This window comes from Thermobia domestica, chromosome 7 (genome assembly GCF_964235325.1).
Source record: "Thermobia domestica chromosome 7, izTheDome1.hap1.1, whole genome shotgun sequence".
Classification (NCBI taxonomy): Eukaryota; Metazoa; Arthropoda; class Insecta; order Zygentoma; family Lepismatidae; genus Thermobia; species Thermobia domestica.
Window position 1 is genome coordinate 256,051,704 of NC_137460.1, and position 288,358 is coordinate 256,340,061.

Below are 288,358 nucleotides of genomic sequence, written 5' to 3' on the forward strand. Positions count from 1 at the left end.
TAAATCATTGCACAACTACAGTATAACAGAAATGTGGAAATACGGTTTCACGGACATATTGAAAAACGTATGCTTTGACGGATATATAGAAAAACGTAAGTTTAACTTTCGTGCTAGAAGCTGGAGTACTAAGCTCTTAGAAATGAAACACGGATGACAAACTAAAATGATCTAGAGAAGGAAAAAAAATGTCGATAACTCAAAGGTTAAATTAAAGTTAAATAACCTGTAAAATTGCCCTCAAATACTACATTCTTCATGTTAGCTTTAATTCGTAAAATATGTGCTCCATCCATCTTGATGGTGAATTACAGAGCTAAATATGGCATTCAGGTCGTGGAAATCTTATCTAACTATAGAATATACTATAAGAAAGCTATTTGGATAGAAAAATCATGAAAATGAAAAAAGCCAAAATTTCCAAAATTCTCGGTTTTTTTCCAAAAAAGCCGGCTTTTTTGCATCTCTAGTCCCAAGTATTTAAACATACAACACACACACACACACACACACACACACACACACATATATATATATATATATATATATATATATATATATATATATATATATATATATATATATATATATATATATATATATATATTTGGTCTAAGAATTAATTCGTGCGGTTGGTACGCACACATTGAAGCTGTAGTACAAACACAAAATACATAAATACCTTAAGAAAAATATTGTCCATCGCTAGCCACCACTTTCGCCCATCTGTCAGGCAATGTACGGATTCCGTGGCGAAAGAAGTCCTCATCCTTGGAAGCGATCCAGTCAGAGACCCATGTTTCGATATCTTCTGAAGAAGTAAACCGCTGTCCAATCAAATCGTTGTTCATGCAATCGAACAAGTAGTAGTCCGAAGGAACAACGTGTGGTGAATACGGCGGATGGGGTAAAACTTCCCATCCGACATTTTCTAAATAGGTTTTGACCGGTTTTGCGACATGTGGGCGAGCGTTATCATGTTGAACAATAAGTTTATCATGTCTGTTCTCCCATTCTGGTCGTGTTCTGGCCAGAGCTTGCTTCAAACGCATTAATTGTCGTCGATAACGTTCTCCATTCATAGTTTCACCCGGTTGCAGCAGCTCATAGTACACCACACCTTTCATATCCCACCATATGCACAGCATAACCTTTGCACAGTGAATATCTCGTTTTGGTTGTGATGGACCTGGTTCACCTGGTTTCACCCAGGCCTTTTTTCGTTTAGGGTTCTCGTAATGGATCCACTTCTCATCACCCGTAATAATTCGATGCAGAAACCCATTTCTGCTCTGTCGTTGAAGCAGCAATTCGCAAATGGTTTTTCGTCTTTCAACGTCTCTGTCTTTCAATTCATGTGGAACCCAATGTGACATCTTTTGAATCATTCCCATGGCTTTCAAGTGTTTGGAGACTGTTGTTTGATCAACGCCTAATGCTGCTGCAAGTTGTTCCTGCGTTTGACACGAATCCTGCTCGAGCAATGCTGTCAATTCTTCGTCTTGAAATTTTTTTGGCTGTCCAGCTCGCTCTTGGTCTGCCAAGCCGAAATCACCACTTCTAAACCGTGCAAACCACTTCTGACACGTTCGCTCAGCTAGAGCATGGTCACCATACACTTCCACCAAAATACGATGACTTTCAGTCGCACTTTTCTGCATGTTAAAGTAATGCAGCAGGACACCCCGCGCAAAAACACTTTATCAGGCACAAATTGCGCCATGTTCACATAACTACAAACTGGTGTTGTTGACGCTTTAATCCACTGCCCTATACTACGAACGATACGCGATGACAGGGGTTTGCAACACATGTGTGGATACACGGAACTGTGGGACGCTCCGTTCGTTGCGCCATCTCTTGTCCACCCGCACGAATTAATTCCTAGACCATATATATATATATATATATATATATATATATATATATATATATATATACCGCGTGCGTCATTTATAATGTCAAACCTTGATGACGGAGAAACCAAAAAAGAGAAAGAAGCGAAACTTTGCACGAAGCAACTATACAAAGGGGCACATTGGAAGACGTATTATTTGACATCACTGGATGAACAGTGTTGCCAACCCAATATAAAGTTATGATTTTTTAAATAGAACGACCTAAATTGTATTTCATAATTTAATTCAACACTAAAAAGGAAGACGAAAGATATGCCACCCGCCGGTCAGTGTTGCAAACTTCTCGAGAAATAACGTTAAATATGTGTCACATTTAAGGCCTTTTGCACACACAGGGAGTGAGGTACACACTAGTTTTGCACAATAATTTAACTATTGGCCAGAACGGTTTAAATTGACACCAAGTTTAGATGGGTCCGTTAAACAGTGTTGACATAACTGAAAAGACAAAAGTCGAGTTTGGATATGGTGCAATAACTCGAAAAAGGCCATAAGTATACTACGGTTTAAAATTTATAGGACAATTTGTGATGTCATAAGAAGCATTCTCACGTTTATTTGAAGTCGATAAGTCAAGTACTTACGGAGATATTCGGAATTTTGTAAAAGCTGAGAATTTTGCGCTGTAGAAGTTGGTAACGCTGTCTCAAATTCCCACTTTTCCCCTCAACGTTGAGAAATTCGTAAAGAAGTGGTTGAAATAAAATATAAACATTAATAAACACACATACAATGAAAACCTTTTTTTCAGTACTTGAAATGACTAATTAAGCGTAATTTACTGGATATGAAAAAAAAAAAAAAACGTAAGGAAGTAATAGGACTTCATATGACAAGATAACACAAAGACGTAGAAGACATGTAGGTACCTAGTAGCTACTTTTGCACGATGAAAATATTTATCCTCTTATAAATTTGGGACACCAAAATCAAAACAATGCAATACTCGCACCACTAAACGATACGACAGGTCAAGCTGCTTTACTATGACAAATCTGGATTAGGCTACGAAGGTATGTATCATATGTTTGAAAGATTTTCACATACTGATATGTAGGGTTACCAGACGTGTTCTTTTATGAGTACATGTACTGTTTTTCAAGGTACTCATTTTCTACCCTCTCATTTTGAAGTAGAATATTATTTTGTACTTTTTTTTTTTTTTAATAATGTGTGACTCCTGACATGCTGAATACTTTTTCCATGTATCTGTTAACAGGAATTGGTAACATGCTGATAATTAATGTACACAGTGAGTATTGGATTGTTTTGATTTTGGTGTCCCAAACTTATAAGAGGATAAATATTTTCATCGTGCGAAAGTAGCTACTAGGTACCTACATGTCTTCTACGTCTTTGTGTTATCTTGTCATATGAAGTCCTATTACTTCCTTACGTTTTTTTTTTCATAACCAGTAAATTACGCTTAATTAGTCATTTCAAGTACTGAAAAAAAGGTTTTCATTGTATATGTGTTTATTAATGTTTATATTTTATTTCAACCACTTCTTTACGAATTTCTCAACGTTGAGGGAAAAAGTGGGAATTTGAGACAGCGTTACCAACTTCTACAGCGCAAAATTCTCAGCTTTTACAAAATTCCGAATATCTCCGTAAGTACTTGACTTATCGACTTCAAATAAACGTGAGAATGCTTCTTATGACATCACAAATTGTCCTATAAATTTTAAACCGTAGTATACTTATGGCCTTTTTCGAGTTATTGCACCATATCCAAACTCGACTTTTGTCTTTTCAGTTATGTCAACACTGTTTAACGGACCCATCTAAACTTGGTGTCAATTTAAACCGTTCTGGCCAATAGTTAAATTATTGTGCAAAACTAGTGTGTACCTCACTCCCTGTGTGTGCAAAAGGCCTTAAATGTGACTCATATTTAACGTTATTTCTCGAGAAGTTTGCAACACTGACCGGCGGGTGGCATATCTTTCGTCTTCCTTTTTAGTGTTGAATTAAATTATGAAATACAATTTAGGTCGTTCCATTTAAAAAATCATAACTTTATATTGGGTTGGCAACACTGTTCATCCAGTGATGTCAAATAATACGTCTTCCAATGTGCCCCTTTGTATAGTTGCTTCGTGCAAAGTTTCGCTTCTTTCTCTCTTTTGGTTTCTCCGTCATCAAAGTTAGACATTATAAATGACGCACCCGGTATATATATATATATATATATATATATATATATATATATATATATATATATATATATATATATATATATATATATATATATATATATATACCTTGTATACTAATTCGTAACTACGCAACTTCTGGTTAAATTTTTTAGGATTCAGGGTATCTTTAGATACCATGGCGTAAGTGTTGTCTTTGACCGCTTATTTAGGTTCTATAACAGGTATTTAGGCCGGCTTTTTTATTGGTCAGAAAAAGGATGCATTTTGGAATCAGATGGTCATCTTGGTGGCGCCAAGTGGGGGCAGAGGGAAGTGACTTATCCTTTAAGAAATTTCAAAACTTTTTCAAGCCTTTAGTTTCTAACATACCAGATTGAAACTTTGCATACGGATTGTGTGCACCTTTGAGTAGGCCTATTTCTCAATTCTTTAGATCCATGTGTACTCGGGCCCGAGGCTGAGGGTCGCAACTATTCCGAGGGGGCGATTTTTTCAGAAAAATTTCCGATTTTTCCCAATTTTTTCGCTTTAGGTGTACGATATGCACATGTGAGTCATACCGTTGGAAAGGGCTTGTTATATTGAAGAAAATAGTGTTTGAATCATGACTCTAGGCCAAATAGTAACGACGCAGTAAATTTTTATAATATGATTGAGTTGATTTTGAGTTTAATGTCCTGTTCAGCAGTGATGCTATGTGAGACGTGGACCTACTGATTAACGTGGAATCCAAACCACATGAGCTTCCACTGGAAATCGAACCCGGGTCTCCCACGCCAAAGGCGCGTACGGTAACCGGTTAGTTATACGTGTGTGTGTGGCCTAAAATCAGACTTTCAAAAAAATTTTCATCCCTTAGTTTTCAAGATACAAGATTGAAATTTTTCACACGCATTGTGTACGTAAGTACGTATTTTCAAGAAATTTTCAGATCCCTACGTGAACCCAGGGCCGGGCCAAAGTTAATGTCGGATGTAGAAAGTAAAAAATCGGGGAGCCAGCCAGACCCCAGACTATAATAAGTATATCATGACTTTACTATAAACTTTCAAAAATATATAAATAATAAATTATTTTTTCACTCAAAACCTGGGGTCCTAGGCAGGGCCGGATTTAGAGGGGTGAAAAAGTGCACGTGCACCCCCATTTTGTTGTAAAAATATCGGCTGCGGTGGCTCAGTGGTAGAGTATTCACCTCTGGTGCATGGGTTCCTGATTCAAACCCTGCTCCCGCCAAGTGAACTTTGTGGTGGACAAACACCGTGTACGTGGGTTTCCTTCCACTTTCTTCATTCCACCATTTCATTCATTTCTCATTCTCACCATCTCCTTTAGCCTAACCGTTATAACCGTGGAACTTAAAACTAAAAAAATTCATTTCGTTGTAAATATACACTACCTAAAGTGAGAAGCTAGCAGAGAGTTTTGCAAAATCAATAGTTTAAGTCAATTTTCTGAAGGTTGAAGGAAAAGAATTCGAGACTAGACACTTAGCATTTCCAAACGAATTTCTCATTCACACCACAGATGCCTAAAGCATTTAAAAAACTCAAATTTAATTCAAATGCACTGGTAGTTATTGGTGCACCCCCTCAGAGAATCCTAGATCTAGGTCCCCCGGCCCCGGGCTAGAGCCGCCACTGGCCAAAGTGGTGAAGTGTTTCTGGGGGATTCTTTAAAACAATCCGGGTTTTCCCTAATTTTCCGGTTCAGGTGTATGGTACGGACATGTGAGTGGTATCGTTGGAAAGGGTTTGTTATACTGAAGAAAATGGCGTTTGAACCATGACTCTAGGCCAAATAGCAGAGTTTATATAGTTCGGCCTTAATCCAAATTGGGATGTTATATTGCTTTTATTATAATGCATAATATCCTAAGGAGGTAGTGAGGATCCAAATTTTTGCGAAAAAAAATGTGTATCTCGCAAGCCGTTAAACTTACGGAGCTGAAATTCAGTGTATTAACTCTTTATTGAAAATAAACAGAATGTGTCCTAGCATTTTATAAAATTCTCCTTTATATGGGGGAGGGGAACTTTTTATATATGGAAAATTGGTAGTGAGTTGGTTTTTAAAAATTAGGGATGGGCACGAGCGAGTTCGAGCGAGTTTTCTTTGAAACTCGACTCGACTCGAAACAGATATGTTTGAACTCGACTCTAGAACTCGGCTCGAAAATTTTCCTCCAACTCGACTTGAAACTCGACTCGAATTTGGCTCAGGTTTCGAGTCGAGTCGAACCAAAACGAGCCAAATCGAGCCTAATTGTGTGTAGTTCAAGTACCATAAAATTAAGATGATTTAAATAATTAAAAAACTAATTAATTCATTTTTATTTTCTCAGAAACGTTCATTTGTTATCAGAAACTAGCAATCAGTCCATCGAGATAGGTATGCATGATTGATACAAACAGTAAGACAGACCACCGTGGGCTATATCTCGCAATTCCTTGTAGACTAGTAGACCATGGTTGATGTGTTGACCATCTCTGGTCCCCAATAAATTTATGTGGAAAAATTATTACAAATACTGTATTTAATTTTAGGTTTATAATGACTTGTTTCGAAGATATGGAAAAAGGTTTCAATCAAGGACGTGCCGCTTTTGATGTATGTGGTCTAGGTTTCAATTCTCGGGCTAGTCGGTTTTATCTCATTTTAAACTATGGATCTACCTTTGCTTTAGCCGAGGTTAAATTTCATAAATCAAAGCAAATCGAACGGCTAATTTGTTGTAGCTTTCGTAGTTTGGAAGACTATTCGCATTTCATGAACAGAAAATAGGGAAAATATATTTCTTTCCTTTTTGTCAACAGAACAGATCACAGGATGACAGGTATAAGCAAATTCTTAGCAAAACCTGTTTTTTCCGCTTTCCTTCCAAGAAGCTGGCAGCGAAGAAGAGTTGGAAGCGGTGACCTATTCATTCCTTTGTTTCTCTACGGGGGGCTATACCTGGCTTGCATGCGATAAGTTGACCATGTCCAACTTATCGCATCGTATCATATGCAAGAGAGATATCATGAGATAAACTAATTTAGACATGATGATTTCTTAAATTTATCTCTACCCTTGATGATTTATCATAACGTCTAAAAAGGGCCTTAGACGTTATGATAAATCATCAAGGGTAGAGATAAATTTAAGGGTAATAAAGATAAGGGTATCACTCTATAGTATCTCTTAACAAACACAGTCACTTTGGCCAAGATGGCTTTAAATCCGAAGATTTGGTAGGGGGTAAAAATTTCCTAGGAAATTATTACCTCCCTGTCGGTTATTGGTTACTTCAAAGACAAACTCAAATGTTATATTATAAATTGATATCACTCTATAGTATCTCTTAACAGACACAGTCACTTTGGCCAAGATGGCTTTAACCCTTTCAGACCTGATTTTTTGTTTACTCTCCGGTGTTATTGTTATTTTGAATTATTATTCTTTATGACTTAACAAATGAAATACAACCGTCAATTCGTTTGCGGATGTCATATTTAGAGAATTATGGACGAAACAATTTGCGTGCATTAGGGTTGAAATATGTATGTAAAATAAAAATGGGATTAATCGAACACATCATTTTGATCTATATAGTTTAGAAACTCAAAATACATCACTAAAACAAAAGGAGAATTTATTGCAAATAGCTTGTTTCGCCAAGAATAAAACAGCCTACGTGGGTGAGCTTTGTCCATTGTGATAGCTTTAGCAAGTAGTCTACAAGAAATGTGCATTGCTTCCTGACAACAGATTAAAACACCACAGAAATAGTGGAAAGTGATTTAGAAAAGTTCAAAGAATTCTGACATAAAAACCCAGCCATTTAGAATCCTCCAGAGTAATTATATTAAGCTTAAAACTTAATGTACACAAATGTGACCACCAGGTCTGAAAGGGTTAAATCCGAAGATTTGGTAGGGGGTAAAAATTTCCTAGGAAATTATTACCTCCCTGTCGGCTATTGGTTACGTCAAAGACAAACTCAAATGTTATATTATAAATTGATATCACTCTGTAGTATCTCTTAACAGACACAGTCACTTTGGCCAAGATGCCTTTAAATCCGAAGATTTGGTAGGGGGGTAAAAATTTCCTAGGAAATTATTACCTGCCTGTCGGTTATTGGTTACTTCAAAGACAAACTCAAATGTTATATTATAAATTGATATCACTCTGTAGTATCTCTTAACAGACACAGTCACTTTGGCCAAGATGGCTTTAAATCCAAAGAATTGGTAGGGGGGTAAAAATTTCCTAGGAAATTATTACCTCCCTGTCGGTTATTGGTTACTTCAAAGACAAACTCAAATGTTACATTATAAATTGATATCACTCTGTAGTATCTCTTAACAGACACAGTCACTTTGGCCAAGATGGCTTTAAATCCGAAGATTTGGTAGGGGGGTAAAAATTTCCTAGGAAATTATTACCCCTCTGTCGGTTATTGGTTACTTCAAAGACAAACTCAAATGTTACATTATAAATTGATATCACTCTGTAGTATCTCTTAAGATACACAGTCACCCTGGGTAAGATGGCTTTAAATCCGAAGATTTGGTAGGGGGGTAAAAATTTCCTAGGAAATTATTACCCCACTGTCGGTTATTGGTTACTTCAAAGACAAACTCAAATGTTACATTATAAATTGATACCAGCCCGTAGTATATCTGAAGAGAGACAGTCACTTTGGAAAAGATGGCTTTAAATCCGAAGATTTGCTAAGGAGGTAATAATTTCCTAGGAAAATTTTACCCCCCCAGTCGGTTATTGGGTACTTCAAAGACAAGCTGAAGTGTTAGATTATAATTTGCTATCATTCCATGTTATCTGTTAACGAAGGGACTCACTTTGTTCAAGATGACTTAATATCTTAAGATTTAATAGGAGGGTAATAATTTCTTGAGAAATTTATACGCTCTGTCGGTTTTTGATTACTTCAAGACCAATTGAAATGTTACATTATAAATTTATATTATTTCGTGTATTATAAATTATATTATTTATATTATCTAACAAAGTAATTTATTAAATATAATAAATTTATGAAACAATTAAGAAAAAATAACTAAGTTAACAGGAAACATATTTCGATAGTCGAACCAAAGTAAGGCGTAGAAAACCACCTATCAATGGCATCACATCCAGTGCCACTGCCTGCCTTTCCACGCCATCCAATGACACCACACCCTACTTGCATAGCAGGTCTTCCAGTTGTATAAATGTTCAGTATTGTCCTCTGTGTTAGAGAAGAAATATCTCATCTGGTTCTTTTCCATGTGGTAAGGTGCCAAGAACCGACGACACGTTGCCACGTTGGATAGCAATAGATATGCGTTGTATTAAGAAAGATGTTGAACGAATATCTCCAGTAACGATAGAAATGCGTCTGCCTACTTCTCTAATAAAATCAAGGCTTGCAGATCCCCAAGCACCACTAGTCTCGATGGCAATTGGAGCAAAAATAAATTTATCAAGGAGGCTGTTATATTTCCTTTGCTTTTCTACTTCTCTACGACTAGCAACAGCCCCAGCATTCATAACAGCTAAAGGGAGACTTGAATGGGCAAATGTATCTGAACTAGTGGTGGGCACAAAAACCGGTTTTTCGGTTTTCGGTTTTTAGAAAAACCAAAACCGGTTTCATTCGGCTTTTCAGCTGATCCGGTTTCGGTTTTCTTCAAAACCGATTCCGTTTCTTTTTCCAAAATTTGTTCTCTTTCTGACCAGAATGGTGTTTCGTTGTTCTTCGGAAACCGAATCCATTTCCACAGAAACATTTTTGTGTGTTTTCGAAAAGTTTTCACCGAAACCAGTTTCGTTGAAAACCGAACCGGTTTTGGAGAAAACCGAAACCGGTTTCGGTGAAAACCGAAATGTCAGTTTTTCGGGTTTTATGGAAACCGGTTTTCGGTTTTTATAAAAAAAAAACGGTTTTGCCCATCCCTAATCTGAACACGTAAAGTCCCATACTAGTGATTTGCCTTTCAACCAAGGAACTAATGTCATGCCATCAGGTCGTTTACCATCTGAACGACAACATCCTGAAGGTTCACGTATTGAAAGAATTCCTGCTGTTGTAAGGACTCGTAAAATGATATCATTCACAGAGGAGTGTCTAGCGTGTCTACCCATGCTCTTCATGCATGACAGGCCATGCAGGCCACGTTGGTTAACTTGATCCCCGCAAGCTGGACAGCGATGTGGCTCACAAATATCTGTACCTAATCTTAAGGCGACAGAGATTCGAAATGCCTCATTAATCATATGAAGACCTAATGGAGGGGAGGGTAGTGCATTCAACCATGACCCAGCATGTAGGGACCCAGCATGAGGCAGTACGAATCCTGGCTTTATCCTCTGGAGCAATAACTGACTGTAGGAGAAGTTCATGAAAATGCGCTGCAATTGGTGTGTACCAAGATGCCTGAGAACCTATTTTGTTAATCTCTGGAAGATCTGTATCTGTTAAATTTTTCCATTTGGTAGAGCCTTCTTGGACTGTGCCATCTGGGTCTAGGTGGTAACCTTGCGGAAGAAGAGCCTCGACTAAACAAAGAGATCCGTGGTAGGACGCTAGAAAGGAAGGAATCGCCATATCCACGGATCGTCGAATACCAAGACCCCCTAATCTCACAGATAAGGATGCTTGAATCCAAGATTCGTCGCTTAAGGAGCAGTTTAAAATTGACTCCAGACCCATTTTAAGGATATGATCGTACTTCTCCAGTAATGGAGTCTCATTCCAAGAAGGAAAACATCGTAAGAAGTAGTTTAAACGAGGGATCGACAAAGAGGCACGTAAAAGAAAGAAAGCTGCATGGACAGAAATCGAGGCGAGTCGAGACAAAAAATATTCTAACTTCGATATTTTGCTTAACAGGACATTGGTAAAAGCTTCCTTTGTGAGAGCGGCGCCTGGAAGACAAGCATCCTGGTTAGTTAGGAGACGTATTCCTGGGGCAGTTTCGTCAAATTTTTTAAATAATAGGTCGAATTTGGCTTCGTCTGACCCAAGAAAACCAACTTCACACTTTGAAAAATTTAAATATAGGCCAAGTGCAGATGCCTTCTCATTTATTTGTGCTAGAGTTGAAAGAACTACTTCAGGTTTATCAGCGATAGTTTCATCATCCAAATACCAAATGTTTAATTCAGTGTTGATCGATTTCACTAAGGAATGAATGGTTATAGCAATAAGTGCTGGGCCCAGGGGATCGCCTTGTTGTACTCCTCTCTGGGATGAAATAGTGTCTTCACCTAAGAATAGATCACTGGGTTGACCGAAACATTGGTAAACATATGGATAGATTGAAGGAAATTCATTCAACACTGTAGTGAGCATGGAGTCCCTGCGAAGTTCGTTAAATGCGTTGCGAAAATCCAGTTTTAAGATAGCCTTAGGAGTATTGTGAATAGAGGAAAAATAAACCCTGGTTGCATGTACAGCTGCTTCGGCTCCGTTGGGAGTACAAACACCAAGTTGATGGGGAGACAAAAAGTTCTTAAAATGCTCCCGTGTTCTGAAGCATATAATTTTTGCTGATATTCTGCGCCAGACATTACCAACGGCAATAGGTCTAATTCCACCAGATTTCTTTTTTAGAGCAGTAAGTTTGGCTCCGAAAAACAATGGCCGAACTTCCAAGGGAACTTTTCCTGAAATAATTAAATTAAACAGATCGCATAATGATTTTAAGAGCTTTTCCTTCGATTCAAGTACTTGACAGGATAGGAGATCTTTGAGAATCGAAGGGTGAAGACCATCGAGACCTCCCGCGCTACCAGATGGAAAGGAATTAATAGCTACCTTAATTTCATTAATTGAAACTCCTTCACAGTTGTTTGAGTCATCTGAAAAATTCGGTAAAGTAAATTCACCAGGATGGGCTGGATGCTTCTCCAATAGCGTCTCAAACACAGAAATGTCGGGGGCTGCAACAGTATTATTATTTTATTATTATTTATATTATTATTTTATATTATCTATAACCAATATATTTTTCTTCCCACGTGTTCCACACTGTCAAAAGAGTCAAATCGAGTTTCAAAATCAATACATTCCTTTCGACGCTACTGAATCCTTAAATCTCAACTACTAGTGAAACAAGTTAAGGGCTGCTTCCAGGAACGAAATAATGAAATATTTTTTAACAGTGCAGTGTTTCGGAGGAGAGTTTCTTCCTCCTTTTATACTAGGCCACTAAGATGTAAGATTTGAATTATTCCTCTCACAGTCAGCTTATACAAACTTCATTGATATAATAAGAAAACAATTAATATAAAATAAAACTTTGAAACTGCAACTATCTTAAGACACCTGGGGGACGCGGTGGCTCAGTGGTAGAGCGTTCATCTCCGGTGCTTGGGGTCACTGGTTCGATCCCAGCTCGCGTCGTGTGGAATTTCTGGTGGACAAAAACCGTGCTCGTGGGTTTTTTCGGGATTCTCTCGTTTCTTCCCACTATCTTCATTCCACCAATTCATTCAATTCTCATAATCACCGTCTAATTTACCCTAACTGGCATAATCGTGGGACGTAAAACTAAAAGATTTCATTTCATTTTTTTTAAGACACCCTCGTCAGACAGCAAATCACGTGCAAAACTGGAAAAGCAATTATTTCCTAGAAAAACATTACCAACAATCAAATTTTGGGTTATGAACCCAAATTTTCGGACATAAAGCAATCTTCCCCAGAGTGATTGCGTCTGTTAAGAAATATCACGGAATAGCATCAATTTACAATATAACATTTGATATTGTCTTTGAAGTAACCAAGAACCGACAGGCGGTATAAATATCTTAGGAAAATATTACCCACTATCAAATTTTCGGACATAAAGTCATATTGACCAAAGTGAGTGCCTCCGCTAACAAACAACACAGAATGGTAATAATTTATAATTAACATTGATGTCATTGAAGTAACCAAAACTCGATATGAGGGTATAATTTCCTAGGAAATTATTACCCCCCTTCCACATCTTCGGATTTAAAGCCATCTTGGCCAAAGTGACTGTGTCTGTTAAGAGATACTACAGAGTGATATCAATTTATAATATAACATTTGAGTTTGTCTTTGACGTAACCAATAACCGACAGGGAGGTAATAATTTCCTAGGAAACTTTTACCCCCCACCAAATCATCAGATTTAAAGCCATCTTGGCCAAACTGACTGCGTCTGTTAAGAGATACTACAGAGTGATATCAATTTATAATATAACATTTGAGTTTGTCTTTGAAGTAACCAATAACCGACAGGGAGGTAATAATTTCCTAGGAAATTTTTACCCCCTACCAAATCTTCGGATTTAAAGCCATTTTGACCAAAGTGTCTGTGTCTGTTGAGAGATACTACAGAGTGATATCAATTTACAATATAACATTTGAGTTTGTCTTTGAAGTAACCAATAACCGACAGGGAGGTAATAATTTCCTAGGAAATTTTTACCCTCCTAGCAAATCTCCGGATTTAAAGCCATTTTGACCAAAGTGTCTGTGTCTGTTAAGAGATACTTCAGAGTGGTATCAATTTATAATATAACATTTGAGTTTGTCTTTGAAGTAACCAATAACCGACAGGCAGGTAATAAGTTCCTAGGAAATTTTTACCCCCCTACCAAATCTTCGGATTTAAAGCCATTTTGACCGAAGTGTCTGTCTGTGTCTGTTAAGAGATACTACAGAGTGATATCAATTTATAATATAACATTTGAGTTTGTCTTTGAAGTAACCAATAACCGACAGGGGGGTAATAATTTCCTAGGAAATTTTTACCCCCCTACCAAATCTTCGGATTTAAAGCCATTTTGACCGAAGTGTCTGTCTGTGTCTGTTAAGAGATACTACAGAGTGGTATCAATTTATAATATAACATTTGAGTTTGTCTTTGAAGTAATCAATAACCGACACGGAGGTAATAATTTCCTAGGAAATTTTTACCCCCTACCAAATCTTTGGATTTAAAGCCATCTTGGCCAAAGTGACTGTGTCTGTTAAGAGATACTACAGAGTGATATCAATTTATAATATAACATTTGAGTTTGTCTTTGACGTAACCAATAACCGACAGGGAGGTAATAATTTCCTAGGAAACTTTCACCCCCCACCAAATCATCAGATTTAAAGCCATTTTGACCAAAGTGTCTGTGTCTGTTAAGAGATACTACAGAGTGATATCAATTTATAATATAACATTTGAGTTTGTCTTTGAAGTAACCAATAACCGACAGGGAGGTAATAATTTCCTAGGAAATTTTTACCCTCCTAGCAAATCTCCGGATTTAAAGCCATTTTGACCAAAGTGTCTGTGTCTGTTAAGAGATACTTCAGAGTGGTATCAATTTATAATATAACATTTGAGTTTGTCTTTGAAGTAACCAATAACCGACAGGCAGGTAATAAGTTCCTAGGAAATTTTTACCCCCCTACCAAATCTTCGGATTTAAAGCCATTTTGACCGAAGTGTCTGTCTGTGTCTGTTAAGAGATACTACAGAGTGATATCAATTTATAATATAACATTTGAGTTTGTCTTTGAAGTAACCAATAACCGACAGGGGGGTAATAATTTCCTAGGAAATTTTTACCCCCCTACCAAATCTTCGGATTTAAAGCCATTTTGACCGAAGTGTCTGTCTGTGTCTGTTAAGAGATACTACAGAGTGGTATCAATTTATAATATAACATTTGAGTTTGTCTTTGAAGTAATCAATAACCGACACGGAGGTAATAATTTCCTAGGAAATTTTTACCCCCTACCAAATCTTTGGATTTAAAGCCATCTTGGCCAAAGTGACTGCGTCTGTTAAGAGATATTACAGAGTGATATCAATTTATAATATAACATTTTAGTTTGTCTTTGAAGTAACCAATAACCGACACGGAGGTAATAATTTCCTAGGAAATTTTTACCCCCCTACCAAATCTTCGGATTTAAAGCCATCTTGGCCAAAGTGACTGTGTCTGTTAAGAGATACTACAGAGTGATATCAATTTATAATATAACATTTGAGTTTTTCTTTGAAGTAACTAATAACCGACAGGGAGGTTATAATTTCCTAGGAAATTTTTACCCTCCTACCAAATCTTCGCATTTAATGCCATCTTGGCCAAAGTGACTGTGTCTGTTAAAAGATACTACAGAGTGATATCAATTTATAATATAACATTTGAGTTTGTCTTTGAAGTAACCAATAACCGACAGGAGGTAATAATTTCCTAGGAAATTTCTACCCCCCTACCAAATCTTCGGATTTAAAGCCATCTTGGCCAAAGTGACTGTGTATGTTAAGAGATACTACGGAGTGGTATGAATTTATAATGTAACATTTGAGTTTGTCTGTGAAGTAACCATTAACTGACAGGGAGGTAATAATTTCCTAGGAAATTTTTACCCCCCTACCAAATCTTCGGATTTAAAGCCATCTTGGCCAAAGTGACTGTGTCTGTTAAGAGATACTACAGAGTGATATCAATTTATAATATAACATTTGAGTTTGTCTTTGACGTAACCAATAACCGACAGGGAGGTAATAATTTCCTAGGAAATTTTTACCCCCTACCAAATCTTCGGATTACAGCCGTTTTGACCGAAGTGTCTGTGTCTGTTAAGAGATACTACAGAGTGGTATCAATTTATAATATAACATTTGAGTTTGTCTTTGAAGTAACCAATAACCGACAGGGAGGTTATAATTTCCCAGGAAATTTTTACCCCCCCCCCCCACCAAATCTTCGGATTTAAAGCCATTTTGACCAAAGTGTCTGTGTCTGTTAAGAGATACTACAGAGTGATATCAATTTATAATATAACATTTGAGTTTGTCTTTGAAGTAACCAATAACCGACAGAGGGGTGATAATTTCCTAGGAAATTTTTACCCCCTACCAAATCTTCGGATTTAAAGCCAACTTGGCCAAAGTGACTGTGTATGTTAAGAGATACTACGGAGTGGTATCAATTTATAATGTAACATTTGAGTTTGTCTTTGAAGTAACCAATAACCGACAGGGAGGTAATAATTTCCTAGGAAATTTTTACCCCCCTACCAAATCTCCGGATTTAAAGGCATCTTGACCAAAGTGACTGCGTCTGTTGAGAGATACTACAGAGTGATATCAATTTATAATATAACATTAGAGTTTGTCTTTGAAGTAACCAATAACCGACAGGGAGGTAATAATTTCCTAGGAAATTTTTACCTCCCTACCAAATCTTTGGATTTAAAGCCATTTTGACCAAAGTGAGTGCATACACTGAGAGATCACATTCAATTATATGAAGTTTTAATGTGACTTTTGACTTTTCCTTTGAAGTTACTGGAAACCGACAAGGGGGTAAAGATTTCCAGGGGGAAAAGTTTCCAGGGGTAAAAAATCCCTGTGACACCGGCCTAAATACCAGTTATAGAACCTAAATAAGCGGTCAAACAGAACACTTATGCCATGGTATCTAAAGATACCATGGATCCTAAAAGGTTTAACGAAAAGTTGCGTAGTTATATATATATATATATATATATATATATATATATATATATATATATATATATATATAATGTGTGTGTGTGTGTTTAAATATTTGGGGCAAGAACGATATTTTATCTTTTAATTTAGTATCGAAATAGGTAACACCGTTCTATATTTCTTTTCTTTTTTAAACAAACACAATTATATCATTGTCACGGACGTAATAATTGCAAAAGCCGCATAATCGTTCTTTTCCATTCCAAGCTCTTTATTTTACTACGGCGGGAACACAATACGAAGAAACAGGAATTGTTGTTTCACGAGTGACAGGTAGAAACGCGCACACACACACACACCACAACCAAACATCGTGGCCCTGTTTTTTTCTGAAATAGTTCGCATAACCTCCGAAAGATGTCAGAATCTATTGACCTCTGCGAGAGATATCTCTGAGCACTGTTGCCAATTTAGCGACTTTGTCGCTAGAACTAACGACTTTTGGAAGTGTCTAACGACAAAAATTTTTATTTAGCGCCTAGCGACAAATCTAGCGACATTTAGGAATTCAAATATTTTGTTGTATATTTATATTAAAGTTTCCAAATTTTGCAGTTTGTGATACTAATAATTACTTTTACACACTCGGTTGCACTACTCCTATGAGCGACTTACTTCGTTGGATTCACCGCTGCTATGAGGATTATGCACTTCTTCACTGCGGTTCGGAAATCCGGGAATTTCCCGTATCTAACTAGTTGCGTAATAGCTGGTAACCTCTTGCACTGCACAGTGCGTACAGTGACAGTGACCTTGGAGAACGCTGTGCTTTTCTGGTTAAGTGTAGTACGTGTGATTTATATATTAATTTAACTGCGGTTGTTCTTAATATAAATTATACAGAATTTTCGTGGGGTGAGTTCGGTGAATTGTTCCAATACGAAAGCAACATGAATTTCCCAACCCCTCCAAAAAATATAGTCGTACTCTATAAGAATAAATGGGAAAAAGTGATCCAAAAGGTTAAGTATTTGCAAACTTTTAATGCTTTATTTATTAATTTTGTATTCTTGAAAGCGGATAGTGCAGTGGTTTTGTCAATATCGTCATTTTTTTAAAGTAAGAATACTCAAGCCTTCCATTGCACATGAAAAATATTTAAATTATTTTAATTCCTTTGTAAAATTATATAGCGACTTTTTTAGCGACTTGGCAGGAGGCGTTTAGCGACTTCTAGCGACTTTAGAGTACTAAACTAGCGACATTTCACACTGGTGAGTTGGCAACAGTGTCTCTGAGCGATATCACCGTGTGTGAATAGAAAATATCTCTCTTGCATATGATAAAAAAATCTCTACCCCTGATGATTTATCATCAAACTAGCAGCGTTCACCCCGCTTCGCTGCGGTCACCCCGGAACGCAATAAACTTTGTTACTTAGATAATTTTTACTTTTTCGCTTTCAAGTGATATGATAAAAACCATAGAAGATTGCAGTAAATGTTAACATTATATCGCCTGTCATTTATGTTAACCCGCCCCGCTTCGCTGCGGTCACCCCCGAACGCAATAAACTTTGTTACTTAGATAATTTTTACTTTTTCGCTTTCAAGTGATATGATAAAAACCATTATAACGCCTGTCATTTATGTTAACCCGCCGAGTGACACGGTCATGCGGGTTGCATATAAATACGTTTATTTTTATACCTATGATGAACTAACAAAGGATTTGTACGTAATGAACACCTGAATGGTCAATTATCTCAAGACACTGGTAATTGAAAATTAAAGTGATATGATAAAAACCATCTAGGGTCCAAATCCTAATAACCCCCCAAAAATAAAAGAAATTGGTTCAGCCGTATTAGCGTGATGAGCGGACAAAGGATTTGTACGTTCTCTTTTATATATATAGATCTAAATGCCGCCTTATGGATGTATGAAAGAGTTCGTTTCTCTGTTCCCTGCGGCATCACACTTTTCCGTGATTTCGAAATCGGCAACACTAGAACTAGGGCTTTTTTTTTTCATTTCCTTCTTTGACAGCAACAATCGTAGCTGAGGTTGGAAGCGCACTAATTTCAAGACTAATGAAAGTGGATTTTTCTTATTCGTTTTTCACTCTGACAGTGACATTCGTAGCTGTTGTGATGGGAGCACTAATTTGAACATTCATGAAAATGGAGTTTTCCTGTTTTATGTTTCACTCTGACATTAGTATTCGTAGCAAATGAGGTAGGATCGCTAACTTCAATACTGTATTCAGTCTGTTGGCAGTCAGTAGTTCATACTCTTGCAGGTTTGGAGGCATTAAATAGGTACATAATCTTTTTGCAGGCATCAGCATCTGCTTCTAATAGCTTTGCCTTTCCACAATGCCGCATCGATTTTCACGATTTAAAGCTTGGTGTCGTATCTGTATCGGCCAATCAGATCAGAGGATATCTGAAGCTCTTGGGATCCGCGAAAATGCTAGCCGGTACATTCGTGGGACGTAAAACTTCAATATTTCATTTCATTTCACAAATTATTGGTGGGACGTATCCCTCTGTTCCCCTGCCAGAGACGCACGTGACGCAACCTCTGTTTGCATCAACGCAACGCAAATTTGCAATTTAGTTTGTCATAGTCGTCATAGCAGTTTATAATGGATTTCTGCATTTTTTGTGTTCCGTTGATGTACGCAGACTTGCGAGGAATGGTACGAATGATCCCACAACATCACAACCTCTTATTACGAGAGGTTTTAACTGGAACTGGAAGTGAAACTGCAATGTCTGAATAGTTGTTTTATTTTGTGGCAATAGTAATTAATTTTCCCGTTAGGTGGTAGTAGAGGCACTTCAGTCATAATGGCGGTGCTCCACGTAGACATACGTCTGTTTGATTCACTATTTTACCAATTTTAATGGACAAATGTGTAATTTCGTTTTAAAGAAATAATGATAAACGTCCACTTAAATAATGCTCTATAAAGGAAAGTACAATGCATTTGTAAATACTTGACAAGTGTTATACAGTTGTTTACAGATTGCTGTCGAGTAGACTTTATTTTCATTTTTTGCAAGGGTTATTTACAGGTCAAAGAACAACTTTACGTATGTGCAACATGAGATCCATTATGGGTAAGTTGTATTATAATGTATTGTAATACAGTTTCTAACAGAAGAAAAGCTTTTGTGTAACGAACTAATTTCGATATGTAAACATGTTACAAATATGTTTATTGCCGCTGTAGACAGCTGAAATGAAGGCCGTTTAATTTGACAGGCTTCACCTGTCAATTGTTCAAGAATATTCTATGGTATTCTGACAACGTACAAGACCCAGTTTTAGTTCTGAAGGCCTTGGTGTTGCAGAGTAGATCCAGTATTGCAAAGTTAAAAAAACGTCAAAATTTCGTTATTTATCAGGAAATTGACTGTTACTAACTTAGAAAGCATTTATCAAGAATTCCTTGGTACAATTCACTTTAAGAGGGCTTCACTGTTTTGTGTGTATACATTGCATCCGGAAATATGCCATAAAAACTACAGAGCAAAAGCCACGAAGCAGCCTCTGGTAAGTGGCCACTAAAATGCACAAATGTTATATGAGTCAGGGCAAGAACGCAGCAGGGAAGCACGAGCACATGAGAGAGTTCTTAGGAAGCAGGCGCGTTTGCGCTGGTGAGTATGCGCATAAGCGAGGATGCCACTAGAACAGTGGGTTACGTTACTTTAGTTGTTTTCTTAACATTCACTGTGATTACGTACCTTTACGTTGTAATACTGGACTTGAATAAGTATTCTGACAACGTTCGATGTGCTGTTTTTTCTTTATCACACGGTTACTATGATACTCATATTTAAATATTTAAGTGTTTCTGCATTTTTTTTTTTTAATGGTCGTGTTACATTTATCACACTTTCTGCTCAGTTTAAATAATTTGTGCCCTTTCACAAAACTTTAGTTGTTTCATAATTGTACGTTTTCCGGAAAAATCATAGTGTATGGCACACGAGTAATTCAGTGTTTCGATTCACTGCACCGATTACAAGTGATTTGAGTGCGTGAAGAATTACGTAAACAAATCATGGTATTCCGAGCAATGTATGGGGCATAATCCAATCTATAATATGTAATCGAAGTTTCGCATAGAAAGTCTCAATAACCCAGAGCCACCAGAGGGTTAAGCTCCGCAGGTTGGCCCCAAAATTACAAATCTGACTGGGAAATGGCTTGAATTAGGGTCAGTGAGAGTAAATATGAGACCTGCCTATGAGACACTCTTCACTGATCTTCAACCACTGTAGGATAAATACAAATTAAGAACACAGGCATTTAGTAACATACTTCACAATGCTGTATCTACATTTTCAAGTTTCAGTTTACAAAAGTTTGGATCCACTTTTTTTCTTTTTTTCTTTTTTTTTTAAACAAGCTCATTAAAAAGTATTTTGAAATTTGAAATCCTATCATGAACTTTTGTATAGCTACTCGTGCAGTAATATAATTGTTGTAATAATAATAATAATAATAATAATAATAATAATAATAATAAAGTATTGATGGAAGCCTGGTAGGTCAGCAGTTATAGGTTAAGTTGAATTTGGCCCTTGGACTTTCGTTTCAGAGTTACAAATTTTTTTGTTGTAGTTTCTCATTTAGCATGGTAATTATGAGACCATGCTAGATTAATGTATTTGAGAAATAACTGGAACCTGTCTCAGTATCCTAGTATGTTAAGTTTCGGAAAAGCTGTATTCTTTAGTTTAAGTAGTCTTATAATCTTGTTTCTTTGTAACTTTCAGAGTTGTAGACCTGTAGGCCAATCTATTTTGTTGAAAATAGCCTAGGCTGCATATCAATATACTAAAACAGAAAGAAATAGAAGAAACCCAAGTTGTCTTTAGTAAACAGCCTAGAACTTGGTCTAAATTTGTTTCATAAGGCTGTTTTGTATCCTGAAACGATCTTATATGGCCTATTAGCCTGCCAGGCCTATTTTAAGTAACTCACAAAAATGTTAGAATAATATCAGTAGCTATTTCCACTTTCTTTAGTTATTTTCTTGTAACTCTGCCAAATATTTGTATATCTTTATGTAATAAACGCAAAATAGCGAAGACTTCTTTCTTTCACAATTGGACTCCTTCATACTTCAATATCACATACAGAAAGCTGGGGACAGTAGGTGTATCAGAATTACCCATCTGGTATCTCATAATTACCCATTTGGAGGGAAATTATGAGACAGTACAAATTTGACATTTACTCATCAACTTATGACATAACAGGAATTTCCTTTTCAGCAAATTCACTGTACGTGCTAGTTACAGGGAGAATTAAAGTAGAATATATATGAAGATGCGTAGTGAGGCCATAGTAGGTAAACTTACAATAGAGCATAATATATCAGTGTTTCGACTCCATTGTCTTAGTTCCTAACCTACAAAATATGTGATCCATCAGGAGAGAAAAGCCCAGTTGATTCTAACAACACTCAATATGCCTACTGGGCTGAATGATCTCCTATTTTCGGGGATATAAATTTGTAAATTATACGTATTAAATATATTAATTGATTGTCATTTCATACTGTCATCGACGCTCCTACTCTGCAGACGCAGTTCTGCGTTGCCGCGCGTGCCCCCTGCTGCGCTTCTGACCTTGCTCAACGGGATAACTTTCGGCTTTTTAGTGGCCACCTGGCACTGTAGCATTTAATGCACTGTAATTTTTATGCCAATCTGTATCCTCGCTCACATTGATACGGTAAGGAACGAGTCATAATTCCATTTTCGTTATTTCTAAACATGGCAGAGATTGCAAAGATAAATAGTTGAAATGTGCTTTATTTCGTTAATACTTTTTTCTGTTAACTATCTAGATGTAAAATTTTAAACTGATTGCTTTGTTCCTTAAGGTATTGGAGCAGTATCTCGATTAGCAGACCCCAACTAAAAGTAGCCTGTTGGTAATTGTTGGCCAGGATGTCTCCCCTGAGGATGTTGGCGAAAACGTCTCGGATCGTCGCCCTTTGCTCCATCGCCAACTTCATCAACGCCGCTGATCGAGTGATTATGCCGATCGCCATCATCCCGATGACCGATGAGTTCAAATGGAACCTCTATTGGCAGGGATGGATACTATCAGCGTTTGCATTCGGATATTTTACAAGTCAGGTGAGTATTTAATTACATACAATGTAAAAGGTAATGTGAAGTTTTAATACTTACTAATGGGCATTATAGAATACATATTACAGAAATAAACCATACATACTAACCTCCGTATTCTGTTGGAAATTTAAATTTAGTTGAGTTGATTTTCAGTTTAACGTCCCGTTCAGCAGCTAGGCTATATAAAACTTGGACTACTAATTAATGTGGAATCCGAACCATATCATTTCCCGCCGGGAATCGAACCCGAGTCTTCTACGCTAAAGGCGCGTATGCTAACCGCTTAGCCACGAAGGAGCTCAAATTTGAGTTTAGATTATTTCTATCCTCGCTGAAGTCTTCGTCAAAATAATACATTGCGTAGTACATTGATTTCCTTAAAAAATGCATATGAAAATCATCAGTAGATTTCCGGAGATATGAAATTGATTCAGGAAAGATACCGGAATAGCTTAAAGAAAGCACTGGGTGGAAAAGGACAGATCTAAGAAGAAAGAAAGAAAAAGTAGAGAACAGGAATATGGTGAGCTTCGTTAGTTTTTATGGCCCGTAAAGTAATGAGAACTTAAAAACGGTTATGAAAATCAGTGACGCAACTAGGCTAGTTGTCGCTCGGGGCAAGAACTCGCCTTAGCACCCCCTCCCCCCAAACACTGACCAATCAAACCAAAACGCTTCCCGACTCCACCTGATATTGGCATCATACAGTATTTTAATTCTCCTATTCCATTTTTTTTTTTTTTTCAAGTAGTAAAGCTTAATTTCAAAATTGGAGTACATAATTTAATTTTTAGTATAATGTAAAGTACCAAACTAATTAGTATTTGATTGGCAAGTAATCTGAGAGTAGCATCCTTGACATATTCTGATAATCTTATCATAACAACTGCAAATCACAATGTTTTTGGAATTATATCAGGATTTGCATATGTGTAGAATGAATGAACAGTCTGTTGCTTTAGAATAGAATATGGTATTTAATTATGACAAACAATCAAGCTGTTGCCTCGAGTATTATATTTCGACATTTTGCAGACCTCTTAAATCGATGTAAGTTAAATGAAAACATAAAAAGCTGAAACTAAAATTATAACTTTGCGGGTTCTTTTGGCCGCAGAGGGTTTTACAATGTTCTCAAAAGATAGCTTTGAAGCTACAGTAACGTATGCTATATGGATATGATCCTAAGGTTGGTAAGTCGTTGTTGTCCTGTTAAGATTCTGAGTTAACTTTTGTTATACAGTATTTAGTTTGCTAAAAGTCCGTTCCTTGTCTTATGCTGAAAATAAACGTTTCCCCACTTATGCCCCTCCCCCTTCCTCCCCGCCAATCCGGCGCCCGGGTGACAAGCCCCGTTTGCTCCCCCTTAGTTACGTCACTGGTGAGAATAGTGACATAGTAACGAGTTAATCATATTTTTAAAGATAAATAACGAAAATAATACAGCAGAAAGGAAAGCAAAACATTTAAGAGGAAAAAAAAAAAAACTAATTCCAGTCATGGAATAAAGAACGAATTCATAAGGTTGCAAATAAGAATGACGTAATCATTTCTATTTTGCATATTTAGTGATCTTCTTTCAGAAGTAGAATCAAAATATCACTATCCCAATATTCAAACAAGCTATTCCTACATACACACATTAAAAATAAATATGTAAAAAATTAAAATATATTATTCTACAATCCTCTGCCTTTTACCTAATCAAATACAAATGAATAAAAAGCATGTGTTTCTGTCATAAATGATGTAGAGACGAGATCCCCTTCTAGCACCGTTAGAGTAAACACGCAGACATTTTATATCAATATTATGTTGCCAATCAATAGAACCATGAATCGTTACAGAACTACAAACTCAGTGTTAACCAAAACAAAGCGTATTATCGTGCTGGATAAAATCATTGTCGGGAGAGATGGTACAAGCTGGATCAAGTAAAGCTAGCGGAATATCTTTTCGGAAGCATTCAATGTATTGTCAAGACTAAATTTCTTCTACAACTTGTGAGACAACACAAAGGAACACTACTCAAAATATTAATAACATGAGAAACCATCGAAATTTCTGACTATTTAAACGTTTTCAAGATTAAAATCAACATAACTAACCGTTATATTATTTTTTTTTTTTTTAAAGCAGGAGTAAATTGACGAAAGACATTACTAAAATACAAGGTCGCGGTGGCTCAGTGGTAGAGTGTTTATCTCTGGTGCGTGGAGTGCCTGGTTCGATCTCAGCTTGCGCCAAATGGGCTTTGTGGTAGACAAACACCGTGTTCCTGGGATTTCTCGCGGTTCTTCCGTTTCCTTTAGTCTAGCCGGCATAACCATGGAACGTAAAACTTAAAGATTTCATTTCATTTTCATAAAATACAAGGTAGGAATATACTAAATGTAAATTAGATATTACAAATTATCCCAGACAGTTGAAGGAAGCAAGTCCTCCTTCCTAAAAGTATGCTAAATGACAATAAAATTGGTATTCTAGTTATTTAACTATTGGACTAAGATTAGGAACTTCAGTAACATTCTACTAAAAGCATGCCAACTACGAAGGTAGACCCGAAGAATGAAATAAACAAACAGTCTGGCACATTTTAAACCGAATTGAAATATATCGAGAACGAAGGGTCATATTTCGATTCGATTTTCGCTAATCGAATAACCAGGGAAGGTTTATACGTATAAAATATTTTTAAAAAATAATAATTAATTAATAATTTTTGTAAAAAATCAAATAATCCCTGCGATGCCTAATGAAAAGAACTTACCCTAAAAGGAATAGGTTATAATTTATGACTTATAAATATTAATGAAAGAAGAAACAGCCGATTTTTTAACACACCAAATCCTCGTAGGTGTGAATTCTATAACGCATTAAGAGTGAAAAAGTGACTGACTGAATCTGGACTGGAATCAGGGACCTCGGCATACCGTGTCTATGCGTTAACCACTATGTCACCCAGAACAGCCATGGACTGGGCGGCGTAGTGGTTAATGCATTGGCACGGTATGCCGGAAGTCCCGGATTCGAGTCCCAGTCTGGTTACTCACTTTTCACTCTTTGTGCGATATATAATTTATGACATTTGCATGCAATTAAATTAAATATTACAGTAATTATTTACATAATTTGTTGATGTAGAGAGAACTGAGGAATAAACAAATAATGTAAGAACTGAAGTATTGGAGTGGAGGTGTACGTTAAAATCTATTTCGATTTATTTATTTATTTACGTGCAGTAACATCATTTATTGTCGAGGGAGGGAAAAATAAGAGAGATTAAAAGGAAAATGGCCTCCCAAACGCCATATTTAAGTCATTCGTCACAGTTAAAGAGAAGGGAGCAAAAATATGGTAGCGTCTTGGGACGCATATTAAGTTATAATGTCGCTAGTAAGAGAGGACGAACGACTATTCCGTCGGTTCCGAGAACTACACATTGTTATCGTCGTGATATTACTGCCACTCTATATGTTGAAAGATTTAGGGGAATTATATAAATTGATAGAGAAGTCAGCAAAATTTTCAAGAAGTTAATATTTATCTTTGGTATATATATATATATATATATATATATATATATATATATATATATATAAAGATACGTATTAAAAAAGAATAATATGTATGTTGTGTAATTTTCGGCCTACTGACAATAATATGACCATAACTTACCTCTGTGATCATTTATTCATTTCATTTCATTTCGGCCTCCAATTGGACACCTTCTTCATAGGCACGACCGTTTAGATTCAGTTGCCTTCTTCCTAATTATGTAATAAATATCACTGTAAAATGATAACATTCGAATTAGTGCTTCACATTGTACGAGTTTTCTGCATCTTTTAATAGTGTTTCTAAAGATCCACATAATAATGGACATTTTTTCATTGTTGCAAGTTTCTAATATTGGTAGGATTTTTCAGTGTATTGTGAAAACTAAAACTACGGTACTAAACTATTCGACAAGATCGGGGTTATGCTATTATTAATTGAGAGAGAGATATTGGGAGGGAAATGTGTTTTCTGCATTACTTCACAGGATAGCCAGAATAATTTATACGAGCACTCAAAGTCAATACTCATATAGTTCATTTCTTGGTTTGTTGTGTCATAACATTGTTAAAGTGATTGTTATGATTTGAAGTGGAAAATGGAAACGGAAAAAACAAATCATCATCATAAATATTCTGCCGTTATTGACAGGTCGCGTGCTGTAGCTAAGAAGCTTCCATACTCCACAGTCTTCCGGTAACTTCTTCATCTTTACGTACGATTTCTTTTTTTTTTTTTTTTGTTCATTTTGATGTCGTCTATCAATTATATTCTCCTTCGCCTCCTCCCTCTCTTTTCTGCCACCATACGCTCTAGCACGTCCTGCATGATACAGTTCCTGCTTAACCAATGTCCCAACCAGTTTCTCTTCCTCCTCTTAATAATACTTAAAATTGTTCTTTTTTCCCACATTTCTAACACTCTCTCATTCGTTTTCCGCTCGACCCAGCTAATTCTTTCCATTCTTCTCCATACCACGTTTCGAACTAAGAAAAAAAAAAGAAAAGTGGACTCATACTGCATTTGATAAAACAACAGACACAGTTACCTGTTCGGTAGACAGAAATATGAGAGCTGTTATTGAATTTCGTATATTTTATTTCAACGATACTTTCAAAGTATATGCATAAATCCACACTGTAGACCAGTGGCGTTGGGGAGGAGCTGACACGCTTAAAGTATAGTGATATAAAAAATTAATTCTGCAAATTCAGTATATTCTATTTGTGATCCCCGATAATACCATTTTTCTTACAATTTATCCAAGTATTATACTCATATTAAACACAAAACTTACTTCACAGAAGTTCCCTTTAACCCTACATAAAATTTTAACAAATTAGTTATGTACTGATTTTTTTTTGGGGGGGGGGTCTTTCTCTCAGCGTAAGTGTCAAAATGTACCGTCTGCAGGTGCGAGTAAGGATATCAAATCAGACAGGTTGCTTAAGTTTTTTTTTTTTTTTTTTTTTTTTTTTTTAATTTATTTACCTGCTTAGCTGACTTGTTAGCGGGAGCAACTTCGTAGTGCGTGATCTTTGTTGTAATCCCAATTGAACCACTAACATTTCCTGGTGTAGACCCATCATCCTCAACGACCGCGCTAACTCAGTGCTAGAGCGTTCCTCTCGGATGTGTAGGCTCACTGGTGTGGTCCTAGCTTGCGCCAGGTGGGCCTTGTGGTAGACAACCTCCATTGTTTAGGTTTTCTCGTGTTCTTCTGTGTCCTCCCACTTTCTTCATTCCACCATTTCGTTCATCATAATCATCGCCCTTTTGTCCAAGGCATAATCGTGGCTCGTAAAACTGAAAGATTTCATTTTAGCTTTTTCATGTCATGAGACAATTGGGAAACAGTGTAATTTTAAGAAGTAGCGAACTCAGTTTCAGAAAGAAATAATGACACGTGAGAGGTGATGCACTGACTATACGTCTCTATGTTGAACATGCTACACCTGCCGAGCCATAGCTCTTCATGAATTGTAGCAGCAATGAGTTGAGCATTTCTCTCTGTTAACTATTTTTTTTAAATCTGTACTTCTAACCCGTATTTTCTTCACCTGATTTTGCAAACCGTGTGAAACCTACAGAATAACCTGGACGTACTAGCATTTGCCAATTTCATCGAATGCATGTCAACAATCAATAAGGAGAACCTTGTCTTGTGAGACAAGTAGATAGTGTGTAGAATGTGACGGGGGATTGGAAATAGTTGATAACTAGCATATGCATTTCTTTTTGCATGAACCGTAGTATGAAAATTCAAGTAAAAAAAATAGATAAATACTTTTACTGGCAATTAAATCTTTAGTCTTCCCGGATTTCTGTTATAGAAAACATAGTTTTAATTTACGAATCCGTTTTCTAACCTCATCATAACATATGCATTCATTTGCTTACTGCAACTATTTTGTAGCGTGAAGTGGGGCAAGGAATGTGAATAAAGATTAAATTAATGATACAAGGAAATGTTTTGAAGAGTATAGGTTATTGTGTACCTTCCTTCTCTCTGAACCAAGAGAAATTGCAGTGAACAGTTGAATACATTTGCCAGAGTAATTGCCTTTGCCTAGCTCAGGTGCCTCGTATTGCCTTCCGCTTTATCTGGGACTGAATATTGACATTGCAGAAACTAGTACAGTTAACTTGAAAAATATCACCGGGGAAAAAAAAATCACCAGTAGGTTCTCATGGTATGCATATTGTAAGAAGTGTATGTTGTAATTTATGTTGTATTTAATTATTTTTCCAGATAATCGGTGCAAGCGCTGCTAGTAAATTTGGCGGGAAGACAGTTTTGTTGTTTGCAGTATTTCTGTGGTCCATTTCGACGTTCATCACTCCATTTCTAGCATCGTCAGTGGCGCTACTCATCGTCTGTCGGGTGCTCCTTGGCCTTGGCGAAGGATTAGGTAAGGAAATTCAAATATAACGTCAGTAGTTTCTGTTGTCACAGAGATAATAGATTTTTATTTCATTTCATTGTTTCTGCTTATGTGGAAAAATTAGCAAAACCACGAAGATCAAAAGAAGTGAGATGTGTCTAAAGTTTTGAAACAGCTGTGAACTAGAAATTAATCGAATAATATTTTTATAAAGGATTTAATTACATGGGTGTCACTAGTAGAGCGTTCACTTCCTGTTGAGTGTATAATGATGAACAGTGTGTCCGTTTTTTTCTTTTTCTTCGGCGGGGGGGGGGGGGGAAAGCGGAATTTCTGTTTTCTGCTACTGTCTTTATTGTAACAAATTCTTCTAACAACATTCGCTTCCATATATTCCCTCTACTTTATCGTTACTGGAGACGTTACACTATAAATAAAGTTAGATACGGTTCTGCAGTAATGGTTCTTAAGGATTTAATTAGAAGGTATAATGATATCAAGTCGTGTTCATATTCATGATCCCGGGTTCGATTCTTAGTGGAGGTGCAAAACATTGGATAAATATCCAATTAGTAGGCATTGTTGTTTAAGTAGTAGGTCCTGTTTTATATAGCCTCTGTACTGAAAAGGGTTGCTAAACTTCAATCACTCGATAAATCGAATCTTTTTTTTAAGTCCTCCAGGCTGCAGTGACAGTATTTACTGACTGTGGATTCTAACACGCCAATGAACTGCGCCACCTACCGCAGGGTATGCTCTTTTCACGCCCGAAGATAATGGCTTCCTTTTGCTATTCGGTCACATCCTATCGTGGCTCATGGTTCAACCTGTAATGTATGGATACAGCAAGAGCATGCACTTCTTGTCAGCCGCAAACTGTCACAAATAACAGAATACTCACATTTATGGCATCTACAACCATATTGCTATATCATGCCACTTTCCACAAGACTCCTACAATGCCCACACTTCGTAATATTTTGTCCAGGGTGCTTATACTTCCAATCGTTTAGAGGTAATGCTATTAGCAGTAATGGTAGGAAATAAAAGTACAAGTTAACTCGAAAGAGTTAAGTTGTACACATATTGCTTCGTACAAACAGATTTTTTGTACTGGTATCCTTTTTTCCACTTCGATATAGTGCATTCAACTCTCTCACCCATTTACAGTTAAGAACATTGACTCTTTCTTCTTCATCACCCAAAAGGGATTATTCCTGTGATTGTAACAAAATAACTTAAGCATTTTTGTTGATGAATAATAATTATGTAATTTTGCATTATGTAACATTTTGGAATTGCTATATTTTTACACTAGTAGAGTAACTTTTGCAATTATATACGAAGTGAACTGTAATCTCTTATATGCCATAGTATTCTTAGGACTAACCTTCTTCTTCTTCTTCTTCTTCTTCTTCTTATTATTATTATTATTATTATTATTATTATTATTATTATTATTATTATTATTATTATTATTATTATTATTATTATACTATGCTATGCGTAAATAGTCTAATCGCGAGTCTTGTAGAACGGCTCTGTCCGTCTGTCGACATTTGTCAGAGAAAAAACGGGAGATTTATGGAGAAGAGTTTTGTTTTTCCAATTGATTCAGCTTCTCAAGAATGGGTTCAGTCTCCTTCATTAAGGTTCTATTCAAACCAGAAATGGTAGAAATCAGCCGTTTTCTGTATCAACGTTGATCGCCATAGAACAGAAACGATAATAGAGACAAGCTTTTTTCTTTTCTTTGCAATCGATTCGTCTTAAGACAACATACCATCACCAACTGCAATACTTACACTGCCAAAGCCACAAGTGGTTGAAATTTACAGATACTTCTGGTATCAACACTGGCTTTCATAGAGCAAAAACGGTAAAAGATATCGAGAAGGTTTTATTTATTTACTTATTTATTTATTCAGTCGATTCAGTGCCCCAAGAATAGAGTCTGTCTTGTCCGTTTAACCTTCTTGTCAAACTGTAAGTGGTACAAATGAAATCAGCCGGTTTCAGCGTTGATCGTCATATAACAAAAATGGCAATTGTTAGCAAGAAACCATTTTTTGCAGTTGTTTCAGCATTTCAAGAGAACATATCATTACCACACACAACACTCTACTAAAATCAGAAATGGCTGAAATTTACTAGTATTTCAGGTTTCAATACTTTCTTTTTCCGTAGAGCGTAAACAGTAAGAGAGATCGAAAGCGATATTTGCACTTAGATTCATCGTTCCAAGAATGAGTTTTGCCTAGACTTTTATCTACTGTCACAGCGGAAGTGGTAAAAGTTACGATTTCCGGTTTTAATATTAAATGCATAGTGGATAACATGGAAATAGAAAGCGACAAGTGTTGTTTTTTGTATGAGTTCAGTACCGAAAGAATACCTCTGATTTTATTCCTCTATTTCACCAGAAGTGATACATTAATTACCATTTTCGGTTTAAGTATTAATCTCCATAGAGGAAAAAACAGTAAAGCCCATTATACATGGTCATGGTTTTCCATCAAATGTTGTATCAAAGTTATCTTTGGTAGTCATTTGGTCAAATAAATTGGCTAAAACGTTACACGCATTATAAACGATCAGATACAAAACTTGATTTTCTTTGATCATTTGTTTACATTTCTTCGGTCAATTGTTACATTTGTTGGTAGGCATAGAGTGTTATGAGGTACTCGCGTGAGGCTGTTATTTAGAAGTAAGCTTAAATCTTGAACGAGCAATTGGAAATATGAACCGTGAATGTAAAATGTGAACGCTTGTTAACCTGTAGTCTCTGCCCTTGCCAGCCTGACTTCAGCCATAATTTATTCCAAGGCTTCTTTGTGGTTCTATTTATTGTATAATTCTTTAAGTTTACAGATAAACAAAACAGGATGCTGCTGGTAGGCATCAATAAGCATTTCAATTCTTCCCGTGTCCACGTTTAGCGCCACCGCACAATGATTTTCGTTTGTTTTCTTTGATAAAATGTTGGATAGGAATAAAACATTTTTTTATTTTAGAAAACTGTAACTAACCCAAAAGGTGCATACAACTTGTTATCGTACATGTTCAAAGTCCACTTTGCGGAAACATTTGATGGAATAGTTGATGATATATAACTTGGCTTAAGAGGTAGCGAGTAATGGCTTTTTGATATGGATTCAGCGCCTGAGGAATAGGAATCTATCTTTGATCTTATTTCTGTGCTGCGACCAAAAGTAATAGATACACTACCTTAAGTATTCAGTTTACATAGTTCAAAAGACTCCCATGGTTTCACACTGTGAGACGCAATTCACTTGTTATTCTCATTATTATTATTTACATGCTTACGTTTGCAAGAGGACCTGCTGCCTTCATCTTCAGACTCGAAAAGTTGAACTTATTCTGAAAATGAATGCTGTAAGACATTTTTGAAAGTCAGCATAAATAAATAAATAAATAAATAAAAAATAAATTTAAAAGAATGAAAACTGAGAGGTTAATATGTCTCTGTTTTTCTCTCGCTAGGTTTACCAACAATTTTTCACATCTTTGCCCATAGTGTTCCAATAGAAGAACGTTCAAGAGCATTTGGTTATCTGGTTGCTGCAGGGTCCGTGGGGCAGACAGTTGCGTCTGTGGTAAGTATGTAATTCTCTAGCTTTCTGTCTTAAAGCTTTTATTTATTTATTTATTATTTTTAGCTGCTGGATAATACTTAAAAAATTAACTCTAAGCGTTTGAAACGGGATGTTGAGGACAATAGATTTCTAATATAACAGCTATATGATTAATTATAGAATGTTCAAATTCCTAATCTACCTGTTCCAGAACAATGCATTCGACTACCTTCTGCGTAATAAGATCCTCAAAATCATTACCCGAGATTCTTCTGTGCCTTCAAAGAGAAATGTAAATATCACTACTGTCTTATCTCTCCGGCACTTCACTGGCATCTCTTTAAATTCTGTTTCTCATATATATCTATTTTTATTTATTCTCTTTAACTACGATTTTTTCCTAAATTTTTCACTTTGTGTTATCTTGTTATTGTGAGTATTCCGCTTTTTAGTTTCTATTTTTATTATTATTTTATTACAATTTAGTAATTTTTATTAACATTTTAAACGCCGAGCTACTTTTAGTGAATCGCACTGTTAGGCCTTTTTTAACATTTCTATAGTCAGAACGGCAAATTATTTTTATATTTTCAGTTGTTGTTCTGAGAAGCCGTAGACCATGGCTATATATATTACACCGAGAGTCCTTCTCTTCCGGAATTTGCATTCTACTTCTTTGAATCAGTGTCCACTGGTGGAATACTAGGCTTCGGACAATAGTTGCTGTGTGTACCACGGGTGGTACATGTGGCCCGACATAGAGGAGCCTTGCGTACCACCGCTGGTACACATGGCATTTTAAGGTTGGTTTAAAGGGACAAATTTTGCCGATAGATGTCACTACATTCTTCATATCTCTCTAATGTATTTTTTACCTTTCACAAAAATTCACGATTTCTCTTACAAATTTCAAACAAGAGACTTCAAATTTTTAGAGAAGGAATTTCATAACCTATCGAAGGCAACAATCCGTGCTGATTTTTTATTTAGAATTTTCTTCATTGTTGAAATGGCTTGATTGTTGAAATGGATATTCAAACCTTTAATAATATAACTATTTCAACAATTTACAAAATTCTAAATAAAAAATCGGCACGGATTGTTGTCTTCAATAGGTTATGAAGTTTCTTCTGTCAAAATTTGAAGTCTCTAGGTCGAAATTTGTAAGAGAAATCGTGAATTTTCGTGAAAGGTAAAAAATACATAAGAGAGATACGAAGACTGCAGTGACATCTACCGGCAAAGCTTGTCCCTTTACACCAACCTTAAGTGTTTTAAGTTTTATGTAGTTTTATTTTTCAATTCGTGTTTTTCGTTTTTTATTTCAATCTTGTTTTCCTTAATTATGTATACATGAATTTTTTCCTACATATATTATTTCCTTTTCCTACTGTGCTTTTACCGACCAACCCTATCCCATTAGTTTCACCTATCTACGCTAACTTTCTGCTTTCATCTTTCTAACACTTTCATGCAGTTCTACCTTCCAATGTGGCGCCCAATCAGACGCTTCATTGCAAATTCTGGATTTTTTGTTTTTCATTCGCCACTTTTTGTTCTCCCTGTCTGATGAAAGTGTTTAGCGCGAGCACTTATAGTTCACCTTCTTTAGTATTATGTAAGGATACTTCATTTCTTTGAAGAATTTGTTTCCGTTCCGGGATCTTGCAATTGCAGTGTGTTCAGATTTGTAGACCAACCTTATCAATACACTGAGTAGGAAGACGGGAACCGTCTTGATTTTGTCATAGGAGTGTATAAATTATAAAGCAGTTACTATTAGGATTGTGTAGAATGAAGAGGAGAAATTGAATTTTAATTCTTTTTATAGGTGACTCCCAAAATACAAAGATGTGATTTTGAGTTAAGCGTCTCTTTCATCAGCGACGCTATACGAGACTAAACGTACAACTTAACGTGGAATCCGTGCAACATGAGCTCCCGCCGGGAGTGGAACCCAGGTTTCCCATGTCAAAGACGTAAATGCTAAACCTTAACAACGAGAGAGCTCGCAAAATGCCAAGAGGGAAATGGCATAAATCAAGGGATTTGTTTCCATATACACATACTGTATCAAAATACAACAGCAGTAGTGGAAAAACAAACGTAATTGTAAAATTCATCCCTCTATAATAATAAGGTGGGAAATAGTTTTGTAGGATAGTTCTAAGTGCTAACTACGTTAGGAATTATCAAAATATGTAAAATTCCGTATTTTAGTCTGGTTGTGTTAACGTTGGTGCAGTTACTAAAAATACCGTTTCAAAAAACCAACCAATACCACCGGGATGTGATTTTCCTTCTCACCTGGAACACGTCACATGATTCAGTTTCGTTAAAGGTGAACGTGAGTACAATTTTATAAATATTTAAAAAACACAAGGACATAAAAATACATCGTTACTGAAAATTGATTTTGTCCTTTATATAAGTAATTTATTTGCTAAGTGCTTGAATAACTACTACACATAAGCTGCTAACGTTTTTCTCTGCTGCAGTATGCCATATTGTATCTCATTTAGTTCCTTCAAGATTTTACTATATTTTTAAGAGACCGAAATTTATGGCTGCAGACGGATTCACATAGTTATTGCTAGGCTGCTAATTTTCGAATATCCAAGTGTTTAGTGTGCGTGGATGTTTTGCTACCCGCATTTTATTCTTGGTGTATTCCTAAAGTTTTTTATTTAGCTTAGCAGAGCTACTTAGAGTAAGAGGCAGCAAACCTCAGGAATAATAATAATCAATCTGTAAGTGACCATAAGAACGTTCGTCAAGTGGTTGATGATCGTTCTTCGTAAGCTATATGACCAGGAAATTCTCTTCGACTATTATTCACACTACTTCATTTATTCAAAAATGTTTGTTAATCAGTTTTTCTTCTTCTTTCATTGTTTAAAATCTACATTAGCATCACAGAACTACTTAAAAGAATTCTGTGAAAACGACAATATATTTTTATGGTTATTTTCTTTCCAGCTGTGTCCTCATTTTGCGTGGGAGACGTCGTTCTATGTGTTCGGAACGTTAGGCATAATGTGGGTATGTGTGTGGCTCCTATTTTATAATGATAACGCTTCGTGTGCGGAAGATGAACTTCCTCTATTTGTAGCAAAGGTAAGTGATATGAACTAACTTATTAATAAGGAAAAGATTTTCTGGAAAACTGTCATTGCGCCCGTTCAAAAGTAATAACTTTAGACACGAAGTACACTAAAATATAAATAGTCAACTTGAATATTCCCACTATTGACATATTTTTCGTCAAGTTATAGCTTCTTTTTTGGAATTATTGTGAGGATGATCAAAGCATAAATAAATAAATAAAACGTAATGCAGATAAAGTGAAAAGTAAATAAACGTGTTCCGAATAGTGTTTTGAACATATTTCAATATATATATTCCTTTATAAAACATGGAAAGGAGTGTGGTCGGCTAAAATTATTGTTTCACATTATTTAGATTCTTCTTGAGTTTATGCCATTATTTCCTTTATTGTGAGTCGTGTATAGAAATGACATAGGGTAGTGTACACCCATAACTGACCCAATATACAGAGAGACATCAAATCAAATAATTGATTATTGACCAAGCAATGTGTCACAGAAAACTAGATGTACTTGTGTTAAACTTTTCAAAGTTCCAGATATTGTAACCGATCTCGTGGCTCCTTTTCTGTGAATGAATTAAAAAAAGACGTAAATAGGTAACAAAATAAAATAGAAGAACCGTCTTTTAAGACATTCATTGAATTTGTCAAATCATATGAAAGGGGATTTTTCCAGTACCTTTGTGTTGAATGATATATATACATATCTTCTAAGGTTTCCATATTTTACTTTTGTGCTTTTCAGTAACATTTCTCTCTTGCGATTATGAACAATGTCTCTGTGTAGTTTAGTTAGGAAATCGCTATTTATATTACAGGAGATTGACGATACAATCTATTTGTATCCGATTTTCTACAAATGAAAAAGATATTCAGAGTGAAAATGCATGAGGTGCCTTCCATTTCAACTCAGACAGAAAAAAATAAAATTGTATCATCACCATCTCAGATATTGTTGAAACTAGACATATATATAGAAACTAGACATGTTTTTAAGAAACCCATATATTTTTGTTTTGTCGAGAAATATTTTCCCGCCAAGTAATAGATCATCAAAGATAAGGAGTACTATTTATGCATTGCAGAAAACATTGAAAATGGTCAAATTCGGAGCCCCACTATTCAGCAATGGAGCCACGTAGAGTTATAATTCGTGTTGTGGTATGTACACTCATGTCAAAAATTATTGTCACATGCCTATAAATATGTCGTTGTAGCAATATAATTTGATAACGAATTCGTCCGGTATTTCTTACAATGTTAGTATGTGTATAATCCGCAGACATGTACGTGGCAAATTTCATGTCAAGAGAACAGTAAATAAGAACAATAAAATGAAAATAAAACTTTCTTGACCATTTAGAAACATTTTGTTTTACTCATTCTAATTTTCGTATTTATAATTCTTTTCCTATGAAATTTACCACAAATATACATTTTCAGATTATACACATAGTATCAGTATTAAAAGTACCCGCAAAATCATTATCAAATTACAAGAAGACAGTTATAGATATGCGATAATCATTTTGGACATAAGTGTACATAGGGATATAAATAAACTATATTTTATTATAGTTTGGTTTGCGAATGCGTATCTTTTTGTACATAAATTAACAAATGAACGTCAGTTTATCTAAAAAGTCGAAGTTTGCGATTTTGTTTGAGCACTTCCGGTTCGAATTTTAAAATTCTGTTTTCACGATTGGTAAGATCTAGTTATCCGCTTTCCAAGAAAAAAATTGTATCGCTTCTGTGTGCAACCGTTTTGTCGAAAAAAAAAAAAATTAAAAAATGAGAAATTGTCAAATTTTTAAAAATCGCCATTTTCTTGAAAACACCATTTTTTTAAATTCTGAAATTTGGTCAGATGGTTCAACTTTACTTGAATAATAAACATACCAAATATCATTCTCGACCAATGTTTCATAAATTAAGCACAGCTTTTTGAAGTAAGCGAAGTTTCGTTAATATTGATGTCGCGGTTGGCAACACTGGGAACAATAAAAGTGCAATAATTTGATGATGTTTGTGATTCACATTCATTAAATAAAGAACAAACGTTTTTCTTGACTGCTTTTTATTACTTTGATCAAAAAGACTCTCTGAAATAGTAAAAGGAGCTTCCCCCACTCCTCCTCCGTTTTCGTAAACGGAAGTAATCTGAAGTGGAAATTACGGTTATGAAACATGCAAATTTCAAGTTTACTTATGTAAAATAGTCTTCGATAACAAAAACTATTTTACATAAGTTTTTTTTTTTTTTTCATTTCATTGAAGCAATAATTTGTTTAATGCACACTTTGTTGACTCCTTAAATCTACACTTTGAATTGCAAAAGCTCAATTTTAGGGAAAACATGAACTTAGTTCATGGTGATCCATTACTGCCATAAAAACTCCTCAATTTTCCGAAAGCCAAAGATTACTTCGTTGAATACCAGTTACCAGTCCCACAGTTTCCCATTCTTGTCTTTTTATTCCTATTTGGTTTTGTGAGAAAAAAAAAAAAAAAAAAAAAAGAGAGAGAGAGAGAGTAATACCTGGAGTTTGTACTTGAACTATACTCACGAATTCTTCTACAGTTTTAATACTGTGTGTCTGTTTTTGCCTAAGTCTATGCCGCGTTGACACATTATTTACACCCCCTCCTCCTCCAGTACCCTCGTAGAGATTCTTGCCATTGCCGATTTCACTGAAAATCGAATGCTATATCGGTCTCGGACATCTGAAAGCGACCTTTTAAGTGGAATAGAGCACCATCAGAAATCACTGATACGGTTTGGGAAATTGTAGACACGTGTCGCTTTTCTTCGATTATTATTAGAAACTTGTCTATGGCTATGAGTACATGAGTCGAATCATGTATTTTGGCATCGCTTATTATAGCAGAACTATCCACTGTTTCATAATATACCACTGTCGTAAAGATGGAGATAAGCTAGTTTTTCCAGTGATACCTCTAAGTTTTGCTTTGCACAATAACAGTCCAGTTCTCAGCGAAGTCCACGTGCAGTAAAGTAGAATTCGTATCTTTGAAGGTTACAGGATGCTTTTCGGTAGCAATGAATTCTCTTTGGATTTTCTTGATGTCATGGATTCGATTCTTACAGTTAACAAACGAAAACTTCAATTCTTAGAGCAACGTATGATACAAAAACAAAAAGTGGCAGAGTTATTTAAATGAGATCATTGTTTCCCCATATGTCATACGCAACACTTTTCATTTTCACCAGGATCAGTAATTAAAGACTCCACATTTACTCCTTCCACTCCAGGACATTCACCACATTCTTGAAGAAGACAGATGTCATTTTCTGCGGAACATACTACTAATGAAAATAGGTCACTCATGACAGCTTCAATACAGGCTGCACCTTTGATTTGTTGCAACGCAGTAGCAGCTAACTTAAAATTCGTACCAAAATTATATATATATATATATCGCGGACTGACCCACGTTGGTCTAATATTATAAAATTTCGAGTGACCGATTTTTATGCTGGAATTGTTCTGTTTAGACAGTCCGTAAATTTCTTTGATGGAACGCGTAAAAAACGTTTCGATTTTTTTTAACTTGTCCATTTTCGATCACTGTAATGACAGCGCACTTATTGGGACTTTGTCTGGAGCATTCCAAATTATTACTAAGGTAATAATTCAGGGCTGTTGGAAGATTTTCAGAACTTACTGGATGGCAGTTGTACGGATCTGCGCATCCATATACACCTTTCTCACGTACCATTGTTCGGGCTTTGTCGATCATGTGTTTTGTGTTTGACGCGAAGAGTTCCAATATTTTTGATTTCAGTGTTGAGTTGCATATAAGCGTGACAAGACGAACTTCGTCATTTATAAAAACTTCGATTGAAGAGCAGAGTTGAAATCACGTACGTATGAAGCACAAGTTTCACATTTTTCTTATTCGTTACTTGAAGTTTCTTGCACTCAAATATTTACATTGTATATACTGGAAATTTTTGCCGTGGTGCGCCTCGAAAATTGTAGTTGCTGCTGGGACGTGGTGGTATGCCTCGTACGAGCAGTGACGTATCGAGTCTGTCCGTTGTCTGCAATAAAAAAGCAACGGAAGCTCTCTGCTTAAAAAAAAAGGATGGGCACATTTCAGAAATTAAGACCGCCTCTTTAATAAAAGAAAAATTGAAAGGTACTTAGAGAAACGTTTCTTATCTTTATTTAATAAATGTGAACCTCAGTCATCATCCAATTGTTGCACTTTATTGTTTCCAGTGTTGCCAACTGCGACATGAAAATCAACGAAACTTCGCTAACTTCAAAAAGCTGTAGTTAATTCACGAAGAATTGGTCGAGAATGATATTTAGTATGTTTATTACTCATGTAAAGTTGAACCATCTGACAAAGTTTCAGAATTTAAACAAAAAATGGTGTTTTCGAAAAAATGGCGTCCAAAAATGGCGATTTTTGAAAATTCGACAATTTCTCGATTTTTAGTGACAAAATGGTTGCACACAGAAGCGATACAAAATTTGTTTCGGAAAGCAGATAACTAGGTCTCACCAACCTTGAAAACAGAATTTTAAAATTCAAACCGTAAGTATTCCTTAATAATAATAATAATAATAAAATCGCGAACTTCGACTTTTTAGATAAACTGACGTTCATTTGTTAATTTATGTATAAAAAGATACGCATTCGCAAACCAAACTATAATAAAATATAGTTTATTTATATCCCTATGTACATATCACAACAAGAATTATAACTCTACGTGGCTCTATTGCTGAATAGTGGGAGCTCCGAAGTTGACCATTTTCCATGTTTTCTACAATGCATAAATTGTACTCCTCATCTTGATGGCCTATTACTTGTCGGAAAAATATTTTTTGATCAAAAAAAAAAAAAAAAAAAAAAAAGTCGCTTAAAAAGTCTAGTTTCTATAAAAAAGTTTCAACAATATCTGAGATGGTGATGGTACATGCACTGCCTGAATTGAAATAGAAGGCACCATAAGTGGGCTGAAAATTGCGCTTGAATCTTCAAGTTACCTTCCAGATACGTTCACCAGTGCAAGATGTAATCCTCGACTCAGTTGCATTTCTCGTTTTTTATAGAAAAGTAAATACCAAAGAGTGATTAGTTGTTCAAGCACAGCAGAAGTACTGCTGTACATAAGTTCTGAACACCTGAAGAGCTAAAATGTGTACCTGGTTTGTGGAAGAACTGAGTAGCTACATTAATATACCAGTGGACGTGAAGCAGGGACGTTGACGAGAATAGGTCCAAGATAGGATGAAATTCATGAGGTCTCTGCAAACGAAAAATTATTAAATAAGGACCTGAAAACGGATGTACACTCCGTTTCTACTTGTTACTATTGTTAGTGGAATCTAGGCTGCTTCAAGGTTGTCTTCTTCTGACAGAGGGGCCACGGTGGCTCTATGATAGAGCGTTCACCTCTGGTGCGTGGGGTCCCTAGTTCAATCTTAGCCCACGCCAAGTGAACTTTGTGGTAGACAAACACTGTGTGCGTGGGTTTTCTTGGGGTTGTCCCGTTTCCTCCCACTTTCTTCGTTCCGCCATTTGTTTCATTTCTCATCGTCATCGTCTCTTGTAGCCACACGGCATAATCGTGGAACGTAAAACTCAAAGATTTCATTTCATTTTTTCAAAGTCTAAAGAAGAATTACGCATATTTTTTTAATAATTACTGATACTTGTAAGTAGAGCCATTCATTATACATAATGAATAATTGAAATATGCAAGAAACAAATAGTAAACTCAGTTCTTATTTTCTGCATAAAACGGTTCTCTCAGGAACTTTCCTCAGCAGTCTTTCTCCTTTGAGTAAATGTTCAAATATACAGTCTAACCTTATATCACGAAGTAGTAGTTTTAATCAGGTAGCTTTAGTGTGCTATGACACGCATGTTGGATAACCTCTAAAAATTGCAAAACTGAACTCATATGTGAAAGTTCCTGCCTACGTATGAAATCTTTTTGAAAGGAAAGTAAACTAACTGAGCATCTCAAAACTTTAACAAATTGAGCTTAGAACAAGTGCAATGCAAAGTTATACTCTAACCAATTATATTAATTATTTTTGTTTGAGAATACTCTTCCATTAGTTAATTTTCTAGAGTAAAATTGCGATCAACTTCCGGAGTGATAACTCAGATAGTGCAGAGCTATAACAAACTCTCCTTATTGGACAATGAACGATGCACATATTCTAAACTAATCACTAATTTTAATTTCTTTTGTCGTTTTTATAAATTTGGATAATTATAATTCATTTTCTAGTTGGTACAGAGTTTAACCAAAATTAATCTTTAACGTGTATTTATATTTTTTAATGTTGATTTCACTTCTCTATAGTAAAGGTTCCAATATTAATTCCTGCATAATGTGTGATGTTGCTGTCGTAGGTACTTAATGAAATCAAAGACGGATTATATGTACAGCAATTCAGTTATATGTTTTTTTACAATTTGTTTAATTTTATATATATATATATATATATATAAAATATGTAAAGCATATGTTCGTAAGGTCAAAATTTCTAGCGGTCATGATAGCCACACACACACACACACACACATACAACGTCAAGAAATTAGGTAAAAACGTTATGAAGTCTAGGAAAAACTCACTACTGTAGCTCTTGGAATCTCGAATTGTTCATCCGTGCAGTGAACGTAGCTTAAAAGAAATAACATTCAGCAGTACTGAAAGAATAGTGGAAACAGTTTTAAAAGAGGAAACTTATTATACCAATATGGTAACCTTTAGCATGTAATACAGCGTGAATTCCTGTAGGAATAGAGATCTATATAGTGTCGTGATTTGTGGTTAATGGAATTTAAGTCATTCTTTATGCAGCACTGCCCCGTCGTAGGTAGACATGATGGCGGTTGAAATTTACTCTTAATCCGATTTTCGAAAGTAGTCCACTTATACTCTACTTTGAGATCTGAGAATTGGGTGGGCCAAATATGGTGCTGAACCTCATCGGCATGTTCGGTGGTTAAATAGGTCAACGGTGGGGAGGGAGGCTTTGTGATCATGAAACATGGCATGCTGAAGTAACGTTTGCACAATTGGGTGACGTTAGTATATAGAATTGCTTGGTATATCTCTACTGTGAATGTAATTATGATATGGCGGTGTAGGGAGTAATAGATCCTCCACAATGGTTGACAGTCGGGTGAAGACAGCCCACATGGAATGTTTGATGTGATGTACACCATGTCAACGCGTCCATTGGTGAGAAGGAGTGTAAAGGTAGATGTGTATGACCAGGTGACACATTCATTCCTCCATGTTTGAAGTTTTGTGGTTATTGCATATGAACGCGCTTTTTGAGCATTGTCACTGGTGGCTTGGCAATACAAATACCCCGAAGTTGGTACACACAGAGAAGGTGACAGTTTTTTTTTTTTTTTTTTTTTTTGGTGGGTGGGGGTGTTTGCCTGTTGAAGTTTAGTGTCCCTTTTCAGCTGCGAAGCTGTATGAGACATGAACCGTACAGTTTAAGATGGAATCCAAACATCTGTCGAGAATCGAACCCGGGACCATGCGCGCTAGCTACTAGACCAGGGGAGGGGGAGAACTGATAAAAGATTGTATGGGAACTCTCTGCCACCCACCTCACACATCGTGATGAATCCCACTGTACCACCACATTTGGAGTCAGTTAATTGTGCAATGTACGTTTGCTGATGTCGTTTTGGACACGAAAAATTCCCGTAATCTTCCAACTATCAGGAGCATTTCCTTGATAGATACCTTGTGCAGTGCGATCGGATGTTGTGTATGCCATGCGATCTTAAATAGTTTGAAACAAAGAAAAAAGGAAAGGAAATGGAGAATGAACTACTGGCACTTTGAATGACGTTGTGTGTCCTTTTGTGACCAATGGCTAATGCGGGTGACTTGACTTTGGTCCCGGGCCTTGGATATAAATTCCAATTATGGTTCGAGTAATAGGTTTCGACTCGTATAGCCTCGATGCTGAAAAAGAACGATAAACTCTATTCAATTAAATCAAATATCAGATTATCAACGGAAGATTATTCTTAAGAATTAAAGGTACGTTTTAGCTGTTGTGTGCGTGTGGTTTTACAATTTTAATAAAGTAAGCTGTTTGGTAAAACTCTTTCCGAGCAAGAATATATTCATAGAGTAGTTCCGTACCATGGGGACAACTGTCAATAGGTTATTACTTTTACGAGTGCATTCTGTAGATGATTCTGATACATAGAACTCAATGGTCATGAAATTTTCTTTTGGAATTCTAGTAAACCCTGAAGGTAGATGAGAGTGCAGTGTCAGATTTTTGCAGGCTTTCAAATGCTCCTATTTTTCCTATATATTTGCGTCTCTTCCTATAAACTCCTATATTTTCTATATTTTAACGAAACCTCCTATATTTTCGTGGCATTGCTACTTCCACATGTGAAAATAACATAAGGAAATAAGGTATGGGTGGTCCACAGTAAGATGGTTGAATGGAGACTTCTGTGTTGTTTTTCCTCCTTTCCTGCTTATTGTCTAAATATAATTACACCAAACAATATACAGTTAGAGCTGTATACAAACAATGTACTGAAGAAAATGAAAGTGTAACTGATACTTTTACTATTGTATATGTTTCCTTATATGCACTAAGTTTTGTGTGTAATTGTGAATTTAGATAGGTAACAAACCAACTCTTTGTATCATGTGTTTTGTTATTAACGAACTTAAAAAGTTCGTTTCTGAATTCTCTGTCTGTCTGTATGTCCGTCTGTTTGTTATTTGCGATTTTTTCAATTTTGAACCCTCTATTCCATAGAGCATCAAAAACTATTTGAGAAAGGATGGAATTTTTCGCGTCACTCTTACCATTCCCGAGATATTGGCCAAAAAGTGGCCGATTTCCAAAGATTTAAGGAGCCATATTTCTTGAACCATAGGTTATAGAGAGATGATATTGGTGTTGATCAATACCTAAGAAGATGGTGAACAAATAGTAACCGGTGGCCACTGGTCAACTGGCCATTTATTTGGCCAGTGGCCATCAGTTAATACCGGTATTAAAATGTTTAGCATCCACTTAGGTATTGATCAACAACAAAATAATCTCTCTATGACTTACCGTTTCCGACATATTGGCTAAAAAATAGTTCCGATTGCGGGAGAGTTAAGGAGCTATATCTCGGGAACCGTAAGTCATAGAGAGATCATATGGATGTTGGTCAATACCTAAGAGGATGGTGAACATTTTGCTACCAAAGAGCAGAGCTCAAAGCCAGTCACTTTTTTTTTTTTTTTTTTAACTAAAAGTTACTTTTTTCAAGTTTGTCACTAAAAGTGACATCTTTTCAAATTTGTCACTAAAAGTTACTTTTTGGGAGGTAAAGTGACTTTTTCGTGTGATTTATGTTTTTCATTGGCAGTTTTCTAAAAAAAATATTATAAAAATAAATAGAAAAGACAGAAACTTGTTACTCATTACTCTTCTGAAAGCTTCAGTACTTGTTGCCATATGAGAAACAGTCAGCTTTATTCTTACTTCAGCTTTAATTCTTTCTAAAGCACAGTGGATGGTTGGTGGATGCGTAAGCTCTCAAGGTAGGATTGAGAACCCTTCTGTGTCTATTCTTTCTTCTATCATAATAGTCTTTTAGTTTTTTATCGTGATAGTTAATGCTCCGCTCAACGTTGTGTGGTTCATCATGTTCGTCTTGTGTTATGCTTCTTGTATGTTCTTCTTAAGAGTAGGTGATGAATTTGAATATTTCATGACTTTGAGAACTCTCAATGCTAAGTCAAATATGTCTGGGATGAAGAAATTCGGAAATAGACCAGAACTGGTTCCACTTACTCAGAAGCTAAGTCTGCTTACAGCAACTACAAAGCATACTTAGAAAACCTAAGAATGGAGGAAGCTCAAAAAGAAATAGTAAAGAAGAAAAGATGAAACAAAACAACAAACAAAGAAAGAGGTGATGGAAGAATTGACAAAGGAGAAAAGGGGCATAGTGAGATTTTGCCACTTTTTCGTGTGCTTTTGGTAATTTCTCAACTATTTACAAAAGACCAGATCACTACGAGCCCTGAAATAGTAACCGGTGGCCACTGGACAACTGGCCACCCTTCCGCAGATATTCGCCAAAAATGTTCGAATTTCGTGAGATTTAACGATCCATGTCTCGGGAACTGTATGTCATAGAGAGATGATATTTTGCAAATTTTTGCGAGAAACAGGTGCGAATAAAAAGATTACTTTTACATCTAGGAACAATGACAGTTATCCTTTCCGCCCCATCTCCCCATTGTTTTTAATTTCATTCTGGCAATGCTCTTGAAGCATTCTCAATTTTTTTATTTTTTATTTTATTTTTTTAATGAATTTTGCATTGATTTCTACAACTTAAGTATATTATTTAAAAAAAATAAAGGAATTAACATAGAAATGATAGGATCTTGCAAGTGATAAAATTATTCACATCTTGGAGACTTATACTTAAACTGATTTTCTGATACAGATCCTTTTTACACTTTCCTTATAGTCGTTGCTTAGTACCGGTGAACTACGTACGAAAACAAAGAAACTCGTATAAAATTTTTCAATGAGATAATTACCCTTTTAGTTATATCTAGAGTAGTATGTATGTTCATATAACAGTTGGTGTAATTTCCATGTGATTTTTTAAATTTCTATCTATTGGATTATTGAAATGTTCCTCTTTCACAGTTTAACGAAACCTCCTATATTTTTTCGTCGTGATTTCCTATACTTTTCTCATTAGCATTGGAAAGCCTGTTTTTGTCATTCTGCAGTTGGCATGATCTGGTAAAAACTGTTAGGATAAAAAGTTGAGTAATGCAGGTTAAAGTGTGATTGTTACGATTCGATTTTCGATTTCAAGTTCGCATCCTTGTCACTCTTACATGACGAAGAATTCGACAACATGTAAGAGGACTTTTTGTATTCTTTTGATGTCACGAATAACCTCCCGGAGTTTGTGTACATCTTTCAGGTTCACCCTATATATATAAAAAAATTTTGAAGACATTTGTATGCAATTTTAGTGCTTAGCGCCTTAACGGATTTCTTATGATTAACCTGGACACCTACGTCCTATGTGAGTTAACGAAAGCTTGTGCATCATGCAATGGTCTTGGTTTTGATAATGCCAGGTACAGATTGACGAAACTTCGATACCATTTATCTACAGAAGATAGAACATACGTAGATGATAACATATTCTTTGCTCTTCAGTGTTACAATGTCCAAGTTGATAATGTATGTAACTTCTAACACTCACGTAAGTTGTTCTACATACCATATCCTTCATTCCTGAGTAACTTATTGTACATGTGACTTGTCTAAAATTGTAGTGTGCTAAGCTTCACATTTGTTTGGATTATTTGGAATTTTTAAACTTTGTTTTCTTTCTTTGTTGTAGGTCAACAATACGAATGTACGGTGGACGGAATTCATTTGTCATTGGCCCCTGTGGGCAGTGTATATCGCGCATTTTGCAATGAATTGGAGCAACTACATTATAATGCAGTGGCTTCCAACGTATCTGGCCAGAAACTTAGGAGCCAACAAGGAAAGCATTAGTCTTACTGCGGTGCCTTACATTATCAACTCTTTAGTCGGCATAGGTAAGAGATAACATTTATAATATACGTGAAATGAATTCGCCTTTGTATAAACCAGTTATGAGCAAACTACGGCCTATGCGGGTCCCTGAAAGATTTTTTTTTCTTTTTCCGGGTCGCAACATGATTTCTAATGTGAGGAATTGGAAGAAGTATAGGGTTAATTACTTCGAAAGAGTTGTAGAGAGAGAGTAATACATGGACATGTAATTTCACTCTGAGAATCACTGCATCTCAATTCGAACCGAATTATGAGAAATCTCTTATATTAATAGGACATAACACTACAAAAATTTTGTAAAATATACCATTGTTGTTTTTAGTAAATTAGAGTGGTCCGCGTTAAGTTTTAACTTTTCCTTTGGCCCTTGAAAAAAAATGTTTGATTATCAGTGCCCTAAATTCTTTAGATACAGCAGATTTTAAACTAGCATTCTGCACTCTGTGTGAACTGATCATTTATCATGTGCTGGGTAGAAATATAAAGTAAAATAACATTTCACTTTCATTGTTACTTGACAAGTAAAAAAATGGTTTATATTTCGAAACTATGTTCGGGTTGAAGAGTTCCGGTAATAAAGCTAATTTGTGGTCTGTTTAGAAAGTTACCTGTATAATCTACAGATGGCAACACGAGCTTAAAACAGTATACCATTATTACTATGGACCATTTTCCTTTATAAAGCTTAACTTTATGGTTAGGGTCAGTAAACACAAATTGCAGTTAATTTTTGTCATTTAGTTACGGTGGGAGGTTCTTCTGCTAAAGATTTCATGACTAATTCTTAAGCCTTATGCTTTTTAAGATTTTGAACACTGAGCGATCATTAAATATTTGGTATAATGGATATACAACAACAGAACAAACATTACAGAAATACGTAAAGATATCAAAAATAGTTGAAGAGACTGGGTACTTCAACGTGGACATTTGAGTTTAGATGCGGTTGCGAAAGCTTGGAAGTAAGTCACAAAGTAGACGAAGAAAATGCGTCAGTACAGCAAACATTATTGAAAAATACAGGATGTGATACTTCAAATTGCCAATTAATGGTGAGTGATAATACAGAAGCTCTAGAACTTTATGTAAACGAGTATTTCATAATTCGACTAAAGGATTATGGATTAAAAAAACAAACAAACAAGAAAAAGAAAAAAAAACTGCATAATGGGTACCCCGACTGCTGACACTTGAAAAACAAATCACAACTCAAATCTCTAAAGATAACGTAGCTCATTTTAAGAAAAATCCAACTGATCTTCTGCACCGATTCATAAAGATGAAATATAGTTACAATCCTACGCTTTAGAAACGAAACAGTAGTGAAAACAATGAAGACATTGCGATCATGTACCTCCAAAGGTCATGTGTATGAAGTCTGCCTGAAAGATCACGGCGTCAGGTTTTTGAGATCCAAAAGGTATTCGCATTGAGTATCTTCCACCTAGTAAAACCATTACTACTAAATACTATGCAAGGCTTTTGGATCAATAAAATAACGAAAAAAAAAAAAGTGGCTTTATCAAAGAAGATACTCATCTTGCATCACGATAATGATTGCCGCCATATTGTGTTGTTAAAAATTAATGAGTTACGGAGTATAGTTTGCTTTATATCTGCCTTATTCGCTAGATTTGGCTTTATCAAATATCGACTTTGTCTCGAAGCTGAAAAAAATAAATAAATAAATTTTAAAAATGTTGGTCAGCTTCGATTTTTTTTTTTTTTTTTAGATTAAAGCTTACATCTTTAGTAGAGGCGTATTTAACGGGGTGGAAGAATCTGGTTTCTGTAATGACATAGAGGTTTTACAATATTCTTGGACCAAGTGTATAAGTGTCAAGGAAGATACATTTGTGAAGAGGCAAATCAGTGTCTTGGGTGTCAGGGTAAGAACTTCCCAAATGATTCTCAGAATGATTCGTTATCGATTTTTTCAGAGAAATAATAATGCCATATGGCAGGGTCATTAATGAAACACACACACAGAGACACAAAAGAAAAAAGAAAGAAAAGAAAAGAAAAGAAAAAGATCGTTTGAGTCACCTCTGAAGAAATTGTACAAACGAAACTGTCTCCACTAGTAAAATATTTTAAGTCGATCTTTTTCGGAGATAAAAAAAGTATTGTGCGATCATTAATTGCAGATTTGGTTTATGAACAATGTAAAGCAGTTATCGAGATAATCTACGATTGTTTGATTGTTGGTCAACAGTAAACTGCCTGAAGATGTAGAAGAGAAACAATCCAAGCAGTTTGGTAGGCAGGAATAAAATAAATAAAACGGACATATCTATAAAAGTTGTTAGTGACAAACGAAAATATCTAGAAAAGGTTTTATTTTCCCACAGGGTTGGTTGGTTTAAACCAAGGTGGTTTAAACCAACTGGTTAAAAAAAAACACTGGTTTAAACAAAAAAAAAAAAAAAAAAAAAAAACGAAAAATGCTTTAAATCGTGTGAACTTCATGGTGACGTTTCCACATATCAAACCATCCGCATTACGTTTATCTACTTTTCGCCTTTAATCAAGGGCTCCCGTGTTCAATTCTCGGTCGAACCACAACCCATCTTTCAAGTGTAAACCAAGTAGCGATTCGAGGTGTCCCTTTAAGCGAAAGTCTTCTCTGTGATAACTTGGTATTTCATAAGGATGTTAAGCGTAAACATACGAAATGAAACCAAATCATTTGTTTTATAAAGAAGTCAAGGTTGCTTAAATATATTGATAGAAATTGGCAAAATTTATCAACTGCCTACGTAGCTTCCAACATCAACTTGTTTTTGACTTTAATTTTATTGAATGATATCTACATACCAAATTTATAATTTAATACCTCAGTTTTAGTGTAGTGATATGATACGTTGACCTTGTCATTTTACATACAAATACATTTAAAGTAATAACAGGATTTTTCCAATGGCTAAAGCGGGAGTTTCCCGATTTATATATAATTCTGGTATGTTTTTACTTGTGCAACTGTTTATCTTTTTGTCCTTCTGAAATGACGCTTGACAATTATATTATCAAATAGGCCTATGTAAAGATCAGTGCAACGTATTTTTATCAGGAGTCCTTCGTGAGTGAGTCGGCAATCGCGTTTGTGACCAATTAGTCCCGGTTTCGTGTCCAAATGGACAGTTTCTCTTGGATGTAAGTCGAGAAGCGGTTTTGATACCACTTTAAGCTTATGCGACCCGTTCCAGCATAACCTTGTTGTTGCATAATAACACCAAGGCGAAACACACTAATTTCTGTCCATATCTAATATAAATACAGAGAGTAAATTATTTAAACTAAAAAAATCTGGTTTAAGCAAAAAAAAAAAAAAGTTTAAACAAAAAACTTTTTTTGTTTTGTTTTTTTCAATAAAAACCATGGTTTTTGCCAACCCTGTTTTCCCGGATACAGAGCAAGATCTAGTTATATCTGAGTTATTCAGTATGTATTCTGTAGCCACTACTAGCAAAGACTGTCTTGTGTAAGTTTATGGTATACTTTTTTTTTTTTTTTTTTTTTTTTTTTGTGGCAGTTTTCTTACTTTTCATTTGTTAGGGACAGTTAAATGGAAACCGAATACACCAGAAAAAGTATCTAGGGAATGTTTTTTTTATTCAAAAGTAATTGCCAGACGCGTTAATACATTTCTCACTGGGAAACGAAACGATCAATTCCAGCCTTGTAGAAGGAGTTAAGTCGCTGACGGATCCACAACCTCACCCACTCTTGTGCTTCTTCGTCCAACTGAAACCGACGTCCACATGTCTCTTTCTCCAGGTCGTCAAAAATGTGAAAATCACTAGAGAAAAGATATGGGCTTTACGGAGGATGTTGAAGACTTTCCCAGTCAAAGCATTGAAGCGTATCCCTCACCAGATTGGCGGTATAGAGACGGGCATTATCATACAAAAGGATGATTCCGTCCGACAGCATTACAGGGCGCTTTGTGCGTCCAGGGCCGGATTAAGGTGAGGGGCTTAGGGAAACTATAGCCCCGGGCCTACAGGTAGACAGAGGCATCTACTCGGATCAAAATCTTAACTGGCTATCTAAAAAGAATCATGAAGATACAATCATCATCATTGTATCTTCATGATTCTTTTTTAGGTAGCCAGTTAAGATGTTATCATCATCATAAAATAATATATAAAACATATTCCCTTAACTTTTCTACTGTACTTTCACAGAAACGTATTAGGTGAAGTCAGCAGGGACCACATATTTTTTTCTAGCCCCTAACCTCTAGATGGGTTACTCCAGCCCTGGGTGCGTCTCAGTTTCTGCAAAAGGTCTTTATAGCGCTTCGCATTTATTGTGACCGGACGCTCGAGGAAGTTAGCAAGCAGAGGGACTCTGGAGTCGAAGGAGGTCATCATGACTTTGCCGAAACTTATGGTGAACAGCTTTGAATTACTTTGGTGGGAGAAAATTGGGGTGCTTCCAGCGTTAGCTTTGCCGTTGCTCAAAATTGTGGCATCACGTTTCTTCCCCCGTGATGATACGAGACAGAAACGCATACTCTTCCTCGTGGTACTGCTGCAGATGCATCAGACATGAAGCCATTCTGTCAATCTTTTGTCTCTCTGTCATTGATGCGGAACCCACTTTGCGCAAATTTTTCAGAATTGCTGGTGTTCTTTGATAATGGCATGCACGGAGCCATGGCTAATTCCGACCTGAACACGAATTTCTTTCTCTATGATTCGTTGGTTTACCCGGATAAGACCATCAATCCGCGCAGTCACATCAGGGGTAATGGCTCTATGGGCCTGCCCTGAGCGCGAATTGTCTTTCAGTGATCTGCGTCCTTCTGGGAATCTCTTACGCCACTCCTGCACACTTATCAGTGACATGCAGTGTTTGCCATACACAACAGACATACGACGATAGTTTCGCGTGTTCCAACACCCTCAGTCACCAAAAACGACCACACCTGTCTGGTCTTTTTTTTTCTTGCCTCCATTTCTAATGCTGGACGAACACACTTTTTACTACGCTCACCTATAGAGCAATAAAGAAACTGTTGTACCTGTGATTTGTCACGATGCATTTCTCCTCGCGAGAGATGACAGAGTAGCAGTATTGCCAACTTTTGCGAGGAATGTGTTTTATGGAGGGTGTTCGATTGTCACTTGATTGCTCGTCATGTCTCCTATCCCACTTGAGGTTATTACAGTATTGATCGGATGCCACCAGCAGCAGTAAAACAATAAATAATGTAAGCTTCTGAGTTATTGAGGACAGTTACCTTTGTTTTTGTATTGCTGGTGTGGTGTTCAGTCTGCTGGTCTATTTCTATCTTTTGCCAAAAGAGTATAATAATCGTAAAATTTCGAACTGAAAATATTATTTTATTTTATTTTTACTTGATCTACCTGTGAAGTTAAATTATGAGGTTATTATCATTATATTGCGAGCGATGATAATGATTAGAAATAATGTAAGTAAAAGGCTAATAGTCACCGCAAGAAACAAACCTTATTTCTAGGAAGTAGTTTCAAAGAACATAGTCTTCATCGTCAGCCTAGGCACACTTTAAAAAGGATTTAAACCATAAAAAGAATTTTAAAAATGTACGAAGTAAAAATCTTGTCACTATAATTAGACATATGTTAATAGTAATTCACTTGTCATTGTTCACTATTGTTTACTGTTTTTTTTCTTTTTTCATTATCTTCCAGACGGCGAAAATGAGTAGCAAAAACATTGCTCCAAATGGCATTTATGTCACCTTTATCTGAATTGAGTGCCGGTTTTTTCTTAATGAATGTAATAAGTAGGGTTAGGATTTTATTGCACTATAAATGCGGGGAAAATGCAAAATAAAAAATGCAATTATGCACTAAAAATCTTAAAAAATGCATTATAATTTGAAAAAAATGCTTTCATAGAGAATCATCCGTTACTATTAGTGCATTACCTATATATATATATATATATATATATATATATATATATATATATGTGTGTGTGTGTGTGTGTGTGTGTGGTTCTACTCTGCTGTGTTTTTCTCAAAAGTTGCACCTAACACTGAGTTGCAAAAAAAAAAAAAAAAAAAAAAAAAAAAAGTTGGTTTTCGAACTCGAATGCACGGCGGTTGTCTGCAAATAACGACTTGTACATTGAAAAGGTTCTTTCAGTTTCTACAGAAACCACCGTAGCATATTCGAAATAGACCATATCACTAATACCTAGATCACTTACTAATTTGGGCAGTACAAACTTTCTGCCTGAAAGAATGTACACTATCGCACACAAAACATGGTAACCTGAGTTTTTTTCGATACATCTGTCATTTTTCTTGCCAGTACAAGTCCTACTTCCCCAGGAACACTTTCTAATGCACTTGTTGCATTTTTGATTGAGTCAATTGAAGTCAACTTTTCTCCAGATTTCTCGAAAGAAGTCATCACACCTGGTAGAAATCCAAAATTAGATTGAATGTGCACAAGCTTACCTTGAATTTCAGGATTGAACCAGTATTTCTTGTGCAGTTCGAATCGCGGAAGCTTCGGAAGAGTCGAAAGAGTCTATCGTTTTCTTCACAGCTTCGAAGTTTTGATTTACAGGCTTCTAGCCACGTTCTCCACCTGGTAAGAACGGGGCTAGGTGGTAGAGAAAGTTCAGGATGCTCCGACTTAAAAGCAGCTACACGTGGTCGGGCCTTACTGAACACTTTCTTTACACTTCCTATGAGTTTATCAACATCAGGAAACTGCACACGTATCTCTTCAGCCACTCTGTGGCAACCATGCGCGAGGCACGTAGTGTGAATCATTTTCGAATATAGCGCCTGCAGTGAGTTCGCTGCTTTTACCATATACGGTGCAGAATCGGTTACAAAGAGCAGCACGTTTTCGTAAAGGACGCCATTAGGCCATAAGAGATGCGTTGATTTATCAAATAACTTACTGATCGTGGAATAATTGACCTTTTCCAGAACTTCGCAATTCAAAAGAAATGTTTTACCCGGCCCACCCTCCTGCATCACTCCAACAACATTCACTACATTTCGTCCCTCCGAATCACACGTTTCACCCATGGACACCGATATTTTCTTTCCGGCCATTTCTTGTCTAATACACTGCATTGTTTTCTCGTAAAGTTTGTTCACGTAATTCTTCCTTAATGTCGAAGAATCGGGGAGGGGTTTACACAAATCTTAGGAAAAAACAGAATGATTTTTGGATGTACCACACTGCGGGAGAAGTTGTTGCGTGGCGTTTGCCTCTCGTTTCGCACCTAACTTAAGTCCCCATGTGTGTTTGTCCCTTGAAATATGCTGTTCAACGGTAAATTTTCTTTCGGCTGAAACTGACGTATCACACGCCTTGCAGTAGAGAACACTTCCATCTGCTGTAAATACTTTTTCAGCTCCAAATTCACTCACAAATCGTTTAAGCTTGGAAGCACTACTCTCTTTTATCTTCGGCATTTTAACCAGATAAACTGCAGAATTAGACGTCTACTGACAGCTCACCAAAACAGTGAATGCCAAGGTCACTGAACTCTCGCGCCTTGGCTTCATGTGACTAATCGCCAGAAACTGCAGTCTGCGGACATTGCCCACGCCTGCTCCAACGAATCTTCGAACTAAAATCGTGTAGGCGGAAGCATTCTGCTTCAATTTATTGTTTTTTATAAGAAAAATGAGAATTATGCAGTTAAAAGTAAGAATAAATACTAAATATGCACGTAAAATGCCCAAAAACTTTAAAAAATGCACTTATACACAGAAATGGGCAAAAAATGCACAAACAAGTTTGTCTTAAATTACTTCTTTTTAATAAAACAGGATTTATAACACAATGAGCAATGTGTATAATAATCCAGAAAAAAGATGCAAAATCATCAAGATCCTAACCCTAGTAATAAGCTTCTTTAATTTCCCGTTCAGTTGCTGTTTCTGCTTTTTCGATCAAACCTGAATTAGCAATGTTAAGGTTATTTTTTTTTTTGAGATGTGATGCCAATCCAGATAACTGTTGTAAGCTACGAGATTTGGAATTGCGAGTGTGCTCAGCGATTCTGATGTAAATATTCCTTTTTGTTTGACCTATATATATTTGGTCACATTGACATTTAACCCTATAGACGCCACTACTTTGTTGGAGGTCAGTAAAAAAGATTTAAAATTTGTAATATATTTTTCTATAGGTTTAGGAGGAACTTTGGAGACCTTGATGTTATATTTATGCAATGCCTTCTTAATTTTTGCCGAAATATGTGGAACCAGAGGGACACCAATCCATTTGTCTTCTTTGGCATTTTTTGGGGGCGCGGTGGCTCAGTGGTAGAGCGTTCACCTCCGGTGCTTGGTTCGATCCCAGCTCGCGCCGTGTGGACTTTGTGGTGGACAAACACCGTGCTCGTGGGTTTTCTCGGGGTTCTCCCGTTTCCTCCCACTTTCTTCATTACACCATTTCACTCATTTCTCATCATCACCGTCTCCTATAGCCTAACTGGCATAACCTTGGGACGTAAAACTTAAAGATTTCATTTCATTTTCTTCGGCATTTGTTGTTGGCCGATGGTGGGTGCCGTCGATCTCCCGTTGTACCTGTTTGTACCACTTCAGTAATAAAGACTTTTGATAGCCATTTTGTTGTCCAATTTTAATTAAATATTGAATTTCTTGGTTGAGGTCACCAGGAAGATCAGAAAGTAGAGGAGCTCTCCTGAAAAAGTTTTTCCAGATATTCAGTTTCTGAAGTCATAAAGAGATGACTTAAAATGAATATACTTGGTACCAGCAGAAGGTTTACGACATACTGAAGTAACAAACTTATTGGCTTGTCGTTTTATGGTAATATCAAGGAAGTTAAGAGCTCCATTTTCTTCAAATTCCATCGTGAATTTGATTCTGGGATGTATCTGATTAAATTCATCAAATAATTTCTTTAAATCCAGATATTCCTTGTACAGAATTAAGGTATCATCGGCATATCGAAAATACCTGATATGAGGAAATTTTGGGAGAATGTTGTTTTCGAACATGTCCAATACCAGGTTCGAAGTATTGGAGAAAGAGTATTGCCCATGGCCAATCGATTTTCCTAAGGAAAGATGGTATCTTCAAATTGGAATTTCTAAAGCAAAAAATCTATTAGTTGAAAGACTAGTTGAATTTCGTATGGGTTTACTTTCAGTTTAAGTAAAATTTTAGAAATTTTTGATGGTTTAAATCCTTTGTGAAGTGTGCCTAGGCTGACGATGAAGACGACGTTCTTCGAAAGTACTTCCTAGAGATAAGGTTTGTTTCTTGCGATGACGATTAACCTTTTACTTACATTATTTTAAACTATGACGTTTTCCTTCATTTCTTTATTTCCCTTTTTTAGTGGCTGGCCATTTTGCTGACGCGTTAATTAGTCGTCGATGGACTGTGTTATCTGTGCGGAGGTTAATGACAAGTATTGGGCTTTTGGGCCCTGGCATCTTCCTGTTGGTCTTCTGTGCTGTAGATAACTTACTGGCAGCTGTGATGTAAGTATTCGATAGAAGTACACACTTCCTCATAAACCACAGATACTGTAAACTTACTAATAGTATATGAATATGATGCTTAAACAGAATATAGAAGGTAGCGTATACAGAAGGTCGGTCCAAATTTATGGAAACGAAGTGGAACGTCCGCCAGGAACGCTAGAATCGCACAGACAGTAAGCACAGCAGAGCAATCAGAAACCAGTTGTGTGGAGGAATTCGGTAGCAAGTGCTCCAAGTGTAAAAGGCCTCTAAAAGTGACCCCATTCTAGGAAGGGTACATCACTGCTCTTTCCGACATCGGATACAGCTACAGTGCAATTGTGAAACCGTGTTCGTCCAAGGATTTCACCATTTCCAGGAAGGGTATTGCCAGTCTACTCAAACGCAAAAAAAATGCACAGCCAGAGAAAGCGGGTGTGCGCACAGTGGCACGAAAACAACACCGTCCCAAACGTGCAATGAACGTGGTTCGACAAGTGCAGAAGTTGGCGACCCAGGAGAAGCCGCCGCCACAAAGAGACATTGCCTGGAGTGTTAGAAGATCCAAATCAACTGTGCAGAGAATAATCAGCCAGGATTTACTCCTGCAAGTGGAGCATAATGCACGTGTTCACACACTCACCGCCAAACAGATCCGGGAACGCAGGATCCATTGCAAACGGCTCTATGAACGGTATTTAGCGGGTGGCAAATGGAAATATGTGGTCACGCTAGACGAGGCCTGAATCTATTTGTCAAACTCCAAGCAGGTTCGAGCGATTTTACTATCATCCCAAGGATGCCAAGGACCATGCCAATTGGGCTCCGCACGTGCCGTGAAAGTTTTCCCCGTGGCTTCATAGTGGTTGCAGGTTTTTGCCATAAAATTAAACTTCCCCTGCATAGAGTTGCACGAAATGTGAAAATTAACGCAGCATACTATCAACAACATGTTCTGGAAGCATTATTCCGACAGCATATTCCGTCGTTGTATGGTACTGAGGTGTCGAAAGTCTTCATTCATCAAGAGAAAGCAGCCAACCACACGGTTCCTGTGGCATACATGGCCTGCAAAGCGCGTGAAACTGGAATCCATGCTATCCCATATTCAGACATCCCCTCAAGTTCCTGACGCTGCACCAATGGACTTTTGTGCTTTTGTGTGTTTGAAGCGAGCGATTTCCTTACGTCACCCATGCAGATTGACTGGCTTGTGGAAAGTTTGCAAGGAGGAATGGTACAAACTTGATCAGATTTCTCTGAACAGAAGCCTACTCCAATGGAAACTTCGATGTCGGGCTATAGTATGTAGTCAGGGTCGTCATATCGAGCACAACCGCTGGTGGAAATACGGCTTTACGCCCCAGCGTAGGGGACACAAAATCGTTTGCATAAATATGGACCAATCTGCTGTAAAGTACTATGTGCTTTTTGCAAGAGGCCGAGACATGGCGTACTCTCGAGGAGTTATGTAGGCTTTGGACGACGGAGCAATCCTATGATGGCCAGAAAATGTAACATTAGGACTGAAATACATAAAATGCCTTTCTCAACTAAGTTTCAAGCCAATGATTTAATATTCTTTTATTCCACTCTATTACTGGTTAATCCACCGTACTCTATAATATAGCACTGAAATTAGATTCCAAATTAATACTCGTAACACAATTGCATCTGAGAGCTCCTTCGTGGCTAAGCGGTTAGCGTACGCGCCTTTGGCGTGGGAGACCCGGGTTCGATTCCCGGCGGGAGCTCATGTGGTTCGGATTCCACGTTAATCAGTAGGTCCACGTCTCATATAGCCTCGCTGCTGAACGGGACGCTAAACTAAAATCACCTCACCTCACAATTGCATCTGAAAGAACACCACCACTTGAATCCTTGAGAGATCTATTTTACTTCACAGTACGTACTTCAAGCACTTGTCGATAATAACTGTGCGGTTTAACTGGTTGACTGCCATGAGCATCATATGTGGTGCTCACCTTATTTCTCTGTGGGGCCATGAGCACCATATATGATGCTCATGCTTGATATCACAAATTACTAACCTATTCAGGTTCTTGAGCATCATGATGCTCATTGTCACAAATTACTGTGAGACCATGAGCATGACATATAGTGCTCAGCTCCCATTGGTACATTTTCGGGAGAAGCAAAATACCGCGACAAAAATGTGACATGACTATCCATAATCGAGCCAAAGGTAAGAAGAAATGGCCTCCTGGGACCAGTACCCTCAAATCACCTTTTCAGTCAATCGGCTAACAAGAAAAAAATAAGAATTTTGATTTTCAATGAATTTTTATAATTTCAGTTATATTATTATTATTGTTATTACTATTTTTATGTATTTATGTATTTTAGTCCCAGATCCAAGGAAAGGCATTATTTAATAATGTTATGAGATTAAGGAAAACAGGAACGCTAAACGCTGTTGATTTTCACTTGCACTATTTACGAACTTCAACTGGGCTAAGAACCAACTGTCGTATCAGTGATGCTTATGCGCCGTACACTTATTCTCAAGCGGTGAAAAAAAAAATAAATAAATAAATAAATAAAATAAAATAAATAAATAAATAAAAATAGAATGTTATACGTAATACAGGGTGTCTACTGGTCATGAAAGTCATGAAAGTCATGAAAAAGTCATATATTTTGCTTAGTGGTCATGAAAGTCATGAAAAAGTCCTTTATTTATCCAACTGGTCATGAAAATCTGAAATCTCAGAATATATTTTTATACTTCATACTTTTATACCTCATACTGCATGTACTGAAACAATTGTATCAGGTCAGTAATTGTGAGAATTTCCCCCACCAGTTAGTGCTGGCTAACTGGTACTTTACTGTCTTCCTAGCTGCTCCCCATTTCATCTTCTAGTCTCTGTAATATAGTAACAACTTTTTACTGTCCAACTTTCTGATCTGCTATTTCTTTACTTCTAAGAAATGTAAATTGTGTATTTTTGGGCCTTTAGACTTATGCAAATAATATTATTCGTTTGAGTTTGCAGATTTTAAATTTGATGATCTATATTTTTAAAACGAATTTCTTTTATAATTTGTTTTGTCTTTGGGCAGTTCTCTGAGTGCTTAATTTCAAATTTCTGCTAGATGGATAATTATACTCAGAATTAAAACTTCAAATACAGTATAGAGTGATTCACTGGTAAGAGCAGGCCCGTATTTAGGTAAGAGCTATTCCGTGCTCGACCACAAGGCGGCAGAATTTTAGATTCTTTCTTTAAGATTCACAATAAGTGATATTTAAGACTAGCAACCCGCATAGTTCGGATGCACCACTGATGGTAGGGTTTTATTATTACTAATGGTAAATTTTTATCGCCATGGTCATGAAAATTTGAACAAAAAGGTCATGAAAAGTCATGAAAAAGTCATGAATTTACTTTCTGGTATCCCAGTAGACACCCTGTAATAGAAGGAAAACCATTAAACAAAAGGATTGAAAGAATATATTAGGACTTTAAGGTTCTCTTTTAAGCTATACATTTTATTTATGGACAAACACCGTGTGCGTGGGTTTTCTCGGGGTTCTCCCGTTTCCTCCCACTTGCTTCATTGCACCATTTCATTCATTACTCATCATCACCGTCTCCTTTAACCTAACCGGCATAACCGTGGGACGTAAAACTCAAAGATTTCACTTCATTTACATTTTATTTATTTATTATTGTAAATAACGCAATAGCATGAATAATATGATGGTTTCAGGAATTAGATCAATAAAGCTTAAGAAATGTTGACTGAACCAATTTCTTCCACGGTATTTCGTATAGTTGAAAAATATTTCGGGCCACGAAAATTGAAATGCCATAAGCAACGAACACAATTTGCTGAGTTGTAAGAAAAGATGGAAACATATTTTCCGGAATCAAGCACAAGAAAGCTAATGATCAAAACTAATAAAACCTTATTTCATGAACTTCAGTGTTGGCATATGAGAAGTCGCTTTATTTCGCGCAGAAAATCAGTGCCATCTCCAGGACAAGAAAGAAAAAAATGCAGCGTAAAAATTACGTTATGGGCTGAATTTCGGAGTTAAACGTGCAAATATGAAATGGAATGTACTGTGTACATGTGTATGTTAACTGCTACGCTAACCATGGAGAATTAGGTTCTTCCGTACTTGTAGACGAACGCGTGAATATCTGGTACCGCGATCTCCTGAAGACTGGGTACATCCTATAATGTTACATTTTTTTTTTCCATGGCAATAGTATCTTTCAAGACGATAACGCATCTAACAATTCCGCACGATTTGGTTCGAAGAACGTAATACGTACTTCGAGTATCATCCAAAAACGCCCGGATTGGAAACTGATTGAGACTTGTTGGACACCATGGAACAACACACCCAATATATCCAGAAATCTTAGTATTGAAAGACGCACACCAGTAGGGACTAACAACATCTCATTACGTCCCTGTCATGTCGGACTGTTGATGTACGGGAGGTAAAAGAGGGATATAGATGCTGTTGGGTAGTTGGTTATAGTTTAATGATCAGTCGGTATATAAAAATAAGATGTGCATTCGGATTGCGCATGATGTCAGGTAATAGCGGTTTGAAACATCTTGATTCGTACTTGTATGGCCTATAAAAAAGAAGCAAGTCTGTTCAAAACAATTTATTAAACTATTTTTCTTGTAAAGACGTCCAGTTCTTTAAAGCTCTCCCTGCTGGTCTAGTTGCTAGCGTGCGAGCGTCGTTGGTGCACGAGCTCCTAAGTTCGATTCACGGTGACAGAATATTGAAATTTGAACGCATAATGGTAATTAAGATTCGACCTTAAATGGTGCATGTCTCATATAGACCTGGCGGTGAAAGGGGAGGCTAAACTTAAACCAACCAACTAATCCAATCCTGTGCATTCAAATAAAGATATGACACTAGTCGAAAAAAAAAATCTGGCACGCGGGAGAAAATACCTAATTCTAATAGAACTTTCCGCGTAGAATTCAAATATGTAATCAGTTTTTCTCCTCGAAAAAGGGTTATTTTCAGAAATTTGTTATTTACGTGCAGATAATCACATGTAACTTCCACGATAATTACAATATAAACACAGTATACCTCATTGCAATGAAACACACTTTACAATGATGTGTACACCGTGTCGTCATTTTTTTATATGGGGGAAATTCTAGAAGGATTTTGTGGGGAAATTTCCTCCAAAAAATAGTTTATGAGATTTCTTTTTTGAATCATGTCATTATTCATATAGTGATACAGAAATGGGAATCGTACCAAAACATATTTATTTCTACTCAATAAATCATGTTAATTTCATGGCAATCGCATTATTCTATCAAGAGATATAAAAAGTTGTTTATATTACTATATTAAACTAAATTAAACCGCATATGTACTGTACCAAAAAAGTGTTAAGTGTTAACAAATGAACACTTACCTTAACTTAAATGTTTTAGTTGACGACTTTCTTCTGTGTTTGGCTTCTGAAACATCTCTCTTGAGCGTCCAACAGTAATGTGCTAGCATTTGTGAACTTCACTGCCCCTAATATGTCTTCTCCATGGCGGAAATGTCTTGATGAAAACGTTCTCCACTTAACATCACTAATGGCACCGAGATTTTCAGGAAAGAAATCCAGGTAGGAGTCTAGAATATGGACTTTAAAGGACATGTTACAACCCATTTTTGAATGATTGCAGGAAATTACTCACAATTTCAGGGCTTTATGGTTTCATAAAAAAATTCTCTAAACTTTTGAATGAACACCAAGTTGCTTTTTCGACCCGAGTTAAGAGATCTTCAAATTTTTTGTCACGAATCAAACATCATATTTTGGAGCCTACAAAAATCCTTTCCTTGATTTTAGCGTCACTAACCCGATGATTTTTTTCCCTTCAGATAAAATTCTGCATTACTTTAGTCCATTGCCTTAACAAAATTTTTGAAAGCCCTAACTTTATATGAAGAGGAGGTAGAATTATCTTTCAAGGTTCTCCAGTGAGGGATAAACAACATTCTTCTCTCCAGGAGTTAATACACGCTTTGACTATCCTTCTTGATGTAATGTTCCGTTTTGTTCCTGCTGTCCCATTCCTACAGGAAACAACAATATTTCATATAACCAAGCTGCAAACCCATTAACAAAGAAATGACTTAAATCACAGCAAACAATCCACGTGTATTTGCCATACTGAATTCTTTATAACAATATTTTGATGTTTTCATAGGTTTCCTTCATGTTAGGTGCATAAGCCAAAGGCACTGAAGGAAATTCATTGCCACCGTGCAAAAGGACTGCCTTCAGACTAGTTTTTAAAGAGGCAATAAACAATCCCCATTCTGTACGTACATATTCATGTCTGAGTATATCCATGACAGCACAAACGTTGTTACAATAAACTAAATCATTTTCTTTAGAATAGTAGTTTTGAAACTATGCATGACGGTTTCGAAAAGCACACACTTCAGTGACACGATGGAGCAGATTCCAGCCTTTAAATTTTGAAGCAAGAAGTTCTGCCTGTGTTTTGGAGAGTTTTAAATTGCGAAGGTCATCATTTAGTTCACCCTGAGTTATCAGATGGGGCTCGAAAGCAGATTTCGCCCTGCATATGTAGGATCAACTTCCTCTTCATGTTACACTTCAGTAGTTGCCCCAAATACGTAATCTTCATCTACAGTAAGATAAGCTGGAGGTTATGGTACTGGCATTTCTGCATTGTTTGGAACTGGCCTAATTGCTGATGCCAAATTAGAGTATTGCACTGTGTGCTTAGATTTACTGGTTATTCCTTTTATCTGTGTCATACAAATAGTAGCAGTCTGAAGAATGTTCCTTTGGTTCCCTCCAGATCATGAGTACGCCGAAGATCATGTTCCGTTCATCATTTGCCCACCTAGTCAAATGTTTCATGCAAGGACAGCAAATGTAGTGAGAAGCCCAGTTCTTATCTTGGTCTCCTATGCTGTAACGAAAATATAACTGGTAACAGTTCCTCACAATTGGAATGAAACATTGATGTTAACAATATAAATATCAGCTCCCCACATACATAATAGAAATTGTCGGGTCATTTACATACTTCCTTGTATCCTGTACGGTATCACACACGAACCTACACTTCATAAATCACAAAGCAGTACAGTACGCAATCTAACTCAGTGCATCACCACGCAGTACTAACTGTCTTGCCTTCAAAATGATAATGGAATTCAGCGCTTTTAATTTTTTTTGCTGTTCTTTCCAGATTTTTTTTTTAATTGTTGTTCGTAGGTCAAAATTGTAAAAGCAACTAATTTTCCACAGAAAACATGCGTACATTGTGTGTGGTTCTGTGTATTTGTGCTTGTACCTGCGTGTCCGTGTATGTGCCGACAATAATACGTCAAGTACGTTAGATTTCTGTTTTTGCTGAACGCCTTGCATTTAAACCTGTAAATAGAAACAACTATATATATCGGGTGTTGCAAAATAAGTGTTACAACTCTTGGGAGGTGATTCCTGCCACTAAAACAAGAAAAAAAGTTCTCTTGAACTTTCGACTATCGGACATAGTTTCAGATCTACAAGGTGCCGAAAGCGTGGGAAAATGACTTTCGGACACCAATAGTTCGGAAACTATCCAACGTAAAGAGGGCGGATAAAAAATTCCCTGAAGAACTCATACCTGTTGTATTGAATTTTGCATGTTTCACAATCCTACCATGCACGCGCAAGGGATTTTCCAGAGGAACGTAGGGAGTCCCGGATAATCTGCGAAATGAAAATTGGTCTAAATGGGTATGAATTGATACGGTTTCTACCAAGTAATAATAATTCGTTTGTATCAGGTCGATATCTGGAACAAATACAAAATGGCGGACACCTTCATGCCTGTTGTGTGTGGTTGCATAATCGCCAGGTACGGATGCTGGCCAACAGTGACGTTCTGAGTATTAAATGTAGCGAATTTGTACTCAAATGCTCTAGAAAGACATCTGGAGTGTCGGTAGAGAACAACAGATGAAGCAGTATGATTCACATGTGTGGAAACACTTAACGAAAAATGCCCAGAAATACACTCATACCAAGTAAACGTGAGTTGAAAGCGTCGGAAATGTAAGGATTAGCGTCAAGAAAATGAAAGTCATTGCCAATTCGCCGATAATATTCCATCAATCCGATGCAATATGATGTGCACGGTTGTATACCAGTAAGGATGCGACAACTGAGGCCAAGTTGAAATTGTGCAAGGGGACTCACAAAAAAACTGGGTAGACTAAGTTAATGTCACTAGTGGGATCGCATTATCGATATTAAAATGTGGCCAATGCATGCATTGATATCAACATGTCCCACTACTGCTGGGACACCGTCCCACGTGCGAAAAATGGAAAATAACTACTCAGGTCTTGAATCTGAGGCCGTGGGCTCCCAGTAGGATTGGAAACTGCCACCACGCGAGCGAAAGCAAGCGCTCTTGTACAGCCTCCCGACATGCTTGTGTGTTTCATTTTGTTACTCGTACTGCACAGTTGTAAACAATCAGAGCTTTAAGAAGTTTGTTTCTATTTCTCATGTCATTAGATTTTCCATATGTATGGTGTTCCAGCAGTAGTGTTACATGTGCCAAATTGTCTTTGTCTTTTCATGTGTACTGTGTGTTAGATACGAATTTATGGAGGTATTTTTCTATATTTCGAGTACGTCATATGACCAGAAGACATGGGACATGTTACAAGTTTGTTATTTTCACGATTAAGAGATTTCTTTCCATATGCGTCGACTGTGGGACGATGTTCCAAACAAACAGGGACATTGATACAATTGTGTCCTAGTTACGTTCTATCAAAAAGTGCACCAGATGTAATAGCAGAATGTACAACGTTATTTTCCTAGTTTTCGCAGTTGGGACGGTGTCCCAGCAGTAGTGGGACAAGTTGACATTTGTCCATTACCTACAAGTTGATATGAACACACAAATTGGCCACATTTCAATATAGATCATGTGATCCCACTAGTGACATTCATTTAGTTTACCCAGTTTCTTTGTGAGTCCCCTTGCACAATTTCAACTTGGCCTCAGTTGTTGCATCTTTATTGGTATGCAACCGTGCACATCATATTGCATCGGATTGATGGAATATTATTGGTGAATCGGCAATGGCTTTCATTTTCTTGACGCTATTCATTTCTGACGCTTTGAACTCACGTTTACTTAGTATGAGTGCATTTCTGGGCATTTTTCGTTACATGTTTCCACACATGTGAATCATCCTGTTTCATCTGTTGTTCTCTACCGACACTCCAGATGTCTTTCTAGAGCATTTGAGAACAAATTCGCTACACTTAATACTCAAAACGTTACTGTTGGTCAGCATCCGTACCTGGCAATTATGCAACGACACACCACGGGCATGAAGGTGTCTGTCATTTTGTATTTGTTCCAGATATCGACTTAATACAAACGAATTATTGTTACCTGGTAGAAACCGTATCAATTCATACCCATTTAGACCAATTTTCATTTCGCAGATTATCCGGGACTCCCTACGTTCCTCTGGAAAATCCCTTGCGCGTGCATGGTAGGATTGTGAAACATGCAAAATTCAATACAGCAGGTATGAGTTCTTCAGGGAATTTTTTACCCGCCCTTTCTACGTTGGATAGTTTCCGAATTATTGGCGTCCGAAAGTCATTTTCCCACGCTTTCGGCACCATGTAGATCTGAAACTATGTCCGATAGTCGAAAGTTCAAGAGAACTTTTTTTTTCTTGTCTCAGTGGCAGGAGTCACCTTCCAAGAGTTTTAACACTTATTTTGCAACACCCGATATATATCTTTACACAGAATAGCGCAATTCACATGAAATTAGCATGATTTATTGAGTAGACATAAATCTATTTTTAGTGCAATTCCCGTTTCTGTATCACTATATGAATAGTAACATGAGACAAAAAAAATTTATAAACTACTTTTTGGAGAGAATTTCCCCAAAAAATCCCTCTAGAATTTCCCTGATATAAAAAATGGCGACATGGTGTATACATCATTGTGAAATGTGTTTCATTACGAATCCAATGTGGTATCAACCGTGCTTTTATTGTAATTATCGTGGAAGTTACATGTGATTATCTGTACGTAAATAACAAATTTCTGAAAATAACCCTTTTTCGAGGTCACGTGAGTGTCACGGAAAAATGGTGGGTGGTGGAGAAAAACTGATTATATATTTGAATTCTACGTGAAAAGTTCTGTTAGAATCAAGTATTCTAATGTCTGTGCCAAAATCTTGTTGACTAGTGTAATTAGTTAAAGATGATTTCGTCTCTTTCCATTTAATTCCATTAACGATAAAAAGTTCAAAGCTCTTCTGGTAGGAATACGAAACTTTTCTTTCATGCTCGTTTTCCCTGTCTTTTCTCTTTCCTTTGTTCCTTTTTTATTTGATATTGATGTGAAATAATGGGATGAGTCCATACCATCTGAAAGAATACATCGTATTCCTTCAGCAACGGAAGAGAAGTGAAGAAAACTGGAAAATACGTACTTAAATTTTAAAAGAATTACACAATTTGTAATTCAACCAAGAAATAGTTAAATATATAAGTGGCACTATAATTCTTGTAGCTAAATTGACTGGTTTAAAACATACTTATGACGAAAATCATATAATAGTCCTTAAGGACAAATTCATTATTTATACGACGTAAGACCAATAACGTGACTTTGTATTAAATAAAAAGTTGGGTTTGATCCAGTTACTGATGTAATGTTATTATTTTTATCATTCAAGGTTAGTTTCAATATCTATGGGTCTCTGTGCCTGCAACTCTGCAGGACATCTGAGCAACCATGCTGAGATAGCACCCAATCACGCAGGAGTTACATTCGCTATATCCAATACACTGGTAAGTTTATACACTTTTTGTTTTCGAGGTACACGAATTGGGACTATTTCAGAAGTATATATATATATATATTTTAATGACAAGTGAATTATAGCTCGAAAGTTTATCGTTTCTGTTTAGTTCTTCTCGATCTTCTGTAGCAGGTGTCCGGATAAATATCTACAAATAGGAACTTAAAATATCCCAGCTACCAATTGTGATAACAGGGTGTCTATCGGTCACGAAAGTCATGAAAAAGTCACGAAATTTGTCTTTTGGGTTACGGTTTTTTTTTTTTTTTTTTTTTTTTTTTTTTTTTTGCGTGTGTACAAATGTAAGTAGAAACTGGAAAATTTTGTTCTATAAAATGTCAAAATTCACCACTAAAATGTCTATGGTCGGCTTCAGACGACCAAATCGCAAGCAAAGCACGCTTCTATCGCATGCGTGAAGATTTGGTCCAATTCGCTCTTGAGAATGTTACTAAATTTTATGGTTTGGGGAAGAATAGGTCAGGAGAAAGTCACGAAATTTCATGTTGGAATTTTAGTAGACCCTGGATAAGATCATTACGTTTCAATGTTTAGAAAGAAATGAAACTTTCCAGTTGAACATCCCAAAATGATGTCGTTTAGCCTAAGAGAGATGGTTGATTAAGGCAAGTGAATGCTGATGGAAGAATTGTTGGAATGAGAATGTGGAAGGAAAGAAGTACCCCGAGAAAACTCATGGACACGATGTTGTCCACTACAAACTTATTTGATCGGGGATCGAACCAGGGACATTACAAACCATTTCTCGACCACTGAGCCACCGTGCTTCCCAGTATTTAGAAAGAAACTCAAGTTCATCGCCAACAGGTGAAAGATTGCAACACTAAAATTGCATGCGCTCTGCATTTGTGCACAAGTAAAATAGCGTCAGGAACTTGAATGCTGACTTTGATTTGCTGAATTCTAACATGTTATCTAAGAACGAACTAAGCACCCAAATTAGAAAATCCAGGTAAATGTAACGATTACCTGGTGCTCATTATAACGTTTTGCGAAAACTAATGAGAAAAAAGCATACCTTCGTAAAACAGATGATTCACTTTACCTGGTGGCTGCATTACTGATGGACATCGAACTTGATTCTCAGCTTTCTTAAAATTATGAAACTGCCACATACCTTGGTTTTGCAAAACATGTCTCTTGTCATAGTAGAGAAAAATTAAAACAACAACACGGACAGTAACCAAGATACGTCATTCCATTGTTCCGTCTGATAAGTAATTGTTTAGAAACGGTTGTTTGCTAGAGCAGGAAAGTAGTGGTGAGGAACAAGTAATGCAGCGGAGTTCGGAAGCTTTTCGACGTAACCCACAGCTTGGTATGTTTTTCTATCTAAAGAGAAAAGAGAGAGAGAAAGAAAGCGGACGACTCTATTACTGTTGGGTACACACTTTAATTTCTTATTGATATTTATCTAGGCACCCTGCATATTGTAAAGATTTTTAAGAGTAGAGTTAAAAGGTAGTACACGGGAGTTTGGACTTCTCCATCACCTTATATATTATAAAGTTTCCTCTTGTATATAATAAATATTACAAATGAGTATAAGTTCCTGTAATTATTCGGAGGTTTGTTGATGAACTTATAGTAGCCCAATGACCATGCATGTTAGGGTTTGTTGGATGGGTTCCTCTCAGTGATCATGCATTTTAGAGAGGAGGATGAGGAACTCTCAATGACCGAGCATCTTATAGAGCAGTGCTATTCATCCGGGGGTACGCGAAGATGTTTTTGAGCGTATGTAATGCTAAAATAAGTATATTTCCAATATTTATTGAATGACCATAGTTGAAGAAAATTTTGAAATTTCCCATGTTGATTGTTTCGGATGTACTTTATCCCCCTGTAAATAGTCTTTTGATAGGCACACTGATTTCTCTTTTCTTGGGACTATTTGTCCCCCTTCCTAATCAATAGAACATGCGTATCAATAGTTTAATAAGTTCATTTCGATTTAGTTTCTTTTCAACAGCATCAGGGTACACAGTTGGATGGGGAACTGTGTCCAGCGGTACGCGAGAAAAAAAAGGTTAAATAGCACTGTTATAAAGTATAGGAATGGTACGTCCGAATGACCAAGCGTCTTAGAGAGTTAGTGGTTTGATCAACCGGGTGAAATTAATGTCTTCTGTGGTGTCCTGTCGCCTTTTTATGCAGAAATGTTGCTGACAGCTTCCTGCGTCACTTGTCGAATGTTGGCGATGGTGGATGGCGTCTTCCTCGTGGTTGTCGCCTGAAGTGTGTTACAGCCAGCACACGGTGTAGAAACACGTGGAACCTTAGAATATATAAAAGTTTCATCTGTTTCCATGAATCACTTTCCGAAGTTCGTCCACATCATTTGGAATCTCTTTAGGGTAGAAATCACGGAAACGGACAGAAGTTGTCGGTTTATTACATGATACGTAAGGATCTGGTAACTAGATGTGACTTCGTAATACATCTCATTTTGTTAGTTGAAAAATTAGTTAGCACCACATTTGAATCATAATTGATGGTATCTCCGCTCCATTTAGCACAGATTCCTATCTTTATCCTTATTTTGTTTTCGATTTCAGTGAATAAGGACATCAGGAAAGGAATATGAGGTGCTACGTAAGTACGACATTGATAGCCAATAGTAACTGAAGCCATTCTTTTTGCCAATAGAATTAATATAATTAAAACCTGTATATTTCCTCTTTCGAAGGACTACAAAACACTGTGCAACAAAGGGGAAAACTAATGTTCTCAACGTTGCATGATGTACGTCTGGAACTAGAAATTCCGTGAATAGGCTGACAAGTGAAGACTCAACGATGAAGTGTTAGCACAGAGATGCAAATAACCACTCGCCCCGGGTGAGTGGTTCATCAGTGCGGGCGAGTACTTAATATCATACCAAAGATAAGTAAATGGTTTCTGTTGTGGAATGTGGGCTAGTAAATTTTTATTGCTTATTTGCATCCCTGTGTTAGCAGGTTCTTACGGAGTTAGACTGTGATATTCGGGTTAGTTGTGCACCGGTATATTGGGTTGCTGAAATTAAACATTCCTGGATCTCTAACAACTATTCAAAATAATCTGATATTCATGAGGACATGCAATCATAACCTGTTTCAATGCTACTAAGCCTTTTAGTGAAACAGTACAAAAAAGGACCGGCACTAACAGATATTGATCAACGAAATACTTCGAATATCAAAATTAGCGTTCTACAACGCGTACCATTCCAAAAGACAAAGTGTCGGTTGGTCAAGTGTACAAGCTACGAACGATAAAAGAGTGGTTTGTTTCTCGAAGTTTAGCGTTCAGGCTGTATGAGATGTGTACCTAGAGACCATAGTGCGTTCAGACTATCCCACTGGGACCACGTGTACCAAAGGCGCACGCGGTAGCCACTAGATCAACGATGAGGGCTGGTCGAGGATTGGGTTAAGAAATTCAGCTGACATTGGAGAAGATTGTATATGCCCACACGACCATGAAAAGTATGAATAAATGGCATAATGAAGAACCTGTTTCGTGGATGGAAAGATGAAAGTACACGAGAACTTGCTTGCGAAGTGTACCTTTTACGATATAAGAAAGAGTTGAGTGTGAGGAGGACGCGTTACAGATGGTCCCTCCTGAATTTACAAATCAGAGTGAGTACCGGAGAGATGTATATTGTGATGGCCAAAACAAAATTTTGGTTAGACTAAATTGGTGAATCTCTAGATCCAACTTAGACGGAAATCGTGCTAAGTCAGGATATTGATCACGGCCTTAAGTATCGATTGACTTGTTTTTTGAGAATTGTGTGAGGAACAAAATGTAACTGCCGAAGTTTATTATTATTTTCAAGACTAATATTCCCAATTGAATGATGTGCTTAAGCAAATTACTTATGACAACATTAGCGCATCGATCGAGACACTGATTCTTTCACCTGATTTACCGCCATGCGTAGGGGGTGCGGTGGCTCAGTGGTAGAGCACTTACCTCGTGCGTGGAGTCCTTGGTTCGATCCTCCGCCAAGTAAGTTGTGGTAGACATCACGTCCATGAGTTTTCTCGGAGTACTTCCGTTTCCTCTCACATTGTCATTCCACCAATTCTTCTATCGTCATTCACTTGCCTTAATCATCGTCTCCCTTAGATTAAAGGGTATAATCGTGAGACGTTAAACTGAAAGATTTCATTTCATTTACAACCGTGCAATTTTTACAGTTTTGACTTTGTGAAGTGTCAACGAAATGGCAGTGGATACTGTAGCTCTGATGGCTGAAAAATGCAATCCAGAACCTGTGATGGTGGGTCGAGGTGGCCTCTTGCTTATATGAGCACTATTCATAAGCGCCAGCAGCGTCTCATATAGGCGAACACTAGTAATAAAATTACATTTATTTTATGTTTTACGCAAAACTGGAGTTTAAAGGACGAGGCATACTATTAACTAGAGTTCCGGACCATGGCCGTGGAGTTAACAGGTTCATAGACCATTATGCAAAATCACCCATCATAATATAGGGCACTTCCCACCACACCATCTTTCCTCTAAGGGAGATGGATTACTAAAGTATTTATACATCACAGGCCCCGGTTTTTATACCTAGTCTTACCATAAATACTGTCCCAACTTTTGAGGGTGGTTCTACTTCCACCCGTACAAGCAAACGACGTCAAGAGCGGTATCGTAAAGCGTGAGTTATTGCTGGATGAGCTGAAGAAGTGTAAAGATGTCCGTTGTAAGTGTTCGAGATGGAATGGGGCGAGTATGAAAGTCGTGTGACCGTGGTAGCGTTGCACAAGGTAGGCAAATCACCAGGGGAGATTTTCAAAACCATCCAGAAGCTATCCAACGCCTTGTTGAGGCTGAAACTGTGAAAAATTGTCCGCGGCAAAGAAGGCCACTCACAGTACGAAAATGAAACTTGGAAAAGCAGTGTCGGTGCATGTCCGACAAAATTCAGTAAGGAAACAGTCAGTTACGGCTCGTGAGCTGAAGATATCGAAAATGTCTATCTTACACGTTAAACAGTGACCTGGGACTCCATGCTTACAAAGAACGCAAAGGATACCTCCTGGCAAGTGAACTGAAATGCCATAGGCTCGTGAAAGCAAAGCGCTTACTTAAGCGTTACGCCACAACTAGGCACCGTCGAATCCTTGTCACTGATCAAAAGATTTTCAGTGTTTAGGAGACCTTCAATGCTCAAAATGACAGGTATATGGCACATATTCTAGAGAAGCTGGTGATGGGCTCCAAGGACCAGAGGGGTCAGCATCCTGCCTCAGTCATGGTGTGGTGAGGTGTTAGCTACGAGAGCACAACGAAGCTCCTTTCTGTGAAAAGGGGATCAAAACGTCAGCCAAAGTGTACCAGGAAACAGTGCTTGAGAGACTAGTCAAGAATCTCACCAACACCCTCTTTTATGTACAGAACTGAAGCTTCCAGCACATAAGGCACGGACAACCCAGCAGCGGCTGGAGGCAAATCTTTAAACTGCATTTCCACTTCAGATTGGCCTTCTCCAAGTCCAGACCTAAACCATTGGACTAATATTGAAAGCTTAAAGTGGTCTTTTCGGAAGGCAACTGGAGATTTTTCAGTTGACGTGTTGCGTAATGCAATTGATGACTAGCCACAAAGACTTAAGAACTATTTGCAAGCTAATGATGGCCATTTTGAATAATTATTTGTGATTTTGGTTGATAATGCATCCATGTAACTCATGTTATTAGTATATAAAAATATCTCTAACCATTTTGTGTCAGTGTACTTGAAACTTTTGGGATAGTATTTGTGGTAAGACTAAGTAAACTTAAAGTTTCATTTATATATATATATATATATATATATATATATATATATATAGCTATTCTCCTTTTTTGTTGATTCGAACAGATACTTAACGCAGGTTTGATTCGGCCAACCAAATTTACCAGTCCAATTGAAGAATACTACAGGTCTGGAGACGCCACTATGCAGCGTTCATTGCATTTTCTTTTTAAACTGATATTCTTCGACGAAGAACAAAATTGTGCTAATCCAAATAATGGAAGCTGCTGCTTCTTCCCTTTACTTATATGAAGAAACTTAGTGATACCTTATAGTTGAATTATTATTATTTTTTTTCCATAGGCCACAATTCCTGGTATCCTGTGTGGACCTCTGACGGCAGAATTGGTGACGACCTCCCACGGGAGATGGTTCCCAGTATTTGTGATTGCAGCTGCTGTGAACTTTACGGGTGCTGTGATTTATTACAGTCAAAGTGCAGCGTCACAAGTCCTATGATTCTCCAGCGTTGCTGATATGTGATCATGTGTTGGTTGGATGAATGAACGTTAGTTCTTTTAGAAAGATAAAGGGGAGAACCAGTATCAACATAAGGGCTGTGCTTATTGCTTCGTTTTCTCAGTACAGAGAACCAGAATCTCGTGTTTTTTGATGTAATCAAACAATGTACTGCGTGAATGACGTTGTGTAACAACCTTCGTTGTATGGCGTAGAACAGATTGCATACTCTTCCTATTTTTAAGATAAACGGAAAAAAGAATGAAATATGTACTATGTAAGAGACTTACCCATTATCTTGAATGGAGTATTTGTGATTGTCAATTGTTTATTATGATTTATTTATGATCCTGTCCATGCCAATGGAATTTGTAATGAAAATATGTATTGCAATTCTGAAAAAAATGTTGAAAGCGAAATATTGTGTTTGTTGAGATCATTTCTGTTAAATTATTTTCCAGGGGTGATAGATTGAACTAGTCTATCTTAAGTAACTTAATCATACTATTGGACGTATATTACAGAATTAAGAACTTACTTGTGGGAGTGCTAAAACTTTGTAGAAAGCTACAAACTGTTTCATCGAATCGAATATCTACAGCTGTTTGATCATCACATTGCGTAGCTGGCTCTAAAAGGGATGATGCCATCACATTGCGTAGCTATTTGCAAACGTATCCCGTATAGGCCTCTGGTGGTAGGATTGGTGGCAACCTTTCACGGGAAATGGTTTCTAGTGTTTGTAGCTGCTGTGATTTATTACAGTCAAAGTGCAGCGTCACAAGTCCTATGGATCTCCAGCGTACCTGATGTGTGATAATGCTTTGGGTGGATGAATGAACGTTGATTCTTTCAAAAAGAAAGAAAGAGACAAAGGGAAAACCAGAATCTCTTGTTTAGCTGCCTCCAATTAAGAGATATGTCATATTATATAGCTGCCACTAACTAAGAAAGATGTCATCTCATTGTGTAGCTGCGTTTAACTAAGAGAAATGATGGGGGCTCAGTGGTAGAGCGTTCATCTCCGGTGTTTGGGGTCCCTGGTTCGATCCCAGCTCGCGCAGTGTGGACTGTGGTGGACAAACATCGTGCTCGTGGGTTTTCTCGGGGTTCTCCCACTTTCTTCATTCCACCATTTCATTCATTTCTCATCATCACCGTCTTCTTTAGCCTGATCGGCATAACTGTGGGACGTAAAACTGAAAGATTTTTTTTTATTTTAAGAGACATGATGTCATCACATTGTATAACTGCCTCGAACTAAGAGAGATATCAAATTGCGCAGCTGTCTCCAACTCAGACATGGTGATGTCATCACATTGCGTAGCTGCCTCCAACTGAGGGGGATGATGCCGTCACATTATGTAGCTGCCTCCAAGAGGGATGATGTTATCACATTAAGTAGCTACCTCCAGCTAAAAGAGATGATATCACATGTAGCTGCCTCCAAGTGATGATGCCATCACATTGTGTAGCTTCCTTCAAATGAGATGATGATGATATCACATTGCGTAGCAGACTTCAACTAAGAAAGATAATCTAGCAAGTTTACCAATTGTGGACAGAAGTCGTGGTCCACTGATTGCTTTTAAGCAAATCTTTTATTAAAATTGTGTGAAAATTCACGAAGGCACCCAACATTTGATGGCTCATCACTCGGGAATCAGGAGGCTGCAAACCATAATATTTTGCAAGGTTGTATAGGAACCACGATGGCTTAATGGTAGAGCTCTCACCTCTGATACGTGAATGAACTTTTTGGACGAACATCGTGCGCGTGGGTTTTGTCCTTTTTTCTGTTTCCTCCAATTTTCATCATTCCACAATTTCGTTCATTGTGATCGTCTCCCTTAGTCTCGGACCATAATCGTGGGACATTAAAATAAAAACAATAAAAGTTTGTATATGTGGTCAAAGTCTACTACCATACCAAGATTCATCCGGATCGGTTGAATTCATATGGTATGCAGTGGAGGATGAAAATACATACAGATTAAATATATGAATCCTTGATACACTCACAATGTCTTGGAGATAGCTTTGCAATATGGTGATAAAACTTCATTAGTTTTTCCAGCTACGCCGAAGAAATTGATAGTGATTCAACGGAATTGTTTATAACTTTCTACAGAAGTTAGGACTTTTACAGTTAAATTTTTAATTCTATATTAAGTTGTAGATCTGCGTCTTATATAGCCTTGATGTTGAAAAAGGACGGCCCTGGTACTTAGTTATTGTATTTGATGGGCTAATTATTCCTTTTTTCGCCTTTAATTGTATAGGGGCGCCTTCGATAGAACAAACAAGGATGTAATATTGCACCAAGGACGCTGTAGATATATTAATTATTCCTTTTGTTGCTCCTGATTGTATAGGGGGGCCTTCGATAGAAAAACAAGGATCTCCTCAGCTACCGCGCACGAAACAGACCCCGAAAAGACTAGAATACTCGCAGACATCCGTGAAAAATTACCAATTCAACACCACAGAAAAGAATTTATGAATGTTTGGACAATATCATTTGCAAAATTGAGCCGATTCCATCAGCCTGAACTGAAGAAGCATCGTGCAATAGAGGATGCATTCTGGAAGGTAACTTTTCTCAGGACATTAGTTACATTTTAAAAGAATACCATGTCAATCCGGAGCGACTACAACTGCAGATGCAACAGTTACTCACCACTATTCCCACTTGAAAAAATCTGAGAGACCTGCTTGAGAACTTCAAGAAACTGTGTAAAGAAACAACAGAGTTGTTTCCTGAAGTGTTGAAAGTCCTTCGTCTCCTGCTTGTCATCCCGGCGACATCTGTAACTGCCGAGAGAAGTTTCTCAATGTTGCGGCGTCTCAAAACTTATCTGAAGTCCACAGTGATCCAGACAAGACTGAACCATTTTGCAGTTCTTAATGCATACCCAGCCAGGCTTGACTCACTGGACGTGAAGGAACTCTGTAGAGAATTCACAAATAGCTCCTACCGTGCAACTGTCTTCGGAAAAGTGTGAATTCTGCTCTTTGAAGTGCGTAGTTTTTGTGTCGAAATGAGCTATAGGATCACAGTGGCTTTTTTTTTTTTTTTTTTTTTTTTTACTTTGAACATTTAATCAAATTGAAACTATATTATTCCGTTTTTGTTAAATATATTAAAAGTTGGATGTTACGTACGCAAGGGCTCAAAAAACGGCTTTAAAAAAAGTTTTTTTTCCAACGCTTTTATGCCTGTCAAATTTTGAACTTTTTTTTTTATTTCAAATTTAATGAAGAAAGCACTTTCCACCTTTGTTCCCCATTATAAGAAGAAAAAGAGACTTAATTACTGCATTCTGAGGAAAAATAAATATGAGAGGTTCAACAATCAAGAATAATCGATCACTCATAAGAAAAAGAAGGGCAAATATATTAACCCTTTGGGAACTTTTGGTACAGATCTGAACCATGGCATCGACCTTTGGAATTCGCTTTATAAATCTCTAGTAAAGCTTTTCACACCGTGTTTTTTGCATTCATTCAAGCAGGGAAGCATCAAAGAATGTGTTATGGGCATTTTGCAGTCACGCTTGCGATGGCTGGGGACAGTGACGTCACAAACATGGACGAAGGATAAAAGAAAAGGATAAATTTTAGAGCTTTTTTTTTTTAATCCTAACACATCGCTATTAATCCTAGGATCATGGTCCATACCTAGTTGTGTTCATAATAAAGAAATGTTTCCAACTGTACCACTAAAATTTCTCTATTATGTACCAGAAGCGGGAATATCCCGCCTAAATTGGAAAACAGGGGATTTTTCAGATCTTTTTCTTTTTTCGGGAATTCCTCCCCTCAGGTGCATGTGAGTGGTACCGTTTAAAACCTACCACCATTTTAAACAAAACAAGGTACAAACCATGATCGTAGGTTAAATAGTGATTGTTAAAAAAGAAATCTGAATTTTCTGCTATTACACATTTTTAGTCAGTGTGTTTAGTAAAGTAGTTACAGGTCATCCCTATTTGTCGTAGGATCATGGTCTGTTCCTCATTTTGTTCGTAATGATGCAACATTTCCAACGGTACCACTACCATTGCGCTGTCATGTACCTGAGGAGATACATTTCCGAGAAAGTTAATTTTTGAAAATTTGAATTTCCCGCTTTTCTTTATACATTTTGGGCGGGAATTTCTCCCCTCAGTACATGATAGGGACATGCAAGTGATATGATTTAAAACGGTGGTTCATTACAAACAAAAAGGTACAAACCATAATCCTACAATAAATAGTCTTGGTGCTAGATCTGATTTACTAAATTTCCCTCCCCATTTTTGGGTAATAGTTACTAATTTATTGTTATTCAATAAGCTCTAGCGTCAAGAGTGTTCATTGTAGGACAATGGTACGTACCTCATTTTGTTTGTAATGAAGTAACGTTTCAGACTACCACTGCAATGGCGCTAGCATGTATCTGGGGGAAGTAATTCTCAAGAAGGTTATTTTTCCGCTCTTTTTCCCAATTTGAGCGGGATTTTTCCACTTCTGGTACATAATGGGGAAATTTGAACAAATTTGGACACAACAAAAAGACTTGCCCCCTCCTCTATTTGAAATGTTGTTACGCGGCTGCCTGGGTTCCATTCCCGGTGAGAGAATCTTGAAGTTCGAATGCATTACGGTGGTTCGGATTCCACCTTAAACTGTGGATCCACGTCTCACATAACCTGGATGTTGAACTGCAATCAACCAAAATTTCCTATACAACGTAAAGAATTACCTCTTAATGTTTATCCGTCGTGTTTGAAAATATTGTCTCATTAATTACGAAGTCAATCAATTTCTGTTATTCCGTTCATTTTTCCCCCCACTCAACATTTATCCACGTAATTGGTTTTCTATCTCATCCGATACATGTTTGAGCTCAGATAAATGATACGAAATAACACATGCTAGAACTAGAAACGTAATAATCAAAAGCCTCCCTAGTAATAATCGGTATTTTATAAATAACTACATTTCGGCGGATAACCTTCGTTTTATTTTTACGCACCAATTATATCACTTGTGCAATCAGCGACAAAAGTTACTTATGTTTGATGAAATTAGTTTCGTAAGTAACTTCAGAATGGAAGAACAATTTGAGTACAGTTTTCAGTAAATTAAAAAGAATGTCACACATAGCACTATATCTCCTTCCAAAAGAAATCTGTTGCCCGAACGATATACGATTACTTTAGAAGAAGCAAAGTGCTTACCTCTCTGCATCTTTGTCCATCTGCCAAGCTACATGTGAGGTGGCTACCCACAGATGCAAGACAATATAAAAACTTTATACAAAGTGTTTTGGGAGAAAACAGTTTTTACACATAAACACACACACACGCGCGTTCCTTATATCGAAACAGGAAGCTTTATCTTGCTGGCAGATATATACACTCATGTGCAAAAGTTGAGAATAATGTAGTTTACAGAATGTATCACACGGAGGAAACTGAGAACCAGTCATAATCAATGAGAGGTGAAATTGTTAATGGTAAAATAAAAACAGCAAGAAAAGACACACAATGGGAACAGGAACGAAAATGCAGAAGAGGGTAAAAATAAGGAAATATACGCATGTGATATTACACGAAAGAAAAAAAAAATAGTAGTTACAGAACATCAGTAGTGTGTATGATCTCCCCAAACTTTAAAACATGGAACACAATGTGAATGTGTGCTGAGGATGAGGTTATCAGTAAGTGGTTGAGGTCTAGGCCTTCCCTGAACTCAGGATCTTGGAGCCATGTAGTGGCATGCAATACACCTACTAATCCAAGTTGTACTGTGTTCAAGTGCAGTGATTGATTGATCAATCAAGTCGTCTTGAGTCTCAAGGTATTCATTCACGATGAGGAAGTCCATTGTTATCCATTAGAATGAATTATCCACTGCATACCGAAACAGACGAACATACTGGTCCAGAATGTCATCCCGATACTATATACTTGTAATGTGAAGACATGTAGAAGTCTGCTAGATCCTAAGATAATCCTACCACACACATCAACTGGAAGGAATCGTGTTCGTAACTCTCCAGATGAATATACGCACGTCGAAAATCACTGGAGAATAACCGGAATTTATCTATAAATAGGACATGATTCTATTGCTCTTGAGTCTACACGTAATGCTCTCTTCACCAATTCCAATGCACTCTTCTTTGCACTACGTTAAAGGAACACTCACTGTTGGTCGTCTGGCATACAGTTGTCCCTCAACTATAAACCCAGAAACCGTAGTGCTTGCAGTATCTGTAAAATTCCTTCCAAGATTAGACGCGGTGCTATGTCTTTACACCTGGCTGTTAGGTTTAATAAATAGCCCTGTTAAGCACTGGTATTCCTTGAACAGTATCCACCAAACCTTCGAGGGTAGTTTCTACCGCTGCAATCATCACCAGACCCTTGAGATACAGAACTCACACAATCTCCCAACTGGGTCTGACCCTCTCCAGTCGACTGATTATTATTTTACGTATGACTTCATCCATATGGTTTCTTTGTGCCGTCTTCTACGTGTACAGTAACAGCAAGATCAACAATACGGCTGTATGTGACTTCTCGAACACAACTGTTGGCGTATTGAAACAGCGCTTGTCACATATCCGACGTCAATAGATATGTACCGCGCTGACAGACCTAATTACGATAACATCCGTAATTACGTGACAAACAATCAAGGATTCGTCCTTGAATAAATTCAATGGATTTACAAGTGTTTCTAACAAGAGATATTATGCAATTTTGCATTATTCTCAAGCTCTGCACATGAGTGTATGCGATATGGGAAACAAGAATGCAAAATATGTTAGTTTTCTCCTAGAAATCAAAGAAACAAAAGAGAGGCAGGTATGCCCTCTTCTTGCTTTTCCTTCTTTTTGAACACTGGTTGAACTTTAGATAAAATTTTCATTTTTATTGGCTTTCAAGTAAGTTTTATGTGCACTCATTAGTAATATCTGAAGGGTAGTTTTACTATTACAGTAAGTGATTCCATAAATGAAAAGGCACGAACATTAAACAAATTTTTTATTAAAGTTCAACATTTTTTTGTTTCAATCATTGTTTGCACTAAGAGACCACCGAATATTTTGTTAATATATACACAGATAAAATACTTCTAAAATATTACCATTTGGAAACTTAACCAGATACAGATAAATACCAGATTAAAGCTCTTAGTGTAAACGAACGCAAATAGAATAGGTCTTACTCCCAAAAGATGCATATTTAGGAAAGTAATAATCTATCTAATCAAATTTAAAAACATTTTCCACTGAATAATTTAAGTAAAATTACATGATTTTCTTTCAGACGTTTGTACCTAATTGTGATTTTAGAACACGAATTTTAGATCTGATCTCATCCCAGTCCATGTATACGCCTACGATGTATCTCTGGCTATTTTTCGTGGTGTTGTCGAAACCAGTTCTGCCGTGGCATATCCGCAAGTTGTCAAACGTCAAGAGTTCACCTAAAATAAAAAAAGAAAATTATATAGACTTTCCGCAATTAAAAAACTCCATGCTTTTCCGTGAATAACATCTAGTATTTTCATGGATTTTTCCAGGACATAATTTTCAATTTTGAAAGACTAATTCGGAAACGCATAAAATCTTACAACAGTTATTCTTTATATGAAGATTACTGCCACAATTATGGTAAACAACGAATGAGAACAAGATATAAACAGCTCCATATATTGCAGTCTCAGCCAGAAAAAAAAAAAGTATTTCAATAAAGTGGACTTAAAAATAATAATAAAAAAAGGGATTCCATTAAAAGTTAGGCTATACACTATTCAAAGACGGTAAGTATGCAACAGTTCTCCAATAATAATCAGGCATGCACTTTGGACAAGTACATTTATAATGCTTTACTTATGAACGGAGAATCGATTACAAAAAAATATCTACTTTAATCAATGTATTATAATTATTATTTAATAAAACAACTTACATGCTCTATCTCTCCTTACTGCTTTGTATCCATAGTTTAATGGCTTTAACTATCCATAATAGTGTCAACAAGATGGCAATAAGCCAAAAATTATATGACGCTTGCCTTTTCTAACGGGGCACTGGTAGCTTTGCTTGGTCCTTACCTGAAAGCAACATTTCGCTACTTTGCTATCCCAGTTCACAACGTATTACTGACACGACTTTCAGGCGCTCTAAATTGCTTGCGTACTGTTCAATAAATTTGTCCCGACGCGAGCCAGGACAATCCAACTATGGCCCAACCTTACTGAATCGCATGAAAACGGAGAATAAGATAAGCAAGTTGGTTACGGAGTTCTTGACTTCCCAATAAATATAACGTGGAGGAATGAATTTGTTACACGCCTAACCCACTTGCCGATATCGCCACAACCTTCCCGCGTCTCACTAAAGACGACCTCCGGCCTGTGTCTTCTATCAACTGGACAATGTGATGTCATACTTTGAGACTACAACCAATGCTGACGTTGATGATTAGGACCGCGATGTGCCGTTGGCATCGAAATCGATCAAGTGAATGTCATTCTGGTGAAGAACATCTTGCAATCACGAACTGGCGAAAACAAACCACGAAAAGTTTTACTGCTGTTTTATTCGGACACCACCCTGGCTGCAATTGATAGAGTAGTCTAGTATTGGTGTGACTGTAAGAATGGTGCAAGGACTGCGGAATGATGTAGCCACAACATGGTATCTGTGCCACGATACCAAAATCCGAGACCGTCCATGCAATCATTATGTGGATATGATGTTTGGCCACCTTGATTAAGTTTGATTCCTTTGAGGACCTCGAGCCAAGCCATTAATTGTTTCGTCTTCATGATCATTCAGCATAGTTGGGTACCTCGTCGCAAGTCAAACTAACTGGCTGCGGATGCTTCTCAAGAGAGAGAGAGAGAGAGAGAGAGAGAGAGAAAAAGCAGTAACAATGCTGATAGAGAGCACATACAATACTTTAGAATTCATATACGATTTAACACGTGCTGCCGTGGCTGGGTGTTCACTCGCTCATTTTGACACTACCAAACCATTTTTGCAACTTCGAATTGATTTGTTAACCACAGCACTGCAGCACGTGTTCCATGCCCGAGTCCACAATTGATTTTAGGTACCACTGCATCGAGCTCAAATCTTCAGAACCCCATTTCTAGGGATTCAGAGCCCGGGCCCAATTTCTGACATCACCGTTTTACTCAGGGGACCCAGATTTTAGAAGAGAAATAGAAGGGACTTGAGCCCACAACTTCGGCACCCAATTTCTAGAGCCTCGAGGCCAGGACCGAATTTCTGACATTACCACTTTGTTCAGGAGATCCGGACCTTTCCAACGCCACCACCCGCGTCCTACAAGTCCATGTTTATTAGGCGAATAGAAAGGACTCAAGCCCAAATCTTCGGGCCACCATTTCTGGGACCTCGGAGTCATAGCTCAATTTCTGACATCACCGCTGCACTCAGGAGACCCGGACCTTTCCAACTACTCCACGTGTACAACTATTTCCCGCTTGAAGCCGAAAGTGCGGTGCATAAGCATCGATCGGCAAATGACATGTTAGTTGGCCACCAGTGCAGTTTGAATCCATGTTCTTTAGAAAACAATTGCGATGTGCATATTACTGAATATCATTTCAGTATTGACACTGTACAGTGTACATATCAATTGCCAACAGAATGAGAAAACTACAATTAACTACAATTTACTTTTATCAATACATTGTTCCCTCGGCCAACTCCAACAGCACCTGCCGATAATGCTCCACGTTCTTGGCCTCAAGCAAAAAACTCTCACAGTAAATATACACTTATTGCTTATTGGGTCTGGGCTTGAGAAGAAATCTCCAATACTAAAGGAAATGATAGTGACTTTGAGCGAAAGTTTCAGTTGGTCCGACTTTGAACGGTTACCGAGATAAAATAGAAATATATGAAGCAGGACCAACATCACTTACCACATAAATAAGATCGGAAAGAAAAATCAATACTTTAATGCACAAAGCACAGATAAAAGAAGCAACATAATTGAATGCTCTGATCTTGCTTCATGGTACATGGTTCATGATCTTGCAAGGTAATTACGAAAATTATTCTACTTACAGATTCCTGTAATTCTTGAATTTACTTTAAACTTCCAAGCTTTCGACTCTCCCCTGGAGTCTTGGCCACAGAGGTTAAAAACTGGAAGAAAAAGAATAGAAACATCACGGAATAAAAGTGGAACGAACTTACCAAGAGAAGAGCCGTGTTGTATGGAAACACGTTGTCAAGTGCATCAACAACCTCCAAATGAAGATGATGCAACTAAAATGTGGCAGGGTCAATTTGTGTGCCTTGCTTGTTCCTTGTTGGAAGGTTGCCAACTAATTATTTTCACTGTCATGCCAACGCTGTGAAAATTTTATAATTACCGCCTCTCAATCGTCACTCAACCACCCCTTGTTTAAATTTAATTTCGTTTTTTTTTAATGAATAAATAAATTTTAAATTTTCAAAAACCACTCTCTCTATTTCATTTTTGGCTCCAAACAAATTTTCTGTACCCTCTGTTGCGTTTCTTTTAAATGTTTCGATAAACCCGACACCGGATTTTCCGCTTTTGAATCTCTAATATGCTCCTTTACACGGATTTTTTGGGGCCGCGGTGGCTCAGTGGTAGAGCTTTCACCTCTGGCGCTTGGGATCCCGGGTTCGATCCCAGCCCCCGCCAAGTGAACCTTGTGGTGGACAAGCACTACGTGCATGGGTTTTCTCGGGGTTCTCCCGTTTCCTCCCACTTTCTTCATTCCACCATTTCCTTCATTACTCATAATCACCGTCTCCTTTAGCCTAACCGGCATAAACGTGGGACGTAAAACTCAAAGATTTCATTTCATTTTTTTACTCGGATTTTTAGATTTCTTTTCATTTTGCCTATGTAACTCTCTTGGCAACTACATTTTATTTCATAAATACCGGATTTTTCATTGGGATCCGTGTAAATACTTTGGGTAATGTTCTTTTCCAAAGTTTTTTTATTTATTTTTGGAGGGGGTGTTAAGGCTGTACGAAAACCGTATTGTGTATAGATTCTATTTAATGCAGTTGTCAATCTGGGAAAAATAGGCAATTCAACTCATTTTTAAAATCTTATGTCGGTTTCGGATTTATCGGAACTTAAATTCCTTTTAACCTGATTATACCAATTATTTAAGAATGAAGCTGGGTAGCCATTCAAACTACCGAGCTACATCAGATATTCAATCTCTGTCTGTAAAATTGTTTAGTGGGCGCATAAATTGACAGCCATATTTTACTTGCATCATCATCATCTGAAGATTACTGACGTACTTGACAACGTGTTTCCATAAGTCCGTTCCACTTTTATACTTGATGTTTCTATTCTTTTTCTCCCTGTTTTTAACCTCCGTAACCAAGACTCCAGGGGAAGAGTGGAAAGCTCAGAAGTTTAAAGGAAATTCAGGAATTGAAGAAATCTGTAAGTGTAAAGGTAACAAAGTTCTGCCGCTTTTTGTGGAGGTCTGTGTTCAACTGTCCTCACACCGTGAGTTGAATGCGAATGGAGATAAGGCGAAGGTCAGTTCTTGAGTTGAATTTCAGTTTAGCGTCCCGTTCAGCAGCGAGGCTATGTGAGACGTGGACCTACTGATTAACGTGGAATCCGAACCACATGAGAAGGTCAGTTCTTGTTGTGCGTATATCCAACATACTATCTGATTCTGGCAGTTCAGTTACACCGTGAACTTGCGACCTCCACAGAGCGTCATAAAAGCATACATGCTGTACGAGTTCAAACTGGGATCAGAAGCCGTTGCAGCGGAGCGGAAGATATGCTAGGCCTTTATGAGGCTGTCGTGACTACGTATAGACAGTGCAGCGGTGGTTCAACAAATTTAAGGACGGTGACTCGAAGACTCATCACGTGCCGGAAACCAGCACATGTACAAAATGAAGATTTTTAGGCCGCAATTGAGGCGAACAGTGGCCAGACATGTGAGGAACTGGGAATACGATTCAGTGTGAGTGGAGAAACCATTCGGCAGCACCTCCATCAACTTGAGAAGCACTACAATGGGTCGATGGGTCCCACATGATTTGACTCCGGGCCAGAAGACAATGCGAGCAGACACCTGTGTTTCTTTGTTGTCTCGTCTGAGGATAGAGTGTTGACATGTGATAAAAAGTGGGTCCTGTACGAAGCTCCACGGCGCCATCATTATTGGTTAGCATCGCAGGAACTGGTTCCAAAACAGCTGAAACCAGCACTGCACCAAAAGAAGGTCCTGTGTGTTTGGTGGACTGCTAGCGGCATCGTGCATCGGGAACTGCTACCAGCTGGTCAGAGCATCAATGCAACTGTGTACTGTCAGCGGTTGAGCCGTGTTCAAGAAAAACTCAAAACTCTGGAGCCAGCACTTCTGAATCGCAAAGGGGCCCTCCTGTTACAGGACAATGGTAAGCCCCACGTGTCTAGGATGACCTGGGACACCATTCTACGCCTTAGATGGGAAACGCTATTGCATCCGCCATACTGTCCGGACATTACATCGTCCGATTATCACCTGTTCCATTCCTTGGACAATCACCATAGAGCATAGACGGAACTAGAGGGAGGGAGGGCCGGTCCCCCCTAGAAGCAAAGCTGGCCCTTCCCAGGATTTTTCTACTGGACAAAATAATGTTATTAATTTACCTTAATTTACGCATAACAATTTTAGTGATGCTTGCATTCGACATATTTAATAGTGTCTATACTCGTCCGCCCATCGATTTTTTTTTTAATGTGGTCCGGTGCCTGGATGTAATAAAAGCCCTGGACCAAATGTGATAGTGGGCAGTATAGTGACCTCTCGACTTACGCTGTATGCGATTTTTTAATTTAATATCTTCATTCTTGTTTATATATGTATGATAAATCAGTCTTATTGTTATTATTTTATTTATACATACTATTGTTTTAATAGTTAAGATTTTCAGAGCAAATTATTAAGGTACACTAAAAAAAAAAAAAAAAAGGGAAGAAGAAGTTGAATTCTTCAACAGCTAAACTCAAGCGATTGTTACTCATTCAAAAGTCTCCATTCGGGTGGGGGTCGTTTCGTCCAGACATTTTGTCCAAACACATTTGGTCCAAAGGACAATTCGTCCAGAAGATAATTGGTCCAAAGGATATTTCGTCCAAAAGACAATTGGCCCAAAGGACATTTCGTCCAAAAGACAATTGGTCCAAGAAACATTTCGTCCAGGGATGTTTAGTTCAAAGTACATTTCGTTTAAATGACATTTGGTCCGGTAACGCTTGGAGGTCTGGGGTTTGTTTCTATTAGAAGAGTACAAGTGATACCTATAACATTATACTGAGCAACTTCTTATTTCTAAAGGAAATCTGAAATAGAGATTTATTTCGCAATTTTCATTTCGATAGAACAAATATATGCTGAGATATTCAGAAAAACGTAAACGCCTGAAAACAAAACGGCCACCTTTCTTTGCTTTCATTAATAATTTTACAAAAATACAGTTTTAGCTTCGCAGAAATACAATTGTAGCTTCATTGGTTAAGGAATTTACCTCCTCCCGAAATGATAAACAACCCTTTGAAGGGCAAACTCCCTCTTCATTTGAGGACAACATTGCCTCCGCATGGTCATGTCAATCTTCTATTTGGTTTGAGACATTGCAATGGATTGTCCAGCTAACGATCAATCAACTCACTAATTTCCATCAGTGTTTGTTTGAGATGAAAAAAACTACCACTGAAAGTTTTTTGTATTCTTTACTTCGCGTACAAATATACTACAAGTGAAACAATATATGAACAGTGATTTTTGTCGTTTTGCAACATCCCGTTTCTGTAAAAGTACTAACATGTGTTATACCACCTTCTAATGTTTTGGGCAGTAGAATCTTTGGTACTGAGTTTTAGTCGGAAATAAAGTCACATGTTTGTAATAGATTTGTACGTGTGGAATTGGAAAACACGAAAAACTTTCTGTGGCTGACTCGTCATCTCAAACAACATTGACGGAAGTCGGTGAGTTGACCGATGGTTGGCGGGTGATGTCACTAGCGAAGCGTACGTCGATCATTCACATTAGTCTAATCTCTCACCAACTCAACGAAACTACAATATTCCCTCTTTCTAACTGTAGGCGCTTCATTAAAATACGATCTAACGTTTCCAAGCTGTAACCCATTGAAACTGAATGAAGAGTTTTGAGACACCTTGTACCGTTCGTGTGAAACACGTTACGAAATAATACAAAATATAAAATCTGAGTGGAAAGAAATACGGATATCATTTGATGTTCTTACCTGCTCTCATTTTATAGAAGACACTGTTCTTTTTGTGCTGCAAAAGATCCGTGAGATTCCGCAATGCCTTGTACCAAGGGAGAACTTGACTTAGCGGAACTGTGAAGTGGGAGTCTCTTTGTGGTTGGCTATAGTTGAAACGTACAACGTTGCCTTCCCAATCTTCACTGTTGTAAGAAGAAAGAAAAAGAACCTTAGTTAATTGCACAGAAAATCAGTTACACGAACTCAAGAGCATGAGGCAATAACATATGATTTCCATAAATAATAAAACAATACTAAGTATGAGGGTTGAGAAGGCCTAAGGTAGATATGTATATTGTTATTATCTATATGTATATACGAAGGCTATCCAGAAAGTAACAGATGCTTTGAAATAAAAAAGTAACAGAATGAACAAACCAAATTGTTTTACATAGATTTGAAAGGTACACTCTTAAACTATTTTTCCACATAGTCACCATGCAAATTAAGGCACTTATCATTGCATGGCACAAGTTTTTCAGTGCCGCCGCGGTAGAAATATGCCGTCTGCGATTTCAACCACAGGGTGTCTATTAAATGTTCATTTTCAAATTCCAGGTTTTATCAAGGTTTTCAAGGTTTATTTTCCCTTTTTTCCAGGTCTATTCAGTAGAGTGACATTTATTGTTACACGTACAAGTTGATGCAATTTTATATAGTTCTTAACAAAAACTGGTTATAATTAGAGAATGCATATGGCAAGTGATAGTTTCTTTAAGTGACAAGATGAAAAGAAAAAAAATGACTGAAATGTAGGTTCTCAAAACATTTTACACAAGAAAATGTTTAATTAAAATATACCCTACTAGAGGGCCAGTTGAGAAAAATGTGCAGTAGCTTTAAATATCCTAATGTAAGAATACTTTATAGGGGTGAATCTTAATTAAACCGACAAACTTCGGGAAATGATTCTCGGCACCTAAACAAGAAAAAAAAAATCCTCTTTAACTCTTCTCCAGGGCGCATAGTTTCCGAGCTAAAAGGTGCCGAAAGTGTGGAAAAATGAACTTCCGACGCCTATATTTCCAAAATTATCCACAGTAGAGAGTGCTGCTTAAAATCTCACAAAGGAAATCATATGTTCAGAACAGATAAGACTTCTTTAAAGAGATATTAAGCTGCACTCTCTACGTTGGATAGGTTTGGAAATATAGGCCTCGGAAGTTCATTTTTCCACACTTTCGGCACCTTGTAGCTCCAAAACTATGTACCGTGGAGGAAAGTTAGAGGAATTTTTTTCTTGTTTCGGGTTCGGGAATCACCTCCTGAAGTTTATCGGTTTAGTTAAGGTTCACCCTGTATAATAGTAAATTTCCGTCAAAAACATTACTTCAAATAAATTAATATTATAGTAGTAGCACGTGAGTGTTGATGAACAATGACAAAAATGGCGGGAAAATAGCTTACTTACCGCTAAGTTATGGGATAAAATACCACAAGAGTATTTTACTACAAGCACTTCCCTTTAAAGTATTCTTGTGGTATTTTACGTTAAGTACTGGTAGGACTTGGCGGTGGGTAAGCTATTTTCCCGCCATTTTTGTCAAACTAGTATTAGTTTAGAAGTAAAAAGAACATGATCATATAATATAATACAAATTCTTAACGCAAAGTAGTCCATATTGTTAAACGTTACTGCACATTTTTCTTGGATGGGGACTGGCCATCAGTTATATTTTATTTAAAAATGTATCGTAACATGAAAGTTTAAAAATCTGAAAATGTTATGGAACCACGCACATTATATGAACAAATATAGAAAACAACCTTGGTCACAGTGAACAGTTTTTGACATTTAACTTCTAGAGTTCAACATCCCTTTCAACTTTTTCGACTGTTCTTCCAACTCATCTATTTCTGCTTGGGCGTCAGTTAGTATTCTTTTCTTCTTTAATTCCAACTCTTTTATTCTCTTCTTAATATCTTTCTTTTCTCGAGCTTCTCTGTCTTCACCGCGGTCTTTCAGATATTTATTTCTTCTGCTTGATGCATTCCTCACATACTGGATCATACTCTTTGTGATATTCATATTACGTATGTTACCAGCAACACGCACAGCATCCAACACATTTCTCTGGGCAATCGAGCACTCCTCTTGGAGATTTTCAACACTCTTTGTTAATGGAGAAACTTCTTTCCACTGCTGCGTTGCTATGGAAAAGTACACATATCTTATGCATGAATGTTTTAAACGCATTGGAGACACCTTCTTTACTTAACAGATCATGGAGAAAAACGTCTAATCTGTCATTTTTGTAACTGAAATTTGACAGTTTTCGTGCTGTGTCTTGGTCTGAACAAAATTTTAAATATTCCCGTTTCACCACATCAGCATTTACAGGTGTTATTTGCTCCTTCTCGACAAATGTCTCCAGGGCGAACGTGATACGAAGGGTTTCGTTCGTCATAGTTTCTGGAGACAAGCAACTTGCGGCTCTTGTTACACTGTATTTTAAAGGACATTTTATCATACGTTTTTTACACAGTTCTTGCAACAATCTTCTGCATTCTTTCTTAAAGTTCAATATATCAACATCCTTCACTCCTTTAAGCGATGTAACCGCAGAAAATCCAACATCAGCTAGATTAAGTGGTTTTAAGATGTCCTTATCAAAAACATCTATTGAGGTCAGGTTTTTAAGTTTTAGCTACTTTTAAGACATCATCTTTCACGAAGCGGCTTAAACTACGAATCAACGTGTTTAGGTCATTCCATAGAAACGATAGTAATGGACTGTCTGTCTGGTACTTAGTGAGGAATTCTTCTAGTTCTACAGATACGGACTGAAGGAACCCTAATCTAGCAGGCAACAGTACATCAGAGATATGGGCTTTTACTTTAGAGAAGTTTGATGTTTCAGGAGGTTTTGTTTTCACTGCATCAACATAAACTTTTAAGGCAGGAATCATAGTTATGGCACGGTTGATAACTTTAGAATTATCCACCCACCTAATAGAACAAAATTTAAGAGGGAAAACTGCTGTTCCAGATACTGCCATGAAATCTGCTCTTCTTGAAGGGAAGTCCTTGAATAAATAGTACAACGCTCTCAAAAACTCTGTCACATTCCAACCAGCTTTGGTATGCGCAGTCTTAAGAGCCCATTAACAATATGTAAAGAGCACGTTCCTGTCTCCAAAAGCTGTGGACCTTCACCATTTTCTTCACTCAGAAATTTGAAATTAATTTTGGGGCAATCAAGAGAAATCTGAAGTAACTTACAAAAATCGAGACCCTTGTCCTTGAAAGTATTTATAAATGCACTTAACAAATCCTGGGCAGTAGCATGCCCGAGGAATACTGATGTTAAATAACGTGTTAAAACTTTATTTTCGTCACTGTGTCAGAAACGAACTACTAAGTCCATTTGATTTTTCTGTGAGATGTGTTTAGGCTTTCGTCGAACGATACTGCAAAAAATTCAGAATTTTGTAGTTCACGAAGTAACGTCTGTTGGAAATATGGACCCAATCCAAAAATGATGACATAACCTATTTTGTCTTTGTGTAACTGTATATTTTTAGCGACTTCACACTCAGGAAACATTAAAGGAAACAAATCCGTTGCACTCGCTTGGCTTCTGGCCGATGCATGACTTGTAACTTTGTGTAATGTCCAGATTATTTCTGCTTTCGTCACTTGATCTTTGATAAGATAACTATTTATTACACCACTAGTTTTTGCTGGGCTTTCATTTTTCTCATCAACAACTGGAGTAGATGATGTGCCAGTCACTGAACTGGAAGACGCTGTAGAATTTTTTGTACAGGAAGGCTCCTTGCTAACATTGCTTGAGAGCTTTACGATCGAACATTGTGCATTAAGAGCTTTAACAGCTATTTGATGTTTCTTCCCTTTTTCATGAGATTTCAATGATCCAGCTCCCATATTTGAAATGTCAAAATCAGTTCTGCAGAGTTTGCAACCTGCTTTAAATGGATCGTTGGACCTAATAACCATTTTCACTGGCCTTTCCACGAGTCCTGGAATTTAGTTTTACTTTTCCCCATTTTAATGGCTGAAAAATAAAATGTTAATTTTTAATGTGTAACAGGATTTATTGCAAGACTAGTAAAATGTTAACCTAAATACAAAAAGTGATTCCGTTAAGATGTGGGCAATTTTACTTTTTTCCGGTGATACACCTTTCGGCCACCGGGAATGGTGTTCACTGCGACATCCGCAGGCTTGGACTTCTGTTAAAAAGCTTCGGCACAGGAGTATAAGCGGAATGTTGTTCCAGACCTGTCTACTACTCTTGCTACAGAAACATGTAAACCAATGTCTTCACAAAGCAGCAACTACAGAGAAAGCTTCTGGCTTGTATGACAGTATCCCCTCAACGTAAAACACAAACTTAATAGATCATGAAATTTAACTTTTTCAATTACCTTACTCTCATAATCGGGGACTAATTTAGCTCTTTTTGTAGTCACAACGACTATGCCAAACAAAATGTTATTCAGTCTCTTCTTGTACCCTCAACATACTTTTCAAAAACATTCACCGCCTGCACTCTGCTCACGTCTGTCTGTATTTCTCAACTACGTCTCCACTGAATAAGTTATTACTGGCTTTTAACTTATGCTGTAGTATATAGCTTTCTTGCATTTTACAAAAATATACTTATTCCATACCAATCCTAAAAACAATATTTTAGAAACAATTTTAAAACTTCCAGGTTTCTCGTCTAATTCCAGGCTTTCCAGGTCCAAAAGTAAATTCCAGGCTAATTCCAGGTTTTCAAGGTTTTCCAGGTCAGTAGACACCCTGAACCACTCACTTACACCGGCATGCAGTTCGGCGTCAGTATCAAACCGTTGTGTAGCGAGCCATGTCTTCATCGCTGTGAAGACATGGTAGTCACTCGGCGCCAAATCCGAGATATATGGTGGGTGATCGAACAGCTCCCATCCAAAACCATCCAAGAGCTCTCGGGTACGCTTGGTCGTGTATGGACGTGGATTATCGTAAAAATACAACACCTTCGCACAGTTGCCGATTGATTTCAATTGGATTTTTTTTTTTTTTTTTGGCTAACAGAAACCTAATCACAGAACGCACCTCACAAGAGGCGGGATTTTCTGTTGCAGCGCACATTGTAACATGTCACAGAAAGCACAGTAAGAGCGTCACAGTCCTCAATCTATCATAGCTGGATGCGTGCTGAGTGTGGCAACATTCTGACACCAAGATGATTCCAGTCCCGCCCACTGCAACGATAGGCCAAAACATCTGGTACTTTCTGGAGAGCCCTTGCATAAAAGAGAATGTGAGATTGTGCATCATGCAATAACTACTGAACCAATTAAAATGACACTTAATACATCTGTCAACCTTAGGTTCTCCAAAGATCTTACAATATTATATTGATAATTTTCAGCATGGAGCTGAAGGGATGGGCAGGGGAAAAACACGTAAAAATAACGACTGATAGTGTGTAATCCATAGTTTGCTGGGTGGCTTAGATGAATAGTGACTCCCGATGTCTTAAGTGCATTCAGCCCTCAGCGCATGGGGGTGAGAAGAGATGACAGTGGGCAGAGGGGTGACAATACAAATTTCTGTTATTACACTTTCATTCCCATATTCTAAGAGGGAGGAGTTCAAATCATTTTCATAATCTTATTGCTCCCGCCCGAAGAGAGAACAGGCATTTCAACTAATTATTACTATTTTAGGTTTTGGAATACTTTTGGTGCCTTTTCAATAAATGCAAGACATGTACTTTATGGTTGTACGAGGGGATATCGCAAAGATTTAATTATCACCAGGAAGTTATTAAGACATGATAATCAAATTTTTGTCAGTGTCAGTTTTGTTCTTATGTGCATAATGTTAAGAAAATTAGCTCATATTTTTTTTTCTCTTTCTTTTTTCTTTTTTTTTTCGGTGTGCCAAAAGTGACCAAAGTGCAAGATGAATAAGACTGAGGACTTTAGGATTTAGATTTCTGGGCTCTCGGCATCTATGGCCATGTTAACCCGTCACGTATGAAGGATAACGTCTCTCAGCGAGCACACTATCTTGGGAACGGGAGGGAAGAAAGGATTGGGGAAGGAAGGAAACGGCCTGGGATCAACATGTTAGGTACCATGCCGGCATTTGCCTGGTGTGAATGAGGAAAACCCAGGAAAACCTCCTCCACAATGGCTGGTTAGAAAAAGCTTTTTACACTTTGCTGACCAAGTGCCCCCACTGGGAATCAAACCCGGAACGGCTCGCACCGAAGACGAGAACGTTAGCGATTATGCTACACGGGGTCACAAGAAGATTGAGGTTCACAGTGTGATAAAGTTCCTGCATTTGAAGAGTAATAATGCCAGACAAATTCATTTTGGTTTCCGGCCTTTTCATCCTCTTCTAAGAGCGTCAACATCTGTTGGGAAAGGTCACGCCGTACTTGCTTCTGAAAAAGTGTCAGCAAACGTGGAACCCAGTGTGCAGATACCTTCGACATGTGAAGTTCGTCATGGATAATTTCCCACACATTACCATTTCTGAGACCACTCTCATTTTTAATCGTGTGGATGGTTACACGTCTGTCTTCAAGGATTAAACATTCCACTTTCTTCACAGTGGCCGCATCGTCCGTCCAGGATAATCTTCCAGATCTTGGGTCATCTGTGACGGACATATGACTAGTGTGGAATTTCCTTTTCCACTTTACAATTGTGTCATAAGATGGACAATCATCACCATACAGTCTTCATCTTGTCATGAATCTGTCTGACATTATTACCCTTCAAATGCAGAATCTTGATCACACTGCGAGCCTCAACCTTATCCATCTTGCACTTTCGTCACTTTTGGCACACCTTGTAAAATAATTAACAATCATTACGAGCTAATTTCCTTAACACAATGCACATAAGAACCAAATATAATACTGACAGAATTTCACCATCATATCTTAGTAACTTCCTAGTGATAATTAAAGCATTAAGATATCCCCTCGTACAATTACAAAATTTGTGTTAATTGTGCAAGTTTGCTTGTTTTGCGTATTTTAGGCAGTATTTATTTTCTGAAATCCCAGTCTCACTGTACCGCGTAGATTTTTTAAATATGTATGTTAATCTCTTATCTATAGAGAAGCTATATTTAACTCTTTATTTGGCACTGTTGCTCTCAAGCAACATTACATTCTATTGCGTTATCCATACGAATTATACCTTAAGTAATCATTTATTTGGCATTATTGCTTTCATATACATGATTTACGGATCGCTTCTTTAGATACTTCTGATCTTCGTCAACAGGGAACAGTCAAATTTAGTATTGTAGAAACTTTATCTCCTACGTTCCGCGAAAGTTCTTGTTATTATTATTATTTGTGGTTTCTTGCTCTGTAGGGAAATATTTCAACGAAACTGCTGCTAATTACTGAGAGTATTCTTATGATATTTTATCATAACAGGGCAATGCTGCTCAGTATCTACACATAAGACCTATTTTATGGCAATGTTGCTTTGAAATAAACACCCTGTATTTTATAACAAAAGTACAAAAGTACTTTAAAATTTACGAAATTAGGATCAGGAAAACATGGTTGAACCACAAAAGCAAACTAAATATTTTGATGGTAATGCTATCAATGCTTGCCAATTAAAGGGTTAAAAATTCAATGTCGGCATAGTCATTACAAATATGTGTAAAAGTTCTCGAATATTGGGTGTGACATCGCTATACCTGAGACTGGACCCAAATGGTTAAAAATTGACATTTTAATATACTCAAACTAAAATAGTTTGTAAAATGACTACGTATTACCGATGTTAATTTGTGTTGGTCACCAAGATAATAAAACTTGCGATTGAAATTTTATTTATTTATTTATTTTTTATCTGTTGAATATTAAAATATTTCACTGTGATTTATTTCTTGCATTTGCTTTTCCGAAAACAATTTTAACATGAACTTTATACGCATAAAAATTAACTAGCGCTCTTAACACAAATAAGCAATAAAGTATAGCGTATCTACTCGAATATAAGCGCCCTCTTTTTTCAAAATGCAGGGCTAAAATTCTTGAGGGGCTGTTATAATCGCCTAATATATTTTTGGATAAATGGTAGAAACACCAGTAGGTACAACTAAATAATTTTTAATTATTGTTTCTAACAAACTAGCATCAATTACCCGCTTCGCTGGATTAATAATAATAATAATAATAATAATAATAATAATAATAATAATAATAATAATAATAATAATAATAGCTATGTTTCGTTAGTCAGTCATTTTTATATTACTAAAACGCTCTCTGATATCGGTGATTTTCGATCATTTTCATATATTTTCCCTCTCACCCTTCCCCAAGTTACGAGGTTGAATTTGGATTTAAACGGCATCGGAAGTGTCAGTGTTGATCTCAGTGACTCCAAAAACTATAGATTCGACACTAATATCGGTCATTTTCGATCACTTTTAAATATCTCCCCTTCCCTAAGTTGCAACGTCAAAGTGAAATGTTAAAAGCCACCTCAAAGCGAAATGATAAAAACCATCCCACGTCCGACCACAAAATCACTGTTTCTGAAGAACTGCTCGAACGCGAACACACGATGCTCTATGCTCCATAGCGATTGAAACTGCAATGTCTGAATTATCTGCCAACGGTTGCTCAAAATCAATATCTACTCGTCGCCGAGTATTAAAGGTTTAAAAATCACGTGTTTTCTCTGCTGCACCCTGTACTGAGAACACACAAGAGGTTCTCAAAAGAAACTATATCATAAGGCAAAAATGGGCTTATCAAACCATATTCTTTTAATGGTTCAACCTCCTTCAACAATGTATTCTCTTGCACATAAGTTATCCCATAACAAATGTTTTTTGACAGCGTCATGTAATATAGGAATTACGAAGTGCATGGTCACTGTCTTGGTATCACTGGACAGTTCCTGATGCTGCAATGTATGGAAGTATGATCGCTCCACAGCAAGTTGTTTAGCAATGGCGTGGTTAGAACATGGTAGTAAGGAAGATCATATATGGCATGTAATGTTGTACAGTACAGTTTCGTCGGGGTTATTCTACAACAGCAACGGCGAAATACATCAACTGTGTACATGGGTGGGAAACCCTTGATATGTAGAAGTGCCAGAGATGGTCCCAGGAATTCCGGTCGCAAGACACTAGCTTCACCGACATGCCATGACAAGAAAAATCTTTTTGAGCTGGACAAGATGCTCTGTGAGCAGATGTTGAAGCTAGTCCGCATCGAACAGTGGAATAATTGACCACATAACTATATTTTACGTATGCCCTCCCTGGTGGTCTAGTGCCTAGAGTACGCGCCTTCAGTGCACAGTGTCTCGAGTTCGATTCACGCTTGGAAAACTTTGAAATCTGAATGCATTAACACGATTTAGATTTTACCTTAAACTATAGGTTTAAGTGTTGTACGTAACGCAAGAACATGTGGGCATTTCCAGTTCCCTGCTCCTCCATCACAACAGAAGAAGATGGTGATGAGAAGTGAAAAGAATATTAAACGGGATAATCATTAATCGTGGAGAAACAGGCACTTCACTCTCAGAAACTGGAATATGTAAATCTTCAACCATTCTGAACTTTTGGCACTGAATCAAACGACAGAGGTCTACTGTCGGCAGCTGGAGATGCTACGGTTTCCATTGCTAGAAAGTCTTGCACTCGTAAACAGTAAGTGTGTGCTCATTCGCGAGCAGAACGTCCTCCAACATTTAGGAAGAATGATCTGTGCCATATTTTTTCCACGCATCGTATTCACAGGATCTTGCACGAACAGATTTCAATGTACGTATTTCGCAGTCTCCAAAACCATCCTGATGGAAAGAATGCGTAATGCTCAAGACATGCGGCACATATTGTCGAGATTTTTGCATAAAAATTTCAACATCTGTTGATAGGTGGCTGAGGGTTGTGGAAATAAAGGGGATTATTATGATGTCTAACGATTGTGTTCATGCTATTTTTCCGGAGTTCGTTACATGGTGACAGAAAACGACAGTACTTACAGAATCACCCCATATTTCTATTGTGTTTTCATTTTGTATATGTTTTCTTATGTGTGCACTTGCTACTGCAAACCGGACGAATGGCTAGATTATGCTAATTAAAGTGAGATTCGAAGCACCACTTGAATTTGTAAATGAAATGAAACGCCTCAAATGAAATATTTATGAATAGGCTAGGCCAAAGGAGTCGGTGATGATAAGAATTGAATGCAATGGTGGAATGAATAAAGCGGAAAAAAAAAAAACGGGAGAGCCCCAAGAAAACCCACGCACACGGTGTTTGTCTACCACAAAGTTCACTTAGTGTGAACTGGGATCGAACTAGGGACCCCACGCACCAGAGATGAACGCCCTACCACTGAGCCGCCGCGGCCCAACTTTATATCCGGGACATTATAATGCATACAAAAAGTAAACGGCTGTTACGTGTCACGTTAACGCCCTTTAGATTAAGGACACGGATGATTAATAACGATGAATCAGCAGAAAAAAAACGGTGGAATGATGATGTCACAGATCTCCGAGAAAACCACGTACACGATGTTGTCTCCCACAAACTTAAACGGACTGAGATCGAACCGAAGACCCACTGCAGTACAGGTAAGTGCTCTACCACTGAAGCACTGTTACCTTACAAAGTAAGGGTTCTACAGGTAAAACTAAAGAGAAGCACTAACAATGTTTTCGTTTCGTATTTGGGAGCTTCCGGGTATCCTATTTCGGAGATCATACACATGGCTAACTTATTGGTTTGCTGAACCTCCCAACGCGAACGCATGTCGTGATAACATTGACATATAAACTTCTTTCAAAAATCTCCTTCTTATCCTCCCTTCCGATTGACAGCATTTACTTGAAGCATTACTCAAAATAAGAGAAAAAATCATAAACATATAATTACTACAATACTGAAATAAGTTTTGCATTTATCCTTTACTTCGTCCAGTACTGATAATAGAAAGTGAAATCATTTGTCTTAATTTACCCGGGCTTAATTTGGTGAAGGTATCAGCGATTATGCAAACTCTTTAGAATATTAAATATTGGACGTAGACATAGTAGGGGTAAATGCCAAATTTCTCTACTTAACAAACCTCATATCAATAGACTTTGAATTTAATAGACGCAATCTGATCCGTAACTGTTCACATGTTACGAACATTTGAGGCAGTTTAGATCTAAGATTATTAAGAAACATGATCCTGCATGAAAGCAACTAAAGCTTGAGGCTTTTCTTTACCCTTCTACTACGCAGATGACGGAGTTATTTGTTACTAATATAGTAGTGAAATATCCTATTTTAAACTGTGGTAGTCTCCCCCACAGAACCCTCCAGGTGACGTATACAGTTATCCGAGTGACGTCATACGACACTGGCAATGCTGCTACCTATCGACGAGCCTAGCAGGCAGCTAATCTACGAGCAGCAGGAGCGACTCGTCCACTTAGAACTCGACAACAGAAGAAGCAAGTAGTAGGCTCTGATCGTGAAGAAAGAAGGAGAAAACATGTGCTTCACTGCTTGATATAACAATAAGTATCACTATTTTGAAAGAACAGTGGATAAATGTATAGTTTGTACGTATGAGTATTGGGCCCAAGCGTAATAATAAATATTAAGATTTTTAATTCAGTGTTTTGACTCATCCAGTTGGTTTGTCGTCACATGCTGTTAGTTGTAAGCTTTCCTTATAGCTGGTTTATCTGTGTTTCTGAGCAAGTTACGAGGAAGTGCATTTCAGTTGTTTGCTATTTTGACCGGCAACGGGTTGAAAGGGCCTATCGGGTTGCAAGGATGTGAACGGACACAGACTTTGGGGAGGGCTGAAATTCAGCTCAAATGTAGAAGAGACTATATAGATTATGTATTTCGAAAGCAAATTGTCCTAAAATGGATGGGACATAGTCAAAAGGCACTAGACCTTGACATTAATATCAATGGAAAATCAATTAAAAAGAAATAATTTCTCATTTAGCTCAAAAACCAAAGAAAAGACATGGCTGAAATTCAGCTCAAATGTAGAAGAGCCTATATAGATTTTATATTTCAAAAGCAAACTGTTCTAAACTGAATGGAACATAGTAAAAAATAACGAAACATGAACAATGAAGTCAATGGAAAATCAATGAAAAAATTGAACTCGTCCACATATCTCGAAAGCTACCATAAGGAGAGAGCTAACTGAAATCTTATTACAAAGACATGACGAAGAGCTTACAAACGATGTATAGCACGTAAGGTAAACATGGATAGAAAATTGTCAAAAGTCTAGTTGTTTGAGTAAAATCAATAATAATGATAAAGTATATGCATCTTCTTCGAGTTACCCAGGGCGCCCCACGCGGAAGTTACGTACTTGAAATATCTGACATCTGGATTTGGAATCTCCAAACTTAATTTAGCTCGCAACGTGACTTTTGACCAGATCACGTGAAACAGTCTGGTTCTTATGGCAAACCGGATAGGTCTTTTCACTTGGGGGGGAGGGGGTTGTTGGTCCACGGATCATTTAATTTCGGATGCTACTTTATAATTCTTTTAATTGAATGAGCTGACGACCACAAAATATTGTATATAAGACACTTCACGATTTAACGGACACTTTTTCCTCCCCAATTAGTGTATTACATCGGAAGTTGACTCTATATACTTGCCAAATAACAGGAGCTCTGTAGACTTTATCGAACTTCATGTCTCCTTCTTGACCAACGTCGGACCAATCGACTAATGTGGTGGATAAGATTTTATAGGCTTCAGGGTAACATTCCCTCAGGACTTGAATCACCTGGAATCCATCAACCAGCTGATTCTCTCCACCATCACCTTGGTGCTGAATCAAACAGTGCAGCATGTTGATCTACAAAACATTAACACTTTTTAAAATTTTATCAGCAGTTTTTAACAATTAAGTATTTGCTATTCATCCAATATGTTTACTACACATTTACTTTTAAATTCCAAACTTGTTTTCTATTTTTTTTTCTAGACAGTGCAATTATGTTGTCTTCTAAGAATCGTCGCCATGTTCCTTTTTTCTTTTTCTTTTGTTTGCTCAAAATGCTATTTTTAGATATGGAAGCAGTTTTGTGTATATCATATACCTTCAAAGACCATCATGTTATACAGTTCATTTAAAGGGTAATTGTGTTATAGAACAAAACCCGCCATGTTGCATTGAGGTCTAACTTCTCTTAATTTCCGGTAAATGTTCTCAAAGATACATACTTTATTTTAAGTTAAAATGCTAAAATAATGCGCACCCAGCAGTTGCACACATGTAATTTTTTGCTGTTGCCTAACGTACAATGCATTCATTTTTTCTCTCTCCTATACATATACGACGAGATTAGTGACATTTGCCGAGGGAAGAGGTAAAATCAACACAATAATAATGAGAGACCTGAACTGCGTAGTGAAAGAAGGAACTGCGATGGGATCACTTGAACTAAGTAGAAAAAACGCATTGCCCAGATGCTTATTGACTTCTGTAGGCAAACGATACGGTAGTGACAAACATGTGGTTCAGGAAAAGAAAAACGAAGCTGTAGAAAAGTCCACGAGATAAGAAATGCTACCAATCGACATCATTCTTGACAATGAACGTTTCAGGAATAGTGTACCAGACGTGAAGACACTATCACGAGCAGATATTGATTGGGATCACATCTCCTAGTATCGGAAATGCAAACCTGGTTAAAGTCAATCAACAAAAATGGGAAGAGAAATCAAAAATGGAATTTACAACAACTAAGAAATATCGACAGTGATGTGAAAGAAGATGTAGGAGAAAAATTCTGTACAGTGGACGATATAGTAGGCAGCATTACGGTAAACGCTAAGCAGATTCTGCTAGATACTCTCAACAACACTGGTAAGATGGAAAGAGCACCGAGAGAACCATGAGTAACTGAAACGGTGCTTAAGAAGATGGAGAAAGGACGCAGAAGAACGAAAACTATGGACATAGCCAAAGAAAAATATATGGAACAAGTATGTGAAGAAATAGTGGAACTTCAACGGAGCGGCAGATATGATCTAATGCATCAGAAAGCACACGAATAGGGAGGAAAATATAGCAAAAGCATATGCATGTTTGGAATCGAAGATCAAGAAGTTCATGTAATCACTGATCATCAAAGAATCCCTAGGACCTGAGAAGGATACAGAACGAATCTTTAGGATAGTAGAAGGGAAAGAAGTGGATGAAGAAGAAAAAGGACACAGGTATATTGAAAACTGAAGTAGTACAAGCCATCAAAGACATGGGAAAGAACTGGAGAGGACGACACACAAGCGGATTCGCTCAAGGCATTCGGAAACAATGCAATAAAAGTACTGACTTCACTTATTAACAAAACCTACTTGACTGGAGAATAGTCAACTGAAAAAGGCTCTTCTAGATGTTACAATGGTTTCATTCCCTAAGAAAAAGAAGGCAAAGAAACGAAGTGATCACGCAACCATTAGCATTATTTCCCATACTGGAAAGATTATTGCGTGCATACTAAATAAGCACTGGAAACTTCAGGTATGTATTAGATTATAGTAAATACTTTGTAAAATATTAAAAAAAAATATATTTATACATATAATTTCTTTTTACATTTTGCTTTTCGCATAGGAATATGCGAAACAAATTTTAATTTGCATTGCAACTTATAGTTTTTGTATATAATTTTTGGCAGCAATGGAAATCGATTTATTTATTTATTTTATTGTTTTACGTGAACATGAAATAATAAAAATGAAGAAGTTTTGTATGTAATAAACATGTATAATAATGAAAAGCAAAACACAGAAAAATTAATTACAATCTTTTTTATTTGTTTGTTTTTTAAGTACTAACTCTGTCATTCTATTCTAGAAATTCTTCACGATGGAATCTGGTTTTGAATGTTTTCGTAAGATGAAGCTTTTATTAACTGCTGAATCCGTAATGTCGTCAAGAAACGGGCAATTAGCACTAAGAAGCCTACGAAGTGGATCTATATATTTTTTTTTTAAATTTCACATAGATGCAAATTTCTTAATTCATATTTCAGACAAATTATGTCCCGACTAAGTATGTTTTCTCATCTTTTAGAAGTTGTAACCCAAACATGATTTTCTTTAGTCATTTCAGTGAAAACCAAGATACTGCAACGAAAGAATATCTCTGTTCTAATGCTATGAAATAAATATGCACATGTGTCAGTTATGAACCCCTTATCCCAATCCCAGAGCTTGAAACAACGGAAAGACAGCAAAGGAAGTACCGTTGAAGTCCAGTGTTTTTGTCAGTCATCTAGTTTCCCAAAAGTAAAGCAGGGGACTTACAATTCGAAAGCTCATTGAAGCATCTTTTGTACTCAATTTATTGTATCTCTTTTCAATTTATATAACTAAATGTATTTCCTTGACAAATTTTAGGTGGTAGAGCAGCAATATGCTGAACCTCGCTCGCTTGAATAAAGCCTTTCTCAATTAAATTAAATTCAAAGCGATTTATTTCCAAATGCTATAAGATGTCGAAGTGCACATGCTCTCTTTGTCGTCAATTCTATGGCCAGTCTGCAGTAATATGATGTCTAGTCCTTAGTAGATTGGTGTGTATTATTTAGATCTAAACGGAAACGTCAGGTTTTCCAGGGAAGATTTATCCCAAAATATATCTTAACAGAACCCTTTTATGCTGTTTCTTGTAAAAATAACTCACTTTAAAAAGTGACTGCATATATAAGTGTACCCCTAGGACCTAACATACACAATTATCAACAGATTTTATTCAACAAAATATTATATGCCAATTTAACACGAGATTTTTCGTGAAAAAGTCCGTTCAAAAGAATTTACACTTAATACGATTATTGTTAAGTATTGAGTCTTTTGGTAGATCCTAGAGCTGTTTTTTTTTTTTCTTTCTTTAATTTTAGGTTTAAGCCTGGAAATGTTTCGCGTTTCTCCACTTTCAGCTTCCTCTTTTAACTCCCAATATTTTTTCCTATTTTTCAAATCATCGATAAGTTGTGTTCTTTTTCCTATTCCTCGCTTTCCTTCTATGGTGATATGAAGAAGAAAATTTTTTCGCAAGATAAGCCCAATCCATTGGCCTTCCTACGAAGGATGGTGGCTAGAAGTATCCTCTTCTCTCCTATCCGTTATAAAGTATCTTCGTTTGTTTGTTCATTTTATCTTTTCCATCTTCCTCCGACACCACATTTCGAAGCTCCCTAAATATTTCTTCTCTAACTTCTGTAATGTCCAAGTCTTTGAACCATAAAGTCCAATGCTCCATATACATAGCACTTGACCAACTTCTTTCTTAGTTCAATATCAAGCCTGATAGTTAAGAGTGATCTTTTCCTGTTGAATGCTTTTTAATAAGATTATATAGTTGTAATATATCAATACTAATATAAGTAAGAATGCTAGTTCCTTCGCAAATTTCGGCCAGAAAAATAGCTTTCCAGACGACCAGAGGAACACGTAGATCGCACGGGCTGCGTTAGGAAGCCTGAAGAAAGAGACTTTTGACTGAAAAAGGAGGGAAAGTAAAACACAGGAGAAAGTTAGAACGATGACGAGAAGCAATTTTAACCGGACTGCCTTGATCTAATGAAGAGCTTTTCTTTCTTTCTTTCTTTTTTTTCGGTGATAAATAATGGGGCTTCTTAAGCCATAGTAAATTGATTTTAAATTTAGTGGCTTCAGCAGTGAGGTTATATGAGACGCGAACCTACAGCTTAACGTGGGTGGGATCCGAAACAATCGAACCCAGGTTTCCTACCTCAAAGGCGCGAACGCTAACTGCTTAGTTACAAGGGAGCCCTCTCACAGCAAATTAAATTATGAATGACTCTCTCTAGGATTAGTAATCAGTCAGAACTATTTGTATTCATAACCTCATTGAAACACTGTAAAAACACACAATACGTAAACAAATATATATACACACACACTGAGCAGTGAATATTCAATATTTAAATACTTAATGTTTATGACAAATGAATAATAGCTTCAACGCTGGAAACAGCTTTCCGTGTAGTTCTTGGATATTTCTGTAACATCTCTGGCATGCGTTATTTAGTGGGTCCAATCCTTTATTTTTGTCTGTAGAAAGCAAGCGATCTCTATTTTTTTTTCCTCAGAAAAATTTCGGCTGGGATGAGAATCTAAGGGGCTCTTCTGTGAAGGCTGGTAAAGTGAGTTGTGTCTAGCAAAGATATCTGATTGAACGAGGGTTCATTCTTGTATTCCTGGTTTTATATGCTGGAGGGTAAGTCAAAAGGCAGGAATAGATTAATCCGTTTGAGTGAATGGTGGGGTGAGGAGGTTCACCAAGATTTGAATGTTAGTAGCTATTCTTGGCCGATTGAATATGTTGGGCAGTGAGTTTCTTGTCCCCGGTAAAGCTAGAAGCAAGGGTAGGTACGAAGTTCCAGTAAAGCTGGTACGCAGACCGATATGAATAAAGTAGGTCTCGCTGAAATTCGAAAAGTTGCAGATATTCACGCCCGATTGAGTGCTTTGGACAGATAATGAGGTACTTCTCCGGTACGAAGCTGGAGAGGAAACATAAAGCAGTAAAGGTTCTTGGTTCATGGTCACTTGAGTAACCTATGATTCAAATAAAGAGAAGAGGAGGACTTCACAAATATATATTTTATCTAACTCGCTGTGTATTTTTTGTACATATTAAGCCTTTATTTTTTATATAATTAAAAGAAAAGGAGACAACTAATGGATTTTACTTCAACAAATATATGTATCTTTATGAATATCTAGACTTATTTAAAGTGCGTTCGGTACATAACTAAATTACACAAGCAATTACAATAGAAATAAAACACTGATGTCCAAACCTTAAAGACCACGAAGGACGTATTATTGTTATAATGGAAGTTTGATTGGTGCTATTTAGATATAAAAATACAATTCACGATGAGACCTAATGTCACTGACTACCTAGTTTTGCAATAATGCGCCACATACTGTAAATATAGAAAGTATCTTCATTTGCCAGCAATGCTTATGTCCTAAAGAAACATGTAAATACAACGGTGAAAGTAAAATAAGTATGAAATATTCTCTCTTAACAGATATGCATTAACCTCGGCGTGGCACTGGAAACTAGTTTCTTGGGACAATGCTTGCCACACCTACGTACGGACCTTTCGGAGTTCAGGAAAAGTTTTCAGTGACAGTCTCGTCTCAGCAACATGTCTCCTTACACCATTTTATCTCAGGAGTGCGTGGGCTACCTCATGGGATGAACCCTCTTCAAGGAAGTTGGCCGAAACCACTGCCCGATGTAGACGAGCATTGTCATCCACAAAAATGTAGTTCAAACCCGTAACTCCACGGAACAGGCTAGCATAACGGACAATGGCATAATTACAATAACTTGTGTTTGTCACAGACCCTTGTTTTCAATAAGTGCAATTTGCTACGCTCATTTTTCATTATGACAATTCGGCCTGATGCCACCAAACATTTCATTCCTTTCTACAAAATACCAGATTCATGCCAGATGTAGTGAGGCCAGTCGTAAATACTACCCTTCCCCGTGGTATTTCCTAATTCGACCAGGTAATGGGTCTCGACGCTATTGGAACCAAGCCTATTTGTGAAACATTTTTAATAGAATACATTTCACAGGTTCACATGCATAAAGGCCCATGTTTCAGGCATCTTGTGGTAATTCGACGTAATACATGTGTCGCAGCAGAGGCCTACATAAATTACGTAGCTGAACAGACCAAATCCGTTTCGCCAAACAACGGCTTTCTACTAATGTCGCGCTGCGTGGACATCGTCCCCGAGACATCTCGAGGCATTTCTGGTTGTCTTACGTTTACTACAATCTTCACACTATACTACGGTCAATTCTAAATTTCTTTAAACACTGGTCTCGGTTTGACCTCCTCCAATTTACCAACAAGACGAAAGACCTTACAAAACGAGCTCTCACTGTTTGCTATACCACACCACAAATCATACAGAATCTATGCTCGCCGACTTTACCGTCCAACGGTCGATAAACCTGTGGCTTTTATGGACAGAGTAGATGATAAAGAGCTCTGACCTCTTAGTGGATGACGTGTTTGTGTAACGTACAGGCGCAGCAACCCATATTTCTAACAAAAAAAAAAAAAATTTCGTACTTCAAGTTTTGGACACCAGTGTACTATACTACTTGAATGAACTTACTCCTGGTTTGTATTCATAGTACGGTAAATCTGTGTGCAACTGCAACGGAGCGTTCGTGTAGGCTACGTTGTTTGGGTCGTTTTTCGCTCTCACAATAAATTCTTCACTGGAACAATTAAAACATAAATTACAGTTTTAACAATTGCAACATAAATTATAGTTTTAACAATTGCAACAATATATACTGAAAACAACAAATATTTATTTATTACAATCAACACCGAAGCTATATGATACATGTGCGTACAGTTCAACGTGCGTTTCAAACTACATCACTTCCTACCAGGAACCGAGATCCGGTCTTCTGACTCAGGGAAGAACAATAACACTACAGAGCGAGGTCGTTAATTCAATCTGATCCTTACATTACACACAGAAACCTGAAACTAAATGTAGTAAATCATGTGCCGAATTAAGTGATAGTATTTGAAGAGTTTAAACAGACCCGAAGTAGTCTACTCAGAAGTAAAATCGAATTTTTAATCTGAAACCTCATAACTAATTAAGGTTTAAATTATACAAAAATGTTTCAAACCTTTTTGTCTCACCCAAACTGCCTCCTTTGGCTTCAAAATAATAAAATATATAGGAAAAATCATTCATACAGGACAGTAGGAAAAAGCATTCATACACTCGCCGTAAAACTAAAAATGAATTTTGTGAAATATTCAACACCTGTTACGATAACTAAATTCTGAATGCTGTGTTAGGTGATGAAATGTTAAACTCACAGAACAGACCTTAAGCGTTCATTCAGATTAGAAATAGATTAAATAAGATTAGGATTAGGAATTAGATTTCTGGGCTGTCGACATATAAGACCATTTAGCCCTTCACGTATATGAGGGATGGCGTTCCTCGGCGAGCACACTGTCCGATGAAAGGGAAGGAAGAAAGGATTGGGGAAGGAAGGAAGCGGCCTGGAAGCATTATATTAGGTACCATGCCAGCATTCGCCTGGTGTAGAGAACCTTATTCAAGATGGGTGGCCTGGAAAAGCTTTTACACTTTTTCGACCGAGTGTCCCCATCGGGATCGCTCATATTAAAGGCGAGAGCGTTAGCGACTGCGCCACGCGAGGCCACTAGATTAAGGTTGGTTTAAAGCCACAAGTTTTGCCGATAGATGGCACTACAGTCTTCGTATCTCTCCCATGTATTTGTTACCTTTCACGAAAATTTACAATTTCTCTTACAAACTTCAACCTAGAGACTTCAAATTTTTAGAAAAGGAACTTCGTAACCTATTAAAGAGAACAATCCGTGCCGATTTTTTATTTAGAATTTTCTTCATTGTTGAAATGGATACCCAAACCTTTAACAGTGGAACTGTTTTAACAGTGAAGAAAATTCTAAATAAAAAAATCGGCACGAATTGTTCCCTTTAATAGGTTATGAAGTTCCTTCTCTAAAAATTTGAAGTCTCTAGGTTGAAATTTATAAGAGAAATTGTAAATTTTCGTGAAAGGTAAAAAATACATGGGAGAGATATGAAGACTGTAGCGACATCTATCGGCAAAACTTGTCCCTTTTCACTAACCTTAAATAAATAAAGGAACAAAGAAAATATGCGTATTTCGAACCAGACGCGGGTTAACATAAGGGAGGAAAGTATAACTTCTATTAGAAACATTTTTACCAAAAGTGTCATTTTGCTGGTGAAATGACAATGCATGACGGTTATATAAAGCACTTCTCGTTTTCAATGTCATATTTTAGAATAAAGGAAACACTATGGAAAAAGTTGTATAATACAAAATTATGTATTTTATTTTCTTGTGTATATTTCAAACTTGAAGAAAAATTATCAATGTTCCATTTAAGAAAATTCCGACTTTCGCTTTGTATAGAGCACTACTGTTTCGTTGTAGAAGTTGAATTTAATAGAACACTCAGAACTTAATTGTCATATTATTCAACAGTAGAGATGCAAAAAAGCCGGCTTTTTTGAATCGATGGTTTTTTTCACATAAAAAGCCGGCTTTTTTGGAAAAAAAACGAGAATTTTGGAAATTTTGGCTTTTTTCAACTTCATGATTTTTCTATCTAAATAGCTTTCTTATAGTATATTCTATAGTTAGATAAGAATTCCATGACCTGAATGTGACATTTCGCTCTGAAATTCACCATCAAGATGGATGGAGCACATGTTTTACGAATTAAAGCTAACATGAAGAATGTAGTATTTGAGGGTAATTTTAGAGGCTATTTAACTTTATTTTAACTTTTGAGTTATCGACATCTTTTTTCTCCTCTAGTTTGTCATCCGTGTTTCATTTCTAAGAGCCTAGTACTCTAGCTTCTAGCGCAAAAGTTAAACTTGCCCGTTTTTCTATTTATCCGTCAAAGCGTACGTTTTTCAATATATCCGTCAAACCGTATACTTCCACATTTCTGTTATACTGTAGCTGTGAAGTGATTTAGCAATAATTTTCCGGACACAACCTTGAATACCAATTTATACAAATAATCAGTAGCGGATTTAGAAAAGTACTTTAGGAGGGTTTTTTCTGATTGTTTCGTTTCCTAAAAAGTCCTAATTTTATTTGGGAAGTGCTTGAAGTTTATGAGTACAGGCATAACTAATATTTCGTTTCCTTTATATGTTTAGCAATAATCTTCCGGATACAACTTTAAAAATCATTTTATACTGAGAATCAGTGGCGGATTTAGAAAAGTATTTTGGGAAGGGTTTCTTACTAATGTTTAGTTTTTTTAAACATTCGTAATTTTTATTTGACGGGAGCTTAAAGTTTATGAGTAAAGGCATAAATAATAGATATTTCGTTTGTTACAGACATTCCGTAACTTTGGGGAACGGGCTTTAGTCCGAAAGACCACCCCCCTAACCTTCGCAAAACCGTCACTGCTGGTAATTAGTAATAATAACGATTTAAAAACAATAAAAAAGGAAGTCGCCCAACTCACAGTACACGCACTATTTCTACATTCACAGATGGAATGAAGAAAAGCTTTGTCAGAATGGTCGAATGCTGGTTGAATCCCGGACTTCCCGATAGAAGCGCAAAAGCTAATCACTCAGTCATGTTTGTTGTGCAGTTGTATTTAGCTTAACTTAAATATATTCCGTAGTCTTTTTTTTTTGGGGGGGGGGTTCCGTAATGATATGTTGAATCCCTCGTGTTAAAAATTCAGAATACTTGAGGATTGGGTAAACTGTGATGGTGGTTCTATAAAACTTAACTGTAGAATTTCAAGAATATACAGAACCAAAAGCTCTAGATGTGCAGCCTTTAAGTGTATCATATAAATCTAAGTATTTCTCTTATGTTTTATTTTAATTTTATTTTGTTTCAAAAAGAGGGTATGGAATATTTTGAAGTAAAAATACTACATACTATTTTGCTAGTTATTTGTGTATTCTTTAAAAAGAAGTGTTTACTTTTAGGGTTGGCTGATTTACACCAACTTTTTTTTAATAACTGGTTTAAACCACAAAAATAAAAAGAATGAAAAATGCGAATCGTGTGAACTTCATGGTAACGTTTCCAGATATCGAACCACCTGCAATAGTTTTATTTCCCTTTCACCTTTTAATCAAGGTGTCCCATGTTCAATTCTCGGTCGAACCACAATCCTTCTTTCATGCGTAACCCAAGTAGAGGTTCGGATGTCAGTTTAAGCGAAAGTCTTCTCCTTGATAACCTCGGTATTTCGTAAGGATGTTAAGCCTAAATATACGAAACAAACCAAATTGTATATTTCTACATGCCTAAATGCGTGTTGTTTTATAAAGAAGCCAATATTGCTTAAATATATTGATAGAAATTGGCAAAATTTATCGATTGCCTACGTAGCTTCCAACATTAGCTTGGATTGGACTTTCAATGATATCTACGTACCGGTACTAAATTTGTAATTTAATACCTCAGTTTTAGGGTACTGATTATGGTACGTTGACCTTTAAATTTTACATGCAAGGCAATAACAGGATTTTCCCGTTATTGTCTTACATTTCAAGTAATGACGGGATTTTCCCAATGGCTAGGACGGGAGATTCTCAACTTAAGAAATTTACTGACCGCACTTCTTTAAGCTTATGGGAGTTCTTCCGGCATAACCCCGCTGTTGCATAATAACATCAAGGCGAAACAAACTTAGGCTATTTCTGTGAATATGTAATATAAATACATAAAGCAAAAAATCTAAGTCAAAAAAGCCTGGTTTAAACCAAAAAAAGCTTGGTTTAAACATCCCTCAAAAAACAGGTTTTTGGCATTTTCAAAAACAACCACGGTTCTTGCCAATTCTGCTTACTTTTGTATATAGGAGGTTAAAAAATTCTTATTATATACATTGGTTAATCCTGTGGAATTCATAATGTAAATATATTGAAGAAAAATTGTTTGAAATATTTTTTCGAAATTCATAGTTTATTTTCGATGTTTTATATTATTATCAGCATCAACCACTAATTAAATGATTTTTTGTGTTATAGAGAAGCGATACAAAGTCTGTTTTATCAATTTAAAGCAGTATTTTGAAAAAAGCCCAAAATTTCCGAAGCAAAAAAGCAAAGCAGAAAAAACCGAGTTTTTTTCCAAAAAAGCCGGTTTTTTTCCGAGCCCTTGCATCTCTATTCAACAGTTTGACAAAATTAGTTTTAATTAACCTTAGAAAGGGGGTGGATGAAAACTGGTATTATCATCAACACTTTTAAATATATTTTACGCCAAAGACAAGGTTTTAGAAATAATAATAATAATAATAATAATAATAATAATAATAATAATAATAATAATAATAAAGATTTGAGACAAAAGTTCATTTTCTTGCGTACATGGCGAATCTGGATCAGAAATGACCTAATTCCATTTTTAAAATTCAACATTCAGTTTGCATTAAAATTGGTACATGGAATTTGTTGTTATCTGTGTTTTCCTTTCGAGACTACTTCTATGAGTGCAAGTGAGTCGCGTTAAGGGTGTAGAAACTAGGGATGGGCAAAACCGGTTTTCATAAAAACCGAAAACCGGTTTCTATAAAAACCGAAACCCGAAAACCGACATTTCGGTTTTCTTCAAAAGCGGTTCGGTTTTTCACCGAAACTGGTTTCTGTGAAAACTTTTCGAGAACACATAAAACTATTTCTGTGGAAATGGATTCGATTTCCGGAGAACAACGAAATACCATTCTGGTCAGAAATAGAACAAATTTTGAAAAAAAAAAAAACGGAATCAGTTTTAAAGAAAACCGAAACCGGATCAGGTAAAAAACCGAACCGGTTTTGAAGAAAACCGAAACCGGTTTTTTCACCGAAACAGTTTTTTTGTTGAAAATTATCAAAATCCGGTTTCGGTTTTTCTAAAAACCGAAAAACCGGTTGTTGTACCCACCACTAGTAGAAACGATTAACGACCCCACTCTGGGTATATATGCTACAGAATACCAATAAATGTGGAGACAATATGGTACATACCGTCTTTGAAGTAAGAAAAATTATATCATGCAACTACAAGTTCACGACGTCTCACACGAACGTTAAACTGTAACCAGTATCAGTAGAATTTCCATGATCTTACTTTCGAGGCCAATGTGAAGCCTGGTGTCGTAACACTGTATTACTTCCTACTCTTAAATATCTTTGTATGTATTTCCATGTTTTCTCATGTTCACTTCCATCATAATAGTTTACAAATAAGCAGGTATTTGCGTTCCGTTCTATACAACAGACTATTACAGTTTACAATTTTCAGACTAGACTTTTTTTTTTAAAAGTACCCGTGGAAAATTCGATGGATTATGTAAAACGGTTAAATGGCTAAAGTAAGAATTAATACGTACCCATAATGCGTCTTCTTTGGGAAGGCCACTCTCCGTGCCAAAGCGCTGCACTGCCGTTCATCTGGTGGCACTGCATCCAAGATACAAACCCCATAAACCTCCAACACAAGAAGCCAGTCTAGAAGTACTTTATCGTTCTGCATGACGTCACGGTACTGAAATCTAGGAATGCTGTCAAATTCGTTCGCCTGCCACAAGATTTTCTTCGGACGGTAGTTCTTGAGCCATGTGTCCTGTTTCTGAGACGAAAAGTCTCTCTCTCGTAGCCAGTTGGCAGAAAAGATACTTACATGGTCGTCGCACCATGTTAACTCAATGGCTGTGCCATCATCATTCGCCTGAAAGTTCAAATTTAGTTGGTTAAACTTTTAACATAATGACGTTATTCCTACATAAATATTATTTACTATTTATGCAAAGAAAGAAGATAGGGTTTAGGTACTAATATTTAAGTTTGTATTTCATGCATCGTTATACTGAAAAGTATTGTGCAAATACATAAATATAAATATTAAGGTGAGTTTAACCAAGCGCAGCAACAATCACCAACATACAGAAGCACATTTTTTAATTGCTGAGTGTGTTTCATTGTTGGAAGCATGTTTCTGAAAAGTAAAATTAAATGCTCTGTACAATGTATAACACAAAAACTCCTCTGAAGGTGTGAATTCAACGATATAACGATATACAAAGAGTGAAAAAGTAGATAACTGGACCGGAACTCGAACTCGGGGTCTTCGGCATGCCGTGTCGATGTGTTAACCACTAAGTTACCTAGACCGCTTCTTAAAACATCCATACACTCTCTCACTTTTGAAGCCGGTGTTCTTTACTTACCCCACCATTCATATTCAAAAAATCCGGTCATTCAGTGTAAAAAATCCCCTTGCTTTCACCTTTCATTAATATATAATACTAGTATCGATTACACGCTTCGCTGGGTTAAAATAAAAAAAAAAATAAATACACAACTCGCTATCTCATATGTTTGGTACCTGTGAAATATGCTATCTTTGTTTCTAGTGGCATGGATTTAGACGGCATCACAAGTGTCACTTCATCTCAGCGATCCCGAAAACTATAGATTCGACACTAATATTGGAAATTTTTAACGGCATCTCCCCTTTCCTTTAAGCTGCGCCGTCAAAGTGATATAATAAAAACATCTCAGGTTATAACCTCATCTATGTTGAAAATTTGATCGAGATCGATTGGATGGTTCAAGAGTTAAGTTTTATTTATTTCTATTTATCTCGTCCTCCCCTAAGTTCTACTGTCAAAGCGAAATGATAAAAAAGCTTCCCAAGCCCGAGCGTCAACTACGTTAAAAAACTGACTGAAATTGGTGGGTGGTTCCAGAGATTAAGAGCCACAAATATATTCATTTTCAATTTTACAATATAGACTAACCTTTGGCTAGCTGGGGGCTACGCCCCCAGACTCCCGCGTTTACTTGGTCTACGGCCTCGCATCTTTTCTGTATCAGCCTTAGCATTAACAGTGAATTTCTTGCATTTGCTGTTCATATTTCCTGAATTTGCCCAGCTGGGGACTTCGACCCTACACCCGTGCCTCTGCTCGGCCTACGGCCTCGCACCTCTTACAACCACAATTCTACCGAATTTTAAGTTCCTTTTCCTATTTCAACTATCTAAAAGATAAGATTTTGTATGCCACGAAAACGCCCATTTAAATAACATGGGAACTTCTTCATCCCCCCCTTTAGACCACTTAAAAACTAAAAATATTAACTTTTGGCAATTTTCCTGTAGGTTAGTCCCAGAAGGCTACACACATGCGAAATTTCGTCATTCTAATCCTGCCGAAAATGCCTAAACATTTTGGGGCGTAGAAGATGTTCCATATAAATAACATGGGAAAGATTCTTCAGTTCTCCATAAAACCACTCTACAGTTGGAAATTTTTATTTTTAGCGATTTACTTAGTCAACGCTACCGAATATGTATTAGCATACCGAATTCCACGTTTTTATTCCAATTCTAAGTACCTAAAACATGAGATTGTAGTTCCAAAAAACACCCATTTAAATAACATGGCGAAATTCTTCATCCATCCTTTGGACTCCCTAAAAATAAAATATATTCACTTTTGGCAATTTTCCTGTCGATTAGTCTCGGAAAGCTACAATCATACCAAATTTCAACATTCCACGTCAACCGGAAGTACCCCTTTAATTTATGTCAGTTCATGTAGATTTATATAGTTAAGATTAAGATTACAACCCCAAAAAGGTGTTCTGAATATGGATACTAGAGTGTCCAACCACAATAGCTACGTTGTGGCACAAGGCATGTGATCTAAGTAAAGAACACCGACTTCACGGGTGAGAGAGTGTGTAGCTGTTCTAGGAAGCGTAGGGATTAAAACATCAACACGGTATGCCACAGATCCCGAGTTCGAGTCTCGGTTCAGTTGTCCACTTTTTTCACTCTTTGTATATCATTGTACCAACTACTGTCTAATTATTTACCCAACTTGTCTTCCCACAAAGTTTGACTATTCATCTCGAAGTTGATGTGGTTATTGTGAATACTGTCGAACCCTGCAAAATACTCTGGAAAGATAAGGAAAATGTGTTGTCATCTGTAGGCGACAGTCGAGCTTTTAAACTCACCTTAATACAATGCTTTTAGCGTTAATAAAGTTTCTTTTAATCCTCGGAATGTCAAAATCAAGTCATTTATATTTCTCGTTCGGGAAATGAGGTATTGCAAAATACAGGGTGCGGCACGTAAAACCGGGCCGTCGTAATATTCTGGTATATTGTGTTTTTGGCAACACTTAAATAATCTACCGTCCTACCAAGAGATGGCGTGTCGAGGTCGGGTCGACTTACGTGACCTGCAGCAGTCACGTGCAGCCGCAGCCAGTGAAACTTGTCGAAACCAGTTGAGAAAAAGGCCTCGTTGTGTTAAGCCGGGTGAGTGTCAGTGTGTGATAATGCCGTATTCGATACCCGAGCGTGTTGCCATTGTTGAAGGGTTCATTCTCACAGGATCTTTTGTGAAAACAAAGAATTTGTTTCGGGAGAAATTTCCAGGACGTTCTGTGCCAGCAAAAAGCACCATTCAGGAATTGATTGAAAAATGGCGGCGTACAGGATCGGTTCAAAATGCTCCCAGGAACAGACGACCATCTGTCTGCACACCTGAATTAAAAATGCAGGTGGAGGAGATAATGACAAGAAGTCCTCGAAAGTCAACCAGGAGATTGAGTCAACAGGTTCATGCGAGTGAGAGAAGTTGCAGACGTGTTTTAAGGGGACTGAAGTTAAAACCGTACCGGATAAGTGTTGTGCAAGAACTGAAGGAGCCTGACCTGCAGAAGAGGGTGCATTTCTGTTCATGGCTGTTGAGCAATGTTGCCAGTGGTTTCTTGGATCCACTAATGCTGAACATGAGTGACGAGGCGTGGTTCCACCTGCCTGGGTACGTAAATTCCCAAAACAACCGGTATTGGTCGACAGAAAATCCACACGCAATCCACCAGGTACCCTTGCATGATGAGAAGATTGGTGTTTGGTGTGCCATTTCCGCCACACGCGTTATTGGGCCCATATTCTTTGAGACGACAGTGAACAGTGACGTGTATATGGGAATCCTGGAGGAGTTTTATACACACTTGACCGAAGATGAGCGTCAGTTATGTTACTTTCAGCAGGACGGTGCAACATGCCACATATCAGCTGCATCATTGTCCCTTGTGCATGAGATGTTTACACCAGAGAGGACAATCAGCAAAGGCTTGTGGCCTCCTCGGTCACCAGACTAGTCCACGTGTGACTTTTACTTATGGGAACTGTTAAAGGGAAGAGTATACGAAACAAATCCACACACAATTGAAGAATTCAAGACCAGGATCTGTAACCGACAGGGAGTCAAGTCGCTGTTCGGGCGAACATTTATTTGTAACCGCCTGGAGTTGGGGTCTCTGTTCGGGCGGCATTTATTTGTAATCGCCCTTGTAATCTGGTCGCTGTCCGTGGCTCGTGGTACTACCAATAAGTATTTTCCTGATACTTTAACCTACCTGGACAGGACGATGAAGGACCTCTCCAAGAAAAGGTTACAAACTGTTTCCCAAATCGCTCGTCGGTCTCAATAATGAGATGAGCATTAGGCGCCGAGAGGTTCGGGTGTCTCGTCTCGAAAACCTCACGGACGATCAGACGGTCATCCAGACCATAACGCACACAAACATCACTCATACAAACAACGAAAACACACTGGAATAAATGACACCATACTTATTTATTAGAGCACTATTATATTAAAAAAAAATAAATAAATAAAATAAAAAAAAATAACGAAGAGAAATGAACACAATACTGAACACTGAGGATGTATAACAATTTTAGTCGCTGAAATCACGCTTTGCCCTTTTCGGGCAATATAGCCCTTTATATATATATGATTATGATTCAGATATCACTACAAATGCTTCTCTCACACCATTGACACACTTGGGGGATTAGCACTGGGGAAAAGTTGTCTGGATCGTCCCAAGATGAATCCAGTTGTTACGCTGAACAGTCCTGCAGCGTAAAGGTGAATCTTCAGCAAATAAACAAAAAGAAGGTCTCCACAGTGGAATACTGATATTGGAGGGCGCGTGTATAACTTTTTAGCGCACTAAGTTTGTGAACCTGGGACTTCACTAGTTGGGGCTAGCCGTAAGAAAACGTCCTTCACCGGCTAATAACTTGTGCCCTTAACACAACTTAATGATTGATTCCCAACGCAACATGCGTGGTGGCTGCGTACAATACCGGAGTCGAACTCCTCGAGCACCCAAGCTCAAGGTACGGGTTGCGATGATCAACTAAAAAAGGTTGGCAGTTCATTTCAAAAATCACTCAGTTAACTCACCTGTACGCACATACAAACATAATATAGAAAACAATTTATGTTAATTTTAGCCAACTGCCTATAATGCACTAGACACGGCGATAACACTGGCGTGAGAAAGTACAGATAACGAACTACGAAAACTGTGAGGCTGGTGCCACTTTGGCCACTGGGACATCTGGTCAGCCCGTATTTCTCTAACCTATTGTAATGTTTCCATAAGCGATTAAAGAAAGCACTTAATTCAGTTCCCAATAACTATAGAATATATACTGTGCATATAAACACTGAAATGGTTCGTCACTAACTGAAATGTTCTCACCAAAAGCAACGTTTTAAATATATATATGAAAAAACGATGAAAGACTTTTTTGTCCAATTGTGTGGGAAAGAAGCAATTCCCACCGAAGAAAGAACTTAAGTGCGTTCCAGAATAAAGTATAAATCGAAAATAATATCACTGTCTTCACGAAATATACAAAGTGTCCACAAAAAATCCTTCTACAACCTGGTAGCGGTTATAGATCCAGGATGTCACCAATAGCATTACAACACAAGAACTGACAAGGGTATATATGAATCTCCTCAATCGTGCTCACATGTGTGTTGAAGTGGGCGGAGGACACTTTCAGCACCTGCTGTGAAGGTAAGTAGTCATATTCAATACATTACATTTCATTTATGTGTTGTAGTTAATCATATTCAATACATTACATTTCATTTTATGTGTTCACTTTACGGACCGGTTTTACGTGCCGCACCCTGTAGAAGCAAAATATCATAATTACATTTGTATTTATTGTATTCACATCAGATTCTGTCAAAAAATAAACAAAATAAAAATGTATTAGTAGATATTATTATAGATATTAGATATTATTTGCGTTATAGAGGTTTGATTGAATTATCACTACAATATATGTAGTAAGATGTTTGCTCGACAGATGTCAGTATTCTCATGACTAATATGTGACGTATGGTAGTGAAACAAAATGGGCGGTGTAAGCTTGACATTTGAAGAACGAAGATGTGTTATTTTAAGTTTGAAAATGTCGCTAACACTTCAGGACTTTTCGTACCTTTGGGGACACTGAAGGATGTCGTGTATCCAGTAAACCGGCTACAAGGGGAACCTTTGTGGAGAAATTATTGCAGCATGTGCAGCAGTCTTTGCGAACATTCTCGCTGATGTAGCTGAAGCAGTAGCTTGCCGTTGTAACGTGTCTAGCCGCTAACAGAAGCCACTTTGAGCACGTTCAATAGACGCACGAAACTTCTATTGTGTTTTACTGTAATCAGGTTATTGACATTTACCCTAGCCGATACTAGTTTATTTTATTTATTTATTTTTTTTATTTTAAGGTAAAATCCATATAAAAACTTACAATAAAGTTCAAAAACTCACCTCCAAAACTATATTTCAAAACTTGGATTGAGATAATAACCTTAAAGTGATTATAATTACTTTCTGTATTTAAGAAGAGATTATTATCAGAACAGAATAGCAATAATCCTTAACGAATTTTGTTGTGTTCAATCAAATTTGTTGTAACAGTGTTCAATTGTAATCCATTACATAAAAATGAAAATCTTGTTTATGATCGCATCACGGGGAAACTTCTCAACCGTTTGAAATGTTCTTTTGGATGTAGTTATTACGTACTTCCAACTCGGCTTTTAATCAAATTATTTTCATTAAAATGCGTATTTTAAGGGGCGGAGGGTCAAAATCTATGCAAAAAGTTGAGAATTTCATTATTCTGTCAAGTCGGGAAGATGAATCTTGATATACCGTAAAAACGCCTTAATAAAAATAGGTGGACTTGTGTCCCAGGTTTTAGAGAATTAATGTTTTAAGGGGGTATGGAGCATTTTCTATAATTTCTTTCTTTACATTAAAAGCGATGTTGACTGTTGTTTCTGATCGCATCACGGACAAACGGTTAAGTACTTTGTAATGAATTTTTTGGACATAGTTAGCACTTCCTTGAGCGGAGTTTTTATCATGTTACTTTGATTCAAGGGTGCATCCTAGGGGAAGAGGGGTTTAAAATTTATGTAAAAAATACAGTATGTCACAAACCTGCCAAGTTAGGAAGATGAAACTTCCCATTAAAAGTAATTGGACAATGTTCCAGCGTTATTGAAAAATTTTCATTTTAAGGGGGGGGGGGATTTTCTATAATTTCTTTCTTAATTGAAAGCGATGTTACCGGTTGTTTGTGATTGCATCATAGCGAAACTGTACCTATCTTGAACTAATTAGCATCTATCTTGAACTGTTTTCTTTCATTATGTTACATTAATTAAAGAAGCATTTTATTGGAAGCAGAGGGAGCTCAAAACTTGTGCCAAAATTACAATACCTCATGAGCCCGTTAAGTTAAGATGATGAAACTCGGTATATAAACTCCTCATTAAATATAAGAGGAGACGTAACTTCCTTTTTTTTTTTGTTTGTTTGTTTTGAAAATCTCCGTTTTAAGAGAAGAAACAGAGCATTTTTCTGCAATTTCTTTCTTCACACTTAAATCTACATTGCCTTTTTTTGTGATTGGAACAAGGAAATGGCTGAACAGTTTGAAATGAGTTTTCGAACATGGTTAGTACCTACTTCAAGCTGGAATTTTGTCATGTAACTTTACTTAAAGCGCATATTCTAAGGGCGAAACGGATTCAAAATACATGCCATGATAGAATGCCTTATACAGTTTTTTTTTTTCTGTATTTTCATTGACATGTGTATTCTAAAGGGGAGGGTGATATTTCCCTTGAACCTAATTCCCACTGTGCAAAGAACGAGCACTTCGGCTAACCTGGAATAAAAAGTAATGCAATTATTCCCTTTGTTTTAGTAGTACATATTTGCATATTAGTATAAGCAAATAATAAAATGTATTTCTTTATGTCAATTTCGTTTTCTATCTCTAGCTTCTGAATTTGAGGTACTATCCCAGCTGGCATTTGTTTGGGGGAAACTAAAGAATTCTTCAGTCAGGACGGCTGCTTTAGGGAATCGAATTCTAACTGTAACAGAAATTTTTACATTCAGAATATATAAAATATATCCTATCCTTTTCTTCATCTACAAAATTGTGTACTTCCTTCTTTCTAGAAATCGAAATAAGAGCGAGTGTCAGTGGTGCAAAGTGTGTCCAATGAAACGTGAATAGGGCCTCACGGATTCTCTTCTGCGATATTTTTTCTTCTTTTTCTTATAAATTTTTATTAACTTTAGTTTAATGATTCACGATTATGCATCGAGGCTAAAGGCGACTGTAATGATAACATAGATGACAACGGTGGCACGATGAAGGTGGGAGGAAACAGTGAAACTCCCAGGAAAAAATGAATTCTTTCAGTTTTACGTCCCACGGTTATGCCGGCTAGGCTAAAGGAGACGATGATGAGATATGAATGAAATTGTGAATGAAAAAAGTAGGAGGAAACGGCAGAATCCCGAGAAAACCCACGCACACGGTGTTTGTCCACCACAAAGCTCACCTAGCGAGAGCTGGAATCGAACCAAGAACCCCATGCATAGAGGTGAAAGCTCTACCACTGAGCCACCTAGAACCCCGAGAAAACTGATGCATACGATGTTTGTCCATCACAAAGCTCACGAGCTGTTACCGCGGATCCACACAATCCCATAGTTTCATTTGTACAATAGAACATGAATGCTTAACCCTTTTAAATTTTATGGAAACTATAGTTCCCATGCAGCAGTGTCTTCTTTTTGGGCTTAAAAATGAACCAATAAAGCTTTTTACCTCGGTTTTTTGTGTTTCTTAAAGCATAGAAGCATTGTAGAACATGTTTCGTGGGGGTTTTTGCGTCTCGGGGTCATGACATAAGGGGAAAAAATATCTTTTTGTTACACCTAAGTTCATTATTTTTTGGCGGGCTTACTTTTGCAGCTACAAGATTGAAATTATGTACAAACATTTAGTGTATACCCTAGTATTTACCATATTTGTTTTAGCTCTGTATCTTAACACGGGCGGAGTCCAGAGGGGCGACAAGGGGGAAAATGCGAATTTTTCAGGGAAATTTCCCTCTTCCGTCAAATTTCCCGCCTCTGGTACATGATGGGGAATTTTATAAGATATGATGTGAAAGAGTGTTCCATTCTGAAGAGAACGAGCTATGAACCATGGTCCTAGGTTAATTAGGGACGCCCCAAGAAATTTTTATCTGAGACCCTGTACAAGCAGACATGTGAAATGTTCTGGGAATATGCGTAGAACATCGGTAATTTTTTCCCCGCCTTTATTTCTCAAGATAGGAGCCTGGAATTTTGTACACGCAGTCAGCATACCAGTTGATATTTCCTGAATTTTTTCTGATGTCTCCGTTAACACAGGGGCAGCTCCAAAGGGCCCCAAAATTTAAAAAGAGGGATTTCTTCAAGAAAAACTGAGGGATTTCTGCAATTTTTTCCCCTCAGGTGCATCATAGGGACACTTGAATAGTACTTTTTGAAAGGCAGGTCTACTCTGAAGAGAATGAGCTATGAGCCATGGTCCTAGGTTAATTAGGTACGTTTCAGGAAATTTTTATATTTAATCCGGGTCATTTAAGGTGAAATGGGTCATCGTAGGGAATTCTTTTTTTAAAAAAAATCCCTCGCTTACTTTTCAAGATAGGAACCTGGAATTTTGTACATGGACTCAGTATACCAGTTGCTATTTCCTGAATTCTTTCTGATGTCTGCATTAACACAGGGGCGGCTCTAGAGGGTCCCAAAAATTAAAAAGAGGGACTTCTTAAAGAAAAACTGAGGGATTTCGGCATTTTTTTCCTCAGGTGCATCATAGGGACATTTGAGTAGTAGTTTTGGAAAGGCAGTTGCATTCTCAAAACAACGAGCTATAAACCATGATTTTAATGTAAATAGGGACGTGTCAAGAAATTCTAGTCACATTTTGAGTTTTTAGGCTTATTTTGGGTGCATTTTTGATGCTTTCCCACAGAGGTAAAAAAATTTTTCCTCCCTTACTATTCAACCTATGAGAACAAAATTTGGTACAGTTGTTTAGTACACTAAGTAGTACTTTTTTTTTTTAAAAAAAAAGGTCCTGTGCGTAGATTCATGTGGGGCCCAGAGGGCCCCAAACATTTTTTTTTTAAATTCCAAAAATCCCGTTTTTTCCTCAAACATTTCTTCTGTGGTGCATCATAGGGACATGTAAGTGGAACTGTTTGAAAGGCTGTTTCATTCTGAAAAAACGAGCTATGAACCATGATCCCAGAGTAAATAGGAATGATACTGTCGCTGCTTATCTGAGACTCAAGAAAAACGCCCCAAAAAAAAGGCCAGAATTTAAAAGGGTTAAACAGTATTTTTAAATAGGAATAGGGTTCTAATTACGCATACGAAATTTAACAAAGCCCAATATTGCCCAATAAAACCCAATCAGTTTTATTTTAAACGAGTTTTTCTCAATCCTCACTGTATTGCAGTGAAACGTGCCTATGTTGGCCACCATTTGTTTCACTGAAAAGTGACCAAGTTAAAAATAACAAGAGTATCTTTGAAGCAACACTTATTACTGGTCGTTACAATACTACGTATTTCTAATGCAACAGTTACGTATTAGATGCGTATCACTTCGTATCTTATAAATAATATACATACCTATATGTCAAAGCTTCCTCGTGGCTATAAGATTAGCGTACGTGGTAGAGATGGTTTCATGGAGTAGCCAATTCTCTAGAGCTACGAAATTTCTCCGATTGGACTCAATCTTGGTTACCAGTATTTTTGACGTACTACTTCCATCCCCGTTTACTAAAAGCCGCCGCCCCTCTCCCACGTACAGAAAAATTGAAATCATAGATGGCACGCAGCTTTGGCCAGAAAGACCCAGGTTCGGTTCCTGATGAGAGTTCATGTGGTTCTGATACCAAGATGTAGATCAACGTCTAATATAGCATCGGCACTGAAGAGGACATCAAGCTCCGAGCTAACCGATCATATAATACATTGCAAAAATTATTTCTGCGACATAAATATATAATGTATTGTAATAAAAGTATCACTTTATAAAATCACAAGATTTCAGTAATTGGCAACACTGAAATCATAGAATTCAAAATTGACAGACATTCCACGTGGACGTTGGGGGTAGTGTTGGAGTGTTACTATTACAAAATTTTCTCATGAATTATCTACAAGGTTTAGGACTACGAGCTGAATTCTTTAATGGGAAAAAGAATAAAACTGCAATGTAAACGCAAAAGGATTAAGACCATATCTTAGATAATTTGTCTCTGCAAAAAGCTTTCAGAAATAAACGAAAGCGAAATATGGGTAAAAAGGAACACAAATAACGCACATACAATTAATCTGAACTGATTAGCACGTATCCAAATCAATGGAAGCATCTTAAAAATGAACACACACAATTCTACCAGATATAGAGCAAGATTTTCATTGTATAGCTATTAGCTTCAGTGTTGTTTTTAACAATTCGTCACTCTTCCTCCATTTTTTTTTTTTTTTTTTTTGTCTTTTATATTTAACGTTATGCCACAAATTATCATTATTATTGTATGCCACTATTAATTTTTGTTGTGTTACGACTTTGTATCTTTACAATTAGAAATAAATTACACCTTGCACGCTGGATCGGTGATTTCCTTTTTCCAAGATGGTTTATTTCGTTCATCTTTTGTTTAGGTCATGACAATATAAAATCCAAGTTGAGGTAGGTGCTAAATGTTTCAAAATTATTTTCAACTCCTCAGTCATTTTTTTCCGTGATGCGATTACAAACAACAGACAACATCGCTTTCTACTATCTATCTATCTATATATATATATATATATAAAAGGGGAAAGGAATCCCCCTCCTCCCTATCCTTACAACGGACATTTTAAAAAACGGTCACGTACATACGCACATGTCTCTCTATTTCATACACCGAGTTTCATCCTTCTGTCTTGCGGGATTCTTAAGATACTCAATTTTTCATATACATTTTGACCCTCCCCATCTCCTTCCCTTAGGAAAAGCATCTATCAAAATGATATGATACAATTTAGCTGAGGTAACTTATGTCAGAAATTCACTTCAAACAGTTTAGCTATTTTTCCGTGATCTCACACAAGGCAAGTTTTATTTTTATATACCATATCAGATTTTACTTGTCATTTTTCCTACAGACTTTTCTTATGAAATTATCCTGTATTCCAAAACATCGTTAAATCTAAAAATTATAATACGCTATTTCTTCCTTTCTCTATTTAAAGTTATTTTTGGGGATTTATATTCTTAACAGGTTCAAGAAAAACTAATGTTCACATATATTACACTCATAAACCGAAACGAAAGAAAGCAATGAAATACATTGATGAGACTAACCTTACAATTTGTAATACTACAGTCAACATCGAAGTTCTTCCAAACCACAGTCCGTGACTTCGAAACTGGATGAAAGCAATTATCACACTGACAGTTGTCACGCAGCCACACATATGGAAACGTTGACACGGAGCTGTCACCCCATTCTATGTCCACAAGTGCCTCTTCTGATTTCAAAGTCACATTTTTTATTGCAGTATCTGCCAATCCGAACGGTTCTACACGTTCTTCTGTAGCTTCTTGTTGGTAGAAAAAAGGAGTCACTCGGACCCATTTTCTGGCTGATGTATGCACGTAGTTACATCGCAATTTCCGAAGTTGGTAACTATTTTGTTCCGTATCTGACTTCAGACAAGCAGCAATTTTGCAGAAATCACGTAAGTTTCGCTGCTGGAGGAGTCTTCTCATTGGAAACATCCTGAAGAAAGGCTAGTAACATACCTGCAACACCAGAAAGTATTTTGATAAACAATTTATAGTGACAAGGTAGTGTGCTTATCTCTTCGGACGGCATGCTTATTACGATGGTCCTTAGTTTTCAACTTCCGGGTTTCTTTACTTATTTATTTTGTAATAGTTATTACAAAATAAATACAAATATTATTTAAAAAGTAATGAGCAAGGGACAAAGACAGCATGATAAGTCATCTATTACCGTTGAGTTCATTTTTCTAGTTGCTGCCTTAACCTGGATTTTTGGGTAATTCCAATTCTAATCACATTTGTAATATCTATGGATGGCAACACTGAAAATTCTCCCGATTCGTATTTTCTGGTGTTGAATAACATTAATTATTATTGTGACAAGTTACATTTCATTATCTCTTTTCACTTACGAAAAACGAGCAAAAGAAAAATTGTTAGCTTTTGAAAAATATTTAGTAGTCTGCCCCCTTAACCATATCCATCCACTTCCTTCTTGATCTCCCTTTATCTTCCTTCCCATTCACTAACATTGGCATCACTTTTGATCATACAGTCGTTCCTTTTTCTCATTACATGACATACCACTATAGTCAGGGACGTACGCAGGAAGTTATTTCGGATGGTCCAAAGTTTTCAAGAGGGTTAAAACAACATGAGAACAAATTGTATTAAAATTTGTAAAATTGCCCCTAAAATTGAGGCAAAATTTACCTAAAAGTTGGAATTTCGAGGAGGAGTCCGGAAAATGAAATGAAATCTGTGAGTTTTACGTCCCACGGTTATGCCGGTTAGGCTAAAGGAGACGGTGACTATGAGAGATGAGTGAAATAGTGGAATGAAGAAAGTGGGAGGAAACGGGAGAACCCCGAGAAAACCCACGCACACGGTGTTTCTCCACCACAAAGTTCACTTGGCGGGGGCTGGGATCGAACCCGGGACCCCAAGCACCAGAGGTGAACGCTCTACCACTGAGCCACCGCGCCCCCCGAGGAGGAGTCCGGATCCCCAGGAAACACCTCCTCTGTGCGTGCCTAACTGTAGTCTTCTTTCTTGGACCTTCGCTGATATCTCTACAAACTTGGTTGTTTCATCTACTCTCTAAATTCTCACTGTATCTATTCTTCCTACCCCACACACCCAACGTAGCATTCTCATTTCACAAACATTCACTTTATTATTATTATTATTACAATTATTATTCAAACCTATGTAAATTGATATTTCTCTATCTTCGTTGGCTTTAGTAGATGTGGATTTACTGTTTAAATTTATATTAAAAGTACTAATTTTCAATGGATATTATTTCGTAAATTCAAATTCTAGAGAAGATGATTTGGGATTTGTTACAGATGAGAAAAGGCATTACTGCAGTCCCCATAAGTCGAAGATAAGTAATGAAGAGAGAAAACTGGACAAGAGCAGTCAATGGAAAAAGTCAAATTTCGTACCACGGCCTAATCCTTTGCATCAATTAGCTTACAAACAAGATGGTCACTAAATGGCCTAAATCTGAAAAGAAGGTTATTACAATGAAGCAATCTAAAGTAGTAAACTTCTACAACAAGATATGGTGGCATGGGTTTAGCAGATCGCACGGTAGCCGTTTGTCCCTGTCGGAAAAAAAAAACCCTACTCAAATCGTTCTCCACTTAATTGACATGGCCGTAACTATTGCATCATTACGGTATTGGGATACCAAAAGGATTTCTAAATGTGCCATTAAAGGACATACCACAATTCAGAGCTTTCAAACTGGAACTTGGACAGAAACTGATAGAAGAAAATGGCCATGCAGTATTCACTGATAGAAATGAAGAATCAGATAATGGGGCTGAGAATGTCTACGTCATAGATGGAAGGAACAGTCCTCTTCCGTCTTTAGTTACACGATCTCAAGGAGCAAATCATGTGCCTGACATTTCTTCAGGGATTTAGAAAAGGTGCAGGAACACAAATTGTACAATGAAAGCAATCTTTTTTTTCAGCAGATGTGGTGCTTATTTCTGCTTTATAAGCAACGAAACGGCTTTCCATAGAAGAAAATAAATTTAATTAAAACTTCAATAATATACAAAATTTATTCATGTATGTATTCAGTAACATATGTATACAAAGTTGTAGCATAAAGTAGTAAATTACTGAAAAGAAAAGAGTTTTATGAAAGAATTCTAGGACAATCTGAATAAAATAATAAAATAAACTATGTGTACTTCCAGCAACCAAATCTGTTCAATACGTAGATGGCATTAAGAAAAATAAACTTAATTACTGTATAACTAATTTGTAATAAAGACCGAAGATTCTTGTTAAAGCACATCAGTATTAATCCAAGTTATTTAACTAACGCCGAATGTACTTCTCAAAGAACATTTAGAAAACACACTTGTACCATGCGAAGATTTTTTAAAACATTTTTTCCAACTACTGTTCACAACTGTAAGTCAAAATATACAGCGAAACTAAAGATTTTGAGCAAAAAATGTTTCAGGACTCAAGGAGATTAAAAATCAATGTCCTTTTAAAAGTACATTAGGCCTGTCTCATTACATTGTCCATATTCCCGGACTTCATCAAGTGAAACATAATGTCCTTCTAGAAATACATTGGGGCTTAGGAGGTTATTGTGTGAAATACAATGTGTACGTTTGACATAAAAACCTGTGCACAAAACACGAACTTATGCTAGGTGGCCACTAAAAAGCACGAATATACGTAACCAAACCAAGGCAAGAGCGCAGCAGACTCCTCTTTATATAACTCGATAAAACTCAACACATGTGACAATGTCGACACTTACGCACCATTTTCACACTGTCTTTACCATAAATCATAACAGCGGTACCTCTTCACCAAAGTCTCTTACGCCTCCACATACAGGGCCGCTTGCAACGTCAAAAACAACAAACAATAACAAACATTTCCTTAATTATTCCCCTCACCTTACTTTCACTCACTCTTCCTGACAAACTACAATAAATTCTCCAGTTCATCTGATAAATGGATATAGTATACGAGAGTGCCTCATCATTTAGCGAGGACTCACGAAGTGCAGTCTTTTAAGGATTATTCATTGAGGATATAGGAACTTGAAAATGAGGTAAAAATGCGACTTTCATTTAATTACTGAGTAATATAAAATAAAATGTACGTCGGTTTGCGTTGCGTTTCGTTGTGTTTTATGGTATGCGAAGAATAATAATGTGCCCTTGTACGTAGTGTATGAGTATATGTGGGGAATTTGAAACACATATCGCATGTCACGTGCACGTGAATGCTTCTTACTACTTCTAAATGTAATAAAATCATTTTTATACGTAGTGCAACAGTAGGAAGTACCCACGCGCACAGATCATGAGGCACTGTTGTATACTATTACCTGATAAATTTTCTAAAATTGTTCCGGCGATACAACAGTTAACCCGTTCTCTGGATACAGCCGATTCGTAATTCAAGGCTCTTAATTTACTGGCTATTTGATGTTTGCTTTGCATGAAAGGATTTGGCTTGTGACGCACTTGGCAGAGCCCAAGGGGAATGTGTATTACATATAGGAGTGTATATATTGTAAAACTTACATGACATTATTATCTTTACCATACTATTATAGTTAGAAGTGTATGTAGTCTTTGGAAGGTACTAATTTCATCTTATTTCTCCATTTTCAATCCCATTTCTAATCTACACGAACTGTTTACTAACATTCTATTTACAGACGTAAGCTTTGTCCAGACATAAAGTAACTCTACATGCTAGTTAAATATTTCTTAAAGGCATAGTACGTGATCTACATAAAACTTTACGAACGGAACTGGGAAATTAACTGTCACTATTCCAGCCGGTGTCATTTCTTTCGATATACGAACATTGATTCTACACATTAACACATAGATTTAAGTGAGAATAAGTAGCACGTTAATGTTACAGTCAGAGAAAACAAGATAACCATTTGCTTACCTTTATATGCAATAATTATTCTTACTTACCCTTCGAGTAATTTGCCACTCAGCTGAGTTGACGTGCAGAATATATTTTGCATTTTGATGCTCAGATATTATACAGTTTCGTAGATATACCAGTTTCTATGAGCGAATTCTATTCATATGGGAAAATATTATTTCCCCAATAATAGGAAATCACGGTGCAAAGAGGAAAACAAGCACTATTCCGTATCAGCATTAACCAAATCTGCGAAGCGTAACGAAACGCAAAGTTGAAAAACATAATTTCGTCGATTATCTCATATTAAAATGAAGTTTTTGTCGCAAATCTGACGGAATGGGGGTGAAAATTCCCCACTCTAGTCTTTTCAACATTATGAAGACGGAAATGCGAGCAAAGTAAAACGCAAATTTTGCGCTTCGTTTTCGCAAACCGGTATGGAATGAAATATCAAGGACCTTAGGTATAGAGGATCATTATCGAGTTATTCTGTATTATATTCAATGATCAATAATGCATAAAACAGAAGGTCACTCTTGGAGACACATCCCTGGTACCAGTGAAAATAGCAATAAACCCCAAGGCTGCTATGAATAGTGACATCATATAGCAGACAAACTTTAATAGTCCCTATCCTTGTACCCCTTGTACCTCTTTGAGGGGGTTGGATCTAAGGGGCCGAAACGGTATTACGACTATATGGCCCATATGTAGAACTGAAAGTACAGTAGATACAAAACACGTATATAATATGAATAAACATGTCGCCATGGCCCATATGTAGAACTGAACGACTATATGGCCCATATGTAGAACTGAAAGTACAGTAGATACAAAACACGTATATAATATGAATAAACAGTGCAAACTCGTAGGGTCGCGTTTTAATATAATGGCTGGGAGTGCGTAATAATATTCTTTGTGTGTGGTAGTAATTGTGTTTAGAACATTATCGAATTACAGTTCCAAGAAACGTTATTTACTACTGTATATCACACAAGCTAAATCTTGTTAATAAACTGTGCTCCGTTTCTTACATACAAAACACCGTGGCTACTAACAAGGAAATTACTATTTTATTTCGAGACAGTGCATTAAGAAGAAAAAATATTTTCAATATTCCACTTGTTTTTGAAGCTTGCTGGACTTCAAAACACAGCAGCATCAGCGATTTTTTTTTTTTAACATTTCGTAGAAATAGGGTGCATAGTTTCTGAAACCAGGAGCAATACTTATTGTCCTTTTTTGTGTAGAAACAAGAAGTCTTAATTGTTTCTTTGGCAGTTACGTCAACACTCTTCGTACCTTAAGCCAATGGTAGAAATTTTACAAGGTTTCAGCAGAATTTCATGGCGACAAAATCATGTATTATTGGATCGATTAATATGTTAAGGATCAAAATGATGGAGCTGAAGCCACTTTTGATCTATAACAATTATACTCGTGTTTCTGACGAACTTAATATTCAATTGTGAGTTCCCAAATTTGCATATCGACAGGCTAATCGTGCTAAGCCTCCTTAGACAAATGCGGAACAATATTATCGACGAACCATATTTATACAGTATGTAGATTCTTTGCTAGTTATCCTCGTCCTTGACACTGCAGCACCGTAAAATGAAAGGTGTTTATAAACCACAACTCATGAAAATGATAGCAAAGTAAATCACACTTACGAAGTCGACGGTTTTCTATCTCAAGCTGAGTGCCAGTATGAATTATGAATACATAGAAGTATAGAAGCAGGCAATTTCGAAAAACTCATTCTTTTTGATTAGATGGTAATGCAACATTTTATTCTCTAGAAATTGAGAAAGAAATACAAGTGTAATTACTCTCCCAGTTACAACATATAGTGTTGGAAGAAGTCCAAGCGTTCTAAAACGTGTTGAAACATGGTTAATAGCCACTATTTTTGAAGAAAGATTGACAGGATTGTGTATGATAACTCTTCATCCGGAACTTATAAATAGAAGCAAAATACAATTCATATGAGACGAGTTAAATATTTTTGCGAAGAAACCAAGACGTATGGAATTTTTGTTCAACAAGTAGGCCAATTAATATGTCACATAATGGTAAATGACTACTTATTCACACATATATGTATTTTTTCATGTACGTTTTTCGCTATATTGTGTGTCCAAATATCTTATTATTATTGTAAAACTTTGTCTCATATAGGATTTTGGGTAGAGTAGTTAATAAAAAGAGCGTCCGGAATCGACTCCCAATACCAGGTTTTATATTATACAGATTCCTCTACAAAGGTATTTTTACAAAATACTATACAAATTGGTCTCTCTAGTATCAAGGTGAGTTATAGGTGGTCTTTGACCGTAAGATCGCAGACAGGATCTCCAACAGAGCCCCGAAGCAGCAGCAGCGTCATTTAAGATTTTGCTTGGGGGGGCAAGACCCCTTGATATAAGTAAAATTTCGCGTGTTTCACTGATTTACTAGGCCTACTATTCTATTGATAAAATCTATATACATCTCAAACTCAGGGGGGGGGGGGCAAATGCCCCTCCCTGCCCCCCTAAATGGCGCCCCTGGCTTCGATATCTACAGAAGTTTCGCCAAAGCATACAAAGAAACAATAGCACAATAGTTTCGATAACATCTGTGTGGTCCTTCGGTAGGCTACACATCCGGTAAGAAGCTCAATCCTAATGGTAAAATTGGTAGGAGAAAAGAGTAGCCTTGGCCAAAACAAAAGACTCGTAGCCGGCTTGTATAGATAATTGAATTCAAATTTTCAAGTATTCATTTACTGACTGCCCATATCGTGTATGCATGCATTGGCATGCATTATTTAATAAGTAAATAAATTACACACAATTAATTATGTCAGTGATAAACGGTGTTTATTGGGCAAAAAACCCTCCAAAGAATGAATATTAATCTTAGACTGGTGAAATGGTTATCCTTCGTTTTCATTATCATTTGGCCATGAAACAAACGCCTGACAGATATACAATCCGTATATACAAGTATGTGATGTTGAAATATATAACTCGTAGGGTATGATGCTTTACTTTTTCAAAAATTTCAGTACTTCTAGTGAAATGAAATCTTTAATTTTACGCCCCACAGTTATGCCGGTTAGGCTAAAGGAGACGGTAATGATGAGAAATGAATGAAATGGTGGAATAAAGAAAGTGGGAGGAAACGGGAGAACCGCGAGAAAACCCACGAGCACGGTGTTATTCCACCACAAAGTCCACACGGCGCGATCTGGAATCGAACCAGGGGCCCCAAGCACCAGAGGTGAACGCTCTACCACTGAGCCACCGCGCTCCCACAGTACTTCTAGTGTACTCCTAAAAATGTAATAAAGAACTAATGGCCATGTTTTTTTTTAAAAAAAATATTCAATTAGAACTGGACAATTTACACAAAATTTGGAATCGACAAATTAAAACGGCACGTTTCTAGCACTTGTGGGTTCGAGATTTCATTGTTGAAACGATTGAAGACAAACATATAAACTTTTCTGTGAGGAGAAACATATACGCGTAAATCTAGTATTTTAATATATAGATAATAATTGGAATAGTTTTATCTTCGAGTACTGTTTTTTTAATATTCGCAATATTGAAATTTTTAACTTACATTTTTCACGTGTTTGAAAAAAAGAGATATCATTATTAGTAAAATTACCCTAATACAGACATTTTTTTTCAATTTTTCCGGAAAATCGAAAAAATGTTTTTCTAATGTTCAAAATTTCCGGAAATTTGACAACTCTAGTTCAGACACACTTGTACTTTGCCTAGCATTAAACTCTGATCTTAGTTCCGACGCAGTTCGCTGCCTGTTCTGTTTTACATTTGGACTTCTTTTCTCCTTGGTTTCGCCACTTGTTGAAGACAATCACCACAGCACACCTCGAACACCTGACAAGAGTAGATGGGTGGCACCTGACCCCCGGTAGCTGAAAAATCGCCTTTTTTCCAGGGTCTTCTGAGATCAAGGACTCAATTTTCCAGTGTCTAACGATACGCTATGACCCAAGCACCGTCCACCCATGGTCTTTTACGAACTCTATGTTAGGGGTGTAATTGTTCCCTTTTATGAGCACTTTTTAGGGGGTGGATTCGTTCCCTTTTATGAGCATATTTTCCAACCCCTATTTTAACATAGCAGAAATTACATAAGACTACGAACACATAGCAGAGCCGATAATCTTTTTAGGGGTGGACTCGTTCCCTTTTATGAGCACTTTTTTCAACCCCTATTCGAACATAGCAGATAATAGGAACACATAGAAGAGCAGATAACACATAAGACTCGTTCCCTTTTATGAGCATATTTTCCAACCTCTATTTTAACATAGCAGAAATGACATAAGACTACGAACACATAGAAGAGCATAAGACTATGTAATATAGCAGAGCTAATACATGAGTATGGCTTATTTTCCAACCCTTATTTTAACATAGCAGAGAATACATAATATTCATTCCCTTTTATGATCACTTTTTCAACCCCTATTGGAACATAGCAGATAATACATAAGACTACGTAACATAGCAAGGGTGAACTCGTTCCCTTTTATGACCTCCATTTTAGGGGTGAACTCGTTCCCTTTTATGAGCACTTTTTCAACCCCTATTTTAACATAGCACAAATGACATAAGAATACGTAACATACCAGAGCTAATAAAAGACTACGGCTTATTTTTCAACCCTTATAAGACTACGTAACATAGCAGGGGTGTACTCGTTCCAACCCTTATTTTAACATAACAGAAATAGCAGACAATGAGCAAAGATAACAATCCAACACCCATGGTCTACAGATAGTCATTTTAGAGGGTGCATTCATTCATTCTCTTTGATGACCATTTTTCCACACCTAATTGAAATTACATAGCAGAGCAGATAATCCATAAGATTCGTTTCCTTTTATGAGCACTTTTAGGGGTGCATTCGTACTCTTTTATGATTACTTTTTCAACCCCTATTTGAACATTTTAACAAAGCAGAAATTTATGAACACATTCTCCTTCCATATATTATTTTAAGGTAGCACTGATTTCGTTCCCAACCCCTAATTTAACATAGCAGAAATGACACAAGCATGTCTCCAAACTACTGACCATCGTGAACAAAGGTCAAACTCAAAAACGAAACAAGATATCGAGGTGCTGTTTCCACATTTAGTAATTGGTCAACAACTAGTACATGTTAAAAAAGTACTGACCATAGAGGTCAAAGGTCAAAATACTTAAAACCTAATAACTCGGAAACGGAGCCATATATTGAGGTGGTAAAAATGAAATGAAATGAAATTTTTGAGTTTTACGTCCCACGGTTATGCCGGTTAGGCTAAAGGAGACGGTGATGATGAGTAATGAATGAAATGGTGGAATGAAGAAAGTGGGAGGAAACGGGAGAACCCCGAGAAAACCCACGCACACGGTGTTTGTCCACCATTATTGAAGTGGTGTTTCCACATTTAGTAATAGGTCATCAACTACCAGCAGTTCCAAAATAATGGCCATCGAGGTCAAAGGTCAAAATACTTAAAACCTAATAACTCTAAAATGGAACCACATATTGAGATGGTGTTTCCACATTTAGTAATAGGTCATCAGCTGCTACAAGTTCCAAAATAATGATCATCGAGGTCAAAGGTCAAAATACTTAAAACCCAACACGAAAACGGTTCCGCATATTGAGGTGGTGTTTCCACATTTAGTAACAGGTCATCAACTACTACAAGTTCCAAAATAATGACCATCAAGGTCAAAGGTCAAAATACTTAAAACCTAATAACTCAGAAACGGAGTCACATATTGAGGTGGTGTTTCCACATTTAGTAATTGATCATCAACTACTACAAGTTCCAAAATAATGATAATCGAGGTCAAAGGTCAAAGTACTTAAAACCTAATAACTCGGAAACGGAGTCACATATTGAAGTGGTGTTTCCACATTTAGTAATAGGTCATCAACTACTACAAGTTCCAAAATAATGATAATCGAGGTCAAAGGTCAAAATACTTAAAACCTAATAACTCTAAAACGGAACCACATATTGAGATGGTGTTTCCACAATTAGTAATAGGTCATCAGCTGCTACAAGTTCCAAAATAATGATCATCGAGGTCAAAGGTCAAAATGCTTAAAACCCAACAACACGAAAACGGTTCCGCATATTGAGATGGTGTATCCACATTTAGTAACAGGTCATCAACTACTACAAGTTCCAAAATATTGACCATCAATGTCAAAGGTTAAAATACTTAAAACCTAATAACTCAGAAACGGAGTCACATATTGAGGTGGTGTTTCCACATTTAGTAATTGATCATCAACTACTACAAGTTTCAAAATAATGATCATCGAGGTCAAAGGTCAAAGTACTTAAAACCTAATAACTCGGAAACGGAGTCACATATTGAAGTGGTGTTTCCACATTTAGTAATAGGTCATCAACTACTACAAGTTCCAAAATAATGATAATCGAGGTCAAAGGTCAAAATACTTAAAACCTAATAACTTGAAAACGGAGCCACATATTGAGATGGTGTTTCCACATTTAGTAATTGGTCATCAACTACTACAAGTTTAAAAAAATGACCATCGAGGTCAAAGGTCAATCTCGTAAACGAAGTCACATATTGAGATGACGTTTCCTCATTTAGTAAATTTGTGTGATCTATTCAATTTTGTACCAAGCAGAAAAAAGTGAAGAAGGAATAAATTTGAGTGGCGTATTTAATGAGAAAGAAATCAAAGAAACAATTTTAACTAGCGCAGAATTTCTGTACCTTTTTGAGCTATTCAAACAAACGCAAAAATTAATTTGGATGGACTAACAAAAAACAAAGATAAGATATACAATAATAACTAGCTGAGAATTTTATATCATCTTGTACTATTTAAACAAAACGAAGGGGTAAAATTGAGAAAGCGAACATGGACCATTTTACTCAAATTTGGATGGAGTATTTAGCTTTGTATGATCCAGAAAAAAGTGAAGAAAGTCCATTTTAACTAGTCCAATATTTCTGTACAATTTTGTACTACCCCAATTTGATTTTTGTACCAATCAGAAGAAAAGCAAAGATATGCCATTTTAACTATTTAAACAAACGAAAAGATAAATTTGAATGACCTATTCAATTTTGTACCAACGAGAAATGCCATTTTATCAAGCTCAGAATTTTATATCATTTTGTACTACTCCAATAAACGAAGGAATAGAGTATTTAGTTTTATACCATCCAGAAAAAAGAAGTGAAGATTAGGTGGATTATCTTCTTTTGTACCAATTGGAAAAGAGAAGAAGAGCTACTTTAACTAGCTTGGAATTTTATATCAGTATGTACTGTTTAAACCCTTTTAACTAGCTCAGAATTCATGTAACTTTTGAACTACTGAAATGTTCTATTTTTGTATCAGAAAAAAGAGAAAAATACCATTTTAACAAGCTCAGAATTTATATACATTTTGTACTAATCAAATATACGAAAGAATAAATTTAAGTGAGCTATTCAATTTTGTACCAACGAGAAATGCCATTTTAAATAGCTGAGAATTTTACTACTCAAATAAACAATGGAGTATTTAGTTTTTACCACCGAGAAAAACAAAGAAAGGACTTATAATTTGTCAACTCTAAAAAGGACCATTCTGTATTATTTCAACAAACAAAAGGAAAAAGCAAAAAAAGGACCATTTTAAACTAGTTTAATAAAGGAAGGCATAAATATGAGTGAAACCAGAGAGAAAACCGAAGAAGGCCCATTTTAACTAGTTCAATATTTCTGTACACTTTTGTACTACCCAAATAAACGAAAGAAGGGCCATTTTATACTGTTTTGTACCAATAAAGACTGAGGATAACTTGAGTAGTCTAAGTTTTTGTACTCATTCGAAGAAAAGTAATGATACATTTTAACTAGCTCAGCTTTTTCATACCTAATGTTGCCATTTAAATATGGGTGTTCTAACCATTCGTAACAGGCTTAGATTTTTATGCCTTTTTGTAATATTTGTACCAAACAGAAAAAAGCTACACAAATAAACAAAGGAATAAACTTGTAATAACCACAAAAAGCGAAGAAAAAACATTTGGTTGGCCTATTGAATTTTATACCAACGAGGAATCTCAATTCCAGGCCATGTTTTACTATTTAAACAAACGAAGGGATAAATTTGAGAAAGCGAACATGGACTGAGAATTTTATATCATTTTGTAATACTCAAATTTGGATGGATTATTTAGTTTTGTACCAAGCAGAAAAAGGAAAGAACTAACATTTTGTACTAATCAAATTTGGGTGGCCTATTTAATTTTGTCCATTCTTTAACTAGCTCAAACAAACGAAAGAATAAATTTGAGTGGCTTAAGCAAAGAAGGTCAATTTATACCTTTTTGTGCTAATCAATTTTGTACCAAGTAGAAAAAAATTTGTTTGCAATTAAAAAGCGGATAAGGTCTATTTTTATGTACATTTTGTACTACTCAAATTCTACTCTCTGTACCAACCAGAAGAAAATGAAAAAAGGGTCATTTTAACTAGCCCAGAATTTCTATACCTTTTTGTGCTATTCAAATAAACGAAAAAACAAAGAAGGATAATTTTATATCTATTCGTACTAATCAAATTTGTGTGACCTATTCACTTTTGTAGCAAACAGAGAAAGCTCCTTTTCGTTTTGTACCAACCACGAAAAAAGGGAAGAAGGTTCATTTTGTATTACTCTAATAAATTTGGGTGGTCTATTTCTTTTTTGTAACAATCCGAAGAAAAGCTCAGAATGTTATACCTTTGTGGTGCTACATTTTGTATATTTTTGTGGCATCCAGATCAGTTTATTTATTTCTTTTAAAGAAAACAATACACTACTTTTACTGACAATTCAGTTGTCAGAGTCCAATGTTTGTAATCTATGAAATTCTTAATATCACAATACTACAAATTGATCCATTTATAAAATAATATAATTAACAGTTCAAGTTCGTCTATTCATACACATTCAAATGCATATGCTAGAGTGTCTCAGTGTTCATTTACAGAATTAAATAATTGTTTATCTTTCTCTAAAAACATTTCTACTATTTCTTTGATATAATAATCACACTCTGTAATGTATTCATACACCAGATTATATTTTTTCTCTAAAGTATAAGTGTTCTTAATATTACAACCTTTAAAATGCTTCTTTAAATAAAGTTTATAGATTTTCTCTCTCATTTCACTTTAAATTAAGATCGTCCACACCTTTTGTAATAATTTGTAATCATACTGCAGCAAACAGGTGTGATCTTTTTCATTTTCATTATGTTCAGAACATGCTTCGCATAATAACACTGAATTTGGTGTGTACTCATTAAATAATTGTATAACATATGTATCACTAATACTTTCACTATTACAATCGCACTTATTAGCTTCCACTTCAAAATAAGTAATATTGAAACACTGTCATCATCACATTCCGGGAGTATTTCATCATTATATCTATTATAGCGTCTAAAATAATACACTTCTTCTATTTCTTGTGTTGGATATATGATTCTTACTTTATCACGTAATTCATCTGGCAAATCGGGGTCAGGCGGATGAATTAACAGTATACGTTTTTCGTTTTCACGCTGAATTTCTTTTTCTCTAGGTGAAACATAAGCAATTTCCATGGTAGTCATTTTTTCTGCTCTTCAGCAAAAACAAATCAAATAAATATTTTTTTCAAGTGTGATACATCTATTTATATATCTATAATAAAAGCATTCTATGCATTCTCCGTGTTTAAAAATATGTTTCAAGCAATACAAAGAAACAATTCGTTAATATAACATCATGATGTATGTTCTATTATTTTCCAAATATACTCCATTAACTTATATTCCATCTAATAAAATACATAAATGCAAAAATATATATTTGTTTTTTTTGACTTAGCCGAGGAAAGAAAGTTTAAAAAATAATTCCATTAAGTAAAATATAATTGAATCGTTGAGCAAGAGGCAGTACCTTAAGACCCTCACTATACTAGCGATATAAATGTTAGGTAACGCAATCGTAACGTTGCTTAAATATCTGCAGCACTCTTTATAGATGGTATGGAACATGGAACTTTGAAAACTTTTCTTTTCCTTGATGAGCTGATTCTTACTTTGATATGATCTCTTCTGCTGTGATCAAAAATGGCCATGCATGCTGTCATGATTGGTCGTCATTCATCAGTTTTCTTTAGTACGCTAATTGCTATGGAGTCTGTTCTACACAATTATGACTCAACTCTGGTTTGTTAAATCTCACGTTCAAATATTTTATGAGCCTTACTTAGTGACGGGAGAGGCAGTTTAAATTGTTCTCTGGATGACACAAAAATATACAAAATGTAGCACCACAAAGGTATAACATTCTGAGCTTTTCTTCTGAATGTTACAAAAATGAAATAGACCACCCAAATTTATTAGAGTAATACAAAATGAACCTTCTTCCCTTTTTTCGTGGTTGGTACAAAATTAAAAGGACCTTTGTCGCGCTTGCTATAAAAGTGAATAGGTCACACAAATTTGATTAGTACGAAAGGATATAAAATTATCCTTCTTCGTTTTTTCATTTATTTGAATAGCACAAAAAGGTATAGAAATTCTGGGCTAGTTAAAATGACCCTTCTTTGATTTTCTTCTGGTTGGTACAGAGAGTAGAATTTGAGTAGTACAAAATGTACATAAAAATAGACCTTATCCGCTTTTTAATTGCAAACAAAATTTTTTCTACTTGGTACAAAATTGAATAGCACAAAAAGGTATAAATTGACCTTCTTTGCTTAAGCCACTCAAATTTATTCTTTCGTTTGTTTGAGCTAGTTAAAGAATGGACAAAACTAAATAGGCCACCCAAATTTCATTAGTACAAAATGTTAGTTCTTTCCTTTTTCTGCTTGGTACAAAACTAAATAATCCATCCAAATTTGAGTATTACAAAATAATATAAAATTCTGAGTCCATGTTCGCTTTCTCAAATTTATCCCTTCGTTTGTTTAAATAGTAAAACATGGCCTGGAATTGAGATTCCTCGTTGGTATAAAATTCAATAGGCCAACCAAATGGTTTTTCTTCGCTTTTTGTGGTTATTACAAGTTTATTCCTTTGTTTATTTGTGTAGCTTTTTTCTGTTTGGTACAAATATTACAAAAAGGCATAAAAAACTAAGCCTGTTACGAATGGTTAGAACACCCATATTTAAATGGCAACATTAGGTATGAAAAAGCTGAGCTAGTTAAAATGTATCATTACTTTTCTTCGAATGAGTACAAAAACTTAGACTACTCAAGTTATCCTCAGTCTTTATTGGTACAAAAAAGTATAAAATGGCCCTTCTTTCGTTTATTTGGGTAGTACAAAAGTGTACAGAAATATTGAACCAGTTAAAATGGACCTTCTTCGGTTTTCTCTCTGGTCTCATTCATATTTATGCCTTCGTTTATTAGGCTAGTTTAAAATAGTCCTTTTTTGCTTTTTCCTTTTGTTTGTTGAAATAATACAGAATGGTCCTTTTTAGAGTTGACACAAATTATAAGTCCTTTCTTTGTTTTTCTCGGTGGTAAAAACTAAATACTCCATTGTTTATTTGAGTAGTAAAATTCTCAGCTATTTAAAATGGCATTTCTCACTGCTACAAAATTGAATAGGTCACTTAAATATATTCTTTCGTATATTTGATTAGTACAAAATGTATATAAATTCTGAGCTTGTTAAAATGGTATTTTTCTCTTTTTTCTGATTGATACAAAAATAGAACATTTCAGTAGTTCAAAAGTTACATAAATTCTGAGCTAGTTAAAAGGGTTTAAACAGTACATACTGATATAAAATTCCAAGCTAGTTAAAGTAGCTCTTCTTCTCTTTTCCAATTGGTACAAAAGAAAATATTCCACCTAATCTTCACTTCTTTTCTTCTGGTTGGTATAAAACTAAATACTCTATTCCTTCGTTTATTGGAGTAGTACAAAATGATATAAATTTCTGAGCTTGATAAAATGGCATTTCTCGTTGGTACAAAATTGAATAGGTCATTCAAATTTCTTTTCGTTCGTTTAAATAGTTAAAATTGCATATCTTTGCTTTTCTTCTGATTGGTACAAAAATAAAATAGACCACTGAAATTTGTTCCCTCTATGTTTTGAATAGCACAAAAAGGTATAAAATGGTGAGCTAGTTAAAATGACCCTTCTTTGATTTTCTTCTGATTGGTACAAAAATCAAATTGGGGTAGTACAAAATTGTACAGAAATATTGAACTAGTTAAAATGGACCTTCTTCACTTTTTTTCTGGATCATACAAAGCTAAATACTCCATCCAAATTTGAGTAAAATGGTCCATGTTCGCTTTCTCAAATTTACCCCTTCGTTTTTTTTAAATAATACAAGATGACATAAAATTTTCAGGTAGTTAATATTGTATATCTTTGCTTTCTTTCTTGTTAGTCCATCCAAATTAATTTTTGCGTTTGTTTGAATAGCTCAAAAAGGTACAGAAATTCTGCGCTAGTTAAAATTGTGTTTCTTTGATTTCTTTCTCATTAAATAAGCCACTCAAATTTATTCCTTCTTCACTTTTTTTCTGCTTGGTACAAAATTGAAAAGATCACACAAATTTATTTAATGAGGAAACGTCATCTCAATATGTGATTTCGTTTACGAGATTGACCTTTGACCTCGATGGTCATTATTTTTGAAACTTGTAGTAGTTGATGACCAATTACTAAATGTGGAAACACCATCTCAATACGTGGCTCCGTTTTCAAGTTATTAGGTTTTAAGTATTTTGACCTTTGATCTCGATGGTCAGTATTTTGGAACTTGTAGTAGTTGACGACCTATTACTAAATGTGGGAACACAACTTCAATATGTGACTCCGTTTCCGAGTTACTAGGTTTTAAGTATTTTGACCTTTGACCTCGATGGTCATTATTTTGGAACTTGTAGTAGTTGACGATCTATTACTAAATGTGGAAACACCACCTCAATATGTGACTCCGTTTTCGAGTTATTGGGTTTTAAGTATTTTGACCTTTGACCTCGATGATCATTATTTTGGAACTTGTAGTAGTTGATGACCAATTACCAAATGTGGAATAGCCACCTCAATATGTGACTCGGTTTTCGAGTTATTAGGTTTTAAGTATTTTGACCTTTGAGCTTGATGATCATTATTTCGGAACTTGTAGTAGTTGATGATGTATTACTAAATGTGGAAACACCACCTCAACATGTGACTCCGTTTCCGAGTTTTTAGGTTTTAAGTATTTTGACCTTTGACCTTGATGGTCGTTATTTTGGAAATTGTGGTAGTTGATGACCTATTACTAAATGTGAAAACAGCACCTCAATATGCGGATCCGTTTTCGAGTTATTGGGTTTTAAGTATTTTGAGCTTTGAGCTCGATGATTATTATTTTGTAACTTCTGGTAGTTGATGACCTATTACTAAATGTGGAAACACCACCTCAATATGTGACTCCGTTTCCGAGTTTTTAGGTTTTATGTATTTTGACCTTTGACCTCGATGATCATTATTTTGAAACTTGTAGTAGTTGATGGTGGTGTAGTAGTAGTAGTAGTGCGTGGAACGTAATAAACAATTCATCAAAGACTGCTCCAATGCGCGAAATATCACAAGTTAATTATAGAAATAATTTCGCTGATCCTGCTGCCATTACTGAAGTCTTTAATCAGTATTTTCTTAATACGAATTTACCACCTGGAAAGTCGGATCTCGCTGTAGAGCCAAATATTCCATGCAACAAACATAGTATGTATGTAACTTCGGTAACTGAAGAAGAATTGTTGGACTGTATCAAAAGGCTTTCTAGTACACGTTCAGCAGGTATAGATGAAGTCCCATCCCTAATTATAAAAAAGAGTGCGCATTTAATAGTGAAACAACTATGCTTTCTTGTAAATGTATCATTTGAATCAGGCGTTTTCCCCGACAGATTGAAGACTGCAAAAGTTATACCTTTGCACAAAAAAGGAAATACTTGTGATGTTCAAAACTATAGGCCGAAGATTTTTGAATCACTAATGTTATCACGCTTGAGAAATTTTATATCCTGTCATAACCTAATCTCCTCTTCTCAACATGGTTTCCAAAAAAACAAATCAATTGATACAGCGTTGTTTAACTTTATTAAAGAGGTTTCTACAGTACTTGATAAGGGAAAATATGCAGTAGGTTTATTTGTTGATTTCTCCAAGGCATTCGACAGTGTTCAACACTTTCTTCTACTGGCAAAACTCCAGAAATATGGTATTAGGGGTGTAGTACATGAATGGTTTCGCTCGTACCTGACAAACAGAAAACAAGTAGTAAAAATACAAAAAATAATTAACAATAAGCAAGTCACATTTTCATCCAAAACTGCTACTATCTCTGCTGGTGTTCCTCAAGGCTCAATTCTTGGGCCAATTCTTTTTTTATTTTACATAAATGATCTTGTTCAATATATGTATCCCCAACATATTGTACTATATGCTGACGATGTAAATATCCTTGTAACAGCGGACAATACAGTTGAACTAGAAAGTAAATTAAAACAAACTGTGGAGCGTTTGATAAAATGGACATCTCAGAATCAACTGCTGATAAATGCAAAGAAAACAAAAGCACTAAATTTTCATTACTCATGTACATCTCGAACAGTACCACCCATTGTGATAAATTCAACTGATGTAGACTATTCAAAATCCACTAAATTTTTAGGTGTAACAATAAGCAATAGGCTTACATGGGATGCACATATTACTGAGCTAAACAGCAAATTAAGCCGTATCTGTTTTGTCATTTATAGACTACGTGGTTCAGTTTCAAAAGAAACTTTGCTGTTATTGTACTATGGTAAGTTTCAATCCTTGTTAAATTACGGAATAATTTTCTGGGGAGCCTCCTACTCCAGTGTTACTACTTTTCGTCTACAGAAAAAGGCAATAAGATCTATTTTTAATCTATCACCAAGGTCCTCATGCAAAAGGGTCTTTCAGTCAAATAAAATTTTAACTGTGCCTTGTCTGTACATATACAAAAGTATCATATGTGTAAAGAGAAATGAAAGTAGTTTTCTTCATGTTGACGATGTACATTCATACAACACACGACAAAAGAATAACATATTCAAAGCATACCAAAACTATGCGTGCACCAAAAGAAGTGTTCTTCCTATGTCCGCTAAGTTGTTCAATAAGCTCCCAAGTTATTTGAAGGATATCAAAAACATACGAAATTTCAAAAATGAACTATTTAGTTTTTTGTGTAACAAAATGTATTATCATATTAATGAATACTTGGGTGACAGTTTGTAAAATAATGTAATATCAATTATATTGAAATGTCTTCTAATTATTTGACAAGTCCTATGTACTGGTCTCTGACCAATAATGTACGACATGGATGAATAAAGAATGAATGAATGAATGAATGAATGATGGTGTATTACTAAATGTGGAAACAAAACCTCAATATGTGACTCCGTTTCCGAGATATTATGTTTTAAGTATTTTGACCTTTGACCTTGATGGTCATTATTTTGGAACTTGTAGTAGTTGATGACCTATTACCAAATGTGGAAACACCACCTCAATATGTGACTCCGTTTTCGAGTTATTGGGTTTTAAGTATTTTGACCTTTGACCTCGATGATTATTATTTTGGAACTGCTGGTAGTTGATGACCTATTACTAAATGTTTAAACACCACCTCAATATGTGACTCCGTTTCCGAGTTATTAGGTTTTAAGTATTTTGACCTTTGACCTCGATGATCATTATTTTGGAACTTGTAGTAGTTGATTATGTATTACTAAATGTGGAAACACTACCTCAATATGTGACTCCGTTTTCGAGTTATTGGGTTTTAAGTATTTTGACCTTTGACCTCGATGATTATTATTTTGGAACTTGTAGTAGTTGATGACCAATTACTAAATGTGGAAACACCATCTCAATATGTGACTCCGTTTCCGAGTTATTAGGTTTTAAGTATTTTGACCTTTGACCTCGATGATCATTATTTTGGAACTTGTAGTGGTTGATTATCTATTACTAAATGTGGAAACACCACCTCAATATGTGACTCGGTTTCCGAGTTATTAGGTTTTAAGTATTTTGACCTTTGACCTTGATGGTCGTTATTTTGGAACTTGTAGTAGTTGATGACCTATTACTAAATGTGAAAACAAAACCTCAATATTCGGATCCGTTTTCGAGTTATTTGGTTTTAAGTATTTTGACCTTTGAGCTCGATGATCATTATTTCGGAACTTGTAGTAGTTGATGATGTATTACTAAATGTGGAAACACCACTCAATATGTGACTCCGTTTTCGAGTTATTTGGTTTTAAGTATTTTGACCTTTGACCTCGATGGTCATTATTTTGGAACTTGTAGTAGTTGACGATCTATTACTAAATGTGGAAACACCACCTCAATATGTGACTCCGTTTTGGAGTTATTGGGTTTTAAGTATTTTGACCTTTGACCTCGATGATCATTAATTTGGAACTTGTAGTAGTTGACGATCTATTACTAAATGTGGAAACACCACCTCAATATGTGACTCCGTTTTCGAGTTATTGGGTTTTAAGTATTTTGACCTTTGACCTCGATGATCATTAATTTGGAACTTGTAGTAGTTGATGATCTATTACTAAATGTGGAAACACCACCTCAATATGTGACTCCGTTTCCGAGTTTTTAGGTTTTAAGTATTTTGACCTTTGACCTTGATGGTCATTATTTTGGAACTTGTAATAGTTGATGACCTATTACTAAATGTGGAAACACCATCTCAATATTGCGGATCCGTTTTCGAGTTATTGGGTTTTAAGTTTTTTGACCTTTGACCTCGATCATCATTATTTTGGAACTTGTAGTAGTTGATGACCTTTTACCAAATATGGAAACATCACCTCAATATGTGACTCCGTTTCCGAGTTATTAGGTTTTAAGTATTTTGACCTTTGACCTCGATGGTCAACATTTTTGGGACATGTGGTCTTTGATGACCTATTACTAAATGTGGAAACACCACCTCAATATGTGGGTCCGTTTCCGAGTTATTAGGTTTTAAGTATTTTGACCTTTGAACTCGATGGTCAGTACTTTTTTAACATGTACTAGTTGATGACCAATTACTAAATGTGGAAACAGCACCTCGATATGTTTTTTCGCTTTGAGTTTGACGTTTGTTCACGATGGTCAGTAGTTTGGGGACATGCTTGTGTCATTTCTGCTATGTTAAATTAGGGGTTGGGAACGAAATCAGTGCTACCTTAAAATAATATATGGAAGGAGAATGTGTTCATAAATTTCTGCTTTGTTAAAATGTTCAAATAAGGGTTGAAAAAGTAATCATAAAAGAGAACGAATACACCCCTAAAAGTGCTCATAAAAGGAAACGAATACATCCCTGCTATGTTACGTAGTCTTATGTATTATCTGCCCTGCTATGTAATTTCAATTAGGGGTGGAAAAATGGTCATCAAAGAGAATGAATGAATGCACCCTCTAAAATGACTATCTGTAGACCGTTTGTGTTGGATTGTAATCTTTGCTTATTGTCTGCTATTTCTGTTCTGTTAAAATAAGGGTTGGAACGAGTACACCCCTGCTATGTTACATAGTCTTATAAGGGTTGAAAAATAAACCATAGTCTTTTATTAGCTCTGGTATGTTACGTATTCTTATGTCATTTCTGTTATGTTAGAATAGGGGTTGAAAAAGTGCTCATAAAAGGGAACGAGTTCACCCCTAAAATGGAGGTCATAAAAGGGAACGAGCTCACCCTTGCTATGTTACGTAGTCTTTTGTATTATCTGCTATGTTCCAATAGGGGTTGAAAAAGTGATCATAAAAGGGAATGAATATTACGTATTCTCTGCTATGTTAAAATAAGGGTTGGAAAATAAGCCATACTCTTGTATTAGCTCTGCTATGTTACATAGTCTTATGCTCTTCTATGTGTTCGTAGTCTTATGTCATTTCTGCTATGTTAAAATAGGGGGTGGAAAATATGCTCATAAAAGGGAACGAGTTCACCCTTGCTATGTTACGTAGTCTCTGCTATGTGTTATCTGCTATGTTCAATTAGGGGTGGAAAATATGCTCATAAAAGGGAACGAGTTGAGTTGATTTTAGTTTAGCGTCCCTTTCAACAGCGCGGCTATATGAGACGTGGACCTACTGATTAACGTGGAATCCGAACCACATGAGCTCCCGCCGGGTAAAAGGGAACGAGTCTTATGTGTTATCTGCTCTTCTATGTGTTCCTATTATCTGCTATGTTCGAATAGGGGTTGAAAAAAGTGCACATAAAAGTGAACGAGTCCACCCCTAGAAAGTGCTCATAAAAGAGAACGAATACACCCCTTAAAAAGGGCTCATAAAAGGGAACAAATACACCCCTAAAATAGTGGTCGTGAAAGACCATGAGTGGACGGTGCGTGGGTCATAGCGTATCGTGAGACAGTGGAAAATTGAGTCCTTAATCTCAGGAGACCCTGAAAAAAAAAGGCGATTTTTCAGCTACCGGGGGTCAGGTGCCCCCCTCCTACTGACAAGTCCTGCAGACTCCGAAATTCTCGGGCCGGGTGTTTCTGAGTGAGTACTTTCTTCAAAATAATATTAAAAATTATAGAAAGATTTTTTCTATAATATTTTTCTAATATAGAAAATTCTAGTCGAGGAATACGTTTGTCTCGACTCTTCTCGAATTTTACAAAGTGTGTCTCGAGTCCAATCTCGACTCGAATTCGATTCGAGTCGAGTCGAGATTCAAGACATGTCTCGACTCGTGCGCATCCCTATACTTAACGCATGAAATTCGTCCTTCTTTGAATTCTTTGAACCACCAAACACTGTTGCTCGAGGTAAGCACTTTCAGTGTAAGCTTGCTTGAGCTTTTCGTATGTTTCTGAAGCTGTATGGTTCAAGAGGAAAGAAAAGTTTATTGCTCCATATTGTTCTCGTGTAACCTCCATTGTATGCATATACAAAGCACGTTGTGAGGCCAAGATGGAAGAAGTCTCTAAAACAGAGCGGATTACTCCCAAGCTACCGGTACGACAATGCTGCCACCTAGTGAGAGTATACATGAAACACAATTCATTCAACTATCAAACGTGCCAGCATTCGGCAACAGAGGAAACCGATTCAATAATCAGTCTTAATCTTTGTTGATCAGCCCTCGTATAGAGATAAAGAAAAAAAAATATAATATATAAACGCGTAGCGACCATGAATGTCAGGTGTAATATAAATGTTGAATTTATAGAATTCGAAATACGAATTTTGTAATTATGTTAGGATTTTCCGGGAATGAAAAAAAGAATTGCCTCCCAGAACAGAGGATGCTTGGATCATCTGCGTTCATTTTGTACATTTAAAAAAATTCAGGTATATGTAACAAACTTTATCCTTTATTTATACACAAAATTTCAAAATTTAGAACATGTAGTTATTGTCAATAATTTTATTAGCTGTTATTCTATACGACAATGCAAAATCTTAACAGTCGAAGTGGAGAGAGGATGGCCACACGGGTAAATAAAATAAATAAATAAATAAATAAATAAATAAATAAAACAAAGCAAACGGAAGACAGTTGATGAACCAAATTCGGAAGTTCTTGGGACACAAAGCGAAGAATACAGCCTCTGTTGTCGGGCTACTTGTCCACGAAATTTGATTCAGACCCGGCTTCTAGTTACCGGGAAATAAAGTATCGCACACAAACCAAACATAGGCTGTCCCTGACCGACCACCAAACATAGTCATCTTTATTTGTTAGAGCAAACGCCTCAAGATTCTTTGCTCTTCCGTTGAGGTGGCTGAGCGAACTTGCTCAGGCAATGTATCCTCGTCGCCAAAAGTGCCTTTACATCGCCGTGACGGGTATGTGACAGCGCAGTACTCTAAAGAAGGGATGGTTGCATAAGAATTTGTGATTAATTTTGAAGAGTTTTTATTTTGACTAGGAAAATAAAGTAGGTATATGGAGTAAAGACACAGATTTGAAGCATCAGTGAACTGTCATCTCTGAAAAGATTCGTATTATTGCCTTATATGTTAAGTTAAACACCACAACATCTGTCACTGATAGCGTAGATCATCTTACTTTTTTAAAATTGCCTCTGTAGCCTATTTGTCCATACATTAATCTCCAGACATGATGTATAGAGAGGAGAAAGAAAGAGATACAACATCTGTAAGATTTATGTAATTCACTAAGGGACTATAGGAAACGACTAAGCTAATTACTGCTACTAGCGCTTTTTAATCTTCAGGCATTTACTACATGTTCGCAAAACATTATTCTAAGTCCTAAATCTGTGCGTGAATTATTTTATTCCCCTCACTGTAATTATTTTAGAATGGAAACTGATTACGCTGAACGTGAAAATGTTTCTCGTAAAGCAAGGGCCGTAATAAATGTAAATAAGGTTCTCATTATTATATAAAACACATAAGTATTTATTCCGTGTAGAGAACAATATAATACAATAACTAAGCAACATCATAATCACTAACGCCCGCAGGATTTTTTTCAACGGGTGGAGGGGAAGTCCGATATAGAATGTTTCGTTTTATTCCCTATATATATTAACAGTCATAACATTTATCATTGATAGCGTATATCGTCTTTCGCCACTGTAGCCTATTAGTCAGAACATTCATCTCCAGACAAGATGTCGAGAGAATAGAAAGAAATAGACATGAACAGTGGTGTAACTAATTTTACTGCGCCCTGGATCGATCGATCATCTATTTACTCATACTCCCCCAGGCCCTCTGCCACAGGTATTTCAGCTGCTGCGTTATATATATGGTTCCATGTCAGAAGGGCCAAACATAAGGGCAAAGACAGAAAGACCCGAGTCAAAAGGGCCCTGCGTCAAATGGGCCCGGGTCGAGATGGCCCCCTCGCTACAAAAGGGCCCGAGTCAAAAGATCTCCGCAACAAAAGGGCACGAGTAAAAAGACCCTGCGTCAAACGGGCTCAGGTCAAAAGGGCCCGAATCAAAACGCCCCTCATAAAAAGGATCCGGGTCGAAAGATCTCCGCAACAAAAGGGCCCGAGTCAAAAGGCCCCGAATCAAAACGACCCTCATAAAAAAGCCCGAGTCAAAAGGGACTCCGCTACAAAAGCCAGAGTCAAACGCCCCTGCGTCAAAAGGGACCGAGTCAAAAGTGGCCGAATCAAAACGCCCCTCATAAAAAGAGCCATAGTCAAAGGGAGCCCACGAGAAAAGGATCCGAGTCAAAGGCCCTGCGTCAAATGAGCCCGGGTCAAAGGGGCTCTGCCACAAAAGGGTCCGTGTGAAAACGACCCCATATCAAAAGGGCCCGGGTCAACAGCTCTCCACAACATAAGTCCCGAGTCAAAAGGGCCCGAATCAAAACGCCCGTCATAAAAAGAGTCCCCGGACCAAGACCAGAGTCAAAAGAGGCCCCGCTACGAAAGGGCCCGAGTCAAACGGCCGTAAGTCAAAAGATCGCGGATTAAAAAGGCCCTAGTCAAAAGGGGCCAAATCAAAATGCAGCTCATAAAAAGAGCCCGGGTCAAAAGGGTTCCACGACAGAGTTACCTGAGTCAAAAGACCCTGCGTCAAACGGACCCGGGTCAAATAAAGCCGGAGTCAAACGGCCCCGCGTCTAAAGGGCCCGGGTCGAAAGGTTTCCTCAACAAAAGGGCCCGAGCCAGAAGGCCCGAATCAAAACGTCCCTCATCAAAAGGGCCATAGTCAAAAGAGTCTCACGACAAAAGACCTGAGTCAAAAGGACCTGCATTAAACGCGCCTGCGTCGAAATGGGCCCCACTACAAAAGGGCCCGAGTGAAATCGGTCCCACATCAAAAGGGACCTGTTCAAAAGGTCTCCACAACAAAAGGGCACGAATCATAATGCCCCTCATAAAAAGAAGCCGAGTCCAAAGGGGTCCCCCTACTAAAGTGCCCGAGTCAAACGGCCGTGCGTCAAAAGGGTGCTGGTTTAAAGGGCTGGAGTCAAAAGGGGCCGACTCAAAACGCCCCTCATAAAAAGAACCCAAGTCAAAAGTGTTCCACGACAAAGGGACACGAGTCAAAAGGCCCTGCGTCAAATGGACCTGGGTCAAATAAAGCCGGAGTCAAACGGCCCCGCGTCGAAAGGGCCCGGGTCGAAATATTTCCTCAACAAACGGGCCGAGACAGAAGGCCCGAATCAAAACGCCCCTCATCAAAAGGGCCCGGGTCGGAATGTCTCCGCAACAAAAGGGCCTGAGAATCGTTTGTTAACACAACCCAAAAATTTGAGATTTAGATAGCGATAATAAACAATAATTATAATGATGTCTGCAGAATTTTTGTGTATACTGGTACGGAATGACAACCAACGTCAGTAACAGAGGCGACTCTTGAAGGAAGTGACATTGGTAAAAATTAACATTTTACGAACGCAATCCACAAGAAGTTAACTGCACAAATGTATGATGGAATTTCATTTACGGTGGAAAACATTAACGGTCTCAAAACAAAAGATCAAACAAAACTAGTGATGAGCGCAAGAGTCTTGGTCTTGCAGTTTTTGCAAGAGTCTTGCATGCAAGACCAAGACCAGGAATCCCGATGCAAGACCAAGACCAAGACCAAGGGGTGCAAGACCAAGACCAAGACCACACCTGCAAGACCAAGACCAAGACCAAGACTCTTGCGCAAGAGTCTTGCACAAGTACCGTTTCGGTGGTAGAGCAGTCACATGTGGTTATACGGGTCCCTGGTTGGATTCTAGCATGCGCCATGGAAACTTTTTAGTGGGCAAACACCGTGTGCGTGGGTTTTCTCGGTAGAGACCTGTATGGGCCGGGCCTTGCCGAGACCCGAAGCCCGGCCCTGCCCGCGGGCCGGGCTTGGGCGGGCCGATTCTATTATTTCTTTCGGTCGGGCCGGGCTTGGCGGTCCGACACTGATTTCTTTTCAGGTCGGGCCGGGCTGGGGCCGATTAATTGCAATTCTTTAACCCTTGAGAAGTCGCGCTGAAAAAGTAACGCCAGTAGTCACGCGCGGTCAAATGGACTGAAGAACATAATGTGTTGCAAAAATCGTTTTAAACAGTTTTCTTGTATTAGAAACGTAATTTTGTATATTTTCTGATTAAGAGGGAATAACATTTTTATTATTATAATAAGTTTTACAGTAATAACTGTTAGAGAAACCTACAACTAGACATGTTATTTTTTTATTTCTCATTTGGAATAAAATGTTTTTGTCGTTACATATTTCTTTAGATAGATAGCTACGCACTGGTTTTATTGAAAATTCTAAACCTGATGATGATCTTTTGTTTTTGTCAACTTTGGTTCGTCTAAAATTAGAAATGCAATATTAAATTAGTTAAAAATATACTATATAAACATAACAGTAAAACAAAGCTTCACAGCGCATTTTACATTGAGTTAGAGCTCAGTCGTAGCTAAGCGGTTAGCATACACGCCTTTGGCGTGGGACTGCCGGCTCCATTCCCGGTGGGACCTCATGCGGTTCGGATTCTTCGTTAAGCAGTAGGTCCACGTCTTACATAGCCTTGATGCTGAAAAGGGCGCTAAATTGAAATCAAATCAAATTTACATTGAATTATTTTAAGGTCCTGTTATTTTGAAACTTCACCTATACAGCACTACATTGAATTATTTTAGGTTATCTTCAAATTTACACTGTTCTACACTTCGTCGTCGCTTATTTCGTCCCCTCTTGCTCTGACTACATTCGGGGAATCGCTGATCATTTCTGGGTTTAAGGTCTTCAGATTCGCTCGCAGACTCCTTACTTGACCTTTCGTGTTCACTCATATATATAAATATTTGTTATGATCTTCCTCAGACAAAGCTTCCACGAGATCATGTCGGCTGATTTATCCAAATAGTCAATCCCTAACATTTCCCTCCGTTGTTTTAAGCTGTTCAGTTCTAATTTTCTCTTTTCTCATACTTGGTATCAGTTTGTTAACTCTGTCGACCTCTCTTCCGTCCATTAAAATAATATTTATGTTTATAAAGCTTAAAACATCTGCAAAGCAAAGGTCACGTGCAGAGCGAAACACTGAGAAAAAACATTACACGGTTAGTCGCGCGCGGTGGAAAGCACCGCAAAATCACTAAACAATCACTAGTACTTAAACTAAACAACGGATAACGGAGTGATTGAGCAGGAATGTTTGGGAAGGTGAGGGGCAAGATTAGCTAGACGGAGAAGTCTGTCGGACAAACAGAATAGACACACGATCGAAAATAATTTCCCTGTGGTGCTTTTGACCGCGGCGCGACTACTCGAGGGTTAATAATTATTGACATTCGTTAAACGATAATTAGAATAAAGGCAAACGTTGAAGAAGTGTGCCCGCGAAAAATGATATAAAATGAAACTTCGAAAATTTATCGGGCCCGGGCCGGGCTTGGGCCAAGAATTTTAAAAAACTTATAGGGCCGGGCCGGGCTCGGGCCGAAAATCTCCAAAACGTTTCGGGTCCGGGCTGGGCCGCGCCTACGTACATTCGGGCTGGATTGGGCTCGGGCCGAAAACTTCGGCCCGTGCAGGTCTCTATTTCTCGGTGTTTTGATGTTCCCTCCTACTTTCTTCAATCCACTATTTCATTCATTTCTCATGAATACCGTCTCCCTTAGCCCCGATGCATAAACGTGGGACGGTAAACTAGATATTTCGTTTCGTTTTAAAACATATTAGTGGTGTTTTTCTTCCAAAACTAAAGTGAAATGTAGTATTGAACATTGGTGATATCGTACACCATAGGTGTCGACTACATGGGTATGGCCTTGGCTCCCAGACTCAAGCATCCGTTGGGAATTTTTAATGTGTGCTCATAAAATTAATATCGAAATAACATTTCCATGACATTGAAAAAATTTAATACATGTATCCGCAAGTTTGATTTCATGGGCGGATGCTTATACGTTGAATAATTGTTTTTCAATATAACTTTTAGCATCCTTAGGTATACGACACATCGAGGGTTGAGCGATATAACATTATCCTACAACAATAAATCTGTTATAAAATTGAAAGTGACTATTTTTGTGACTCCTAATCTCTTGAACCACCCAACCGATCTCCATCAAAGTTTCAACACAGATGGAGTTTGAGCCTGGGAGTGTTTCCATCATTTCACTTTGACGGTAAGCTTAGGAGAGGGGAGAAGGGGGAGTTATATAATAATAAATAAAACTTAACAACTTCAACCAAACGAGTAATCTCGATCAAATTTTTAACATAGATGAGGTTCAAGCCTGGAATGTTATATGTCAGTTCACTTTGATGGTAGAACCTAGGGGGAGAAGAGCGAAAGGGGATATATATATATATATATATATATATATATATATATATATATATATATATATATATATATATATATATATATATATATAACTTAATAACTCTTGAACCACCTGACCGAACTCGATCTTATTTTAAGATAGATGAGGATCGGGCCTGAGATGGTTTCTGTCATATCACTTTGATCTTGAAGTTTAGGGGAGAGGGAGAGGAAAGATATTTAAAAATGATGGAAAATGACCGACATTGAAATGGAATCTATAGTTTTGGGGACCGCTAAGGTAAACAATGATACTTTCGATGCTGTTTAAATCAAAATTCAGGCCCGTAGCTTGGCGGAGGGGATGGGAGATATATAAAAATGATCGAAAATGGCGAATATTAGTGTCGAATCCATAGTTTTCGAGGTCGCTGAGTTGAATACTGAGACTTCCTATACCATTTACGACCAAATTCAGCCTCGTAATTTGGGGAAGAGGGAGATGCATAATAATGATTAAAAATGACCAAATATTAGTGCCGAATCCATAGTTTCGTGGTCTCTGACACGAACAGTGACACTTGTGATGCCGTTTAAATCCAAATTCAGCCCGGCAACTTGGGGAGGAGGAAGAGAGGGAAACATAAAAATAATCGAAGATGACCGATATTAGAGAGCGCTTTACTAATAGTAAAAAAGTGATTGACTAACGATATATATATATATATATATATATATATATATATATATATATATATATATATATATATATATAAAATTATTATTATTATTATTATTATTATTATTATTATAGTTTAACCCAACAAAGTAGATACTTGATGCTAGTAATCCATATTCACAAGTGAGACTTCAAATAACTTGGAGTTTGATGCCCTTATTTTGTATTTCTAATACAGGTCAACAGTATTTATATAAATTGAGTCTACACAAAAGACATAGACAGTTGAGTCGTTTTCAGTTTTCCCTCAAATTATTCTAAAATATTAAGAGGTTTGATTATAATAATTATTATTTTAATTTTCTTTCCCTTTTTTTTTGGTCAATATTGCTAAACATATCATCATAATAGCTATTCTGCTATTATTGGCAGGTTATTTGCTTCAACAGACAAGGTTTGACGTTCGGTGGTCCTCAGCTGGTCTCTTCGTCTTGACGTGGCAATTTTCTGTTTCAATACCTTCCTTCAACTAGTCTGCTTCGCTCCCTCCCTCTTTTTCCTTCCACAATACTCTCTAGCACGTCCCTTGTAATACAGTTCCTCGTCAGCCAATATCCTAAACAGTTACCTTTCCCCCTCTTAACAATATCTAAAATTCTTCTTTTTTTCTCCTACTGCTAATATTTCTAACACCTCATTCGTTTTCGTTCAACACGGTTAATTCTCTCCTTTTTTCTCCATGTCCATGTTTCGAAAGTCTGCAATTTTTTCATCGCTTTTGCGTAATGTGAATGTCTCTGCCCCATAGAGTACATATTGGAATCAGTAAAACAAAAATTCAATATTTAATTGGAAGTTTGTTTAATACAAGAATTAGCTAATCGTGGTTGGAAAGAAAAATCTGACGCGTTTAGAGTGTAAAAATAATTTTGCAATTCATGGTATTTCAATAATCTGTGCCGTCTGATTTTCTTTCATGCGAAACAGGGGTAGCCTCCTCAGTTGGGAACCAGTGGAATGTTGGATCTGTTTAAAAAAATATATATAAACAGATTACGAAACCCTGTGATTTAGACATATCTTATAAGTAGTGAAGCATGGGCACCCATTAAAAAAAATAAAGGTCATAACCTATGTTGTACGCTATCATACTTACACGACGTTAAATTATATTACATTTAGAAACATACATTGTATTTCCGTTACTACTGGTGCTTTGTAGAGTTTATTATCCCTTATATCCATAGTAAAATTTACCTATGAAAAGCTTGAGATTTCTTAAATGCAAGACTTGCAAGACCAAGACCAAGACCAAGGGTTCCAGTGCAAGACCAAGACCAAGACTCGATGTGCAAGACCAAGAGCAAGGCTCGATGTGCAAGACCAAGACCAAGACCTTGCGTTGAGTTGAGTTGATTTTAGTTTAGCGTCCCTTTCAGCAGCGAGGCTATATGAGACGTGGACCTACTGATTAACGTGGAATCCGAACCACATGAGCTCCCGCCGGGAATCGAACCCGGGTCTCCCACGCCAAAGGCGCGTACGCTAACCGCTTAGCCACGGAGGAGCTCAGACCAAAACCTTGCATTTGCTCATCACTAAACAAAACACATCAATCAGTTTTTGTTCATTGTTATGCATATTGTGATTATTATTATTATTATTATTATTATTATTATTATTATTATTATTATTATTATATTACTTTTATTATTATTACCATTTTTATTAATAATAATATGCAAAGTCAGTGGTAGCCCATGCCTTCAAACCAGTATACGCCACTGTTTGAAACTATGAACTCTACATTAACATAGGTCGTCTTTCGATCATTTTATGTTCGAAGGTGTGCAAGGGGTCTTACCCCTTCCCCCAAAGCATGAAAAGCAAACACAGCCAGGGGCAGAGAAAGAGAGACACACAGAACACATAGCTCGCTGTGTAGCTGCAAGAAACCTATGGGTAACTATAGTTGCCCTCTTGTTACAAGGTGTTGAGTAGGTATCAAGGTCAGTTCCTGCAGTTGAACACGAAGTTGACTGTTAGAAAACAGAAGCATATAACTAGTCTCATCTGTTTACTTTTCACGAATATTTTTCACCTTCATGTGTACAGGTCACGTCTGGCGTACATTTAAAAGGCATGCTGTGTCAAGTATATATTCCCAAAAAGATATGAGTACTCAAAAGGCAAAAACCTGTAGTTACTTTTGTTTTCCTTTTTCTATTAGCCAGTGGAAGCGTTGTTTCAACATCCTTCTTGTAGCTCGCTTAGCATTCGGCTTTTTAGTTGAGCTTTCGGCTATGAATACTAGGGATGGCCACATTCTTTCGAAAAATACTTTTTCGAAAAATGAATTTTTCAAAAACGAAAATTTTTTCGAAAATACGAAATTTTTTTCGAGAAACGAAAAACGATTTTTTTTCGAAAAAGCGAAAACGAAATTTTTCCGAAAACCGGAAAACGAAAACTACCGAGAAACGGAAAACGGATAATTTTTGTAAAACAAACTGAGTTTATTTCATTTGTTAGTACTTCCAAACTATAGTATAATATGCATACGTATAGTAAATCTTATAGAAGGGCTATGTTCATCTTTCTGCCTATCCATCCGTTCGTCTGTCAGCTGGTATCAGAGCAAGAGCGGCAAGAAATAGCGAGAAGCATACATGTAGGTTTGCAACACGAATAGATTCATCTAATGCATTTGACTTTTATTTAATAATCCAGAAGTGGTAGAGATCTATCGCTTTCTGCTACATTGTTGATCAACACAGAACACAAACGGTAACATATAGAAAGACGCGATTTTCCAGAACCAATTCAGTGTCCCAAGAATATATTCAATGTTCGCCCTTATTACACTTGCAGCTTAAGCTATGCATAAGTGTCGAAAGTCTTGAGAATGGCTTTGTCCGTCTGTCTGTCGAGAGGTGTCAGAGCAAAACAGTAACAAATATTGAGAAGTCTTTTCTTGCGGTCGATTTAGAGCCCCTAAAATAGGTTCGATCTCCTAAATTAACCCTCCATTTAAAACCGTAAGTGGTTCTAATACCATTTTTGGTTTCAATTTGTATCGCTATCGAACGAAAAGAGTAATAGATAGCGAGAAGCGATTTGTTGCAAACAATTTAGCGTCTTAGACAACATACAACTATCCACAACATTTAATCAAAACCAGAAATTGTTTATATTTACTATTATTTCCGGTTTTAATACTGAATTACGAGATATCGAGATGTAGATTTTGGCAATCGATTCAACTACCTAGAAATAGCTGTATCTTTTCCATTAATCCTCTATTCAGATCGGAAGTTGTTTAAAATAATCATTTTCGGTTTAACATTGATCGATATAGAACAAAAATAGTAATAGATAGCCACAAGTGTTAAAAAAAAAATCTATACAGCGTCTCAAGAGTATATAAGCTATATATCATCTCAACGCACAATACTATCGAAATTGAAAGTGGCTGAATTTACTAGTATATTCAATAGGGATTCAATACGGATTTTTATAAAGCAAAAGCTTGAAAAAATAGTGATGCGGTTTTTCGCGATCGACTAAGCGTTCTAAGAATAGGCTCTACCTTCTCCCTTGATCTCTATTCACACCAGAAGTGGTTCAAATTAACGATTACAAGTTTCAACATTAATCGCCACAGAACAAAATTGGTAATAGATAGCGACAAGTGGTTCATCTACAATCGATTCAGGTTCTCAAGAGGAAATACAATTACAATCCACAACACTCCACAAAGGCAGAAATGGTTGAAGGTTATTACTATTTTTGATTTTATAGGTAATACTAATTTCCATAGAGCAAAATCGGTCAGAGATATCGAGATGCATTTTTTATAAAAAATTAATCCAGCATCCCAAGAATAGATTCCACCTTCTTCGTTAACACTTTATTTGAACCGAAAGTGTTCAAATTAACCATTTCCGGTGTTAACACTTGTCGCGATAAAACAAAATTGTAATAGATAGCGACAAGCAATTTTCTGGAATCAATTCAGGGTTTTAAGAGAACATATCTTCATAACCTGCACCACTCTTCTGAAACGGAAATACTTGATATTTACTACTACTTTCGGTTCCAATACTTATATGCATAGAACAATAACTATAAAAGATATCGAGAAGTTTTCTGAAATCGATTTAGCGTCCTAAAAATAGATTCCGTCTCCTCCCTTAAACCTCTATTCAAGCCGGAAGTGGTTCAAATTAGCCATTCCTGCTTGTTCAAATTAGCCATTCCTGCTTTCAATCTTTATCGCCATAGAACAAAAACGATAAGTGATAGCTAATAATGGCTTTTTGATATGGATTCAGCATCCGAGGAACAGATTCTGTCTTTGATTTTATTAATCTATTCCAACCAAGAGTTTTAGTTGTGCTACTTGTTGTACTGAAGTTTTGAATATTCAATTCGCATGGATTGCAAGTCTGCCTCAGTTTTACACTGTGAAACGAAACTCATTTGTTTCTCTACAAAAACAGGAAAAATGTATCACAATCAGGGGGTATCCAGGGGTCGATCGCCCCCCAGAAGAGAACACTCCTATTTTATATATAAATAAAACCCATCCCAGAGTTGGAGCTCGTAAAAATAGCTCTAAGTAGCAGTATTACAACCCCCCCCCAGAAGTCCGTCCTGGATCCGCCCCTGATCACAACTCCCGGTTTCAGTATTGATCACCATAGAGCAAGCGAGAAGCATGAATTCAGTACCTTCGCAATAGACTATGTCCAAGTTTTATCCTGTGGTAGAAATTTACTCCACTTCTAATTTCAATAGTGATCACCATAGAGCAAAACTAATAAGAGATAATGAGATATGTTTATATATATGAATCCAGGATTCGAAGATTGTCATATCGATCGCTATCCCGCTATGTAAACCGGAAATAGTGAGAAACTACCATTTCCGATTTCATAGTAAAGAAAAGGCGATAGCCGGAAGCAGTTTTTGATATGGATTCTGTGCCACAATGGTAGTTTCCATCTCTAAGTTTAATGCAACCGAAAGTGATAAATACTTACTATATCTCTGGTTACAATCTTTCTTTCTCATAGAACGAGAGAAGTACTAGGAAGCGACAAACGTTTCTTTTCAATATATAATTTTATAATTCCAAGAAAAGATTTCAAGCCCTGCAACTGGTCTAGTGGCTAGCGCGTATTCCTTTGATGCACAGGGTCCCGAGTGGGAAAACATTGAACGTGTTATGGTGGTTCGGATTCCACTTTATAATGTAGGTCCACGTCTTGTATAGTCTTGCTCGATTCTGAAAAGGGACGCTGAACTTCAACAAACAACCAAATAAAAAATATTTCATCTTAGTAGTATTCTTCTACTGAAGTTAGTAGCAGTAAAAACTAATACGAAAACGAAGACCCACCTATTTAAAATTTGAATTCTCGTTTGATGAGATTATTATAGTCAGATACTTAGTTCTTTGTCTTACCGTATATAAAACATCTTTAGAACAAATAAACCATTCAACAGTATTTTGTTAGCATTAAATTGCCTATTTTTGAAAGCAATCAAATTGTTTTTGATACTGACTTAATTAGTTATAGAAAATAAGAGAAATGAATGGGGGATCTTAGTGAGAAGTTTTTAGTATCAGTATATATAATCACTTCATGTTTCATATTTTGTTAAAATCAATTGTTAAAAGTCAATTTATTACAGAGTTGCCTGATACTATCACGATCAGTTTATACAGCATCCTTCTATTTGGTAATTTGTTAGTCTTTTTTTACATTATAAAATATAATGTCGGGCTAATTGCTGTATCGCCGGACTAATTTTAGGAAATTTACCGGGTCAATTGGAGAATTTATTTAAGTTTATGAGGAAGAGTGATTGAAAGTCAGGTAAGGGGAATAGTAAAAGCTCAGATAGTGATTGTATTTGATGGTTGTTTTTGATGTTGTAAGCGGCACTGTATGTGGAGACGGATGGACTATTTCGCGGAGAGGTACACTTGTTTTACTATACGGATCCATAGATTGTAAAATGTATAGATAAATTTGAGCCAATCTTTAATTTGCCTATTTCATGTAGAGAACAGAAACCAACAAACCCCTGTGGGGCTTCTAATCCGTTCCTACTACTATCACTACCCCTACTCCTACTCCTCCTCCTACTACTACTGCTACTCCTACTTATACTATGGATCCGTATAGTAAAACTGCGCACCTAATAACATAATCTAACGTAATTTAATGTAATCCAACCAAATATAACCGAATGCAGTATATTTTGTTCCATTTTTTCGATTTTCAAATTGATCCGGCTATTCAGCAGTAATGCCATATTGTCGATAACACATTAATAATCACTAGTAAATAATTATTTTTTAATATTCTGTAAAATATAAATTTTACACTGTTTACCTTTGTGAATTATTATTTCTAATTTATATCCCTCAAGAACCGAGAACCAAGGGTCTGTGGATCACAATATTTCATGCTGAGCTCGCACAGGTACTAGACTTGTTAAAGTCTATGACCATATCAACTTTGGCCAATATCGGATGAGATTAACGCGTTTTAATGAAATTTATTCATTTAACTAAGTTCAAGTCCAAATTTTCTGAACAGTATTTTGAGAAAAAATACTGCTACAGGCTAGTCAGAGCATCAATGCAACTCTGTACTGTCAGCAGTTGAGCCGTGTTCAAAAAAAAAAAAAAAAAAAAAAACTCAAGACTCTGGAGCCAGCACTTCTGAATCGCCAAGGGGTCCTCCTCTTACAGGACAAAGCTAAGCCCCACGTGGCTAGGATAACCCGGGACACCATTCTACACTTTGGATGGGAAACACTATTGCATCCGCCATACTCCCCGGACATTGCACCGTCCGATTACCACCTGTTCCATTCCTTGGACAATCAGCTTAGAGGACACCAGTTGAAATCCCTAGTAGAGGTGCAAAATGCACTTGATACCTTTTTCGATTCACGGCCTACCAAGTTCTACCGCGATGGAATACATGGCCTTCCAAAACGTTGGCAGAAGGAGACTATTTTTGATCTTCCAGGTATGTCTTAGGTTAAATATCGATGTTTGAAGGTGTTGGGTGAAAAAGCGACAGATCTTTCTTGGTTACCTTTATAGTTACTAAGCTCGTCAAAATCTACCACCTTACCAAGTTTGGTAAAAATTGGATGAGTTCCATCTTTCGCGCTTTAATGAAATTTCTTGATTTCACTGATTCCAAACCTAACATTGATAGCTAATAACTCAGGAACAAAAAGTCTGCACATCATAATATTTTATATGAGCTTCCATGCATACCAAGCTTGTCAATATTTACGATCCTACCAACTTTCGTCAAGATCATTTGAGTTTAATCAAATGCGACTTCGTGAAATTTCTTGATATCACTAACTTAAAACTCAAATTTGATTAGCAATAACTCTGGAACCAAAGTCCCAAACACCATAATATTTAACATGTGTACTAAATACATTGCAGTCCATAACCATACTAATTTTGGTCGTGATTGGATGAGTTTCGTCAATAGTAGCACTACACACTATCCTTTCATTAGATCGAGCTCCTCCGTGGCTTAGCGGTTAGCGTACGCGCCTTTGGCGTGTTAGACCCGCGTTCGATTCCCGGCGGGAGCTCATGTGGTTCGGATTCCACGTTAATCAATGAAATGAAATGAAATCTTTGAGTTTTACGTCCCACGTTTATGCCGGTTAGGCTAAAGGAGACGGTGATGATGAGAGATGAATGAAAATGGTGGAATGAAGAAAGTGGGAGGAAACGGGAGAACCCCGAGAAAACCCACGAGCACGGTGTTTGTCCACCACAAAGTTCACTTGGCGGGGGCTGGGATCGAACCCGGGACCCCAAGCACCAGAGGTGAACGTCCACGTTAATCAGTAGGTCCACGTCTCATATACCCTCGCTGCTGAACGGGACGTTAAACTCAAAATCAATTCAACCTTTCATTAGATCCAAATCCAAGGAGCACGGTAGCTCAGTGTTAGAACGCTTACCTCTTGTGCATTTGATCCCAGGCCAAGTAATTTCGTGGCAGACAACATCGTGTCCGTGTATTTTACCGGGGTACTCCCATTTCCTCCCACATTGTCATTCTACGAATTCCGAAAACTTTTCGAGAAACGAAAAATCATCAAAAAAGGGAAAACGAATTTTTCGAAAAAAGATCTTTTCCAAAAAACGGAAAACACATTTTTTCGAAAAATGAAAGACGAAAAAATTTCCGAAAAACGAAAAATTTTTTTTTTCGAAAAACGAACGAAAAAACGAGAAATGAAATTTCCGAAAATCGAAAAACAGATTTTTAAAAAAGGCCATCCCTAATGAATACCACCGCGACAAGTCGTGGTTCTTATGATAGTGGCGTATTTTCGTCCGGAGAAATTATGGAAATATTAAATAATGTAGACTCCGATGCTTTTGAAACGGACGATGAATGTAGTTCGTACGATGATTCTAGCATCAATGTATGTGACACACATACCTCTTTTCATATAACATCGCTGTTGAACGGGACGTTAAACTCTAAATCAAAACTCAACACATACCTCTTTCTATTTAAAAATATTGTGTGATATACAATATTCGGAATTCAAGATGGCTGCCATGATGTGCACTAAATCATTTAACGCAGTTTATACACCAATGCCAAATTGTAACATTTGCTTTTACTCCGTCTATGTGTCTCTTTGTTACAGCCCTGTCATAATACTTTCCCTATTTGATACATATGTAAAACATAGCACACCCTGTTGTAATATGCCATTACAGTCTAATGATATTATGTTTTTAATAGGAGGGTGCCCGAAATTTTTTGCACCGACTGTACTTGATGTTTAACAAAAAATTTCTGGCTGTTCATATAATTCGTAATTTTATTTGTTATTCTATTTCAAATTAACATGGAAAACAGTAAAAATTCATTAGGAATTATAGTTTTGGGAATCAATACCTTTATTTATATTTTAAATTAGTTATAAGTCTTGCATATGTATATGTAAATGGATTATTACAATTCTTACGGTGTCAGTGCTATCTGAAAATATAGATCCACTATTGGACGGAACTTTCCAGATCAAATAACCAATCTAAAATTCGACAGAATTTTCAGGACCACCCTTCACCTCTCTTTTAGATACCTAGGTCCTTCTAAAATCTAGTTTAATCCAGATTTTACCAAATTTTATTCGTTTCAAAGCCCCACCGCCAAAATGCTTAGTTTTGATTGGCTGATAAACCCACGCTATGATATTAGGGCGCAATTATTCCATTCCATGCCTGAAATTGTGGTCGACGACATTAGTTTTTTTTGCTTCGTAAATGGACTGATTCCTGCAGTGGTAAACATCAAAATTCAGGTAATATTTGGATTTTATTAACATGAAAAATTACTGGAAGTCTCAAGGAGCCATAAACTATTAAATTTTTCGAACAACACTGGTTTAAAAAACTGAGAATAGTAAGTGCAAGATACCGACGCCATGATTTCATCTGCCGATCGATATGGACAGGATTCAGAAGTATTGTGATTTCCGTTTTCTTCCTAAATCCGGTTCTGAAGATCAGTGTTTCCCTTGATATTTCTACCTCCCAATTTTCCTACTAATTGAGGGTTACAAGACCTGTCCATTATAGATTTGTTTATGTAGTTAGCGAGTGATTTTTTTTTATTACATACATGGCGGTATTTAATTTCTTTGTAGTTAAGATAGGTAGAATAATGCACGTGTAAAGTTTCAAGAGGGCTCCTATCTGACTCCCAAATTGGGAGTACGGCTTCCAGCGGGATGAGTTGAACATGTAGTTTGTTCCGGGTTCCTGCCCCTTCAGGGCAGGGGTCCTATTGTTAGCTAATACTTCGATATGTCCCCTCAGGGCATTAATTAAACACTCAAGAATGTGATTTAGTAAATACAGGGCCAGTTGGCCCTGTTCCTTTCTTTCCTTTTCCTTTCGAGCCGATTTAAAATGGTAAAATATGAATGTTTTCTGTGTATATTTATTAGTATAACATGTATTAATGATAGTGATGATTGGTGTGTATTGGCATGATGTGTCTTGTAGTTTAAGTAGTATGTGTATATTTGTAATGTAGTATCAGTGGTAGTTAAGTGATGAAAGAGTGTGTGAGATAATTAAATATGGACAGTGTAGTATTTACTATGCGATAAATTTTTAATTTTCCGTCATTAAGTGAACTCATACACAATATTTAAAAGTGAACGTAATATAGTATAATAATTCCGTGTACAAGGTCATATTCAGTTGTTCAAGGGTTGATTATATCGTCGCTAGCCCTAGTGTCAAAAGTCAGTACTAACCGCCATTCTTCCGTCGAGGTGCTTAGTGATTTAGATTTCATGAAATTGACCTTTCTTTCCGAAATAAAACCTAGAAGGTATAATTCACAGCCCATATGAATGTACAGTTAGGTCAAGTGACCCAAAATTAATATATTCTGAAAGTTTCAACATTCTGCATAGTCTAGAAATCGAGATATTTAAATAAATAAACAATACGTAAATTTTTAACAGAAGTCGGGCGATATGATGCTAGTTCTTCGCTTTGAAATTATAATAAATGTCCATTTTTTCTTCGTGGCTGCAGAAGCTCATTGTTGCTGCAGAATTTTATAAACATTAAACATTATCGCAGATAATTCTATTTTCAGTGAACATACGTACAGTAGGATTTTTTTCTTTCTTCTTAATAAAGCTACCGAGTATTACATAGTATTGTGTGTGTGGTGAAAGAGTCTTGAGTTCGAGTGAGGTTGTCGTGCGGTGATCGGAATGGGAAATGTTTGTAGTGACTATAAATTTTAAAGTATTATGATGAAATGTGTAAATAGGCTGGGCGTAGATAGAGGAAACAGGGTGTTTGTAGAATATAGCGTCGTGGCAAATGAATATTAATGTGAATATGAATATAAAGTATATGAATATTGTAGTAAATGAATATAGAATATAGGACACCCATATAGTTAAATATATAGTAGCCCAGTGAATACTTCGCCGTGTGTTGATATATATAGATATTGAATAGATACGTGTAACTACAAACATCTCAGGTTCTGACCCCTGCACCATAATATCACGCGGACCGGAGGGCGATATATAGTCGGACTACGGTAATACTTTGTAGTTTAATGTGTTATAGTAATAATCAACCATAGTAATACCATCTGATAGAATAGGTAGCATCATATAATCGCTGACTAGACATATTGAATAATAAATTATGAAAGGACAGTAGCAGTTATACAACAGGGCTGTAGTGAATTATATTTTCTGGTCGGTTTTTTAAAATAGAATATCCTGCTCCGTGAGATTTTTTTTCCTTCACGTTACCTACTCAGGCTAGCTTACAATGTTCATGAAGGCGACAGCTCTGATAGGGTTACAGAATCAAAACAATTAGTTATTGAAATTTATTTTCGCGTACCCGGATGTCGACCCCTAGTCCCTTTAAGTATTTTCATTTCTTTTCTTAGTTTAATTAGACGAGGGAAATTAACGACATCCCAGACTGTGGCGTGTCTGCGCAGGGTAGCTATCGGTGAGGTTTGGCATAGAAATCACCGATCCAAAATTCAGTTTATTTAATTTTTTTTTATTTCGGCAAATCATTAGTTAGGGATATCTTAGATAATACTTCTATTCTAGTTTCATTACTGTCCTCGAACCTTCTTAGTTTTTCTAAGGGGTCGAATATTTTTTTTTACTTAGAGATTTCAAAATTGGGGACGCAGTTACCTGGTCCCTTTCCCCCTCTCCTTTTATCCTGCTGGTCTGGGCCGGATACGGGGATCGGATTTCAATCTTACAAGCAAACTCTTGTGGGATTGGGATCTGATGGACACAGAACTTGCATCCTTGGCAGCAGGGCGCCCCTTGAGTCTACGTATTTGAGTAGATCACCCTTTTTGGCATGTTAAGAATATTTTGGCTATGGATTTTGTTCAGAGCGAAATTCGACTTCTATCTTTGTATCGTTAGTTATTTCTCACTTAAGTCTTTGGCGCCCCTATTCTTCGTCTTCCTTCTTCTCTATCCCTCTCTCTGTCTGCATTACTTCAAGATTTTTTTTTACAAATTTTCAACCTTCCCCCCCCCCCCGATTTTGAACTTGTCACTTACGATTTATTTAACGTACAACTCTGATCTGAAATTACCAGCTGAGACGTTGCAAGACACGATTCATGGATAAAGTAGATAGTGATTGGGTCCTCCATCACATTTTGACCTATCGCTGAAATGAACAAAGACTTAGTATTTGACGACACTTCGATTACGTTCTTTCACCGTCGTTCCTCTTAAGTTTTTTTCTTTTTTGTAATCCGTTGGTCACTTTCCTTTCTGTTTTGGTTTTCGATTACTTTGTAGTTAACCTGGGCCCAGAAATTGTACTTTGGTTTATCTAGTTATATCTTTAGAAATGCTCTGTGTTACGTGCCTGCCTCACAAAGTTTTTTTTCGGTATTTAAGCACGAATTGAATATATAAAAGTGAAAAATTTATAGATGCGTGGTATCAGGTAGAAAAGCGATTTTCTTTTTCATATGTAATGTCGGAAGTCATTTGTTTTGGGACAATGTTTGCAACCTTGTAAAAAATTTTATTATTGGGGTGATTAATTTAAATGTGTGCGCATTTATTGAATATAAATATATATATATATATATAGAGAGAAATGAATACGTCGAAATGTATATGTACTTAATATGTGAATATGATTTTAAAGTAAAAGTATGATATTAAATGTATTATGAATATATGTAAGAGCGCTCGTGTCTGTCCCCCCTAAACGTGTATTGGTTGCTATAGTTTGCCAGTGAGTTTTCCGACGAATTTGAGAATGTAGATTTTGTCATGAATACCGCCGTGCACTTAAGTAATTTTCCTTTTCTTTTGAATAAATGTAAATGATACCTCATGTAATTCTGTAATGGCATGTATTGGAAAGTAACGGCAGGTCTAAACGTAACCCACATCATAACGAATATTATCCCTGAACTACCAACCAAAAACCATTGTGGAAAGTGTACCTTGAATCCTTCTCACCTTCATATGTATCCTGTGACTTGACCAGTTTTTTTTATCCTCAATTTGAACCTTTATACTCCGTACACCTGCGGGAGATCGTTTTAAAAATCCGAATTATATACACATATGTACGAAAGTAATCCTAAGGAAAGGCCTCATGACATGTCCCAGTGTTGCATAAATAACTTAAAACTATTCAATTAATAAGTTTGGAAATGGACCGTCTAAGAGGAGAAACATCCTCTAGCGATAGTGATTTTTCGAAATCCCTGGATGGGTATAAAGCGTCGCAGTGTGCGATTGCAGATATAAACTGTTAAAAGTTATAAACCAAGTATAGACGACGAATGGTTTTGTAAACCAATAGATATATATATATACATATAGAGATATATATAAACACGAACGAAGTTAAATGGAGCGAAATGTTTTGGACACTATGAGTAGTGCGTGATTTGTGATTTGAACGCTCAAAATCATTAATATCTTATTACCCAATGTGAGGTAGAGACTCATATAAGATCTAATACACCTAAAAGTTTTTTTTCTTTTCTTTCCTCTTTGTTCATATATTTTTTTAAGTGAAATAAGTGTCTTCTTTGCGTATGCCGCAAATCATAATTTGATTAGCATGCCTAAGATATGATACATGTAAATAATTTTTTCCTTTCCATTTGTCAATATGATTGAATATATAAAGATTTACTAAAGTATAACTTCATGTACTCTATTAATATATAACCAAGAACTTGTGCTTTTAATATTTTCTTATAATTATTTGTTTTGTCCTTTTTTTTTCACTATGAATGTAATAAACTATTTGTACCTTTGTAGTTAGTTGGTTTCCTTTAAACATATATACACTGTCCTGAGTGAGTGAGCGAGTGAATGCATGATAGATTTAATTTAAGTAATTTTAGTGATATCATTTGTCATATTAACATCTGTAATATATGTGTCATGTTTTAATATATGTGTTAAGGTAAATAACCTAGGTCATGAAGGACCGCTACTAATGGTTTAAATCGGCTCGAGGAGTGAAGCAAAAATAGCAGGATAAGCCTAAATACGACATCTTTCTTCTAGGAAGTCGAACCTTTTATTGATACGATACATAAATTTATATTGAGTTAATAAGTTTTTTTTTCTCTTGGCTAATTCATATGTGTGGTCGATCCTAGAGAACAGAGTTCAGATGCTGGATGGTTATCAATCACCGGTTGGAATAACAGTACAAAGAATGATTTCACTTTTCTCATTTCCAGGTCTAGGTCTGGGCAACCCCATGATCGTGGTGCCTGGAGCTAGGTCTGGGTGGTATGAGGGAACATGTGTCTATTCCGAAGCATTCCAAAATTGATTAGTTGTTAATAACATTTAGAATGATTCATCTTTCAACGACTTTCCCGACCTTTTACTATATTTCCGGAATTATCCAGTAATCTGTTTCTCATAAAATACCCTATTTCTTCTCTTTCTTCTTTACCTACCTCCTTCTTTTACCCTTCTACTTTCTTCTCTTTCTTTCCTATTTCTAAATGAAAGAAAACGGAGTCATGATTGCGAGTAGTCGCTATTGGCACGGTCAATAAGTTGTTTAGATGAGTTTTCTTCGGGAGTCCAATATGGAATAATTAACAATAACAAAAGGTTTATTGGAAGTTACTTTATTGAAGAATAATCATGATTTCGATTAGTAGATGATGTTTCGTAAATCGTTCTCGTTAAAGAGAATTAATTTTAGCGACTCCTCTCCAGTACTTTGCATAATTTTCTTCGTTTACTTTGTTTTCTTTCAATTATTGGCGACCGTGACAGGATAGTTACCATGGAAACAATAGTTTTCCCTGGTAACGAATCTGAAATTATTTATTAAACACTGTTTAGGATCGAGCACATATTGACTTGGCCACAAAAGGTGCATAATTAAAAAGTTACAGTGGGATTAAATAATTATAGTCATTGGCTGTTCTGCTATCTTTGTCTCTCTCTGTAGAAAGGGGGAAATGAAGGAATTTGCTAAAGTGACTTCTAAAATTTGAAAATGCTGGAAGTTGACCCAAGGAGGGAATTAGATAGGAGTCCCTTAATTTATGAATAGTACCTGATTAATAAGTATTGTTAGTTTATAAGGATATAATTGCATGTGTTTATATTGTGTCTTTTTGTATGGAAACTATGGCAACCAATAGGGAAGTAGTATCACACGAGAACGCGGAAGTCTCATGTACACAATGTACTTTAGAAAGTAGTGAGAAAAGAGCTCGCGTCTCTCGTAGGCTAGTGAGGCGTCACGAATGTGGGCTGAAATGGATTCATTTCAGTTGTATTAATTTAGAGGATACTGTTGAAAATGCAGAAAAGGTCCGGGCTGGTGAGATAGTTAAATACTGCAAAGAATGTGAGGGGAAGCTCTACCAGTCGCGTGAACCCATGAGTTTATCCTCTGAGAGAGAAAAGGAACATCCCGATTCAGACGGTGAGCGAGGGTATAGTACTCCGAAGAACCGAGGCCAAATATCTCCAGTGGAGATATCTGACCTCGATGATGATGAAAGAGGTGGGGATCCAATTGGTGATAAACCCAAAGAAAAGCAAAGGAAGACTGGGTCATCTAATAATGACGCTCTCCTCCTTTCATTGCAACAAATGCTACAGGAAATGAGACGCGAAATGAATGAGAATAGCCGGGAAATGAGACGCGAAATGAATAAGAATAGCCGGGAAATGAATGAAAAAATAGATGCCTCGAACCGAGAAACCGAATCTCGATTCGAAGTATTTACTCACAAAATAGACAATATATGTGTAGACTTCGCTTCCTCAATAAACAAATTGAGGGAGCATACGTCTACTGAAATTGATTTGGTCAGATGCGAGGCTCAACAGTCCCTAAAGCAACTTCAGCAGGAGACTGAAAGTAAATTAGATCATGTAAATTCTGAAATTGAACAAATGGATACTAAATTGCATAAAATCAACAATAAATTAGAAACACAGCAGGCCGAAATTGATAGTTTAAAGTCAACCTTGTCAGATTTATCATTGGAAACCAAATTGGAAGTAACTGACCAGAAAATTTCGAAAATTCAAAACGAGATAGTAAATATTCAAAAGGAAATGACAAAATCTAGTCGCGAAAAATCAGAGGTAACCTATCCTTTCCCCGGTAGCGATTCCTCAGAAATATTACCCGCTATAACAACTACCCGTGGCGCAGGAAAAGAAAATTTAGTGTCAGTTGATGCACGGGATATTGCGACGCACTACCCCATGCATCGGTCAGAACCAAAGTCGTGGTTCAATTCCAATAGTGTGCCGAATCAGTCGAGTGTTGTGACGACTACGGTCACTAGCGTGAGTGCTCCCTCCTTACATGGAGGTATACAATCACATAGCGTGTTGCCGGGAAGAGGAGATGGGTGCCATTCTGAGTCGTTGTTCATGGGTGCGATTGGTCCGGGGATGGAGCCCAACATACTCAATACGACCAACAGAATCCCTTTCACTTACATGGGTAATTATAACACCGCTACAACGTCGTCGGTGGTAAATCCGGTGACGACTCCGATTGTGCAGGGTAATATGTTAATTCCCAGTAACTATTCCCCTGCTTATGTTAGTATGAGCTCTAAAGTTTCGCTGAGGGACATCGAACGTTTTCCCACGTTTGATGGGAACATTGCGAACTGGTTACCTCGTGTTTTCCTGCTACCTAAAAGGTGAAAGTATCGGAACTCACAATTTTCAGAATCTTAAGCTTTTCAACTGTACTGAGGACAAAAAACGGGAACTTCTATCTCAATACCCAAAGTGAATGTTACACTGTCTCATTTGAGTGCATGAGAGTATGAGTGAGTAGTTAGTTTATTGGTATTAATACATGTTAATTCTACTCAACAAAATTTTGTTATTCAAACAAAATTTTTTTTAACGACGCCGGGGAACTGTAATATGCCATTACAGTCTAATGATATTATGTTTTTAATAGGAGGGTGCCCGAAATTTTTTGCACCGACTGTACTTGATGTTTAACAAAAAAATTCTGGCTGTTCATATAATTCGTAATTTTATTTGTTATTCTATTTCAAATTAACATGGAAAACAGTAAAAATTCATTAGGAATTATAGTTTTGGGAATCAATACCTTTATTTATATTTTAAATTAGTTATAAGTCTTGCATATGTATATGTAAATGGATTATTACAATTCTTACGGTGTCAGTGCTATCTGAAAATATAGATCCACTATTGGACGGAACTTTCCAGATCAAATAACCAATCTAAAATTCGACAGAATTTTCAGGACCACCCTTCACCTCTCTTTTAGATACCTAGGTCCTTCTAAAATCTAGTTTAATCCAGATTTTACCAAATTTTATTCGTTTCAAAGCCCCACCGCCAAAATGCTTAGTTTTGATTGGCTGATAAACCCACGCTATGATATTAGGGCGCAATTATTCCATTCCATGCCTGAAATTGTGGTCGACGACATTAGTTTTTTTTGCTTCGTAAATGGACTGATTCCTGCAGTGGTAAACATCAAAATTCAGGTAATATTTGGATTTTATTAACATGAAAAATTACTGGAAGTCTCAAGGAGCCATAAACTATTAAATTTTTCGAACAACACTGGTTTAAAAAACTGAGAATAGTAAGTGCAAGATACCGACGCCATGATTTCATCTGCCGATCGATATGGACAGGATTCAGAAGTATTGTGATTTCCGTTTTCTTCCTAAATCCGGTTCTGAAGATCAGTGTTTCCCTTGATATTTCTACCTCCCAATTTTCCTACTAATTGAGGGTTACAAGACCTGTCCATTATAGATTTGTTTATGTAGTTAGCGAGTGATTTTTTTTTATTACATACATGGCGGTATTTAATTTCTTTGTAGTTAAGATAGGTAGAATAATGCACGTGTAAAGTTTCAAGAGGGCTCCTATCTGACTCCCAAATTGGGAGTACGGCTTCCAGCGGGATGAGTTGAACATGTAGTTTGTTCCGGGTTCCTGCCCCTTCAGGGCAGGGGTCCTATTGTTAGCTAATACTCCGATATGTCCCCTCAGGGCATTAATTAAACACTCAAGAATGTGATTTAGTAAATACAGGGCCAGTTGGCCCTGTTCCTTTCTTTCCTTTTCCTTTCGAGCCGATTTAAAATGGTAAAATATGAATGTTTTCTGTGTATATTTATTAGTATAACATGTATTAATGATAGTGATGATTGGTGTGTATTGGCATGATGTGTCTTGTAGTTTAAGTAGTATGTGTATATTTGTAATGTAGTATCAGTGGTAGTTAAGTGATGAAAGAGTGTGTGAGATAATTAAATATGGACAGTGTAGTATTTACTATGCGATAAATTTTTAATTTTCCGTCATTAAGTGAACTCATACACAATATTTAAAAGTGAACGTAATATAGTATAATAATTCCGTGTACAAGGTCATATTCAGTTGTTCAAGGGTTGATTATATCGTCGCTAGCCCTAGTGTCAAAAGTCAGTACTAACCGCCATTCTTCCGTCGAGGTGCTTAGTGATTTAGATTTCATGAAATTGACCTTTCTTTCCGAAATAAAACCTAGAAGGTATAATTCACAGCCCATATGAATGTACAGTTAGGTCAAGTGACCCAAAATTAGTATATTCTGAAAGTTTCAACATTCTGCATAGTCTAGAAATCGAGATATTTAAATAAATAAACAATACGTAAATTTTTAACAGAAGTCGGGCGATATGATGCTAGTTCTTCGCTTTGAAATTATAATAAATGTCCATTTTTTCTTCGTGGCTGCAGAAGCTCATTGTTGCTGCAGAATTTTATAAACATTAAACATTATCGCAGATAATTCTATTTTCAGTGAACATACGTAGGATTTTTTTCTTTCTTCTTAATAAAGCTACCGAGTATTACATAGTATTGTGTGTGTGGTGAAAGAGTCTTGAGTTCGAGTGAGGTTGTCGTGCGGTGATCGGAATGGGAAATGTTTGTAGTGACTATAAATTTTAAAGTATTATGATGAAATGTGTAAATAGGCTGGGCGTAGATAGAGGAAACAGGGTGTTTGTAGAATATAGCGTCGTGGCAAATGAATATTAATGTGAATATGAATATAAAGTATATGAATATTGTAGTAAATGAATATAGAATATAGGACACCCATATAGTTAAATATATAGTAGCCCAGTGAATACTTCGCCGTGTGTTGATATATATAGATATTGAATAGATACGTGTAACTACAAACATCTCAGGTTCTGACCCCTGCACCATAATATCACGCGGACCGGAGGGCGATATATAGTCGGACTACGGTAATACTTTGTAGTTTAATGTGTTATAGTAATAATCAACCATAGTAATACCATCTGATAGAATAGGTAGCATCATATAATCGCTGACTAGACATATTGAATAATAAATTATGAAAAGACAGTAGCAGTTATACAACAGGGCTGTAGTGAATTATATTTTCTGGTCGGTTTTTTAAAATAGAATATCCTGCTCCGTGAGATTTTTTTTCCTTCACGTTACCTACTCAGGCTAGCTTACAATGTTCATGGAGGCGACAGCTCTGATAGGGTTACAGAATCAAAACAATTAGTTATTGAAATTTATTTTCGCGTACCCGGATGTCGACCCCTAGTCCCTTTAAGTATTTTCATTTCTTTTCTTAGTTTAATTAGACGAGGGAAATTAACGACATCCCAGACTGTGGCGTGTCTGCGCAGGGTAGCTATCGGTGAGGTTTGGCATAGAAATCACCGATCCAAAATTCAGTTTATTTAATTTTTTTTTTATTTCGGCAAATCATTAGTTAGGGATATCTTAGATAATACTTCTATTCTGGTTTCATTACTGTCCTCGAACCTTCTTAGTTTTTCTAAGGGGTCGAATATTTTTTTTTACTTAGAGATTTCAAAATTGGGGACGCAGTTACCTGGTCCCTTTCCCCCTCTCCTTTTATCCTGCTGGTCTGGGCCGGATACGGGGATCGGATTTCAATCTTACAAGCAAACTCTTGTGGGATTGGGATCTGATGGACACAGAACTTGCATCCTTGGCAGCAGGGCGCCCCTTGAGTCTACGTATTTGAGTAGATCACCCTTTTTGGCATGTTAAGAATATTTTGGCTATGGATTTTGTTGAGAGCGAAATTCGACTTCTATCTTTGTAGCGTTAGTTATTTCTCACTTAAGTCTTTGGCGCCCCTATTCTTCGTCTTCCTTCTTCTCTATCCCTCTCTCTGTCTGCATTACTTCAAGATTTGTTTTTACAAATTTTCAACCTTCCCCCCCCCCCGATTTTGAACTTGTCACTTACAATTTATTTAACGTACAACTCTGATCTGAAATTACCAGCTGAGACGTTGCAAGACACGATTCATGGATAAAGTAGATAGTGATTGGGTCCTCCATCACATTTTGACCTATCGCTGAAATGAACAAAGACTTAGTATTTGACGACACTTCGATTACGTTCTTTCACCGTCGTTCCTCTTAAGTTTTTTTCTTTTTTGTAATCCGTTGGTCACTTTCCTTTCTGTTTTGGTTTTCGATTACTTTGTAGTTAACCTGGGCCCAGAAATTGTACTTTGGTTTATCTAGTTATATCTTTAGAAATGCTCTGTGTTACGTGCCTGCCTCACAAAGTTTTTTTTTCGGTATTTAAGCACGAATTGAATATATAAAAGTGAAAAATTTATAGATGCGTGGTATCAGGTAGAAAAGCGATTTTCTTTTTCATATGTAATGTCGGAAGTCATTTGTTTTGGGACAATGTTTGCAACCTTGTAAAAAATTTTATTATTGGGGTGATTAATTTAAATGTGTGCGCATTTATTGAATATAAATATATATATATATAGAGAGAGAGAAATGAATACGTCGAAATGTATATGTACTTAATATGTGAATATGATTTTAAAGTAAAAGTATGATATTAAATGTATTATGAATATATGTAAGAGGGCTCGTGTCTGTCCCCCCTAAACGTGTATTGGTTGCTATAGTTTGCCAGTGAGTTTTCCGACGAATTTGAGAATGTAGATTTTGTCATGAATACCGCCGTGCACTTAAGTAATTTTCCTTTTCTTTTGAATAAATGTAAATGATACCTCATGTAATTCTGTAATGGCATGTATTGGAAAGTAACGGCAGGTCTAAACGTAACCCACATCATAACGAATATTATCCCTGAACTACCAACCAAAAACCATTGTGGAAAGTGTACCTTGAATCCTTCTCACCTTCATATGTATCCTGTGACTTGACCAGTTTTTTTTTTATCCTCAATTTGAACCTTTATACTCCGTACACCTGCGGGAGATCGTTTTAAAAATCCGAATTATATACACATATGTACGAAAGTGATCCTAAGGAAAGGCCTCATGACATGTCCCAGTGTTGCATAAATAACTTAAAACTATTCAATTAATAAGTTTGGAAATGGACCGTCTAAGAGGAGAAACATCCTCTAGCGATAGTGATTTTTCGAAATCCCTGGATGGGTATAAAGCGTCGCAGTGTGCGATTGCAGATATAAACTGTTAAAAGTTATAAACCAAGTATAGACGACGAATGGTTTTGTAAACCAATAGATATATATATACATATAGAGATATATATAAACACGAACGAAGTTAAATGGAGCGAAATGTTTTGGACACTATGAGTAGTGCGTGATTTGTGATTTGAACGCTCAAAATCATTAATATCTTATTACCCAATGTGAGGTAGAGACTCATATAAGATCTAATACACCTAAAAGTTTTTTTTCTTTTCTTTCCTCTTTGTTCATATATTTTTTTTAAGTGAAATAAGTGTCTTCTTTGCGTATGCCGCAAATCATAATTTGCTTTAGCATGCCTAAGATATGATACATGTAAATAATTTTTTCCTTTCCATTTGTCAATATGATTGAATATATAAAGATTTACTAAAGTATAACTTCATGTACTCTATTAATATATAACCAAGAACTTGTGCTTTTAATATTTTCTTATAATTATTTGTTTTGTCCTTTTTTTTCACTATGAATGTAATAAACTATTTGTACCTTTGTAGTTAGTTGGTTTCCTTTAAACATATATACACTGTCCTGAGTGAGTGAGCGAGTGAATGCATGATAGATTTAATTTAAGTAATTTTAGTGATATCATTTGTCATATTAACATCTGTAATATATGTGTCATGTTTTAATATATGTGTTAAGGTAAATAACCTAGGTCATGAAGGACCGCTACTAATGGTTTAAATCGGCTCGAGGAGTGAAGCAAAAATAGCAGGATAAGCCTAAATACGACATCTTTCTTCTAGGAAGTCGAACCTTTTATTGATACGATACATAAATTTATATTGAGTTAATAAGTTTTTTTTCTCTTGGCTAATTCATATGTGTGGTCGATCCTAGAGAACAGAGTTCAGATGCTGGATGGTTATCAATCACCGGTTGGAATAACAGTACAAAGAATGATTTCACTTTTCTCATTTCCAGGTCTAGGTCTGGGCAACCCCATGATCGTGGTGCCTGGAGCTAGGTCTGGGTGGTATGAGGGAACATGTGTCTATTCCGAAGCATTCCAAAATTGATTAGTTGTTAATAACATTTAGAATGATTCATCTTTCAACGACTTTCCCGACCTTTTACTATATTTCCGGAATTATCCAGTAATCTGTTTCTCATAAAATACCCTATTTCTTCTCTTTCTTCTTTACCTACCTCCTTCTTTTACCCTTCTACTTTCTTCTCTTTCTTTCCTATTTCTAAATGAAAGAAAACGGAGTCATGATTGCGAGTAGTCGCTATTGGCACGGTCAATAAGTTGTTTAGATGAGTTTTCTTCGGGAGTCCAATATGGAATAATTAACAATAACAAAAGGTTTATTGGAAGTTACTTTATTGAAGAATAATCATGATTTCGATTAGTAGATGATGTTTCGTAAATCGTTCTCGCTAAAGAGAATTAATTTTAGCGACTCCTCTCCAGTACTTTGCATAATTTTCTTCGTTTTTTTTTAACGTTTTCTTTCAATATTGGCTAACCGTGACAGGATCTGTTGCCCTGGAAACGGCGGTTTCTATGGCAACGGACAACGTTTTCTTTCACTGTCTCAAACAGATGAAGTGTCAAAAATGAGTTCACATTCTCATTTGTGGGAATATTCAAGTCTAAGTTGAAGTGTAAAATCATAACCTTTTACATTTAAAACAATATTGTGTGATATGCAATATGGCGGAATTCAAGATGCCTTCCATGGTGACCACACTCCAAATCAATGCAATTGACATGTCGTTATTATTGTTCTGTCCCAATACTTTTCAGTAACCCTGTATACAGATCCACATGTCTTCTCACAGCAAAATTAAACTAATGTTTTCCACAGAATATTTTTCATACTAATATGTATTTTTATACTTTGATCCAGGAGTAGAAACGGAATTCTAGAAGTAAGGGAAAAGTCAGCAATAGATAAAGTTTGATTGAGCTATGTCACGAGAATACAAACTCAGAAAGACGGTAGTTAGGGTCGGACTGGCCAGGGCCCTTAGGTCGCAATCGCGGCCTAGGCCCTCTAAGAAAACAATGATGAAAGAATAAAGAAAGAAAGAGAAAGAAAAGCTAAAACAAAAGAGAGCTAAATAATTCGGTAGCTCAGTGTTATTATGCTACCAACACACTCCTGTTCCACCCTTCCATCAATCAGTAAGTTATCTTTTTTAATAGGGTCCTTTCGTTACTAGATTTGTGGCTAGGTCCATCTTTTACTATGGTCTTTTATTATTAGAAACTGTGATTTAGTTTGTACCTGGGGCCTTGGGCCCTTTCAATATATTGGACAGTTGGGTCCTTCTTTCATTACATTGAGAAGTTGGGGCCCTGCGCTCTTTATTCATTATATTGGGCAGTTGGGGCCCTTCTTTCATTTCATTGAGCAGTTGCCGTCCTAGGCATGTTTTTCATCATGTTGAGCTGTTGGGACCTGGGACCTTTTTTCATAATGTAGGGTAGTTGCATTCCTTTCAAGGTTGAAGACTGGTGCCTGGTTTGTAGCTGGGTTCATATTTAAGCACAGGCTGATTGGTTCTTTATGGATGTTAATACACCTTGTAGGTCTATATTTGATAATTCAAAAATGGGAAAACAACGCATTTTTAAAAATTTATTTTCTATCAAAAAGTTTACAAAATAACAGGAGAAAACAGTGGAAGACGCCAAGAAAGCGGGCATTTCAACATAATGGTTGATTCTATCCAAGATGTTTCAGGGCTTAATCAGCTGGCTATAGTAATTCTCAGCGTTATAAACGGTCAAGTATTTGAGCGGTTGTTAGTAGTTGTCCTAAACAGCTTGGGCGTCTCTGGCGGGGGGACGATGGGGACGCGTCCCTCCAATATTTTGAAGTACAAAATATTCAATATTTTGTTCTAATTTAATTTATTTACTAACGGCAGAATAACATATAAATGATAATAATTATATTTATTTGTCATATAATATTCAGGCTGTGTAACAGAGTTCTTGATATGCCTCACGGGGTTCGTGAAGGTAAGCAGAAATGTAACAAATGGAATTAAAGATAATAAATAGGTTGGGCTAGCTGGTACCATTTAAATAACTTTCTTTGATGTCCTCCCCAAATTGTATATGCCAGAGACGCCAGTGGTAAACAATGACACTACAAGACAAGTAAGTTATAATGAAATCAGAAGAGTACTTTGTGACAAAAATGTTTTGATGCTTGTGATGATATTGTAAGTTGCTTTTTTGATGGAGCTGCTAACTTCAGTGGATGCTATTAAGGAGTTAAAGCATTACTGGAGAAGGATAATCCTGAAATCATTTACACCCAATGCATGGCTTATGCTCTTAATTTCGTTATGACAAATTCGACTGAGTAGATACCTGAAGCTGCAAATTTATTTGAAACCAGTGCCATGTTCTGTCTGAATACTACAAAAGAAAGGATGTTTGTAAGAAAATGATTGATGCAAGCCACGAGGGACATGACAGACTACGAAAAGTTCAACAAGTTGGCACAACACGATGATGGAGCAGAAACAAGGCACTGAATGCAGTAGTGGACACTAATGAGTTTCGCTACGAAACATGAAACCAAGACGAGGATGAATGTCTATCATCAAGATTTCTTTCATTCTTATTGTTCCTCAGTGATGATGTACAGAACAGGGGTTTTAATGCGAAATGAAAATTTTAAGCTAAACTTTGCTGAATAAATGGACAGAATTTAATACTGTAATGAGGACTTCTGTGTTTCAGGACTTATTTACGGAAACGGAGCCTGTTTCAAAATACCTGCAGTCTCACGGATTGGACTATCTTACTACCTGGAGACTTCTAGACAATTTGCAGCAGCAGCTTCAGAAGAAAATAGAGGCAAAAGATGTCTGTTTAATGCTTTACGAAAACACAAAAATATTTTGTGTGAAAATAAATCAACAGCTTGCGCAATCTGGTGTAGAGATAGCAATGGAAAAAAACTTTTTGCACAGAAGAATCTTATAGAAAAAGAAAATGCCAGGAGAGCAGATGAACTGGAAAAGAACTTAAATATAAGTGAAAATGATTTATTCAGAATAAAAAAATCAACGAAAATTCTGAATACAGCTGTTACATGTGTCAGTGATATATTTCAGCAGCCGAAAGAACTCCAAATACTGGAACCTAAGGACTTTTCAGAAATCAAGAAGAATGGTGTATCTGCAAGAGCTTTCAGAGTTCTTCCGAAAAAAAATATAAAACAGGAGAAAATATACAAAGAGCTCCAGCAGTTCTCTGTCGTGTATTTCACTGTCACAAAACGTTCTCGTTTTTGATGATCCTGAAGAGAATGATGCCCCTGAATCCGTAGAAGATGATGATGATTATGCATCTGAGCATGCTATGGAAGATGGAACATCTTTGGACGGGATTCACGGTAAGAGTTGTAATGATGCTGCAAACACCTTGTATAAAAATTTTTTGTCATGTGCAGGGAAAATTTTGCACCAATTTCCGTCAGTCTAGTTGCTTTAATAATTTATACATTGTATACAAACATGCGTTGTCTCTACCATGCACACAAGTGACATGTGGAAGGTGCTTCTCAAAGTTAAAGTTAGAGTAAACAAATCTCAGAGCTAGTTTGTGTGAAGACATTTGGACACATTTTTGCTAATGAATATGGAAAGGGACATGTTAAATTTAGTCTCTGTGAACGAAGTTATTCAGAAACTCCGCGATTCATAAGCTGAACTGCAAAGAATCTTAACTTTTTAAAATTATTAGTTGTTTCGTGGTTCAGCAGTGTTTATCATTTTCAGTAAAACTGTCGTGTTCATTCCACAGTCAAAAGTTATTATTAGTTGTTTAGTGTTACAATTTTTAGTAAGCTGCCCTGTTCATTCCATAGTAAAAGTTATTCGCTATTATTTTTTTAGTGTTTCAGCTACTATACAGAGTGTCTGAAAAGTCCCGTGACATACGGTAACTCTCTTATTATCAGAGTTACAACAAAATATAGGCGGGGAAACGGTCTCCAAATATGATGTTTTCAATCTAAAGTGAAAGAATTTTTAAAATCGGACAAGCCGTTTGGGCTGTACACTCTATATGCGCCCAATGTTACATGAAAATGCAACGTTACCATTTACCCGGACCCACAACATAAATGAATGAAGTTACTGTCTATTAAAAACATTATATTTGTAGGCGGTTTCCCCTCTTATATTTTGTTGTAACTCTGATAACAACAGAGTTATCCATGTCAGGGGACTTTTTAGACACCCCGTGTGGCAATGCAATAATAATTATAAAATATTCTCTTGAAAGTTTGTTTCTGGAAATTCTGTGCTTGCTGTGACATCAAATTTTCAACGACCAATGATAAATCATAGCTTGCAAAAACTATCAAGTAACAACGAATTTACAACTGCACAACGCGACGGCTCATCGCAGATGTTCATTGTACGCAGTGGCGCAACCAGGATTTTATTTCGGGAGGGGCCAAGAATATCCAGTACAGTAGTCTGCAAACGACGTGCTGCACCATTTGATGTGGACAAAATTGAAATTTTGAATTCTCCTCATTACAAGCAATTTAGTTATCCTTATTATTAACATGCTAAAAAACCTTAAAATGAAAATTCTAATTCACAAATCCCCTATTATTAACGGTTACAAGTTTTAAAATTTGCGCTATAATAAATATTTTGAACATCTTTATTTTTGCATAAAATGACGCACTCTTTACTAACATTTATTAATCTAAGAAATTAATGTAAGGGTTTTCACTGGGTATTTCTCCTTTCGTACAGTGCTTTGACTTAATTCAATATTCATTTATGCTTTGATCTATTTTGAAATTTCACCAAAATTTGTCTGCAACGCTGCTGTATAAGATAGATCAGGTTTGCTTCGGAGAGGGCATGGGACCCCGAGTTCATAGCTCGTTGCGCCACTGATTGTACGTTATTTTAGAAATTGGTGTTATAGTCTGAGCTCCCTCCATAGTAACCCCGGCCTAGGCCCTAATACACCCAGTCCGCCTATGACGGGAGTGCAAGCAAACTTTCATGGAGAACGACTTAAGCGATAGCGATTGTTCCAAAACAATCAACAAGCAAACAAAACTAATATTATCATTCAAATTTCCTATTTGTTATTAATAACCACAGATATATTTCCTTCATTTGCATAAACACTTCAACTTACTAAGAGGACACAATCCTCTTTTGCATGATTGACCTCCACTCTTGCTTTGATCTCAAGCTTTTTACACGTGGAACCGTATTTACCGGGCCCTTTGGACGCGGGGTCTTTCTGACTTGTGCCTTTTTGACGCAGGGCCCTTTTGACTCGCACCCAGTTGACGCCTGGCCGTTTTGACCCGTGCCCTATTGTAATGGTGCTCCTTTTGATCAGGGCCCGTTTGACAAAGTTTCTTGTTGACTCTGGCCCTTTTGTCGCAGAACCCTTTGGACCCGGACCCTTTTGACGCAGCGTCCTTATAACTCGGCTCCTTTTGTTGCAGATCCTTTTTGACCCGGGCCCTTTTAACGCAGAACCATTTTGTCGCGGAGACCCTTTTACCTAGGCCCTTTCGACGCGGGGCTGTTTTGACTCGGGCATTTTGTAGTGGGCCCCCTTATGACTCGGATTCGTTTGACGCAGGGCTCTTTTGACTCGGATCCTTTTGTCGTAGTACTCTTTTGACCCAGGCCCTTTTCATGAGGAGCGTTTTGATTCGGCCCCTTTTGACTCGGGTCCTTTTGTTGCGTAGACCTTTTGACCCAGGCCCTTTTGATAGGGGGCCATTTGGCTCGGGTCGTTTTGTAGCGGGGCTTCTTTTCACTCGGGCCCGTTCGACGCAGAGCCCTTGCGACTCGAGCCCCTTTGTACTGGGAACCTTTGACTCGGGCCCTATTGATGAGGGGTGTTTTGATTCGGGTCCGTTTGACGCGGGGTATTCTGACTCGGGTCATTTTGTCGTGGGACCCTTTTGACACGGGCTCTTTAAATGAAGGGCGTTTTGATTCGTGTCTTTTTGACTCAAACCCTTTTATTGCGGAGAGGTTTTGACCCGGGCAATTTTGACTAGGGACATTTTGACTCGGGCCCTCTTGTAGCGCGGCACCTTTTGACACGGGTTCATTTCAGGCAGGTCTCTTTTGACTCGGGCTCTTTTGTCGTGGGACCCTTTTGACGCGGCCCTTTTGATTCTTGCCCTTTTGACTCCTACCCTTTTCTTGCGGAGAAGTTTGACCCAAGCCCTTTTTTCGCGGGTCCGCTTTGACTCGTGCCGTTTGTAGAGGGGCCACTTTTGACTTCTGCTCTTTTCTTGTGGAGACCTTTTGACCCGGGCCCATTTGACGTGGGAAAGTTTTGACTCGGGCTCTTTTGTAGCGGGACTCTTTTGATCCTGACCATTTTCATGAGGGGCGTTTCGTTTCGGCCCTTTTTGACTCGGGCCCTTTTGTTGCGGAGACCTTTTGAACCGGGCCCGTTTGACGCAGGTCGCTTGGGACTCAAGCCCTTTTGTTGTGGGACCCTTTTGACTCGGGTACTTTTAATGAAAGGCGTTTTGACTCGAGCCCATTTTTGCGGAGACCTTTTGAACCGGGCCCTTTTGACGCCGAGCCGTTTGACTCGGGCCATTTTGCAGCGATGCCCCTTTTTGACCCGGGACCTTTTGACTCGGGTTATTTTGTCGTGGGTCACTTTTGACTCGGGCTCTTTTTATGAGGGCCGTTTTGATTCGGCCCCTTTTGACTCGGGCCCTTTTGTTGCGGAGGCCTTTTAGCCCGGGCCGTTTGACTCAGGTTCTTTTGTAGCAAGGCTCTTTTTCAGCCGGGCTCGTTTGAGGCAAGTCCCTTTTTACTCGGGCTTTTTTGTCATGGACCCTTTTGATGAGGGTCGTTTTGATTCGGGCAATTTTGACTCCTGCCCTTTTGTTGCGGAAACCTTTTGACTCGAGCACTTTTGTTGCGGGGTCATTGTGGTCTGGCTCTTTTGTAACATGGTCCATTTTCACTCGGGCCCTTTTGACTTGGGCCCTTTTGTTGCGGAGACGTTTCGACCTGAGTCCTTTTCACATGGGCCATTTTGACTCGGGCCCCTTTGTAGCTGGGCCTCTTTCAACCCGGGTCCGTTTGAAGCAGGGCCGTTTTGACTCGGGTCCTTTTGTTGCGGGCCATATTGACTCTGGCTTTTCGGTCTTTTCCCTTTTGTCAGGCCCTTTTGACATGGAACCGTATATATAACGCAGCAGCTGAAATACCTGGGGCAGGGGGCCTGGGGGAGTATGAGTAAATCGAAGGTAGATCGATCCAGGGCGCAGTAAAATTAATCACATCACTGTTCATATCAATTTATTTTTTCTTTCGACATATCTGGAGATCAGTGTTCTGACTAATAGCCTACAGGGGCGAAAGACGATATACATTATCAGTGTTATGACTGTTAACGTAATATATATAGGGAATAAAACGAAAAACTCTATATCGGCCCCCCCCCGTTAGAAAAAATCCTGCGGGCGTTAGTGATTATGATGTTGCTTAGTTATTGTATTATATTATTCTATACACGGAATAAATACTTATGTGTTTTATATGATAATAAGAACCTGATCTACATTTATTACGGCCCTTGCTTTACGACAACGAAACATACTCATGTTCAGCGTAATCAGTTTCCATTCACAAATAATTACAGTGAGGCGAATGAAATAATTCAAGCCCGAACATGTCGTAGTAAATTCCTGAAGAGTGAAAAGCGCTAGTAGCAGTTGTTAGCAGTTTTTAACTTAACATATAAGACAATAATTTGAAAAACTGAGAATACAAATCTTTTCAGAGATGACAGTGCACTGATGCTTTAAATCTATGCCCTTACTCCCTATACCTACATTATTTCCCTAGTCAAAATAAAAACTCTTCAAAATTAATCAAAATTTCTTATGCAACCATCCCTTCCTTAGAGTACTGCGGTGTCACATACCCGTCACGGCGATGTAAAGGCACTTTTGGCGACGAGGATACCAAAACCTGTCACGAGTACAGAAAGATCGTTAGGTCAGTGTTTTCACTTCAATACTTGTGACTCCTTTTCGAAAAAAATGAAATCAAATCTCTCTGTTTAACGTCCCTCGATTATGTCTTTACACTAAGGGAGACAGATGTTTAAAGCAAGTAAATGATGATGGAAGAATTGGTGGGATATGGGAGGAAGCGGGAATACCCGAGAAAACCCATGGACACAGGGCCGGATTTCCCGATAGGCCCGGTAGGCCCGGGCCTATGGGCGCAAGCTCCCAGGGGGCGCACGGACGAGAGAAAAAAAATATCTAGAAATAAATATAAATAGCCATAACTTAACATATTTTTTAAATTGATTAGAAAAATCAGGCTAATAAAACATTCGGATTTTGAAGTTCATTGGAACAAATAATTGTTGGTAAAGATAAAATTGCATCGTGGAGTGGTGTTTAAGCAATTAACATATAGGTCTGATATAATTTTTTAATGAAGGTTTTTAAGAAAGTAACTTTAACCAGACTAGGGGGCGGAAAAAATTATTGGGCCTAGGGGCGCCAAAATGCTAAATCCGGCCCTGCATGGACACGATGTTGTCTACCACAGATTTACTTGATCGCGGATCGAACTAGGGACCCCATGCACCAAAGATAAGGATTCTACTACTGAGCCACTTTGCGCCCGACATCATATCGAATAGTTCAAGTGAAGCGTACTCCTTAAATTGGTAAACAAATTAATCCGGGCTGGACGCAAAACGCAAAGTAGGAAAGTAAAATGAATAAGCGCATGGAACAAACAGCAAAATGTAAGTTACCAGTCCCAAACTCATTCAATTCCTCTGGGAAAGATATCATTAGAAAACCGTATGACTAAATTTGAATTACAAGGCATAGCCCAGGTTGCTACATAAATGAGACAAAAAGGGTGTTAACAAATGTTAGTATTATTATTATAAATCATAAATAATGATACTATTTTTATTACAGGACTTTCAAATCTCTCCTGATAGTTAAAGGATAAGCATTAACATCGTAGTATGTTACACAATTTTCGAGTTTACTTTCAACGTATAGAATTCCAGTACCGTGCCGTGAGACGGACGAGCGGGGCAACGGCGCCGGTGCGCCGAAGTAAGGGGCGCAAAATTCGGGAGGAAAAGGGAAAAGATAAATATAAAATGGAACGAAAACTGTTAAAAGTGCTCAAAATCAAGAAAAGGCAGGGTCAAATTTTGAAAATTTTCTTACGTTTCGCGCCAACCATGGTGGCGTTTCGCAGCTGGTCTGTCGACCTCACTCATATGTACAGGGGAAGGGAGGCGCCGTCGTATACTCTTACCCCGGACGTTGACTTTCCATGGCACGGGACTGTAGAATTCTCTTCCTCAAAGAATATGCCGTGTACGTTGGGCGATGCACGGCGCGGTTGCAGGTAGATGATGCGGAACAGGATAATATTTCTGTTACATCCAGAAGTTTATAAAACGCATGCACTACTCATTTACTTTTGTTCTGCTTGAAATAGTTTTTCAATGATTACTTTTATGATAGATAAGGGATTTTTTATTTAATTTAAAAAAAAAATGAAATAATAAAATAGTGTTGTATGGCTTTTGCTTGGTTTAGGTTTGTGAAATAATTTGTGAATAGCTGGCCTTTTTTGGTACAAATTGTTGCTAACTTCTCTAAAGTATATTGCTAAATACAGAAGTTAGCATCACACGTTAGTAAACACTGATGATACGATGCTAAAAACGAATTTGCATGGGGACCAGAGCGTTTATATACTTGAGCATCCATTATTATTAAGCTACGTATTTAAGAATAGAAATTCTTCTAATCAGTATTTTCACCTACTAATAACACAAAAAGCATGAATTGCTTGAATTGATTTGTATACTTCTGACACGAGTACAGTGCTTAATTCAGGCATATTCAAGAGGGGGCTAAGCCCCCCTAGAATATCTATACACATGCATTGAAAAAATATTTGTTTTTTTTCTGTTTTATTATTTCGATAAAAAAAAGTCTTAAAAGCAAAGATTTTTGTTTTATAAAGAAAGTTGGTTTATTCTTTTGCCCAACCTAATTGTTTTAATTAACAAACCGAGTTCTCGTATAAACTTGAAGTTATAGTGGCGTATTTACAATTTTGTTTCGGTAGGGACTTTGCTAACTTTCGGGGGGGGGGATTTGCCTGGAAATGTGAAAATTCTGCAAGACATTTCATTTACTTTACTATACTAAGTAAGATTTCGGGGGGATTCTTAAGCCCGGAAGCCACCCCCTAAACACGCCACTGTATAAATTAATTACAGACTCATACAAACGCTTTACAACGTTAGTTAAGGAAAAATGGAAATATGTTGGTTATTATAACCGACCGGACAATAACAAATCGAGTTTTTTTTTCCGACAGATTCTTACTACTCCTTTGTGATCTAGAAAAGAGCCCTACTTAATTTTTATTGCCCCTTGTACAAAAGTCTGAATTCAACACTGCAAGAGTATCACATTGTTAACCTCCAGATAAGTTACAAGTGAGGGAAATTTTCTTCAAAAGATATTAAGTGAAGATTTCTCCCCAACACCCTATGATTTCGCACCCTATACCTACATCAACTTTAACCATAAATACACAATAGAGCTTTACACACTACTGGTATCAAACGTTAAGTTATGGCTTGTGATATTCGTAAAATTTGCAAATATAAAATCTCAACTTACGGTCCGCAGAGAATGAATGAAAAGGATGTTTCCTAAACATAAATCACATAAATGATATCTTGCCAATTCTACTTATAAGTAAACATGTGAAATTAAACGGATCAAGTTTGCGCAGATTATCTTGTAATTAGTGTCAAAGGTCATGTTTTTAAATAATTTTACGTCACATTACTTTCATTAGATTTGACAAACAAGCTGTCACCTTTGATCTTTTTATGCCACTTGTTGAAGATGCATTTGATAAGCTGCTTTCAATGAGGAAAAGTGAATGCACCAATGAGAACTTGCAGAAACCAGTGTATGCTTGCAGGTAGCCTCTGATACAATTGGCCAATCCAAAATCCTGGCAACATATAATCATACTACAAAGTTCAAATCACGTAAAAGAGAAAACAAATGAGTGTCGTTTCACAGTGCAAAACTATGGTAGATTTTCCATTTATGGGGGTTTAATACTCAAACTTTTTTTTTATTTATTTAAGAATACAAGAAGCCTTTAGGACACAATTGCAATATTCTGTATTGTATTCAAAAGAGTTTCAAGAGTTCAACTCTCAAATAGTTTGCAGGCATACGAGCACATCTTCGCCACATAGGAGACTTCATTAATACATTCGTTCTAGCTTTCTGACAGAAAAATAAATCAGTGTTTGCTAGCCTCGTTCTTAAGGTAGGAACTTGAAGATTGAAGATTAATTAATCCTAAGATGGTTTTGATGTTTCTTCAAGATCTTCACAAATACAATCGTCTTGAAGATTAGTCGTTAGGTCCGAACAATCTGTTAATAATTTTGAATAAAAATACTACATCAAGAATGTTCCCCCTTTGCTCGAGGGTTTCAAAATGAAAATTTTCTACTAGGGTTGCAGCTGAATCAGTTAGGGTAGTGACCTGTCTGCTTGTAAGTGAGATATCTTAATAGTATAGGCAAATTAGAGTTCGAGACGAAAAAAAATATACTAGAAAGCAAATTTTCATTTTAATATTTGGTCTAGGAATTAATTCGTGCGGGTGGACAAGAGATGGCGCAACGAACGGAGCGTCCCACAGTTCCGTGTATCCACACATGTGTTGCAAACCCCTGTTATCGCGTATCGTTCGTAGTATAGGGCAGTGGATTAAAGCGTCAACAACACCAGTTTGTAGTTGAGTGAACATGGCGCAATTTGTGCCTGATAAAGTGTTTTTGCGGGGTGTCCTGCTGCATTACTTTAACATGCAGAAAAGTGCGACTGAAAGTCATCGTATTTTGGTGGATGTGTATGGTGACCATGCTCTAGCTGATCGAACGTGTCAGAAGTGGTTTGCACGGTTTAGAAGTGGTGATTTCGGCTTGGCAGACCAAGAGCGAGCTGGACAGCCAAAAAATTTCAAGACGAAGAATTGACAGCATTGCTCGAGCAGGATTCGTGTCAAACGCAGGAACAACTTGCAGCAGCATTAGGCGTTGATCAAACAACAGTCTCCAAACGCTTGAAAGCCATGGGAATGATTCAAAAGATGTCACATTGGGTTCCACATGAATTGAAAGACAGAGACGTTGAAAGACGAAAAACCATTTGCGAATTGCTGCTTCAACGACAGAGCAGAAAGGGGTTTCTGCATCGAATTATTACGGGTGATGAGAAGTGGATCCATTACGAGAACCCTAAACGAAAAAAGGCCTGGGTGAAACCAGGTGAACCAGGTCCATCACAACCAAAACGAGATATTCACTGTGCAAAGGTTATGCTGTGCATATGGTGGGATATGAAAGGTGTGGTGTACTATGAGCTGCTGCAACCGGGTGAAACTATGAATGGAGAACGTTATCGACGACAATTAATGCGTTTGAAGCAAGCTCTGGCCAGAACACGACCAGAATGGGAGAACAGACATGATAAACTTATTGTTCAACATGATAACGCTCGCCCACATGTCGCAAAACCGGTCAAAACCTATTTAGAAAATGTCGGATGGGAAGTTTTACCCCATCCGCCGTATTCACCAGACGTTGTTCCTTCGGACTACTACTTGTTCGATTGCATGAACAACGATTTGATTGGACAGCGGTTTACTTCTTCAGAAGATATCGAAACATGGGTCTCTGACTGGATCGCTTCCAAGGATGAGGACTTCTTTCGCCACGGAATCCGTACATTGCCTGACAGATGGGCTAAAGTGGTGGCTAGCGATGGACAATATTTTTCTTAAGGTATTTATGTATTTTGTGTTTGTACTACAGCCTCAATGTGTGCGTACCAACCGCACGAATTAATTCCTAGACCAAATACATTCTATGGACTCCCCTCATACTCTACAGAAAAATCCCAAAAAATCCCAAGTGGGCAACCGCCTGAAATGACGTTATCAATGTGGCGGCCACGCAACTACAAATACTTATACTTATGCGATAATATCTCATCACAGAACTGAGATACAAACTTCTTTCTAGTGCCAAATTAAAGATAAAGCATTGTATAAGTAATTTTAGCTAATATCGTTCTTACGTATTGACGAAATTTTTAAAAGTAGCATTTCGAATCTTAAAAATTAATTTTCTCCGTTTCATTTTATTTATTTTAAACTAGATTACTATGAGATTATCAAATATAAGAAAAAACACCTCGAAGTAAACGTTATAGAGTGGAGTCCCACCTTTCTAAAGGTACGAATATTATTTCTGTATCTTAACAATTAAGCGAACGAGTCCATTTTCTGTAGCGTAAGGTGTTGAATTTTTAGCACTTAAATTACGCTAAACATGGAAGAATATTTTTATAAATAAACACGGGAAAACGTTTGGAAAACAAACTTTTAACACATTTTTTAAACCATTGAGACTCCTGAGAGAATCGTCAAAAATAGCACATAAGCAATCATCTGAAACGACGTCATCAATATGGCGGCCATGCGAATACATTCATTTACACTTATACGAAATATCTCATCACGGAACTGATATATTGAACGTTGTTCTGGTGCCAAGTTAAGGGTACAAGATTCAAATGATTTCAGTTAATATCGTTTTTATGTGTTACCGCTATTTTAAAATATGCCGGGTATTTTCTTAAAAATTAATTTACGCCGTTTCATTTTGTTTGTTTCAAATCAGACTATGAAACTACCAGATATATATCTATATATCTATCTATCTATCTATCTATCTATCTATCTATCTATCTATCTATCTATATATATATATATATATATATATATATATATATATATATATATATATATCTATATCTATCTATATATATATATATATATATATATATATATATAGTTTTAGTAATTTAAAGTAACATTGATATCGCGAATTTACTTGACTTTGTAATGGAAAAAGCTCTGCAATTTACATTATGATATTATCAAACAAAATTATTACTTAAAATGTGAATATTAAACATTTTTCAATTATAAAATAACTTATATAGCACACACATTTAATCCAAATTTAGAAACCATTTACTGCATTACAAATTACGTAACCTAGCTCTCTACAATTGCCTTTTAACTGTTTCATTCATTAATATTTCTGAATCGTTCAGAAGATGGTTTTGAAGTTTCTTCAAGATCTTCACAAATATAATCGTCGTCTTCTAACGAATCTAATACTGGTTTATTTATGCATGATTCTCCACACATTGATGTACAGTGGAGTCCTCCTTTTCGGCACTTATAGTTTCTGGAATATTAGGATCAAGTAGTCTACTATATCCACATTTACGTGCACGCGTGGAGGGCGATCCCGCAGCCGTTGGGTCTATTTGATGGACAGGCTCCGCCAAACAGGCATCCTGCCTGAAGTTCCTTGTTCTGACTCTTACAAGGAGACTTACGGAAGTGCCACTCATCGATTTGAATGAAACTTTGCATACTTGTTGAACATCAAAAAATAATAGACATATATATATATAGATATATATATTTGTTGTTTCGGCAATGGTGAAGATTTAAGGGTAGAAACCACCTTTTGAACGTTAGGGCTAGTCTTCAAGCATAGACTGAAAACAATCATTTAATATAGGAGAAAACATACTGCCAGGGGGGATTAGGACAGCTGATTCAGAATCTGACGTCAACATCACAAAAATCAAAATGGCGGACCCAATATACAGGGAGTCCATAAAGTCCTGCAGGAAAGTAAAACTATATAACTTGGAAACTACGTAATGTATTAACAAATACTTTTTGGTGTACTTACAGAAAGGTTCGAAGTTTTGTTTCAGCTAGTTAGGATTCATCGCCAAACCTCCAATTGTGCACCATTCACGTCCAAACACTCTTGCAGTCTTTTCAGGAAACCAAGAATTGCGTGTTGGCGGTGCTCGTCTGGAATGTTTAAAATCACATCAATTATTTTGTTCTTGAGATCGTCAGATTAGCTGGCTTCTGCGAATACATGTTGGTCTTCACGTGTCCCCACAGCCAGTAATCACAAGAAGACAAATCTAGTGATCTTGCAGGCTAAAGTGTGGGTCCTCTTCGGCCAATCCATCTCTCCTTAAATTCTTCGTTAAGAAACTGTCGAACGTGAAGGGCATAGTGCGGCGGTGTCCCATCCTGTTGCATGTGGACCTCATTAATCATGCCTAACCTAGTAAGTTCTGGCAAAAGGAATGTCTGTAGCATGTTCAGATAACGGTTATTACCATTTACCGTTTCTTCCTCGAAGACAAAAGGGCAGATAATGTGGTTCATTGAAACAGCACACCATACATTGACTTTGGGACTACCCGGCTCCTTGAATTTACTTGGATTTTCCACCCCACCCCCCCAAACTCGGCAGTTGTGCCTCTTCACTTTTCCCGACACATAAAATGTGGCTTCATCTGAAAACATAAATCGAGACAGAAGGTAACCATCTTCTTGTAAGCGGGTAAGCATTGACTCACAGAATTCCATTCTCAAGTCACAGTCTTCCTCTATCAGCTCGTGCACAAATTTTAACTTATAGGACCGGACCTTCAAATTCTTGCGTACGATCTTGTGTAACATTGCCTTCGGTATTCCCAGTTCCAATGACCTACGTTTAAGCGACTTCATTGGACTCCTGCCTACGCTGTCCTGCAACGTGTGTCACATCGTCACTCGTTCCTGTCCTTCCACTGCGTGGTAAGTCGGACACACTTCCCGTACACTAACTTCTCGTACCACCTCTTGATACTTGTTTCTGCTGGGGGTATTTTCCCATACGTTGTTTGGAACTTTCTCTGCACTGAAACGCAAGATTTTAATTCCGCAAACCACAAAACACATTGTGCCTTTTCTTTAATAGACGCCATCTTAAGTCACGTGATTACCAGCGCAAACGTCATCGAGCATAGTGACCAGCATCGAGCATTGTGGCCAGAACAAAATTTTGAATTTCCTTTCTTCCAACCCCCCAAATTTATACACTTAAACGTAACGGTTTCCAAGTTATAGAGTTTTACTTTCCTGTAGGACTTTATGGACTCCCTGTAGTGATTACAATTACAAAATTTCAGTCTTCTGGTTTGAAATCCTTTGCACTTATCCAAGAACAACTGTAATTGGCAGGGGTTATTACGAGAAGATTGCAGACCGATTTGAAATCCCTTTCTATTGATTTGAAACACCTTTAATTTAACGGAATGCTTAATTAAAGTGAGTCTCCGCACTTCTCCCTATTCAGGCTACTTACGTATAGTGAGTCCTCTCGCCCCTCACTATGTCAAAACTTCACAAATCCTCAATTGTTATTATTGTGAATTTATTGAGAACACGCTTCACAGTAATATTTCGTTTAAAAAAAGTATGTGATGCATAAACATTGTTTACACCAAGCTCACCTTATTACATCAATAACCGTGACAAATCGCAAAAATGCATCACAATCTTCTTCCAAACTGCTTTTGTATCATGCATTTCTAATAAGATTTGCAAATCTGGGAGAAGAAAATTGATTGAGAATCAGTGATTGGATCTTAATTATATTATTACGGAGACGTAAATTAATGTTATAATTGTAGAGGACAATATCAGTAAAATGTCTCAAGAATTTTTCCCACGATCGGCCTAAAGAGGAACACATCAAGAGGGTGAATCGTACCAGCTGCTAGTGCCGAATGGTTTGTATTTTGAGGTACTCTCTTGCTCGTAGAATAGGTAGAAAAGCCGATGAATTGTGACCACTCCACGAATCTAATAACAAAATAGACTTCATATCTAATAACAAAATAGACATTGCGAGAAAAATTTCCTAAAACCATGATCTCACAAGACCTGATGTTAATTTTCCCGATTTCGATTATTTCACAAGGACATTTTCAGATTGAAATAGGTTTTTTGGACAATAGGGCCAAATGTTCCATTCTTCTACTGCAAAATAATTAACAACGGTGAAACAGAACACCATTTTCAGAAACTTAAGGCTGTAAGGTGTAGCTATGAGTCATAGATTTATTGATTGTGCCACACTTTCTATTGTTTGTGTCTCTGTAAACGCTACAGTGACAGGTGCAGAGACTCATTTTAATCAAGCATCACATTAAAATAAGTACAGAAAAGAGTTTCAAATTGGTTTGCAACCTCAAGGCAGTAATCTATGCCAACTGTAATTGTTCTTGGCTAAGTGCAGGGAATTTAAAAAATAAGACATTTGGTAATTGTAATCACTATATTGGGTCCGCCATTTTGAATTTTGTAATTTTGACGTCAGATTCTGAATCAGCTCTCCTACTCTTCCCCCTGACAGCATGTTTTCTTCTAAATTAAATGGTAGTTTTCGTTCTATGCTTAGAGACAACTCTTACGTTCAAAAGGTGGATTCCACCCTTAAATCTTCACCATTGCTGAAAAAAAAAAACTTGTCGAATATTTTTCGATGTTCTACAAGTGTGCAAGTCTCATTCAAATCGGTGAGTGACACCTCCGTAAGTCTTTTCGTTAGTCCTCGTGCACATAGTGCACTGTCAAGATCTGTCTCCCGACCCTGACACCTTGGCATATAACCCCTTTTCTCTAAGGGAGAGGGATACGTCCACTGAGGAACAGAAGTTCTGCTTGCTGGTAAAAGAGAAATACTAGCGAGCCAGTCCTTCCATGCTCTGCAGGCATGGTATCCGTGCATTTCAGAGCAAGCTCATCTCCCGCAAATACTCACCGTTACCCAGATTCGTGGGATTGCCTCCCATGAGCTACCGAATCCCATGGTATGACAACAGCCTGGCAGAGTCCAACCCAATCCGGGAGCCCTTGGCAATGCCCGAAGCGGCTTGTTCATTCCCGGCCCTGCCTAAATCTAACATGCAACTGGCAACCTCCTTCGCTTGTAGAGTTACCATGCACATGTCAAGATACTTCCATATCTCATCCCGGATCCAATAGTACATGTTTATTTGAGTTTGGTACCAGCCTAGATCCTACAAAGTTCCCTCCCTTTTACTGGGATCAGAAACAGTTACCCACATATCTGGGATAGGCACTTTCCCCAGTCGCCGTTCAGTCTCCCTACAGACATAAATCTGGCACTCCCCTCTCGGTAGGATCGTCCAAGCAATACAGCGCTTCCACTGATTACAGCAGAGGTACACTGTACATTACCAGAACCAATGACTGACGTAGACAGTCTGTTCAACACAGACATTGTCATTTGGAAGACATGTCTCCTCTGGTAGGCTCGCCCAAGCTATACGGGGCTACCTATCTTTTACGCGTCTAGGTATCACGTACACGTCGTAGAAAAACTACATTCTGAACCCAATGATACATGTAGGCCACCATTGGGAAGGACCAAAACATCCTCCCTCGATAGAATCGTTCAAGCAATACGGAACTTAGTCTAATTACAGTAGAGCTACACCGTACACTACCAGACCCAATGACTGATGTAAACTGTCTACCTTTAAAAACAATGGTCATGTGGGAGAAGCGGCTCCCCTGGTGGGATCGTAGCCCTGCCCCCGTAAAATCAACAAAACATGGAACGAACGGTCCCACTTCCTCAGTGCCCCTAAGGTACGAGTGTGCGTTAGGATACTAGGTATCGTATCCCGCATCCCAGAGCACGCACGAAACGCTCTTTGAGGGCAGTACCTATATCATCCTCCCGGTAGGGCATTGGATCCGGTAGGGCCTTTTGGGCATACCAAATACTCACTCTTTTATACGTGCGGGAGTACCACATAGCCTTATCTCCCGGACCCAAGGGCACGACTTAGTTGCCCATTTCGGAGGACAGCCGAAACCTCACCTCCGCCGTTAGGGGCAACAGCAGAAGCAACCTACCTCACTGAGAACGTGATGAGGTTACACGTACTCTCCTGGATCATATGGCACGAGTTAGTCGGACATTTCGGAGGATAGCCTAAGCTTCAACTCCTCCTGTAGGTTATTGTCCAGTTTGTTGGAACAGTCTATGAGGAAGAGCTGCTCGAGGTACTGGACATTCGAGATAGTTACTTGGTTCCAAGCACCACTGAAACCTATCTCCCCCTCAAAACATCCAGCCCGCCACAAGATATGTGGTAACAGGTGTATAATGAGGGCCCCCTCCCCCTTTCTCAATACGGGTTGGGACCGGATACGGCGGGGTTTAGACGGCGCGTTTACAAAGTAAACCGATAACAATGAATTGCATATTGTCTTTCAACATTTGTGAATTTACAGTTATATTTATTTACTCATCGACTTAAAATATCTCTAGAGCACACTCACCCTATTATAATGTAAAAATGCCTGTTTAAATTTACTTATAAAGGTTTTTTATTACCATCGCTTGGCCGCCATATTGATGATGTCATGTTATGCCACTGAACATTTCTATTTTTGGCAAGTTTTTATACCAGGCATATTTAAAAAGGGCAATAACACATAGAAACGATATTAACAGAAATCATTTGAATCATGTACCTTTAACTTGGCACCAGAACGATGTTCGTATCTAAGTTCCGTGATGAGATATTTCGTATAAGCATAAATGAATATATCCGTATGGCCGTCATATTGATGACGTTATTTCAGGTAATTGCTCATGTGCTAGTTTTGACGATTCTCTCAGGAGTCTCAGTGGTTTAAAAAATATGTTAAAACTTTTTTCCAAACGTTTTTCCGCCTTTATTTATAAAAATATTCTTCCATGTTTAGCGTAATTTAAGTGCTAAAAATTCAACACCTTGCGCTACAGAAAATGGACTCGTTCGCTTAATTGTTAAGATGCAGAAATAATATTGGTATCTTTAGAAAAGTGAGACTCCACTCTATAACGTTTACTTCGAGGTGTTTTTTCGCATATCTGATAGTTTCATAGTAATCTAGTTTAAAATAAATAAAATGAAACGGAGAAAATTAATTTTTAAGATTCGAACCGCTATTTTTAAAAATTTCGTCAACACGTAAGAACGATAATAGCTAAAATTACTTATACAACGCTTTATCTTTAATTTGGTATTAGAATGAAGTTCGTATCTCAGTTCTGTGATGAGATATTACCGCATAAGCATAAGTAGTCGTAGTTGCATGACCGCCATATTGATGACATCATTTCAGGTGGTTGCCCACGTCGGATTTTTGGGATTCTTCTCTGGAGTATCAGGGGAGTCCATAGAATGTATTAATATGAAAATTTGCTTTCTAATATTTTTTCCCATTTCGAGCCATTTTTGGCTTAATTTTCCTATGCTGTAAGAATTTAGTCTGTATCATGACTATCTGTTTTGTGTAGGTAACATGATTCGGGTTCCATATTTTGCTTGCATATTCTAATTTCGATCGCACGAAATTTGTGTACAATGTATTGAACACATGCATCGTATTGAACTCTCTACCTATTCTTACTATCAAGCCTAAGTTTCTGTATACTTTATTAGTTATATTTCTTACATAAGTTTTAAATGTCAAGCAGCTATCATAGGTTACACCCAGATTTTTCACTGATTGTTTTCTTAAGTGGAGTGAGTTCCTTCGATCGAATAGGGAAATGTATAAGGGTTTCTTTGTTTTGTAAATGTCATATACAAGGGCGGATCTAGGACCGACTTCTGGGAGGCGGGCGGTGGGTTGTCATACTGCTACTTTTAAGGGCTCCAAACTTTGGGATGGATTTTATTTAGATATATAAAATAAGAAAGTCTCCTCTTCTGGGAGGTGGGCGATGGCCCCCCTGGATCCGCCCCTGGTCATATACATACATTTGTTTATATTTAACCTAAGATCATTTTCTTGGCAGCATTCATTTATGTTATTTAGATCTTTCTACAGCCTTTCGCAGTCTTGTTCAGATATTATTGGCAAATCAGTAGCGTAACCAGGATGTGTGTTTGGGAGGGAGGAGGCAAGTACTGTTATATGTACACACATGTCCAAAATTATTGTCGCATGTCTATAAATATGTTGTTCTAAGAATATAATTTGACAACGAATTCGCCGGTATGTCTTATAATGTTAGTATGTGTATAATCGGCAAAGACATGTATGTGGCAAATTTCATGTCAAAAGAGCAGAAAATACGAACAATAAAGCGAAAATAAAACTTTCTTGTCCATTTAGCAACATTTTGTTTTACTCGTTTTAATTTTCGTATTTATAATATTTTTCATATGAAATTTACCACAAATATACATTTCCCGATTATACATATAGTATCAGTATTAAAAGTACCCTGCAAAATCATTATCAAATTATATTCTTACAAGAAGACAGTTATAGATATGCGACAATCATTTTGGACATGAGTGTACATGTAGAGAAATTACAAACAAAAAATATATAAACATAAAAATATATTAAAAATTACAAACATCAAAGTACCAAAGTACATTGTCGGACCGTTTTGGGAAGGGGGGGGCTGGCCCCTCTGCCCCCTTCCCTACCACTGTGGCAAATAGATCTTTAGGTCGTACATCTATAACTACTGTTTGCAAATAGGTTAAGAAGATCAAAGATAAAACCTGTTTCTCGGACGCTGAATCCATAGCAGAAAGCCATTACTCGCTATACCTTACTGTTTTTCTTCTATGGTAATAAATGTTGAAACCGGAAATCGTTAATTTGAATTCCAGATGGAATAGATGTATAAGGGAAGAGAAAGAACCTACTCTCGGGAAGCTGAATTGATTGTAAAAAACTGCGTTTCGATATCTCTGACCGTTTTTGCTCTACGGAAATCAGTATTAAAACTGGAAATAGTAGTAAATTTCAATCATTTCTTGTTTTGGCAGAGTGTTGCGGGTTGTGACAATATGCTCTCGTAAGTTACTGAATCGATTGCAGAAAACCAGTTGCCGCTATCTATTATAATATGCTCTCTTAAGTTACTGAATCGATTGCAGAAACCCAGTTGCCGCTATCTATTACAATATGCTCTCTTAAGTTACTGAATCGATTACAAAAACCCAGTTTCCGCTATCTATTACAATATGCTCTCTTAAGTTACTGAATCGATTGCAGAAAACCAGTTTCCGCTATCTATTACAATATGCTCTCTTAAGTTACTGAATCGATTGCAGAAAACCAGTTTCCGCTATCTATTACAATATGCTCTCTTAAGTTACTGAATCGATTGCAGAAAACCAGTTGCCGCTATCTATTACAATATGCTCTCTTAACACTAGAAGCACGAAGCAGTCATTTTGACTGCTTCAAGAAACATAATTTCGTATCACTTCTGTAATATTTTTGCTAAAGCTCTGAAAATCACTCACTTTTAATATTTTTCTGCCCACTTGTTGATAGCATTAATAATAAGTTTATGCTTCTTTTTATAGAGGCGCTATTGTCAGTTATACCTAGAAGCACGAAGCAGTCATTTTGACTGCCTTATAAAGAGTATAGAAAATTAGTGTTTCTTTTTGTAACTCACATATGGCAGTATTAAATATTTCTTATTTTTACACAAAAGAAAAGTTCAAACCTTTATTCATTGTAATTTGAGAGATAAAAATTCAAAATAACTCATGGTTTTATTAGGTATATTGCGATACATAGTTCCAACTGTAACTTCGTTTTTTGGTGTTATGAGATATCTCAGTGTTTTATGGTCAAAAAGTAAATTAGTTCAGATATATGCGGCCAATACCTACATGTTAGTGTGCACTTGGAGTTGTTTGGGCTGAGTTGTGTACATTGACATTTTACGATGAGAACTCAAGAAAGTTCGAGTTTTACATAATCTCTTAGAAAATGAATCTGAGGATTCGAGTGAAGGTAATGGAAACTGGAGTGATTTTGAACCTGAAGAGAACATTTTATATTCAAGTGATGAAGGAGAGGAAGACAGCGATGAGGATGACAACGCCACTAGTGGTGACAGTTTTATTGCTCGAGATGGAACATTGTAAAAAAATGGATTTGGAACAAGGTGACGTTGGCAGCACTTGTAAGGCGATTTGTGAAAAATGTAATAACTCCTTCACAACAAGGAAATTAGTTGAAAGTTCTGTATCACCGTGATGTTTACCGCGATCAAAGTTGTAATGAATTAGCTGTCTACAAATGTAAAAGCAACAAAAGTATCTGTGTGTTGAGTTCCATGCGTGAGTCAGTTTCAATTTCCAGAACCCTCGTAGCGTAGTCGCTAACGCTCTCGCCTTCGGTGCAAGCGGTCCGGAGTTCGATTCCCGGTGGGGGCACTCGGTCCAAAAAGTGTAAAACGCTTTTTCAGGTCAGCGACCCTGAATGAGGTGTTCCTGGGTTTTCCTCATTCACACCAGGTGGTAACTAAGTTATATGTTCCAGGCCGCTTCCTTCCTTGCCCCATCCTTTCTTCCTTCCCTTCCCCCGGATAGTGTGCTCATCGAGGGACGTCATCCCTCAAAACGTGAAGGGCTAAATGGCCTTAGATGCCGAAAGCCCAGAATTCTAGATCCTAACCTAACTTTCCATGACACTATAAGAAAAAAAAACGAAACTGTAATGTATTATAATTATATGAAGTTTAGTGTAGGCATCGTGGATCAAATGGTAAAGAAACACAAAGTGAATTGTGCGTATTGATTCCTGGAAAATGTACAGAGAAGCTACTGGAAAGAAAATCAGTAGGTGACAATATCTCTAACGTTTTTCGGAAGATTTGATTGTCAATGTCACTGCGCTTTGACACGATTGTGAAAAAAGTAAAGAAAACAGCTGGCATATGCTGCAAACGTCGAAAGTATATCTGTGGAAAGTGTGTACTGCAGAGATCCGAAAAAGAATTATCTGCTCCAAGTGTGGGTGACTTTCTGATGGTCTTCTCCTAAGAAGATATTTTCGAAAGGTGTCATGCAAATATTATTTTACAATCAAATTTGCAACCTAAGATTGACAGTAATAATTTGTTTCTTTCATTATTTTAGAAATACTCATATTACATTTATTATATTCATAAATATTTGTAATATTACTTATTAATGCCCCTTAGTGTTCATAAATAAAAACAATAAAATAAATAATATCATTTCTAGGCTTACTTCTAGATGTGTCTCATTGAGAATGTCAATAAAATAGTCATACTGCGTCACCATACTTTTCTATTTTAGTCAAAAACTATAAGCAGTCAATTTGACTGTTTCGTGCTTCTAGGGGGTTCAAAATATCCGTGCTTCAAGTGTTAAGTTACTGAATCGATTGCAGAAAACCAGTTGCCGCTATCTATTACAATATGCTCTCTTAAGTTACTGAATCGATTGCAGAAAACCAGTTGCCGCTATCTATTACAATATGCTCTCTTAAGTTACTGAATCGATTGCAGAAAACCAGTTGCCGCTATCTATTACAATATGCTCTCTTAAGTTACTGAATCGATTGCAGAAAACCATTTACCGCTATCTATTACAATATGCTCTCTTAAGTTACTGAATCGATTGCAGAAAACCATTTACCGCTATCTATTACAATATGCTCTCTTAAGTTACTGAATCGATTGCAGAAAACCATTTACCGCTATCTATTACAATATGCTCTCTTAAGTAACTGAATCGATTGCACAAAACCAGTTGCCGCTATCTATTACAATATGCTCTCTTAAGTTACTGAATCGATTGCAGAAAACCAGTTGCCGTTATCTATTACAATATGCTCTCTTAAGTTACTGAATCGATTGCAGAAAACCAGTTGCCGTTATCTATTACAATATGCTCTCTTAAGTTACTGACTCGATTGCAGAAAACCAGTTGCCGCTATCTATTACAATATGCTCTCTTAAGTTACTGAATCGATTGCAGAAAACCAGTTGCCGCTATCTATTACAGTATGCTCTCTTAAGTTACTGAATCGATTGCAGAAAACCAGTTGCCGCTATCTATTACAATATGCTCTCTTAAGTTACTGAATCGATTGCAGAAAACCAGTTGCCGCTATTTATTACAATATGCTCTCTTAAGTAACTGAATCGATTGCAGAAAACCAGTTGCCGCTATCTATTACAATATGCTCTCTTAAGTAACTGAATCGATTGCAGAAAACCAGTAGCCGCTATCTATTACAATATGCTCTCTTAAGTAACTGAATCGATTGCACAAAACCAGTTGCCGCTATCTGTTACAATATGCTCTCTTAAGTTACTGAATCGATTGCACAAAACCAGTTGCCGCAATCTATTACAATATGCTCTCTTAAGTTACTGAATCGATTGCAGAAAACCAGTTGCCGCTATCTATTACAATATGCACTCTTAAGTTACTGAATCGATTGCACAAAACCAGTTGCCGCTATCTATTACAATATGCTCTCTTAAGTTACTGAATCGATTGCACAAAACCAGTTCCCGCTATCTATTACAATATGCACTCTTAAGTTACTGAATCGATTGCACAAAACCAGTTGCCGCTATCTATTACAATATGCTCTCTTAAGTTACTGAATCGATTGCACAAAACCAGTTGCCGCTATCTATTACAATATGCTCTCTTAAGTTACTGAATCGATTGCACAAAACCAGTTGCCGCTATCTATTACAATATGCTCTCTTAAGTTACTGAATCGATTGCAGAAAACCAGTTGCCGCTATCTATTACAATATGCTCTCTTAAGTTACTGAATCGATTGCAGAAAACCAGTTGCCGCTATCTATTACAATATGCTCCCTTAAGTTGCTGAATCGATTGCACAAAACCAGTTGCCGCTATCTATTACAATATGCTCTCTTAAGTTGCTGAATCGATTGCACAAAACCAGTTGCCGCTATCTATTACAATATGTTCTCTTAAGTTACTGAATCGATTGCAGAAAACCAGTTGCCGCTATCTATTACAATATGCTCTCTTAAGTTACTGAATCGATTGCAGAAAACCAGTTGCCGCTATCTATTACAATATGCTCTCTTAAGTTACTGAATCGATTGCAGAAAACCAGTTGCCGCTATCTATTACAATATGCTCTCTTAAGTTACTGAATCGATTGCAGAAAACCAGTTGCCGCTATCTATTACAATATGCTCTCTTAAGTTACTGAATCGATTGCACAAAACCAGTTGCCGCTATCTATTACAATATGCTCTCTTAAGTTACTGAATCGATTGCAGAAAACCAGTTGCCGCTATCTATTACAATATGCTCTCTTAAGTTACTGAATCGATTGCAGAAAACCAGTTGCCGCTATCTATTACAATATGCTCTCTTAAGTTACTGAATCGATTGCACAAAACCAGATCTCGCTATCTATTACAATATGCTCTCTTAAGTTACTGAATCGATTGCACAAAACCAGTTGCCGCTATCTATTACAATATGCTCCCTTAAGTTACTGAATCGATTGCAGAAAACCAGTTGCCGCTATCTATTACAATATGTTCCCTTAAGTTACTGAATCGATTGCAGAAAACCAGTTGCCGCTATCTATTACAATATGTTCCCTTAAGTTACTGAATCGATTGCAGAAAACCAATTGCCGCTATCTATTACAATATGCTCTCTTAAGTTACTGAATCGATTGCACAAAACCAGTTGCCGCTATCTATTACAATATGCTCTCTTAAGTTACTGAATCGATTGCAGAAAACCAGTTGCCGCTATCTATTACAATATGCTCTCTTAAGTTACTGAATCGATTGCAGAAAACCAGTTGCCGCTATCTATTACAATATGCTCTCTTGAGTAACTGAATCGATTGCAGAAAACCAGTTGCCGCTATGTATTACAATATGCTCTCTTAAGTTACTGAATCGATTGCACAAAACCAGTTGCCGCTATCTATTACAATATGCTCTCTTAAGTTACTGAATCGATTGCAGAAAACCAGTTGCCGCTATCTATTACAATATGCTTTCTTAAGTTACTGAATCGATTGCAGAAAGCCAGTTGCCGCTATCTATTACAATATGCTTTCTTAAGTTACTGAATCGATTGCAGAAAACCAGTTGCCGCTATCTATTACAATATGTTCTCTTAAGTTACTGAATCGATTGCACAAAACCAGTTGCCGCTATCTATTACAATATGCTCTCTTAAGTTACTGAATCGATTGCAGGAAACCAGTTGCCGCTATCTATTACAATATGCTCTCTTAAGTTACTGAATCGATTGCAGAAAGCCAGTTGCCGCTATCTATTACAATATTCTCTCTTAAGTTACTGAATCGATTGCAGAAAACCAGTTGCCGCTATCTATTACAATATTCTCTGTTAAGTTACTGAATCGATTGCAGAAAACCAGTTGCCGCTATCTATTACAATATGCTCTCTTAAGTTACTGAATCGATTGCAGAAAGCCAGTTGCCGCTATCTATTATAATATGCTCTCTTAAGTTACTGAATCGATTGCAGAAAACCAGTTGCCGCTATCTATTACAATATGCTCTTTTAAGTTACTGAATCGATTGCAGAAAACCAGTTGCCGCTATCTATTACAATATGCTCTTTTAAGTTACTGAATCGATTGCAGAAAACCAGTTGCCGCTATCTATTACAATATGCTCTTTTAAGTTACTGAATCGATTGCAGAAAACCAGTTGCCGCTATCTATTACAATATGCTCTCTTAAGTTACTGAATCGATTGCAGAATACTAGTTGCCGCTATCTATTACAATATGCTCTTTTAAGTTACTGAATCGATTGCACAAAACCAGTTGCCGCTATCTATTACAATATGCTCTCTTAAGTTACTGAATCGATTGCAGAAAACCAGTTGCCGCTATCTATTACAATAAGCTCTCTTAAGTTACTGAATCGATTGCAGAAAACCAGTTGCCGCTATCTATTACAATATGCTCTCTTAAGTTACTGAATCGATTGCAGAAAACCAGTTTCCGCTATCTATTACAATATTCTCTCTTAAGTTACTGAATCGATTGCAGAAAACCAGTTGCCGCTATCTATTACAATATGCTCTCTTAAGTTACTGAATCGATTGCAGAAAGCCAGTTGCCGCTATCTATTACAATATTCTCTCTTAAGTTACTGAATCGATTGCAGAAAACCAGTTGCCGCTATCTGTTACAATATGCTCTCTTAAGTAACTGAATCGATTGCAGAAAACCAGTTGCCGCTATCTATTACAATATGCTCTCTTAAGTAACTGAATCGATTGCACAAAACCAGTTGCCGCTATCTGTTACAATATGCTCTCTTAAGTAACTGAATCGATTGCACAAAACCAGTTGCCGCTATCTGTTACAATATGCTCTCTTAAGTAACTGAATCGATTGCAGAAAACCAGTTGCCGCTATCTATTACAATATGCTCTCTTAAGTTACTGAATCGATTGCAGAAAGCCAGTTGCCGCTATCTATTACAATATTCTCTCTTAAGTTACTGAATCGATTGAAGAAAACCAGTTGTCGCTATCTATTACAATATGCTCTCTTAAGTTACTGAATCGATTGCAGAAAACCAGTTGCCTCTATCTATTACAATATCTTCTCTTAAGTTACTGAATCGATTGCAGAAAACCAGTTGCCGCTATCTATTACAATATCTTCTCTTAAGTTACTGAATCGATTGCAGAAAACCAGTTGCCGCTATCTATTACAATATGCTCTTTTAAGTTACTGAATCGATTGCAGAAAGCCAGTTGCCGCTATCTATTACAATATGCTCTCTTAAGTTACTGAATCGATTGCAGAAAACCAGTTGCCGCTATCTATTACAATATGCTCTCTTAAGTAACTGAATCGATTGCACAAAACCAGTTGCCGCTATCTATTACAATATGCTCTCTTAAGTTACTGAATCGATTACAGAAAACCAGTTGCCGCTATCTATTACAATATGCTCTCTTAAGTTACTGAATCGATTGCAGAAAACCAGTTGCCGCTATCTATTACAATATGCTCTCTTAAGTTACTGAATCGATTGCAGAAAACCAGTTGCCGCTATCTATTACAATATTCTCTCTTAAGTTACTGAATCGATTGCAGAAAACCAGTTGTCGCTATCTATTACAATATGCTCTCTTAAGTTACTGAATCGATTGCACAAAACCAGTTGTCGCTATCTATTACAATATGCTCTCTTAAGTTACTGAATCGATTGCAGAAAGCCAGTTGCCGCTATCTATTACAACATTCTCTGTTAAGTTACTGAATCGATTGCAGAAAACCAGTTGCCGGTATCTATTACAATATTCTCTGTTAAGTTACTGAATCGATTGCAGAAAACCAGTTGCCGCTATCTATTATAATATGCTCTCTTAAGTTACTGAATCGATTGCAGAAAGCCAGTTGCCGCTATCTATTATAATATGCTCTCTTAAGTTACTGAATCGATTGCAGAAAGCCAGTTGCCGCTATCTATTACAATATGCTCTCTTAAGTTACTGAATCGATTGCAGAAAGCCAGTTGCCGCTATCTATTACAATATGCTCTCTTAAGTTACTGAATCGATTGCAGAAAGCCAGTTGCCGCTATCTATTACAATGTGCTCTCTTAAGTTACTGAATCGATTGCAGAAAGCCAGTTGCCGCTATCTATTACAATATTCTCTCTTAAGTTACTGAATCGATTGCAGAAAACCAGTTGCCGCTATCTATTACAATATGCTCTCTTAAGTAACTGAATCGATTGCAGAAAACCAGTTGCCGCTATCTGTTACAATATGCTCTCTTAAGTAACTGAATCGATTGCACAAAACCAGTTGCCGCTATCTGTTACAATATGCTCTCTTAAGTTACTGAATCGATTGCACAAAACCAGTTGCCGCTATCTATTACAATATGCTCTCTTAAGTTACTGAATCGATTGCACAAAACCAGTTGCCGCTATCTATTACAATATGCTCTCTTAAGTTACTGAATCGATTGCACAAAACCAGTTGTCGCTATCTATTACAATATGCTCTCTTAAGTTACTGAATCGATTGCACAAAACCAGTTGCCGCTATCTATTACAATATGCTCTCTTAAGTTACTGAATCGATTGCACAAAACCAGTTGCCGCTATCTATTACAATATGCTCTCTTAAGTTACTGAATCAATTGCAGAAAACCAGTTGCCGCTATCTATTACAATATGCTCTCTAAAGTTACTGAATCGATTGCAGAAAACCAGTTGCCGCTATCTATTACAATATGCTCTCTTAAGTTACTGAATCGATTGCAGAAAACCAGTTGCCGCTATCTATTACAATATGCTCTTTTAAGTTACTGAATCGATTGCAGAAAACCAGTTGCCGCTATCTATTACAATATGCTCTTTTAAGTTACTGAATCGATTGCAGAAAACCAGTTGCCGCTATCTATTACAATATGCTCTCTTAAGTTACTGAATCGATTGCAGAATACTAGTTGCCGCTATCTATTACAATATGCTCTTTTAAGTTACTGAATCGATTGCACAAAACCAGTTGCCGCTATCTATTACAATATGCTCTCTTAAGTTACTGAATCGATTGCAGAAAACCAGTTGCCGCTATCTATTACAATATGCTCTCTTAAGTTACTGAATCGATTGCAGAAAGCCAGTTGCCGCTATCTATTACAATATGCTCTCTTAAGTTACTGAATCGATTCCAGAAAACCAGTTGCCGCTATCTATTACAATTTTTGTTCTACGTTTAGCGATAAGTATTGAAGCCGGACATAGTTGATTTGAACCACTTCAGGATTGAATAGAGAGAAAATTAAGAAGGGAGAACGTATTCTTGAAACAATGAATCGATTAACAAACCTGCAGCCTTACCGTTTTGCTGTAGTGGAAATCAGTATTAAAACCGGAAGTAATATTAAATTTGAAATACTTCTGGTTTGGTAAACGTTGAAACGGGAAATGAATAGTTTGAATCACTTTTGGTCTGATTACATTTAACACAGAAGATGAAAGCCTATTCTTTGAACGCTGAATCGATTGAAAAAAAAAATCTCACTATCTCTTTCCGATTTTGCTCTGATAACTTGCCGAGAGAGGAACGGACAGACAAAGCTGTTCTGTAAGACCTCCGAGACTTACGCATACCATAGCTTGGAAGTCTAAAAATGAGTTTTTCATTTCGCAGTTGTATAGTAGATTTCCAAGCTATGCGAATATTGAAATAGATGTATACTTTCCCGTTGCAATAGAAGGTTAACGTGAGGGATGGAATCTGTTCATTTGATGCTGAAATCATATATATATATATATATAACAGTTTGTTGCTATGCTTTTCAATTATCAATCAATCAATATGGAAACCGTTCTTACTACTTTCGGTTTCAGTAGAATAGAGCTAAAAACTTCAGATACTGAATCCATATTTAAAAAATAGTTTATCGCCTCCTATGATTAATGCGAATCAATATTAAAACCAGAAGTAATAGTAGGTTTCTACCATTTTTGGTTGCAACAGAGGAGAAAAATTGAGATGGAAACTACTCTTGCGGTACTGAATCCATAACAAAAATCTGGTTCTCGCCATATATGACGGTGTATCAAAAAATTCCTGTGATAACCTAGAAGAAATCCACTCTGGTAGGAATGCGCACGAGACGAGTCGAGACAGGATTTTACTGAGAAAATTCGAGTTGAGACACGGCTCTTCCAATTGAAAAATATACATTTTTCGAGTCGGGACATCACTTTTGCAGCACATTTTCGAGACGAGACAGCCACAAATCTTGTCTCGTGCGCATCCCTACACTCTGGAGAATTCTGACACCATGATGGTGATAGTCCTTTTCTACGTAGTCCCCGTGCCTAGCGACATATTTTTGCTCTTCACTTTCTGTAAGCCATTTTTGCTCAAGTCTCTAGTTTCGCTTTGAAACCACAATTCAACCTCAGAAGTAAAATAATCCTTATTACCAAATGGCTCTGAATGGACGCTTCATTTCTGAGAAGAGAAAGAAGTCTTCGGGGCGATCGCCCCCCCCCAGAAGAGGAAAATTTCTTATTTTATATATATAAATAAAACCCATCCCAAAGTTTGGAACCCTTAAAAGTAGCAGTATGACAAACCATCGCCCTCCCCCCCAGAAGTCGGTCCTGGATCCGCTCCTGGTGGTAGGTCCAGTGGGTATGGTGCTAGGTCCTAATTTCACTGCCTTCATCATGCAGAAAAAAATTAAATTCCTAAAGCTGCCCCTGTTCATTATGTCTTACAAATATTAATGTATGGCGACATAGACTTCACTATTGTATTTTCTAAAAATTCTATCTCAGTTTGATATATTACATGACCTGTTGTCTATTTAAATCAATCGAGCGAGATACAACTTTAAGATGGCGGCCATGACAAGACTACTCTCTAATAGATGTCTACTTTCTGCCAGTGTCAATTGATGTTTTTTTCCATCCCTTTACCCGTTTTACAAATACATTGAAATTTTTCAGATTTGAAACACATTGTTCTGGCTTATTCTGATCAGTCAGGTTTAGGCCACTATATTCGTCTATTATGGAGCAAGCACTATAAGTTTTGTTTCCGCTCGTTGCTTTATGTTCCCCACTTCGCTGCCAAGTTTGGTCGACGAAGTCCATTTTTCATGAGAATACGGGACATATTCAATATCCCTCCCCCCGCAACTTTCCAGCACAATACCTGTTTTTGGAAACATTTTCACTGCATTGTTTGAAATGGATATAAGGAAGTAGCGAACAATTCGTTCTCAGGAAAGTTTATGCTTCTGGAGAACTCCTATGAATGTTTTGCATTTACACGATTTTTTTCTCCATCTGAATATGCTATATTATGTAAGAATGTAGCAGACGAAAGAAAATCATGTACCTACAATGTCCTAAATAGACACAATAATGTGCTTTTGTTCTGGCACAGTTGAACTTAACATCATAACTTTTTTTATGACATTTGATGTGTAATCCAATGAACTGCAGCTCTGGTTATAATCACTTATCTTCCTTGTGCTTGTAAATGTAGAAGCACTTGAAGTCATCTTTGCTTGCTTGCTGAACTTGAAGAATGTCCGAGTTTCTATTACGTGCAATGAAAATGTAGCATTATAAATTTTGCACTCAATGTCATACGTCAACTTCGTACAATACAGAAAAAGATATTTCTCCTTCAATTTTTTTAAAATGTGCACTTCCGTTTAGGCATTCTTGTCGACACAAAATTGGAACATTTCACTTGTATTATCAATAACAGCTTAGCTCGTGCACTTGATCAAAAATTGCAGATTCCCCTTTAAAGCCAAAGGACAACTGCAACTCTGCGTTGCTTGCAAGCCTATTAGCTTGCTGGCTATGAAATCCATGAGTGGTGTGATAACGGGGACACGGCACTAGTCCTAAACGGCACAAGACCTAAAAATCATTTCGCGGCACAAGTCCTAAACGGCATAAGACCTAAACGGTTCAAGTTCTAAAAATAATTTCGTAGCATAAGTCCTAAAAGGCACAAGACCTAAACGGCACTGGACCTAAAAATCTCTTGTGGTGCTACCATCGCGTCCGTGCCAACAATACTGTCAATCTGTTAGTCAAAGTTTTAGCTTTACTGTTTCATATTACAGAACCAGATTCTAGCTTAGTTCTTACAAGTAATTTGTAAATGTATATTCTATCGTTCTGAAATTAAATAAATAAATAAATAAATAAATAAATAAATAAATAAATAAATAAATAAATAAATAAATCCTGCTCTTTCTTGCTGTTTGCATGGTAGCATTTGTGTGGTAACAAAATATTAACTACCTATCAAATGTGATTCCCAGATCTTTCATGTCTGTTTTTGTTTTTTTCTATTTCCACATCATTGACCTTGTATTAGTAACATAATATTGTGTTTTATTTATATACGTAATAAAGTTTGCTTTCTTTGTGTTGATTTGAAGTAAATTATTTTTACACATACATTTATCATATTCAACTCTTTCCGTAGCAAATAGTTGTCATACTCGTAATTAACCACTCTTTACTCGTTACCATTACTAACATAGCTGTTACCGTTGGAATGAACTATTCTTATTCTTCTTCTTATTATTATTACTATTATTATTATTATTATTATTATTATTATTATTATTATTATTATTATTATTATTAATAATAATAATAATAATAATAATAATAATAATAATAATAATAATAAATATATTCCAATATGCTACATTTTTGACACCTGAGCCTTGATTTTACGTGAAGTTAAAATCAAAGGTTATGTCACGGACGGCAAATGATGGCTTAACAACCGAAACAAACTCTTGCCCCTACCCAAAGTAAGGGTTAGTTTGTGTTTAATAATTGCAGCAAATTAATAATGTTTATAATAGAATGTGAAAAAAAACTTTAAAAAAAATAAACTACGTCATGTTAAAATAATTAAAAGAACATAATTAATCATCTACTTTGTACTCTCATTTGTTTAACTGGACGAACCCAGACCTAAAGGCAAAGAGTTTTCTGCTCAAATCTCATAAGCAGTGGGAAATTTTAATATATAGAAATTGAACCTCCTTCCCTCTTAAAATTTGTAATTTTCTAGGCGCTAAAACATGTATTTTATTACTTTTAGTTGAAAGTTGAAATGCCGAATTCATGCATCCAGCTTAAGCAAACCCTTCTTTACTTTATAAATATTTTCTGAATAAATAATGGGGAATCCGAACATTAAAGAAAGTGCACCTTTTGTTTTGTTGAATTTTCAGGTTTTCTTTTTGTTTGTTTGTTTTACAGTGGAAAGTTTATAAATATGTCAACTTTTATTTTACTAGCTTCAGAGATTTGCGAGATACGCTACTCTTTTAAAAACAAATCTTATCCCACTCTTTTTAGGATACGAATTTCCAAAAATTCTTTCTTATATCCTGCTTTCGTAAGAAAATGATTTTTTTTTATTAAATTAAAATTTAACGACTCTACCTGCAGTAGTATATACCCAGAAAGTCACTTATCTTAACTCTTTTATATAAGAGTACAGAAGATGAAGACAGTCAAACAAATTGACTTTCATGAACAGTTTCTGATTTCTTATTCGTACATTTCCCACAAGTTGTAGGTGCGTTGGTAACTCTGTCAAGACTTATCCAGACTGCAAGAAGTTCCGAAAAAAAACGTCGCCTGAAGTGGGAGGCGCCACCTCACAAACCAAGAGGGTGGCATTTTACATATTACGAAATTATTTCATGTCTTTTTTTGAAATGCATATGTCTATATCCAAAACTGTGGTACCAATCAAAAGATAAATATATAGGGATTTGCCTGATCTGCAATATATAGGAATAAATAAAGTATTTTCCACAAAAATAGTGCTCAAAACTGAAAGTTTTCTCCTCATACGGAATTCAGTAGTATCAGCAATGCACTTTTCCATTTTCAATTAATAATAATTTAACATCTGTCACGATATTGACGTGTATTATTATTTTATGTCAATGAGAAATGTGTAAGGAATCATATACTTTTTTAAAAAAATGTTTCTGACAATTGATTACAGAGAAAGACACGTAATAAAAATTCATAATTAATAATTAATTATGCAGTAATTAATTATCTAATTTTGTATAAAATCACTTTTAATCATACATATAGTCAATGTAATTGTGTTTTCATGCAGACAGAACATGAGTAATGCATTAATATTAGTAAATCTCAAAATGGCAAATGTCCCCTTAAATTCACGCACTGTCAAGGCCAGGGGTGCCCATCCCCCCCAAAGCTGATGGCGCACTCCCCCCAAAACTAATAATCTCTTCCCTCCTCAAAACTCAAGTCCTCTTAAAACAATTGTCCAGTGTAGCAGTAGTTTTTATAGTACTAGTAATTGTTATTTTTGTTGTTGTTTTTATTTCCTGTAGTAGTGTTATAGAATGCTTGTAGTAGTAGTAGGGGCAGTAGTAATTATAAAAATGGCATTACTTTTATTAGTAGTCTTGGTAGTGTACAATACTAAATATGTTCTATAAGGATATTGAAGGGTATAAAAACTTCTACACACTGTGTATGGCACAGGTATTCTTTTTTTACAATTATTATTATTATTTTTTTCTTTTCAAAATATTGATATAATTCCCTTGTACATGAAAAGTAAGACGCAAGTTACAAGTTATTAAGTTTGATACCAAAACAAAATGTTATCCTCGAAATTAGCCTACAGAAAGAAGTGATATCCAACAAAAAACATTCCTGTAAAAGAGCCAAGTAAGAGTGGCCTTAAAAAGAATTGAAATCACAAAAATAGGCGCCAAGTTCTGGTGGACAACAGTTACAAACACTCACTGGCTCACTTCAAATTTAGATTTGAAACTTGGCTGTTGTCTGTATGGTTACCACCAGCTCACAATTATGTCAAACTACTTTATAATTTTCAACAGACAACATAGGCAAGTTTCAAATCTAAATTTGAAAGTGATTCCTTGAGTGTTTGTAACTGTTGTTCACCAGAACTTGGCGCCATCCTTTCATATAGCAACTTGCGCCGTACGTCATTCATAGAGTTTCTAAGCAGGGGATAGGGGGATTCATTCTCGAGATTTAAAAAAAAAAAATCGCATCGTGTTCCAATGTTATTCTGACGACAGCAAAATTACTTATTCGACATTAGAATAAAATTCTTCCCCAATTTTTTTATTCTCCCAATTTTTTTTTCTCGATGACACAACTTGCGCCATTAATCCCTCCTGTGGGCGGCCCTTCTCTCTTAAAACGAACCAACCTTTCCTTTCATACGGCTACTTGCGCGGTACTTCATTCATCGAGTATCGAAGCAGGGGGTACGGGGGTTCACCCCGGAAAATTTTTGAAAATTAGCTTCTCAAAATCGTGTTTTAATGCTATTCCGACAGTAAAATTGCTAGTTCGAAAGTAGAGTAAAATCCCCCCCCAAAATTTTTCTCAATGGCGCAGCTTGCGCCATACATCCCCCCTGTGGGCGGCCCTGGTAAAGGCCCAGGTTTCAAAAAGATAACGAACTGAAAATATATTAAAAATAATAATATATGTGTTTATGTGTGTAATATATGGAGTGGTGCTATTCTAATTTTCTAACAACTAGTTACTGCATCGTCGCAATTTCGTGTGGTGGTGGCGAATTTCAGAAGTAAAGCAGGTGAATGAAAAAGGCACAAGACTTAAAGGCATAAGTCCTAAACGGCATAAGACCTAAACGGCACAAGGCCTAAAAATCATTTCGCGGCACTAGTCCTAAACGGCCGAAGACCTAAACGGCACTGGTAATAAAAGGACAAGATCTAAAATTTAGGACTAGTGCTTATATATAGGCCTATATATATATATATATATATATATATATATATATATATATATATATATATATATATATATATATATATATATATATATATATATATATATATATATATATATATAGGACTTATGCAGTTTAGAACTTATGAATGTTACCCGTGATAACTTGCACCAAGCTGTTTATGTCACAGCTTATTGTTCATTCACTAATAACAGGGTTGTCAACCAATGTCAGAATTTTTTATTTTTTTAATTTTCGATAAGCTGATATTGAAAGCAGAAATGTGACTGGATTAAAATACGGGACATTTATATATCCCGAATAAATTTACGAGGACGCTTGACATTCTGGTCCAAAATCGGGACTGTCCCGTTTCTTACGGGACGTATGGCAGGATTACATGTCGACCTCGCAAGATTTACTAGATAGATGATCATACGTGTTTGTTCGAAAGAGAATGTAAATGGTATGTTTCATCTTTCAGTAGTCAATACGAAGCTGAGAAAACTTTTTTCCTGCAATATCGAATTCATGTTTTTTCTCTTAATATTAAATGTTAGACACTTTTAATAGCATAATAAATAACGAATTAATTTATTTCGGAGATCTCGAATGAACATTTCACAAAGTTTATTTAGAAATTTTCATTTTTATGTTTCTACATTGATTTAAATAAATAGAAACACTTAATTTCAGAGTTGCATATACAGACGGTTTTGGTATTTTATTAAATAACTTTTGTTCAATATTTTGTGTTCCAACTAGGACCCTTCGAGAAAACTATATATTCTGCGTCTGGTTGGACTGTATGGAAGTCCCCTTTTCTGTTAAACTCAAGCGAGTGTGTTTTTTGTTGACAAATATAAGTATGTGAATACAACTTCAAAATAAAAAATATTTCTCTCTCTCTTTTTAAAACACTAAGTGAATTTTTGAAATAGTTTACTTAGCAATATTATTCATAGCTTATTATAATTTAGTATTTTAACTGTCTCTGAAAACAGTAAGCTAGTTAACGGGTCACGTGACAAGTCATTTTGTGTCAATTGTAGGAGGATTATATTTGAGGTATGCCACATTTATTTTGCTATAGAAGGAAGTAATAAAAATAATGGGTGTTATTTAGTTTCTTCCCCAAACAATTTGGCAGTGACTCTCAAGTACCAGCTCCGGAGCCGACAATGGGGCGTGGACTTGCATTCCTCTCTGCAGATTCACTTTAGGAGAACTTCAGCGTACGCACCCGATAGGAACTATTATGCAAAAGGCATTTAACAACTTGTGCTAGGTAGTCGTTATAGCATGAATTATATCTAACCGAGTTAAGCAGGAGCACAGCAGGAGACCCGCAAAGAAGTGAGGAGGTGCGTCCGTAGGGAGTAGGCGCGTTAGCGACGGTCAATATTCACGTAAAAGGGGACAGTGCAAAACATAAACTATGACACAAAGGTGCTGGTGTAGTACTGCTGGCGCACCACATTTTAGAACATTTACAGGTGAAATTGAGTCTTTGTATGAAAAGACACACTCACAAGGAACATATTTCTGCAGGCGACAAAATTTTATACAAAATAATACAGCTGTATTTCAGGTTTACAAGTGTAAGGTTAGAATGTAAGTTCATTACAAGTGCTTTACGGTGGATAAAATAAGTGAGTGCATATGAAAGATAACTCTATTAGATGTTGTTTTTCGCCGGCGCTGTATTTCTGCACAGTAAACAGAAGTTTTGTTTCATGTTTACAAGTGGAATATTACTAGTATAAAACCATGACAAGTGCTATTGAACCTCGAATATTTGACAAAATACATTTCTTTCTCACTGTCCTCGCTTACGCGTATACCCACCATCGCGGACACGCCTTCTCCCTTCGGACACACCCCACGCGCGGGCTTACTAGCTTCGTCCTAGTCTGACACGGTTAGGTAGCATTCGTGCTTTTTAGTGGCCACCTAGCACAAGTTGCTTTGTGCTTTTGCACTGTAGTTCTTATGTCGTACATTCAGAAGCCGTATTTATACGCAAATTGAAGAAGAATTGTAATTTTTCGACCATTATCTCTGGTGGCATCCTTGAATTTTATCTATGCCAAGTGATATATTTTCATGTCGCCCAGCACAAATCTTTTAAGAGACAATAAGAAGTAAATTAGTGAAAGGATTACAATTTACAACAATTATTTCTAGTGGTGTGTTAAAACTACACCTGCACGGTTATAGAAACACATTATGTGTAGATTTTGGCGGAGATACTAAATACCATTCAAAATAATGTTAAATACCGGTAATTTTATTTTGCTTAACCTCGGTTTTCCTATTTATGATTGAATACGCTGACACAATTGTATTTAATAAGTACAAGGGTAAATTACAGAACTAAACTTCTTCACACATTCTGCATAACGATTTATATGAAAAGAATATTATTTTAACTAAGAAAGCATAAAAATCTGTTGCAGGACACATTAGACTCTTAATAGAACATTCAAATAATTCTTAAAATCACAATATATGTCCATATTTAATTTTTAGTGCAAATGTAGTATTTGTAAAAATGTGTAATGTTTTCATGTTACGTAGTTTCACATATCAAAATTATTTGAGTTACCATACGATAGGTTATACTAATATGCTGTCTCTCTTTTCAATAGGTCCCGCGAACTATCACTTGACGTCCCATTTAACTAAGGGTTTATGGGTCGAAATTATTCTAGTTGGATTCAAATCAAGCTTCTAGCGGAGGTAAGTAAACATCGAGCAGAAAATCAAGTGCGCAGAAAGAAAGTTTTTTTTTTTAAAAAAAAGTAAATATACGTAGGAAAAAATTCCAACAGAGAATACATTTTTAAGACTAATTAAGAAAGCAAATTATCATAGACTATTTCTTAATCTATTTTCTGTATGCTGGGCTGTTGTCAATCTGTTCATAATGTTTGCAATAGAAGTAATATGTTCATGTCGTTACTCTTCATGATCAGATAGAAAGAGTATCTTTAATGAACCAAATTTTGGGAATTGTATCATTCTGTATATAAACAACCTCCATGAATACAAGGGCACAGTATATGACGTAACTCCAGAAATATACGAACATGAAGGAATTTCTCTACATGAAAACTTTAAAAGTGCTGTTAAGAAGACGACCAAGAAACACAGGAAATTAAAATTAGAATCAGTATTACTGTATTATCAATATAACGCAAAATTTTTAGGTCTGTAAATAAATTAAAATCTAAAATAGGACACTCATATCCAAGTACCGGTACTGGCCCATCAGCTTAGAAGTATTTGCTTTACTATAAACCAGGGCCGTGCGAACATGGGGGGTGGGGGCGAACGGGACAACGGCCCCGGGCGCCGAAGTAAGGGAGCGAAAAATTCGGGAGAAAAAGGAAAAATATAAGAAAAATTACTTGGAATATATGTATCGGGACGCCGTCGTATATTCTCGCCCTGGGCGCTGATTTTCCACGGCGCGGCACTGCTATAAACATAATTAAATCTGTAGCAAGTAAATAAAAATACTGCACAAACAGCTTGGAGGAACAGTCCCGTTAGTAAGCATAGATTTGTATTACAAAAAAGAGCACTCAGACTTATTATAGGTGCAAATCCAGGGGAATCATGTAAAGGAATATATTTCTTTAAAAACTATGTATTCTACCATACATATACACTTCCAGAGTTTCCTCGTTGCTAAGCGGTTAGCGTACGCCCCTTTGGTGTGGGAGACTGGGTTCGGTTTCCGGCGAGAGGTTTTGTTCGAATTCCACGTTAAGCTGTAGGCCCACATCTCATATAGCCTCGCTGCTGAAAGGGACGCTAAATTGAAATCAAATAAAATGAAAATTGTATATTTCCATTTTACTTATATTTGAAAACTTTCTCAGATTTTGTTTAATTCCAAAGTATTTAATCAGATCGTCAATCGTTAGTATTATCAATTATTATTATTATTATTATTATTATTATTATTATTATTATTATTATTAGTAGTAGTAGTAGTAGTAGTAGTAGTAGTAGTAGTAGTAGTAGTACTTGTACCGGTACTTCCGCAACAGAGTTTATGTTTCTGATGGAAAGTTTTTTTTATCACTCGTTGTACAGAAATTATACGAATTTTGCAGATTGCATGCGAAGTTTTCTCTGCTTTTTGTAGCCCTATGTATGTGGGGGATTTTCCCCTTCAATTTCATGACCCTGTGTAGATTTGCACTCTTATTATTGTTAATTGTGTGCAATGCAGTATTTAAGGGGGCTTCCGGGCTTAAGTCCCTGAAATTTTATTTACTATTTTAAAGAAAATGAAATATCTTGCAGTATTTTCACATTGCCAGGAATAAAGTTAGCAAAGCGCCCCGAAACAAAATTGTAAATTCTCCACTGTTTGTATGTATTTTCCATTTAATGTTGATACCCGTTTTGGGGATACTGTCGTCTCTTTTAGGATAACATTTGCAGTATTGCACCCAGGACCAGATTATTGGGGGGCGCTAAAGCTTCGGGCCTCCACTCTGATTAAAATCTCAACTGGCTATCTAAAAGAAATCATGAAGATACAATCATCATCATAAAATAAAATATTCCCGGCGGGAGCTCATGTGGTTCGGATTCCACGTTAATCAGTAGGTCCACGTCTCATATAGCCTCGCTGCTGAAAGGGACGCTAAAACTGAAATTCAACTCAATAAAATAAAATATGACCAAAAGTACGAAACATATTCCCCCAACTTTCCTAATGTACTTTCACATAAATGTATTAAGTGAAGTCAGCAGGGGCCACATATTTTTTCCAGCCCAGGTCCTCCAGATGAGTTAATCCAGCCCTGATTGAACCAGATAGCCCATAGGTTATGGCAAATTCCGGTATGGAAATTTATGTTCCCAGTGGCGTTGTGAGAATCTGAGGGACTGCTGAGGGAGTGCGGGAGCGCATAGAGTGTGTGCTGTATACCGGGAACCGGGTGATTCAATAAGAACGTACCAGGCCTATATCGCAGCTAATACTGCACGTAGAGCTTTCAAACCAAAAATTGCATTACCAAATCGTATATGTAGAATGCAATAAAAATAGTAGCGAGACCAGTGGGGTCTCTTGAATGGCTCCAACGGGGGGCAATTTCAAAATTTGCAATAGGAAGTGGTATAACTGTTGGAATCGTTCGAAAGGACATTAAATGTAAGGCAACTTTTAGAGAACAAACTTTGTCATATCCTTTTCCATTTAGCCGCTAGAGGTGTTGTTGCAGACTTGTATCTGACTACCAGTAGCAGGTCTTTATATCAGCTAATAACGCACATAGAGCCGTCAAACAAACAATTGAACTACAAAGTCGTATGTGTAGAATGCAATTAAAATAGTAGCGACACCAGTGGCGTATCGTGAATATCTCCAACGGGGGTCATCTGCAAAATTTAACATGGAAACAGGGGTTGGTTGTGCCTCCATTGAAACAAGTGCACAATGGGTCAAACGTTGAGAGGAAACACCCTCGCACCATCTGACTTTCACCTAGTAATGCGACCGTGTTGCTGCCAACGAGGAAGAAATATGCCAAGGTGTTTCCTCTCGCTTTTCTCGTTTTTCCCATTGTGCGCTTGTTTCAATGGAGGCACAACCAACCCCTGTTTCCATGTTAAATTTTGCAGATGACCCCCGTTGGAGATATTGACGATATGCCACTGGTTTCGCTACCGCATTCTACACATACGATTTGGTTGTTCAATTGTTTGTTTGACGGCTCTATGTGCATTATTAGCTGAGATAAAGACCTGCTACGGGTAGTCAGATACAAGTCTGCAACAACGCCTCTAGCGGCTAAATGAAAAAGAATATGTCAAAGTTTGTCCTCTAAAAGTTGCCTTACATTTAATGTCCTTTCGAACGATTCCAACAGTTATACCACTTTCCATTGCAAATTTTGAAGTTACACCCCGTTGGAGGTATTCACGAGACCCCACTGGTCTCGCTACTATTCTTATTGCATTCTACACATAAGATTTGGTAAGGCAATTTTTTGTTTGAAAGCTCTACGTGCAATATTAGCTGCGATATAGGCCTGGTGCGTTCTTATTGAATCACCCGGTATATACAGTATATACATATATATATATATATATATATATATATATATATATATATATATAGAGAGAGAGAGAGAGAGAGATATGTGTGTGTGGATTGCAGACCCAGATATAAAAATGTAAAGATTTTTCAAGAATAAAAAAAAAATGTTTTACCCACTTTGTTCATTTTTACAAACGGTCAACTATAACAAGATTAAGTCAATGATTTCCGGAGTGATTATATGTTGCTTGTAAAACTTTTTTTCTAAAAAGAGACTGTACAACATTGGCTGACCCCTTCATAGCATTACTACCATCGTAAGTCTGTGCAATGCAGTTTTGCAAATTTATGCGACATTCACATAAAATTGTTTCTATGTACCATAAAAGTAGTGAACTTGCATCTAACAAAATAGCTGACCAAAAACCCAAAAGCTTTTTATACATATTAGCATCAAAGTAAAAAGGAACAACTGCTAATTATTCAATTGTATTTATGCCTTTAGTCTCGTCAATCATCGGAGCGAGATAACTTGCTTTACTACCTGTATTGCTATAACACTACGAGTAGCACTAGCAAGAATATCTAAAATCTTCTTTTGTATAAATGAATGTATATATATTTCCCATTTTTGGGAACCCTGTAGTCTTTCTTGGCATGGGTTACTTTCTGAAACAAATTCTAAAAGTTCTAAAAGAAATTCCCACTATTTTCAGTTTCTTCTGCCTCATCATGGCATGTGTGCGATGCCCTGTACCGTAGTAAATGTAGTCTTTCTTCGCAATGGGGTTACTTTCTGAAACAAATTCTAAAAGTTCTAAAAAAAAAATCCACGATTTTCACTTTCTTATGCCCCATCATGGCATCTGGCGATGCCCTGTACCGTAGTAAACCTGAGTGTTTCAATTATTTGCTCAAGGTAATTTCGATTTTCCAGTACTTCAGTAGCATATGCTTCACTTAAGAAAGTTGATATTTTTGTTTATAAATCCGTTTGCTTCATTCACCGGTATTCTTCCCAACTAGCACAACTGTTGTTGTAAACGTCAGTATTTTCTTGTTTTCTGATCCCCGAATCGACAGAAAGAGTCTTCTTCTAATTGACGTATTCCTGACCTGTTGCTAATGATGAACGACGGTTATCTTCGGTACAAAACAAACAAGCGGAACAGGGAACTGAATCTTTAATGATGCTATACTTAATCAAACGTAAGTTTTAAACCATTCAGCCTGAGAAGTTCTTTTATTTCGTTCGGATTGTCTGAGGATATTTGTTCAACACTGGTTCCTGAGGCCATCTAATATGGATTCCGAAAAGTCAGAAGGGAATTCAAAATTACCTTCCTCAGTATACGAAATGTTACAATTTTCTATTACATCATCATCAAAATCTATTGTGCCACTTTGAAGTACTTTTACCTGTGTTTGTTTCAGAGATATTTTCGAGAAAATATCCGAAATGTTTCGTTTCTGACTACCACACATTTAAATTGTTACAGTGGGGGCACGGTGGCTCACTGGTAAAGTGCTTACCTCTAGTTCGATCCTTGGCCAAGTAAGTTTGTGGTGGATAACATAGTACTCATGGTTTTTCTCGGGTACTCCCGTTTCCTCCAAGTTTCTCATTCCACCAATTCTTCCATGATCATCATTCACCTGCTTTAATGTTCGTCTCCCTTAGCCTAGCAGTCATAATTGTGGGACGTTAAACTCAAAGATTTCATTTCATTTTTAATTGTTACACACACATAAAGAGAGAGAGAAAAGGTGCTAAAAAAGTTTTAATTACATTTCACGTTCTTTTGGGACTCAAAGATTCACCGCTAGATGCGATGCCCAAGACCTTACCTTATTTGCAGTATAGAGTGCAAGGAGAATATGTACCGGTATTTTAAAAAATCAAGTTTTTACGTTTAATAGTTTCAGAGATATGGCGATTCAATACGCCCCATCTCCCATTAGGACCGGTACTTCATAAAACTCAGTCTTATCCACAGCCTAGGGTGCAAGGGGAACATTTTCACAAAATTTCAAGATTTTATGTCTAATAATTTCGGAGATCTGCTAACGAGTGAACCGGTGAATGAGTCGCAAGATTTTTTTTTTATATATACAAAATACCAACCGAAATTGAAGCAGTAGAAAGTAGGAAAAAATTTACAAAACTGGTAGAAAATTTCTGATTTCCCATTGTTTTTATTCGGTAACTTAATATCTCAATTGGAGAATTATATAACGTAAAGATTATTATTAATTAGTGTAGTATACGAAAATAGTGTTAACCGTTTGTATTTCTATTAGTGTTGTAAATTTGTACTATGTAGTTATTAAGGTACTTTGTGACTATATGACGTATCCGAACTATAACTATAGTATCTATTTTCGTAATTAATACATGAAAAAGGATGAAAATAAAATATGAACACTAATACTAATACAATTAAATTTCTAATTCAGCATTCACGTGTATATTCTTTAGATTAAATAAAAAGGATGATGACTAACAAAAGTGTTTGGTTATGAATAAAGATGGTAGAATCAGAGTGTGGGAGGAAATCAGGGCCTAAAATTCAACGAAATCACAGCTCCACACTGGTAAAAATTTTATAGTCAGCATTTGTTTAGACATATAATCAGTGTTCTGTCCAGTACATCATGTTTACCTGCGACCAAAAAAAAAAAAAATATTATTATTATTATTATTATTTAGGAAAATTTTGGCATCCAGAGCAAACAAAATTAAAGGCACATTAGGATACATATTTAATAAAATTAGTATTAGTATTAATTTAGTATTAAACCATAAAATGCAGGAAAAAAACCGGTAAGAAAAATTGTCACACTGGAAGAAAAAAAAGTAACTTTTTCTTACATAAGAATTTTACTGTCATTTTTCCGTGATCATTACGCTGTCTCAGTCTGTTTTCTGCCAAGGCAAATACACCGTCATACCAGGGCTGTTCCTTTGACTTCCTACCAACTTCAAAACGCCTTTTCTTTCTGGCCAGCCATTTCATAACAGCAGGGGTTTTTCACAGTAGTGGAAGCTAAAGACAGTCTGTTATCTGTTTTCAATATGTTGTAGTCACTTATAAGTCTTTCAAAATCGGAAGAAGATGGTTTCGAAGCAACAACTCGGGCTAGACTTGTTGACAGAGCATGAAATGACTGATTTCCACAGATTTTCATGAGAAGGCTTTTAGCGTCCAGACCTTTCAACATACTGCACGATGAGGCCTCTCTATATTGCATTGCGAACTGCAGAAGATCTGTATCAAGACAAATAACTTTGTGGCATTCTCCTAGGACATCATCAGTTACATACTCTTGCAAAACACGCAAAGGCTCCAAAGCAACAATACTGTCTTCATACAGCAAACGTTCACTAACAAAGTTAATTATGGAATCCAGGACTTCGTAGCGTACTACAGTAAAATCTCTTTTCTCACTGACATATTTGTTATGGGATTTATTGTGACGTGTGTTACGATGAAGTTGAATACCATGTAATGAGTACTGTATTTCTCCGTTGACGTTCTCTTGCACACGTTCGTTTAAAAACTTTTTTTCCCACCCGCCTAACAGAGATTTCTTTTTCATACTCTCCAATTGTGCTATAGTTCTATTTTTATTTGTTATTATGTCCAAAAGAAACATTTCATCACTCTCAAACATTTCATCATCAGTTCTTGAAAACATATAGAGCATCTGCCACAAGACACAGAAGATGAAGGCGATCTACTTCTATCCATTTACGCAGATGACTATTGGCTTCATTACATACATGGCTTTCCGTTTACAAGTAAAGGCAGCTTGGATACCAATGTTTCAGGAGAGTAGTGAGCATACTGAATGAAAATTTTGTCCACCTGACGCCAAAATATTATGGGTAGTGCAAAACTTCTAAATTAATTTCTGAAGCTACCATCGTTGAACCTTTAGTTCGCTGCCCTGAAGAGTGGTGGAAAGCACACGGTCCAGATGCTGCTTGTATGAGAGATGAAACTTCTTGGACATTCTTGGTGACATCTTTCCATGCTAAATTAATAAGATGGGCAGCACACCAAAATTTCAACAGAGGCAAGGTTTCACCTGAAGCACTCTTTCATCAGTTAACAATTTCCACATTCCTTTGTGTTCTCCTGTATTCATGTTTTCACTATCGGTAACTATCGAAGTCACTCTGGGAAACATTACTCTTTCTACTGATTTTCGTAATGCTGTGCTTCGGCTAAATTTTTGGCGGTTATTGATGTATGTTATCTCTGGTAGTACATATTTCTATAACGGGTTGTAAGGATCGTGTAATTTTTATCCACAAAACAACACATTTCATTATATCGGAAAAGTGTAATGTCCTATTGAAACAACAGATAAACGTGCAGTTAGTTGCATATTTTAAAACTATATGAATGCAACCGAAAACATTTGAAAACTAAATATAATTAAAAAGTTCCTTCATCTCAAAATTGGCAATGGTTTTCCCTGCCGTCTAGGAGACACCTATACGTATTAACTCGGGCTTAATGTCATATACTGGCAGTTATATGGAATTGAGTAACCCATTGCATAATGAATGTATTCAATCAGTAAGACTTAGTTTGGTACACTAAACGCGTTTAAATGCATAATCCGAGAAAAGTAAGGTACTCACATTAATACCACTCCACAATTATAGTTCCACACTGCTATCCTACAGTTCCACAAAGTGTGGAGTACTCCACTCAATTTTAGGCCCTGGAGGAAATGGGAAATGCTGAGGAGACACACGGACACGACTTCCCATTGAAGACCGAATATATGAAAGTGTCTGCAGAAAATATATTCTTACTAACAGCGCAAAAAGAGGTTAATATATATTGCGAAAAAACTAGATAATCTCCGAAGTTTGAGAAAACAGACTTGTGCTCAATGAATCAGAAACGAACTGTGTACTTTTCCAACTACAGAATGACAAGACAATGAACGAAACAAACATAAGTCTAGAAACTGAAATTTTACACAGAGTTACCAGAGCAAAAGTTCTAACTATAATACAAGACCAGAATCTTAAATGTGATGAACACATAAAGCAACTATGTAAAAAAAATTGAGCAAATGTGTTTTGCAATTTGCTTCTTAATTAATAAGATGTCAAAATATGCAATTATAAGCAGCAAAATGGTATATTTATGCACTTCAATATTCAGCTATATTCTTCAATAAAATGTTGAATTTTAACATCAAAATAGACAACCTAAATTATCTCGCTCGCATAATAATAATACTAATAATAATAATACTTCAGAATCGGGAGGTCCTGCAATCGAATCTTGGGCCGACCATCTAGACTAGGATTTTCCATCATCTATTCTCAGTCAGATCACATAAATACTGAGACAATACCTTAAACATAGGCCCTGGTCGACTCCTTTCTCACATCACCTCTAATTTTCAGGCTCCCATTTGTGGTATTCCTTTTAGAAACAGGTAAGAGCTTACTTGTTATTCTTTTTTCTTTTTTACTAGTCAACGGAAAGTATTTAAAAAAAAGAAAATAAAAATAAAACATTCCACTTGAATACAACGATGAAAGATATTTATTATTTTATTTTTGGGTTCTTTGTCCGTAGCAAGTTGAATTCTCTTTAACCAACAATGAAAAAAGCAAATAATATAGGGTGACAGTTCTCACGTAATATGGACAAAGGAATTTGCAGCTAGTCCTTTTTTTTCTAAAAAATTGATAAAAATACTGTAATAGTGTTTCATCATGAAACTTTTAAATCCATATGAACAAAAACAGTATAGTACTACTAGTATAAAACTTTTACTCCAGAAAGTGCCGATATGGAAAATTACAGGAACAAAGAATGTCAGTATGCCATACCGACGTATTCTGGTGCATTTTGAGCAAACATTATAACATTATATTATGCAGATATGGAACCTCATATAGGATACGGAATTATGAGGTAATATTACAAGATCAAAGAAAATTAAATGTGCTAAATCTACCATTGCTTTATTTATATATATCATACTACACTGTAATTTACGTAAATAAAATCAGTAAATATGCAAAAGTATAATGCAAGAGCTAAAGAAACTATATATATATATATATATATATATATATATATATATATATATATATATATATATATATATATATATATATATATATATATATATATGTTCCTTTATGTAGAGTGGAAGCATATAGAGAATGTTTCTTCTGGACAAGCATTAAATTGTTCGGTCCTGTATCTCAAAAGAATTAAAGATGTTAATAAGTTCAAACTAGCAGTAATAAAAGTCCTATTAAATGGTGCATTTTATTCTGTGAAAGTGTTTCTTAACGAAGAACATTAACACACTTGTATAGGAGTTATTATCTCTTTTAGTTAATGACATTCATTTATTATTATAGAACTCCCTCGTGGCTAAGCGGTTAGCGTACGCGCCTTTGGCGTGGGAGTCCCGGGTTCGATTCCCGGCGGGAGCTCATGTGGTTCGGATTCCACGTTAATCAGTAGGTCCACGTCTCATATAGCCTCGCTGCTGAAAGGGACGCTAAACTAAACTCAACTCATTTATTATTATAGATTATGATCAAATATATATATGTAAACATAATATGTATTAATCGTGTTAATGTTCTCTGACATGTTACATAACAAGGTGTGATTTGCACATGCATTTAGTAATCTAGACGCAATAAATGTAATACAAAACGTGGTCAGGATTGAACGACGGCAAAACGTTGCGAGAAAGATGACCACATAGAATTAGTGGTTATACGTCCCATGAAACAGAGCACATCTGAATTGAGACAATTTTTCTCCCGGAAACATTTAAAGCTATTTCAGCATATACTTGTAATCAAGGTTAAACTGAAATATTGAAGAAATTGCATTTACTGATATACAGATAATATAGTGAGACATTAGACTGCTTTACTATTTATGCAACTAATACATGATTTATAAGTTAATTAAATATTTTATTATAACTATTACTAATTCTCTCTGGAGGAAAAAATAAATAGCTGTAGAAGCTACCCGTCAATCAACCACGTTGTTTCATTTTCCAATGTTCGTGGATAGTGGTTTCTAAGAAATATAATGCAACATAATATAAATATAATGTAACGGAAGTTCGTTCCAATACTTGTCTCTTTTCACCTTCCGTTCATGTGCTGTTTTCTCGTTGTTACGAATGTTTACTGGAGCATAACAATTCCGAAGATGTTCGGTATTTTGATAGTCTCTGTGTATATAGTTTTATACATTAGATAGGGGAAGTTGGTACACTGTTTCGTTAATTCTAACTGAACAGCACATGTATTGTAAGTTCAATATCATACTATGGGAGTTTTCGGAAACAGAGAAAACAATTACATTTGCGAAACGAAAGTACACTAATCTGACTAAACCAGGTAACACAAAATGCTGCATTCTTCTGTAAATAAGTATACTTGCTTTATTGATATACAAAGAGGGAGAAATTGCGCGACTTGATTGGAAATCTAACCAGGGTCTCCAGCAATGTTGAATTCAGGCTTTTGTACAAGGGCGGCAATAAAGATTTAAGTGGGGCTCTGTTCTAGATTACAATAGAGCAGCAGAAATGTGTCGCAACAAAACTCGCGACTTGTTATTGTCTAGTCCTTTGCAATAACCAAAATATTGCCATTTTTCCCTAACTAACGTTGTAAAGCGTTTGTGTGCGTCTGTATTTAATTTCGAAGTTTTTATATAACTTCGATTTTATACGAAAACGTGGTTTGTTAATTAGAACAACTAGGTTGGACAGAAGAAGAAACTAAGTTTCTTTTTTAAAAAAAGCTTTGCTTTTAAGACTATTTCCGAAAAAAAAATAAACAAAAATGCAAATATTTCAATGCATGTGTATAGATATTCTAGGGGAGCGCTTAAATACTTTAGACGGGGCTTAGCCCCTCTTGAACATGCCTGAATTCAACACTGGTCTCCAGTTTAAGGTGTGTTGAGTATCGGTTTCAAGAGTAATAGCATATATGACTGTTCAGAGAAGGAAAGGGGTTGCGTATTGGTTATAGCATTTTTAAGTAAGTCAGAGACCCTGGTGTGATTCACGATCCAGTCGTGGGAAGTTATTCACTCTTTGTGTATAATTAGATTTGCAGATATAGTGGAATTCGTGTAATGTAATATTGTTAATTTGTGTCGTTTATCATAGACGGGATGCTGGAAAATACATATAATAACATTAGGAGGTGATTCTACAAGTAAAACAAGAACAAAATGTCAAAAGCGACACGATTTGCTAGTGGAAGAAAGTAAAATCGCCACGCACAACTTTTAAAGCAGAATTGATTAAAAGACAAAGGAAGTCTTACCAGATGAATATAATGGTGTAACAATTGAGGTCAAATTTAAGGGTTCTCAAGGAATGTAAAAAATCCCTTTATTGAAAATACAGGAAATAGAAGAATATTCCACAGAATGTTGACATCGGGATGCAGCCAGTAAAAAGTGACGACATATGTCCAGATATCCTATTACAGTTGGGACACAGTCACATAGTCGAAAAGTAGGCAAATAACATTCCAAAGTCTACTATTACGCACGGATCATACCATAGTACGAAAAAGTAAAGATAAAACTCAATTGTATCAATGTCCTACTATCGCTGGGATAACATCACACAGTTGCAAAATAGAAAAATAGCAATGCAAAATCTGTTATTGCACACGGATCACATTGTGGTATGAAAAGTAAAAGTAATATAATTGTATCTATGATATGTCTCACTTCCGCTGGAACGCTGTCGCATACTGGAAAAATAAGAAAAAAAAAACACCAAAGCTCCTGTTATACACAGTGCTCATTGCAGTACGAAGACGAACATAATCCAATTTACCACGTATCCCACTATCGCTGGGACACTATCTCAAAAGGGAATAAACGGGAAAAATAGCAAGAAAAAATTTTAAACTTCCTTTGTTGTCACACTAGTTTACAGTACGAAAAACAAAAGTGAAACAGCTACTTGTCGCTAGATTGTACAAGATATCTCCCCAAATACAGTAGGAAATCTTCAAAGGAATAAAGAAGGAGAAACCTTTCATTTTAATGTCCCACGATTATGCCCTTTCGACTAAGGGAGACGATGATCAAAGCAGGTGAATGACGATAGAATGAGAATGTGGGAGTGCCTCAAGAGAATCCACGGACACGATGTTGTTCGCCACAAACTTACTTGCCCGGGAATCGAATCAGGGACCCCGCAAAGAGGGAGAATGTCAAAAAAAGCGCACACTATGGCATTTAACATTTCCACGGACAGCACATGTAGAGGGGATCGCCCTGAGAAGCGTACAACCTCCGCACATGCAGATCGATGGAAAGTGATACAGCGATGTCCAGCATCTGCACTAGTATCTTACACTAGAGGTCACTATGTGGTGCTGATAGGGGCTCACAAATACCGGTATACTTAGAGACAGTGTTGAAAATTTCTGCTACTGACTTCAATACAAACATGACATCGCCAAAGCACCGATTGTCCGGTACGTGCAAATCCCTCTTTTATGTACCTAGCTGTCCCGGCTGCGGAAGTTATACGAGCAACGATATCCTCAGAACTTACCACATGGGTTTCATACACGAGCTTTTATATTTCTTCCCACACAAAGAAATCCAATAATATGAGGTCTTGGAAGTAAGATGTGCACGGACGATGTTTACCCATGTCGATCCAAATATCGTTGAGTATGGCCCTGAGTCCTTGGTCGAAATTCATGGGGGATGCCTCGTGTTGAAACCAGATACGATGTCTATTTGCAAGTGGCTTGTTTCAAAAAATTCAGACAACACATCCTGTAGAAATATCCGATAGATCCAACTATACAAAATAATGGGCAAAATGCAAGGGTCTTTTATGTGGTCACCTACTATGCCACGCCTGATATTTGGTACAAACCTGTATTAATGCTGGTGGACAATCATTACATGCGGATTGTCCATAGCTCAGAAGTGACTGTTGTGAGTACTGAATATACTGTCCCTGGTGAACATTGTCTCATCTGTTAACAATACTATTGTTTGGAAATCTGGAATGGCAAAAGTAAGTTGCGCGTACCACTGAGAGAATTCCATGCGTAGGGGAAACTTCGTGGGCGGTATGGTATGAAACTGTGGTTGCACTGAAAATATTCCGTTTTATATTATTACTATTTCCAGTAGTACTTTCACAAGTATTTCCAGCAGTACTCACTGTTATCGTTCGAATTCCTGGCACTATCGTTTTCCGCTTTCCATATGCTGCATTTGATCTGGCACTGGAACTTTCGAAACCCGTTCTTCTGTGTTCAATATTGGCGCTGTTTTTTCACTTGCAATCGTGACACCTAATTTTCTGTTATTTGTGTTTCCGCTTGACTATGTATTTGTTGGTTGCCGGTCAGTACTGCCATTGTTTTTTCCGCTTGCTCCGTATATGTAATTTTTTGTTATAACAACTAGAGTCATTTGTGTTTACACTTACACTTTTGTCCAGAGATTTGGTGGTTTTTATTTTGGTCTTTGTTGATTTTGCTTTCACTTCTAGCACTTAGTTCTTTGCTTCCATTTGAGGTTTATGGTTCATCATTTGCACTATATTAACTGATATTCTCCCAAGTCATATACAGATCTTACTATGTTTCTTTTGTTGTGTTACTGTTGGTGGTTGTTGCCTAGAAGCAAGTTAGCTGAACAACGTGTTTCTCATGTGTTTCTAAAGAGAACTCTGAATCTATTATGCACTGGCACCGTAGTTGGAGTTGATGTGTGGGAAACATTTCGAGAAACTGAGTTTCTTTCTTCTAACAGTGTATGCTCATCTTGTACAGCATAAGAAGACTTGAATCAGGCACGTAGCCAAGGGGGGAGTCCGGACCCCCCCTTCCAGACCAGAAATGAAAAAAATTAAGGAAGGATGAAACAAAATGAAATGAGAAAAAGAAGGATCAGCGTTAAAAATTAAAAATTACAGGAAGCTTTTGGTTACTCTTTCTTATGAGGAGACTTGTATTAGTTGCAATACATAGTGGCGAGGTGAGTGAGATATCCTGGAAGAGTCAGGGAATTTGAAATTTCTAGAAAAGTTACGGAATTCTCAGAATTTCTGCTACTAGTCAGGGAGATTTCAAGCTTCTGAAAGCATAGTGCCGTTGTGTAACAGCGTGGACATTTTTTATCATAATTTTTCGTCATCGCATCCTTGCAGTGTCAAACGTGTTATTTCAAAAACAATTTCCTACTGCTCCTTTAACCCATCATTTGGAACAGACAGTAGTTGAAGGAATAATAAAAACAAAAAATTATGTGGAAAGAAAGTTCTGTTAACATCTGATTCAACAGAGAAAGAAACACAGATATTGTAAAATAATTTCCAAGACTATTGAGTATGTACTTTTTATAATAGTGAATATGTACTTTTTGTAATAGTCGAGATCATAATGAAAGGAAAATTGTTATATTTGGATGAACAGAGGAAGGACGTAAATATTGTAAAATCTTTTTCAATACATTTTTTATTTTACTCGAGATTTCTTCATAGTTTGTTATTAAAATACTTACCAACATATCCTAATTTTATTGTAATAACAAAACAACACATGTTGATAGTTAAGTAGTTTAGATTGGTCGAGCTCCTGGACCTCCAAAATTTCATGTCACACCGCCCCCCCCCCGTTACGAAATCCTGGCAAAACGAACCAATATATGTTGCCAGTAAAATAGTTTAGAATGATCGAGCCCCTGGTGTGATGACCACAATATTTCATGTGACGGACCCCCCCCCTTCACGAAATCCTGGCTACGTGCCTGCTTGAATGGTGTATACCTTTGTACTGGTCCTCTTTCAGTAATGTTTATTGTAATTACTGAGAAAAGAAACACTGGATAGTTTCGTTTGCTGGCTTTCGTAGTCTTCTTTTGTACGTATCCCTTTGGTTGTTATTTGTTATCAATACAAGAATTTTTTTTGTCACTATTGCTAGAACTTGACGGATTAGCAACTACTTCACTCCAGCCTTTATATTTCTTTTATTGCCTGATTGTCTGTCTTCTTTGCAGGGTAAAAAATATACAATTTTTCGTAGTGAATGGACTTCACCAGTCAATTGTTTTGTTAACCGATTTTCTGGTAATATGCACAAACACGTTCCTGGTAGATAGTCATTCGTGAGCTCAAGAACATAGTTATGGCCACTGACTTCATTAAGCATTAAGGCAACCTACATCGAATATTAGTAATACCGTTTATATGCACAAATTACTTTAAGTTATCGACAATAGTTGACGAGGAGGTTGGAATTATCATGTACTAAATTAAACTTTCTCCGAGATTAAAGTTCTTCTTGTCAATAGTGGGGTGCCGTCTACAGGTGGCAAGTGTACGCTGTGGAAGAGAATATCGTCACGAATTTGATCAGACCATTACATCACTCGTCAACGTTAACTGTCACCTTCACATTCCGGAATGGAACCACGGACAGCATATACAACACACTGTTCGAATAGATCTACACAGACAGCTCGTTAGGTGTGTGAAAGTCATTGAGCTCCAGAACTGTTTGCCAATCAGCAGACTTAAAGTTGAAACGTGGTATATGACTCGGCTTGGCATCAGAGATCTGATGTGTATTCCGTGTTAATCAGCCTGCAAGGGAACACTACATAGAGCTAAAGCGTTCCCGTAGGTATCCTGTAGCAACCTACCATAGGGTCAAGATGTGCCTGGCGTGGTGAAGGGAAATAGGATATGCATAAAACCATAATCTCCGTCGAAAGTACATTATTGCATTGGAAGATAAAAAAGAGAAACAACCATGGGCCTTGAATTGACACAAATACAGCCCTCATCAGTCGAAGACTTATGAAATAAATATGGTGCAGATTTTTTTTATCGTTTCATATTTTTCTAGTTTTTAAATTTTTTTGAATGAACGTTAAAGAAAACATTGTACTCTCCCACAAGCAGGTGGGGTACACCCGCCTGTGTAAAAGGAGAACGTACATTGACTGTTTATTTCCATACTCCAACCGACCATTCGCGATTCTGGCAGCGGAATTGGCAATCAGAAGAGATGCCAAGATTATGAAACCTTACAAATATTTGTTATTTTTCGGGAACGGTTTGAGATATCAAATCGCTGTAAAGAATACAGTGATATTTATCTCTACAGAAAACTAAATATGCAATTGGATGTGGCACTTAACTAAGTATATTTCGAAATAAAACCTTTGAAAAAAGTCAAATTTTCAATCCTTTGTAACTTCTTATTGATTCGAAATAAGTTATGTCATGATCCTAGATAAGTTACGCAGTATATGCGTTGTCCCGTCCGTTTCACTTGAGTTGTTAATGTTTTAGAGTTCTATAAATTCCTGGACGTCTGTATTGCTGTATAGCGTCCTAAATTTGTTACATTGATCATTAAATGTGGCGTTGTAAGTTTTAGTTTAACCTGTAGATTTAAAATAGATAATAATCTGAAGGTGCCGTTATTAAATATATATATATATATAAAATAGAACTTTCTGTTAGATTGGCAACAATGTAAATCCAATGGTATTACAGAATATGTCAAACAGTTTACCAAATTTATAAGTCGGTTTCAGTATAAATGATCCACGATGCACATATAAAATAGTGATTTCTTTTAAAACGTAGTTCTTCATACCGTATCATTTTAAGACTAATTTTAGCCGATTACAATGTATGTGTCATATTTATTTCTTTTCAAGCTTTTCACATCTACTTTTAGATTGGAAAGAGGATAGTGCTGTGAAAGTGGAGTAAACACAATGGCGAAAAATGTGGAATTGATTACTCTCGATTCTGATTCGGATGATGATTTCGAAGGACAGAGTGTTCGACCTCCAGATGACACTAGAAAAGAAAAATCTTGTGTAGTTAATAGTGAAGACTCAAATGATTTAGTCAAAACTGAAATTACGTCATCTGCAGTGAAAATATTTACTTTTCAGCCGACAATGAATTCAGGCGGAGCATCAACGGAAAATAGGAATCATGACACTAATAAAGAACGTGGTGCTAATAACATAAAACCTTTAGCAATTGCTAACAGAATATGGGTGCGCACTGATTTATTTGAACCCAGACGAAGTGCTGAAGATAAAGCTGAAATTAATTCAACAAAACCTGTGATAAATTCCTCTAAGGATGAAATTTCATGTGATAAACCTAAGCGAAGAGGCAAAAAAGGGTATGTATATGTTTGTATATTATTTCTTCTGTGAATGCAAGGGCGCCGATCCTGGGGGGGGGACCCTCTATTGTATTTATGTATCTACAATATTTGACATAATTTGAGTGTAATTTGTCTTAAAATCTTCTCGTATATACCTTCTGCATGTGAATGCACCCCCCCCCAAATTTACAGAGAAATCGGCGCCCTTGTGTGGATGTAGTTTTAATTTATGTATGAATATTATTGGAAAGTTATTTGAAAAGCACTATCGAAAATATAAATAAAACTACGTTTCGAACGCTTTCGGCAACGCTTCATCAGATACGGAGTGAAAGAATTAGGGAGAATAAGAGAAATATTAAAGAAATCAGCAATGACTAAGCAACACTAAATTTGGCGCGAGATTCCATGATGTCTCATCTCGCTTTCCACAGGTACTGTTTTTTTAAATTCCCTTCTTGATTGATAAATGGTCTGGAAAACGTTTACAATGTAATTACTATTTATTTATGGTTAGCGACAGTAGCTTTATGGAATTTCTCCTGCGCGCGTAATGTTTTTTTCTCGTTACACAATTTATTTTTCAATCTAATATGTAGTGTTTGTCCGGGAAGTAGTAGAATTGATTTATTCCCGCCAAATGTGGTGAAGGAGGAGGATGTTACTGCACTGGTTGGGTGGTGATGGATCTTAGCTACTAGTGCACCAGTCTCCAGTTGTCTCCAAACCTTCACGGAGTGGAGATGGAGTCTAAGGTGAACTTCTTTCAAGGTACCTTGTCATTTCCACAATGAACTGTTTGTTAGTGCAGCGTTTCCAGAGAGTTTGTACCGCCTGGTCAGACTGTGAATGCTGCATTCTACATACAAGTATTTGAAAGACAAAGAAAACGAGTTCCCCGCGTCCGTCAAGCAATGACTGGATCATGGAAGCTTCATCACGACAATGCGCCGAGCCACACCTCCTTTGCTGTCATGGACTTCCTGACCAAGGATGGCATTACACAGCTTCCCCAGCCACCTTACAGTTCAGATGTCGTTCCTGCAGACTTCTTCATCTTCCCTGACTGAAAAGGGTCATGAAAGGACGGCACCAAAGCTCGCTCCAGGCCATTCAGAAGACCGTAATGAGGAAGCTGAAGAGCATTCCAGTTACTGCGTTCCAGGGAGCCCTCAGTGATTGGCAGAGTCGCTAGAAACGCTGTGTTGAAGGGGCATATTCTGAAAATTATTAAGTCGATGTGTCAAAATTGTGAATATTTTCTTTTTAAATTCAGTCCTGCTACTTTCCGAACAAACCTTGTATATTAGTTCACTTCAGTAGCCTACACAGAAGTTTATCAAAGAAATAGGCGCTCGATTCAAGCACTCAAACTCATTTAAATTAAAGACATTTGTCCTTTTCGTATATATATATTTTAATACTATGAATGTTTATTTTTGTATATCTGCTTAAACGAGATGTGTGGAAACAGGATCTCCTCATTTGCGTACTCCATTACTTCACTTTCATATTTACTTTACTTTCGCTACAAAATGTACTTTCATTATCCATCTATCTCCTTCACCCCACACTGTACTCGTATTTCCATGCAATGTAAGACTAAAAGATTTCACGTAAGGGTTAAATTTTACGCAGCTTAATTTTTTTTTGTTTTGGCCCATTTGGACAATTTTAAGTGTCATGACCCAATCCCCCTTCTATGTGCAAATGAAAAAAAAATCTTTGTTTTCTTTTGCTGACGTAAGAGCAATTAATCTTGCAACTTTCGTTGCAATTGCTCAGTTCCTTCTAGGCTAGGCCCAAGAACCAAACTAAAGGATTTTATGGAGGAATATGCACCTTTGCTACCTCCAAATAGAAATAGAAATAGTTTAAAAAATATTTCTGTTCTCACGATGTTAAGCAGATTCAACTTTATAAATTTTCACCCATTTTTACAATTTTAAAGGGTCATGTGCCCCGTCCCCCCTTTGCGTGTGCAAATGGAAAATTTTATATTTTCGAATTTTTATTGTAGGCTGAAGAGCTATTAGTCCTGCAAGTTTCGTTCTAGTCACTCATCTTCTTCTAGGCATAACCCAAAAGACAGACCATAGGGCTTTTATTGGGGAATATACCCCTCTGCTCCATCCTAATAAGAATAGAAAAATTAAAAAAAATTGTTCTCAGGACGTTACGCAGATTAAAATTTGAATTGTTGTCCCATTTGTACAATTTTTGAGGGTCATGCCCCGTCCTCCATTTGTGTGTGCAAATTTAAAGTTTTATTTTATTCATTTATTCGAAATCCTAATCATAACTTCTAATCAACATCAACAAACTTTCGACATGTATATCGTTCTTCTAAAAATCAATAAAACTTTCAATATCTTCTTCTATACTTATATATACAGTGGAGTCTCTTTAATTCGAAGTCCAAGGGGACAGGAAAAAAATTCGAATTAACCAAAAACTCTCATTTTTAAGTAAAATCAAGGAAACAAAATAACTACTGTATATTAAAAACTAACATGCTGTGCACCTTACCTTTTAAACCACCTTATCTTTTATAGCACCACATTTTCGTAAGGAATTAGAATACGCTCCGCGTTTCGAAATTGTGCATAATGCACGCCAATAGATCACAAATGAATCTGCTTACATTTTTGTCACTCTCGCATAAGTCATTTGCTAGTGGAGGACAGGGTTCAAGGTCATTCACACTTCTATAGAAGGGATGGAGACTTCCAGCTTATTGAGGAGGAGGGGAGATGCATAGCAACCATCTGCCAGATTCTCTAGAGCAAGAGGGGGTCCAGCGGAGGTAGTATCAACAAATAATATTTTCTCTTTCCCACGCCCGCTTCTGGATAAGATAACAGATAAACAAAAACCAGATGGAATTGCATTGTTCTGTTTGCAATCTGTCGAACACTACAAATTTTTCCACTGTAAATACTTCGAATTATCCAAACAGGAGATTCAAAAGTTCGATTTATCCACAATTTTTTACCATTGTTTTTAATACAGTTTTCAAGGGGAGTAGGCTTTAGTTCGAATTATCCAAGTTCGAATTAAAAAGAGTCCGCTGTGTATATATATATATATATCTATATATCTATATATATCTATATATATATACACAGTAAATTCTGAACAGTTAGTTATAAAAGAAAAACTTCTAATAATTTTCCAGGAGGTAATGTACCTAAAATGGAAGCCACATTTCCTCGCTGAACTGCTATGCTGATACGTTGTATTAGAAAAGTAGTAGCCCGCTTGTCACCAGTAAGGTGTGCAATACGATGGCCTACTTCTTTGATGAAATTGAGCCCTTCGAGGCCCCAAATGCCGCTCCATTCAATGGCTACGGGCACGAACATGTATCTATCGAGCAGATCTTTATATTTTCTTCTTTTCTCTCGTTCTCTGCGGGTTTCATTTATTTATTCAGTTATTTTAAAAATTGAAAATGTTATATTTTCGCATATTTATTGTAAGCTTAAGAGCTATTAATCATGCAAATTTTGTTCAAATCCTTCAAATTCTTTTAGTCCCAAGAGCCGGGCCATAGGATTTTATAGGGGAATATGCCCCTCTGCTCCTTCCAAATAGGAATAGAAAATATTTTTAAAAAATGTTTCTGCTCTCAGGGCGTTACGCAGATTGAAATGTGTAAGTTTTATCACATTTGGACAACTTTTAATAGTCATGCCCCCTTGTCTCCCCTTTGTATGTGCAAATAGAAAATTTTATTTTTTCGCGTTTTTAGTATAAGCTGTAGAGCTAGATTCCCGCAAGTTTGGTTCCAATCGCTAAACCCCTTCTAGGCTAGACCCAAGAGCCTAATCCTTACTGATTTCCATTTCCAAAATTTTCAATTAAAATCATTCATATAGGAGATAATCTTTCTAAATGATGTTCAATAATTTACAAAGGACTTTCAAATAAAGAAACGGCAATCGATTTATAACATCTATTGTGATTTCCGGTGCTTGAACTCATATTATATATTTCTAGTACACTATTATCTTATCGTATGTATATAATATGTACGGGGCTTGTTCAATAAGTTTTGCCTCCAAGTCATTATCTTTATAAAATTAATTGTATCTAAATGATTTTACCTTGAAACGAAAGCTTAAACCTTTCACTTTCCGAGAAATCTCACTTTTAAGTATAGACCCTACTTGTGCCGACGTACTTGCTCCAACGGCGAACTAGTTTTTATATGCCGTCCATAAAGAATGAGACCGGTTACTGAGGATACCAAGAACACACTCGTTTAATGACGTCCATGTCGGATGTGAAATGTTGACCTTTCAAGTTTTTCTTAAGTTTCGAAAACAGTCAAAAGTCACAGAAGGCTAGGTGAGGACTGGAAAGTGGGTGTGGCAAAACATCTCCGAATGGGAGTTTCAGGTCTCCGTGCTATTATGTGTCTTGCACTGTCGTGTTGTGCGCAGACGTGCATCAACTTCGTTAGAATTTGCACGTAGCACACGGAGTTGACAGTTGGACCAGTGGCCAAAAGTTAACACCACACTTTCACTGTCTTCAAAGATGCTGAGCACGACTTTCCCTGCTTGACGGCTGCGTTTTGAACTTGTTAGAACATGCAGAGGATGGATGTGTGTAATCCATGGATAAAATTTTAGTTTCGGGTTCGTAGTGATGAGCCTAGGACTCGTCCCAAGTTACGAGACCTATAACAAACTCATCTCATTCGATGTTGGAACGGGCCAAATTTTGCTCACACCCGTTCTCGTGTGCTTTTATTTTCACTAAAATCTGACACACAACCCACTTTGAACATACTTTCTTGAACCCAAGATGGTCTGGCATGGAATTCTTCCGAGTGATATACCAGTAATATCTGCAGTCACCTTCCGATCATTGCGAACCAGTGCATCAATTTCTTCTGCTTTCTCTGGAATGGATGCAGTCATTGGCCGTCCACTGCGGTCCTTACCATACAGATATAATATGGCTGGATTTTATGTGCGCACAGTCCGAACCTACCTCCTCATTGTGCTGATGTCCACACATGCTTCGTCATACAAAGCACTCATTCAATGGTGGATATTGATGAGTGTTACACTTTCTACCACTAGGAATTTGATTGCACGCTGTTTTAATCGGATGTGAATATAGTGGATTAATAATCCTGCGACTGCGTCGTTATCAGTAGAGTGACCTAAAGAAACTAAACTTGTCTATAAAGCAGAAGATTTAAACTTTCCTATGAAAGTACAATTATGGACATACAAAAAATAATAAAAATAGAAGGTTGTAAGCAAAATTTGTTGAACAACACACACATACACACACACACACACACACACACACACACACATATATATATATATATATATATATATATATAGGGTTCGAGCAAGATAGTGATCTGCCACATTAGAATGATATCGAGAAAATGCTACTGAAGGTTTCAGGATATTCAGTGATTAATAATATAATGCCTTTTCTTAATATATTGTTGATAGATACATAAATTTGAATATTTTAAATGAAATAAATATGAATTAACTATTATGAAGATTTCTTTATATGTGGAATAAAACTACAATTTAAGTTACATGTAAATTCATCAATATATTCAAGCGTAAGATGTTTCCTCTGACTGTCTTACAGTTATTTTTTCTCTTATTCTTAATACAAACTAAACTTGCATCTTTCACGATAAAATTATTATTAGGCTAATATATATATATATATATATGAGAGATGCAAATAACCATTCGCCCGGGGCGAGTGATTCATCGGTGCGGGCGAATATTTATATTATTTAAATGATTGCTATTGTGGGATGTGGCTAGTACCTTTTTTCTTGAGCTAGTAAAATTTTATTGGTTATTTGTATTCCTGATACATATAATCTGGATTGTACGATACAGATGGTAACCACGCACAGCGGCACGGTGAACATAAGCACCGGACCACTAAAACCAGGATATTGCGGCCCGAAGAACTACAGACCGGTCCCCATGTTCTATGATTAGGCGGAGACGCTGGGACCATACGCTTTCTTGGGCGTTCACAACACATAAACAAAGATGCTGGGTAGACTTATGAACTTCTATATTAGCAGAAGCACCGAACTTCGCAAGAGTAATGTTTATTCTCAATATTTGAAATTAGTAGAGAACTGAGTAGAATAAATAATGAAGAGCAACGCATTCAACGTTGCTGCTGTCAGTTCTGGTTCAACTGACATGCGCAACACCTTCAGCGTTACCCCAGATAATAAGGAACTCAGTAGAATAAATAACAGCAAGCAAAACCTTCCGCGTTACCTGTCAGAAAATAAGAAACCGACTAAATATATAAAGGTAAGCAACGCCCTCGGCGGTGTTCCTGTTAAAGGTAAAGGGTTAAGTAAAACAAATAACCACGAGCAGTGACTTCTGTGTTGCCCCTGTCAAGTCCCAGGCCAACTGATATGCACATTCTGGACTAGCGCTGAATAAAAGTCATTGAAAATCACCAATCAGCTTAATGACCCCGTAAACTATTGGGGACAATCGTCACTATTATGGTCCTTTTCGAACCAAAAAGTTCTATATAGTCCACGGTCTGTTCCAAAACTACGATCTCTTGGAGAAAAATACTTCGAAGCATGAGAAGTCAACCTTCGAAGTATGGATTTGTATACAGGACAAATAAAGCCAAGCGATTGGGAGTTACTCTGACCACCGATTTTTGGTAATACAGACACGTTGTAGACATACAGCAGTCATAACTCCTCCAGTGTCGAAGAGAAATGGTGGTATCGAAGCACCTTGTTCGCGTGTGTTTATTGTATGACTTTATTGTGGGCCTGTCAGCTGCCGCATATGCCAGGCATTTGGACAGAATGTTGTAAACAAACGCACTATCAGGCATTGGTTTCTGAACTTTCATTCCGAGATATGATCCTTGCGGATGCACCTGGCAGTGGACGTCCACATGTGTTGGATGACGAGATCCTGAAAGCAGCCATCGTTGAGTGGTCTAATGTGAGATGATCCTGATGAACTTGCAGCAAGGATCCATGTTTCCGCTCAAACAGTCTGACTGAAAAGTCGTACAACTTAAGCAAGTGGGTACCCCACATATTATTGGCAGCCAAGAAGGATAACGAGTGACAGCCCATTTGTCCTCGCCCACTCGGCACTTCAACACATCTACCTTTGATCGTTTTGACACTCATTGCTTGTCGCCACACCTCAAACCACCACTGCACCCACGAAAGGTTATGCTCTCTATGGGTAATTGAGCTCCTTTCATCTGGTCCTGCTGAACTGTATTCTCAGCATTGCAAAGGGTGCACCGTGCATTAAGGGAGGAACCGGCATTGGCATATCGCAAGGATATACTTTTCGCACACGACAATATCAAGCCACATGTGGCAAAGAGGACCCAGCAGAACCTTCGGCAACTTAGCTGGGATACACCACTCATAGAGTTTTTCGTATCCATGACCGTCGAGTTTTATCATCAGGGTGTTATGCAGCTGCAGGGACGTCGGCGAAAAGTGTTGCATGGTGATGAAAATTACTTCGAAACCTAAAGGTACGTACTGTGTTGCTGTTTGTTTATCACTGCTCAAGAACGGCAAGAACTTTTGGTAACCTTCTGAAAGATATAAGCTAGTATGAAGCTTATTAATGTACATAAGCTTATTAATGTACATTCTTAAGACTACTCTAAAATTACTGATTCAGAAAAAAAAGAAGGTAGATAACTGTTTCAAGCTTTTGGTAAAGTACCACACTGATGAGATAATACATAAACTACACAACAAATACTACAATATGTAAAAATAAACATTATTTTATTAAAAGAAGTCAGTACAGTTGATTTTACTGTACATCATTGTGTCAATGAATTTCTGAGAATACTCAAAATTGCAGTTTTGTTTTTCGCTATACACTTACTTTCGCCTCAATATATTTTTTTCTCTGAAAATCAAGATTGATGGTTGTTTTGCTTTAGTGTAACACATGGAAACTTTATACTTATACGAACGTATGCTTCTAAAAACCTATTCTGTATTACTCTTCGGGATTCACTTACTCATCGTATCAGCTCAGATCATTAACATTACTTGGCTGTTGATTGACAACACAAGAAGTGCCTCATCTTAGCTAAACACATATCTGTAGTAAAGTGGTCTTATTAAGAATATGGTAGAAGTAATGTTTTCTGACAAAGATCAATGGACATTGGACGGCTTAAAACAAGTTTAAATATATTTCCCATATATGAAAGTACATTTCCAACAAAACCAAGTCATGATGAAGGATAATAAACCTAAAGATGTTGTAGTTAAGTTGATTTTGTAGTTTTTTTCTACTTCCATAACGTTTCTTACTTTCGAAAATCACGTTTAGTTGAGTTTAGATTTTAAGGTAATATTTTAGATACCATCCTCACTATTTTAACATTGACCACATTTATAAATATTTTAACTTATAGTCAAGCGAACACCTTTGCCATCACAGCGAATACTTTATTTAATCTGTCATGTTTAAAATTTTGAAGTAGTTTTGAAACTTGTACTTAAGATTATCTTTGTGTTACATTATGGTATATTTTATTGTTTGTTTTTATTTCGAATAGGAAACGAAGTCAAAAGGATGACTGCGAAGCAAGTGAGAATTCAACCACACAGAACAAACCGTGCTTGGTGGAAAATACGAATACTTCTGTTAGTGCTAACATCGATTTTTCTCAACCAACACACAAGAAACGAAAAGAAGAAACAGGTGCAAGCGAGGCTGCAGAGGATACGAATAAAATAAAATCTTTTGGTGCTTGTAACACAATTAATGAGAAAAGTAATCACGTACGAGCAACTAATAATGATTGCGGAATATTTTACTTCTGCCAACACTGTTACGGTAGATTTTCTAACATGGAGGACTTAACCAAACATCCTTGTTTATACTTCCGAAATAGACCACCTTTCTAAATGAAAAACAGTAGAAAGCGTTAGTATCTATTTAAAAAAAGTATTTGAATGGTAATACATGCAGCCTACTTATAATGAAATTCAAGGGACCAACACAATGCTTTATATCCGAATTTTGTTATAAACAGGTTCACGTATTTTTCTGAATTATGAAAACAAAACAAACAGATAACAAGCAGATACGTTTAGAAAAGAATATACAGTAGTATAGCATTACATCTACAGATAATTTTATTAATTTGGTTTTCTAGCCTATCGTACATATTACAGTTCTTCCTACCTGTTCAAGCACGCTTGAAGAAGTCTGTAATTTTCTTCTGAACCGTGCCTGCTGCCGCTGTTCGTAGCGCCGCTGCTTCCACTTCCTCAATTGTCCAAATTGCATTGTCCGGCACTGTGTTACTATGTTCGAAAAGATAGTTGTAAGTTTTCTGAATTTTGGATCGCTCCTTTGAAACTCACGGATTGTTTCACATTTTCCACTTCTGTCTCATCATCAGAACCTGCTTCATCTTCTTTCGTAGCGTCCCTAACGATTGTCTCAGTTGAATTATCCCCGGGGCGATTTCTACTGTCATCTGAGTGAGTCAAGCCTGGCTTGCACAGCGAGAACAACTATGAAAACAGTTTTGCGATACCTGAGTTATCCATGAGCAGATGGAAACATGACCCTGTTCTGGAAACTTCGCTATAAGCGGTCTTTACGGAAAATATTGTTCGTAATATGTGGTCATTTCTTCCACGTGATTTTAAATAGGCGGCGTGATGGCAATTTCATTTATGTTCGTAATATCCAATAATCCTATTTCCAGAATAATTCTTTATAAGTGGGCTGTACTGTATATTATGTAAAGAAACTACTAAGTGTTATTAAAGAGAATTATGCTTTTGGAAACTAACGTGTCATCTCTGATGCTCGGTTACCATGCCAACAACTTGTGTCTAGGTTAATCTCCTTCGGGAACTTTTAGCAATAAGTAAGAATTGTAAATGTTATTTCAAAAGATAAGATTTTTGCTTATTAAACCAAAATTACGTTAAACAGTAATTAGTTTCTTATGTTAATGAATGGTTAGTAGTAAAAGTAGTTATATACGTTACATTTGAAATGTACATATGAAACGAAAGTGTCTGACATCACATTTGGTACGATCAGGCTATATGGCATGTTTAATTTTATAGTTTGTACGTAACTTGTTAACATAGGTACATATAGTAAGTTAATCTGGTAATCAAGTTGTATTGGATATCCATTTTCAAGATTCTTTGTAGCGAAATTAAAAGTAATAATCAGTTGTATTTTCTAAGATTACTGATAATGTTTATTTGACTCTAAATTCTCACATACCGCCGTTGCGTACGTTAATGCCAAGTCTTTTGAAAATGACACTTGAGAAATTTCCCGAAACTGATTCTGTTAAAAAGGAACAAAATAGTACTATGTAGATTGGTCTTTGTAATAAATTAAAATCTATCTGAAAACAAAGTTTACAGTGCGGGCAATCAGTTGAATAATAGTTGTTTGTTTTATGACCTGATATGATACATAAAATATATGAGTTTATCCGACTTTCTACGGGTGTATTTGTTTCGTGTACTAAGTTTCTGACTTTAGTAAAGAAATCAGTTAATATTTCATTTTTTTTTACAGAGCAATAGGAAATTGTTCTACAACGCCCATCCGGTAACATGTGGGTGCATCTAATTCAATGATATTTCAAATAAGAAAATCGTTGGAAACAATACATGTACGTAAAAGAACGTATATAATTGATCATTTATGAAAAAGAAATCTGATCCATGTGATCTTGAGAGATAGACTGTAAGCGATAAAACAATATATGATTCTCATTTAAGTTTGATCCTGCCATTTGAAGGTTTAACACATAATATGCTTTATTCTAATTCTGCATCATGTTCGTGTTTATGAGAAATCATGACAATATATATGTAGCATCTACTTCAAAACAATTATATCTATTGAATCATTTTAAAGTGAACATCTATATAAATGACTGCCGACTCTTAATGCGGAATGAGTACGAGATGTAGTGCTACTAGCACAGAAAGGTATTTATACGGTGTGATGGTACAGTGTGATATTCGTACTAAATTCCCTTTCTGCTAAGAAGCATTTATATTTATTGAATGAAAAGATTTGTTTTAGTTTGTAAATATATTTCTTTGTATATTTGTGTATAATTTCTGTTCCAAAAATTTAAATGTTTTTGTTAACTTTACATTATGTAGAATATACGTTCATATAAAGCATTTAGTTACTAGTTCTTATATTTCCAATCTTATATGTTTTTTAACTTTCTGGGTATCACATATATGCACTTGCATGTGTTTTATTCAGGAGACATACTAGGCAACTGCAGAAATTGGCGCCGTATCCCAGGCTTTATTTTTTAAAAAGGCTCCGTAATTAAAAGGTTAAAAATCCAATTGCATCTCTTATGCTCTTACCTCTCCTGAACCCGAACTGTTCCTAATCAAGTTTTACATTTGTTCTTTAATACAACCTTCTGTTCAGTATTCGAAGCAAAATTTTTGCTGCATGAGATATGAGACTAATAGTTCCATATTCCTCACATTCTCTGGGTTCCATTTCTTAGCCACCGGCATCCTGATCGTCTTCAGAGAATTTCCTGAACGTCTTCTGTTTCATATATTTCATTGCAGAGTCCGAACAATTCTTTCTTGGACTTGTCTTCTGTACTTTTAACAAATTCGGTTGCTATCTTATCTATCTCGGTTATCTTCCCATTTCTAATCTCGGAAATAGCATTTTGAAGCTCATCTCGAAGAATATTAAACCCTTTATCACCCTCGCATACTTCATTTTCTACTTCATGGAGGTCACATGGCCTATCTCTACTCTCATATAAGTCAACGTATTCTTTCCATCTTCCTAAGTCTTAACTTTTTTCGCTGACTACATCCCATTATTTTCTACTGCCAACGTAATACCCCCGTTTCCGGCAATGTTCCAAAGATTTCATTTCATTGTACATTTCCTTCGATCTTTCAAGTCTTTCTAGTTCTTTTGTTCTCATATTTTATTTTATCTGTTATCTGTCATATTGTATTCTCTGTTATCTTTCGTAACTCGTTGTTTAATTTCCTGGAAATCTTTCTGTCCTCTTCGGTAACATGTTTCTACGTATTTCTCTCTTTCATTTTCTGCAACATTTGTTTTGTATCCCACGGTTTCTTAGCCGTTTTGTGAATGTGGTAACCTACTACTTCTTCTGAGAACTTCTGTATGTAACATTTAATATGCTCTCACAATCTGTTACTATCTGCACATATTCTTTTCTCGTTTTTTGTTGTTTTTTTTTTGCCGAATTTTTCAAAGAAAAGATTTCTTCCTCACGTTTTAGCTTTTCAGTATTCAACATATTTCCCCCAACTTTTCTTCTGCCTACATTTATTAGTAGACTATTCACTTCAGCCAGCAAAAGGTTGTGATCTGAGAAAATCTTAGCCCTGGGAAGGGTTTTCACGTTCTTTAAGCTATTCCGATATCTGTTTTGAATAATATCGTAGTCTATTTGCTAGTCTTTGCCTTCTGTTGAGGTTTCCATGTATATCTTCTGTTGTACTGATTGAATTAACTGTTCCCAATTACTAGTGAATTGTGTCTACAGAAATTGACTAGTCCCTTTCCATTTTCATTTCTTTCACCTAAACCTTATTTGCGTACCCTTCTGTGCTCTCCTGTTTTTCTTCCACAACTGCATTTAAATCTCCCACTGCAATTATGCATTCATTACTTTTCTCCTTGTCTGTAATTCCTTATGTTTTCACATAATTTTCCCCTACTTCTTCAGTTGTATGTGAAGTCGTTGGTGCGTATGTTTGTATTACTACCATATCCTTCTTGCTTTCTTTAAATATGAACATCATCACTCTATCATCTAGAAATTCATCTAGAATTCTAGAATTTCACTATCTTCTCTTTTAAGCACTTACTAATGATCGCCCTGAGTAAAGATTCTATATCATTCAACTCCTAATTACCTTCCCATCTAAATTCACAATCTCCTACCAAATCTACAATATTTCGTTTCATTTCTTTTTTGAAAGATTTTTCAACTTCTCTCCCTGTAACATGGTATATACGTTCTACGCTCCTATCCTAAACCGTTTGCACCTGCTTATTTCTCTTTCAATATCTGTCTTTCCCACATTGTTACCCCCTCTCTTCCAATAGTCTTTCTATGACATCTTCCTCACGGAGTTCCGAATGGGAGACATTTTACTTCCTGAACTATATGTTAACGTGCAACAGACCATTCTACATATTGATGCTTGAGAGCCATAGGGGCGTAACGGCTTTTTTGAGTGCTTTTGAGAAAATCGAGTTTAAAAATGTAGTGGTTTGTATTTTCACAATATTTTCTAATGTGTTGTCCTTTGAAAACGATATTTAAGTTACAATTCATGTTTCGTCCTGTCACACTAGAATTCAATCCATGATAGATGTCCTCATAGCTCAGAAATCAGAATTGCAAAATTCGGCAGTTACGCTCATTTGGCTCTCAACCATGTTCTATTTCTGCCGTTTGCAAACTAGGGGAAAATAGATTGGTGGTTTCCCGTTGCCTTCCACCCCGCAGTATCCGAGCCGTTAAAGTCACTCTGACCACGCCTGGGACTAATGTCCAAGTCGCCGTACCAATCTCCATGATTTCCCCATCTTGGATACTGGAGAACTGCTATCTCCTCTAATGTATACCAAGTTTAGTTAAAACTGCTTCAGGCGTTTCACAGTTATGCTGGAACACACACAAACATATAAGAGAAACAGCGAGAGAGAGACAAAGAGACCAAAGCCTTACCATATAGAAAAGAATGTCAGAGTATTAAAGTGAAAACCTATTGAAAAAATTTCTGTCTTCTTTTCTAAAGCACAATTGTCTCTTAAAGTAACTTGTGGGCACCGTGATCTTGCTGTCAATATGTTATTGGATAGAGAACTTACTGTCTGGAACCACGATCTGATTTTGCACATTATCTTTATATATCTACATGTTGCCTTTACGCTCTGTCTATATTTCAAGAATTTAAATTCCATGCTGTAATGACAATATTGAGAAGTAACCTCTGTATAAGAGAGCTGCGCACAAATACACTACACACTCTTACTTACTGCTATCACACGATTTGCTTAATTTGTATTTAACATTAATATACAATATATCGACATTCTATCAAAACTCACCATATCTCAGATGTTAAATTTTAAATATAATAATTACTTATGCTCTGAAACGATTGTATTTATACAATACCGCTCAAAAGTTTTCGAACACTCCGGATTTTTGTATGCAGTTACTCTGACCCTATGATTTTGGCACGAGAACTTACCGCCTTGCATCAGATGTAAAGTATAGAATTTGACGATAGTTGAATTGAGGTTTGAGAGGCACTGCACATGATGTGTCAATATACTGATTGACTTCTTGGACTTCTTACGAAGGCGTCTTTCACTGTCTGAACTGTCTGCACACTAGCTCCAGCCTGCCTGTTCTAGGGAAATCAGTGATGTTTTCTGTTTCCTTAAACTTAGCACACCATATCTTGATGCTTTTAACATCTGGTGGCTGTCTATGGTATGCCGTCTGGAATTGTTTCTGGACTGTTTATGGTGACTGTGTCTCGTGATACTAGAGGACACATTCGGCTTTCTCCCGGTTTGAGTACATATTTCTGCAAGTGCTGTCCGATTCCACTGTTGTTACGTCACTGGGCCCTTAACAAATAAAATAACAGTGTGTACACAAAAACGCGAATATGTTATATACAATTCAAGATAAAAAGTATTTTTATATGTATCATATTTTATGCCTTACGAATGTTTTTAATCAGGGAAAGAATTCTGGAACCCCGTTGTTTACAACACTTAGGTTGTGATTCTAGGCATGAAAATAAGGAAAAGTGTCTATGTAACACACGCTCGAGTACCGCATCTATCCGGAGTTACGAGCATCCGAAAGTGTGAAGAAATAAACGTCCACTTGGAGTTGTGGCAAAACGACGATTCATACAACTGCGGCGACATGCGGCACACAAACAGTACGCAGAGAATCTAAAGGTGCAGAAGTCAGTTGTACACTTTGAGGGCGCAACGAAATCATCAAAGGGAAGGAGGGATTCCCAGCAATTTTCTGAAGGATACATGGACCAAAATAGGTGAAATGTAACACCTTGCTGGACTGCATAAGGCATGCTTTGATGGATGTTGATAGCGTTAGCCGATTCAAGATGGCGGGCGAAACATGTTGTTTCAAGTTGCATACCAACACGTGCACAGAAAACAGCGAGTGACTACATGCCAAATAAGGACAGCATTAATGTACACAGACGTATGAATGTGCATAATGATCTCAGAGAGTGGACACACATATTGCAAATACTGCTACACAGTAAAAACAAACAGTTCATTGTAGACGGTGTTGAAACTATCCACCATTCATCTCAGTACACAAATGACACCGACGAAGCAGGTTTTGTCTCGTGCAATCTGGCATGTCGGAAATAAGCGCTGCAGCTGCGACAACTCAGACAATGAGATTCTAGGCTGTTGGAACAGGGGTTTCGTGCACAAATTGTTTCATCTCTCCCAACAGAAAGAAATTAAGCGGTGTGATGTCAGGCGAGCGAGGTGGCCATAACACAAATCCACCCCTTGGGATACGTTTCATTGAGATCATATATTGACAGAGTAAGCCAGGGCCGAAAGAGTGGAAGTAAGTTCGAAGCGGTAGATATCGACGTGCCGAGAGACATATAGATACGTTTATCGGGTACATCACAGGAAATGTTCAAAATGTCGGCCATGGACAGCGCACACTGAGAAAAATCCATTATACGGACAGCGGTATTTTGTACAAATACAAGGATTCGTTATGTTTACTAAGGAAATCTGTACGGAGCGTACTTTATCCATATACTACACAGGTACTGCCTTTTACCCGCTTAGATGTTACATCATGTGGCTGCAGGATGTCTGACATCTAACAATCTTCTGTATTTTACATACGTATACGTATGTTAAATACTTCAGCTATATGTTATATACGTCCATCTGTGTGTGAGATCCAGACCGCCTATAGACACTCTTTCTTTCTCCATGGCTGACGTCATTGAACTACCGTCTTTTGCTTGCGAAACGAGGTTGTTTACAAACGGAACAGAAGAGAGGAAGGAAACAAAAGCCTGGGTAAGTACAATAGTTAACTATTACTTTAGTTAAATATTCCGTTAACTATATATTCTTTTAGTGTAACTTGCTTTAATATAGTACTAAGTAAGTAATGTAGTTTATCACTACAATTCTTACTATTGTAACTCGTTAATGGTTGAGGAGAATGGAATGGGTGTATCTGAATTTTGAGAAATCTTCGAATATTAATGTTTTGAAACATTTTACGTTTCAAGGTAGCAAAATGAATGTTATGTGTTTATTTATTCCGTTTTATGTGTGACGATTTATTACTTGGTGCAGATTTTCTACAGGACTGCTTAACATAATTGCTAAGAAACCGTTTTCAGCGCGAAAATTTCCTTGTTTAGAGAAGATTTAGGATTTAGATTTCTGGGCTTTCGGCATCAATGGCCTTGTTAGCCCGTCACATATGAGGGATGACTTCCCTCGGTGAGCACACTATCCGGGGAAAGGAAGGGAAAAAAGGATTGGGGGAGGAAGAAAACGGCCTGGGATCTATATATTAGGTACCGCTCCGGCATTTGCCTGCTGTGAATGAGGAAAACCCAAAGAAACCTTATTCAGGATGGCTGGACTTAAAATCTTTTGATACTTAATCTTAAAATCTTAAAATCTTTTGACAGAGTTCCCCCACCGGGATCGAACCCGGGACCGTTCGCACCGAAGGCGAGAGCATTAGCGACTACGCTACACGGGGCCACTTGTGTAGTCTAGATAACTCATTTTACTAGGATACTTGCAAGATTTCTTTTTCTTTTAGTTTGACACCCCATGATTGTACATCAATGTAAGTGAAAAGGTGACGATGAGATACATGATAATGGTGGAATCAAGAAAATGTAAGGAAACTGGAAAGTCTTAAGAATAATCACACGCACAGTGTTCACCAAAAGCCTATTTGTCGGGAGCAGGAATCGAACCAGGGACCTAACGGGTCAGAGGTAAGCGCTCTACTACAGAGCTTTCTTTTGTTTAAAGAACTTGTTTACATTGAAATATATATATTTTACGAAGATATTGACATATTTTACAGCCTCACTGAAATTTAAAAAAAAGAAAGACTCGTCAGGGAGAGCTTACTTGTCAGGTTTTTATTTTTTAAATTTAATTTAATTTAATTTTTATTTATTTATTTATTTTTGCTTGTTATTTTCCCTAGTTAATTAATGTTTGGGTTACTGAGAATTAAAACCTTTATAGTATTATTGTCATGTCATCACTTTGGAACCAAAAAGTTAGAATTTTTTTCTTGTGTTTTCAAATAGGAAGTTGGTGAGTTTGTGCCTTAGCATTGGTTTGGTTTCTAGAACGTAATTGAAGGTCATGTTGAGTTGAGTCTTGGCGGGTTTGAATTCGTGAAGTGTCAGGCACTGCTTGTGTCCCTGGCTTCTGTCTGTGATGTTTCCTGGCTTTGGGCTGTGACGTATTTATGTTGAGGAGTACCAACGCAGGCCGCGTGATATACTGTAGCTACAACACAGCTTCAACAGCTACGAGTGCCAGGTGTTTGAATTTCAGCTTTCGTGACGACGTGACTAATGCAGTATAGTACTAGGTTCCAATTCTATGGCTGGTAAAAACGGTATATTACTTTCGTGGTGTGGTAAGAAATACAACGTAATAGTTATTAGTTTAATTAGTGTTTCTTCATAGTATTGTTTCACTATTTCTAGAAGGAATTACGTATTAACGAAGTAATGAATAAGCAAAAGCACACTTTGATTGACGTTTACTATTTCTCATACTCCATTGAGAATGTTTTGATCCTCAGTTACGCAAACATCCAGTGTGCTTTTTTTTTTGCTTACACTGCCTTACAGATGACCTCCCTCGTGGCTAAGTGGTTAGTGTACACGCCTTTGGCGTGGGACACCCGGGTTCGATTTCCGGCCGGACCGTATGTGGTTCGGATTCCACGTTAATCTGTAGGTCCACGTCTCATACAGCCTTGCTGCTGAAAGGAACGTTAAAATCAACCCAGCACTGCTTTACAGATGCAATTGTTCGATTCCGAGTTCGAATGAAGCTTTTTACGGGCAGGGGGGGGATTTTTATATATACAATCCAAGCATTTTAGTTATCAGTTATCAGCATTAGTTATCAGCATTTTAGTTAGTGATGCAATATATATATATATATTACAAAATTGAAAGTGACTATGTTTGTGACTCTTAATCTCTTAGGGCCGCGGTGGCTCAGTGGTAGAGCGTTCACCTCTGGTGCTTGGGGTCCCGGATTCGATCCCAGCCCTCGCCAAATGAACTTTGTGGTGGACAAACACCGTGTGCATGGGTTTCCTCGGGGTTCTCCCGTTTTCTCCCAATTTCTTCATTCCACCATTTCATTCATTGCTCATCATCACCGTCTCCTTTAGCCTAACCGGCATAACTGTGGGACGTAAAACTCAAAGGTTTCATTTCATTTCATTTTTTCTTAATCTCTTGAACCATCCGACCGATCTCGATCAAATTTCCAACGTAGATGCGGTTCTGGCCTGGGAGTGTTTTTAGCTATTTACTTTGACAGTAGAACTTAGGGGAGGGGAGGAGGGGACAGAAAAAATAAATAAGACTTAATTTACTTTGAAGTGTAAACGTGCGAGCGTTTTCTTCTCTCTCTCTCTCTTTCTTTCTTTCTCTTCACTCCTCCAGTCTCCTCTCACTTTGATTTCACGATTTCGCACTCTGATGAAAAGTATTAAATACCGCCAGGAAAAGTACTAATATATAACCTCTCGTTTAGGCGCCCCTCCAACCACGCGCCCGGAGCACATGCTTTGCTTGCTCGCCCATAGCTGCGGATCTGTGAGCTACATAAGTAATATACAATGCTTACGTAATACTTTGAGTTATAAATACTATTAAGAAAGGAAGAATTGCATTTTTTTAACTTTCGGAAAGAAGCTACTATGGGATTAAAGATAAGGTAGGAAAGGCAACACATTTGCATGCAAATGAAGAAAAACACATTCCAGTCTATGCTTTCACCCAGCAGACATTGTTTGGAACCAAAAAATATTTTAATTTTTGGAATCTTGTACTTAGATTCACAGCGGAAGCGACAAAATAACTTGACTCATCCATTGTAGCTCTCCCCGCAACCAGTGTTGCCAAAATGTTGACAATAAGTTTGCGAAACGAGATGTGACGACTCCAATTTTGGGTGAAAAGTCGCTATAAAAAATAATCGAGAAATTCATTGCCTATAAGCATTGTTTTAAAGTCGTAGATGTAAACTAAACAATATGTTCTACTCACTGGCGCAAATCCCGGGGGGAGGACGGATACATGTCCCCTCCAATCTTGGAACTGAGGGGGACTTCTCCCCAATAATCCGATTTGAAATGTGTTTTCTGGGAGAAATTTGATGATTTTTGTTCGATTCCTACAAAGGAACGTGAGATAAAATAGACAAATCTGCAGCCTCCCAACGCTGAAGACAACTCTGATCCTCCACAACATTGTTTTTCAACTTCATAATTATTTTGGACATCGCAAAAAAAAAAGTATGGTAATGGTCTAACCCCCCCCCAATGTTGAAGACAGATTTGCGCCGCTGGTTCTACTCACATCTTTGTAAACAGGGCGCAACCAATCCTTTAATTCAGGGATCATTACAGATTGTTTCGGTTACTTTTGTTCATATTGTGGAGTCAAAATAGTTCCGAAATAATTAACACTACAGTATTACGTTAAGCAATTTTTTTGTAAAAGAAAAAGTGCAGAATAATTAAAAGACCCCAAAGGACAAATATAACAAACACCCACTTCGCCTTTATTCACGCATCTATAGGGGAAGGTCGTCTGGTATCGGACACCTTAGCTTTTTTTAATTTGTCAGGCTGCGAAATAGCTATATCAAATTACTTAATGCACAAAATGATACATTGGTATCTTACACACAACATGTTAAAGGTGATTTGACAGGTAAAAACTAATAATATATATTTTTGTAAAAAATCAAAGGTAACAGAAATTAGCGTTCTTAAAAAGTGGAGGGTGGTATCGGACAAACATAAAACTATAGAGAATTAGTCTTTTGAGGTAATTTAAATACATAACAAATTGCAAATATTAGATGTTTACTTACAGGAGTTCTTATGCACAAAATACAGTTTTATTACGCTTTGAAATACAGCCTAAAATAAAAGTAAAATAGATCTTAAAATTCTTAGTCTCATCAAGGGTTGTTATTTTTTATTCTGACACAAATCACAATGATAAAACAGTCTGCCTTCAAAATTTGCACATTGTTCATGGACCAAATCTTTACATATATTACGCTGTATCCAATCATTAAGACTCCCCACAGATTATCATGTTTAGTTTTTCAGCAAGTTTGTAAACTAGTTTTAAAACTTCTGATTTCTTAGTGGCATTAGACTAGTTAACTATGTCTTTACATGATTGTATAGTACTTCTTCTTGGTCACGTTCTACTAAATGTGCCTTTGTTATCCGAGCAGCGAGGCTTAGCTGTTGTCTCCTTCCCTTCCGACAGTTTTTCGACACGATCTCCTAATGTGCTGTAAGGAACATCATATCTAGCACTGGTAGCATGTGTTTGTTTGGAAATAACTTTGTCCATGACCAACTTCATATTTTCTTCATCCAAATTGCCACGTATTTACCCCATGGTTTCTTGAAAAACAGAAACTATTAAAAAACGTCAAGTTTACTTACCAGTGTTTTGTCCGATTCCATTTTGTCCGATACCAGCCGAAAGATTTCCAACTTATGAATGGCTATATACCGGCTTGTAACAACATGAATGCAACTATACGCCTAAATTATAATATATATGCACCCTAATAAATGCTGTGATAGCAACAATATATCAATATATTTACTTTGTGAGAAGTTGCAGCCACACAAATCTATCTCCATGCACTTGATCACTCGCAAAAATACTAAAACCTTGAAGCACTAGATACACCGTTCATCGGACAAATCCACTGTGGCGTGGGTTTGGCTAATTCATTCCGATGAACTCACTGTATGCTTGACAGGTGCTGCCTTAAGCAGGAAATAACGAAAACTGTTTTTGTCCGATACCACCCGCTGTCCGATACCAGACGACTTTCCCCTAGCTAATCTTGTTGCAATCGGTAATGATGTATTACGTGTGCCTCTCAACGGAAACTCTGCGAACTAAAGGACATTAAGTTTGTAGTTGTTCTTCGTTAGAGGGCAAGGGTAACATAACGATGCAGGATTGTGGGGCAGTTGGTACGCTGTATTTCCAAACTCTTCATCACTTGCGCTGATTAAAACAAACAAACAGAAAAAAAGAACGTAAAAACTGTTTTGAACTAATAATGCTTCTCTACAGATGAACATTTTGTTTGCAGCAAAAAGTCGCTAAATTTGTAAGTAGCCAAATCGTCATTTAAAACTCACCCAAAAAAGTCTCCAACCGGAAAAATTATTTTTTGTCGCGATCGTAGGGCGACCATACGTCCCGTTTTGACCGGAACAGTCCCGTTTTAGGGGCGTGTCCCAGCCGTCCCGTCAGTAGATGGAAAAAAGTAGTATTCGTCCCGTTTTATGTAAATGAAAGAAGTAAAAACAAACCCAGTACCTTTACTCCTTTTAAAAGTATTAATAATTAATAATAACAAAGAGGCAAAAATTCAACTGAAATTCCCTATATTAAACATACTCTATAGTTTGCAGTACTGCTCGAAAGGCAGCAGAGGTTGTTTGTTGGTTGTGTGTTGAACAAACTTCAACGTGTCTTTCCTTTTTCATAAGTACCCGCTCTGTAACAAAGAGAGAGAGGGGGGACTCTGATATCAAGGCACTGATAAGAACAAAGATAGTTCTAAAAGTCTAGGGTTGCCAGAACCTGTCCCGTTTCTAACTGAAAATTTTATGATCACCCTACGCTATCGTTGAGGTCGAATTCCCCTGATTTAGCGACTTTTCCCAAAATTGGGAACATTGACCCCCACCGAACAACATCCCGTCATCTTTAGCCTAGCCAGCATAATAGTGGGACGTAAAACTTAAAGATTTCATTTAATTTCGAACAACACCCCCAGAAACCTACTGTTATGCCATTCCCAAAACACCCTTTTGTACAGTTCTCCCTAATCGAAAAAAAAAATGTAAATAGCAGGGTTCATACATAAATATGGAACTCAATTTCCCTGAATTTTCCAGGTTTACCAGGTATTAATTTGCAATTTCCATGTCTAGTGGAAGAAACTAATAATACGAGAACACACAAATTTTAGAATACTATATTTATATATTTGAGAATGGCCACCCTTCTCCCTAATGAACGATTGCAATTAAATATTGAGTCACAAGAAAATAAATAATTAAAATAAATAAAATTTAAGTTAAAAATATTAAGTTGAGAAGCCTACTAAGGGAATTAATTAAATACTTTTGTTCTATACTTGAATACATTCAAAATATACAAAAAATATTGGGTTGGGGAAGAAAAAAGGGCCCGCGAGATTTTAACTGATTCTTGTAGTACCCGACGACAGAAATCGATTACTGAAAGAATTTTCAAAATCGGCGCAGGCAAACATGGAGAAAATCATATTTTCATGTACCGGTTCAAAATGGTGAAAGAAAAAAGGACCGCGAGATTTAAACTGATTTTTGTAGTACTCAACGAGAGAAATCGACTAGTGAAGAAATTTTTAAAATCGGCGCAGGCAAGCATGAAGAAAATAACATTTTCATGTACGGTACCGGTTCAAAATGGGGAAGAAAAAAGGGCCCGCGAGATTTTAACTGATTCTTATAGTACTCGTCGAGAGAAATCGACTAGTGAAGGAATTTTCAAAATCGGCGCAGGCAAGCATGAAAAAATCGCATTTTCATGTACCGCTTCAAAAGGAGGAAGAAAAAAGGGCAAGCGTGATTTTAACTGGTTCTTGTAGTACTCGTCGAGAGAAATCGACTAGTGAAGGAATTTTCAAAATCGGCGCAGAAAAGCATGAAAAAATCGCATTTTCATGTGTCGGTTCAAAAAGGGCCCGCGAGATTTTAACTGATTCTTGTAGTACTCGTCGAGAGAAATCGTTTAGTGAAGGAATTTTCAAAATCGGCGCAGGCAAACATGAAGAAAATCACATTTTCATGTACCGGTTCAAAATGGGGAGGAAAAAAGGGCCCGCGAGATTTTAACTGGTTCTTGTAGTACTCGTCGAGAGAAATCGATTAGTGAAGGAATTTTCAAAATCGGCGCAGGCAAACATGAAGAAAATCGCATTTTCATGTACCGCTTCAAAATGAGGAAGAAAAAAGGGCAAGCGTGATTTTACTGGTTCTTGTAGTACTCGTCGAGAGAAATCGATTAGTGAAGGAATTTTCAAAATCGGCGCAGGAAAGCATGAAAAAATCGCATTTTCATGTGTCGGTTCAAAAAGGGCCCGCGAGATTTTAACTGATTCTTGTAGTACTCGTCGAGAGAAATCGATTAGTGAAGGAATTTTCAAAATCGGCGCAGGCAAACATGAAGAAAATCAGATTTTCATGTACCGGTTCAAAATGGGGAGGAAAAAAGGGCCCGCGAGATTTTAACTGATTCTTATAGTACTCGTCGAGAAAATTCGATTAGTGAAGAAATTTTCAAAATCGGCGCAGGCAAGCATGAAAAAATCGCATTTTCATGTACCGCTTCAAAATGGGGAAGAAAAAAGGGCCCGCGAGATTTTAACTGGTTCTTGTAGTACTCGTCGAGAGAAATCGATTAGTGAAGGAATTTTCAAAATCGGCGCAGGCAAACATGAAGAAAATCACATTTTCATGTACCGGTTCAAAATGGGGAGGAAAAAAGGGCCCGCGAGATTTTAACTGGTTCTTGTAGTACTCGTCGAGAGAAATCGATTTGTGAAGGAATTTTCAAAATCGGCGCAGGCAAACATGAAGAAAATCGCATTTTCATGTACCGCTTCAAAATGAGGAAGAAAAAAGGGCAAGCGTGATTTTAACTGATTCTTGTAGTACTCGTCGAGAGAAATCGATTAGTGATGGAATTTTCAAAATCGGCGCAGGCAAACATGAAGAAAATCACATTTTCATGTACCGGTTCAAAATGGGGAGGAAAAAAGGGCCCGCGAGATTTTAACTGGTTCTTGTAGTACTCGTCGAGAGAAATCGATTAGTGAAGGAATTTTCAAAATCGGCGCAGGCAAACATGAAGAAAATCGCATTTTCATGTACCGCTTCAAAATGAGGAAGAAAAAAGGGCAAGCGTGATTTTAACTGGTTCTTGTAGTACTCGTCGAGAGAAATCGATTAGTGAAGGAATTTTCAAAATCGGCGCAGGAAAGCATGAAAAAATCGCATTTTCATGTGTCGGTTCAAAAAGGGCCCGCGAGATTTTAACTGATTCTTGTAGTACTCGTCGAGAGAAATCGATTAGTGAAGGAATTTTCAAAATCGGCGCAGGCAAACATGAAGAAAATCACATTTTCATGTACCGGTTCAAAATGGGGAGGAAAAAAGGGCCCGCGAGATTTTAACTGATTCTTATAGTACTCGTCGAGAAAATTCGATTAGTGAAGAAATTTTCAAAATCGGCGCAGGCAAGCATGAAAAAATCGCATTTTCATGTACCGCTTCAAAATGGGGAAGAAAAAAGGGCCCGCGAGATTTTAACTGGTTCTTGTAGTACTCGTCGAGAGAAATCGATTAGTGAAGGAATTTTCAAAATCGGCGCAGGCAAACATGAAGAAAATCACATTTTCATGTACCGGTTCAAAATGGGGAGGAAAAAGGGCCCGCGAGATTTTAACTGATTCTTATAGTACTCGTCGAGAAAATTCGATTAGTGAAGAAATTTTCAAAATCGGCGCAGGCAAGCATGAAAAAATCGCATTTTCATGTACCGCTTCAAAATGGGGAAGAAAAAAGGGCCCGCGAGATTTTAACTGGTTCTTGTAGTACTCGTCGAGAGAAATCGATTAGTGAAGGAATTTTCAAAATCGGCGCAGGCAAACATGAAGAAAATCACATTTTCATGTACCGGTTCAAAATGGGGAGGAAAAAAGGGCCCGCGAGATTTTAACTGATTCTTATAGTACTCGTCGAGAAAATTCGATTAGTGAAGAAATTTTCAAAATCGGCGCAGGCAAGCATGAAAAAATCGCATTTTCATGTACCGGTTCAAAATGGGGAGGAAAAAAGGGCCCGCGAGATTTTAACTGATTCTTGTAGTACTCGTCGAGAGAAATCGATTAGTGAAGGAATTTTCAAAATCGGCGCAGGCAAACATGAAGAAAATCACATTTTCATGTACCGGTTCAAAATGGGGAGGAAAAAAGGGCCCGCGAGATTTTAACTGATTCTTGTAGTACTCGTCGAGAGAAATCGATTAGTGAAGGAATTTTCAAAATCGGCGCAGGCAAACATGAAGAAAACCACATTTTCATGTACCAGTTCAAAATGGGGAGGAAAAAAGGGCCCGCGAGATTTTAACTGATTCTTGTAGTACTCGTCGAGAGAAATCGATTAGTGAAGAAATTTTCAAAATCGGCGCAGGCAAACATGAAGAAAATCACATTTTCATGTACCGGTTCAAAATGGGGTAGAAAAAAGGGCCCGCGAGATTTTAACTGATTCTTGTAGTACTCGTCGAGAGAAATCGATTAGTGAAGGAATTTTCAAAATCGGCGCAGGCAAACATGAAGAAAATCACATTTTCATGTACCGGTTCAAAATGGGGAGGAAAAAAGGGCCCCCGAGATTTTAACTGATTCTTGTAGTACTCGTCGAGAGAAATCGATTAGTGAAGGAATTTTTAAAATCGGCGCAGGCAAGCATGAAGAAAATAACATTTTCATGTACGGTACCGGTTCAAAATGGGGAAGAAAAAAGGGCCCGCGAGATTTTAACTGATTCTTATAGTACTCGTCGAGAGAAATCGACTAGTGAAGGAATTTTCAAAATCGGCGCAGGCAAGCATGAAAAAATCGCATTTTCATGTACCGCTTCAAAATGAGGAAGAAAAAAGGGCAAGCGTGATTTTAACTGGTTCTTGTAGTACTCGTCGAGAGAAATCGATTAGTGAAGGAATTTTTAAAATCGGCGCAGGCAAGCATGAAGAAAATAACATTTTCATGTACGGTACCGGTTCAAAATGGGGAAGAAAAAAGGGCCCGCGAGATTTTAACTGATTCTTATAGTACTCGTCGAGAGAAATCGACTAGTGAAGGAATTTTCAAAATCGGCGCAGGCAAGCATGAAAAAATCGCATTTTCATGTACCGCTTCAAAATGAGGAAGAAAAAAGGGCAAGCGTGATTTTAACTGGTTCTTGTAGTACTCGTCGAGAGAAATCGATTAGTGAAGGAATTTTTAAAATCGGCGCAGGCAAGCATGAAGAAAATAACATTTTCATGTACGGTACCGGTTCAAAATGGGGAAGAAAAAAGGGCCCGCGAGATTTTAACTGATTCTTGTAGTACTCGTCGAGAGAAATCGATTAGTGAAGAAATTTTCAAAATCGGCGCAGGCAAACATGAAGAAAATCACATTTTCATGTACCGGTTCAAAATGGGGAGGAAAAAAGGGCCCCGAGATTTTAACTGATTCTTGTAGTACTCGTCGAGAGAAATCGATTAGTGAAGGAATTTTTAAAATCGGCGCAGGCAAGCATGAAGAAAATAACATTTTCATGTACGGTACCGGTTCAAAATGGGGAAGAAAAAAGGGCCCGCGAGATTTTAACTGATTCTTTTAGTACTCGTCAAGAAAAGTCGATTAGTGAAGGAATTTTCAAAATCGGCGCAGGCAAGCATAAAGAAAATCCCATTTTCATGTACCGATTCAAAATGGGGAAGGAAAAAGGACCCGCGAGTTTGAACCGCTAAGAAAATTCTAGCCCGTGGCCATATGTATCACATATCTCACCAGTTCATAAAAATTTTGAACACAAAATTACGGTCGTTCGTGTGACGTACTCCCAAATGGCCTAATGTATATCACCCAACTCACATTCAATGAAAGCACATCCGTGTAGAATTTAGAAAGGAACTTCTTATGATGTATACAGGATGTCTCAAAAGTTCCCTGACATAGGGTAACTCTGTTATTATCAGAGTTACAACAAAATGTATGAGGTAAAAACATTTCGAAATATGACGTTTTCAATCTAAAGTGAACACTTTTTAAAAAATCGGACGAGATGTTTGTGCTGTATACTATTTATGCACCCAATTTAAAATGAAATGCAACGTTGTCATTTACCTGGCCTGAATGAAGTTACTGTTTGAAACGGGGGCTGGCCATCGACATGTTAGCGTAAAAGACAGTAACTTCACTCACTTATGTTTTGGGTCCAGGTAAATGGCAACGTTGCATTTTCATTTCACATTGGGCGCATAAAGAGTGTACAGCGCAAACGAGTCATCCGATTTTAAACATTCCTTCACTTTAGATTGAAAACATCATATTTGGAGATGCTTTCCCCTCCTACATTTTGTTGTAACTCTGATAATAACAGTTACCCTATGTCAGGGGACTTTTGAGACACTCTGTATATCTTATTTAATGTATGTTTGATGTCACTATAACTGTAGTATAATTTAGTTTGTTTAAATTTACAATTTAATACAAGTAGATTCGGATTTACATGCGTAGGATTTTGTATGCATCTAACTAATGAATTCTTTTATTTTCATGCTTAACTTAGTGACTTGGCTTTGGACTGCAACTGATTATTGTAACCCATTATTGTTTGAGAAGAAACAAGATATCCGAATCTTCATTTGGAGAAATCAAAGTTCTATTGGAAAGCTGGGGATTACAATCATTACTTTCTACATTTCAAGGTGCGTAAATTATATATTCTGTGTTTATTGTTAAATTACTATTACTAATATTGGGTTTAGAATCAATCAAGCACTTCATGATAGTTTATGGGGATTAAGATGGGTGCCGGATAGATAAGTATTTGAGCGTCAGGCTCTTATTTCTTTTCAATTTAATATTTAATCAATGGTTATTTTTCTCCCTCATTATTCCACCAAATCGTATTCCAAGATCATCAATTTTCATTACTCACTTGTGACCTTCAGCCTACATAGCATATTCATAGAACGTAAAACAAAGATTTCCTGTTATTTTATGTTTCTCTTTTCTCCATAGCTGTGAAAAATAACACCTTCAGCATCATAAATTTGTATGCTACTTGCCTGCTTTCGCCTTTCAGCCGTCTACTCTTCGGACATCACGAAGCAAAGCAGGTCTACTTTGCAGTTCCTAGTTTTGAAAGGATGTGACATAACATAATGATATTTGTGTGCGATGTTCAGTACCATAGATAATTAAACAATGCTAGTAAACAAATCGAGTAGCAATTGTATTTTTTTTTAGCTTACATGCCTTTCAGACCGGCCATTTTTTACAACATATTGTTATTTCTACTCTATATTAAATATATTCTGAGGTTGTGTTTTGGGGAGCGTTCACCTCTCCTGCGTGAAGTTCCTGGATCGATCCCAGCACGTGCTAAATGGGCTTTGTGTTGGAGAAACACTGTGTGTGGTTTTTCTCGAGGTTTTCCCGTTTTCTCACATATTTTTCATTCTACTATTCCATTCATTCTCACCATCGTCTCCTTTAGCATACCCGGTATAATCGTGGGACGTAAAACTCAAAGATTTCATTTCATATAAACTTTGTTGCAAAGTAACCTGATAGCTGAAGATACTTTGCAACACATACAAAAAAGAAGTATTTTCAACATATGAACATAATGTTTCTGTGCAATGTTTTCTCTCCTCTATTTATACATTTCACTTCCTACACAATACTGCATGCAGTCTACAAATATTGAGGTTGGACTTACGGTACCGGTGTCAGTACTTAGTACGAATTATCGATATTTGTAAAGAAAATTATATATTTTCTGGTACGGACATAGGAACCACATTCTGATAGTTTAGTATGTCCCACAAAAATGGCAACTCAAGAACAGTAAAAATCTCCGAGATCTGATTTGCGTTGGTTGCTCTTTATATCCAAGAATATCATCCCAACCGTAATCAGTGGAAGATTTATGGGATTTGGAGCTTTCAGGCTGAAGCCCACCCAAATTGCAGAATTTCTTTTAAAAAAATCTAATGTTAGTCATTCCTATACGTCTACGCTTCAAGCCCTTCAAAAAGTCTAGTCATTTCTAAATAAAGGAAATCTTTCTGTGTGAAGTCCCTCTCAAACTATTTTTCTGAATCCGCCGCTGTTCGTAATTTATTTCCCAACAAGAAATCCATTCCCACATCTACCTGAATAGGAAATTTTTCTAAAGTTAGACGGCAGGAGGTACCAGTAGTAATAATTTCCTATCTGAGGGGTTACGTTTGATCAGTGCAAAGTAGCCCCGATTAGAGGCTGAAACAGCCTTCTCCCGTATGACTTTCAAACGTTTCACACTTCAATTTCAACTATTGTCTCAAAGTCCCATTATACACAGAGTATTCTACGAAACTGACTTGACTTTGACAAAAATTCTTGTAGGTGATATCTTTCAAATTTTGTCGGCCTTTACAGTTACTGCTTTCCATACCTCTATAACAACAAACCCTTCACTTAATTAGAACTGATGTTAACCGCCAACATTATAGTCAAAATCCAGTTAGATGTTCTATCATACGGTGGCAGTTGAAACTTTCTCTTTAGTCCATAATTTTACCGACAGAGGACTGTGAAACTTTTGCCGTATTTTGTGCAAAGTTAATCCTGAAGTGCAAAATAATCCCGTCTTACGGTACTTACAGAAGATTAGTCAGCAATTTTCACATTAATTTTAAAGGTGACAACAGGTGGAGCCTAGGGCTGTGTGATATTTTAAGGTGAGGACTGCTGGTGCAAGGATTTTAAAATATTGTTTTTCCTCCAACGGCTACTCCTTTTTGAATTCTGACTACATGGTCATTATAGGAAGGATCAGTGAGTCTTTCCAACTACGGTATAGCTCCGACAGATTCACAATGCTCAGAGAAAAGACAAAATAGTATGTTTTCAACCTTAAAGTGAGAACCACTGGCGTTTTTACCCTGCTATGCAAAAGTAAGTGAGTACTCCAATGGGGTTCCAATGCGGTACCTAATTTCTGCATTTTAGATTAATGGAAATACATGCCTCCAAAATGTAAAGAACTGATTTTTTTTTTACTGAAAACTGCAACTCGGTAAGCCTTATGGATACCGAGATATGGGAAAATAAAGAGCGATACTATAAATATGTGGGGCTTGCATACTTGACGCTACAATTCGGAAAATGAATTAAAATATGACTTACGGCTATCAAGATGCTGTCAAATAAAGGGAGGACCAACACAGTTAAGGGGTTTTCGTGTTAGATGCTAAAATTTTCGAAATCAGTCATGGAAAGTTAATAAATACCAGTAGCAATTTCATCTTAAAGTAATTAGATATCTTCATGGGTTGTTAGAACATCATGGAGTCTACCAAAATTAAATTTTTAAAAGCTATTGAAAATATAATCTGACATTTGTAAACAGTATTTGAAATATGTGTTTACCCAAAACTTCCAGCTAGTACATCTAACATCTGGAGAAACACTGTGAAATAAAAGCGTATGAGATCTTGAAATTTCGGAAACAATTATTGGTCGCAACAAAATTAAATAAGATGGTACTTCTATGGGTTAAATGAGTACCTCAGTACAATTTCGATCGAAAGATTAGTTCAGCCCTAGGTTTTTTGCAGGCAATTCCAAGGGTTCATCGAGCTGTGCAAAACAATGAAAATTCGCTGTCAATATCTAAGATAGTAACCAAGATATAAGGAATTATATATTTTATGACGTAAATATAGAGATCTTTACATATTTGTACTTTTGGGTCTTTCCTATAAGAAAAAAATTCAGAAAACTACTGTATATACCTTAATAGACAATTCAATGGGCGGGGATACAGTAGCTTAGTGGTAGGGTGTTTAACTAATCTTTTTTTGCAGAAACTATTGGAGTATTCACTTAACCCATAGAGATACGATCATACTTAACTCCCCATTTAATTAAATAAAAGGAAATATTTCAGTGTAGCGACCCACGATTATGCGTTTTAGTCTCAGGGAGATTTTGATTAAAGCAAGTGAATGTTGTTGACAGAATTGATGGAATGCAAAGGTGGGAAGAAAGAGAGTACCCCGAGAAAACCCACGAATACGATGTCCACTACAAACTGACTTGGCTGCGGATCGAACCAAAAACCAAATACACCAGAGGTAAGCACTCTACCACTAAGCCACCGTGCCCCCGCCCATTTAATTGCCTATTAAGGTATATACGGTTGTTTTCTGAAATTTCTTCTTCTTACAGCAAACACTCAAAAGTACAAATCCATGTGGGTCTCTATTTTTACGACGTCATAAAATACACAATTCCTTATATCTCGCTTGCTAAATTAGATATTGACAAAAAATGTTCACTTTATTTCAGAGCCCGATAAACGCTTGGAATTGTCCAAAGAAAATTTAGAGCTGAATTAACCTTTCGATCGAAATTGTACTGACGAGTCTGAGGTACTCACTTAACCCATAGAAGTACCATCTTATTTAACTTTTGTTAGGATCAATAATTGTTTTCTGAAATTTCAAGATCTAATTCGCTTTTATTGTATGGTGTGGTGTATCTCTAGCTGCTAAATGTACTAGCTGGAACTTTTAGGTAAATACATATTTCTAATACTTTTTACAAATGTCAAAATATATTTTCCAAAGCTTTTAAAATTTAATCTTGGTAGATCCCATGATGTTCTTAAACTCCATGGAAATACCTAATTACTTTAAGATGAAATTGCTACTGATGCTTATTAACTTTCCATAACCGGTTTCGGAAATTTTACCACCTAACACGAAAACCCCATAACTGTATGGATCCTCCCTTTATTTGACAATATCTTGATAGTCATATTTTAATTAATTTTCTAAATTGTACTGTCTAATATGCAAGCTCCACGTACCTACGGTGTCGCTTTCTATTTCACCATATTTCGGTAACTGTTAGGCGTACCGACTTGCGGTTTCGGTAAACACACACCTCTAACGTTCTTTAAAACGTTATTAAGACATATTTTAGAATGTTTAGAAATGAGAGTTCTGCGAATATCATGGTACCCGAAAACCCCCATCAGGGCGTGTGTGTAGTGTATTTAATTGAAAGTACTTTTGAGGTTGTTGTAAGCCCTCGTAATTACGTTTCCGAAACTGCACCATCTAGTACGCAAACCCCACACTTCTATGGTGTCATTCTTTATTTTCCCATATCTCGATATCCATAAGGCTTACCGAGTTGAGGTTTTCGGTAAACAGATGTCAGTTCTTTACATTTTAGAGACATACATTTCCATATATCTAAAAAATACAGACATTAGGTGCCCCATGGTACCCCGAACACCATTGGGGTACCCACTTACTTTTGAATAGTAATACATTTTGAGTTGTTGTTCAGCATCAATAAACACTTCATAGTTTTTCTACGTGCAACTCAAAAGTCCATACCTGACCAAACAGATTTTGTCCATTTAATCTCAAAAATGTTAAGATACTTTGTATTGTTAAGTACAACCAAATTAAGCACACATTAAAAGTAACATTTTAAATATTTTGTGATTTTTGTTGCAGGTATTTCGTGCATCAAACCAGGATTCTGCTTGAAAGACAGTCAAAAGAAGCAGTGTAGGTTGTGGCTAAAAGTACGTCCTTTCTGAAGACAGACCCAATTGTACTTACATTCTTTTGTACGAATATACTGTATAACCCTAATAAAGATACTGTACTACAAATTATTTTTTTCTTCCATAAATTAGAATAAAATATTATCTCTGTTTAAAGAAGATGTTTGTTAATGTCAAGTCATTTCAACTCTTTTTCTCTGTAATAAGAACATTATCCCTCGCAATATTTTTTATCTTTGTGCTATTACGATGGGATGAAGTAAAATTCTACACGAAGTACTATTATTTCAGACATGAATTAATAACTAATGTATTGTTCTATATGTAAGACAATGTGTATACTGAACATGTTTAGCGAAGGTGTTGTTTTAATACAGAATCTATAACTCAGCTTTTCAGTAGTCAACTTTATTGGGAATCCAAAGAAAAAAGTTAAAAAAAAGTTGGACTTACCAACGTATATGTGTTCGAATTCTGGACTAATCCAAATTATCCAGAGAAATCATTATATATTTCTTTCTTGCTATTTCAGATGTATCCTTTATCCAAGTCGTGTGAAACGGATACTTCATACATCGCTATACTTTGTATGAACTATGTTCCGTATTTACTTAATCACTTTGTAACTTTCTCTAGTGTTGACAAGGTCGCAGGTGTGAATCGAATAGTTTAGTGTTTTACTCATGTCACCTTGTGACTAAGGTACGTCCTGTCGGTATATATATGATACTGGGTTCAATTAGCGATAAAATACATTTTTAGCATTAAACAAATGCAAAAATCTACACGAAATGAGATACCATGATCTCTGACTTACGGATAACACCAAGCAACTAATGGTACTGTGTGATTGAGTTTACTAGTTACTATCTGCCTAAAATCAGTGTTCCTTTAGCTATAGTTCTTTTCGTGCTCTGAATTGCAAAGTTTGAGATAACAGTTTTAAATTATTGTATATATATCTTCCGAGTAATTCTGATAATCATTGCTCTTTCTTTAAGCAATGTATGAGACTGTTAAACTGCTCGTTGCTTAAAACTAAGAAGGATGCATCCAGGAAAGTCCAAATTTGCAGAATGTCTAAAACAGGGAAGGATAAATATGTTTAGTCGGTGGCTGCACAACGCCTCCGCTGTCGCCAAGTTGTCACACAGCGAATACAGCGGACGTTTAAGAGTGTTCTGCACTTACTATTAGGTATTGGCCTTGGAACTTTGGCGCAGCTACCATGTCTCCTTGTTGGTGTTTCATTTTTAATGGCGAGTACTGAGTAGGAATCATCTTGTGAGCGAATACGTTTTCGGCTGACACCATACTTTTAATTATTACGACATTAAAAAAACATACCTGTTAATTAAAATGTACAGAGAAGTTATTTCTGGAAAATTCTATTCAGGCCTCTTGTGGTAACAACTGCACTTTAGTAGAAGATACTATTAAGGAAAAGAATGAAGTAAAATAATCTTTATATCGTACAAGCAATGGATTATAACAGCTTAATAAATGATTGTACGTAAATCTTGTTTGAGTTTGAATATAGGATTGTATACGGCTGTGCATTTTGCATTATTATTGAAGTGCTGCAACTAACTAACTGCAAACCATATGATAAATTCTTACAGTAATATATCACATATTGATTTACTCTGTATGAAAACGAAAATAGTTTAACATATGGTTAACCTCCTTTGTGCCCATAAGTTTAAAATTAACGCTTGTGTCACTTTTCAACACTTGGTTTTGCAGTAGCTTTCCAACGCATTAGCAGGAAGCCCAAACTTATAGGACACCCTGCAGGTAAATACATTCCTTTGGACAGTTTCACTGCTCCAAACTAAGATCTGAAAAGTGTAGTATTGTTAATTTTATTATTATTGGCACAAAGATCAACCATATTTTAAGCTATTTTTGTTTTCATACAGAGTAAAACAATATTTGACAACATTACAGTAAGAATGTATCATGCACTTTGCAGTATGTTGCAGCACTTTAATAATGGTGCACTATACGTACAATCTCGATCCTGCATATGTCCAATCCATATTTAACAAGAAGGCAATACGTATGCGATACAGGTAAAATCCGTATATTTCATATGGACAACCTATTAGCTATATACATCCAATCCATACATTACACATGGCCAACCTGTACGCGACATACGTATAATTTATATGCTGCATGCAGACAGTCTGTAAGCTACATATGTGCACTCTGTATGGTGCATACGGATATTCTGTATGCTGTATCTGGACAAGCTGTGTGCAACATAAGGAAAATCTGTGTAATATATACGTACAATACGTATATTGTATCTAGTCGTACGTACGGGGCACAAGTACGATATAGATGCTGTCTCGGGGTTGAACGCAAGAAACATACGTACAGAACGTATATTGCATACTTCTTGAAATTATGCTCCGTCCTGATAGTCAGTGTGTGTCGTCATTATTAACCCACATGCTACATACGATCCTGACGTCACAAAGCTAGATATCATCTCCGTATATACTTGTTACTGCAGATGACGTCACACGAATGACGTCATTGCACTTATGCAGACAGTACGTATAATACATACTTTTTCAGCTATACGTTTGCTGAAGGATGTTATATACGGTTGTACGTTAAGTCCAGAAACTACAGGAATTACGAATGTAACCTACGTTTTTAAGTATGCCACCTACATTTTTTTCTCTCAGTGCATGCATGACAACAGCGGATCATGGATCCTCGAACCCGTTCGAAGATCCCAGGAACATAACGGACAATTCCGCAAGCGTTATGGATATGTTCTAAGTCGCTGACATCATTAACAGGAGTAGCATACACCACACTTTTAATGTGTCCCCACAGATGAACATTGAGTGGATCTGGTCCCGAGACCGGGAAGGTCAATACACTGGACCGCCATACCCAATCCAACATCTTAGGAAGTTGTTCAACCATCGGCCCGACAATCACACTGAAGTGCGCGGGATCCCCATCATGCATGTACCAGATGTTATGGTGAATCGCTAGGGGAACATTTTCCAGTAATTCGGACAGTGTATGCTGTAGAAAGGTCAAATGTGTTTTATTCAGTCTTCAGGGTAGCATGTATGGGCTGACCAGTTGATCATGGATAATATCACATCATACATTGGGTGAAATTGGTGTTGATAATGAGGGACATTAGTACCATGAGTACTGCATCTGCTCGCACGTGTGTATTGTGCATGTTGACAATCCTATCCATTCCAAACGTGGCCTCGTTAGTGAACAATACTAATGCTTGGAAAAGCATTGGAAATCTGCTTTTGTTAGTTTTTGTACTCTTTGCAGGTGGTATACAAAGGATTTTCATGTAACACGCCAGAGTCATGTGGCTAACATGCATTTCACGACTAACTTCCCTCGTACCTGGCTCATTGTCCGTAGCTGCTAACACACGTCCGTCTATAGCAGGTGTTCATACACGACGGGACGACTAACATCCACATGGGCAAGTAGTACAGTCCCTGCTTCACACACACGCCGATAAATTGCTGCAAACATTCTGTATGATGGTTGGCGTCTGTTAGGAATACAATCCAGATAGAGTCGTGCTGCTTCACACCCATTTCCATTTGCACAGTCGTACATTAATAGCATGTCGGCTGTTCGTGGTTTGAATAACGCACCATATCACATGCCCTATTCAAAATTCGCAACACAATGACCGCACTTCGGTGTTGTAGCGTCTTGAACACAAGAGCCATCTGTGTATGTATGAACCAAGCAACAATGTATTCAACCTCAGGACCATCTCTAGACTTTCTAGACCGTCATCCGTAACTAATTGTTTTTCCGATTTCTGCCGGTTCGAACTTACTGTTCCCATGCTTTCAGCCCTCGCTAACCATGCCAATATGCCCATATATGTTACATGTTTATGGGAACTTTTTAAAAAACTTATCTCGATATCAGTAATCACATCCCGACCTTTGTTACATTAAATTACACTGTATATTTTGGAAATGCCATCTTGAAAAGTAAAAGATGGAAATCGATATTTTACAATTTTAATATTGTTATCTAAAATATTTTTTGCTTATTTCTCTCACGTAGATTTGTTTTGTCTTTTCTATTCGTTTGCCAATTTACGTGACAAGCCGGTAAAGAATAGCATCTTATCTACAACTATGAACTATGTTATGCATCAAATTGTAACAAACTGTAATAACTTAATAGTTACATACTGGTGATGAACATATTTCTCCCAAACTGACAATTTTCTTCACACTTCGAGAGTTTGGATTTAAAACATCACATGTAGTACTTCTTCACGTTTTCAGTACTATTTGTTCCGTGGTATATAAATTGAAGACTTACTATTCTCAGTCATTCAGTCTTTATCAGGGACTACACAGGGATGGGTCCTGAGGAGTCAGGACTCCCGAAATCCGGACCTTTCCGTAAACTTAGTCTAATTTTAAAGTTGATTTTACACATTTTAATATAAAGGTGACCAAGAAGGTTGTGTCACTGTTTGATCCACCACCTTCGAACATCGATATGTCACCTAAGACGTACCTGGAAGACAGGGGTATAGCCAGCAGGTTTGTGAAGGGGGGGCCGTCGTTTCTGAGGGGGGGCCAGCTACAATGTACAAAGCCAAAAAAGTGTGTTGCTGCTAGTGTTTTTGAGGCCTGAAAGAAAGGAAAATTTTGGTTTCCTTCTGGAAAACTAAAAATACCATTTTAGCTTCTTCTTTTATAATAATAATAATAATAATAATAATAATAATAATAATAATAATAATAATAATAATAATAATAATAATAATAATTATTATTATTATTATTATTATTATTATTATTATTATTATTATTATTATTATTATTATGTTTTCTCCATAAATTATATTCAAGGTAGTTTTTATTATGCTTAATCAAGAACTACTGCCCGGGACCAAACGCTATATTTTTGTGCATAACTATAAAGGTAACCAAGAAAGTTCTGTCCCTTTTCGTGGAGGTCTGTGTTCAATTGGACCTCACACCGTCAGTTGAATGCGAGTGGAGATAAGGCGAACGTCCGTTGTTGGTATGGGTATGTCCAACATACTACCTGGTTGTAGCAATTCAGACACACCGTGAACTTGCGTAAAGAAAGAGGGAACATAGGACATCCACAGAGCGTCATAAGAGCATGTATGCTGAACGAGTTCAAATGGAGGTCAAACGCCGCTGTAGCGGGACAGAAGATATGCCAGGCCTTTGGTGAGGGTGTCGTGACGACGCGGACATTGCAGCAATGGTTTAACAAGTTAAGGACGATGACAAAACACCCGAAAACACCACGTATCAGAAGACCAACACATATACAAAGAGGAACTGGGACTACAATTCAATGTGTGGAGAAACCATTCGGCAGCACATCCATCAACTTGTGAAGCACTACAAGTTGTGTCGATGGGTCTCTCATATTTTGACTCCGGGCCAGAAGGCAACGCGGCAGTCACCTGTGTTTATTTACTGTTTCGGAGCCATTTCTGGACAGGGTGTTGACATGTGATAAAAAGTGTGTCCTATACGAAGCTCCACGGCGCCGTCATCATTGGTTAGCATCCCATGAACCGATTTCAAAACAGCCGAAACCAGCACTGTACCAGAAGAAGGTCCTTCTGTGTGTTTGGTACATCGTGCGTCGGGAACTGCTACCAGCTGGTCAGAGTATCAATGCAACTGTATAGTGTCAGCAGTTGAGCTGTGCTCAACAAAAACTCAAAACTCTGGAGCCATCACTTCTGAATTGCAAATGGGCCCTCGTTTACGGGACAACGCTAAGTCCCACGTGGATAGGATGGCTCAGGACACCATTCTACGCCTTGGATGGGAAACAATATTGCAACCACTATATTCCCCGGGTATTGCACCGTCCGATTATCACCTGTTCCATTCTTTGGAGAATCACCTTAGAGGACACCAGTTCAAATCCCTAGTAAAAGTCCAAAATGCACCTGATACTTTCTTCGTTTTACGGCCCACCAAGTTCTACCGCGATGGATTCCATGGCCTTCCAGAACGTTTTCAGAAGGTCGTCGATGCTGATGGGAACTATTTTCGATCTTCCAGGTTAGGTGACATATCGATGTTCGAAGGTGGTGGGTGAAAAAGCAACCAACTTTTCTTGGTTACTTTTGTATTTAAAGTTAAGACCTTGCATACAGAACCTATCTACACAAGATTGGTTTTCTTTGAAATTTCACTTACTTTCTTTACGGTTTCCTGACAAAAATATTTATTTATTATTCGTGACTAAAAAACCAATTATTTTATTACAGTGAGTAGAAATAAAAGAGAGAGCGAATGAAATCCAAATTGAATAAAAGCATTGTTTCTCACCAAATTTTCCATCCTCTATGTCTTTTAAAACACTTGTTAAAGCATATAAAAATATACTGTACTTATAAATCAGTTTAGTACTTTTGTTTTATGGCTGTATTTGTAGTATCTTGTTAAAACGTTTGTCTTCAACTGTCAAATATAAATCGCAGTAAATTGTGTAATCTGCTGTCACAAAAAGTATCCTATTTTTCGATCGGTATAAGGAAGAGATACTATACTATTTTTCGATCGGTATGGAAAAACAATATTTCTCCATACTATTTTACCATAAATTATTAATTGTCAATAAAGTTTGTTACTTTTAAATGAATGAAGCGAGATAATTTTACTATGATGTTTTAAAAGTTGGCATTTGGGGGCCAGGAAAGCATTTGGGGAGGCCTGGCCCCGATGGCCCCCTCTTGGCTACACCCCTGCTGAAAGATCAAAAGTAGTCCCCATGAGGATCGACAACCTTCTGCCAATGTTCTGGAAGGCGATGGATACCATCGCGGTAGAACTTGGTGGGCCGTGAAGCGAAGAAAGTATGAAATGCATTTTGAACCTCTACTAGGGATTTGAAATGGCATTCTCTAAGATGATTGTCCAAGGAATGGAACAGGTGATAATCGGATGCCGCAATGTCCGAGGAGTATGGTGGATGCAATAGTGTTTCCTATCCGAGGCGTAGAATGGTGTCCCGGGTCATCATAGCCATGTGGGGCTTAGTGTTGTCTTGTTACAGGAAGACCCCTGTGCCATTCAGAAGTGATAGTTCCAGAATTTTGTGTTTTTCTTGAATACGGCTCAACTGCTGACAGTACACAGTTGTATTGATGCTCTGGCCAGCTCGTAGCAGTTCCCGATGCACGGTACTGCGAGCAGTCCACCAAACACACAGGTCCTTCTTCTGGTGCAATGCTGGTTTCGGCTGTTTTGGAACCGGTTCATGGGATGCTAACGAATGATGACGGCACCATGGAGCTTTGTACATGACCCACTTCTTATCACATGTCAACAACATGTCTAGAAATGACTCCTTCCTCAGACCAAACAGGAAAGAAACGTAGGTTTCTGCTCGCATTGCCCTCTGGCCCAGAGTCAAATCATGTGGGACCCATCCATCCAACTATAGTGCTTTCCAAGTTGATGGAGGTGCTGCCGAATGGTTTCTCGACTTACACTTAATTTTCGTCCCAGTTTCTCACATGTCTGGCCACTCTTCTCCTCAGTTGCTGCCTGAAGAAGTTCGTTTTGCGCATGTGTTGGTCTTCCGGCACGTGGAGTGTCTTCGAGTGTTTCGTCACTTTCCTTAAACTTGTCCGCATAGTCACGACACCCTCGCCAAACGCCTGGTATATCTTTCGCCTCGCTGCAGCATCGTTTGACACCAGTTTGAACTCGTACAGCATACATGACCCTATTACGCACTGTGGAAGTCACATGTGCTTAAGCAAGTTGACAGTTTAACTGAACTGTCACAACCAGGTAGTATTTTGGATATACCCGCACCAAAACTGACCTTCGCCTTCTCCATTCGCATTCAAGTCACGGTGTGAGGGCCAATGGAACATAAACCTCCACAAAGAGCGACAGAACTTTCTTGGTTACCATTGTATAATTGGTCCTCATATTAAATTTGGAACGAAAGCCTTGGACCCTTCCGAAATAAATTTCTGAGAACATGCCTAGTCTCTAGTACTGTCACCCGTCGCTACTAGACGAACACCTCAGTCATTCAGAGCTACATAGCCGAGTTCGCAACACTACTTCTGAACCCAACCTTTCATATCAGAAGTAACACTCAATTACCATATATTTAATATCTAAGTTTTAATGGAAAAGTAATAATTCAAGTGGACTTCGAGTTGAGTCTCATTCATGGTTATACGATGACAAACGGTTACCAAGTTCACAACAGGGAATCCATTTACATCATGAAAAGTAGAACAATCAAAGAAATATTACGTTGCATACAACACATTACATTATATCGAATAGTCTATATTTGCGTTGCGTTTCAGTTTGGCGTCTTTTTCAGCAGCAAGGCTATATGAGACGTGGACCCACTGATTAACGTGAAAACCGAACTACATGGGCTCCTGCCAGAAATCGAACCCGGATCTTTCACGTCAAAGGCGCGCACGCTAACCGCTTAGCCACGGCGGAGCTTCACTCTATATTTTCTCAATGTTTACAAAAGGATTATTAAAATCAGCTTTTAAATCATTCTTCTGTGTTAAACAATTCATTTAGTCAGAAGACTTTAAGATTTCTGATCTGGCATTGGTAAAGAACGCGTGCCTTCACGGCACTAAATATCTTAGTATTTGAGCCCTATCATTATTCCTATAACAGTCCCATTAAGGCATGTCTTCATGATGGAGATGCTGGACATGGTAGACTTATGAACATCTATATTAGCAGAAGCACGCAACTTCGCACGAGAAGAGTAATATTTATGCTCAATATTTGAAAATAGTAGAGAACTTGAGTAGAATAAATTGTTGTTGAGTATAACGCCTCTCTCAGTTCTGGCTCCACTAACATGTTCAACACCTTCAGCATTAGGTCAGTGAGAAAATAAAATGACTGAGTTGACTTTGAGTTTCACGTCCCGTTCAACAGCGAGGCTATATGAGACGTGGACCTACTGACTAACGTGGAATCCGAACCACACGAGCTCCCGCCGGGTATCGAACCCGGGTCTCCCACGCCAAAGGCGCTAACTGTTTAGCCACAGAGAAGCTCATGAGAAAATAAGAAACTGAGTAGAATGAATAACGGCAAGTAAAGCCTTCGGCGTTGCCTATGTCAGAAAATAAACCGAGTAGAATAAATAAAGGTAACCAACGCTCTCGGCGTTGCCCCTGTTAAAGGATTAAGTAAAACAAATCACCATGAGCAGCAACTACGATGTTGCTTCTATCCCAACTCCCAGACCAACTGACATGCTTATTCTTGACTATCCTTTGGCTAAAATGTCATTTGGACCGTCACCAATCAGCTTAGTGATCCCGGAAGCTATGGATTCGACACTATTATTGGTGGTTTTCGAACCAAAATGTATATAGTGTACGGTCTGTTCCAAATTACAGTCTTTTCGATAAAACAAAGACTTCGAATTGTGATAAGTGAACCTTCGAATTATGAATTCGTATACGCAACAAATAAAGCCAAACGATCGGAAGTTACTCTGACTATAGTCCTTCAGAAAGATAGGCGTGTTGTGCACATAGAGCCCTCATAGCTCCTCCAGTGTCGAAGAGAAATCGAAGTATAGAAGCACCTTTTCCGCGTGTGTTCGTTGCATGACAAAAATTGGGCCTGTCAGCTACCACATATGCCAGAGATTTGAGGAGAATGGGGTGACGAGTGTGAACGAACTGCCAGGCATTGGTTTCCGATGAGCTTTTTGGATGAACATCGCAGTGGACGACCACATATGTTAGACACCGAGGCCCTGAAAGCATCCATGTTTCTGCTGAAACAGTATCAGAACCTGCATGGGATAGAGAAATCATACAACTTAAGCAAGTGGGTACTCTACACATTATCTGCAGGCAGCAAAGATAACGAGTTACAGCTGTTTCTTCTCGTTCATTCTGCACCTCAACAAACCCATTTTTGTTCGCTTGCTCACTGGTGACGAAAAGTGGGTCCTCTATGACACTCTCAAGCGTAACAGACATTGGTTCTCGCCACGTGACCCTGTTCCTTACACCTCAAGAATATCTCTGCATACACGAAAGGTTATGCTGTATATGAGGAATGGTCGGCAAGTGATGCATTACGAGCTCCAGACCATCCCTGCTGAACTCTACTTTCAACAGTTGCAAAGTGTGCAGTGTGCATTGCGGGAGAAGCCGGCATTAGTCACATGTGGCAAAGAGGATCCAGGGAAAAATCCATAACTTAGCTAGGAGACACCCAGTAGCGTAGCCAGGATGTGTGTTTGGGGGGGGGGAAGTGCTGTTATAGGTACACATAGAAAAATTACAAACAAAAAATATATAAACATAAAAATATATTAAAAAATTACGAACATCAAAGTACCAAAGTACATTGTCGGACCTCTTTGGGGGGGGGACGGCCCCTCTGGCCCCCCCTTCCCTACGCCACTGGAGACACCACTCATGGATTTCTTTCAATCCACGACCACCGAGTTTTAGGCCCTATCACCAGAGTGTTATTCAGCTCCAGGAACGTTGGCAAAATGTGTTCGATGCTAATGAAGATTACTTCGTAATCTAAATATACGTACCGTCCACTATATTGCTCTTTGTTTCACATTGCTCTAAAATGTCGAAAACTTTTTTGGTAACCTTCTAGAAGATATAAGCTAGTAGGAGGCTTATTAGTATACGTTCTTAAGACTTCACTTTAGAATTACTGATTCAGAAAGGGAAAATAGCTAGATAATTCTTTGCAAACTTTTGGCAAACTTCCACACTGGTAAGATAATACGTTAGCTATGCCACAAGTACTACAATATGTAAACACAAATATCATTTTATTAACAGAAGTCAGCGCAGTTGATTTTGCTGTACATCATTGTGTCAATGAATTTCTGAGAATACTTAGAATTGAAGTTTTGTTTTTCGCTGATACCGTAAGACGGGGTAACTTTGCACAAGATTTAAGCCAATATTAAAGAAAATCGCATGTAACTCATAAACGTAATGATTTAGAGCACTGTATTTTAAACATATAATAGCTAGATATATAAGGAAAACATTTGTGCAAGTTCATTTGTAAATATTCAGTATATCCATAGTTATTGAAATATAATGTAAAATTCTTTGTTTATAAGGTAGAGCAATTAATGTACTCGGGATTTGGACTTTCCCTTCACCTTTTTATCATAAAGAAGTCTTCTTAAATACGAACAATATAATAAGTAGTTCCTCTAATATATTGGGTTAGATTAAGATAGGAACCCGGTGACCAAGCGTCGTGAGAGGGGTTTTAGGTGGTTCGATCAACCTGGGCAGATTGATGCTCGATGGTGCGTGATACTCTCTTTTATCCTGGAGTGTCGGCTGCCATCGGTGATCTCCGTCATGCCGACTGCGAGCGAATGTGGGCGACTCCTCTTCGGGTTCGTCGTCTGCGATGTTGTTATTATTAACACCTGTTAGTACACATGGTTATCGCATGTTATGGGGACATGCGGAACCTTACAATAAACCTTGGTGCAAAGTAACCCCATAGCTGGGGTTACTTTGCACAACATACCAAAAAGTATGTTCAACATACAAACACAACGTTTCTGTGCAATGTTTTCCCTTCAGCATTTATCCATTTTACTTTCTACACAAAACTGCATGCAGTCTACAAATAGGGTCTATTGATATTAGAATGATGGTACCGGTAACAGTACTAAGTTTGAATTATCGATATTTGTAAAGAAACTTCTGGTACCGGCACAGGAACTGCATTCTAATAGTTGATCATATGTCCCACAAAAATGCCAACTCAGGAAAAAAAAATCCCCGTGACCTGATTTGCCTTGGTTATTCCTTATGTTCAAGAATAACACCAAAACCGTAATTAGTGGAATATTTACGAGATTTGGTACTTTCAGGCTGAAACCCACCCAAATTGGATGATTTCTTTTTTCAGAAATCTAATGTTAGTCATTCCTATGCATTTAAGCTGCAAGCCCTCCTCCCAAAAAAAGTAGTCATTTCTAAAAAAAAATAAAATTAAAAAAAAATAAAAATAAAAAACGAAGTCTTTGTGAGTGAAGTCTCTCTCAAACTACTTTTCAGGGTCCGTCACTGTTCATAATTTTATTTTCCAACAAGAAATCCATTTCGGCATCTTCCTAAATAGGAAATTTACACAAATTTAGAGTGCAGGAGGTTCCAGTAGTAATAATTTTCTATCTAAGAGGTATTTTGGAGCTGTGCAAAGTAACCCCGAGCAGAGGCTGAAACCGGCTTCTCCCAGTTTTACTTTTTTTTTTTTTTTTATGACTAAAACGTTTCACATTTCAATTTCAACTATTGTATCAAAGTCTCGTTATACGCAGTAAGATTCTACGAAACAGACTTCACTTTGACGGAAAATCTTGACGGCCTTGACAGTGACTGCTTTCCATATCTCTACAACAATGAACACTCCCGGTAATTAGAAGTAGTGTTGTAAAAAAAAACGGTTTTTTTCTGTGAAGTTTTTTTCAATAAAAAGCATCGTTCTTTTTCATGTTTTTTCCAAATGTCTGTTTTTTTCTGGCAACTATTATTGATTGATTTATGTCGCAGATTATTGAAATAATCAACAGAACTTGAGTCGAATCCCTCGTAACTTATAAATCGTTAGTTTCTTTGTACCTATACGAGCAAAATTGTGTGATTATTCCTTTCGGACCCAGGTCATTTTTGGCGTTTTCCTACATTTTCAGTTAGTGACTTATTGCCCAAAAACCATTTATTCTATTGATATGGTTAAGGCCTCGTTTTTTAGAAAATGGATGTGGCTATTATCACATAATGTTGTATCGATCATGAACGATTCGATCATTATGAACGAATCATGGCGTGAATCAAATGAATTATGATTCTCTTCACAGATGAATCGATTCTTCTAATGAGTCATTTGTAATTTTCGTGAATTGCTTGCCGTGAACGAAATGAATTGAGAATCACAAACTGCCTGCTTGTGTGAGAGAGTTGGTAGGGTTGCTTCTGCAAACGCGCTTGCAGTTTACGGGGAGTGAAAAAACAATGAAAACCATACGCGTGTATTTTTCTTCCTGCTTTCGTAGATGCATGCGTTTTTTCTTCGTCTGTGGCAGGCTTGCTTCCTGCGAAGAAAGTAAGCCGCATTGTTAGAAACAGATTACTTGTAGAATAAACTTTCTTGTTGCTTGCTTCTTGTCGTGAAGTACTGACAGTGTTGCTCAATTAGGTGTGATACGGTTTCGTAGTTAATATTTACATACTCTTGATGAGCATTTATCCATTTCATTCAGATACTGTACGTGCATTGGATAAAATTATTTTCATCACTTTCAACTGCACTAGCCAAAACGTTCAATTTTAATGTTTCATAATTAACTCAAAGTACTATATTATATTCAATGTAAATACAGTACTTACACAGAAAAAGTGCACTGTAAATTATTTGCACTGTATATAATTGCTTTTAAAAATGTATATATAGAAAGACGAACGAAGGTCTTTCTGGGAAGATAGTGTATTGTATCTTTCAGTAGAAACACTTGTCCACATGGAACAAAGTTTAGTGGTACCTACTTTTCGCTTTACTTCTATTGAAACAGACATGAAGATACAAATGATTTTCTGAGCTTCCATGTAAACAATGAAACGTGGGAGACCCTGGATCGATTCCCGGCGGAAGCTCGTGTGGTTTGGATTCCATGTTAATCAGTAGGTCCACGCCTCATATAGCCTCGTTGCTGAACGGGACGTTAAACTGAAAATCAATTCAACTGAAATTTAACTAACGGTTTTCACTTAGGAATGTAGACAAACACTGATGATTCCAGGGGTGGCCAGGGAGAAAATTCGCTGGGCTAAGAAGTTTCCCCCGGGTCATTTCTCAGATTGGGTTCAACTGGGGTTTACCAGTATTTTCGCAAATATACGTTCATCTCTTGCTTATTGAAGTAGTGGTTTCTCAGTAGTGAAGCGTTTACTTCTTTTGGATGGGTTCCCTGGCTTTCTCCTATTTGCGCCAAATGGGATTTATGAAGGACAAACACCATATGTGTGGGTTTTCTCGGGGTTCTCTTCTTTTCGCTCACTTCATTTCACCATTTCATTCATTCTCATCATTATCGTTTCCTTTAGTTTACGCGATGAAAAAATAATGGAACGTAAAACTTTAAGATTTCATATAATTTCGCGTTTATTCAAAGTCTCCTCGAGCTAAACCTTTTAAAATAGTATTAAATATATGTTCATGTGTCAACTCCCTCTTCTTCTCTATCTCGAAGATCAGTATCTTTTCCAGTCAAGAATAAAATAGAACATATTTTAGAATAGAATAAAATAGAAATCTTGCAGTCTAACGTTCCACGTTTATGTCCATTAGCTTAAGGAAAACGAATGATTAAGGCAAGTAAATGATGATGGAAGAATAGGTGGAATGAGAGTGTGGGAGAAAACGAGAGTACCCCAACAAAACCCACGGACATCATGATGTACACTACGAACTAACTTAGCAGTGGATCAAACCAGGGACCCCACGCACCTGAGGCAAGAGCTTGAAAATACATTTTTATAACTGCCGTGAAAATCTTATGGCGTATATTTCAACAAAATATTTCCTCGAAAAACTTAAGTTGGTAGAAAAAACGTTTAGATTGCAACAGTTTTAGTCTTTGTCTCAAGTCCTAATATGAAACCAGGGGCCTATTCCACCATTGAACTTTGCAACTTTTCACTTTTCACTTTGCAAGGTTCGCAAAGTGAAAAGTTTTTGAGTTCCACCATTATTTTTGAAGAACTTTGCAATTTGATGTTCTGCAACCGCAAAGTTGCAAAGTCTTTGCAAAGTGACGGTTGAATGTTGAAGTGCGACTTTAGGTGCTGTATTTACAAGGAACAATGAAATGAAATCTTTGAGTTTTACGTCCCACGGCTATGCCGATTAGGCTAAAGGAGACGGTGATAATGAGAGATGAGTGAAATGGTGGAATGAAGAAAGTGGGAGGAAACGGGAGAACCCCGAGAAAACCCACGAGCATGGTGTTTGTCCACCACAAAGTTCACTTGGCGGGGGCTGGGATCGAACCCGGGACCCCAAGCACCAGAGGTGAACGCTCTATCACTGAGCCACCGCGCCCCCTGTATTTACAAGGAGTCGTAATTAGGAGTTTTAGTCAATTATTTCAGAAATGGGAAGAAAATAAGTCGAGGAAAAGAAAATAGCAGTACTTCAGGTGGTGAAAGAGAAACGTCATATATTATTTGGTTCCTATAAAGACAACAAATTGACCAAAAGTTTGAAAGAAAAAGCATGGACTTGGAGAAAAAAATGAAATGAAATCTTTAAGTTTTACGTCCCACGGTTATGCCGGTTAGGCTAAAGGAGACGGTGATGATGAGAGATGAGTGAAATTGTGGAATGAAAAAAGTGGGAGGAAACGGGAGAACCCCGAGAAAACCCACGAGCACGGTGTTTGTCCACCACAAAGTCCACACGGCGCGAGCCGGGATCGAACCCGGGACCCCAAGCACCGGACTTGAACGCTCTACCACTGAGCCACCGCGTCCCCCAGAGGTCTTGGAGAAAGCCAAATCTGTAGAACTTGCTGGAGAGAACAGAGACTGGACCTTTGCTCGTGACAATTTATACGGCTTATGGAAAAGCCAAGCATTAGTAAGTAGTTTCATTTGTAGTCGGCTTATGTTTAGCAGAAGGGGTCCGGCAATTCTTTCGAGTTATGTCGGACAGATGGGGACCAAAATTAGGTTAAAAAAAATGTGTACAAGAGAAATCATTCCATGTTACGTAAAGGTAATTGAAGTGTGAGCAATGTGTGGTCGTAGTGATATCAAAAATAAGTGTGTGCAATTGGGGGGTGGGAAATATGTGATAGACTATTTGCTCTTTGCGGAATAATACGTAAGGGTGTACGAATACACAAATTGAAGTTTGACCGTTTTGAGGTATGGAAGGATCCTGTATTGGGTGCGATATTTCAATTCTGAACCTATCCTAACCTAACATAACCTACCTATGGCGGGATCCTGTATCGGGTGCGATATTTCAATTCTGAACCTAACCTAACCTAACCTGACCTGACGTATTCTAATGTAACCTAACCAAAAGTAACCTTAGTTTTAAAACTGAAAATTTACCAGGAAGTAACAAATTTTTGGTAATAATTGCTGGCCTCTATTTGTCCGACATATGCCATTGTTTCTAAAAGATGTTACAATTTCTGTTCACATTAGGTTAGGTTAGATTAGATGAGGGAATATTTTTGGAACTGTGTAGCCAGAATATTTTGCTTAAATTTCGTGATTTCTTGCTGTATGTTCTGTATCTTTTGATGGTGTAGGTAGGTTACGTTAGTTTGGATTAGTTTAGTTTACAATAGGGTAGGATATTTGGATTTGATGGGCCAGAATTCTTTACTTAAAATTCGTACTTTCTTCGTATATTTTGTTTCTGATGGTTTAGGCTTGGTTTTAGGTTAGGTTAAATTAGTTTGTGTTATGTTATACTAATTTAATGCTTAGTAATTATACTTACGTAACATCAACTCATTTCTCCTGTAAACATGGTGATTTTACCTTATTTCCCCCCTCCCCCAAGTTCCAAAATTATCCCGGTGTGTTTAGGTTAGTTTATGTTAGACTATATTAGTGTAAGGGTTCAGCATAATTTCCACACACACACACACACACAAAAAGATAGAATTTCGCTTATTTCCACTAATATTAGATTAGTGTACGTTAGTTCAGGTTAGTTTATGTTACGTTAGGTTACATTTGATTAGGCCTACGTTATGTTAGGTCTAAGTACTTGCATCATCCAATTCTCCTGTAAATTCTGTTATTTACGTGCTTCTAGACCCCCTCTGCTAAACATAGCCCTTGTAGTCCATAAGTAATTGCACAGAATGAGTACTCGACATTGGGTTCATTCGAGCAGGCGGTTCTACGAAATAGAAAATTTATAGATAAAGTACGATGTGAAATGCTTTTTGTGAAGGAATGAGAGTGTGAATATAAGTAATTACTGTCAGAACATAGCATATTGAAATGAATTTTGAGTGACACTAAAAGTATTGTATGTGTAAGCGTGCTCTTCCACTATCCTCGTTCATGCGCATACTTCCATAAATATTTAATTAGCAAAGCTAAAATGTGGTATGAACCAGGGGTGGATCCAGGACCGACTTCTGGGGGGGGGGGCGGTGGGTTGTCATACTACTACTTTTAAGGGCTCAAAACTTTGGGATTGGTTTTATTTATATATATAAAATAATAAAGTTTCCTCTTCGCCCCGATTGCCCCATGGATCCGCCCCTGGTATGAACGGTCTGTAAAGTAAACTCTGTAAAGGATTTTTTACTCTTGTGTATGTCGAGATGATTTGTTTTAAAGATTGTTTTTCGAAAACTGCTGAGCCGGTTTTGTTGATATTTCATGAAAAAAAAAAAAAAAAAAAAAAAAGTGATAGAGCAGCCATGGCTGAACCTCGCCCGCTTCAATAAAGACATTTTCATTCATTCAAATACTTCACTAACAACTCTATAAAATGGCGTAAGCTGTTTCTGCTTGAAAAATTTGCAAAAGTGGATTTACTCTTGGAGGCGGATTTTTCATACTATTTTCTCAGAAAGTACACAGGCAGTCTTGCTCATTATTTAGAAATATTTTATTATTATTAACATTTCATGTATTATTGTATTTAATTAATGGGGACGAGAAAGTTTTTTGCGGTTGTCCTTATCTTGTGTTGTACAGTATTGTTTGAAAGATCTTCTGCACCTGTTTTGCTTTAAAATGTCACATTCTGGCAACCTTAGATGCAAGTTTCTAATAAGTTTGCTCTGTATTATTATTATTATTATTATTATTGTTGTTGTTGTTGTAGTAGTATTAAAGGTAGTAGCAACTGTATTTTGCCCCAATTTACTGTCATTTTTGTTTTTTCCTCAGTTTCATCAGATAAGTACCAGAATTTAACATAATACCTTCCAATGTGTTTATGGAAATCTTCTTTGTGGATTCTTTACCCCTTCTATTCTGACCTGAATGAGATTCCTAAAAGCTACACGTATACAATTAAATTAATGAATTAAGTAAAAAGTTAAAGCAAACAAGTAGGCCTATAATGTGGTGTAAATTCAACCTCAATTTAAAAGTTCTCAAATTAAACGAGGGTCATTTACACTTAATTCTACTTCCCAGTTTTATTTATAATTTTGCTACACGTAATATGAAAGATGAAACGGCTGGTTTAAATAAAAAAATCGATTTAAATAAAAAAAAAAAACGATTTTTTTCCACCATTGTATATAATCTCGTATATTCAGATGTTATGGTCGGTAGTTTCATGTAATAGAAACAGAAAAAAAAAACAAAGCAGTGCTGTTTCTTGTTTTATATTAAAATTAATTATTTTATTAAAATAATAATATATTTGGAACTTAGATGTAAAAGGGCCAGTTTCAAAATTACGTTTTTTCGTAAAACACGTTTTAATTTTTTTCAGTGTATTGTTTCAATGTATTTCAAACATTATTCGGAAAATCATATCAAAGCAGTCCATGCTGACACAGCTCTTCTTGCACAGGAAAATATGCATTTAAAATTGACAAAAATACGATTTTTTTTTGGCAAAAAAAAAAGTTGCATTGGCCCGTTTAGATTGAAGCCACATATATATATACACACATAACCGTGCCATATTTTAATTTCGGCTGAAAACAAAAAATGTCAGTTTACTCAAAAATCGGATATTATATATTTTTTTAATAAAGTAGTATTAATATTTTTTGCATTTTTCTTTATTACTTAAGTAATGCTTTTTACTGTATACATTTCTTTTTCCTAGGCAAAACGAGACAACGCCAAGAAGACCGGACATCAGGGCGGAGCAGCTCCTAAGCTGGATCCAGTAGATGAATTTATTTTTACTATACAAGCGAAGGACAATGAAGTTAAAGATGGGCTGTCCCTTCCAGAATCATATGCAGAAGTGCGGCTGCCAGAACAAAGCCCTGCTATTGAAAACGAAGATTTCCACATTCCTGAAGTTGCGATGCCCGAAATTGAAGTGAGCGATCCAGTGCCTACAACTTCTAACAGTATTCCTTTAAAGAAGAGAAAGCATGCCAGACAGGTCGAAGGAAGTGCATCTGAGAAAGAGAAGTTGAAACACGAATTGTTGCGTGTTGAAATTTACCATAAGAAGTT

The 288,358-nt window shown here is 37.0% G+C and overlaps 3 protein-coding genes across 6 annotated transcripts; 2 read left to right on the forward strand and 1 right to left on the reverse strand.

The window, feature by feature from the left end:
• Positions 1-19,374: 19,374 nt before the first annotated feature.
• LOC145690839 (uncharacterized) lies at positions 19,375-74,575 on the forward strand. The gene is made up of 9 exons (XM_081766184.1): positions 19,375-19,675; positions 22,459-22,717; positions 29,025-29,184; positions 32,665-32,777; positions 35,736-35,873; positions 47,302-47,506; positions 56,846-56,990; positions 67,749-67,863; positions 74,001-74,575. The coding sequence occupies exons 2-9, from the start codon at positions 22,526-22,528 to the stop codon at positions 74,154-74,156; spliced, it is 1,224 nt and encodes a 407-aa protein (XP_081622310.1). The 5' UTR covers positions 19,375-19,675; positions 22,459-22,525; the 3' UTR covers positions 74,157-74,575.
• A 6,607-nt stretch (positions 74,576-81,182) lies between these two features.
• LOC145690840 (gamma-butyrobetaine dioxygenase-like) lies at positions 81,183-189,552 on the reverse strand. Of its 3 annotated transcripts, none has more exons than XM_081766187.1 (7): positions 189,454-189,552; positions 125,738-126,178; positions 113,500-113,837; positions 107,696-107,801; positions 101,161-101,363; positions 88,477-88,643; positions 81,183-81,641 (listed from the first exon to the last, which is right to left on the reverse strand). In XM_081766187.1, the coding sequence occupies exons 2-7, from the start codon at positions 126,152-126,154 to the stop codon at positions 81,478-81,480; spliced, it is 1,395 nt and encodes a 464-aa protein (XP_081622313.1). In that variant the 5' UTR covers positions 126,155-126,178; positions 189,454-189,552; the 3' UTR covers positions 81,183-81,477. The 3 variants fall into 3 exon arrangements, with proteins under 3 accessions (XP_081622313.1, XP_081622311.1, XP_081622312.1); XM_081766185.1 differs by lacking the exon at positions 189,454-189,552 and adding an exon at positions 130,147-130,289; XM_081766186.1 differs by lacking the exon at positions 189,454-189,552 and adding an exon at positions 130,118-130,185.
• Positions 189,553-216,894: 27,342 nt separating this feature from the next.
• On the forward strand, positions 216,895-247,462 carry LOC145690841 (uncharacterized). 2 transcript variants are annotated; one of them, XM_081766189.1, is made up of 4 exons: positions 216,895-217,015; positions 218,599-218,689; positions 235,775-236,256; positions 244,846-247,462. In XM_081766189.1, exons 3-4 carry the CDS (start codon positions 235,835-235,837, stop codon positions 245,195-245,197), a joined length of 774 nt encoding a protein of 257 aa, XP_081622315.1. In that variant the 5' UTR covers positions 216,895-217,015; positions 218,599-218,689; positions 235,775-235,834; the 3' UTR covers positions 245,198-247,462. The 2 variants fall into 2 exon arrangements, with proteins under 2 accessions (XP_081622315.1, XP_081622314.1); XM_081766188.1 differs by having other exon boundaries at positions 235,795-236,256.
• The last annotated feature ends 40,896 nt before the right edge of the window (positions 247,463-288,358 follow it).

What these genes read in the sequence shown, in the direction of transcription:
- LOC145690839 (XM_081766184.1), top strand. Translation starts at nt 22,526, where the DNA reads ATGTCTCCCCTGAGGATGTTGGCGAAAACGTCTCGGATCGTCGCCCTT. An exon ending in TGGCCTTGGCGAAGGATTAG is followed by an intron (nt 29,185 to 32,664) that starts GTAAGGAAATTC and finishes TTCTCTCGCTAG; the next exon opens with GTTTACCAACAATTTTTCAC. An exon ending in TTCCTCTATTTGTAGCAAAG is followed by an intron (nt 35,874 to 47,301) that starts GTAAGTGATATG and finishes TCTTTGTTGTAG; the next exon opens with GTCAACAATACGAATGTACG.
- LOC145690840 (XM_081766187.1), bottom strand. Translation starts at nt 126,154, where the DNA reads ATGTTTCCAATGAGAAGACTCCTCCAGCAGCGAAACTTACGTGATTTC. An exon ending in GTAGTATTACAAATTGTAAG is followed by an intron (nt 113,838 to 125,737) that starts GTTAGTCTCATC and finishes TTGAACTTTCAG; the next exon opens with GCGAATGATGATGGCACAGC. An exon ending in CTTCTATAAAATGAGAGCAG is followed by an intron (nt 81,642 to 88,476) that starts GTAAGAACATCA and finishes TTTTTATTTTAG; the next exon opens with GTGAACTCTTGACGTTTGAC.
- LOC145690841 (XM_081766189.1), top strand. Translation starts at nt 235,835, where the DNA reads ATGGCGAAAAATGTGGAATTGATTACTCTCGATTCTGATTCGGATGAT. An exon ending in AAGCGAAGAGGCAAAAAAGG is followed by an intron (nt 236,257 to 244,845) that starts GTATGTATATGT and finishes TATTTCGAATAG; the next exon opens with GAAACGAAGTCAAAAGGATG.